This window comes from Motacilla alba, chromosome 3 (assembly GCF_015832195.1).
Source record: "Motacilla alba alba isolate MOTALB_02 chromosome 3, Motacilla_alba_V1.0_pri, whole genome shotgun sequence".
Lineage (NCBI taxonomy): Eukaryota > Metazoa > Chordata > Aves > Passeriformes > Motacillidae > Motacilla > Motacilla alba.
Window position 1 is genome coordinate 98,971,275 of NC_052018.1, and position 221,999 is coordinate 99,193,273.

The following is a 221,999-nucleotide window of genomic DNA, read 5'->3' on the forward strand; positions in this document are numbered from 1 at the left end:
GAGTCAAGGGGAGAGAGATGGTTTCCAGGTCACTCCACTTGGCCAAGCGGAGCATGAAGAGGTGTTTGACCAGCCAGTAATCAGGTCTTAAATGCTGGACATGCAGAAAGAAAGGACATGCACTGGGGCGTGGTGAACCTGGCTATGAAAAGCACCAAACAGGTGAGTCAAGACCAAGACTAAAGGAGTTACTGTAATTTTTCAGGTTTCTCTACCAATAGACCATGGGGTTTTCCTAATGAGTCATAGATCTGCAGAAAAACAGAGACTAGGAAGGAGCTCTGGAGCTCGGACCTCTGGAGGCCCCTCCTCCATCTCCTGCTGGATCAAGTTGCTCAGGGCCAAGGTTTTCATATCCCAGGACAGATATTCCACAGCTTCGTTGGGCTCCATTGCTGGATCACTCTCATGGAAAACACATTTTTTCCTGGTATCCAACTGAAATTTCTCTTCTTCCCCCTTGTGCCCGCTGCCCCTTGTACAACCTCTGAGAAGAGCCTGGCTCCAACCCTGTCTCTGCTCTGGCATTGGCCTTTACTGGGCTTGGTGAGGTTCCTGATGGACCCTTTCTAGGGCTGAAATTTCTGGGTAGCCTCTCTGGATAGCTCCTGTTCTTGATCATATGGGAGAAATTTAAACTACTGACACGTCCTAATACAAAGTCTCAGATTATGAAAACAGGGAATATCTTCAAGCAGTTAAGAGACACATACTTAAGTGCACTAGTTTATGCTTCATCCAAAAAGATGCAGAGAATTTAGTTTTTATTTTGAAGTTTAATAGTAAGTTTTAAAGCAAGATTAATTTAAGGTAACATTAGAATCTGGATGAGAAGGGAAATATGTAATATTCTTATGGAACTGAACAGCAGCAGAGGCTTAAGGTGAAAGTGAAGGGTTAATCCTCAGTTATAAGGTAATTTAACCACAAATCAGAACAGCAAATTTATCCGTACGAAAAATGCCCGTCTCCTATCCCCATGTATCACAAAAAATAATTTGTCTGCATACTTACTCAACAACTACCTCTATATCTACTTCTTCCACCTGCAATTCTGTATTAACCATGTGCTATCAAATACAAAGAGAAAAAAACAAGAGCAAAACAAAATCTTAGCTTCCTTCTAACTGCTACTGAGTTTATTAACACACACAGGAATTCCTGAGGCAAACAAGGAGCAGAAATGCACAGGAAAGACCTACTGGCATCATTCAATGCTCTGTTTGTTCAGCAGCCCTTCCCTCCCATGGGCTGGGATCATGCCCAGGCTTCTGCAGCAGCTCCAGCTTTGCAAAACTCTCTTCCCACCAATGTCCCCTCCAGAGAGCTGACTTTTTTTTCCCCTATTCACCACATTTCTGAATATTTTTTCTTGAACAGTTACCCAACCTATTGGTTTCTGAGGGCAAATTCAACCTGTGCTCACAAGCCACGTGCAATAGCAGAACAGTTTGTCCCAGAGAGGGAATGGTGCTCTTCAGCCAACTCCTAGTCCTGCAATGCTGCAAAACCAAGCAGAAGACCAACCCCAGTGTGTCCACGTGATCCTTTTTCTCCCCCTGAAATGCATAAAATAAACTAATTTCTGTTTTATTTCTTGCAGTGGTTGTGCCCCTTACTCCAGATCACCAGCAGATCACCAGCCTCCTTCCCTGTCACATGCAGGATGATATGCACCATTGCTGGAGTAAGGAACAAAACACCACCTGTTTTCAAGCATATAAAAACCTCTCAAGGCCACCAGATCTTTTCTGGGCCCGTGGTTTAATTGGCAGAAGCCTATCCCTTGATAGTGGTGCTGCCAAGCACCCTGAGTGTGGAGCACCCCAAAGGGCCAGTGGTGACCTTCTGGTTTTCCCCTGCACCACATCCTCAGTGCTGCTGCTGAGGGAGCCAGCAGGAACAAATGGGACTCACTGCTTTGCTTTGTGTTAGCAGGCTGCAGGCTGGGGCGGCAGGATTGGGAACATCCAATGGAGAGCCACGACCCAAGCTGCTGCATCCCAAAACCCCATCGGTGCCATGGGGCTTCCTAGCAGCCGAATGCCTCTCCACAGATGCTTCTCCCAGACACAACTTGTGGTGTGAGATCCGCCTTCCTGAGGTCATGCTGCAGCCATTTCATGGAGCAGGGATGAGGTGTTCTTATGGGATTTGGCAGGCTCTTGCTGGATCAAATTCAGGATGGCCTCAAGCCTGGTGCCACGGTTCCATGGGGCTGTCCTGCCCCTGGGACAAAACTGCAAAGAACATGTGGTCCTGTTGAACCCTCCCATGTCCCTTCAGGTGCTCATATTTAGGGGGATTTAGGAGGAAGGCAGGGAGTACCAGCTGCTAACCCATTTCAAATCATAGAGTTATCATCAATGACTTGTTGCCTTCATTTTGGTTTCATTTTAGACCTGCTTATTTTGGGAGCATTCTCTGAAAATACAGTTTATAATAGAAAAGAAAAGATGATGTATTTATTGCCACAAATGGACATGTTTTTCACCTCTTCCATGTTCTAGCCAAGTCATCCACTGCCAGGCAAGCTCCCTGGAGCCCCTTGAAAATGTTCTCAAGAACTTTTGTGGTAGGACAGTGACTCCCTACAAAGCCTGCCCTGCTTTTTTACCCCTTCTCCAATGGAAACGAGTGGATTTCATCCCTTTAGCTCTTGCCTGCTCCACACAGGACTTCCCAGTCCCATCTCTGTGAAACAACCTTTTTCACAGTTTCTCCCACATAGTAAATTCTTTTTTCTTTTATTTAAGGCCACATTTGCTTCCCTTCCTTAGTTAGAGAGAGACAAAAGGCTTCAGATGGAACCCCTGCTAAAATGTTTTCTTAATGCTACTAAATAATCATGGAGAAGCCAGATGAAACATCAGAAAACAATTTATTTCTAGCGTCCACAACACTGCACATGAGTGTCCCTGCCCAGTGAAGGGGTGGTTTGGAACTTTAAGGTCCCTTCCAATGCCAACCATTCTAGGGTTCTATAATATTGCCACCATAATCCCTTTTTGATGGCAAAGTCGGAATCTCGGATGCTTTTGGGTGACCTCACAGCTGTTCAGGCTTTGCTAGTAGCAGCACAAATCCTCTCAGAGCACTATCAGCTGCCATCCTTTCCAAACAAGCTCAGGGTGGAGGGGGTTGAAGTTTGTCCCCAGTACTGTTCTTTGAATGTTGGATGATAAATCTGTTAACTGTGAAACGTGTTTAATGTTTCATCCATTTCCAAGGACATGCTTATTGAAAGTGCAGCCCATGCAGCGAGACTGTACTTTGAGGGAAGGGTGAAACATCACAGATATAAAGCCAGACCCTTCTGTCCTGGGTACATTTTCACAGAGGAGGTGTCCTAAAATTTTCAACCCTGATGAAGTTTCCACTGGGGTTGGCATATAATGATCCCCGAAGGTCCTTGCCCAAAAAACCCTTGTTAAGGGAAGCACAGTGAGTGATTCCTAAGGATCATTGCTCAGCACCTCAGAAACAAAGGTCAGGATAGGAAACCAGGTCTCTGAATGACAAGACGAGGCCAGTGAGGAGCCTGAGCAAACAGCCTCATTCCAGCAGCAGACAGAGCCACGGCTACTGAGGAACAGGAGACCTGGGGTGCCTCCACTGCCTTGGGCTATGCTTATTGCCAGGAGCATATAATGCCGTGTGCTCCAAGAGCTGCATTTTGCCCCATCAACAACTCCTGAAAGCCATCAGCATTTCCCATTCTGCAAATGGATGTTTCCTCCACTCATTTCCAGTCAGGCTCACATTAGCTTCCACCGAAGTGAAATCTTGTGATCCCCCTGTCACACCAGCATTAGAAACAGATTCTGTCCCCACCTGTCTTGATGGGATTAATGTGCAAATTACTCAAAAAATGTCTAATATCTCACTGACCTTAGGTACTCAAGGATCTTTTCCAATCTGTGATTGTGTGATTCTGTATGAAGGTGGCTTCTTCAAAGTCAGGCTTTTCTCCACAGCTAAACCACACCTGACCTTTTCAAGAGCACTTTCTCCTTTTTTCTTGCCCTAGTTTTGTTAAGCTCTGGGGTAAAACACGAGCGAGTTTAGTCTTCTGCTACATGTCTTTGCTGGAGAAATCCAGAAGCAGCCAGAAATGATTTACAAGCTTATCAAAGGCAATAAAAGCCCTCTACTTGAGTGATGAGGCTTTCCCAGGAGCTTGGCTGTACTGACGGGGAGCTAGCTCCACAACACAGGCAGGCTCCCCGACCTTTATCCGTAGCTGTGGGAGACGCCCTCGCACGCTGCCAAGCTCAGGCTGCAGAGACGGCGGCGGCACCGCTGCATCGCAGGGTGCGAGGAGCCGGCGGGAGCGAGGGGCTCCCGCTGAATACAAACGCCACCGAGGAGCCAAATCCTGCAGCTTCCAGCAGAAAACTTTGGGAAGCGATTTGTTAGGAAGGGCACGCCGCGGGAGCTGCGGTGTTGCCAGCTGGAAGCCTCAAATAAGGCAAGCAACAAGCTGATTTACTGCGATGGCCAGCGTGCTGGGCCACGATCCGGTGTGTGAGGGGCGACGCTGATGGCTTTGTCAGCCACACGGACTTGACCCAGTGCTGGGCAAGGCAGCAGCTAAAAATGCTCTGCATGTGTATGTATATACAGCTAGGTGTATAATATGACTGAGCTAGCCTGAGAGCCTGAGCTTTGGCAGCTCTCATCCACCACACTGGGCTTTGGGGACAGGGTTTGTCATTCTGCCCTTTTGGGAAGTTTGGGACTGAGAAGAAAGTTTAAAACAAACAAAAAAAAAAAAAAAAAAAACAAAAAAACCAACCAACCAACCAACCAACCAAAAAATAAAACACTTTTTTTTTTTTTTTTTTTTTTTTAGTTCATGCAAACGGAAATAGGCTGAAAATCATGACCAGAAAGTCAAATAGCCATGCAAGAGGTTAAGCTGGCAGGTACTAGATCTCCAGGGAACGTGGCATTTTTACTTGGTGCTGTTCCTGCTGAGCCTGGGGCTCAAGGGGCTGGTCCTCAGTTCGTGACAGCTCTGCCCAGCCCAGCACAGATGCCAGCTGTCCTCCTTGCCCTCTGTCCCAGTGTCAGTGCTGAGGTGGCTGTGTTCCAGCAGCTGCATGGCATGACCAAACCCTGCCTCCAGCTGCAGAGCCACCACCCTCACCTCGTCACAGCCACCTCTCCCTGCCCCCAGGTGGCTCCAGCCTCCCGGGAATGCAGTGGGGTGCTGCGGTCTCCCAGCATGCAAGAATCCACCTGCCAGACCCTTTGGAGAGCTCATCCCTGAGGGACAGACATCCCAAAAGCTGGCATGGCAAAGCAAGAGCTGGTTAAGGCAGCCTGCAGGGCTGTGGGAGCACCACCCCCTGTCCCTGCTTGCTCAGGGTCCCTCTTTCAGGGGCCTCCCATAAGGAATGCAGTTATCACAGCCAGGATTTATGGGCAGAAGGGGCTTGCAGCCCCCATCATCCCCCAGCAGCCCTGCACAGCACTACATGCTCCACACGGTGCTGCAGGCCCAAAGCTGCAATGTCTGCTCTGCAGGGCTGGGCAGCACTCTTGCTGCTACAGACGATTTTTTATCTGCCTAGCAGCAGAAAACCTTGCAACAGGCATTAAAATCCTGAATTCTCAAGTGAATGACACCTCCAGGATGGGGCTGTAGCTTCTTGGGTCTCCCCTACCATGTGTTGGTTGCTACCCAGTGGGACAGTGGATTTCATCTGGCTGTCTGTGAAGTGGGGACACAAAGCCACTGAGCTGGAAACACGACAGCTTGTCAGGAAATAAGCACAGGACTTTTTTCCAGAGATGGAAGTTTGATGAGATCAGCTCACAAATTCATGTGAAGGCACAGAGCAACTTCTGCATTTTTTAGAGTCCTGGAAGATTAGAAGCTCCCATAAACTTTAATGAGCTACTTCTGCAAAACCATTAGTAGAAGCTGTTGAAAAGCAAATTATAGCCATTTATGGGGACCCAAGAAACTCCAGCAGCTATTCACTCAACGAGAGCCGGCAAAGCAGCTTTCCTTTCAAATTTCATAGTCCCTTTTGTCAAGAATTTCCTCCATTCTCTTGTCAGTCTTTAATTAAATTTGTGCAGATTGGACTCATTTCTTCTCCCAAGGCCCTGCTCCATGGACCAGCCTGGAGCAGGATCCAGCCAGGCAAATCACCCACTGCACTCCAGGTGCCACAATTCCCTGGGGAAAACCATGGTCCTGAACAAACCCAGGCCTCACCTGATGGATCTGAAATGATGATGTAACCGGTGGCCTCCAGGAAACTCAAATGATGAGCAATTGTATCTTTTAAAGCTAATTTGGAGGGACACCTGATCTGAGCAGAAGAGAGGTGGATATGGCTTTTGAACATATCAAATGTCTTTTAATGCCTTTAATGAAACCTGGGGAGAGGGCAAATTTCTTGGCTGTTCAACTCTCATTTTAAAAAAAGGCACAATGCATCTCAGCCTTTCCCACATAAGAGAGCAACTCCAGCATGTCACCCTTCACCTTCAAGAGTTGTCTGCAGGGCTGAGTCATTAATGCAGCTAATTAGAGACTTCAAGCTGATTATGAGAATTGCAGTAAGTGGAGTTACAAAATCCCTGGGCCTGATACTCCTTAATGCAAAAGCCACTTTACACTGACCCAGCCTTAAAATACCCTGGGAGGATGTAAAATGCTCTTAAAGCAAATGGGATCTCCATATGCATTTGGAGGGACTGGCACACATCACGGACAACCAGAAGATAAGGCTGATGGGGCTCTCAAAGGCCCCATCTGCCCCCAGGTGAAGTGAAAGCATCTTTCTGGTCAAAGAGAGTCAGGTCTTTCACAACAAATAAAAACAAAACAAAATATATTCAAGCAACTACCTGAAGAGCTGACTGATATTGATTCAATAAATGCAGAATAAAAATGTTGCTAAGTCCATTTGCAGATGCCTCCGGGTGTGTCATAACCTTAACAAGCCAGGAAAACTCCCCTCAGTGTCAACGCTGAAAAACTTCCATCACTGAACACTCCCTAAACTTCAGATGTATTTTGAACTGGATACAAACCTGAAAAGAGGAGCTCAACTTTTCTGTATTAGTAGTACTGAGAAAGGAAAGGATCTTTCTATATTGTTTTCAAATAATTCAAAGCAATAGATTGTCCACAGAACAACATTTGAAGCCAAAGTGCCAAGGATGCACTTGTGGCCTGGAAGTGACCATTTGGGCACAAGGTGCCAGTGGTATACCTTTTAATAGCTAAGAGCCCTCTTAAAACAGAGAAGGTACCACCAGCCCCAGCAGCCCAAGAGCTGTCTCCTTTCCTCACACCTCAGGATCTCCCAGAAGCTGCCAGTGGTGTGTCCCAGGGCAGAGGACTGCACACATGTGGCCATAATCTTTGCAGAGAAAGGAAGTTGAAAGGGAAGCCTTATCTCTGGGCTAAGCTCAGCGCCAAAAATATGACAGCAGTCATGAGACTTGCGACCCCAATCACCTGATGTAAGGTCACAGCTCCAGTGACATTTGGATTGCAGCATCATCTATCATAGCTTTGAGTCAGCAAAGAAGTGCAGCCAATGGTTTACATTTCCCTGCCGGTAAGATAATGCAGAAAAGGCATTTTGCTGGCAAGTGTGCACCATCCCATCCCAGCCTCCCTTAGCCTGTGGGGCAGTGAGGGAGGGAGGGAGAGAGGGAGCTGGGGTCTCTGAGCACGTGGGAATGATACCTCTACTCCCCCCAGGCACCTCAAGGTCCTGGGTACCAGCATTGGGGTGGCACAGGAGCTTAGACAGAGGAGCCAAAACACTTCAATCCCTCCCACTCACTTCCCAGGGCAGATCAGCCCTGTCCTGTGCTGCTCAGAAGTAACCTGCGATAGGTAAAGGAACGTGAAAATCCAGCTAAACCAGTATGCCCAGATGCCAGTATCGGGGACCTCGACCCTGGTGGAATGTTTGGGGGAAACTGGGACTCCATCTCCTTCACACCAGGTGTCCTGCCCTTTCCAGCACCAGCGCTTTGGGCAAAGGGAAAACTCTGTGGCCACCTTTGCTCGACGACAGATTGGAGATCTTAGGAAGGACTTTTCTCCTGCAGTGGGAGGTTTTGCTGGGGAACAGGTATGAGCTGTGGGATAACACAGTTCCAGCCCCACACCCAGTGGGTTAGTGGAGGGATGGGATCAGCCTCATTCCCTCCATAAGCAGAGGGATAGCTCCATGGAGCTTTATTGCTGCCAGGACACTCAAAGGAAAAATTATGGTTAGGTGGAATGAGGAGCTGAGAAGCAACCTGTTTCTGCATGGGGGGAAGAGATGCTTGTATATAAATAAAAACAATTAGGTATGTGTATGAGCATTTTTCTATTTAAATAAAAATACATGTTTACGTGGCTTAACAATCTCAAATTAAAACAAATAAAAAGATGCAAAAATTTCTTCATGTCCTGAAACCTTCCTGTTACCCTCACCTGCCCAAATATTTGATACAGAAAAAATACTGTTCTGGGAGAGAGAGTCAGAGGAGGCCAAAGGACAGGCACACTTGGATGTGTGGACAGGATCTTGGAGCATTTTTGGATCATCTCGCAATCCCAGCCAATACAAAAGAAGTACATTTACAGACCTTCCTGCAATCACTTTGGTGACCTGCGTTTCTTATTTTCTCACATTCATCCCTCACTTTTCTTCCTAGGACTTCTATCTGCAGGTATTTCCCACTCTAAACCTAATTATTCCCTAGCCACTGTCTTCTGCCATGATGTTCTTCCCTAGCTTTCCTTCTGTTTCCCCCAGGTAGCTTCATCTTTTTCAGCTGCAATGCCTCTTCTCTCTCTATTTCCTCTGGACCAGCTAGGAGGACAAGAGTCCTGAATCCCCTCCTTGTTCCAGATGCAAGAGGATAATTTTGGACCATGAGCAGCTCAGGGAGCACTTCCAGGTGAGCTGTACCTTTGCAGGAAGGCTGTTCCTAGCAAGACCTCAGCTCAGCTGCCTCTCTGCTTTATGATGAGCAGTGTGTCTAAATTCTCCCATATATTAAGTGCTTAGAGCCTGATCCAGGGTTTCTTCTAAAATAAGGACCCAGCTGCTTCTTTCTGATCCAGCTCCTTTGAAGCTTAGGAGGGCTTAGGTGGAGACTCCAACCAAACCAAACGCAGAGACGTCCAGCAATGTGTGAGTTAGCAAGCAGAGAACACGAGAGCAGAGTTTAAATTATCAGGGCTGTGTATCTTCCACTGCTGTGAATCCTGCAGTTCTGCTGTGATTACGTCAGCAGCACGGGGTGTGGATCACTCATGACTTCAGCACAGCCCTTCAAAGCATCCCAGCCCACAGCTTGGCTGGTTTCCATCCTCCAAGGCAGCTGGGATGTGGTTGGGGGCTGAGGAATGGATGTGTTTACAACTTGCTCTTTGCCACTTGGCTCCCACTACCAAAAAATACCATCTCAAATTCACATTCCCAGCTTGGACAGGATGATTGTGAAGCTGTGTCTAACAAAAGCATGAAGAAAAGGAGCTGCAGAAATATGTTTCCCAAGGCGAGGAGATGCAAGCTGTCAGCTCCCCTTGAAAATAAAATGTCTTTGCAGGAGGAACCACTCCATCAATCCAGTCTGGACCCAAAATCCCAAGAGGAAAAGTCAAAAACCTCTACCCTGGACCCATAGGCTGTTTTCATACCAGCATGTACTAACTCACACTGCAGACGTGATCAGGGATATTCCTAAATTATCACCTCTATAGTCATATTGTACCACAGCCACAACAGTTTTGGCCAAGCCAACCCCTCTATCCCAAACCATTTCCAGCACCTCTTCTAGCTCTGTGATGGGAAAAGGAGTGTCTGAGTAGAGAGGGTGTTTTGCATAGAGAAGAGATCCCTGGTGCTTTTGGTGCAGGCACCTACAGAGAAAGATAGACTGGAACTGCCACAGAGTTATTTCAATGTGCTTTGAAAATAGTCATCTGCAAGTGCCAAGGTGGAACAGAAGCAAAGTGAGAACAGAAGCATTTTTCTCTCTGGTTCAATTGAACTTCTGCATTTGGACGCACAAGTGCACCAGCACCCAGCTGAGCTGCCATGGAGGAGCCAGCATGGAGGAAAACCAAGCAAATCTCTTCCCCACTAAACCCTCTACAAAGCAGAGTTGCCACTGTGAATGCACATAAATAATAGTAAACGAGCATGGGAAAAATATCCATGGTTCCCAGGTGAATTCATGCTCCAGCACAAACAGCAAATATAAATTAGGCTCATAACAGCCTTTATGGGGGCACTGGATGCTTCAGAGCTAAACACTAGGCAAGGCAGAAATGCTTGTTGCTAGAAAAACTGGGCTGGGAAGGAGGGGTGCTGGCATGGGAGGAGTTGGGCAGTTCATGGCTCCCATTAAATCTTTCCCACACGTGTTTTGGGTGGAACTGTAGCTATCTGGGCTTCTCTGTACCTTTTTTCAAGCATGTCATAAGGTAATGGCTTGTAATTCCTCATGCACAGCTTTCCACGTCTTCCAGGTCAATCCAGCACTCCCATTTTGCTCTCCTGGAGCAGGCTCTGGCTGTGTCCCCCGCAGTGTTTTGAAGCCAGGCTGGTCCCATGAGGAGATGGTTGAAAAGCACCAGAAATAGCGGGGGCTGTTGAAAAGGCAGCTCTGTGCCGGGAAGGCTGCAGACGGACCTTGGGAAGGGAGGGAAAGCTGCACTACAATCCTGGCATTGATGGCCCCTCCTGCTGAGTGTGTCTTTCATCGCTGGCTGCTGTGAGGGGAGACAGGGAAGGGTTACTGAGCATTCCTCATCCCAGTCCCACCGGCTCCTGTGGCACTGGTCTTCTTGTACCCCTCTCAGGTGGGGAGGAGAAGACAATTCTGCTTTTTTTCCCCCTTAAAAATACACACTTGTTGGAGTCAGCAGCATGCTAGGTCTTCAATGGAATATTTTCAGTGGCTGTGAGTTGTCCTGTGGTTAAATAACAAACACAGCAAGTAAAACACCAGTACATTTTCCTAGAGCAGGAGACAGAGCATCTATTGTCATCAGTCCTTAAGAAATGCTATTCTTATTTGTGGTCCCTGACCTCCACTTTTATCCAATTGTCTGTTCCCCAAAAGCTTTATTGGGAGCAGATGCCAAATATGTGCCATTAATTCTTACCATATATTGTTCTTTTGATATTTTGCAGTTGTTGTCAATGAAATGAGAAGTGGAAATTAGATAGCCAGTGCTATTCAGTTAAAGAGATTTAATTTCCTAATCCTCTGAAGAAGGCTATAATCAGGCAATTGTAGTCATATGAGCAGCACTTGGACTGAACCTGTAAAAGTTGATCCTTCGTAATTAATTCTGCACCTAAGTGTTATCTGGCAAAATGCAAGGAAAAAAATTGAACACCAAGAGGAATTTAAGTTTTAAAATGCTGTGATGATTAAAACTCTACATTGCCTCTCTGAATTGTACAATCATAGAATATCCTGTGTTGGAAGGAACCCACAAGAATCACAGAGTCCAATGCTTCCTTACAATAATTTTAACAGGTATTTTTCCTGTTAAATACAATTTTTTTTTTCAAGATTGAGCTGTAAATTCAGACCTTAATGAGACCCACTAAGAGATTCAGCATTTTCATGAGAAATAATAGGGCTGAGCATGTCTGGACTTTAAAGTACCCACAGAAAACTGCAAGGGACACTAACCAAAGTCTGCTCCACAGGGGCTCACATCCAGCCGGTATTAAAGAACTGTGTGCTGCTTCCAAGGGGTAGCAATTCCTGACAAAGTAAAAAATCCATCTGTAGTGTCCTGGGTCCCAGTTCAATGACAGCACATGTGTTTGACTACACAGAAACAGAATTTGGCCTTTCACTACCACCACATGGAAAACTACTTTAGTATGATAAATGTGTTGATGCCAAATCCAGACAGAGGGTGACTTGTGCTTAATTTTCCCAGTATAACTCAGCTAACTTCTATCCACGAGGCTCCACATGACTTTTCATTAAGCTGTACAGCATGTACCAAGCCCCCCGTCTTTAAGGTGACATTTCAAACCCCTGTGGAGGAGGGACAGTTGTCAGGGCTGTGATTAAAATAGATCCTTGTTTGTTGGCATGACTTTTCCTCAGCTCCTGGGAGATGTGGCAGTGAGCCCTGCCATCTCTTGCAAAATGAGAGATGACCTGGATGGAGGCACATATAACACCCTGCTGGATGCTCTCTTCCAGCATGGCCTTGTTTGCACTCACTGTTTGGGCTGGCAATCCCCTGCAATCACCTTTCCACCTTTTCATTCCACAGGTTGCAGGCAGGAGTCTCCCATGGGTTGGCATGGCCCTTCTACCCTCCGGGGGCAAACCTAAAGACCTGGTACCACCCAAGGCCAAGTGCAGTGGTTTTTTTGTGGGAGTGACAAGAACAATAATCTGGGGTCCTAAGGGTGCATTTTTTTTGTGCTTATGCACTTTAACATCTTTTTGGGGACTGCAAGGATTTGTAAGGAACCTCAGAGGATGACGTCCCACAACGTGTCCATTACTTGGGACAGCCCTGGTGGTGAACTCAACTATAAATAGAGCTGAGCCTCTGAGGCTGAGCCCACTTAAGCAGCTCTAATGAAACACCTGCTAATCACTGGCCCTAGGGCGAGACAGGCATGTGGAGCTGCCCTGCCAGAGTGGGTTCTCAGAGGTAACACTGGAAGACAAACCATTTTCCAATGTCAGTTTTTCAAATGGAAGAAACGAGATGAAGTGGAGCAGCTGTGGCATTTGTCATGTGGGACACTGAGACCTTGAAGATGCTCACATGCTGGCAGAGGCAAGGCAGAGAGGACAGGAGTTTTGCAGGGGAAAATGAGACAAAATGATTTAGTGACTTACCATTTTCTTGAAAAAACTCTGTAAAAAACTTCAGCTATTTGCTGAATTAGAGATGGAAAAACAACAAAGATTCCCTAAAAGCAACAATCCAGGATGTGTCCCACACTGTAGAGTGGGTTGTTCCTGGGCTGTAAATTTAAAAGACAGACTTCATTGCCACTCTTCTCCATAGATGCTTTTTTCACCAAATCTCACTCTGACTTGGGTAGGCTCCTGAGAGGGATGTGACATTCACCATTGTCCACACCTCATCGCCTGAAGTTGTCCAAGCGTCTCAAATCTCCTCTTTTTTATCTCGTCATCTATTCCTGTTGGGTCAACAGCTTCCTTGGAGAAGAAGCTATAAAAATACCATCTCATTTCTAATGTTATGTCTTCCACCTGTTGTCCACTCCTTCTCTAAATCCTTGGAAGTCAGGACCAGTATTTTTGGCTGTCGTGGCAGCAGACAAGACCCGTGACACCATCGCACATCTCTTCTGAAGGTGAGAACTGATGAGGGCTGGGCAAATGCCAGTGCTGGAAACCAAGGTTGGCTTGGCTCCAGCTGATCCGCCTCTCCCAGATGGCCATGGATGACCACGTCTGCCCATCACCTGGCAGCCCTCCAGAGTGGAAGGCCAGGTGAAATAAACACAACTCAGCTTAAATATTGCTTTAGAAATTAATTAGGTGGTTAGAAAGAGTGGGGTTTTTTGCTCTTTGTAACCAGGGAAATCCCTGGTTTTTCTTCAAATCTGGCTCATTATCAAGAGGGACAACTGCAGAGAAAGCAGAACTCACTTTTATTAATGTTTTTTTTCTGGGAACAACAGCCCCCAGGTCAACTGAGTTTCTCTTATCAAAGGGACTTTGAGAAGTTTAAGGTTTTGTCCCTAGTGCCACATGGGCAGTGTGTGTTCATTGTGAACGGAGGACGTGCTCCCGAGCTCCGGTTTCTGCCAGAGGGTTGGAAAACTCCTGGTGATTAAATATTAACAGTTATTGCAGTACCTCCACTTTGTTCTAGATCTAACACATGCTCTTTCTTCCAGGAATGTGGTGGTTATGGTGAGCTGAGCAATGTGGGAGCTCAGTTATTATGCACAGTACTGACCATGAATAAAGCCTTCAGCGGAGCTGAATCCATCCTGCCATTTTTGGGAAGGGTGAATAGCTACGTAAATAACATAACAACATCTAATCTACCCTTCCAGCTCTGATTCAACCTTGAGATTGATTTGTAAGCTCTTTTTAATTACGGTTCTTTTCTGTCTGCTCTATGACTGCCTGAGAAAAGTTGCTGGAATAAAACTCTCCAGGGAGAGAGACCCAAACCATTCCTTTCTCCCAAGCTGGCATGATTTATCTTAAAAGTCTTACAAAGTGCTTCATTGGAGTATCACTTCCAGTTTTATATGTAGCAAATAAAATATGGATTCACCTGTGAAATGGTCACTTCCTAAATGATACTAATCTGGAATCAAATAATAAAAAACAGGAGGAAACCACACAAAAAGAAGGGCTGGTAGATACTGGATGCAAACATAGTTAAGGTTTTTCTATCTTATGATCTTCTTCTCATTCCTCTGCTTGGATGAAAATTGAAGATCACTTCAAATGCTCCAATGTAGTAGCAATTATACAGCTATAAAGAGAGAGGATGTTAAAATAGGGAGAACAAACAGACTGGGATTGTGGAAAGTCTTCTCACAAGCCCATATCTTCCATGACATGACAAGAGAGAGGTGGGAATGCTGTAGATTAATAATTTGCTTTTTCCTTCTCCCCGTCATGTAAATGTGATAAATCTCTGAAAAACCCATTCCTGTGTATAAAATCTAACACAAATGTGTTCACCCCCGGCAGTCTGAAAGGGAAACAGTGGTTTGGCCAAGCAATTTGTCTTTATAATATTGATTCTGTCAAAGTGGCAGGAGTATGTAAATGGAGGAGAAGCCTTTAAGTCTGAGTACCAAAGTGCAGCCTCCATTTGATGTAATGACTACATGTTTTCTGGAACTGTGGTACCCTGGGAGCTGCCTCCTTCCCAGTCTTCTGGCAGCTCAACTCATGGGCTCAGATGAACCTGACTAAAGGATGGTGGCCTGAAAGTTATCTCAACCTTTTGCTTCTGTGTACCCAGTGTACCACAGCAGGATACGAGTCAGGAGAAAAGGTGAAGCATGTCCTCATTGTTCTATGTTAGTTAGGTGTTCAAGAGCATCTAATTTAGGTACTCATGATCTGCCTTAGAAAAGCAAGGGTAGAATATCACATGGGAACAGCATGGATGGCTTGATGCTAATTTCTCCAGCTCGGACTCTTGCCTCTTCTTACATTGTCTTTTCGCTGCAGATGGGGGTTTGGCTGGATTTCCAAGCAAGCCACAGCCCCAGGGCTGCTGCAGGACATGCCAGGCATTCACATCTTGGAGAAGGAGCCAGCTGGCACCCACTTGCCTCCAGCACCTGCACACCTGGGTGGAACTGGGCATAAGGTACAGCTGGTGTCTGCTGAAACTGTGCCCAAAAATGGAAGAAATTCCTGTCCTCTGCCATCCAGACTCTCACCTTGAGCTGTGCTGGACTCCTGCTAGGTCCAGAGGAGGATCCTGCTACAGAAAGGGCAGGGTGGGAATAAGTACAAGAGCCTTTTCCAGCAGAGAGGTCCCTACAGATCCCATGTGCTCCTTAAAAAGCACATAGCTTTGTAAAATAGCTGGTTTAGTGGGGATGAGAGGAACATCCTCTTTCATGGAATTTTGGGAAAATTTCATAAGCCCTGCCCCAGCTCTGTACCCAGGGACATTTCCAGCTGCAGACTCTTCTGCTATCATTGCCTCAGTCTTGCTTTTTAACCTGCACAATTTCCTCCTCAGCCCTCCCAGCAACTTCTGTTGTTGGCTTTTGCCCAGACTTCTCCCTGGGAGTGTTGATTGGAGTCGTCCGAGCAACACTTTTCCCTCTGTCTCTGCTCTCATGCTGTGACTCCAGTGAGGCAGGACACCACAGCCCACCCCCAGCCATTCTGGCTGCCATCTGCACTCTGCATCTCTCCTGCTTGATCTCGTTTGCCTTGCCAACGCCAAAGCAAACACAGTGGAGGCACCGTGCGACACGGACACGGACACGGACACGGGCATTTTTCCTGCCATGTGCTCCACAGCTGTGACCTTGTGGCCTTTGCTGGGGCTTGGTGACTGCCAGCCTCCCTCAGAGACATGCTGGGTGTGACACTGCTGCCACTCGTCTCACACCTACCTGAGCAGCGGGCCAGCTCTTGAGAGGGACATCATCCAGCTTGTCTGTCCTACTTCCACCACCCACCAGCATCTTCTGCCCTGTCTCATCATCTGCTTTCTCCTTACCACAGGGCTAATTCATCCTCCTCCTCCTCCATTCCCCTAAATTCTCCCTATTTCTGCCCATATTCCCCTTCTCCCAGATTCAGTAGCTTTTGGGATTATCCCTAAGACCAGCCTGGCTCTCTTTCCAGCCTGGCTCCTCTCATTTCCACTTAATCAGCTCCTCCTACATTGAAGTGATGTCCTCATCCTTCTGGCCAGGTTGTCTTTCTAACAGTGTCACACATTTCTTTTTTCTGTCGCCTCTCTTTGGGGTTCTGCCAGTGGTTTTGTGCACTTCAGTCACCAGTATCTTTGAATACATCTACTTGTTTTCTCCCATCTCTTGAAATCCACTCTGTTAATTATTGTTTCTGACTAGCTTCCTTCACTTTGCTTTCAAAAGTTTTGTTAACTTGTGCTAGAGCCAAAAACACACCTTCTGCAGAGGCAAAAACTAGGGAATTCATAAGCTCACAGACAAAAGATCATTCTCAACACATTCTAAAATGGGGAACCAAAGAACTGACCTTTTATCTGGAGTAAATGGAAGATGATGGATGCAAAAAGACATGATGCAGAAAGAAAGGGAAGGGTGCTACAACTGAAAATGAGGGATGTCATTACAGATAAGTTGTTTGGAGAGTACAGTGTTACCTACTGGAAAGGCAAAAAGTATATTAAGACAAAGCTCATGAACTAACCAGGGGAAGATAAAAACTTGTCATGATGTAAAATACCAGGTGCTACCAATAGAATATAATGGACTGAAAAATACATGTGAAAAGCAGCATTGATTTTGTGTCTGGCCCCACTTTTATCAAGGTCCATAACCAAACCCAGTCAAAATCAATAGCAAAAGTGGCTGGGAAACCACAGGGCAGCTTTGATCAGGTTGCATCTTTGTGGCTTTGATTTTCAGGTTGAAGTCACTGCATTTCTTGACCTTTTTCAGTCTGACATTCTTAAAAAAATATATTGAGGAGTCCCTTTGTGCCATGACACCCCAATGTTTTCCTTGTCAGTGAAAAAAAAAAAAAAAAGCCAAGATAAACATTGAGTAATCTTTTACTATTTTTTATTACTCTTTTTTGTTCCGTTGTGTGCCTGAGGATATACGTGATTTGGGTTTTTTGTACTCACTTCCCTGACCTTTCCCTCCTGCTTCCCAGCAGTGCTGCCAGAATCCCAGGCAGAGGAGCACCACGTAGGAGCTACGTGAATTAGGTGACAGATTATTTGCTCAGGTATCACTCCCTTTGCCAAAAGACATTTTACACCCAGGTAGGTGTGGGCTTCATCACCTGCTCCTTGAGCACACCAGGAACCAGGTGACTCATGACATGAAGGAAGTGTTTGCAGTAGGAGTTGGGAATGTGGCAGCCCTTCTCTCATGGATGTAAAGTTTGGGGGTGTCATGACTGATACTTTTCATAGTAAGGAAAACTTTGCAGACAATAATTCCCACAAGTTTTTTCCCCAGTAGAATTCAAGCATGATTATCTGTGTTGATGAATGTGTCAATGAAGCACATCACTGGGGTGCTTCAAGAGGGATAAGTGTCAACTCCCAGAGGATTCACAGTGTCACTTGTAGCCTGAGATTTGGAAGAGGAGCTGCAGTTACCCCTTGGCTGTGGGATACCTCCCCACAGTTGATATGGAACAGCAGTAGACTTGCGTGCCCCCTTCAGCTCCCTGTGTTCCCTGTCAGCAATTTCCAAGCCAGGAGCCAAGATAAGCCCACTTATCCTGTGGCCAAGGTCATTACCCAGGTTACAAGACCAGGCTGAAGGACCATGGACTTTGAGCAGAGGTTACTTTGAGCCCTATCTCAATGCAGGCAGCTTGTAGGTTTGGAGAGACCCTCCAACAGGTATTTTTTTTTGTCTGTTTGACAGACTTTTCTTCTGTTGGCTTCTCTAGTCTGGAAGGGAAAACAACCAGTGCTGAAGAGACGCATCATCAGCCAAACCCTGTGTTATATTTTAGCATAAAAGCCTCATTCAATTAATAGCAGGAAGGGTGGGAGGCCTAATAGTCAAGTGCAAATGTTGAAACTCTGAGACACCTTCTTTTCCCAACCACTCACCAAAAAGAAATGAAATCTCTAGGATTCTATTCCATCATCAAAGGTTTCTCTGTGCACCAAAATAAAGCATGTCATTTCTGTGCTTGGGTGAAAAGCAAAAAAAGAAGGAAAGGCTGGTTTCACATCAAGGTAGTGCTTTTGGTTTTGTCAACCAAATAGCTTGGAACTTCACAAAGGGCTCTTGCCTCTGCTGTCCTCTCTGCCTGAGGGGATTTGAGCTGTTCAGAAAAGAGCACAAATTCTGCATATTTTGGGACACAAAAGGAGCTCTTCCTAATCTCACCTTGTAGAAATAACCATACAGCAGCAAGAACTGGCACCCTCAAGTCTCATTTGCTGTCATCTCCATAAGGAGTTAGTTAGCCTTAATTAGTCCTAATTAGCCCTTTTGCTCTCTAGACGAAAAGACCCGGAATGAGGATGGACACTTTCTGTGCCAAAAAATGGTCACTTTTGGGGAAGTTATTGTTTGGCCAAGAAGCATAATTTCTCTAGATCACTTTTGTACCTCTGTCTGGCAGGCGCAGTGAGAACAGCAGAGCAGTGGGACCATTGCTGGAACATTTGCTCTCCTGTATTACTGCAGCTAGCGGTCCTAGAGAGACTGGGAAAGATTGGATCTTTTTCTCTCTAAAAGGAAGGGGAGGACTGTTTCTAGCAAAAGCCAAAAATAGACATTCATAACTAAAAAAAAAATAAATTTAAAAAATAAAAAAGGAAAAATAAAGAGTCATGCCCAACACTGCAGAGTTGTGTCTTCTCCCGTGGCTCCCCTCTAAGATCTCCCAAGGCTGTGTAGCTGCCCTGTGGGGACACCTCGTGGCTCAAGTGGCAACCTTTGGTCTGTCTTAAGGGATCACCTCTTCATAGCACCACGACCAGTGCAAAGTATTTTAGCTGTCAGTATGACAGCCAGGAAGAGAGATATGAAGTCAAATTTGGAGATAGGAAGTACAGGGGACAAGTCTAGACCAACTATTCTAACGATTTCTTTAGCATCTAGAGGAATTATAAGTGGCTGAGTTTGAACCCCCCACCCTTTCAGATGCCCTTGACTAGCAGTGCTTGGCTGCTGCCTTCTCCTGCTGGCCGGTGCAGGTGGGTCCGTGAACAGCAACCCAACCCCACAGCGGGCAGGGAATGGAGGCACTGGGGAGGTGCTTCCAGGAGTTCACTCATGGGGATGTGGTTTGGGATGGCTGAGATCAAACATTTCACCAGATTTCACTGCTACCAGCCTGGACACTAACAAGAAAACTAACTCCATGTCTAGTTTCACAGTGATGCAGCCAGACAAGAGTATAGCATACAAGGAGTTTGTATTAATTATTTCTCTGTTTGTGCAACATGGAGAGAAATGCCTGGCACCTGCCAAGAAAAGCCAACCTCATCTCCTGTGGCTTTGCAGACAGAAATGGGAAGGCCTGGTAACCATGTCTGACTCCTCCCTCCTCCAGGTATTTTCATTCAGTGGTATCAACAAGCCCTGAACACACAGAGGTGGCCTCTGGCTCATCTCCTTCACCTCTCCTCAGGAAGGCAGAGCTCCTGGTTCTCAGAAGAGGCAGATGTTTATTGTGCTCTGCTCTGCACCAGCACAGACCACACCAAAGAGAAGTTACCAAACACCATTTGGTTTTCTTATGATGGTATTTCGTAATGCTTTTCTCTTGAAAGCCCAAAAGTTGCACAGCCATCTTCACCTGGATTTAGCTTCTCCAATTAGGAGAAGTTAATGGGTCAGGAGTACTTGTCTTGTGGTCTGCTTGCTGATGAAGAGATGCCTGTGTTTCCTGGTCCACTTGCCTCTCAGGCCAGTGTCACCTGGTGCATGGCCATCCCACCTGGCCATCCCACCTTTTCCAAAGCACTTACAAAGAAAACTGACCACACCCCGAATAGCATCCTCCAGCCAGGGCTTTCAACTTCTTTTGCAAATATCTGCTACAAGAAGCAGAGGGGCAAAGACAGATGATCTGGATGCTGTGGGCTCCTGCGGAGACACCAGCAGAACTTGTTTCCTGAATTAATAACTTGATCTTAAGTGCTGTTTTTACTGGGGAATGGAAGAGAGGGGCATCTTTCAAGAAATGGTAGTGCCAAGTGCATCCAAATGTTGTTCTCCCTGTCCTGGAGAAGCCACCTTTGATGTAGACATCTCAATGGCATGGAGACAGGTGTCTACACTGGTGAGAATGTGGGTGTTTTGTCAAAATCTTCCCTCTCCTGTCCAAGAGTTTCCTGGGTTCCCAGCCCCTTGTGGAATGGGATTTGTTTGCTTTCTCATGGACAGGTATTTATTCTCCAGGCTTACAGGTTGAGGAGAAAAAAAGTTTTCCCAGTGTAACTCCCTCTCTCCTAGCTCCATCTGGAGGCTCCAAGAAAACTTGCACTGTAAAACTACTTTTATTTGTATTTATTTATTTTATAATTTATTTAGGATTTAAGGTGGTCTTGGCATTGATGATTATGGCTAGCAGACTTGAAAAAAGAAAGCATGTGTGCAATTAAGTTTTTAGTTATAAATTAATTAAAGATTCTGTAAAATCAAAACAATGGGCTTATTTCTGGCTAAGCTGAAGATTGCATCTCTATCTGTTCAGTCCTCTATTTACCTGCAGTTACAGAGTTTTATTTTAAGCAGCTGACTCTCAGCCATTGTTCTAATTCACCAGCATTTATCATGCTGCTATGCAAAGCTGCTGCTTAAAGAGCTGATGGAATGTTGGGGTTTTTTTTTTTAATTAAATGTGGTACTTAAAATATTGGCTGTTTAAGCTGCAAATAGTTACATTTATGTAACTTCCTCTTTTATTACAACTGAGGTATAGCTATCCTCTAGATTTGCTACTTGGAATTCAAAATGTGTCAATAGATGTAAAAAAGACCCTAAACTACAAGAAATAGGAGTTGGGAGTTTGGGGGGGAGGAGTAAAAAAAAAAAAGAAAATAATTCTATTAAGCTCATTCAGGACATTTTTCCTCTGGTTTGTAAGTCCAGTTTGAAAGCACTTGCCAGAGAAGTTCTCCTGCCTTCCCTTAAGGAAAGTGAGATTCAAACCTGTTGATTGGATATGATGTGATACCTTCTAACTCTGCCCAGGAGTAAAGCTCTGCGGTGACCACCAGTATAACGTTGATTTAGATTCATCCGTTAGATCTGGGGTTTCCAACTTCACCTGAGTTACTGTAAGAAATAGCAGGAACAGCTGTACTGGGAGAAGAATGATGATGCAAGACAAACTTGGAATCAGTTTTTTTGTTCATTTGGGGAAAAGCTTTATTTCTTCTCCCTCTCAAAAGAATTCTTGCTGGGAATGGAAAGCTGTCAAGAAAGCTCAAATAGATCAGATTAGCAGCCTGCCTTGTGCAGTTTCAGGAGCATGAAGGGAGGATTCGGGATGCAGGGATTTGGTGTTCCACAACAAGGCATGCCAGCCAGGCTGAACACTTTCCAGCCTTCCCTGGGAGCCTTTCTGCTGACACACAGACTCAGTCAGGAGCTCTATGTTCTCAGCTGCTGCATCTAGAAACCTTCCAGAAGGGGATCTGACAATTCCAGCCCTAATTTCCCCTAGGATTTGTTTCACAAAGAATGCTTGTTTGTACTCACACAGGAGTTGCTGCTTGAAGCCCAAGCTTTTGTTCTCTTGGAGAAGTAATCAGCAAATAAAGAATGGATGTGAAATCCTTTCCTGCACAGAAAGTCTTTGTATCCTGGAAATACCTCATTAGTAACCGGAGAGTAACTTTCAATACAAAGGATATCCACCATGTGGTAGCTTGTAAGTAGCAGGATAGCAAAGCATTTGGACAATGAGCAGGTGAGAGATTTCCTGTTCAACTGGTTCATGGAAGTGCCGAGGGAACACAAACAGTGCTTAAAACTCAGCATGAGGAGGTAAATGTCAGTGCAACAGTTAACTTGGGTTCAGTGTATCCGGAGAGAGAGATACTCATCAAGTGCAGAGCTTAACTATGGAAGTGTTCTGATACATTGTTAGAAGTGTTACTTTACAAGAAATTTGTTGTCTCCTGCAGAAGGCAGCTTTAAAATACACATCAAAAAGCCCTGAAGAGCTAGATCTTCCAGATTTTCCTTCCTAAAGCTAATTCCCTATGTGGTGATGCAACAGTAGGTATGGCACTAAGCACAATAGCAGCATTTATCATCCCTTATTTATATCTATCAGGCATACATGCGCACTTTTTCCTTTACTTAGCTTTTTTATACCAAGTGCATTGGAGCCATCTCTTGTGACATTCACTGCAAAACCACCTTAATTTAAAAAAAACTGTAGCATGGTAATTATTGCAAGGAATTCTTTGATCACTGAGCTTATGTTGAAATGAGATTTTACTGGCTTTGCATGGAACTGCCAGAAGGCAGTCAACACATTGGCAGCTTTTCTTCCCTCCCCAATTTCTGTGAAGTGCCCAAACTGTCACAACAAGACAGGTGTATGAAATTTTCTCCCAAAAACTAAACTCTAAGGGGCTCAGAGGAATGAGAAAAACAGTGAAAAAAATACAACTGTGTACACTTCCTGTCTATTTTTAAGACTGCAGAAATGCATAAATGCTTGTAACAGCTGCTTCATAAGCATTCGTGGCATTCACTCACTGTGCCCTGTGCCGCAGCACATTCCCATTTTATGAAATGCTTCTCTCCCCTTTCACCTTTACATATAATAAGTCTCTGCTGCATCATTGTCACTGTACTTAATAGGTACAGCAATATTCTGAGAGCAGACTTATTTTTTTGGATAAGCTTACTGATGTTTGCTGATTTATTTTATATTCTGGATGGTAAATCCTCAAAGAAACTATTCAATTTGCTTATAATTCAGTTTAACCTTTCCTTTTCTTGTCAAAGTCCTGTTTTTCAAATCCTCATTAAATGAAAACAAACAAAAAAAGAAAAATTAGTTGACTCCAGATATGACAGACTAAGATTTACTTTAGTACAAGGCAGAAACTTCTATTAGAAATGGGACAGACACCAACTCAGGCAAAGGGAAATGTTAGTCATTACAAAAGCTAGTAATGCTTAAAGCTTAAACCAGTTTCCCTCAGTTTCCTAAAATAGGCTTTTAAGGTTTTTTTATCTTGTACTATCAAACTGTGTTAGTTACATAACTAAGACATGCAAATAAAGTGTAACAGACTACTCTTAGCCAGTATCTGATTGAACAACCTTTAATATTTCTATTGACAAACATTGTAAGCATAACCAGAGTGAAATGTATTTACTTGAAGTCTGTCCAGTGACAGACCTGGGTCACTGAACTATCAGTTCAAAGAGAATTACTGGCATTCTAATTTCATTTTCAGTTGAGACAGATGCTGCTGAAGTGATCATGGATGTGTTCCAGTAGTGCCAAATTCTAATCAAAACTCGGATTGTGCGTTTGTAACCAAGGCCGAAGCAAACAATTATCCTGTACTATGCACAGAAAGCAACTAGTATTGAACGGACAAAAACTTTGGTCAACAAACTAGTTTTACTTCTTTAATAATATTTTGCTAATAACTCAAGAGGCACGACAGTACCGGTAAGCATATGAACTTTAAAATGCACAATGGCCACAGACAGTTGACATACTGGGATACAGTATTGGTGTTTGGTAGCAGACCTACAGACGGCTTTTCGATTCTTCCACTCTTAAATGATTTTGTATTTCCTCCTGACCTAGTCATGCACTGGAGAGGAATTCCACAGCAGTCTCCTTCTCTTCAGCTAACTCCTTAGCAGTAAGATCCATCTTCTCACGAGAAAAATCGTTAATAGGAAGACCCTCAACAAACTTCCAGGTCTTGTCCTGATTGAAAACAAACAAATAAAAAGCCATCCATGTAAGAACAGGCTTCATTCAGTCTGCATGAAAGAAACTTTATGGCATAAGAACACAGCTTATGGCCCCCAAAACCACATCAGGCAGAAGTTAATTTTATTTCAGATAAAGAATGCAACCAGCACCAGCTAGTCATGTCAGATTGTACTTGTCTACCACCAGCACTTAGCTGACAATCAAGCTAGTTTAACTTGGTTAATAAGAGTCCTCTCTGTGAAAGAGAGACTGCTAAACCCCCACATCCCAGCAACTGCAGTCCCACACTGCTGTTAATAGGCTCCCATGACAGTTTAATAGGTCTTGCAGAAGATATATGGATTTAAATACAGCCTAGTTACCTTGATCACAACAGGGAATGAATATAGCAGGTCTTCAGGAACTCCATAAGAATTGCCATCAGAAATGACTCCCATCGAAACAAACTCCCCCTGAAAACAGAAAGGCAGAGAGAAATACATTTTTCAACACTAGAAGCAAGCAAAATTTTCATGATTTTCAATATCCTTTATCTCCTATGACACAATTCACCCCAGAAAAGGACAGATTCTTTCCTCTGAACACACATACACTCGAGGTCAGAGAGGTGGGAACGGAATGAAAGCATTAGGCAAACAAACACTTTAACAGCCACATCTTACCGCTGGAGTGCCAAACCAGATGTCCCTCACATGATCACAGATAGCTTTGGCAGCTGACATGGCACTGGACAGCTTCCTGGCCTTAATAACAGCTGCTCCACGTTGCTGAACAGTCTGCAATTAAGAAAAAAACCCAACCATAACTAAATTGTAAAGCAGCAAAACCATGGCTTAATCTACATGCTGTTGGTAAACGCCATCAAGAAAGACTGTTGTATGTAATGATTTAATTTTATCAGTGAAGATACAGTTCTTTCACTATACAAACATGGCATATAATCCAGAAAGACAGTCTAGAAGAGTTGTGCCAACACAAATGTAACAATGTTTCAGAGGCTCATTCCTTAACTTTACAGCTAGCTGACTACTCTCATACCAACCCGATGTCTTCAAGCTTTTCTCACCAGGAGACTTTGTGCATGTCAACAGCAGCAGATGTCTCAAGCGACACACTGTCAATTAAGGTCTTCTGCTGAATACCAATGTGAAACACTTGCTGGTCTCAATCCTACAATACTTAATGCCATACAATTAATTTAATTCCGGAAGATAGCTGAACCTACCTCACCATACTCAAGTTAACAGTTTTTAAATTTAATAGTTTTGCTAAAGCTTTAATCATCTCGGGCTTTAGTAACCCATTTCCCTTCATGTTCCACTTAGGTAGCCAGTGCTCTTAATCAATTAATACCATAATTTTGTTTTACTAACTTACATTATTATTTATTACTACTCTACATTAAGACATTTACAGGCATTTCCTAGATTTTTCAGATTCCTTTTCAGAAATGGTGCTGATGATGCCACATACTTAGAATTGGAAATTTTGTGTGTGTGTGTGTGTGTGTCTGTGCACATGCATGAGCAGGGAAAGAGTTGCTGGCCTTTTCTGGTGGGTGGGGAGCAGCAAATGAGTCATCCCACTTCATCTACAAAACTGCCCCAAAAAGTCACCGTAGTGAACTGGAAATGGTGCTCCTATGTCACACAAGTTTCACATGAGCTGTGATCAAAAGTCTTTGCTGAATCATTTTAGCACTTCAGTTGGATTTTTCTAATAGAAGTTACATAGACTTTCCTGCCTTGAATTTTCCAATGGCAAATAACAGATAGCAACAAGATATCTGAAGATGGCTTATTCTAGTGTGAGAAAAGAGCAGCTTCACTACATCAGTTACATTATTTACAATTTCAGATGGGGTTAGGAGAAAACACAAGACCAGAATGACTATCATAAAAAAAAAAAAGAAAAGGTATCTTACCAGGATAAAGTCTCCCTTCAGCCAGCTGTCATCTTTTATAGCTTCATAGACTCCAACTTCCTTTCCTTTCACATTTACCTTCGCATGGTTAACATCAGGATATTGAGTGGAAGAGTGGTTGCCCCAGATGATGACATTCTTCACATCATTAGCAGTCACACCAAGTTTCAGAGCAATCTAATTGGGAATTAAAGACGTCCATTGAATTGACTTCAGCTTCTCAATTCACAAGCTTCTTTGAAAGCATTGCTCTGTATCTAGCAGAGATAACACAATAGGCCCTTTTTTACCTGAGATTTGGCTCTGTTGTGATCCAAACGAGTTAAGCAGCTGAAGTTTTCCTTTGGTATGGATGGAGCTGACTTTGATGCAATCAGGCAGTTGGTATTTGCTGGATTCCCAACAACCACAACCTAAAAATGAAAAAAGGAAAGATGAAGTTGGTATTTCTGCAAAACACCTCCTTTCAGTGAAATACACTGCTTGGCCTTCACAGAAGCTATCTAAAAGTTAAGTTGTCTAATCTCTTGGTTGTCTTCAACAAGATTGTCTTTTAAGTGTGTGTTCGTAGTCACCCAATCTTCTATAACTCCACATAAAAATATTTTCCAGGTAGGTATTCTCTTTAACTTGACACATTTAATCCAATGTGAAAGGGAACAAGACTTCTAGGGAGATCTGTACACTGACCTACAGCCTGGCTTCAACCCTCATGCTACCAGATATAGGGAGACAGACACAAGCACGCTTTCAACCAACCACTTTTAAATGCTTTCTGGACTGGCTGCCACTGCTTTATATAATTGCTTTATAATTAAGAAAGCCAGAACAGTTACTTATCTCAATGTTCATAGGCAGTTAGAAGTAAAACACTGCCTCAACTTAAATCAATTTATTACTATGCAAAACTGATTTTCATTCATCCTTCATTTGTGCCTCAAATGACTTATGTCAAACTCCATATACTCAAAATCACACAAGCTGATCTGCAAACCTCCCTTTGTATTTCCCCTTTTGAAAATGAGTTCAGTAAATTTTCCCCTACTCTGCAATAGTTATATTGATAGTTTTTATTCCAGCTGGATAAAGAAGCAAACACATCTTTAGAAGCTGTAGGAAGTTCATGAGCAGACATTAAAAAGTTAGTTACAAAGCACAGTCGGAGTCTGGGTCTGAGATTAAGAGCAGTGGGAGAGCAGCCACATGATCCCATTAACTGTGCTGAAGGAATCTGAGAGAGAACAATTAAAATCTTCTAATGCTCCAAGTAAGATGCAAACAACCTAAATAAAGCAGATTTTTGTGCAACTGTAATTCCATATTGATACTGAAGTTAAGGGTCATTATGTTAAAGGACACAGATGTATATATGAAGTAGGCAGCTGCATTTAGTTAATTCAGTTCTCCTAGAGAAGGAGTGATAACAAGCAAAAGACTGCTTATTTTTTTAAACACAGTTTTATGGGGTTGCTTTTCAAATTGGTGGTAACCAGTTCCGAGTATGTGTGGAATACAGCAATACAACATAGGACTCACCTTTTTCACCAAACAAATTAATGACTAAATCATCCACCTACTTAACATTCTGTTTCTTTTCTACCCTCGACTGTGGTCTATTTTCCAGGGCATAAGGAAAGGAATGCCCACACTGAACAGGCTCCTGCTTGTGCAATAGTCTTCTACAATGTCTCCAGATCTCTACATGGCAGAGAAATAATGTTTTAAATTCAGTTCCTATATTCACCTTGACAGTCTTTTTGGCATACTTGTCCAAGGCTGCACCCTGAGACTTGAAAATTTTTACATTTGCTTTGAGTAAATCCTTCCTCTCCATGCCCTCTCTCCTTGGCATGGAGCCAACCAGAATTGCTATGTCAAGGTCTTTGAATGCAACTTCCTCCTTGTCTGTTGGAATGACCTCTAAAAAAAAAAGGAAAGGGGGAAAAGAATTCAGCAAGATAAATACTCATGGCATAGTGCTAACAGGAATATTCTTTTGTGCATGCATAGTATATAATCTAATCTGACAATACCACCACTTTCCCCTTCCAAAAATACAAGTAACAGTCATTTGGCCCTACCTCCACAGATTAATACATCCCAGTAAATGGGTTTTATATACAAATATTTATCTAAAGTGGAAAACATGGGAAAAATCTATGTAAAAAGATACATTTCATTTGCATCTAAAAATGTGTATGTAAGTACATATGCTTTTCTTTACTTTTACAATAAAATTTCAGTGGCAAGGACTAACACAAGTGAAGTTTTGCTTCCCCTTTACCAATTCAAAGCAGGGAAGGTTTGATTTGTACAAGAGCTGGTACCTAGATGCTTTTTCTGTCATGTGTTATAGGAATTACACTAACTCCTACTTGCTCCCTTTCTTCTGCTTGTTTAAACTACCAGAACTCAGCTTGTTTACATGGCTTGAGGAGTGCTTTTTAATTTCGTATCTTTATACAGAAGATATTTTTAAAACTAAATTAGTTTCTTTTAAATTTAGCAACAAATATTATATGCATAATATAGCAATGATATATATATATTTCATAGCTGGGCCAGAATACAATGCACATATGCACAAGTATCTGACAATTTCCTGTCCAGGCTTAAAGCCCAGGATTAGATGATATAAACCCAGGTATCTCCATTGCCAATTCTGTCCACAAAACCTATTTGACGTCATTCTTCCTAGCTTACAGGCTGAGTTACATTGATTATATTCCACAAAACACAAAACCAAGGAAGGATCATCTAAGATTTTCTTCTGCCTAACTTCCTGCTAGCTACAGGGACTCATAAATGCAAGAATTGTACTGCAGCATCTTGTAGGTATAAGAAAAAATTGTTTTGGCCACCTCTGAGCAGCGGCAGAGCACAGTCCTGCAGCTCCATCACCACACCTTCCAGTACCGTCATCATAGGAGTGATGTCCAGTAGCACAAGAATAAGAGGCTGGAAATAAAGAAAAGGTTTAGTGCCAGCTGGGCACAATGTGTATTGAAAATGAATTTGTCTTGTACTCGGCTGTTACCTTGTGAAAGATTTAAAACCCATTTGCAGAAAACAACTTCAGCATAACCAACAACTGATAGCTTGCATAACAGAGCAGAACTCCCATTTTCCCCACTTAAAGAAGAAATTAATCGCATATTGGTAAACCCTTCCTAGTGTCTGTGAGGAAACCAGTCTCAGGCACTGCAGTTCTGACATTCATTCATTCCTGTGCCAGCAGGACCAGAGAGGTCATCCTTCCCCTACACTCAGCACTGGTGAGGCCACACCTAGAGTGCTGTGTCCAGTTCTGGTCCCTCAGTTGAGGAAGGATGTTGAGACACTTGAGTATGTCCAGAGGAGGGTGACGAGGCTGGTGAGGGGCTGGGAACACAAGCCCTGTGAGGAACAACTGAGGGAGCTGGGGTTGTTTAGCCTGGAGAAGAGGAGACTCAGGGGTGACCTTATCACTCTCTACAGCTCCCCAAAAGGTGGTTGTGGTCAGGTAGGGTTGGTCTCTTTCTTCAGCAACTGACAGAACGAGAGGACACAGTCTCAAGCTACATCAGGGGAAATATAGGCTGGATATTAGGAAAAAGCTTTTCACGGAAAGAGTGATAAAGTTCTGGAATGGCCTATCTGGGGAGGTGGTGGAGTCACCATCCCTGGATATGTTTAAAAAAAGACTGATGTGGCACTGGGTGCCATGGTTTAGTTGAGGTGTTAGGACATGGGTTAGACTTGATGATCTTGAAGGTCTCTACTAACCCAGTGATTCTGTGAATTCTGTGAGCTCAGTGTGAGAGTTACCTGGTCTTTGCCGAAGACATCGCCCTTCGCAATGCTGTAGAGGAGGGAATAAGCAATCTGCCCAGCTGCTCCAGTCACCAGCACTCTGACAGGTTCACCCTGCAAGGAAATGACACAGCTTTACCCACAGCTCCACACCTCAGCCTCGCACCAGCTAAAATTAGGTTACTGCAGCAATAACATTATGATTATTTAACCTGGATGAAAGTGTGTGCCTAAAGGTGGATCAGCCCCAGCTCCTGGGATCACACTTCTGGTTCTGCTAGAACCACCAGCAATTTCTCTGCTTGGTTTTACAGAAACAGACCACAATTGCAAAAAGATCCTTAAGAACTGCTCCCGGAAAACTTGCAAAAATGTCAGGAATAACGATATATTTGAAAAATTTTGCAGTCCCTTTGACAACACTGCCTCGTTAACATAAGACAATACAACATACACCCCAGCCATTCATACTTGAAATTTACTACATAAGTTTCACGAGTTGTGACACTTGACTGGTTTTCAGATTCTTTCAATTTCAAGGGCTGTTCCCATTAAGCATTTTGAATGCTTATTTGCAACCAAAGACTTATTGAATGCCAGAAACCAAAGAATTTAGGGGACTTAAAACTACTGCCTCACGAAACTGTTAGGCAGCAAATTTAGCTAATCCACAGACAAAAGCTACATTATGAACAAATACAGACACTGTTCATAATACAACTGTCTTTTGTCAAACTGACCCAAAACTCCAAAAGACTGGGAGAAGACTGCCAAAACACTACTATATTGCAAATAAGAGGGGAATAAGGGTTTGCCCTGCAGCAAAATGATACTTTGTTAAGCAGAACCAGGACTGGGATAAATCCAGAGGTTATTGAATATTGAAAATTAAAGGCTGCGAGAGTTTGGGTTGGAGAAGAGCCAGGAGAGCTTCTTCAGCCAGGAGAAGAGAAGGTACCAGGGTGGCTTTTCAATACTCAAAGGGGACTTCCAAAAAAGATTAGGACAAACCTTTTAGTAGGGCCTATTATGAAATGACAAGGGGCAATAGTTTTAAACTAAAAGAGGACAGACCAAGATAAGAAATAAATACTTTACAATAAAGATGGTGAAACACTGGCACAGATTGTCCAGATAAGTGGTGGTTGTCCTACCCCTGGAAACATTCAAGGTAAAATTGGACAGGTCTCTGAAAAACCTGGTCTTGCTGAAGATGTCCCTGCCAAATGCAGGGAGGTGGATCAATGACCTTTAAAATTTTGTTCAAACCCAAAACATTCTATGATTCCATCAAAATAGGCCACATGGCAAAGGACATTAATAACCCAGTATTTCGTAAACCTGTTATTTGTATTTCCCTTTTTCTCTAAAAGGCAACAGGGCTGGAGCAGATTGTGCTAGGACAGGAACAAGCAGACTGACCAGCCTGCTGGAATGCCAAGCCCACTTCTTCAAAACCTGAAAAGATGATCATTTGAGATACAGACCAGGCATAACTGAATGTGAAAGAAGTGATTTAATTGCATTCTGGGCTACATTACGGAAAGTGTAAGCTGCAGAGCAAAGACACACCTTGCACTCAGTGCTGGTGATATTGGAGATGGAATACTGAGTCCAGTTCTGGAAACCTGAGTTCTGTATGGTTCTGTGGTCTGTAAGATGAGGCTGAGGGAAAGCCAGTCAGAACATAGGCTGGAAAGGTAGAGGATAAGGGGGATCTAACAGCAGACCACCACACCTTCACAGTGTTAGAAAAATAACACCGCCCCCAACACCTCTCAGTAGTGGCAGAACAGGGTGCAACAGCTATAAATTAAGAGAAAAACTCTTGATTATGTGGTACTGTTGCAACAGAACAGAATACACAGAGGGTCTGTGTAATCTTCACCCCTAGCAGTTTTCAAGGACCAGACCAAAACACCTATGATATGATCTACCAGTGGCAAAAGTGTCACTGTCAGGCTGGATTGGACAACTTCCAGACATGGAGCAAGAAAGAGGGCAGACTCTATGACCTCTACAAATCCTTTCCAACCAGTATTCCTGTCACTGATATTTATAGGAAAACCATGTGGGGCTTCCAGTGTATTCCCTCTACAGAATTGACCAGCCAAGCACAGCTACATCACACTAGTGTTAGATAATTTAAAAGATTAGGCTACCTACCCCATTTTATCACATACTAGACAAAATCAGGGCATAAATTATGTAGGTAAACTACTGAACTTGCAGATTTAGACCTGGCCTTCATGATGGGAATGATTCTTTAAATATCTCATTACCCAATTGCCTCTTACATGGTATTGAAGTGCATTATTCTCTTTTGAACTCGTCCTACTATGAGTCACACCCCTTTAACTTCATTGAAACTCCACTATGAGGGGAAGGAGAGCAGACAAATCTTGGTGGTTTAAATCTCAAAACTAGTTCTGGTACTCTATTCTTGAGCAGGGAAGTGTACCATAACATCTGAATGATGATGAGCAGCACGGATGAAGATTTGTATCAAATTTTAAAGCCAACTTTTCAGCATGTTTCCAAGAAGAATCTACATTTTATTTACATAAATGGAACAATGAACACTCTTTTAAGGTAGCTAACCACACTAGTTAGTAAAACAAGTACTGAAAAGTTACAGTGTTGCAAAACCTTGGGCTGGCAAAATCCCCATCATATAAAAAGTGTTCCAGTGCTAAGCTCTTCCAGAACTCACATAGGCAGTAGCAAAGCATATTTTCTTTATAGGGTATCTGAAATCAACTGTGAATTGATTTCTGAATTTCCAGTGAAGACAAGAAAGATTTTAAGGCTCTTTCTTCTAAAGCAGCATCACAAAAGGGGGAAAGGAAAAGATTTTTTTTCCATTCTATGAACTTTATAAGACAGTCTGATTAAAACATAAAAAATGCCAACCTATCCACTAGCATTTACGGTGAGTATTCAGCATAACAACGGGAGGGAAGGAGGAGAAGATAAAAAGGTAAGAAACAGGACTATTTATTATTTTTTTACAGAGACAAACCTAGCATTTAGCCTCTAAAAAAATCCTCAAACCTTCAGTCATGACTCAGGTCCACCTTCTCAAAATAATTATGTTTGCTTACTACCATCCTTCCTGTTGTCCCCCATTTGGGGCTGGAGAAGAAAAACACAGAAGCTAAAATAAGGTGAGGAGTGCTTCCGACTTGTTTTTCCTTTCCAAACCTCCAGTAGACTGGATTCAGTGCATTTTACCCCTGCACCAATTGCAAGAATTTAGCATCAAAGTTCCACGCTCTCTCTTAAATCCAGAAGCTGGATTAACAAACCAAAAAACTTTGGGTTTTGTTGTGCTGCTTACAAAATGTGGGTAACTCTCACAAAAAAAACCCTTACATCTCATATTAAAATTGGTCTCACTGAATGTCTGAGGCTACTTTTAGGGAAATGAGAAGCTCCCCAACAGAAGCTGTAGGTTCCAGACGCTTTAACCCGTGACTTGGCTCCTGCAGGACTTTCATGCTGTGGTAACTGCAGGGGTGACCTTTACTCAGTCTCAGGTATAAAGGAACTAGAGGACAAATTAAGCAACAACTATCTCAACCATTTTGCTCCAAAGCTTTCCCCACTCCACACTCAATCCATGTATAGTTAAAAAGCTTTAGGAAAATAAAAGAGTAGCAAAAGTAATGATAAAAAGGATGAGAAAAAAGCTCCCAGCAACTGACCATTGCATCCCCGGGTACCCTTCTTCATCTAATCCAGCAAATGTAGGATCTCTCCCCCTCCTAAACTATTACACATAAAAGCAAAGCCTCCAATATCAAGTGAGGAAGTTGAGGTCTTAATGCCTACCCCACACACTTTGGTTTAAGAACTCAGTGCTTCAGTTATTTCTGTGATTACAGCTGATATCAGCAGACCTAAAACATTAGTGCCATACCTGCAAACAGCACTGCACTGCAAAACTGATTCAGGAGGTTACAAAGGTAAGTAAAAGATAACTCACAACCTATCAAATGTTGTGACAGGAACATCCTGAGTACACAAGTCATAGACTTTGCATTGCTAATTGCAGTTATGAGAGATCTCTATAAAGATTATTGCTGATAAGCTCGTCTATAAAATACCACCAGCTTAACATTATTCCTGAATATTGAACATTATTCCAGCCAACTAAGCCATCCCACCTTGCTTTACAACAATTACTCAATCATTAAAATAAATTTTTATCTCTTCCAAAGTCTAGAGTCTGCCTAAGGAACTTTCCCTTTGCTCTCCCTTCTTTAAAGCACAGATGTGGGGACAATAAACATGTTTGGAAATGTAGCAGAAAGTCTCAGCAAGGCAGCTGTGAGCTTGAAGAACATCACCAGCGCTGCGGTTCAGAGACCAAAGCAATTCCAAAGGCATTCCTTCCTTAAGGAACGACCTTGACACAGGTGCCCTGTAAAACTTTTTCCATTTCATTGAGCTAATGGTGGCTGCACTGATAGATGATTTTATTTCAGAAATTTAAAGCCTCTGCCCAACACCACATGCACAATCATGCACATGAACAGCAAAGGCAAGCTAAAACCAGTGACTTTCTGAAAAGTCTGGACATCAAAGTTCTTTGTGAGACCAGACTATCCATGTCTCAAAGCTTTGAGGGTTCAAATACAAACTAGAGCTTGTTGTCATCTTGTCACTCCTGCAAATCCCCATTTTAAATAGAGAGAGTCAAAAAGAAGCATAAAGTTTGGTATTTTTTACGGTACAGCTGAAATAAGCTACGTTTCAGAGCATGCAAGCATCCTTTATATAGCAAAATACTGAAAGTGAAGGTTTGAGTAACAGGGTCTTGAGTCTAGAAAAGCAGAGAGATGTTTTCATGCCTAGAAAGGAGAGCAAGGTCTCTGTGCAGGTTTATATATATCTGTGTACACATGCTGCAGAAAAGCAAAGCACTGCAGTTCACCTCTGTAACCTCAGGGCGTAACTAGAAGGACTCCTTGACAATCTAGAGAGTCTGAACAAACAGCTAGATTTCCGACGGCAAGCAGGGATGAACCAATACAGACATTTCACAAGCACTTTCCCTTGAGCTAACACAGAACCGCACCAAAACCTTTCACGCCTCATGAACGAAGGCGCTGACAGCCCCCACGCCCCGAAGGCAGCCGCGGCGCCTTCGGGGGAAAAGGCGCGATCACCCCTTCCGAGTGCCAGCCCCAGGACAGGGAGGGTCGCTGCGTTCCGACGGGGGCACATCCCGCCCTCCCCCGCACGGCCCTGGGGATAGGGAGAGGCAGCGTCGCCGCCAGGCCGGCACCGACCCCACGTCCCCTCCTGGAAGGTCACCCCGGTGAGGCTCCGCGGGGGCTGCAGCGAGCCCCGGGGCGCCACCATGCCCGGCTTCTGTGGGCGCCACGACCACCTTCAGGTCACCCCTGCCTCTCACTCCCCGGGCCCGCCGGGGAGCAGCGCGGCCAGGCGGGGAGGGCGACGCCATTTCGGGGTCACCTCCGCCTGCCAGAATTCCCTGCCCCGAGCCGAAGGAAGCCGAGGGGCGCGGTTCCGCCGCGGGCCCGGTACCGACCATGTCTGCGGGAGCGGCGGATCCTCCGGCTGCTCGAGGTCACCTCTGCGGCGCGACTGCGGCCGTGGCAGCGCTGCGCCGGGGTGCCGTGGTGGGGCGGGGCGCGGGCCGCGCGCGGCCGCCTGGGGGCTGTAGTCGTGGTCCCTGCCGGCCAGCGTCGCTCTCCTTCCGGAGAGAACTACAACTCCCATCGTACCTCGGGGCGGCGCGCCGCGCCCCCGCAAGCCATTGGCGGTTGCCTCTCCCCACCTCGCCCCATTCATTGAAGAGCCGCGCGGCGCCGGGGGGGTTGGGCCGTTAGGGGGCGACGCGCGGCTGGGAGGCGTGGGGGCTGCGGCAAGCGCGGGCTTCTCGGATCGCGCATGCGCGCTCAGGGAAGGACGCGGGGGGTGGGGGGGCGGCGGCGCATGCGCGGGGGGCGGCACGCGCGGTTGCTGCGGTGACGCGCGGGACAGGCCCCGGTGCTGGCGGCGCCGCTCCCGCGCCCGCGAACTCGGAGCGCTCGGTGGGTGCGAGTGCGCGGCCGGGCCCTGCCCTGCCCTGCCCGGTGGGACATCCCCTCGGGGCATCCCGCCAGGGCATCCCGGAGCTGCGAGCCCGGGGCGCCCAGAGCGTTCCCCTCACGTTTTCCGCGCGTTTCCCTCCCGCCCGGCCTCCTCTGGGGAGCTGCCGGCGCGTTCCCGGCCCTCCACGCTTCGTGAAATCCTGCCATCCTGTTGCTTAGTCCTTTCATTTTTATTTGCAGGGAAAGCTGAGAGCTTACCCGTACTATTCCGCTGGTAGCATAGCGTGGCTAAACTGGCGATCACTTGTACAAAAATAAAGCTGCTCGTTTACTTGTATGTCGACTTGTTGAGTGAAGTAAATTCCTTTGGTTTGGCTGTCAGGGAGGCTGGTACCGGCATAAATACATCAGAACAGAGCTTCGTAAACCGTTGTTAGGGTGTAAAAGAAGGTCTTGGATAGCACAGTTGATTTTTCTTTTCCCTCAGATCCTGACAGGATTCCCTGTTAGTTGAGTGTTTTGTGAAGGTCTCGCTTGTCCCGGTATGTTTCTGCAGGATTAGTCTGAAGTCTTACTCTAGTCCTTATGGTAGTATTTTAAAAAAGCAATCTAAGGAGCATGTATACTGAGGCAATTTCTTCTTCGGTCCTGCGGCAGAAAAGGAAAGTTGTTCCTTTGGGGCAGGGGGTGTGAAATGCAAGTTGTGATGCAGTGTTCCCGTTCTAGCGGGTCTTGCTGCCAGTCGTGCTCACGCCGCAGCTCGGAAGGTGCCGTGGCTTGAAGGAGCCTTGGAGACCCGGCAGCTTCTGCAGTGCCAGGCTGCGGGAGGTACGGTGCTGCTGGCGTTGTTGAAGTTCTCCAGCTGCACTGATTTATATCGGTTAATGACCGTATGTTTTTAATATGAATGAAGCCTGTACCCAAGTTCCCTTCTGTGGTCGAGTTTGAAAGCCAAAGAGCTGCAAGCAGAGCTGAGGGCTGGCTTGCTGGGAAGCGTAGGGAAGCTTGGTCAGGAGGAGGGAGCTTGTTTAACACAGAGTTTCTCACAGTGTGCTAAGATGCTTTACCCTGGTGACTCTTAACCTTTTCTGCACCCAGACGTTGTACAGACTTAATTAACACTATTTAAGATTTAAATATACACAAAACCTGATGTGGACCCACATAAGGTAATTTCCACTGACCATAATTGGTTCACTTTAATTGATTTGTTATCAATTTTCAGCTAAATCAATGTTAGGAGGCTGTAAACTGATTTGTCTGTGTCAGCATAGCAGATTGTATTGATGTAATGGGTTTCAGTTAAGAGCTTAACTTGGGACTTTCAAACTTTCTTCTGTAGGTGATACTCTTCTTATTCTTGCTCCTTTTTTGCCCAAGCTTGTGCTACTGGAATTATTTGCTGTTGGAGATAACAACAAATCCTGCTACTTTGTGTTGAAAGTGATTTGTTTCGATGCAAAGCCACGTGTAAATGCTTTTGTTTGTCAGAAGTGTGTTTATCAGTTTATCTTCAATCCCAGTATGATTAGTCCAAGTTTGACTCAGTTGTTTTCTGTGCTGATTTAACTAAAGATACTGTAAAATGTTGCCTTTTATGAATGTGGTGTAATTTTTAAAGTCAGCGAAACTTAAGAGTTTTAGTATTTCCTTCTTAAATTTTGTTTCTGCTTGTTAAGCTTTGATGTTTTCCAAGCGAAATTTAAATGTAATTTTAAAAAATATTCTTTAATGCTCCCCAGTGTTTCATTAGTATGAGTCTTTCGTGTAGCACTGTAAGCCATAAAGCTGCATAAATAGAAACATAACATGCAAATGGAGTAATGGAAATTTAGTGTGCATGTGAATTTGGCTCTTGGCTAACTTTCAAATACACTTTGCAATTTTTGCACTCAAAAGATACTGAATTACGTGGAAATCGGTAATTAAACAACACACTGAAGTATAAAGATGTTTTAATTTCCATTTTCAGGTGATTAGGTATTATTTTTGAAGGCAACTAGTAGTTTTGAAGGGTAGTGTGCCAGAATTATCTCTTAATTAAAAAAAAAAGTTTTAAAATGAATTATTCTCTGTTAACAGCTGGCTGTCTTCTTTAACTGTATTTTGGATGGGATTTTCTTTTACTTCATTGCCATCTATAGAAACTGATGAATATTTTTAGGTAAGTTTTTACACTTATTTTTCAATAATTTGTAAAGTTTTCTTTTTATCATCCTCTCTATGTCTAGTACAGGTTTTAATCTTATGCATTTACTTACAATTGTTGTTACCAAGTCACGTCTCTTGTAGCTAAGTCTGTGTGATATAATTAAAATTGAAAATGCACAAGACTATCTAAGAAAAATTAACTATATAGTGGCCAAGTTCAAACCTAGAAATGCTAGAATTGAAATAGTTTTGTAAATCTCTTCTGCGTTCTGGTCTAAGGGAGTAATAGTAAGAGATTTTTCAGAAATAAGGTAAAACATTGCAAAAAATACTGAAATAGAATTAAGAGGATCAGAAGTTATTTTGTAAAGTGTGTGAGAAATTTAGAATAGGTTCTTGAAAATATATAGATATGAAAAAGAACTGTTAAAATCGTAGTTTGGAAAATTATTACAGGCTTGGATTTTTTTAAATTCCTGGTGACAATGTCCCAAACATAATTTTTCACTGTTCATTTCTAAACTTCCGTCATGTAGTACTGCATTGACATTTAAAGTCACGAAGAAGCTAATCTATAAATTCCATTTATAATCCAGATCTTGTTTTTGCTGTGGTGAAAACTTTCTTTCTAAAAGAGAAATTTTACCTTCTATGGAAGTGGTTTAATTTTTTATTGCTTATTTTCAATTTCTTAACAGCTTAGTTGGTTTCTGAATTAAAGTTGGGTAATTATCATTAATTGATTTCTACAACCTTCAGCATGTTTTTAACAGGTAGCTAGGATGCAATAACACATCCCGTACTCATGTGCCAGCTGCCTTTGAAGAGACACAAATGATCTGTAGCTTGCATGTAATATGTATTAGTAATCTTTATGAACTATTCATGAGTCAAATACTAATAAAAATTGTGAACAGAAAGTTCTTTTTTATTTGTTTTCCCTAAGTCGGTTGATAGTATGAGCAGGTATTGTAGGTTTGACACTGAGAGTTCAGGCCTCCTCTGATGTGGGTGCTCTGGTGCCCAAAGGAGTTCAGGGCTCTGTCACTGACCAGAGGAGGTGGTGGCACAGTGGCTTCATAATGGCACCCCCAGAGCTCAGGGACCCTGAGACATCTGTCCTCATCCACCACCTGAGCATCACTCATGGAGGGTTTTCTTCTCACAGTTGTTACAAAGTCTGGGTTACAGAGAATCCCTGTTTAAAGACAAAGCCAAACAAAACCAACCCAAAAACCAAACAACCACAATGGATACAGCCCAAAGACTTTGGCATATTGGCTGTAAATTCAGCAAAATTGATCTCTGAAGTGAACAGAAGGGTTGTGTTCCTGGTGCATGAGAGGATGAGAAGTAGTGTTACTGGATTCTTCTACCTTAACACAAATCTTTCTCTTGGTTGAACAGAGACTTTGTGCCAATGTGTGGGTTTTGTACTCACTAATGTCACTGTCTGGAGGAGAAGAGGCAGGTTGGTATTCTAGAGAGGTGATGACCTGTGTAACAGTTCAAGTTCTACCAAAGCAAACCTTGTACTCTTGAAAGTTAATTCATTGCAACATTAAAAAAAACCCAACATGAGCCCCAGCACCCGTTCTCCCCACTCAGTGTAAACTGATGAAAGATTAAGCTGATGTCCTTGAGAGTTTAGTCAAGTGAATCAATTTAGTCAAGGGAAACAGGTCCTACTGAAAATAAATGTTTGCTCTTTCTCTCATAAGACTTTTGCATTTGTTCATTATAACCTGATAATCAAGTTATACATTTTGAATAAGAAGCTAGCAACCATAATGATGACTTTCCCTTTTTTAGGTGCAGTGCAGATGGGTGAATCCATCTGCTTCCTTTATCCATCCTTTCCATGTCAGAATGACTGATGAATGCTCTTCCATGCCAAATCTCTTGTGCAGTTACAAGAGTTTTTCTCATTAGGCTTATTTCTATGAATTATGGTCACATAGTTTGCTTAAAATATTTCAGCTTGTTTTACGACATCCATGTGACTTTATTTCTGTATTTTTGCAGAACTAAATTCTTAATAGCTGTCACTATACAAACTAAATTCTCCTCATTTTTTTCCCCCTAGAATTAAGTAGTGTTTTAAAGAAATATCCCTAGAAATACTGGTGGAAGGAGAATGATGTCTTATGGTGTTGATTTTTTGAATTTTTTGTTAATTGTATAAAATATAATTCTTTATGGGTAGAAAAGACTGATAATTTTTTATCTTAATGGCATTATTCATGACTGAAACATAACTTTCAAACATGAATTTATCAGTAATAAGTGTTAGAGGCAACTAAACACTTTGTTTCCTGTATGGAGGTTTTTCTGCTGTTTAACAGATTCATTTTGGTATCTGGCCTGCTTTTGGAAACCTTATCCAAACTGATGTTTAGGCAGCAGCAGAGCCTATGGGTGGCTTTAGTAGCATATATGCTTATCATACTGGCCCTATTCAGTGTCTACTGATACTTGAGTAAAGAAAGAAGAAATTGCTTTTAATCATTCTGCTCACATAAACACAAGTACTCTCTGCACATGCCTGTATTCATTCAGTTGCACACTGTAGGGCTAAACGACCCCATCTCAGAGTGAAATTCCAGCTGATTCCAGCTGTGTGGACTCTATTGTCCATACCAGTGCTACATAACTTGAAGTTTCCTGTTGCTCAAAAACAGGCATGCATATATTTTTTGTTGTTTTTTTAGTTCAGTGTTGGGGAGGGTTATGTTGGAGCCCATGAGAATGGTCCTCAGGCTCATGATCAAAGAAAATGTTAGAAACTTTGGGGCCTGTCATGAAGTCATTTAGAGTTGTTCTGTCAGGCTGGGATGGTGTTGAGGAATTAGTTAATTTGAACTCAGGGTAGTCATGTGCCCAAGCATGAATGAGAAGGGAGCAATGGCCACAGAAAAAAATGGGGTAATTGACTGCTTATATCATGACACAAATGGTGGAAAGGTGCTGCATCTTTGGATGAAGGAGGCTTCTCCCTGAAGTAATCAAGCAACCGGAATCATGGCTGCAGTTTGTGTTTTTCTAGTTTCCTTTTAGAATGATACAGGTATGCCTTTTTGCTCAACTTGCTATCTACCCTTACCTGTAAAGAGTAGCCATGGTAAAGCACTAATGCAGATATGGTGAAAAAATTGGACCTTAATTGGATAAAAGCCTTTTGAATGTTTTGAGTCCTATTGGAAAGGTGTTACTCTTGTCTGTATAATAGAATGTGCTTTTGTTTCATGGCCTGTAATCCCATTTATTTACAATAATGGGCCAGGTACTGTTTTTGAAGTTGCTTACTGTCTGATATGGGAGAATATAAAGTATTGCTCTGAAATGGCCTTTTCCTGTTATAGTTGCCTGACATACAGGGTCTGGCCTCAGTGCGTATTAGGCAAGGGAGCTGGAAATACACCACCGTTAAATTATGGGTTTGTATCTCCAGGTGGTGCGTGAATTCGTGGTTGAAGACTGAAGAAATTAATTTTGCTAAAGCAAGAAACAACAGGACATTAAGCTACTATGCCAGCTTTAGATGTACGCTTCAAAAATTTTCTGCTGCTCAGCATTATTCAGTAATCTTTAACTCAAATTGCAGGAAATATTTGAAATTCCATTCTAACAATATCCAACAGAGAATATTAAAGAAGCATTACATTTCAAATGCCTGAGGGAAAATGTTCCTTTGCAACACCGTGGGCATTTGGATCTCACTAGTATATGCAGTATTATAGTCTCGTATTATGCTTTACTTGGTCTAAAATGAAAGCCCAATTTTAATTCTATCTCCAAAAACTTGGCGCACTGCAGTGAAAAATAATTTGTTTGAATGTTGTTTTTTTAATACACTTCAACTAACTTTAAAGCTTCCTCATATAATACTCCCACTATGGCTTTTTGTAATCTGACCCTTTCATTAAGACTTCAAATATATTCCCAAAGACTTATCTCAGTGCATTTGTTGCTAATTTACAAGTTAAAAGATTCCAAAGTTACCTAAGAAGTTTTTCTCATTCTATGCAATTTTTCTCTTAATAAGACAAAACTTTTGAGATCTTTGTAAATATATAAAACACCAAACAGAGGAACCAATACACTCTTAAGGAAGGTAATATGCAAACTCACAATAGGGTTTAATAATATATACACATTTCTGGGCTGGGTAATTTCGCAAACCCATAAATGAACTTCCGTAAAAAAAGTGCTGATTAAACCTTTGGGGTTTTATAACCTATATATGCTGTATTTGATAGGAAAGCTATTTTGGAAGTGAATCCCCAGCTTACAAGGTTTGGGGGAAAGAATAAAAATGTATCTAAAATGTTTATAAAATCACTAGCTTGAATTTCTTACCATCTAAGTATTTCAGTGTTGCCAGAACAAGGACAAGTGCCATGTTTCTGTTGGAAAAATAAGATCTGTGGTCTTTAGAGAAATAGAATAGGGCTCTTCTCCACCTGCTGCTCACTTTTTTCTGTTTGCTCTTGAGTGTTACAGAGTCGTGTCCAGGAGAATGCCAATACTGTGATATTTCTTACCTTCATGGAGTTTCACAAGAGGCAGTTTTTTAGCAGTGTGGGTCAGTTGCCTGTGTAATTGGACCACTTGTGACTCCCTGACAAACTAGATTGGAGGGGAATGTGATTCAAGGACTTGAAACCTGCAGAGAGAATTCAGAACAACAGCATACTGCAGATGGTTTATTTGTTCAACGTAGCCGTGTGGGACGTAAATTAGTGAAGTGCGATTAACAGTACCATTAGTTTAACTGCAATGCTAGGCTCTGTCCTTGCTGAATGAATACCACTGATTCCTATAATGAAAGCTGGGAATCCTCTGCAGTGCTGGTGGACACCAGCTTGCCTCCTGAGGGCCACTGGTGGGCTCTGAGTTGCCACATCCCTTTTCATGGGAACTGAGACCTACTGGTCATTGATAAGGTGTCTTTTTTTTCCATTGTAGTTGGTCCCAGGCAGTTGTACCCAAACTTCTGAGTGAGTAGAGTGATCCATTGTCTTGTATTGAGTAAAATCTGAGAGATGATTATGTATTTGAATGTGCCTCTGAGAAGACAGGAGTATCCGCTGCAGTGTAGTAACACCATCTGGTAGCATAATTTTTAGACAGAAATGACTAAACTTTTAAAAACTGCACCTGTAAATGACAGTCTGCATTTTTGGAAGACACTTAGGTGGTTTTGTAAATGTTGAGCTTGTCTTGCTTGAGAAATGGAAGGTTTGTAAAATGCATTAGAGATATGTGTTGGAAGAATAGGTGTGTTTGGACTTCAAAATCATGGCATTATTTTCAATTTTATTGTCAATTAAAAAAAATTATTTCTTTCTTAATGGTTATATTGACTGTTCCTTAAATAGAAGTATAAAGAAAAGCAGGCACAAATATAAATCTTGATGTACAATGCTGTTTCCACTCTTTTGTACCTGCTATGTGTATTTAAGTAGATGCTTTCCAATCCACTGTTTTGCCAGTTTTTGTTCCAATAACTTGACCAGATGCAGTGAATTGCAGTGAGTTGTCTGCTGCTTTTGTCACAGAATCACAAAGTGGTTTGGGCTGGAAGGGACCTTTGAAGTCCGATGCACTGTGGACACCTTCCACTAGATCTGGTTGCTCAAAGCCCCATCCAACCTGGCCTTGAATACTGCCAGGCTTGGGGCATCCACAGCTTTTCTGGGCAACCTGTTCCAGTGCTTCACCCCCTCAGAGTAAGGAATTTCTTCCTTGTATCTAATCCAAATCTACTCTCTTTTGGATAAGAACTGTTGCCTTTGATCTTGTCACTCCAGACCTCATGTAGAAAGTCCCTCTCCCCCTTTCTGATAAGATACCCTTTAAGTATCAATAGGCCATCATGAGGTCTCCCCAGAGCCTTCTCTTCTCCAGGCTAAAAACCCCCAAGTCTCCTAACCTTTTCAAAAAGGGGAGCTGTTCCTTTCCTCCAGTCCTTTTTTGTGGCTCTTTTTCTAGACCTGTCCCTAACAGGTCCATACCTTTCTTTGCTGGGGGCTTCAGAGCTGGATGCAGCACTGCAGGTGGAGTCTCAGCAGAGCAGAGTAGAAAAAGAGTCCTCCCCCTCCCCCTCGACCTGCCCATCTTTCTTTTTACACAACCCAGGATGCAGTGGGCTTTTTTGTTTGTTTGTTGGTTGGTTTGTTTGTTTGTTTTTAGATATTGGAAGATTTCCTTTGTAAATGTAATTAATAAATTGAAATTGAGACAAAAGTCATAGTGATGTAATGGCAGTGAATGCGGTGCAGCTTGTGACACAAGTTATATGAAAGCCCAGAATGTTCCTGGAACACTGCTGGCAAAGTCCCATACCTCTTAGGAGTGCTGTTAACTTTGTTACTCTTCAACTTGTGGCAGAGGTCTCTTCCTGTGGAATTCAGTCTAAGAAAATTTGTACTGGAAAACTTGTAACATAGTGCCATTCATGTGTTAAAATGCAAAATCAGGACAGTATGAAACAGTGACGTTGGTGGGAGTTTTCATTTGAATAAATACTCAGATAGTAAGCAGGCCTTATTCCTTGGTACTGTTGCAGAATAACTTGATTGATTGACTATTCATCATAGAGTAAATTAAATATTTATATTCTGTAGAGATCTTGCTGGAGTAGCTTCTTAGGCATCTGTCAGTGATGATATTTAACTTTATCAACTTTTTCCCCTTTGAGATTTTTTTATTTCTTTTCTGGGTAGAATTTTTTTTGTATGTGGTATTGGAAAACCCCTTAAGTGTCTTTTTCTGTCTGTCTCCTTTGTAATATATTGAGTAGTATCCCTATTTAGTAAATGACTCAATAAATTAATTTCACTCTGTCATGCTTGTTTTCTGAATCCGATTACCAAAACTGCAACACATACAGCTTCAGCGTGTGGCTGAGCTCCAGTGCAATGACACACAATGTGAAGGTGGTTAAATATTCCTTAAGAAGCAACTGTAAAATATGCCACCCATAATGCCAGTGAATAAATGCCAACTTCGGTATGAGTGTTTTTTTAAAATGTGCACCTTGCTGAGGTTATTAGTCACTCTGAATTCAAGGACATGTGAGTGCAGACTTTGCATAAAGCTCCAGGAGTGGCTTACCTGTGAAGTGCTGCTGCATGATTTTCAGAAGATGGCTTGCTGTGAATTTTAAAACTCCCTCATTGTGGATGAAGTGCGGCAAATGCCATTTTGTAATTGAGGCCATGTAAGTTAGTTATTCTACCTGTATTTCCAACAATGAAGTTGAAAAAATCTCTTTGCTGAGATCAAAGAAATGTTGTCATCATGAAAGGAAATACTGCAGTATTTGCTGAATAGGGTAAGGAAACAGAAGAATGAAAATTCTGCATCTTTTCTAACATATGTATAATTGTAATCTGTTATAATTCACACTAATCATGGATTAGTGTGAAGATTATGCTGTTGGCCTTCTGTTTAAAAGTAGAGGAATAATGAAAATGGTGAAAATATTGCTGCTTCCCTTAACATAAATGTGGATGAAAAGGAAGCATCACACAGAATTGTAGCAGCAGCTGTGACTTTAGTTTGAGCATACCAAACTCAGACAAAGATTTTGGGAAAATAAATCCACATCTAGAAGTGAGACAGACCCTAAAATTGTATCAGTCCTAAAAAGACTTATGTAAAATAAAGGCTTGAGTAAAATACAGAAATTACTTAACTCTGGGGAAATTACTTCCCCCAGCCACAGCCATTTAGTGGTTTTGTTTTGCTCTGCCACTTGTGTGGATAAGTTAATTAAACTGTATCTTTTACATCTGTGAAAATGGAAGGAGCCAAATGTTGCAGCTAGCTAGAATGGTCAGTCACAGCTCTCTTTGGAGAGAAGATACCTCCACACTGCCCAGGATTATTGCATTTTTAAACAGTGTTTGTTATAGGTGAGAGATCATGGATGAAGCTGTGGTGGGGTGACCCTGGCTGGGCATCAGGCGCTCACCAAAGCCTATCTCATTCGCCTGCTCAGTGCGACAGAGGAGGGAGAGAAAATACAACAAAAAGGTCAAGGTAAGGACAGGGAGAGCCAGTTACTGTCATGGGCAAAACAGACTCGACTCAGGGAAATCAATTTAATTTATTATCAATCAACTCAGAGTAGGATAACGAGGAAATAACTGTGTTATTCCTGAGGCAATGGAGCCCATTGCTGATGGCCTCAGCCTTGTCCAGCAGGCATCCCTCCTGGACCCATCTGGCATTGGCTCTGCTGGATACAGGGAAAGCTTCCAGCAGCTTCCTCAGCTTCCTTACCTGAAAGCTCCTGCTACCAAAACCTTCCATGCAAACAGAAAACAGAAGTGTTTGAAATTTTAAAAAAAGGGGGAAATATGATCTTTGTGCTGGAAATTGTAGTCCAATATTTGTTAATTATAGAAGTTTATTTGGAATACACAGGACTATAGGATTGCAAAAGCTGATCTATAATACAGTCACAGAAATCATGGTAATAGGCAACTGCTTATATTTTTTTAAAACTTTCTCATTCTACTAATTTTATTTTTTTGAAACCTCATGAAAGCAGGTTATTTGCCAGTGATTGACTGATGCTGTAAAGGCATCCTTGTATGTCTGTCTCCAGAATAATTATCACATTCTAGATTGTGTGCTCAGTACCACTATTTCCATTACATTGCCATTTACCCGTGGTGTAAATTGGAACCACATGAAAAATGGGTTGGTAGAAAGATGGGGTCAAGCTGTGAACTGATTAATAATTAAAAGATCTGAGCACACCACTTGAAATTTTTGGTGGTGTCTGATTCCTTATTATTTCAGTTTTTAAATTTTATTACATATCAAGGTAGGCAAGCTTCTGTGAGAGCTAATATTTTTGAGGAAAGGAATAGAGAGAACGTGCACTATTTCAATGGCTGTTCATAATTTGGGACTGCCAAACCAATGACATTCATGCTGACATTCTGTCTTTCCAGGCAATTAAGTAATATATATTGAGGTAATTAAAGACAATTGCTTGCAATAGCAGAAAATTGTTATAATAATTTTGTTTTCCAGATAACAATGAAGATTTATAATTTCTGTGACCACATCCAGAGTTTTACTCCCAGAATTGACAGGGAAACCATAAATAGTTGTTATTCCATTATACTAAATGCCAGGGTATAAATTTAACTCTGTTTTATTTAAAAATCCATGAGGACACATTGTGATCCTTATGTTAAATGGATCTGCAGCAGTTAAACCTAAGCCCATTCTTGGTTTTCATAAGCGTCTTCATATTTTGTTGTACCTGTTGGACACAAATCATATACACAGCTTGAAAGGGCATGAAACCTTTTTGAAGGTTTTAAAAGAAGACTTTAAATTAATGTTGAGGTGAAAGAAAAGCAAGTTTCAAAATACTTCTACTTTGCAATGATTTAATCAGGTAACTACAAGCCTATTAGCAAATTTGGTCACTTGTATGGTATTCCCTCATGTTCTGTGACATTTACAAGATTCTAATAACGACTTTTTCTCCTCCAAAACTAGGAAGGCCTTTGCTGGCAGAAGCTGTTTTAAAAGCTTTTGTAACAACAAAACAAAATACATCTTGCTTTCAACAACATAGCCTGGGTGTGATGCAGTCAAGAGGTGCATTTAATTGTCAGTAACCTGGGAAGTTGTAACAAAATGGGCAGCTTGGGCTATACCGAGAGTTTTTATTCAATAGGACTTCCTTTTTCTTTGTTAATGACTGTGGCTGAAAAGCTTCATCAGGGTGTAAAGAGCAGTCATTCATATGGAGGACATTCATATCTATGTCTGTTGATCTTTGATGATGTGTTAAAATTTTTTTTAAAATGGGCTTTATCAGTTTAGAGATCATACAGACATAGTGAAGTTATATGCTGTTTTGAGAATTAATGCAGGTTACTCTGATGCCATTCACACTAACTGTACCATTGCCAGTTTCTTTATTATGTTATGTTTTGTTATGTTTTCCTCCTGGACTATTGCAGGCTTTATCAGTGTAAATTTTGGTTATGTACATAATACTGCCTATTTTACAGACATTTCACTCATTACTTTAAAAACCTAAATTGTTTAAGTGATGTAAAAATACCTGGGTTTTCTAAGTATAATTGCAGGGGTTTTATTTAAAGCATTTTAATCATCTCCAGTTTTGCCTGTTAGCAAGGTCCTTTTTATCCTAAGAAACAAAAAGTGAAAGACAAGCAAATGGTTTGAGATTATATGGATAATTAAGTTAATGGTCGTGAAATAGAACCTCAGGAATCAAAAATGCAGTAGAGGAGCATCAAGATGGTTTTCTAAATGCTGAAGGGTTTGGACAGGACATGCAGCAGAGTGACTGAGGGAATCACAGCCTCAGGGGTTTACTCTCTGTCTTAAGCCAAAGCTGAAAGTACAGCAAGGAGAGCCCCCACCGTGGCCCGTTGTGTGCAGCCCTCTGATCTCAAAGGTAGTGCCGGTCACTGGCCTCAGAAAGGACCTTTATTGGAAGTATTGAGTAGGTTCAAGTTCTGAACTTCTGTCCTTGTGAGGAATCTGCTTCTCTGTCCTCATCTCCCAGGTTTCTTGCTGGGCTTTTGATGCTCTTTTTGCAGGGGTTTAGCAGAAGTTGCCGTTCATGGGGCTGAGTGCTTCAGTTCGAGTCTTGGCAATAAGCCACAGGACAGCCAGGGTGGTGTCACTCAGACAACTCCTCCTTCTTTTGAAGTTATGAAAGCAGAAATAGGGTCCCTTTGAAAAAGGCGTCTGAACGCAATAGGTGCCCTGACAGAAGTTGCTTGGTAGAGGAAAACAAAGCCAAGAGCACTGGGAATGTGGTGCATTGACATCACCATGCACTAGAGGGCCCAGCCTGCATATAACCATTTCCCAAGAAGGAAAATGGGAGTAGACTGGAAGAACTTCTGAGAAATTACAGTGATTTGAGGAGGAGAAAGAGCTGTCTGAAGCCAACAGGGCTCAAAACAGGACTGAATGTGGAGAAAGGTGATAGAGTGACAAATGCATTCAACCTGAAAATGTAATCAGACAAGCATGTTCCCCTGCTGAAGAAGGGATTTAGCAACTTTGAACTCAAAATCATGTGATTTTTCTCCCTCCTCCTGGCTAGATTAAAAAGGGGAGTGATGTTTTTAATATTATATTGTGCTTAACAAACCATTGCGTGCTGTGTCAAGTTCATTTTCCCTATCTGCTCTGGCTAAAACCCATTGCTATCTGTAGTCTAGCCTGAAGGTGACAAGAGATTTGAATCATTGTAATTAGGCACTCATCATGCTGCAAAAAGATACAACTATCTTGATGAATCAGTATGAAAAAAATAAAAAGCTGTGGTTTTTTTTTTTTCCTTAACTGCAGTTGATGCCTGGAAATATGAGAGCAGGAATGAGCTCAGCAAGAACTGAGGCAGCTTCCTCAGCATGACAACTATTGTCCTGTTCTCTGTGCAGAAAAAATTGAGTGGCTTTTGCCCCTCCAAGTCCTGTTGACACCTTCAAGTGTTCTTGGACCTCTCCCAGGTTTTATTTGACAAATATTTTCATGTGTGCCACTTCTTTCTGATTCTCAGAAATACACAGAAAGAATTCACTTTCTGCACTTAAGTAAAAGCTATGAAATGAGGTATTGTTTACCTTTTAAGACTGTTGCTCCAGGGCACACTTTTGCTGTAAAGTATAAGTGATGAAAAAAGGGATCTGCCCAGGTTTGTGGTTGGATATGGCAGAAATAGGGTATAAGGAGTTTTATCCCTCTGGGGAAAGGCATATCCATGCACACCAAAAAGTAGGTTTTGTGACACTTATTATGGCTGCTTATTACAGCTGTGTTAATAATCAAATTTTGTTCTGATTTTTGCCTATGTTTTAGAAAAGGTGCAGAAAAAAAATCCTGCAATATATATGGCTTTCACTAGGTAGAGATGCATTGCTATTTTCACCTTTTCTTTCTGGGGACAATGAGTTACCCTTCATAATTTTTATCTGAAGATACTTTATCTTATCACTCATCCATGCATCTTTCTTCAGAGCCTGGATAACATTCCTTTTTATTATTAAGATGTTGCATTGTTTGAAAATGAATCAGGGAATGGCATTTACTGTCCAGTAGCATGCCTTATGAAGAGTGGAGTTTTATGATAATCACAGGGTGTCTAAATTCAGGGTTCTAATGCCAATTTTTAAGTGCTCTAGTTTTCAAAAGTGAAATGTGACTATGGATTTATATACTTATTTCAGTAGTGGCAGCTGAAATGGGATAACATACTTTGGGAGGAGCAGGGAGCAAGCAGAATGTCGCATACCCTACATGACTACCCTGTAATAGATCTTTCAGAGCTTTGAAGAGTGGGTGTTTTTAATGACTATGTTGTATCATTTAATAGGTAATTTTTAAAAGTTACACACTTTTGCAAGTCAGTGTTAAAGCTAAACAGATCTGGAATGTGCCAAAAATAGATTTCAAGCTGGGCTTTGTAAAAACTTACTGTTCTAGAGTGAGCAATTACTAATTCTGTTGATATGAAAACTTTGTCTCTATTGAGATTATCGTTTAAATCAGTAAATATATATATATATATATATACACACACACACACACATATATTCATATACTAAAATTAATTTGGCTTTGCAACCTTAGGTATTTAACAAGAAATGTACCTGAGAGTTTTCTTTTCTTCCAATGATGAACTAAAGACTTAGCTCAAAGTAGCAGCCCTAGTTTGCAGATAGATAACAGATGCATTTATATCCAGAGCACTGTTATTTCCCTTCTTGGATTTTTATCATCACCTGACTTATAGAAGTAAAATCTGCTGAGTAAGGACACGACTTTTTTTTTTCTTACCTGAAGGGACAAGTTCACACAGTCTACCTTCCAGTTCACACATTCACTACCTTCCATCCCACATTCATTTTTGGGACATGTTGGCTGACTTAATACATTTGGTGGATAAGGCAGAGATTTTAAAAGCTTCAAATGTGAATGTGTTTTTTTTTAAATTCAAGGAAATGCAAATTGGTGTTCCTTTCCTCAGATTGCTCAAGAAAAGACTGTGACCTGAGCTCAAGGATAGTTTTCAATTTGGCGCTTGATATCAGTCATTAACTACGGAGGTCCTGGTGGCTGAGAAGACTCCAGAAGCAATGGTGTGCTGCTTTGTCCTTGGCTGGCACCAGAGTTACATGTAGTGGTAGAGGAGAGGAAGGAAAACGGAAATGAAGGACATGGCTACAATGAAGTGAATGAGCTGAATGTAATGTAGAGGGAATTTGGGAAACTCGAGGGAAAAGTGAGGAACCTAACACGGAGGTTTGGGAATATGAGGTTGGGCTTGTACATCGCCAATGCATAGAAAATCAGACAAGTTGCAGTATCCTTCACTGTTTTGTCTGTCCTTTGGATTACAACCTGTATGTGTTGTGGCATACAAGAACACTGAAAATAATTTTTTAAGTAGTGTGTAATTCTTGTTGCCATTTTGTTTTCAGAACTCACTTATTCATCATGGGCTATGTTTCCTTTGTTTTCTGCTGACAGAAGAATGCCTCCTTGTTCTTACATGTTGATATATGACTTCGTTTGAGGGAGAATGTTGGTGTTGCCTTTAGCACAAATGATGTATGCATTTGCATTTCTGGAACTCTTTCAGAGTTTCCCATTTGCTTTTATCTCCTTTACAGAATGAGCAACTATTTTCTACTTTATCTTTTCTGAAGATCAGTGTAGATTGTTGATTACAGGGTGCAATAAATTACCTTGTCGACTTTTGCCACATTTCATGTTTAGGTTATATATCTGAACAATGTTGAAGATTTATAGAAAACTTTAAAAATTAATCCGAGATGTAAACGCTTGAGAACAAAAGGGTTTTTTTTTTAACTGGATTTTATTTCTAAAAGCCTACTGCATAAAATTGCATATCTCTATCTAGAACAAGCTTTTTAATTTTAATTGCTAAAGGGGTTTTAGAGTGATTTATTAGACACCTGACTGCAAAACTGAAAGTGTATCATTGTAATCCTATTGTTGTCTTTATTTGCCTAAACCAGTAAAACAGGGAATTTGAAAATACAGTGGTCATTAGAATAAAAAACAGAGGTTTTTTATCATGTTTTGTTCTTCAGTTTGCTTTTAAAGGAATTTGTTTTCCTACTGTATTTTAAAATAGACTTGAAAATCTCACTGTAGTCACAGTGTGATTCTCCATTATTTTTTATCTGAAATTACTGCATGGGTAGGAGAAATTTGTAAATTTTACTTTTTCAGTAGTCTGATGAATGACTTATTCACTTCTGGGCAGCATATTTTGTTTTCCAGTTGCAATATATAGAAGCAGTTTAGTTCTTGCCTCTCTATTCAATTTTGGCCTTCTAATCAGAACTAACACTTTGAACACATCAGTGTTTTGAGCTGGAAATATTATTCAAACTGAGCCTTTTTATCCACAAGTTGCTTGGAGTGAATTTTGGAATTCCAGAAGAAGAGAACTGGGCTAACTACTTTTAGCAGGCAAATTTTTGTTTTTCAGAAAGAATAAACCATTTCCAGTCTAGCCACCCATTTCCTTTTTTTTTTTTTTTTTGTTTTTTTTTTCAAATGTCTTGGTCTGAGGTCTCAGGAAGATTCACAGAAATTTCTTTTGTGGTTTCAGAGGATCATAAAGTGATTTTAAAAAAAAGAAAAATGAGGAAAAAGCAACAGGCATTTAATTCCTGGTTCCTTTTTTTTTTCCTGTGTCAGTTTGTTACATATAGAATTTCAGTTTTATACTTTCAGATTTGAAAAGATCTCAAAGTGATTTTTCTTCTTGAATTCTGTAAATTCAGATAAAAAGCATTAAAAGACCCTGAATTCTACTAAAAATCAAACAAGGCCTTTTAACAACTTTCTGAGAGGAAAGGCAAGGGTTCTTCACCTTGTCTCCCCCTGCCCCACTGCCTTCCCCCAAACAGGACCTTCCTTTAGCCCTTGGGCAGTTTTTTCCCCCATTCCTTTACCATATAAACTTGATTACATGTCTCTGAATGCAGTTTAAGGGATCCCTGGGCAAAGGGCAAGTCAGACCTGAAACAGGAAAAGCGTTCTTGCTCCATAGAAATGAATTTGAATGGTTACCTATTTTCTCAAGGTAATATTTGTCTTTTAAAAGCAGCACCTAACTTTTTATTTTTGTAGTCTTTCCGTTTCTTCTGGAATGTTCATTCCTAAATACCTCATAAGTTTCCTTGCCTGTTGAAATTTCAAGAACTCTGCTAAATGTGTTTTCTTTGTCGGTGGTTTCTTTCCCTATAGCTATTTTTGCTTAGAATTTGTCTTGATTTCAGACACGTTTTCCAAGAGGTCAGCTACTGTTTTTTTACTATAGATGAGATTGACAGCTGGAGGTTCTTTACCATAATTATTGCTTGAATTGTCCTGTAAGTTGGAGTTTTTTGTGTTTTGGCAGGGCAGGGATGTGTGTTTGTGTTAGTACCTCTTCTGCCTGTTCTTTGGGTTTGATGTATTAGAAACTTTCAAAGACCAGAGTTTATTGTGGTGGTGTTACAGGTGCAAGCTGAGAAATCAGCCTGTCTTCTTTTGTGACTGTGGCTTTCAAGGCTTTTAAGTTTTTTTAAGGGCAATTCTGTGTTGCAAAGAAGAAAAAATAGCAATTACCTTGTAGTGAACACTGACATCTCCCCTCTCTGTTTGCGCTGACCATGTGTTACCACATGCATGGCTCTGGGAGATTGGGAATTACCAGCAAAATCCCAGCGATGGCTGCTATGGAAGAACACAAGTACATGGGAACACTGTAACACATTTAAGAATTATTTCCTTTTAATCCATAGAAAGTGTCACAATTTTCATAAGTTTCATAACTTCCCTGAAGTGATGGTGGGTTGCTTTTTTTTTTTTTACTTTTTTCAAATGGCATGTGGTAACTCAGGTTGAGCAAAAACCTTGGCCTGGAGCAGAAAGTTGCAAAGTCCTTTATATTTGATAGATTTTTTTCTTTCTATTTTTTAAAGTATAAATTCTAAATACTCTTGTCTGCTTAGGATTATCTTAATAACAAATAAGCGGTACAGTTCTTGGGAATCTTTTTTTCAATGCTCTTTTCTTGTACCTCACTTGATTTACGCAGCGCCTCTGTCACTCCAGTGAGAGAATGACCATAATTATTCTAACAAAGTTTCTAAACTTGATAAGTTTCTAAACATAGACTCCACTGTGCTCAAGGTAAGAGCCACCATTTATTATGAGTTCCTCATTTGGAACATCCTCTTCTGGACATTGCTGATGAAGTACAGTCCTAATTCTTTAATTTTTAATATCATGAGCCACTAAGGCAGTCTTTGTTCTCCCAATGTTGCCACATAAGAAGCCTTCCCAAACATAGTGCTATGCCTCTTCCAAAAAAGTGGATTTTTGGAGGGTTTTCCCCACTTTCCACCTGCCTTCACAATATTTTCTCCCTCTTTCTATGCATGATTAGTGAGACAAAGGAGGATTTGAGTGTTGTGCAGGGGTAGTCAATTTGACTGGCAGTGAGAAGTGACATTTGCATTTACAGTGTGTATTTAGTGGCTTGGGATGACAGCCTGGAAGTTCCCCGTCTCAAAATGTTTGCTGGCACGTGTACTGAGTTTGCTTTAAAAAATGGTAATAAAATAAGTCTTCCTTAATTTTAGAAGTCTTTTCACTTCAGGTAAGTTTTGGTGACATCTATATTTTTTCTCTTGTTTTGGTGACAATGGTGTTAATATCAATGTCGTTTATATCAAGGCTTACTGGATATTGATTCTATTGGAATAAATTTTAAAGTTAACCTTGTGTTGGGAATAATTTCTATTTAAATTGCATAAAAATCAGTCTTTGTTGTAACTTGGAGACAAAAAATATATTGAGAAAGCTTTGAACAGACTTTCTGATGCAGGGCCAGCTATATCAGTTTGTGATTAGATGAAGTGCCATGGATTTATTAATGGGACTGGTAAGAGGAGTATTGTTATTGCAATATTGAATTTAAACTTTTATCTCATTGTTCTCATTGGGCAAAATTATTGTAGCAGATTTGAGAATGGGAATTTCACCCCACGATTTTGTTTTCTATAAATATAAAAGCATGCAGGTGTTTACAGGCAAGCAAACGTGTCTCCATATAAAACATGGGTTTATGAGAGACATAAGAACTGTGTAGTATGAACGGGTATTTTGAGGCTTAAACTGCAACCAAGCAAAAATGTGCAGCCTTCCCCTTTTGTCTATAATAGGGTCGACATTGGGAGCCATGATCCCTTTGATCTTTACATAAAACAGATGAAAATGCATAAATTGCGTCTAATCAGAGATGAATTAAAGGAAAATAGCCTCCCGGAGGACAAAGCACCCCAGGCACCCATCAACAGCCTTACCAAATGACAGACCTAGAGGAGACTTCAAAGCTGCAAACACAACTGCCAGTGAAATCCACCAAGAATCAAGATGCCATTATTAAAAAAATATAAAATTCACAGTTTACAAGTGCCCAGAACTCTCTCTTTAAGAGGAAGTGCCAGAAACACACTACATGGACTTGCTTTTTAAGTCACTAAATGTTCTTTTTCTTTTAGGAGACTTGATAAAGGCAATACTTGCTTGTTTAATTTAGTCCAAAAATGTGCTCAGGCATTACAAACATTGGTAATTTTAGTGTCAGGTAGGGTTCATTCCATTTGAGTGGCATATTGTTTAGAAGCTGAAGTATATGTTTTAGTGGAAGCAGATCAGAGCTTTATTGTAATTTCTTCCTTGGTTGTCATCTTCATTTGTCCCTGTGAACACAAGCATGGTTAACATTCCTCAAATTGCAGAAGAAGAAGGAAATGTAAGTCTTAGGTTTGGTTTTGGAAGGGAGGGAAGGAAGATTTGAGGCAATAATTTTATTATGAGCATTTTCTCTCTGTGGAACAAAGAATAACTTCATCCCAAGTTAAATGAGAATTCAGATCGTCTTCTAGCTCAGGTAACTAATTTAAATACTATTTATATATTAATATCAGTAATCATAAATATAAGAAATAGGTTTGAATAAGGAATAGTAATTGCTTGTTTGTTTCTAGAGAGGTAACCTGAACATAAAATTTCCCATTTTTGTTAGCATTCTCTTTATAACAAGCTATCAAAACTTAAAGTTTTTAAAGACAGACCACAATTTTATGGAGTACAAAAATTCCACTTTTGATAAAGACTGATGTAGTCCCTACAATATAAATATTGTTATAGGAAGGATTTTACCTGCTATCAATTGTATACTTTTCTTATTCATCGTGTACAGCATAACATCTATATGCAAGCCCACATAAATTTGAGAGTCATTTAGTGACATAAAAAGAACAAATGACATTTCCAATGTGTAACTGGTAATGAAATTGTTCAGTAGGATGAATTACTTGCTGTAGGTGAGATCAGAAAGGTTGCCTGATTCATTTTGTAGGAACTTATTTTCAGTTGCTTCTGACCTTAATTGCTATAACTGAAGTATGTTAGGTCTACAGCTCTTGATTTTTGGAAGAAGTAAAAAGATTATGCCAATCTGTTTAAGGGTGAAGCTAGGAAAAATTGCCAAGGACTTTCTGTGTCTTAACATTTTTAAAGGTTCTCCCCGTTCCTGAAGACACTGATATCTCTGTTCCTTGGAGCAGACACTTTAAATAGGTTTTGAAAAATTGGACTTTGTCTGTGGCTTGTGAGACCTTTGCCATTTAGCTGTCCAAAGCTTACATTTTCAGAGAATGCACTCCTCTCACTTTTGGGTCCCTGGCCCACCTCCACGTGAATGAGCAGAAATTGACTCCTGGCACAACAGACATAGCTGGACTTTCTTCAGGAAGACTGATCCTGACTGATCCTATCAATAGCTGCACTGAAATGGCAGAAGACTGTAAGGCAGAGCAGGAAGTCTGCCTTGTTCTGTCAGGTGGGATGAGAGCTGCAAAGAGAAGAAAGTGAAGTCTGAAAATGAAGAAAAGAAAAATGTCTTGAATAAAACTTGATGGCCTGTAGCAGTGTGGAGCAAAAGCCTCTCTGATTCTGGACTTCTTCCCAGCATGAAAAAAAGAGGTTTTGTGCCACAGCTTATACAGCAAACTGTCCCCTTTACCTTAGTTTTTGCTCTGTTTCTGCCTAACAGCAAAGCCTCCTCTTAAATTGAGTCATACTGCATTGATTGATCAGCATGTAAAGCTGAAAACAAAGTCTATAATTCTTTACTTTCAGGAGTCCCTGGAAGATTTTTGCACATAATATGCTTCAGCGCTGCTGTTTGTTTCTCCTATCTTAAACTTCTTATTATTTTGGATACTTTAAATTAGACAGGACCTTATGTTGTTGGGACTCTCATCTGTGTCGTAGCTTGGCAGAGAGAAATCTCAGTTCACCCTGAGTGAAAGTGGGTGTTGGAACACAGCAATAGTGTTTGCCTTCTATAGGATATCAAGTGGCACGGCTACAGATTACTACTGCACGGCAGCACAACAGTTTAACAGGCTTTTTTGTTTTTTAAGAAGGAACTCATTTTCTTAAATCCCATTTCTGAATGCAAAAGAATTTTTACTATTTCTTTCATGTTTGCTTTGTAAATCTACATAGAAAGGAAGGATCATGTGTGACCATCTGCATTAGGCAACCAGTGTGATGGATTCATCAAACTCTCAGGAATATCTTCAGGCTCCCCTTAAGGTGGATTGTATGTGTTAATCAGTCAGTGGGTGCCAAATGCTGCTACTTTTAAACTGGGCTTACAGGGGCATAAAGTACCTGAGGGATCTGATGCATAATCTGGGACAGTTTGCCTTGGGATGATTGTTGTGGTTCTTGTGCTGCCTCTGCTTTGGGAACAGTTCAGTTGCTTACGTAGCAGGTCCACAGGGTACAATTGACAAATGGAGGAAAACTGAAATTGGTGCAAGTGCACCATTGGCACTGAGCTGTACCTTGCATCAGTGCAGGACTGTGAAATCCTAATTTCACAAGCAGCTTAGCCATTCTGCAACAGGGTGAGAACCCCTTTGTTGCCATGGAAAAGAGAATTAGGGGTACAAATGATGTTGAGCTATTGCATTTGTCTGGTGATAATCTGCCCTGCTCAAGAACTGGCACACTGAACTAGAGCAATTGTATCCTTTAGACTTCCCTCAGTCTTTTAGCATTCACACTCAAAAGCAATGTAGACAAGGAATAAACTGTTTAAGGCCTTCAGTACTGCAATGCTTGGCTGTACAGAGAAGTCCGGTTCACGTTCTAGATACCCCCTCCAGAAACCAAGGTATTTTTAAAGGAATTTATGTACAGGATTTCCCGCACAGAAATCAGGGTTTTTGCAATTGGAATTTTTCTGCTTATAAAGGACCCAAACAAAGAATTCTCAAAACCTTTTAAACTTCTTCAGATCTAGTAAGTTTGTTTGTGTTGAACAGGAGCCATGGCTCTGACGTGCATGCAAATGCAATTGCATTTTGCATGCAGTCAGTGGCAGTTCTCTTTGATTATGTTAATTTAATCAAGAGTATGTATTCATTTTTCTGCTATTCCATATTTACTTTAGGAATTGGGTAGTGGTAGTCCAGTGTGAAAGGCCTTCTTCCTGGCAGGGATGGGATGTGTTGTGACTGCAGTGCTTCTGGGTTTCATTTTAGAAGTCCGGTCTTTAACAGCTTTTAGCATATCTGCTTGTCAAAATACCATTCTTCTTCTTTTTCTTCATCATTGACTTTGTCATCATCATCCGCTTGGTTTAGAATTTGTCACCTTTATGGCCTTTCAGTCCACAGAGATGGAGTTATCATGTGGCCTTGTGTTAATTTGTGCCTAAATTTGCCTTTTGATTTTCATCTGACACAGTATGCCTCATTTTTCAGGGCTGTGACCAAGCAATGCAGTGAATTTAAATGTTCAGATTCCCTACAATTCCATTTTATTCGGGAAGGACAGAGATGTTTGTCAGAGTCTTCAGTTTGTTTGCTCCTTTGTCTCCAGCACCTGAACAGATGTCTATAACCATTGATAACCATGACTACTGATAACCATTGCTCTGTCCCCAGCCTTTTCTTCAGAGAGAAAAAAAGATGAGAAAAAGCTGCTGTTTACCTGCCTAAAACTCAGTGCAAGATATTTGGGGCATGCCAAGGTGCTGCTGCTGATTTGGCCTCCCAGAGGAGCTGGCAGAGGGAAGCGTATGGAGAACAGAGAACAGGCAGAACAGAGGAGCAAAGCCTGCAAGTGTGGCATAGTCTGTGAGGACCATGTCACTGTGAGATGCCTCTCATTGTTCCAGCCTCTGCTGCTTATAAAAACAAATTGAATCATCCCAGATTATAGTCTGGCATGTTAATGTAAACTCTGACTAGTTGGGGTTACTTTTAATATGCCAGGCTTGTGTTTGTTCAGCAACTCTTACACAACATCTGTGGTATTGGAGTGCAGGGGGCTGAAGAGTGGGGAAAAGGAATGAATAGATATCTCAGGGTAGATAACTGATAGAAGATAACACTGTGTTACATTCAGCTTCTACTGTTATGCTGTGGAGAAACATGACTGTTCCAGGCACATTGTGAGGTATCCTCTCCTTGTGGAGCTGTTGTGCCCAGCTGACTCCAGCTGAAAAAGCCTTGCCCATATCAGAGGTTCCATTATATCTCTCCTGAGAATGCAGTTTTAAGAGTCATCTTTTTGGCAGCCCTGCCAGCTGACACAGCTCTTGTTCTGTCCTTGCATCACTAGCATAATTGCACTGGCAAACTGCTTGTAGGGTTGCTTGGTGCACTGGTTCACGGAACTGAACTGGTTTTAAATTGAACATTTTCCTTTGCATGCCTTATAATCAGTTGTACCAGCATAGCTGAGGGAAAATCAGCAGCTTTGGCTTTTTTCAAAGAGGTCTGTTGTCAGGACCTTCACAGTCATGGAGCTCCTTCGAAGATATAATGCTAAAAATTTTTGGCAAAAGGTGTGCAGAAGCCTGCACAAGAAGATTTTAGAAAACTGGTGTTTTCATGATAATGGTGACTCAGGGGGGGATGTGTGACCATTATATCAGCAGCCTCAAATACTGTGCAGTGGAATCCCTTGTAAATATCTGAGGAAATATGTAGGTATTTTTTGACAAAATTTACCTTTATAAATTCTACCTTTATTTATATTGAGCAAATGTGACTTGAGTATAGTCAGTAATATAAAGATACAGCTGGGGTTTTTAATTGGTGGTGGTGGTGGCTGGTTGGTTTTTTTACAAGAATTACATTAAGGTTAAGATGAAGAGGAAAATAGCAGGTGGAAGTGTAGAATAAGTATAAGGACTGCACCTGAAGCAAGGGTTAGGTTTGTAGGAAGGAGCATATGAGATATAGAAGAACCACTAACAGTTTAGATTGTGAAAAGTTGGTTATTCTGAATCCCAGAATCCAGTGTACATTTGACTAGGCCTTGGGAATGCTTTTATTGGAAATGAGGAGCCTGAAGAGCGTGGTGCACAATGCCTTTAAGAGGGGGCTCAAAGGATTAGGTACTGCCAAATCAACATTGAGAAGAGGGACACTGGAGCACCCTAAGTAGAAATGGAACTTTTGTGGATGTTATTTACTAGAACTGATTTCTTTTTCTGAGAAGTTGTGAAGAACATGGTTGCTTTCCCCAAGAAAAGGTCACTGATTATTTTTTTTAAGATCCAGCCTAGGTAAAGTGAGTTTCAAAGATAAAGATTAACATTGTAAAATGTAAGCAACCGAACCATTTTTTGGTGCAAAATTACCTCACTTTCCACTTTCAAAAACGAAAAGTCTGCCTGGTGAGGAACTTGTGTTTCAGCTCACACAGATGAAGATTTGCCAGGTTATTCAGAACTTTAAGTAGAGTTGTAGGATTAGTAAGGTGGTTGCCACTTCTAAATGTCAAGGCTGCCTCCCTGACCATAAGAATAAAAGGTTGGGGAATAGATGACAAGTTTTACTAATACTATAATGTCTGCTTTTAATCTTTTAAGTAAACTTTTTTTTCCAGACTTATATTTTTGAATTATCCATTTCTTGGGTTTAAGATACATATATGTGATTTCCATTTAACCAAGCAGGTGAATCCTGCTTTAGAGACAATTTAATTGACCCCAAAATAGCTCATCCATCAGGATCTAAGCATTTCTTTTATATGAAAAACAACCAGCGACTAAATTAAAAATGTGCTCACAGAGGTTTTATTGTAGGTAATTTTGGGTATGAATGACTCAAATTTAAACTGGCAGAAAATGGGATAAGTCTCATTTGAAAGAAATCATTATATTGTATAATATATTTCTATATTACAAAATAATATATTAAATTTTGAATTACCATATTTTATATGTTTGTATTGAAATAAGTTTTTTTTTCATCCACTGTAAGGGAAAGGCATGAAGTTGAGGTCAGCACAAGCATTGGAAATTGGTGTTTGAAACACAAGGTGGTGCCATTGTGTAAAGTTGTGCTTTTGTGGAGTTTCTGAAAGCAGTGAAGGTGAAAATGGTGTTTAAAAACTTGTGAGAAATGTGTGCAGAGAAGTTAGCAGTTTTAAATGAAAGATTTGTAGCACAGGATGAAGGCAAGTGTGCCTGCAGTTCTGGTTTTATGATACACAGAAGGAAAAGGGATCTCTCAGGAAAGACCTGTGTGATAAATTGATGTTTTATTTTGACTTTAAGTCTGCTTGCAAGTATTTTCATTTTTTGGTTTCAAAGGGGGAGAGAGAACTTAACTCACAGTGTGAATCTAGGAACCATCTCCTAGCAGCTTTATATTGTGAATATATCAAAACAAGCTTCCCTTGTGTTACTTCAAATACACCCTAAAATGCCTTAGGATTAAAGCAATCATCTGTAATACAATATCTGTGGCTCATCGTTGATTGGCTCAAAACATGAAATACAGCTTTTTTTCTTGGAACAGTCAGTGTGTTTCCTTCATTGTCTGCTTTACTAAAATTCTGCATTCCTTGTCTAATCCTGAGATATTAAAATAATTAAGTGGGATAGTCACAGTTTCACTAATGAAGCATAATTGAGCTTTGGAATACTTTGATATTAAAATTAAAAAGAAAACATAAAAATGGATTTGCTGAGCATGTACACATTATTCCTATATATTGCTCCCTGGTTTGGTCAGTAACTGGGGAGCTGGCTCCCCTAAGGACATTTGGGCTGTCCTGCTAACAGTGTTTTTTAGCCTGCAAATCTTTATCACAAAATGTGTGTAACTCTGCTTATTGCATCTGTGAGAAGAGTTAGATCTAACCAAAGTAATCATTATAACTTTAAGGTGTGAAAATTTGATTGCATCAATGTTTGTTCTTTTAGGTAAAGTGGTCTAAAGAAAATCAAAGTTTTGCAATAGCCATTCAGATTTGGCTGCTGTATGTAAATTGTACATTTTTAATTATCTTGTTGGAAGAAATGTGTTTGACTTTATTCAGCAAATGCTATAGAATGATTGTTCCTATTGAATCAGATAAAATATTATTTAATGTGCTTTGTTTCTTAAATATATCAGGTCCTAATAACAATTTATGTGACCTAGAAAACACCAAAGACTTGGCATCAATTTTCAAATTACTTCTTTCTTTCAGACCAAGAATCCTGTACTGTAATAATGTCTTACACACAGGGTTGCTTATTATAGATGTTGCATGCACTTTAACTGCTGTGCAAAGCGCCTCTCCCATGTAATTACACAAACATATTCTTAATTAATATGACTTGTGTTAACGTGATCGAGCAATGGAATATTTTTTAGGTGTGTGTTTTGCAATCCTGAATGAAGGCTGACAGATGAGGAATGTAGTTCTCAATATCACACATCTCATGAAGAAATCCTTGGAAAGGACAAAGGCCAGGACAGCTGTGAGACTTCACAGTAATGAACTACCTTTAAAAGTCCTCAGACATATTGATGCAGGAATTGCAGTATCCAGGCTCTTCCTGATCCTTAAGGATCTATATAGAAAGGTGTTGTCAGATATGAAGAGCACTTTGGGGAACCGGAATAGTTTGTTTGCTCCGTGTGGAGCAACTTGGCTCAGTCAAAGTGAAATGCCTCTCTATAACTTCAGCGTGCTGGAGTGATGTATTTTGTGTTCCCTGCTTTTGTAATTTAACCACGGGGTATCCTGGAGGTAGGGCCTATCGTGCAATGTTGTGTTACTCAGGTCCATGCTGTGGATCAGTTGCCTTTTTTAATGTGTTTGTGCAATTCTTCATATGTCAATGCCTGTAATACTTGCAGAAATTTTGGTATTGGGAATGAAGCTAGAAAATTTATGGTTCATCTCCCCCTGTCCATTAATTTTGACATTCCATTTTGAACTGCTGTAAGGCAGCACAGAACATATGTCATAGATCATGATAATCATTAATGGAAATTAGATTGCACATGTTTAGTCTTGTAGAGAGATGATTTTGGGTCTATGATTCCATAAAACTTTTGAAGTTATGGCCATACAGCTACTGAAGAAGTGGGAGCAAGTAGAGAAAGAGAATAGTTCCTTCCCCTGGATATCTATCAGAAGCTGCTTTGTTTGGTGGAGCGCTGCTTTAGGGATAGATCAACTGGTTGCTGATGTACATGAAGAAGCAGTGTAATGATACACAACTAGGATGACCGGGGGTGGAAGCAAAAATTCAGTGTAACATAGGCCACTGACTGTCTCTGAACTCACTCCAGTGAGTTGGGTAGACAGGGGACTTCCTGGCAGTGCCAACTGGCATTTTGCCATTCTCATCTGAAGGCTCCCTCAGTTGCAAACTAGTTGAATTTTAGGAAACGGCTGTTGGGACTGTTGTGGAAATTTCTGATGCTTTTAGGGAGGAGGCTGCTATGAAATGCAACAGCAGTGGGGATGTTTTATAGATAGAGTGCTCAACACATTTAAGTGATATTGGGTAAGCAAAAATGCCTATCCTCTCTTCCCTTCTCCCATTACCCTATGCAAAAAATCTTGATGGGAAAAAGTATTGTATAGGATGCCACAAGCAGACAGCATCAGGTATGGACAAATATACTCAAGGTCTCCAGCTGATACTGCCCATGGGAGTAGGTCAGAGGACAAGAGATGCCAGCAATTTAGCCACTATGGATAAACCATGCAAGATGTCTTGACACTGCAGTATGTCTTGAGGCAGCTTCCAGGAGATGGTAAAGACTTGTGTTCCAAAAACCACTGGACAAAAAAATTGAGATAACACTGCTGCTTTTTACCAGGATGGCACCCCTTTGTGGGGATGCAGCAGTGGAAAGGGAGCACTGACTGTGCACCACTGGGAAGGAAACACTGGACGTGGCAGTAGGCATGCCAGAGTCTTTGCCTTTTGTGTTCTCACGAGCTGAAGGTATGAAAAAGATGTGGCTCCTGTAGTTTCTGTGTTTCTCACAGTACTGGAAGGACACATTCCTGGTTGTCTTTAAACAGAGGTTTCAGCCAGTCTACATAGTCTTGGAGGCTGCACAGATGTGGATGCAAGACCTGCTCAGATGTGAAGCAGTGCAGTGAGTGATAGGCTGCTTGAAAGGTAGATAGGAACATGTCTGCAAAACCAGAAAACTAACAGAATTATTAATTTTCATTTACAGTGACATAAAGCATCAAAAATTTAGCTCAATTAAAGTATGAGGACATCACTTCAGGGAGGTCAGCTTAAGTGCCCTATCTGTTTGAATGTCTTTTTTTAGACAAACCCTGTGTTCTGGTGATTGCCCTTCCTCATAGATGTATGGCTTCACTAGAGCCATACTCATTTGGCTGAGTTTTCCCATGACTGCTCAATAACAGTACAGAGGGAAACCCACAGAGAACTAATCCAGTCATGGTTGTGCTAATTTCAAAGAAGCAACTGAAAATAAGGGGAGTTTGTAATAAATGCAATATAAAATCTGTTTACATGACTGATTCTCCTCCCCACCCCCACCAGTCTGACCTTACCTCATTGCAGATTTCCCAGTTCTAGCTGAAAGCATTTTTGTGAAGAATGCTACCAGGAAAATTCCCTTTTTTATCTTGGCTATGAAAGACTTGTATGAAAGACATTTCAATGGAAAGGGGGAATCTGTCTAAATGCGTTGCTATTGAAAGAGGATTGGTTTATGGTTACATAGTTTGATATTCTTAGGAGGACTATACATTTAATCTTCGATCTAGAAATGATTTCAAGAGTCTGCTCAGAAGCTAAAAGAATTTCTATCTAAACGTGCCATCTCCAGGTATAACCAGAAGAATTATACTTTTTTCTGAGTGAATTTTCTCAAACATGGTTTCACTGGATAATTTCAGGGGGTTTCCTCTTTCTTCATTTAGCTGGTATATTATTTTCAGACAAAACAATTTGTACAGGCTCCATGTAAATGTTTTTTTGGTTCTGTATTCAGGGAGGAAGTAGATTCTCCTCTTTGAGACTATAGTGGTAACACCAACACACTGTCACTGTTTTCAGGACAGATGCATAAAATTGGGTATTATACTTGATGTATTCCAGCCTGATCTCCAAGAAGAGTATTCAAAGGAAGGCAAAGTAAGTCTTTTATGTATGTAAAGAGTGTTACTGAAGATTTATTCCAAATTTTAGCAAGCAAATATGATTTGAAGCCGTTGTTTTGGCACTTTTTTTTTAAGCTGTAGTGGAACTTGAAATGATGAGCTTAACTGGGAAGGTGAGCTTCTAAATTAATATTTTAAAAATAGTAAGAGTATATTCTTGCAAATGGGAATAGAAAAAATGGTGGCAATATGTCCCCCACCCCTGCTGATTTTGGTCCTACAAGCCCTTCCCACCTTCATATTTTCATAGTCAAGGTAACAAACATTGTTCCCCATCTTTACACAGTGCCTCAGTCACTGCTTCCAGAGACTTCTGTTGATCCAGTTGTATTTTGGCTTTTTGGTAGGTGTATAGGGTAATTTCCAATTCTTTCAGACTATTGACTTTCCTTAATACTTATATCTTCAAAAATATAAGTATAAATACATGCTGTTCTCAATAACAGTGAATACTGTTCAATCACTGTTTGTTTAATGATGAGAAAAATCCAACTCAATCTATATATTATTTCTGTAAAATATGCAATTAACTAAACTCAGCCTTTATGCAGTAAACATGAACTTTGGATAATCTGTTCAATGAGAATAATGCAGACATTACACCCATCCTGATATGTAGAAGATGATCCATGGGGAGAAAAGATACATGTGCATAAGTCAATTATTTGAGAATAGAGTCCTTAATTTCTTCAGGCTCTATAAAAAGAATTTTGGCATCTGTACATATTTATTTTAGAGATATAGGGGTAAATCTTCAGCACAGAGCATGGGGAGTTAACCATGGAACATTCATTAATGTTAATGGGATTTCTATGGCTAATTCCCCACACTGAAAATTTAGCCCAAAGAGATTTGAAAAGTGATGTTGAGAAGCAAGTTGGTTGGTTGGTCTCATTACTCTCATGTTATTAACTGCTGTATCTGCTACTGGCTTTGCATGAGCACTGAGATATTATACTTAACAGTTAATAATAAAGGGCTGTATCCTAAGTACATATTCTAGTGTGGAGGTAAAATAATGCAGTTATATGAGCAAATTTAGGATATTTTCATTGAACAAAACCCTGCAAAACCATAGACTAGAAGGGGAAAATACCTATTAAGGCATATTTTTAGACAGCAGAAATTGTTTTTACATTTCTAGTACAGCTTTAGCACCAAAAGGATTTTTTATTTTCTTACATGGTATTTTACTATTGGGATGCAACTTCAGAGCTGGCCAACTTGTGCAGGGGGTTGGATCCACTGACTTCCACATTCCTTCTAGCATAAATTATTTTAAGATTTAGACTTAGTACAGCATTTTTCTAAAAGTCAGTTAATTTTTTCTTTTGTAAAAATTAAATTAGATAAGAGGAGAAAATCAGTTTCTGTTTGTCTTTAAATTTTGAAGAATGGTTGGAAACTGGGAGAACATAAAAAGCTATTTTATATGCTAAATGGAGAATATTGTTTTAAAATGAAATACAGGCTCCAATGAAAAAAAGTTTGTCAGATTCATGATGCTCTTTTTCTGTGTTAAGGATATGCAACAGCGACTGTAAGTGAAATGTGAACATGTGTGTGTGCATACATATTTTCACATTTCCCTTTTTTTTTTTTTTTTTTTTTTATCTTAACAGTTTCCCTTGCTTTTTAGTGGAGCTAATAAATTGCTCTTCCAGTTGTGATTCCAAGCAGTCAGGAGCCAGCCATTAGAGGGTGCTTCTGCACCAAGGAGCTCTCTTTCCTTGAAACCAAATTTACTTAACTTTAAGTATTTGTAGATTTAACAGGGAATCATTTTATTTTCCCCAGAATTATCCATTTATTCTTTAATTTGCATTCCTTCCTAGACTACTATTCTTGGAATTCAGAGGATTAAGATGCTGATAACTAAAGGTGATTGAGAGAAGGTGGAATGATTCAAAACAGCAAAATTATTACATTTCATAATTGTTACTGTAAAAACAAAAGAAAATGTACATGGACCCCATGCAAGTGAAAAATGGGCTGGTCTCTTACCTAATTAATGACAGAGATGAGCATCTGTACATTATAGCACTTACCACATTATTACTGCCTTGTTTAGAAATACATTCGTTCATTATAACTCCCACTCCATATATTTGCAGCAAGAATAGTAAAATAGATGCAGTTTGCAAATTTCTGCCATTGCTAGTAAAGATTTAAAAATAAAACTCTCAGTGCCATACAGCTGGGTTGTTTTTTTTTTTCTCTAGAATCATCATGATTCCTCATTCAGTAGCAAACTTAGAAATGCTGTGTCTCTGCTGTAAGAATGTGCAGGCAGCAGAGTAAGGAACAGGATTTACAGCCGTTTGTCCTAGGAATACAAATTTAAAGCCTGCTCTTCTGACCCAGGATATTGGTGCAATGTTAGTGAAGGAGAATGGAAATAAAAAGATTTCTAAAAGAAAATTCTACTGTTATGGAATCAGTTCCTAAGACTGATTGAATTAAAGCCATTAAAATTCAAAAGTGGAACATATCACAAAGCACTACATCTCAGTTCTATACCCAGGAATGGTCACAAGCACTCAGCAAAGAAATCTGCCACCTCAAGTCTTTGTTAAAGCCAGCCTGTGGAGATGGTGATTCTGAAAATACACCTCCTGGAGAAGTTGATACATCTTTGCACTAATTTTCTGATTCAAGGTAAGGATTTCTGCTATCCAACAGCTTTTGAAAGCTGCCCAAACTTCCAAAGACCATCTCGACTAAAATGTTGGCACACAGCTGGAGGAACTGGCACAGAGCTTGGAAAGGAAAGGCATCAAAGCCTTCTTCAGGAGCTTCTTTAGGAGCTGTATAGCCTCCTAAGCCTTAAAAAGGGTAGCCAAATGTCCCTTCAGGCATAAGTGTCCACATCTTTATTGCACCAGTATATGCTGATATGCTCATAGTAGCATATTTACACAAAGGGCTGCTGATACTGCTGTCTCCAGTTTTACATATACAGCACAATATCTTTTCTGAGATTGTGATGACCTTTCTTCTCAAAAGACAATGTTTACATTGCAAGAACACATGGAATTAAAATGGGTGAATCTTCCTGACGTCACATTCACTAGCAACTTGGGAATTTAGTATTTGCATATATATTTAAGTAATGTGAATTTCAGCATCAGTGGGTATGATTTGTGAAGCTGACATACATTGTTGTATAACTAATTTAATTCTAATTCTTCCAAGAGATTATGTGATACTCATTAATGTTCCTTTTATCTGTTAAAAGGTGTACATTTTTGCTTTAGCGCCTGTACTGTCTAGTTCTGACTCACATAATTTTTTTTTTCATTTGAAAGTGAAACCTAGGCAGAAGTAAAACATGTTTCTTTAGCATGGACTGAATTATTGGATACTGTGAATTACTGGATATTGGATATCCTGTTCTTTCTATACAAAATTTGGACCTTTTGAATAAACACATAAAATGGAGGCATGTGAGTGCTTTGAAGGTATTGGGCATTGAAGGTTATGTTGTGTCATTTTAAGGGTAGTTGTTGATAGATTTTCAAAAACATTTTTAGCTGAGACTTATGAAAACAATATAAGAAGATACTAAGAGAATCTGTAATGCAACAGTTTGTAATGTTTGCCCAGCAAACTTCAGCCCCAATCCAATGTGTTTGGCACTATCCTTGTGCAAATCAGAATAGTATTGTACCTTGGAATGAAATATTGGTGTGCACACTCCTCTCACAAGGAGCTTGGACCAATCGACCCAGTAGTAGTTTTTCTTCTGAGCTGAATAATAACAGGATGCAATTTTAAGTTAGAAACTCTTTGAAAATGAGCTATGTGGATTTTTCTGCTGGTAGCATATTTGAGTAGCTATCGTAAATCACTGGTTGAGTTCACAACTGGTATTTTAAAATTAGAACCAGGTAACAATGACTGATTAATTGAAAACGGAGTTTACCTAATCTTATACTTTTGTAAACTAATTACACCTTCTGGTATTACGCTTTATAATTTTAACAGGATTGATTTCTTCAGTAAATATTTCTTGAATTAACAAGAGCTGCTTCATATAATTTTTCCAATAAGTACCATAACTTGATGATGGGAGCAGAGCAAATAAGCATTGTAATGAAAAGAAAGGATAGATGCAGATACTCTAACTCGTGACTAAAGATAGTTGGGAGATGCATATTTTATTTCTGTGTACCTTGTCTCCTTCAAGTCTGTCCACTAAAAACACCCTCAATATACAGCTGAATTAGTAAGACAATAAGCCTGAAGCTAAAGAACATATCACCAGTATTATCTGAAAATACAGGGGGAACCAAGTCACATTTCTCTCCATAATTTGACTGTGTGTTGGGAAGATGCTTCACTCCAGCTGGTTGTTTCTGAAGTATTAAGAGCTGCCTAAAAATCCATTTTACATTTCAATTTTCATTTAATACATAATACCTATGACTTCCACCACTATATTATTTTACAGAAGCTAAGATGAACTGCTGGTTCATACCAGTCAAAATTTAGAGCTCTTGCATACATGAAACTGGGGCTGGTGGTTGAAATTGCCTCTCCATCAGTATCAATATCTAGTATATCAAATAAAGCTACTGAAATGTTCTGTTATTTCAGGCAGATGAAGTTAATCATAAAGTGGCACCTAACAGTATTTATCCCATGGTGATAGTATTATTAGCAAGAGGAAGGTTTTCCTAAAAAGTGTTGGATGCTATCCATTATTTGTGTGATCTCTTTGCAGATCCTAAAATTTGATTTCTCTTTACTGTAGATACTCAAATGTATAGGAATGGTGCTGGAAGTTAGTAAATCTATTGCCATTATGTTGTAGGACAGCTTTTGAGACCAAAACTGTTTTAAATAGTGGGCAAAGGCAACTGCAGGGATCTGACTGACAGCTGGTCTTACTCAGCTCCCATTAGAGGTAGAATGAAGCTGATCTGAGCTTTTTGACCATTTTGGACCTATCTTGTTTGCATTTTTAATGAGGTAGTTTTCTGAAACTAGCTGTACTTGCAGACTGATTATTTTACTGCCATGGTTTTCTCAAGAGTGGTAGAAGAGTTTATAGTTCAGTATTAAAATCTGTGTATATTTTAGTTTATATACAACCCACTGCTCAACAGTTTCATTGTAGTTATGAAAATGCTTAAACAAAGGCATTTTTTTCTTCAAAGTTATTTTGCCTTTTGCATATCTGCATAATTAGAACACAACATAAACTATACTGTAACATTACAATCAGGAATTAATTATTGCAACGTGAAATTTTCATTTTTTTTCAAACTGCAAAGGTGAGTATGGCTTAAAATTGAAAAAATACAGTCCTTTTCATAGAAACTTGTTTGAAGATCATAAAGGAGTACAAAAGAAGAAAAGCTTTTTGTTTGTGTTTGCAATCAAATCTTCCTTAAAAGGAAGTCTGACACACAGGCATTGTAGTTTTTTAAATATTACACTGAAGAAACCAAGATACAAGTCTCACTGGATTAACTAGAATTCAAGTATAGCAGAAAAAAACCATTTAAAAATAAATACTCACAAACAAGAATCTCTATCAGCCTTGCAAAAGGCTATTCAAAGGTGATTTTCAAATATTAGTAAAGCTTAATTTATTGCTTGCCTAATTTACTGCATCTAAACAAAATAGGTCAACATAAAACAGCTACTGGAAATTATTTAAATTAAAACATTAAAAAACATTCTAAAAAGGAATGCAAAAAACAACATCTGAAGATGTTGTAGATCTAAAAATAATCTGTTTGTTCTAGTAAATTTATTCAACTCATACAATATACTCAGAAATACATTTCTATTTTTTAAAGGCAGCTTGCAAATTTGCAGGATTTATAAATGAAATCAATGTGTTTACCAATGTTCTTTAGAAACTTCTTGAAGCACATACTCAGTGAACATGCAGAATATAAAATGTTAAAGGCCAGAGCTGTACAGTTCAGCAAGAAATTAGTCAGTACAGTTCATAAATGGCAAACAAAATAGTTGTTTGTGCTGTATTTTTGAGTGGTGCACTTTACCTGACATCTGTACAGATCTAGTTAGTTGTGCAATAGCTAAATCTGAAATACTGCATAAAAATATCTCTTATTTGCTTATGTGCAAATATAGTTAAAATTCAGACTGAACTGTGATTTAACCCATTGCTTTGGACTTACTTGTTGTTCTGATCAGTGTTCATTTCATAGCAGCCCATGCTGCAAGGCAGCTGATGAACTAGGATGCTAAATGGAAAGAAACAATTCATATCTGTGTCTGTAGCACTGCTATGTTAGCCACACATTTACATCATTAATTTTCAATGAGAACTAGTGTTTTAAACTTAAAGACCTGCCCATACAAACTTCCTTGCAAACAGTAATTGCAACAATGGTAGGGCAGTGGAGCAAGGACTTTTCCTGTGCTTGGATTGTTTGTAGGCCTTTCCACCTTCTTTTTGCTTAGCTCAAAAAAAGAGAGATTTTGTTTTCTTCTCCTTTGGCTGGTGATAAGAAAATATTGCTACAAAATTTTATGACCTACTGACCTTTAGTATTGAAAAATTGGGTTATTTACAACAGCAATCACTATCTAAAAGAATGTCGTAAAGCAGCTTGACATTTAGTACTTCTGTAATTGCCTTATGTCGTGTCAGCACTGGATATCTGTAGTTTGGATCACTTATCTACTATCTGGTTTATATAAAGACCTTCAGGGTCTTTATCAAAATGTGTATATGAACTTTTCACTCTGTGAAGTAAAAACCCAGGTCAATTATATCTATTTTCTGTGACCTTCTTAACTTTTCACACCCACTCTGTCTGAGAGTTTTTACAGATTGTAATACTTGCCTGCAGTATCAATTGGAGAATGGTTCTTAGCTTCATTAAGGTTGTCAGAGGTGTGGCTGATACATAAACTTAAGTGTCTTCTTGACAAATGGCATTACCTCCCTCAAATTAATTCTGCTTCACCGTTGTTAATCTTATTATCTGTTCAGTTAATCAATAGCTGTCTTTCAAAAGAGAGGACCAATAACGTGGACTGGAAGTGTCTGAAGGCAGGAGCCACAGCCGTGTGGCAGAATTCAGTTTCTGATCCTGTCATCTTCTACTTGAGTGATAACTCAGCAAAAACCAGGCCTCAGTTTTGACACACAAACAATCGATTTGGTGGCAACAAGTTACCCCATATAGATTTTCTGTAGTATTTTTGCACGTGTCCTTGAACTTCAGCACCCTCTATCTAGTAGACAGAGTTTTTAGTTCAGAGCTCAGAGGATGGACTGGACAGCTGTCTAAGCCAACAATTCCCATTCTGAATACTGACCCATGTGCCTTTTTGCCCAATTAATTGTGCAAGAAATAATTGATATCAGCTGGAGATAAAATGTTTGTTCTGTTTTACAGAACAGTTTTTAGAGCATTTACAGATTTTCAGTGTTCTTACTTTGTGTCAAATAATCTTAAAGTTCTTAAGGAGCTATATGTATATTTTATAGTTAAATATGCAAATATATTAAAGTATGACAATTCAGTAAATAGAATGGATATTGCATAAAAGAGGATAATTTTCAGATTCCCAAAACAATAAAACAAACCTCACAAAAATAAGTGAATGGAACTTTATACAACTTTACAGCATATGGGAATAAATTTGCACTGTATAATTTTCATGCCAGAATTCTTGAGTTGTCAGATAATGTATTTCCTTTCCATTATTATTCTGCAAGCCATATTTAGGCCAATCTTACAATGGAAGTTTCAGTGTGTATTTTGACACAGAGTGCTCCTGTGTGTTGTTCACCCATCTACAAAATAGTTTTCCTATTTAGATTGAGGAAGTTAGAATAATCAAAAGAATTTGCTTCATTCATGTGTTTGGCAAAAATATTCTGAATCATTAGAGTCTGAAGAGAAAAAACGTAGCACCAGTAAATATTTGCCTTGAGATTCAGATGTGTGATAATTGATGGACTTCCTATTTGGGTTTGTTGAAAATATTCTTAATATGAATTACTATGCACTAAATAGATTTATAGAAGTATGCCTGTTGTTCTACTTCTTGAAATTAGAGGTTGGTCTTAGTGACAGGGGATCTGACATTCATTTATACTACAAAATCTATATTGTTTTCTCAGTGGAAGAGGGATTTAAAGGAGAAGGAAATGAATATGAGAATGAAGCCCACTGTGCTGCTGAAGATAGCCAGGATCTCGGACAGGGGGTTTCAGTGCCAGGAGCAGTAATTGTGAGAAGGGACTGGCTTAGGCTCAGAAAGAAATAACTGCAGGTGAGAGGTTGGACCTCAACAAGCATCTAAGAGATGCTTCTCTTCTCTTAGAAGAGAAAGAGAGGAAGAGAAAGGGAGGAAAAGGAAGAGGAACCCAAGCCTGCTTGTGTAGGGGAAGGTGCAGTGGGAGCAGAGGTATTGGGGATCCAACTCAGTATAAAAGTGGGGACCACCAAAGCCAGCTTGCCATTACAGAATGGATTAATAGCCCATTTGATTAAAATTTGTGTTTGTTGATCAGGACAGGCTTTTGTTTTGTGTAGCCATGGTCGTTTTGATCTGATCAGGAGTGAGAGACCAGCATTCACAGTCTCACTGGAAATGAAACTCCAACCCAGGTGCAGTTTGCAAGGCACTGCAGAGTTGCAGTGGTGGTCCACACATCTCAGGCTTTGCCACTGCAGTGTGAAAGATGGAGACTGGAACCTCTACTTACCAGAAAATAAACCCAAGCTTCTGCAATTAAATGAATGAAACGTTTAAGAATGCAGTCCCAATAGATTATTTCCTGCATAAGTGACAGAATTACTGTCCCTGAAATCCAAAGAAGGGAGAGTAGATCAGAATGCCATCTTTGCACAAGTTTAACGTCTAACCTAACTAAAATTGTGTCACTCTGTGCTATTTCCACAGTGCCTTACATCCAAACGTTTGTGAAATTTAAAAGTGGGGTGACTAAAAATTCCAGGCTGATCTTACCAATGGGCCCATTGAGCCTTACAACCTGATTGGACTCCTGTAAATTTCCACACAGGGGCAAAGGACTGTTCATATGTGCCCATCTCATGCTCTGCTCTAAGCATGTGGGCCAGTGTCAGAGACGAGAACTTTGCTAGATCATCCAGCTGGGCACACAGCACCATTCCCCAGCTGGGATAGATCTACAGAAAAGCCATCACAGGATAGCCTGAGCTATCCCTGTGTGTTCCTCAGTTCTGCTGAACAGAGACTTTTCTTTTGCCCACATGCAGATTGGGTCAGCATTTTCAGGGATTACATATTTTTCACAATTTTTTTTTGTGAGAAAACAAATCAGATAACTTCTAGCTAATTTAGATCAATGAATTAAAAACTTGAAAAGGTTAGACAGACACACAGACATATGCATCCTTGTTAAGCATCTTTCTTAAAAAAACAAATTAAAACTGTCAATATATGTGTATAAATTAAGCATTTTCTTGTAATTGCTGTGCTGCTGATACTGGGTCAACAAATAAAGTAAAAACTTGTAGCTGTGAAGGAAGAATCTGGATTGTTTCTATTTAATGACAGACTACAAAATGAAGTTTTATAAATTCTCATGATTTTGCTAACTTCATTCCAGTATGTGTTTTATTATATATCAAACAGGCTGTGGCTTCATAGAGCTATAAAAGGATGAAGGCTGTCTTGTAAGATTGGGAGAATATTTTGCATTTTTTATCTGTGAGAACATGATAGAGAAAAAATTTAGCTGGTCTATTTTTAAATGAATAATTGCACTAAATTTTAAGTTGATGTAGTTAGAAATGTAAAAGATAGTATGTCTAAAATTTTATTTTATGTGTTTTACACAAAGAAATTGTTGTATCAACATAAAGCATACATCAAGTAGCTCTGATCTAATGCAGGTAGTTCAGTCTGAACTTTAACTTCCAGAGTCAAATAGTACATTTTTGAATCATACTTGTGCTGCAGGGAGTTTCTCTCCTTGGTGAAGGACAAATTGGTCACGAAGAGGAAGAAAAAACTGGCAGTGATTTCTACTCCAAATATTATTTCACAGAAATAGAGTTTTATAGGATGACTTGATGACTTACCTTGTTTGTTGAACATTAGGTGTCCAAGTTAAAAATTAGCCATTGTTAGTGAGCTGTAGCAGTGCCAGAGTTTGGATGTTAACCTTTGCAGGGTGGAGGAAGGGAGATAGAAGTGAGATTGAGGGTAACCTGCTCTGGCATCTATAGTTAGTAAAGCTATTGTGTAATCAATCGAAAATCAAATGAAAAAATATGTATTTTTGTGAATTAGAGTTCGTTGCACCTATTACATTTTCCATTTCTCTGAAAAAAATTAGACCTATGGAAGATGAAAGCAACCCAGATTCTGCACCTGGGATGGTGCAGCCCTGGATGCACAGACTGGGGAGTGACAGGCTGGAGAGCAGTGCCATGGAAAGGGACCTGGGGATCCTGGTCCATGGCAGGTTGAACATGGGCCAGCAGTGTGCTGCCAGCCAGGAGGGCCACCCGTGTCCTGGGGGGTATCAGGCACAGCATCCCCAGCTGGGCAAGGGAGGGGATTGTCCTGTTCTGCTCTGCACTGGAGCAGCCTCACCTCGAGTGCTGGGGGCAGTTTTGGACACTGTAATATAAAAAAGACATTAAGGTATTAGAGAGTGCCCAAGGGAGGCCACAAGGATGGTGAAGGGTCTGGAGGGGAAGCTGTGAGGGGTGGCTGAGATCACTTGGTCTGTCCTGCCTGGAGGAGACTGAAGGGAGACCTCAGTGGGGTCTTCAACATCCTCATGAGGGGAAGAAGAGGGGCAGGCACTGGTCTCTTCTCTGTGGTGACAGGACCCAAGGGAATGACCTGAAGCTGTGTCAGGGGAGGTTTTTATTGGATATCAGGACCAGGTTTTTCACCCAGAGGGTGATTGGTCACTGGAAAATGCTCACCAGCCAGCCAGAGTTCAAGAATCATGCAGGGCCAGGAGTTGGGTTTCAATCCTTGTGGGTCCCTCGCAAGTCAGGATATTCTATGATTGTATATTTCCATGGAGTAGGAGAACACAAAAGTGTAGCCTGTGACAATTTTATAAAATAATTCCTGGTATTGTATTATTTGCCAAAGAAAATCTGATGACATGTAAGTAGTGAAAATGGATTCTGCAGTGTTTTCTTTTATTTGGGCATTTTGTCCTATAACCTCTGTCCAACCCCATATCCAAAGCACCTCATCTAGGACATGTATGGACGCCATTGCAGCAGTTTTGTGACTTTGCCGTGGCATAGAGAGACCTGCTCCTGACTGATTTTGTATTTTACTTTGCTTCCGCTCCTAGGAGTGTCCCCCAAAAAAGGTCAATATTTTGGGGGGGGGGGGGGGGAATCCCCCTTGTTTACTGCTCTTTCACTAGGAACTCTGTCTTTCTGGGAGCATGTTCCTGGGCCCACCTTCAATGGAATAGGCGCATGGTCATCACAGGCTGCCCTGTATTGTGGCAGCTACAGGGTTTACTCTTCTAGGGACACTTTGGATAGTGTTGTCATACTGAGCCATGCTTCTGGCACATGATCTGCCAAGTTCAGGTGGTCTGTTGTAGTCAGCATCTCCTGTTCTCTTGCTCTAGTGATGCCTTGTGAAGGCTGATTTAGAACAGAGACTAGATGGAGCTAAAGAATAAAGTAGGTGCTTATTAGAAGACCTCAATGGATCCACCTTGGGCAGCACAAGAGTCCAGCCAGGGCTACACCCAAGACAAACCCAAAAAGGTCACAAAATGCCCGACTGGTCATGGGGTCTCACACTTTTATAAGTTTTGGTCCATTAGCATATTGGGGTTAATTGTCCAATTACAGCTTTAGCCCATGAAGTCCCATCCTTCTTGTTTTCTCTCTTCATTCCACCATTGTTTATGCTCTTGGGCCTGAGATCTGGCTCTGTTGTCCTTGGTCCCCAGCTAGAGAAGGAATGGTTTTGTCTACCTGCTTTGTGAAGAGAGCTTACCATCCCCTAATATGAAGTTCAGACCCACACACTAAGCAGCACAGAATCTGAAAAATAGAAAAGCTAAAACCTGAGCCATCATTAGGCTGCTCCTAGTATGTTTTTAAAGGTGTTTTTGGGATGCACTCACCTTGGGAGCTGAGCACTGCCTTTCACAGGTACCCCACTCTCCCAGGTGACTTTCAAAAGAGAGGAAATGCAGCACCAGTGCCCCAGATCACTCATGCAGTGCATAGTTTCTAATTATTTGTCATGACAGAACCTATATTGGAGTTGTCAGAGAGGACTCTTGGTATCAATTTCAGCATTTATTGATGTTATAAAGTGGCAGGGCAATTATTTTCTGTATGAATAGTTACCAAACTGAAGGTTTTTTTAAAACAAAGGAATCCTCACGCAAATACTGGCACAGGCTGACCATTGCAAAACATCTCCATTTGTCAGTAAGCTTTTGCAACTGCTAACATATCCCTGTTGTTTGTGGTGGCATTGTGAAAGCAGACAGTAAATGTTGTGTGAGCCAGAAAAAGAACCAGCTGTTAAGCTAAATTCCAGTTTTACCTTAACAGGAGAGTTATTTCAACCCATTTTTTCTAAAGTCTAATAAATTTTAAAGGGGGAGGGACTGAGTGCTTAAAGCTCAATGGAATGAATTTTTCTATTCTTTCACACCTACCTTCTTTGCAATAGCAGGGCCCAACTCATGGAGTAAAAGGAATAATTTACTTCCTGTGAGGCATTTTTCAAATGCAAAAAGATCACTTTGTCGTCATCATCCTCATCCCCATTGTGCTGGAGTATAATGATGTGGGAAATGGTGAGATACAGTTGCATAACTCTGAAAGCTGGCATGTATTCCTTCAAAGGGAACAAGAAAGGATTCCTCTGAAAAAAGTACTCAGACTTGATAATGCCATATTTTGTTACAGAAGCAAATTTTCTCTCTTTTTTAAATTTTTATTGTAGAATGTAACTAATCAGAAGATATTTCAGATTAGAGTTTGTTACATTGGAACAGTATTTTTGGGCAGTTGTCTATTTTCACTGGCACAACAGTAACAAGTATTCCAATAATTAGCTGGTTAGTGAGTGTTCAGAGTCCAAGGAAAGAAAGAACAAAAAATCTAAACTCTCAATATTCTGGTAATTGACAAATCTCTTCTCCCTTTTTAGGTACAAGAAGAATTTTGCTTCCTCTTCATTATTCAGTGTGAAAGGGTGTTCTTTAGAAGTCTGGGTTTTTAACATTTTCCTACAAAATTTCTTTTTTTCACCTTTTTGAGGACAAATTTCTTAAAAGTATGCATCTTGGACACTGAATATTTAGTGCCCATTTGAAAACTTGCTTCTGCTTTTTGGCAAGTTCCCTCTACATGTCTGACAACAACAAAAAAAAAAAAAAGGACTTGAAATTATTTCCTGACCTGTTAGGTGGGAAGGCACTCAGCAGCATAAAAGCATTATGGGATGGCTTTATAGTCAATGGGAGGACACAACTTGAAGTGTCTATGGAAGCTACATAAAAGAGCTTTGGAATAATTTGGGCAGTTTATGTTAAATTGTCATGCCAAAATCTTCTAGTCTTACTTTGTTACTTTGGGTTTGTGCAGCAAGATTTTGGTAGTAGGGGGAAGATTTTATTTTATTTCTCATTATCTTGTTTGGTATTAAATTAAACTGATTTCCCTGAGTCAAGTCGGTTTTGCCCATGATGGCAGACAGTCAGTGATCTCTCCCTGCCCTTATCTCGCCTACCTTTAATTCTATTACCTCTCTCCTGTCCTGCTGAGCAGAGCAGAGAGAGCAGCTTTGGTGGGCACCTGGTGTCCAGCCAGGGTCACCCCAGCACACCCCAGTATGACCCCAGGGTCACACCCTTCCTTTGGGGCAGATGTACCTTCTCTCCTGCTGAGCAGATCATCTACCACTTGAAGGTGTGTGGGTTTTCTTTTAGTCAGACCATGATAGGATTTTGAGAACTCAGTCAAAACGATGACTTCCTATTAGTGAGATATTCTAATCTAGAATCTATGGGCCCTGCGGAATCCAAGTTTTGTTTCACTTGCTAATGTAAGTAAATAAGTAAAAAATGAGAAAACAGATAAAATTATATTGTACAATCTCCTTTTACTTTAGTCCACAGGGTAAAGTAGGGGCTGTCCTCATCTATATTTGTACCAAAAATAGTTCTCACGCTCAACAGGCCACCATGCTCCTAATCCTCTATTTTTTTTCCAAACCTCATTCTCACCTAAGATGAACATATATTCTTTTACTAGGTGTGTGGTGTGTTTTGTAAGGTTTTTTTGGTTTTGACGGTTTGTTTTTGTAGGGTTTTTTGACAGAACTATGGGATTTACTAAGTCAGCAAGACTTTTTGTACATTTGGGGATCAGTGGAGAGAAAATGCTATTTCCACTTGGTGCTATTTCAGTGGATTAGGCAGGTCTTCAAACATAAATATTAGCTTGAGTGGTAATACCTCAAGGTCTCCCAGCTTCCTTTGTGTTACCTGAGATCCTTGCACGTATTTTTCATTTTTCATCATAGCACTCTTGACATAAAGGTCTGATACTCTTTGTGATAAAAATTCTGCAATTATTATCTAAATTGATTCATTATCTAAAAGGCACTCATGGGAACCAAATAAAGATACTACTTAAAAAAAAAAAAAAGTTAAAATATAGTACCATACTAGCAGTGGTTCTAAAGGTTGCTGCATTGTGTGAACACCTCTGCTCAGTCCAGCTTTCAGTGGGTGCCCAGGTTTAGCAGAAGAAGTGAAAGTAATTGGTCTGGTGGCCAATTTATGACTGCAGCACTGCAGGAAATCACTCAGGGGAGTCTGCTGGTTACTGTGTCTAGGAAAATTCTCAATGCTCCTTTGAAACACAACATGTCCTCCACTGGGAACGTTCAGAGGGATTGTTCAAAAAAAACCTAGCAACCATTTAATAACAACATGCATAATACTACAATACATATTCTATATGCTTCAGATCTATTGTTTTGTCAGTTCTAATTGATATATTCTAAGTGATTTGGGGTGCCTTCATTTAGAAAGACATAATTTGTTTTGACACTATAATGCCTACAAATACTGTGTTCAAAACTATTTCTTTAATATAGTGACACTTCCCAATGTACAGAATTTTAAAACTTTGGCCTGGAGGTCAAATTCTCATATCTAAACCACATATTTAAATAGTGGACTCAGTTTTACATATGTCAAGGTAATAACCATACAGTAATAGTAGATGATAATGGGTATATTACGAGCATCAAGCTCAAAGTTGTTTACTTTAGTGAGAGGAGTTGCACATTTAAAGAATTGTTGCTTTCTCTCTGTGTTTGATGTGTATGTGTATTTTATGTTACTTATCCTATTCTTTCCCAAGCATTATTCATTTTAATTGGAATTTAAAACTACAGCTTACATGTCACAAAATATCATCAGTGCTAAGTTCTTCCGGCACTTAGATTCCAAAATAATTGCCATTTCAGTGGTGATGGAGGGTAAAAAATTGGCTCATGCAGTTTCTTTCCTTCTTTTGCTAGTGCTAAGTCTCCATATATCACCAGATGTCCTTCTGCCTGACTGAGATGTTTCTATGGTCTTTGAAGACCAACTTACGTATTAGAGGTAAGCTGTTATCTGTTACTAAAACAAACCATCAAAGCTTGTTGATGGATATTAAACTAATATAAGATTTTGAATACCCGAATGAAGTTTTTTTTATACTTAGGAGAAAGAAAATTAGCAGCAATACGGAGTTTGAATTTGGTCATCTTTTTTGCTTTTCTTGTCATGGAACTGGAGCATCCTTTCAAGTAAAAAGTATTAAGATTATATTTGATTGGATGTATTTCCCTTCTCAGGAAGCTGTGGCCTACTTGACTGTGAGCTTGAGTTTAATGGCTGATTTGGGTGAATGATCTGCAGTCAAGTGCACTGCAGAGGCATTGTGATTTGTACTCAATGTGAAAATAAAAGATTACTGCATGTTCTGGGTATTTTGCATGATTCCTTGAAATTACATACTTACAAGGATACATTTGTCTTATTAATTGATTGTTCCAAAAGACATATGACTAAATCCTATCCATGTGTACATCACCTTTATTCATCTTGCCTTGCTATTCCTAAAATATAATTCTAAAAAAAACCACTGGTTTAAAAGTGGACAATATCAAAAGATTATTTATGGCACATCATGTCAATTGTACTGTACAATAATTTTTTTGAAATATTATTTTGAATACTCAGTTGATATTCAGCTGAATGTTATTACTCAAATATTGACTCAGTGTGCCTTGACATCCCATCTTCGTGTGAGAACTGTTCTATGACAACAATAACATCTAAAACTCAAAAGCTGTATTTCATAGAAAAATCTGATGGTTTAGGTGAAAACACAGTTGTGATTTATTGTAATTAAAGCTCTGCTGTGGAGTACCATGCCTATTTTTCACTTTTGACCTTCTTACTTCCATTTATTCATTGCCTAGGCGCCTCATTCAAAAATTCTGAGGCAGAAGAAAAGATGATGTCCTGGTTTAAAACCTGCCTGCCTTTTCAGTGCCTTCTTACATTTTTTTCCATGTAAGGAATTTCTCCCCATGGAATATGCCTGTGTGATTTTAGGAAGATGCAGATGCAGTGAAAAATTAATTATTTTAAAGCAATACAACATAATGCTGTACTTAGACATGCCCATGTACTTAGACATTTGCCATGGCACCCTTAAGTGTTCACCTGTCAGCCACATCAGGAACAGACTGGTGGGGTTGCAGTCCCTATGCAGCTGAAATATTCAGATTTCTTTGCCACAGGAACCAGTTAGATGATAATACCTGTAGATTAAGAATACTGGATCCTTTGAAAGAGCAGCTTTATGAGGTCATGAATTTTAGAAAAAAACTCCTCCAACCCGTTGTCTTTAGCTAAGCTGTGTCAGTCATCAGAAAACATTTTAAAGTTATTCCAAGATACACTTTTCACCATGATCCTTACCTTTCCTTGTGAAAGAGCACAAAATACGCTAATTAGGAAGGTGGTAAAAATACTTCTGCATGTGTGCAGCTGGAAGGGAATCAAAGTGTATGTAAGGGAAATTACAGCTCCAAATAAATGGAAGGGTTTGTCACATCCTTCTTCATGCCTTCTCTGCTGGTTCTTGAAAGTCCCAATGGTATTCAGGCTATATACTGTGCTTGTATTTTAAAACCAAACACTGCTTTAGCAGGCAAAAATTGAGGTGCTGGACCTTGCTTTCTAAGTTGTGTTCTGTTTCCAGTAATAATTTAATGTATTTACATTTAATTATACAGATGAAGACATTGGGATCCACCAGTACTGTGACAAGAAACAACCAGGTAAAATATAAATAGCTATAACTGAAACTAAACAAAACTTCAGGATGTTCAGTGTTTGACACCAACTGCTTGCTCTTAAAAATGCAGCTTCAAATTTCTTGTTAACATATACCTCCATATTTCTATGGCACAGAAAGAGTTTATCTCTCCAAACTTATGTAGGAATATTAAAAAACTTTTAAACCACAGAAGGGGAAAAAAGAAAAGGAAAAAAAATTCACATAGAACCAACCGTTATGTAACTAAAAAACTTCTGTGGGATTTTGCACTCTGAATTCTTCCGGGGTTTAAGATATTTTGTGTTGTGTGGAGCCCCGGGCGCGGCCAGGTGATCGCTGGGAACCCAGCGGAGGGCATCTCTGCCTGCCCTCCGGAGTGGCCATTCCGGGGCGAGCGATCCATTTCCTTGATCTGATGAATCCTGCTGATCCTACAAGTTTCTCCAGGGGCCGAAGGGCATCTGGGGTTCCCCCCTTTCCGCCTGTCCCAGCACTTTTTCACTGGGGCTGACGGACCGACGGAGCCGGCTCACCTCGCTCCGGGCTGGCGGGGCTGGGGCTCGGCGGTGCCAGCCCACCTGTGCGGCCGTGTCAGCCTTCCTTTCACTGCCAGTTTAAGATATCTGCCTTACAGGCTGAAAGCACCGGGGCTGCCTCGATTGCTTTGGAAATGTCTGTGTTTTATCCAACTGTGCTAGTCTTCTCGCTAATATTAATATTTGCTGACAGCACTTGTAAGGATTAATTCATCTTTTCATCCTCTTTCCTTTAGCATCACAGATGAAGTACAGTTACTTAGAAGACAAGCAAAAGCTAGCAGAATGTGAGGATATTTTCTGAGTTTCTTCTTACAGTAAGATCAAATGGCAGATCTGGATTGCTTATGCCTCTGGAAGAGCATTAAAATAACCTCAGACTGCTTCCAATGTAACTTTCTGCACATGTCATCTAAGACTGATGATCACAGAACTACACAGCACAAAACAATTGAAAATTTATAATTTTTCCTTCCTGGTATATTTGCATTCTGTTTTGTTTTTGTTTTTTTTTTCCCTGTGACTAAGCATGGCAGCATAAATTGCTTTTCCAGTCCATTGTCAAAAGGAATCACAAAAATAATCCAGATTTTTCCTTATGAAATTTACTTAGCAGATGAGCAATAAACATTTTCCCAATCATCTCTGGCCTTGCAACACCAACTGGCTTAAAACTGAAAATTATAGCTAAAATATTTTCAGCCAAATAGACTAATAATAATAACTAATAATAATTCCAGACTAATAATCAGCTGCCTTCGTAGAATGGTTTTAGCTTTGGAACATTTACATAGTCCCTGCATTACCTTGTTAAAGGCAATTTCAGTTCATGCTATCGCACAGCAGTACTGGGACAGTTAAAGATGTTTATATTAGTACCACTTTTCTTTAGCTCAAGTTTTACAACTCCTGCATTGCTCAGAGCATTCATTAATATTCAAACATTGTTAGATGACAACTCTGAAAAATCTAATTGATTTTTTAGATAACTTCACAAAGCCATGTCTATGCTGTTAGCTTACCCAAATGAAAATTCCCATGGAATTGTGCATGCATATGAAGGCAAAATGTGTTCTGGAAGGATTAGTTCTTCCCATCACTGCAAGGTGTGTTTGGAGCAGGCTGAAGCCCTGCTGGGGATGAGTGTGAAGGTGCAGCCATGTGGCAAATCCACGCCTGCTGAGGAGGATGCTGTGTCAGGCGGGGTCAGTGCAGCTCTGGAAAGGTGGGGAGGTGAGGGAGGGCTCTAGACAGGGAGGAGCCTCACAAGTTTGCGTCACTTGTGCTCAGTGTAGTGGTATCCCACAGGGCTGCATGTGTGAAAGGAGGAGCAGGCCCAGATAACCCTTGTCACCAGCAGCCCCAGTGGTGCCTTTTACACATGTGACAGGCAACAGGAACTCAAACTGCTGCACATTGTCCCTGGGAATGCAGGGGTGCCCCTGGCACAGAGCCTGCGCAGCACATTTTGCAAAGAGGAGCACTGGGAAACTTTATTCACAGCTGTTGATTTGTACAGATAGTTCGATATCTGTACAGGCAATTTCCCATTTCACATATGTGGATAAATATTCCAGTATTTATGAAAGCACCCATTGAAAATGTGATCTTACATGCCTAATTAATATTATCATAACAGTTCCACCAATGCTGGCTTCAGTCCAATGAAACACAAAGAGAGGTTGTGTGCTGGTGTCCTCTTTTGTTGATGTATGAAATCCTTCATTTTTTCACTGTATAGCACTTCTATTGTAAGCTGCTTTTTGCAGGGAGGTTTGAGCACAACTGCTAAGTCATTCAGTCTGGAAGTTGGCGTACAAACTGACAGCTTGGAGCTCAAAACTTTTCATCAGATTTCCTTTAAATAGGAATAGATTATAAACAATGTGTTCTAGTTTCTCATGGTTTTATTGTACACTTATGAGCAGAAAACTGCTCACTTTTAAATGAAGAAATTTCACAAGTTATTAGAGCCTGATTCTCGGCCATGAAACAAGCCAATTATTGGCAACTCCAGAGGAAGCTTTGCCTCCTGGTTGCTAGAATTAATATATTAGGCCAGGATTTTCACAATAGTGTGCTGAACACTAATAAATTTGTTGAAGGTCTTCAGCAGTCATGTAGCTTTTTCTTTGCTTGACTTGGCAGATTCTTCGGACCAAATTTGCAAGAACATCCTATAAATAACTAGACTCCATAAGTTATGGCATTCACATTTGCCTGTTGTTAATATTTCTATATATGCATATATTCATGCATATATATTTTGCAGACATGTTAGTGCCTGCTTTTTGAAATTAGGCAATGAAATGTTAGTTCAGAAGAATAGAATCTATTTAGGATGCTGGAAACTTGAAACTGAGTTAATATACTGAACAGCAGATACTTTTTCACTGGAAGTGCCTAGCAGCTGGGTAAGCTTTGCACGTAATTGCCATGGGGAAATCATGGTCATTGTGGATAGAACATGCCAACTGTTCCTATGACTGAGCCTTCCAAAAATGGATCCTTTGACAATAAAAACCATGGCCATTTCCTTCCAGCTCTAGGTGAGTTTTACATGTACGGCAACTCCTAGAAATCTTGGATTTGTGTTTACACAATAAAGGAAGTTCAACTCATAGAACTTTTTAAAATGACACATATAAATGTGTGTTTGCACACACACACTTTATATGTAAACAGTCACTTACATATACACATTTCTCTATTGTCTTTATTTTTTTTTTCCTCACTTTGATTTGACAGCTCGAGATTATCCTTGGATCCTGAAAACCAAGCGAGTGGACAAACTGCGAGATGCACTCAAGGAGGTGGAGGTATGGTTCAGAAAAGTTCAAGCAGAGCAACATCTAATCTGGTTTTCAAACCTCTTTCAACAGCTTTAATTTTCATAAAGATCCAACTCTCCCAGTAGTGATAAATGTGCTTTTGTCTGATGGGCTCTTCTGAAACAGCTGCATCTTTGTGTGGCATTTTTCATCTGTAAACTGGAAAATCAGAAGTCTGTTAACTGATAGTGACAATGTGTGCTGCCAGCTCCATTCTCTGTTTTCTGTTGTCCTTTAGGACTTAATGCAGAACAGTCCGTGTGTGCTGAGCAAATGGAAGAACAAACATACCTGTCAGGTACAGTGTCATCAAAAGGCCTTTCAGTGTTCAGTTGGTGGTGCTGAACAGCCATTCAGTGATGGGAGCAGTAGTGTTAAAATGTTAACACAGAAAATAACTGGAGATTTTTAATATGTGGGCCCTTGTTAAGTAAATTTGGTTTATTTAAATTTCGATCCTGAAAAACATTCTCCAAATAAAAAAGCCTGGGGTTTATCAAAACAAAGAAATTACATTAAAAGGCCCTGATTCTGTGAGATGATGATGATGATGATTACTGTTATTATTGTTAATTATTGTTGTTGTTATTATTACTATTATTGTTTGGGAAAACTGAAAACATCCTGTACCTCAAAATAGCAGGCTGAGGGAGCAGTTATGTATTAAAATATATAGACAGGTCTGGAATCTGTGTTATATTATTTTTATGTCTTAATTATCTATTTACCTGTCACAAATCTTTTTACTTTATGCTTGTGTCATATGGAAGGGACATTATAACTCTAAACCAACAAGATCATTAATCAAGTCATGGAATAAAAGAGATTGTGACATGTGGCACACATATAATTATGTCTCTGGCTACATGAGTTCCACATTTTGTGTACAAGAAACCCTATTTCACGTCCTCACAAAGACAGAACAGCAGGGCAGGGAGGAGAGCTGAACATGAAGTGCTCCATAATCATGTGCTTCTTCTGAAAACATAGGTAGTGAATTTTAAAAGTTTATACAACCTTCATGAGGAAAGGCATCATATTTGAAACTGCTTTGGCATGGGGAATACTTGTCAATGTTACTGTTTCAAAAAAGGAACTTTGTTTTCTAACTTTTCTGCTTTTTCAGACTCATAATTTTTTTCTTATTCAAGTAGTTCCAAATGTGTGTCAGCAGAATGATTGTTAAATATCCAAACACTGTACAGCTAAAATTCCAGAAATGCCTTTGAGAATAGCAAAATTTTTAAATGTTTGACATGCCAAATGGTATGTAGTCTTTTCATATCAATAATAAAAATATGATTGTCTAAGCTACATTTGCCTATCAGATCTTACTGCTAGTAAATGTATATCATTCACATACAAATTACATAGTATACATCTGTGAATGTTAATCTTCTACAGCTGATTTAAATATTAATTGCTAATTTGGGTGAATCATTTTTTCCTGTTATTATTGTTCTGATTAGGAAAGGAATTTGGTTAAGAAACACCAAGTCAATTTGCTGTGAGTGCATTCATTTGCATCCCAGTTTGCTGTCTCTTCATTTGCTTTCCTTGTCCATTCTCCCTTTACCATTTTCCTTCCCCTCCCATTCATCAGCATCCACCTGCAGTGTGTACAGTACATACTTTGGAAAAGTAAACTTCTTGCCAGTATGTGTTGTCCTGCCTACACAATATAACACCTTTGGCTGACTCTCAGTTCTGTATAAAACTCTTCTTTAGTTTTTGACTTCACATCCTCTAAGTTATTTCAGGCTTACATCAACATGAATGAGACAAATGCAATTTAACTTATTTCTTCTACGAGATGGGAAATAAAAGAGATGGGTGTTTTCATCTCAGTGTATTAGGTATTGAACCATGTAATGGGGTAGTTTAATAAATTGAGTATTTGGGGAGTTTTTTCAGATGGCTTCTAAGGCCAGAGTACAAGTGATGGTACAGATTATAACATAACCAGAGTGAAAGTTATAGATAAAAATCATAGTAATTTCTCTGTCCTTAAATTCTGCTTTTGGTTTCTTAACCACAAAACAAAATGTTTTTGTTTAATAGTGACTGATTATTGAAATCTCCAACAAGGGTTAGAGTGTTTTGCCAAAACGATTGTGTTATTCCACTTTCTGTCTTCCTGAAAATAACAGACCTCCAACAAATGAAAATAAAATAGGGAAAAAATAATCATTTGGAAGAGTCTAGAACAAAAAAGCTGTCTTCTATCAATTTTGATGTCAGATGGTTTGTTTTTCTGCTGCTCATTTGTCTTTGAGCATTTGGCAGCAATAATTGAACTGTCCCTCTGATGCAAATGTACTGAAGCTTCTGGAGAAGATGTTGTATATTTATTTTTTAATTCTAAGTAGAATACTAATTAACTGTTTCAGCAGAGAGTGCTTACGCAATGGTGTCATCTGTGGCATGACACTGCTGTATTCACAGCCTTTTTTGGATGAATACCAGAGCTAGTGGGAAGAGTCCATATTTGCATTAACTTGGGAGAGTTAAAGCAGTGTGTCAGGCAAACAGCATGAAGAACATATAGGAAATTACCCTGATTTTCATAATTTCAATGTTGGGGCTAAATTTGATTATATGCTTTTAATTATAGTATCTGTTTTTCCTTTGTTTTTAGTAGCAACACAAGGTCAAATAAACTTTATAAAAATTAAAATATTTAATTCAACAGCCACATTTTCCCATTTTTGATTAAATGTTATTTATATTTGAATCTGCCGTACCTGCAGCTGGAACCAGAAGCAGTTCCCTTTGTATTGTAGTAACAATGTGCTATCTGAAAACTGAATGGCTGCTGTACCTTGAGCAAGACAAATGGAATGAAAACTGAAAGGTGATGCAGTGAAAACAAGACTATGCTTTAAAAGAGTAGTGTGATTTCTCTCAGATTTTGTGCAAAACAAACATAGGGCTGCTGCCAGTGTGCCTTCTGTAGCCTAAATATACAATATATCACTCTTCCTAATCCCTCACTCTTTCTCCAGCACTTCCATCTTAGAAGTGGCCCACAGGCAAAAATTGGGGGCTGTAATTTTAAACGTGCATCTGCTAAAAATAAGCATGCTGTCATGTTAACTGTTCATGTGCAAATGGCCAATTAGACTTCATGCATATGGCCCAATGAGAAATCCAGTTGTTTTGCCTGCAGATTATCTTGTCCATTGCATGAGTGTGTTTCTCAAAGTTGGCTTTTCTGTATGAGTTTGCCTAGAATGACCTTAATGCTGGCCTGGTTTTCTACTTTTGTTAGTATTTCATTTTATGCATCAAAATTTATCCTATTACTTTTTTTTTCTTTTTCCCTTGGTGTGCAATCAGTGCAATAGAAGTTTCATATTTACTTCCTTGTCCATTGCCAAAAAAACCCAATGACCTTTACTTTTGCAGTCCTAAGTATACATTCCACCACTACTTACAGCTTCTGAAATAGATGATGTGCCAGTTCATGTAAACATAACCTAGACAGTACAGGGATTTTTGTCAAGGAGCTTGCTCTCATATTAGTTGAGTCCTAAAGGACTGAGGTCTTCTCTTTAGCTCTTTAGTTCCAATAGGATCTGAACCCACACCATTTCTGTATGGTACTTCTGATCCCCAACTTTGATGACCTGTGTTGAGTTGCTGAAATAATCCTGTAATCTTCAGTTAGCTGATGTCAAAGGAAAATAAATAGACCATAAAAGAAGGATGACAGGAAAAAGACAAGAAGTCTTTACAATAAGATGCCACTGTGCTCCTCAGCTTTCCCTGCCAAGGAGTAATAAACTAAGGAATTAATTTTATCAGTATTGTTGAGTTTACTCAGCTCAGATCTGGCTGCTTCTTGTCTTTGTCTCCTTCTCTAATTCTTTGGAATGCTTTTAAGTTTTGCCACAAAGCCATGAAATCTTCCTGTGAAACGATGCCATTGCTTAAGGTTTGGTTTTACAATATAAAGCAATAAAAATAAATGAGATCTAGCTGAAACATTTGATTTCCAATTTTTTTTTTTAGTTTTACATTTGCATTATGATGTTGAATTAAGCATATGCCAACATTGTTATACAGTTTATTGTATAAAAGCCAAGCACTAGCTATGAATCATATCTGTTACCTGCTAATGAATGAGATTTATGTATACTTTGCTAAATTGTTTTGATTTCATTTAGTTGTATTTGTGCTGCAATTTACATATGTGTATAAATAGTTTTTCTCTTGCCATCGTCGACATACTTAGAACTGGATTCTGAACTGAGCTCCATAGCAATATTTTCTTGCTTGTTCTGTCAGCTACAATGCCCATTAGCAAACTGATTTAGCAAGGCACATGGTGACGTAGCACATTTGATATCAAAACCAAGACATTCTCTCTAGAATACATGAGAAGCCAGCACCCATCCCCAATTACCAAGAGGAACACTGCCCTCATATTAAATTCTTTTGGTTGCTTTTGATCACAACCATTAATGTGTTGTGTGGTTTTAGATATTTGGAGCTAGAAGTACAAATGCATTGATTATTGTGAAACAGTAACGTGTAACAACAATAACTTCATCTGTAATAAGGCATGCAACACAGTAATTATGGTGGGGTGGCTAAGAAAGCAATCTGGAATGAAGAGGTGGGGAAAAACCCTGGGAACCTGCTTGAACAAGAAGTGCTTTGCAATTCTCTTCTCCTTTTGCATATTCCTTTGTCAGTTGGGCTCTCTAAGGGAAAACAGTTTGCAGCAATATTTTTTACAGGCATATTTTCTTTCTCTTCCAATTTTAATCAGATAGAAGCAAATCCTGGCTTTGCTCCACAGGTATCTTTTTAGGTAGAAGAGCTGATAAGCAGCTGAGCTGAATGAATCAGGAGTCAAGAGCTCAGGCTTCTGAGGATAAAGGGATCTACTCAAGTAGATGCTTAAGTTGTACTAAAGTCCGTAAGTCATGAACCTGTACTTAAGTCCTTTGCTTAGTAAAAACTATCTCAAATACATATTAGAGCACTTTGCTGTTGGAGAAGGGAAGGGCTAAGTCTTCCCTTGAGTATCCTCTGCTGCTTATGCCTTTCTTGCTCAGTGGAGAGCAATTTTTGCCATATAAAATACGTAATCCTTTCTATCAAAGTCTTCACATTCAGTTCCTCTGTAACAGAGAAATTAAGTGGCCCTTCCTTCCCAGTATGGAGAATAACCAGGTGCCCAAACATTTTACTCAGACTACATTCAAGTACAAAGTTTCTGCCTTATTCTTCCAATAGATATGAAGTCATGCTTTCATATTTTATTTAGGAACACCTTGTGACTGTTTAAGCTCTGGAGATAGCTCTTCTGATTTTGTTTTTCCCATCACAGTACTTCAATCTGAAAAATTTATGATGTATTTCATCATTGTGAATTTCTTTCCCTAATTTAATATCATATTAATGTTAGATGGAATGATGTAGTGCCTTGTGTAAATAATGCCTCTTACATTGGCTTTTTTTCCTTAGCATTTATGGGCTGTTCCCTTTGGAGTTGGATCACTGTGTATCCCTGTTCAAGCCAAGTTTGCAATCTTCCATATTTGCTTTATATTCATTTGTGCTTCTGACTGGACTGCTCCCATCCACCAAAATATGAGCTTAACTAGGCAAGCTTAGGTGTAACAGCACCTAAATCTTATTATCATGGAACAGTCTTTGCATAGACTACACAGAATGTAGCAAATTGAAATAGTGGTTTCAATTTGAGCATAGAAATATTTTCTCTATTATGGAATATTTTTGATGAAAGATAGCACAGAATCATAGAACCATTTAGGGTTGAGAAGACCCTTAAGAGTGAGTCCAGCTGTTAACCTAATGCTCCAAAGTTCATCACTAAAACTTGCCCTTAAGTTCTACATCTGCACATCTTTAATACCTCCAGGGGTGGTGACTCTTCCACTGCCCTGTTTTCTTTAAGTGCCTGCTTATACTTCATGGCAAACTCTAAGAACTAATTTTTTAAAAAACCTCAGTTCTAATCCAAAGCATTTTTCAAGGGAGATGGATGAAATACTAACCTTGCATGGCAATATAGTGTGTAAAGTCTCTGATTAATCTTTTCAATTTAGACTCTAAAAGTTCCTAGAGAATGAACTTAAACCTGTGGGCCAACCACACTAAGTTATTGTAACAAAAATTTATTAAAATACAATTTAAGATTTCCGAAATATCTCAGATTTCTGAGGAAAGTAATGAGAAATAATGTTTTGCTGTAAAATGAAAGAAGGAGGGAGTACAATGGGAGAAACAATAGAAGTAATGGAAATGATACTACATTTACCTACTGTCTGTGATTCTGTCATGCCATAGTGATAGCACAGAGATCTGTACAGTACTGAAAATCCATAACATTGGTTCAATGGCTAACTAGTTTCACGGATGTAAAGCAAAGCATACCCGTTAGCATGACATTTTATATTTATATGAATGTCTTGTCATGAAACACTGGAGAGGTTTTCATTGATTTCTATTCTAGCTCTGTAACAGGTGTGATTTATACCATTACCAGAAAATTAATACATAGGCATAAAGTGAATTTGCACCCTGACTGCACCATCCCTCTTGTTGGCACGTAACACTGAAAGATTGGAGGTGTTTTACTCTCCTCTATCAGGCTGATATCCATTCAGTTATTTAGAACTGAGCTTTCTAGAGTGTTTATGTAATTTTGCTTCATTGTTGCTTACATCACAGTTTGGTAGCTCCTGAGTTTCAACCCTAACTTTTTCCAGCTGGATTTTTGGACAGTTATAGCCAGTCAAACCTTGCTGGACTTCATGTTACCAAGCTGGAAATAAATTGTGATTTTATCTAATCTAACTTCAACGTAAGGACAAATTGAAGTTTTGAAAGATTGTAATAAAAGCTGCATGAGTGTAAGCGTGTCTAACATTTTTACTAGGACAAAACCTTAAAGGACATCTGTCATGACAGGGAATATTGAAACATTGACTATCTATATCTATCAAATGAATGTATGATTAGACTTTGGCAGGATGGGAATTGATCATTTGTTCGTAGAAATTCGTTTCACATCACAGGGTTTTATTTGTTTCTACTTCACACATCACTAGAATTTATTTTTAAACATGTTGGTTAAAGACACTAGGGCAGGAAAATAATTTGCTTAAATACACTTACTCTGTTCTTTGGGGAGCACAGAGGTATAATATTATAGCAAAATATGTATAAATGAGAGTTTCCATAACTAAATTATTGGGAGCAGAGCATTGCATAAGGGATATGCCCAATTGCTGTCCCGCATACTTTTTATTTATTATACCATCCAGTGGATTTCACTGCAAGAAAATTCTAAAGATTATATCATGTTTGTCTCACAGCTCCAGCACAGAACAAACAGGGAATTTTTTCTGCCAAATTCTCCTACAGGAACAAGTGTTTCATTAGTAGTTAAGTTTTCTTAAAGCACAGGGATTTCTTTAAAAATCTACTGTTAGGTAGAAGTAAGAGCTGGAGTCCCAGATTCCTGGCCTTTGGTGGACCCTCTAGACTTGTCTGCAGAGGTCTTTCCACAGAGAATTCTTTTTATGGGCTCTATTTTCTGAATTCCTGTGCTGTAGCAGTTGCATTCAGAAAATGACTAATGGTTTAATTATGCAAAAATAAATGTTTTTCATAACTCCTCCCACTGAGCATTCTCTCTCTCATGGAAGATATTGCATAAGAAGGAGCTAATAAATACTGTGACTTAGTCTTCGAGATTATATGTATCATTTAATTTAAATTAATTAGGCATGAATATTCAATTAACTCTGAAATAACCCTGTCCAATAGCTTAAATTCTTTCTTTCTAAGAGAGACATATAAAACATTATGTCATCCGGCGAGTGAATGGATTTATTGGGAGCTCACAGCTATCTCCGTGGTAGGGCGCAATTATTTATTTAAGCAATATATGAATGATCAGAAATAACAGGAACAGCAAAAAGGTGCTGGTTTTAATTTGTGATAGTAACATAGAATTATATTAAACCCTACTTTATAGTTTTTACATGCAGGCTATGCAGTTACTTTATACAGAAAATATCAGGTCTATGGATGATAGAGTGATCAGTGTAATTTCTTCCCTCTTTCAAAACGGATTTTTCATCTCTGTTTTTAACTGAAAAATTCAGTATATTTTATGTAATATTTGGGGACTTAGCTACTACTTCAAGTGTTCAGCAATTGTAGTTCTTGTACCCTTATAATTCAGCATTGTGTTACATCTCTCTCTTTCATTGAAAAAGCTTTCAAAGCCATTATAAGACATCTTCACATCAATGATAATTCATTTTTGTAATTTTGAAAATTAGATTACTACGTAATGGACGGCTGCTAATATGTACCTTGGAATGTTTCACTTTATTCATGATTTTTGATGTCTTGTTTTCTCACTCTTTGGATTCAGCTCCTCTTTCACTCAGGTATTTTGGTGTCCCTAAGCCTTTCTGGGCCACAGCTGGAGAAGGTGGTGATTGACAGGACCCTGGTGGGGAAGCTCATCTCCGACACCATCAGTGATGGTAATTACACCCATGTGCAAATCAATTGCCTACATTAACAATAGAGTAGAGAAACAGTATGTCAACAGGTAGACTAATTATTGCCACTGGGGACTTGCAAACACAACAAGTAATTGCATGTAATGCTATAGTTACAGCCCTCAGGACTAAGAGCACTTTAAGAATAATATTTAACATCAAAGTTTTCAGGCTTGTCAAATGCTGCATGGGTTTCTAAAATCCCGTTTCTTACACACTGTAATCACCGTGAGCGTGCCATTTGAACTTGTCATGTTTATTTCGTAAGTGGGAAAATGGGACAGAACCAAACATTAGCCAATTGAATAATTGCATAGGATAGTTATTATTAAAGTTGTTATTAAAAAAGGCTGGATAACATTAGTTATGTGGAGGTGTTCTGATTTAGTTTCTTGATACCCAGAATCTCCCTATTGTTATTAACTAGTGACTGCTAAAAATAAAGTTTTCGTTTAATATAGAAGAAAACTACAAAAATTACTCTGTTTTCCACAGCTTTGTAATATGACTCATAGCATTGAGAAATCAACTGGTATCTTGGCTTCTGCAGAAGCAGGAGTATGAAATTTTGGTGTGAGCTGTATTACATGTGCACTTTCTTCCAAATTTTTAAGAGTAAGCCCATATTATATCCTTTTAGTAAGAATATGAATTTAGTTCAGGTTTGGTCTTTAATGATTTAATTTTCTCTCTACCCAGGCATCTATTGAATATTGGCCTAGGTTTTAAGAAACTCCAATACTGTTTCTCACTGATCTTTTCTTATCAATATATGGTATTTTAGTCTTGAAAATTAATATTAATATAACTATGTTTGTAGAATCTTTATTTATTAAAAAAATTAACCTGGACCTCATTTTTATGAACTAATTACACAGAGAGAATAAAACACATTTACTATCTTGTCTTCTTTTTTTCACACTCCGCCCTAATTACTGGACTGCCGGCCTAATTACTGGACTGCTAATTCCATCTGTGATTTTTTGCACTCTGCTTCTGAGGGGAGGATTTCCTACTTTTAGGGGACAAAAAGTAGGAAAGATAGAATCTAAGGTTATTCCTAAATTGAAGTAGTTTGTGGAAATTATTTGGAATACTTTGTCTTTGAAAAAACAATAAATAAAGTATGTTGATCATGCCTTACTTTGGCTAAATATGTCATAGAAATATTTGTTCAGAAAATACTGCTAACTAAATGAGCTTACAACTAAAAGAACAATAATAAAGCAAGAAATATGTTTTACTACAATTGGACAACTGTATTTATTATATAAATAACATTATATAATGTTTTGTCCTTGTTTTCATATTCAGGATTTTCTTAAACCTCCATGTTTGCTAACAGACAAGTCTGTAGGTGAAATAAAACTGTCTCTGTTCAGTAAAAGCAAACCACTCAATAACTCTCATTTATTTTTATTTTCTTGAACAATAAAAGAAGATGCTTTTGCTACCCACACAAATAGTGCTCAAAATACAAATTTTTATACTGAACCATCCTTGCATGACAAACATGAGATAATGTTGTCCTAGAGGAAAATAATTTTAATTCAAGGAAACAGCTCGTCTTTCCAAATCTGGTTCCAAGTGATGGTTGTGATTATAAAGCTGGCCAAGAGAAATTCTACATTTAGAACAAGAAGCCTGTATAAAAATAATAGTTCTTACTTCAGCAATTGTGTTTATGTAGAAATGGATAAGGATTACAATCTGCCAGAATTACTTACAAAATTTTGTAATTCTCATTTGGAGTAGCATGTCCTCTTAATATTTGGAATAAAGGTCAGATTTTGTGCACAAAATACAGAATTACTACTGATTTTGTAATCCTCCTGCATCTAAGAAAGTGCTCCTGATTCTTATTATTTATAGGCAAAATTTCATCAGCATCTGAGGTGTGCTGCAGCTCATCTTTAATGCAAACTGTGTCTGTGAGGACATCAAAATATTTTAACTGTGTGCATTTTGAGGATATGCATATTGAGGATACCATATTCAGTGGTTTTCAATTTTCATGTGTTTGCAGGATCTCAGTTATAGCTTCTGAATCACCTTATCAGATGCTTTATCACCTTTTTTTTTTTTTCCAAGAAAGCTAGTGTTAATGTTACATTTCAAAGGCAATTATTTGGCTCTAAACTCTACCCTTTAGCATTTGCATACCAGATACTTCAGAGTTGTGCCAGGACATGACTATTGGAAAATGCAAGTGGTTATAAATCAGACTAAAGAAAAGCAAAGCTGAGTAGCTAGTTTTTCATGCCTATATGTAAGACTAAACTGTCAATCTACTTAAGGATATGTAAAATTTAGATTTAAGAATCTGGGATATAAGTAATAATTTTTTTAAATTTTCTTTTTCAGCGGTTGTTCCACAGAGTGTTGTTTGTTTCTAAATCTGGTTCCACTTTAATTGGCATTTTCCTTTTAGGAGAGGTTTCTGAGTTTACAGTCTGAGCACAGCTTCATTTCAAACCATCAGAAATTTGGTACTACTTACCCCAATGACTCATTTCACACTCAGACATCTCTTTAACTGTGGGTGGTGCTTGAATAACTGGGTAACTCTTGGGAAAAATTCTCAATACAATTTTCTAAGTAATTTTCATTGACAGATTAGTTAATAACTTTTATATTGAACTAATTTGGTCTAGCACCCCCTTATGGTAACAGTGGGGATTCCACTGAGCTTTTCCAGACTCTAAGAGGGTCTCTTCCATCTTGATTACTTGATTACTATTGTTTGGGTACCCCCATGTGAAGCTTTCAGTGAATTCATGACCCCTCTAAAGCCTTGTCCTGCATGTAGCAGCTTTCTTGGTGTCTGTAGCAGCAACAGGAATCTTGCAATGTCAAAATACCAGATACACCTTGAGTAGTCATTTGCATTTATCACCCTTAACACAGGCTAAGCAATATGAGGTCCATTTACAAAATACTGGTGGATGCAACCACAAGAAAAAAAAAAAACAAAAACGGAATGCTGAATACTGAGATGAAAATTAATGTGGAAGGGCATAAAATGTATATTTGAATGTAGTAGCATTTTTGTATGAGATAATTTGTTCAGGTGTATGTAATCAGAGTATTCCTTAGGCTTTATTTCTCGTTTCCAAGAAGATCCTGACAGGATGACACACTGATATGTTTTAGGACATTACAGGGCTTTCAGTGTAATATTTAAGGTACTGTCTTGAAAAAAATTGCTTTTTGCAGCATCTCAGTGGAGTGTACACTATGTGTTTTGTTCCTAGAGGCAGGTATTACAGTGCTGACTATTTTTATTTGGGGTTTTTTTCAGCTGTTCTTACAGACAATTTCATCATCTTGTCATTTGAGGACTATAACCAACTCTGCTTTATTCAGTTTACAAAGACGATGGATTCTCCCGATGTAAACAAAAGACTGGAAAAAATCTCTTGTTTGGACTCTAAGGTATGGCTACCAATGGTGACTGCAAATATTGCAGGAACTATACATCATGTATTACTGGTATCAAATTCACTGATATTTTATAGCCACATAAATTACAAACCTTAATATAATTGACCAGAGCAGCTCAAACTCTAAAAATGGCAATTACTAAAAAGTAAAAAAAAAATTAGAATGGCATTTTGGCTTAAAGAGTTAAAATACTGTGCCAAGGGATCCAGATTTCTACTGTGTTTATTTTCAGGCTCAGACACACATTTGAGTTACCCCTGCTTGACGGATTACCTTGTGTCCATTGAGCAGCAGTAAAGTGACCTTTGGCACATTCTTGGCATCTAACAAGCATGAAGGAAAGTCTGTAATGATAAACCTCAGTGTAAAATATTTAAGTTAATGTATTTTACCTCTTGTGTGTTGTGGGCTGACAGCACACATGGTCACTTACTGTGTCTCAGCTGAAAGACACAAACACATGAAGCTCTGATAATTCAGTCATCTGTCTGAGGTCCAAGACTTTTGTAATTCTTTGCATAAATCCTTAGTTCCCCACTAGTTACAATAATGATGTTGTTGGGAGAGTTGCTTTTAGAATTAAGCCTGAATAAGGAATTAAGATATAGAAGCTGAGTTTCTCACCACTGGCCAGCTATGTGTGTGACTTTATGCAAGTGACTTGGTGCCTCAGCATCTCAATTTACTAGTTACACAGTGAAGATTGAAATAGTCCTTTTTTGCAGCCCTTTTGGTGGGTGTGTGTCTTCACTACAGTGACAGCAGCAGTGTCACTGGAGAGAGCTGAGCTGAGCTTTAAACTACGCAGTCTGGAGGTCAGTGGAAACCAGCTCTTCTAAAAATGAATTACGCTGTGTTGTGGATGGATTGGGCTGGGTAAACATAACTCATTTCAACCGTAAGCCCTTTGGCATCAGCACACCACTTCCTTAGGTGGAAGTGCTTGGTGCTACAGAAATATGAAAAAATAATCAGCCAAGGCAATTAACTTTGAACAGTTGAAGTAGGGAAGGGGCTGCCTCCAATTCACTGCAAGAATGAAGAAGGGTCAAGCCTTTTCCCAAGAAACGCAGAAAGATGTTGTGAGCAAAATGGAGAGTTTGTATTTATTTCAGACTGGATAAACATTAAAGAAAACAATTTGTGCTAGCAAATATTTTTCCCTTGACAACCCCTCAGTAATTTACTTCCTCACATAAGGGAGCTTGCATCTGCAAGGCAAGCTCTTTAAGGTTATGTTTAATTTAAGTTTTGCCATAATGTGTTTTAACTTGCTTGGTAGAAATACTTTCTGCTAGGATTAATATCTAATACATTTTCCAGGCTGTTTCAGTTCAGGGCCTCTTTTCAGCAATGGCTTGTGTTTGAAAGATTGATCCAACCTCTATAACGTGGATTTGAGACAGTTCACTGTTCACTGGGAACTGAGCTGATACATACTTTACTTTAAAATGCTGTGCCTTGTGCCTGGCCTGTGGTGTTCATTGAGGCTGTGCTTTGGGAATGAGCCTGGTGTGTGGTGGGGCTTTTTCTTAATAGCACTAAAGTTTAACGAAGAAGCTGTGGTGAACTGCCTTTGTCATTGAAGTGTGAGGGCCACAGCTCCTGATTTAATGTTTAGAAAAACCAGAAGTATCTGCTGCACTCCTTAATAGGGTTGTTAAGTTCAGTTCTTTGCTGACACAGCTGAGCTTCTCAAAACACCTCCATGCTCAACATTAACTTTGCTTTCTCTTGAAATCAGTGGGAATCACTATGGAACATTTCTCCACCAGCCAAAAAAAAAGGCATTTGCATTTTTTAATTGAATGTTCTTTTGTGTGAGGCTTGCTAGTTAGGCAGCTAAATATAATTTTTATTATCTTCAGAATTTCACCAGTGTGAGACTGCAGAAAATATTATTCACTTCTGCAATAATATTGTGTCAGCTCTCTGCATTGATTTACTGTTCTTCATGGCTGATTTTGGTCAAACTTCAAAAGCTTGAAGATCACAGACATAGCAGTATTGTCACTCGCAGTAGAAAAATAAGATGGTCCTCAATTGCAACTCTGCAAACTTGTAATCATATGTAACAATATGTACCAATTACAAATGTTGTGGGTTTAGGTAAAAAAAAGGTTCTTTGGAGTTGGGGTTTTGTTCAAGAGAAATTGAATGAAAAAGGTAGCGTGCACTGTTATAGAACTAACACAGGATTAAAATCTGGAGCTAAGATTCAGGAAATTTGATTGTAACCTTCATTTCTGCCTCTGACTTTTGGCATAGTCTTAAGAAATGTAGTGTTTGGTTTACAGTCCCATTTCTACACTGAGGAAAGTAATGACATAATTAAATTTCTGTCATATTATCATTGTAATGATAAGCAACCTCACATTGTTCAGTGTCCAGGCTCATGGTGGGCAAAATTGGCAGCAGTGTTGGACTGCCAGAGTTCTGTGAATAATAAGAACAAGTCAACCATGCTTTCCTCCTCAAAGCTTGATATTTTTATCCAAAAGTCGAGTTTTTATGTAATGCATACCTAAATGAATGAATTAATCTTCCTGTGCTCTTCCTTTCTAATTGATACCACCTTGAATTATATTTGCACTTTGAAACAATAAAGGAAGATTTACTATAAGAATCACTACAGTCTTGAAGACCAGCAAAACAGAAAACGAACTATTATTATTTACCTTTTCTCAGTAACATGAGTTCATGTTTGAGAGTGACATGTCTAATGCAAGACATAAAGGTCAACAAAGATTTGTGGCTGTTATGACATGTGTGATTGTTATGAGCAGTTAACACTACAATACATGACTAATCGATACTTGTGGAAGTATTTGAGCTTTTCCAGCCTAATTGTGTTGTCATCAAATAAGCTATTCTAATTCAAGTAGCAGCTACCTTCTAACTATTGTGTATATTTTATCTTTACCCATGAAAATATTTTGACCAGTAAAACACAGGATATTCTAAAAATATTGACCTTTTTCAAGTTTCTCCTGTCTGTTTTTTAAATCCATTTCAATTTACTGAAGGAGACAGAACAAGGAGTTAAATGTTTACCATGAGAGAACAACATTGGTAATTACTTTTATTTCAGTTCCTTTTTATGTGTATTCATGGGATGAAGAGGTCAATAATATTATGACCATGCAAATAGAAAAGGGTTCTTTTTGACCATATAAAAAACAGCAAAGGATTATTAAAGCATTAACCTTGATTTTAATGGCCTTGGTTGAGAGCTGAGATCACAATTTGGATGAGCCTGATTATTTACTAAATACAATACATAAATGCAACGGGTTCTTAACACCCATTGCACTCTGGCATTATCGCATTACTGCCAGCCTTTGTTGCCTTGCAGACAGGAATATGAAAGCAATCTGTCATGTAGTGAGACTGGCTCCAGAAGCATTTCTCTGATAAGAAGACCCCCTGCCCTTTGCTAGTGTCTGGTCCAGTAGGCTTAGCCATGCGCTTAATCCCCAGAAAGTGGTTCGATTATTGCTGACCAGCAATGGCAAGATAGTTTTTTTTTCCCCTAGCTATCAACCTTCCATTAATTCCTTAAGCAGAAATGCGGTGCAATCTATATTTCCTTGGCATGTGTCACCCAGATGGTGCACTGCTCATGTTTTCAAATAACCATGCTCCAAATAACAGAGTTTGAATAATAAATTCCACAAATCCTTCCTGAGAAAGAGGCACAATTCTCAAGAGCTGCATAAACTTTACGCATGATGCTGTAGCTCATCCACATTATGCAGAAAAGTATATGTTCTTTTGCAAAGCGGATGTTTGTGTTTCCATTCCTTAATTTGAGGAGGAAGAAGAAAGATATGTGTTTGCTCAAATACTGTCGAATATATTTAATATTTGATTATGTCTTAAACACTAGCCTTAGCTCCGTGGTCAGCTTTGCAGAACTTGTCATTTAATATGGCTAAGCTTAAATCCTGTGTGGAGGTCGATGCTGTCAAGCAACCATGACTGTACATTTTGGTATTGATTGGAGTCATTGCAGTAAATTCCTTCTTAACTCATATTCCTTTCCATCCCAATCCCCTCCCCACAGATAAAAGAGTGAGCATGTCTTTCTGTCTGAGGAGATATTTTTCACGTTTACAGACAGCCTCTATGAAGATATATGTACACAGAGCTCTGTGTATATATACATTCTTTCTCACACATCCAAAGTAAATGCTCCCATTTGCTCCTACCATGCTATTTTATCACCTCCAATATTTTCTGCATTTTTTTCTTCCCTCAGATTTCTTATGTTGATATACTTGGACCAGAAGGTAGAAGGATGAAACGTCACCTGGCAATAAACTGTATGCAAGATCTGGTCATTTGCTGGTGGTCAGCAACCAGTGATGGAGCATGGCCTTGGTCTCCTATTTCCTGTCAGAGGGACAGAGCCAACCTATTGCTATTAGGCTGTGCACATGGCAAATTGGAGGTAAAGTGATGAACTGTCTTGTTACATGATTTTTTCAAATTTGCTAAAGAAAGAGCTATTAAAATTAAAATTAAATGCATATTCGAGTAGATATAAAGAACAGGTATAATTAAAACATAAGACAGGAAGATCAGCCATTGTAATAGTAAAAACAAAACAAAGGTTTGTCACTTAACAGAAAAACGACTTAGTTACTTTGTTTACTATTTTCACATCAAAACTGTCAACCTGAGAAATGTACCCAGGAAATTAGGTCTTTGTCATGAAATAGCTTTGGTGCTGCTGAAACTGAAAATAGAAGTATCAGAGTTCCACTAGAAAACTCTAATATGAATTAGCAATTGTAACTGTTGCATGTATGTCTATTGCAATTATTTGAGATTGTCTGCAATGTTAACTGATAGACAATTTGCATCTCTTTCAAATGTTTTTCATAAAATATTAACTATGCCCAGATGGTGGTTAAATTTTTGTTATGAGTATTGGTCAAATCAGGGACTGATATTTTTCTCAAAGGAAAAGTTAAAACACACCATCTACAGGTGGGAATGTAAGCTGTGAGTTAGGAAAAAGCTAGAAGTTGACCCCCTCCTGACACCTGCTTAGCTTACATTTATAGGCAGACGTTTTCATTTCAATTATTTAATTTTTGTTTCATCTGTTTGAGAATATTTGAATCCAATTTGTTTTGTTAGATAGAAATATTAAAATGAAGCTATCTGAGCATACTCTGAAAGATCAGGAGCCTGAATTTAAAATATAAAAGCTTTTCTGGACAAACATCTTATACAGATGCTTCTGTATTTGGAATTTTATTTTCAGTTTTTCTTTACTCACTTCTAATATGAATTAAAAAGGCACTGACTGTGGGAGAAGAGCACAAACTCGAGGATCAGCTGTGGAATAGTTGTTCTGGATTAGCTATTGCAGACTGTTTCCCTGTGGGGAAAACCCCTAAGTAACACTTAAGAGTAAGCTACTTTTACAAACAGCATCCTCCTCTCTTTAATTAGGGAAGATGTAAATGTTTTAATGTCTTGAAACTATTACTTTGATAACTAATATTAATTTAAGTAAGATTCTTTTCCCTTGGGATTTTCTACCTATTGAAAGTGAAGAGACAAGGTAGCTGAGACAGCCTTTCTTTTCTTATTTCTGTCATTAGTCGCTGTAGAATTGAAGTTTAAATTACCTCCAGCTCTGCCTTCTTTACTTCTTTTCAATTGACCTCTCTCCACTTGCAGTCATCTTTGACTCATCTCTCTCCTCTGCCTGATCTTCACCTGCAGTTCTCCATTCCCCCTGCAGCTATGCCAAATCACATAGAAAAAATTACTCTGGGAGCTAAAATGGGAGGCTGTTCTTTGTAAGCTTTTCCAGTCCTGTGACAGTTATTATGAAACTTCATCCTACTAACATTTCAGACCTTATTTTTTTACCATGACTTCTGTATGTCCAGGTCTGGAGAGCAACATTCCCATGCCCATTTTATTCCTTGCCATGCCCTCCAGAAATCTCCCTATTGCCACCGTAGCAGTTTGCAGTCTCTGTTTCCTGAGATAGTTTTTAGAGACTCTTTTATTTTAAGAAATTAACAGAAACCACCCTATCAGTTTAAAACTCTCTGTGTTTCTTTTAATATGTTTTAGGGAGATTTCCAAATCACAGCATTCCCCTGAATCTTTCAATACAACTTGTTTTATCCTTTTCTGGTTTAAACTCTGGTATAGTGTCAAGCACATCATTGGTGCTTTACACAATAATGATAATAAACATTCTCTGAGGCTTTAGGCTTAAAGTCATAACAATTTTAATTTGGCCCATATTGTAAAAGTAAGATAAGAAACTTCTTTTTAAAAACAGCACTGCCAAATTTGACTGTTCAGTTCCTTTCCCTTTTCTGATTCTTTGCCTGTACTTTTCTGTTTTAATTCTTAGATCTTCAGATGAAATTTCTTTTCCTATATTTATCAATAAAATACCAAGCACTATGCCAGGGCAATGGAAAGCTAAGTCATATATGGGTAACAAACTGTCTTGCTGTTTGTCAGTTAGGCTGTTCCATGTATTCAGCTCTTGGATGCTCAGGAAGGCTCAGGTCACTCTGCCTCTACACTTAACCTATATGTCCATGATGAGTCACCCATGGTGCTGTTTGCTGGAGGTCTTTTGTTTGATTTCTATAGGGTTCCTCAAGGGCAGGGATTAAATTCCTGTGTGTGGATGGGAGAATATCATAACCCGGAAGCTCTAGAATTAGCATCAATCTCCAGTCAACATTTAACTGAGGTGCATTTTTCCCCTACAGTCTTGAAGGGAAACTTTAACACCTTTAACTTCTGAAGGACATTTGATAGCTTATATGGGAAAAAAGTATTGTTACTATTTCCAGACAGCTTGTAAACAGTTACTCTCTTGGTCAGATACCACAAAAAGACAGTGGTTCTGTGATCATGCTTATTTGCCTTTCTTTGCCTCTAATCCCTTGCCATTTGTAGTATTCCTCAGGTATAGATTTGAACTAAAAACTGGACCTACCATTGTTATTCATGAAAGTAAATCCATATTTATCATATTTGACCAGTAATATTAATTTACTCCCAGTGAAAGATTACTGTCAATACAAGAAGAATTAGAAGTGTGAACTTACTCAGTTTAGAGCATTTATCAAAATGAAATGTAGTAAATAATACCACCAACATTTTACTTGAAAATAGAAGCATCAGCTGGATAAAATAGCATTATTATCTAGAATTAGGAGAAAAACAGAAATTGCTGAACAACAAGGCCATAAAGAGCTGTTTTGTATGTTGGGTTTATGAAACCAAGCCCACAGAAATTAATGGGTGCTCACCACAGCCATCACCTCAATGCTGACTTACAGAAACCACAAAACAACCTGCCAGCTGCTGCCACTCCTGCTGCTGGGGCAGAGCAAAGGCAAATGGGCAATTACATGGTACTGCTTCCTGCCTGGAAGAATTTTCTGAGTGATCCTGGCTGCCCACCAGAAGAGTGTTTATTAGGATGAGGACAGGAATAGCTCTGGGATCAGACAGCTCAAGCCCTCATCATGATCATCACCTGTAACTACACGTTCTGTGTTGGGGTGATTCACACTGCACGAGGAGTGTTTGGGGCATTGTGTACTTCAGGAGCTTCTCAATTCAGGGAAGGAAATACATTTTACTTTTTAAACACACTAGAAATTTGATTTGAATTTTGCCACGTGGCTTTTTATTTTTAGCATTTACTACTATTAAGGCTACAGGTAACCATTATTCCTCTCAAACAGAAATAAATTTTTCCTCACAAATCTTGACTTATTTTACTGATTTTTTTTTTCTGAGATCAGTGTTTACTGTGTTAAATGCTGTAAGATTTGGTGAAGAATTTTCCCTTGAAGAAATAAAGGTGCTTTTCTCTGTAGCATGTGACCTTGCTTCGGTGCGCAATGCATGTTGCTCCAGGAGGGTTTGTCTGTTGGAACTTTGTCTGCTTTCTTGTGTGCATGGTCTCCTCCAGTAAACTCACACATTCTCTAAGTTATTTATTTAATGATTGGAGGTTTGTTTGGTTTATTTTGTTTGGGGTTTGTTGGGTTTTTTTTAACCTTAAAGTACCAACAATCAAAGAACGTTATTTAAATTATGTCCCTGTGGAGATAATGCTGGCATTTCGATTTCAAAAACAGAAGAGGAATCTTCCAGAAATTATTTCAGACAATTTGCTATGAATGAATAGGATCTGATGTGAAATCATCTTTGGATTAAATGCTTTGGGAGAAAGTCACGTTAAAATCAACATGAACTTTATTCTGCAAACTCAAATTAACAGGAGGTGCTGATGCCAGAGTACAGTTACTGTAGCACTTTGCATTTGTCTTCACCATTCTTATTTTCACTCCATTTAGTGCTAGTGGGAATGACTGAAATTATACTTCAATCTTGTGGAAAAAATAATTTCCCTGAGAGAGAATATTACTTTTCTTTCTCCCAAGAGATAATATTTAATAGTTACTGCTTTCATATTGTGCCTCGGATTTGTGAAATAAGCGCAGCAGATCTTTTCTGTGTGAGCTGTCCTACAGTTACTGGAGTCCTCAGAAAAATATCTACCCTATGTGTCTGAAAGGCTGAAATACCTCTCACACACATACAGCAAAGAATGTGAAATCGTCAGTGTCACATTGGGTTAGAAGTTCAATGAATAGTACAGGATAAAGATGGTGATGATGATAAATTTTAAAAGAAAATAAGAATAAGTGTTGACTGGAGATCTAATGAATAAGATTGTATGTAGGTCTGTAGATACAACGAGGCCAAATAAGTAATCTAGAGTAGGAGCTTTTAATTTTTATTTAGAAATGTTTTAAAATAGGGTGGTTTTTTCCCTTTCAACTTCACTAGGCCTTATTTAAAACTATTTTACTCGGATGTGCACCACACTTCCCACTTTACATTTCTAATTAAAATGTTTGTTGCTATTTGGAACCTCACTGTGTGAAATTAAATAAGCACTTTTTTAACATCCATAAAATAAATCAAACATTCTTTTCTCATCTGAAAGACACACAGTTCAGTCACAGCAAGCTTATTTCTCTGTTTCTTTTGTTTTGCTTTTTTCATCTGCCTGGTAAGCCAATTTTCTGCTTAAGAACTACTGGTTAAAACTCTTACTTGTTTTGCTATGTGGACTTTATCCTTTCCCAGCACTCTATGCAAAATACTTCAATTTTAAGTGTTCAAAAAATTTCACTGAGAAGAGTGATACTGCCCACACAAGCTAGCACTATTATTTCTCTCAAACATAAAATGGAAAAGAGTGTTTTAAATAGCATAGCAGGCCTCTTATTTATAAAGATTAACAGATTCCTTTACTTGGATTGTTATGATTCCTGGCTCTAGGATTTGGGAACCTGGCATGAATAGCATCCCTCATCCTGCTGATGAACTGAAGCACAGTCCAAGGCAGTACTGCAAGGGGAAAACAATACCAATGTGCAGTAGTGGTGCATGACTGCTATATTAATAAAGGAAATATGTATAAATTACATGGACAATATTTAAATACATGTACTGTATTTTTGTAGCATTCATGTCATAAAACTTAAATTTTTTAATTAATGAATTTATTTTAAAGAAAGTAATTGGTTTTACTTCATGCAAAATATTTCCAGAAACCTTTTCTTGAAATCCAAGGCTATATGCTTAGTCCAAGATTTATGGGAAGTGTTGAACGTTGAATGGACTATACACCCTGCCTTGTGATATTACAGCTCTGTCTTTTCAGACCCACTGACCTGTCCCCTCCTCCACAAATCTGACACTTGTTCTACCCATTTCTGAGGAAACTCCTCCAGCTTTTGCTTTCCCATTCCATAAGCAAATGTTTTGTTAAATGATTTAATGTCAGCTTTTGGGGTTCCAGAGAACTGCTTCTCATCAGGAAGGAATCTCAGTGAATTCCTTTAAATGGAAAACAAAAGCACTATATGCACTACATTTACTACCATGTGTCTTCTTACCAGATAGGAAAACAATTGACAGAATACCATCTTCTTCGGGGAAAAGAAAAAGAAAAAATTTTGATTGTTAGACTTATCTTTCAAAAAGATTATTAATGTTTCTGTAGTAGTGTGTCTCTCTGCTTTAGTTTTCCAGTTAGTGGCATGAAGACTGAATAATAAAACTAATTTCTGACAGAGAAACCCAAATCTTCCCTCTCAGATGTAAGAGAATAATCATTTTTTCCTCTTCAGAGTGCTGAATTCCAGATACATTCACCAGAACTGGAAGGCAGAACAAAGAGGTCTCTCGGCTTGGTTCTCTTCCTGCAAGAGGCGCATGAGGCCACTGATGCATGAGAAGCAGCTTATCTGTCCCAATTTGGGGAGAAATGTTTCTCTTGTTTTCAGCCAGAATTTGAACAGCACTGTCTAGAAAGGTTTTCTTTAAGCCTTATGTGTTTAAACATTTTGCCAAACCTTATGTTTTGAAAGGAAACAGAAAGTTTTTCTCCTTGCAGGAACTTTTTCCTAGTTTAGAACTGTGTTATATATAGCAACCAGACCTACCCTAGACTTCATTTCAAGGATTTGCTCTCAAAACTATGTGAAGCTATGAAGCTTCTCTTCTCATGACTCATTAGATTAGTCTTCCAAAATGGAAGATTTTAAGTCCTTTGAAATTCTAGGTAGTGATCATCATTTTTGTCATTTTACTCTAAGAAGGCAGGACAAAATGATGAATTGGTTGCAGTTACTTGCTGACTCAAGCAATTATATGGGAACATTTATTTTTCTGTGACTGTTTCCATTGCTGGTTTCCTCTAGTCATTCCTATGAAGTTGTAAAATCCATGTTTCACATATTTTCTTCTCTATTGCCTTACCCTTCAAGGCCCGTCTCTCTTCCGAATTTATTTTAATTTGATGAGAGCTTTCAGGCTCTCATCTCTCATAAGCCTGATTATTTTGTGGATCTGCATGACTTCCTTGGAGCTTTTGAAGAGCTGTCCAGTGAAAAATACTAGTTTGGGGTCAAAATAAGTAGCAGAATAATGCAGTACATTGAAACTTCCCACAGGAAGACAGAAAAGTGAATCCAAGAAAGCCTCAAGGCTCATTTCACTGAAGTTATGGAAGCTTTGAAGACTTGCTTGGACAAGATTTCTGTTTCACACATTTGAAAGGAGCTACCTGTGTCTCTATACATAACTCCTAGGGAAAACTGCAGAACAAACAGTAACACTTCACTTTGTCTTTATTTGGGGTTGGAGAACTCTGTGGTCACAGTAATCCTTTGTCCTCAATAACCTCTTTAAGGAGTTTCCTTGTCATGCAATTTAATACCCTAATAAACACACTTCAGCAGTTCTAACATCTGCACAGTCACCACTGCAAGGTTTTGTGGGCATAAAATGACTTGTTGCAGAGGCTAAGCCATTGGTGAGGGAATGGTTGAGGTTAGAAAGTGTTTTTCAGACTAGAAAAGTAATGTAATCTTTTATTATCCTCTTTGACACATATTTTCATGGATCTCTGTTGAGATTGGTTGACGTGGTTTTCACAGGTTAAATGCATTGGCTTCTGCATCAGGTGCTTTTGCATTAAGTGGTTCTTGGCACGTCCCTAGCTACTCACCTAAAAGTAGCAAAGATTTTTGTATTAACTGTCATCTGGTTTCCAGCCAGAGCATTGCAATAATCCTTTTTTTCTTTCTTTTGAGTGAGGAAACCCTTTTGCGGACAAAATAAGTAAACTGTCAGAACAAAAGATCCTAATCGGTCTGATCAACATCCCAAAAAGCTTGTTTATAAATTTATCAGTTAAGTAATGGGTAGTATGAAAAAAAAAATTCTGAATTTCTTCTTCTCCTTTACAGGATGAAAGGCTAAATTGCATATTCAGTTGGTCTTGTGATCTGTGGAAATCAAATTTAAATTGTTCTAACATTATGTGTGCCTTTCTGTTTTCACCCTGAAATGTCTAGATTTCTTTCCTCATCCTCTCTCTACCTTTTAATCACATTTTTTACTCCTTTCTGTGCTTTCATACCTCATGGACTCAAGGGGCTTCCAGAAGTTGTGGCAGGTCAGCAGCTTTAGTTTACAGTGTGGAGATTGCTGTGGGTGTACATGAGAGCAGGGTTCGGCTCAGGTTCACATTTTCCTTTCACTCTTTATTTCTGCGTGAACAAACACCAGCAAGTTACTGACTGGCTTCCACTACTCTCATTCTTCTAGAGCCACAGGTTTTCTCTATATTTTTTATGAGATAGCTTTTCATAAGCTCATCTGTAACTTATTTACAGCTGTTGTTTTGCTCACGGTTTCCCTGCTCAAATCCTGTGCAGCACCTCTCGTTCTAACCCGTTCATCATAGTACATGAACCTTCCCTGGCTTCCACTGCTGCTTCCACCTCTTAAGGGTACTTTCCATGTTTCCACACTACCTATTCTTGCTCTTTGCAAGAATCAGCTTTTTATCACATTCTGCCTTTGTGTTCTTCCTCCCTTTCGTTTAACTTTTAAGTACCCTGTAATGGTCCCCACTTTTCTGCTATCATAAATTCATTATTTCTGCATTTAAAACTGTACAGCACCCAAGAACATCTACCACCTACTTATCTGGCAATGTATAGTAGGTGCTGTTTTAACATGCCATTGTTTCTACCACTACAGAGTAATATTTTCTGTTACCATGGCCCAAAGCAAATGATCAAAAATCCTCTATGCTTGATGCTAAGAGTAACTTACTAGAGATTTTTCCCAGAATTTTGAGATTTTTACCCTAGGCCACTTGTGAATAATTAGGAATTATTTTACATCAGTCCTTTCTCCTCTTACCATCACTGACTATCCCTTCTTTTATCTTCGGTTCTGTTAACCCGTTACATAGGTCCAGACAAACAAATATGGCTGAAACTCTATTGCAGAGTTTTTTTAATCAAATGAATTAATCTTTTAAATGTTAAAAGAGTAGATTTCAGAGCTCCATTTCAAGAATGCCTACTTGTGACTGAGCCACAGGAAAGTGCATTCTCAGCAGTTTATTTTTAAGAGTAAATCGCTACAAATGAGTACCAAAAGGCTTTGGATTTTTGCCAGGTGCTGAGTTACGTCCGCACGGAGTGGGAACCCCTGGATGCCAGGTTCAGCTCTGTCCAGCCCCAGCAGGTGCTGACAGTGGAGCACTCAGTGTCCGCAGCCAAGGAGCCCATGGTTGACAGCTGTGTCTACAAGTGCGTCAGGAACCGAATCCAGTGCGCCGCCGTCACCAGGGTCCCCCTGCGAGCCAGGGCCATCAGCTGCTGCAGGGATGTGACTGAAGACAAACTGGTGCTGGGCTGTGAAGACTCCTCAGTAGTTCTGTTTGAAGCCTACAGCCAAGTGACTCTGTTAGCCCAAGCAGAGCTGCTCCCTGCTGTAATAACCTACCACCCTTCCGGAGCCGTGCTGGTGGTTGGCAGCTCTCAAGGGGAGCTACAGCTTTTTGACACAGCACTGTCCCCAATGAAAATTCAGCTCTTGGCACAGGACTATTCACCTGAGGCAACTCTGCAATTCAGTAAACACTGTGACGTGCCCACCAGCCTCATCCAGATCCAGTGGGCTGCTCCTCCAGGTGCATTTCCCAGTCCTGACAGCATGGATATTCACGATCTTTTGTTGGTTAGATTTGATAAAGGACCCTTGGGAGTGCTTCACTTTAAACTTGGTAAGTTACTAAGCACATCTGTTGAAGCTTGAGCTGTCAAAGGAACATCTGTATCCCACAAGGTTGGGAACACCCTAATTTTAGGTATATGAGACCATAGCCTTTAAAGCAAATTGCTCTAAAGAGATCTGAAGATCCCAGGGAGTTCTTTATGTTTCACAATAACTTTATACCTTTTCCTATTCATAGAATAGGATCCCGACCTGCTATCTGATCAGCATCCCATAATGTTCCTCACTACTATAATAAAGCATTACAATTTTTCCTATGGAGAATTCATTTAATCTGTAGTATATAATCTTAAGAATTGTACTGATTCTGTAGTAATAACCCTAACAAGTCAAAATAAGCTATATTTAATAATAGAACAGTAAAGCTATTTTCTTTACCAAATTTTTTTTTTGCATGTGTGATGTATGTTGTCCAGCTTTCTGTTCTTTCAGGCTTTGGTACATGAAGTTGCACCTTTTTTTTCCTTTGAAGACTTCCCACAGAAGAAGAATGATTTTCATAACCTTCAGAAAAGTTTGGTCTCTCAATTAATTTGCAAGGAGTTGTGAATAAAGAAAGTAATAATGCTAATTTCAGAATTTATATAGCACTTCTCTTTTTAGGTGTGAAGAGACTTTAAAAGACTAAAACCACAACTAACTTCCTTTTACAAGCAGAAAAACAAGACGCAGTAAAGAAAAGCTAAAGGGCTTTCCAAGAGTTACACAGTGGCTGAATTAAGAATAAAACTCCTGCAGTGGCTCATCAGTGAGAACTGTATTCATTTCATTCAAGTCAGGCAAGTTGTTACAGTGTTGCAAGGCCATTGTGAGAGCTAAAAAAACAATCATGCTTAAACCTTCTGACTCCCAAGCCAGGGTTTCACCAGGGCAGACAGCCATCCTGGAAAATTTCAGCATTTTGCCCATTGTCTGCCCAAGAAAACAGGATTACTTCTGTAGATCTTTATGAGAGTTTTTAATGATTCTTTTGTATAAAGCTATTGAGATTAGGAAGTAACCTTTTTTATAAAAAAAAAAACAACAAAACCAAACAAATTGCCAAAAGACTCAAAATAACAACCTAGGTGATAGTAAGATTTGAAAATCTATTTAATTTCTTTACTTAATAAGACACACATGTACTTTTGTGGAAAAAACTGTCTAAAATTACCAGAGACCTAAAAATTTGAAAGACAGAATTAAAAAAAATTAACCAAGTGTGCCACTGCTAAAAACTAAATTAATGTAAGTGGCTGTTAGTAACAAAAAGATGTTGGATTGACTTATAATTGTGTAGTTTTAAAAGAGCTGATCCAGATTATTGCTGTTATCCAAAAAAACTATTTAAAAACCTGTTTACAGGTTATCATTCATTTTGAGATAATTAGCTGCATTAAGTTCAAATGACAGGTTTAATAGTTACAGTGTACCCCAGAACTCTAATTATAACAGCTGTTTGATGATTTCATGCATGTTGGCCATTTAAAGGAAAACCCCTCTAAATTATCTCTGTCCTGATTTAGTGGGATGTAGTTGAGCAGGAGGCACTCTACCCACCTCTACCTTGCTTTTCTTCAGTCCTCCCTGGTGAGGTTTTCTCACAACAGCTTTCCAGAATGCACAGCTTTCCCCTTGCTATCTTTAGCACATTTATGTTCTTACCAAGGCAAGCCGGCTCTCAGTACAGGGATTTAGAGGCCTTTCCTGCTAATTGCCAGCTTGTAAACTTAATTGGACTGTCTCCCTGGGCACTGTTCCTAAATCAATTAGGCAGTGAGTTGGCTGTCACCTCTTTTTCCCAAGCAGGTTGCCTGGAAGCGTACCACCCAGGAGAAGTCAAGCATCCAAATGGGAAGATGTTGACCTCTACAGCTGAAAGTTATCACATTTTAAAATTCATTCTGTATAATTACTGTAAAACGTCTTCTAGGAAGAAGCCAAAGCTGTCTCCCTTCTTTCCTCTCTCCCTCTTTGTAGTCCACCATGCAAAAATATGCTGCTCTCTATTTTGTCCTGGTGTTCAGCTTTACACCTCATCTCCTCAGTTTGCCTCACTGCCAAGAGAGCACTGTGTTGATTAGTAAGTCCCTCTTCAAAGTCTCAGCAGTTTTTAGGTTTCTGCTATTTAAGAAATAATGCAGAACAAATAAATCAGTTAATTAAATGCAATAATAAATTATAGCAAAAAAAATTAGGGACTCATGACAGCAGGACCCAGACAGGCATTCAGGACTGAAATAAAATCCATGAGTAACACATGGCTTGAAATTGTTTCCCACAAAAGTCTGTTAAGAAACTATGTCAGCGAGAATAGGCAAATATGTTTTTAACTTCCAGCTACATTATGGTTTTGGACAAGTTCTGTGAATCTCCATTATGCTGTCTATCCACATTTATTTCAGGAAAAAGTCATATTAAACATACCCTCAAACACTAATGGCAAATATTTTTGATGTCTAATGCCAAACTCATTTCCAAAAGCAGCTTCTTGTTATTGATGTCAACCCAGATCTTGGATAATGCCAAACGTGCTGCTGGTGCCAGTGGTTCAGCATTGCTGGCCTCTAAAGGCATTTTAAGTATAGTATTGTATTTAATTAACATGAAAATAAGTATTTTCATCTTCACTAAGAGGTTAATGTGGAGATTGCCCAGCTGCTGTAATACTTTAAAAACACTAAACATTTAGGAAGAGTAAAGTCTGCCATAACTATGAGATATTAACAAAATAAACATGGCTGTTGCCCAGCATAATGTCCATAGGCTTTAATATAGGCTTTAATATATGCAAATATAAGGTGAAATACAATAGAAAACCTTTCTTTAATGATGCTTAAAAAATTAAGTACTTCTCTGTTACTAAATGTGAGTATGTAAGGTTTTTCCCCAAAAACATCACTTCTGTATATGCAAGTTCTCTGCAGTTTAATTCTCCTCAGGCTGTATTCAGATGTTTTTCTCCCCCTTTTTTCCCCTTGCTTCTTATTTCACATCAGAAACAGTATTCACAACAGTTATGAAAGTTTTGTGAGGTATGCTTTATAAATAACAGGTCTGCTCTTCTCTGTTACCAGGCCTTGTTTACCCCAGCCAGTCCTATGGTTTTAATACCAGTATTGAAATTCAGTTTGTTCCCTTCCTCATCAGAACTTTTTCCATATGTTTAGTTTCAATAAACAACAGCAGAATATAAATAGAAAAAAAATTAAAAATTTTTATAAAACCAACCTAAAAACTATGGTTTTATTTAAAGATAGAGAAACAGTACATTTATTCTGGTCTCCTTCTAATATTTGGAGTACTGATAAAGAATACTCTATCAGAGCGATCCAAAGTGAACAGGAGTTGCTAAAATGCTATGTGTGGCCGATGTCACATGATCATTTGTTTAGTCAGAGACAATAAATAACATTACTTCCTGCAGCTTTTTAGTCACCTTTTCTGTTTGGAAGCTGAGATCTACAAGTCAAGAAACATCTGTGTGGCAAGCCTGTTCTTGGTTTCATGTGCAATTGTAATTCAAAGGTCTGCAGTATCAGGATGATGATAACTTCCATGGTATACCCTCAGAAAAAATGCTCCACTTAGAGAATATTGCCAAGCTAGAAGGATGTTCCAGAGCAGTTGCAATATGGAGAGTAGTTGAGTAAGAGCTGCTTAGAGGTTGTAGCTGCTCTACACTTGTATGCAAAGATACATCTGTGTGAGACAAATGCTGGGGTTTAGTGTTGTCCAGCACTATTTCCCTACAGGAAGGAGATGCTGTGAAAGTTAATTTATTACCTACCTTGCAATAGTGATAAACTCTAAATAAAGTTATCCCACCTTGTCTAAGCCAAATTTCCTTATGTAATGTTGTCATCAGTGACTTTTGGCTACATTCATTCAATATCCATATGTGAAGTTCATTGATGATTTTTGTCTGCTGTCCAGCACCCTCAGTCTAAGTATACCAAGATAGTAAAGTGCTATCTCTTATAAAAAATTTAATACTGAAATCCATCAACTTAATTTTAAATTATGGCAATTATTTTTAACTGTGCTGAAAAGGAGTCAGCTACTGGTTTACATACTCTGTATAAAAGTATGAACCCATTATCTCTGGTTGTAATATTTCTTGTTAAAGGTGTGCTCACAAGAGGACAACTAGGCCTTGAGGAAATCATCCACCAGTACATTCGTTATGATATGATACAGGAGGCAATTAATGTCCTCAGCACCATGAACTGGAACACGATGGGTCAGCGGTGCTTTGTCTGCCTGAGTGCCATTTGCAACCACCTCCTTAAACAAAAGCTTACACCAGCCAGAGAAGGTAACAGACTGTTTATATTTCTAATGGATTTCCGCGGTGTCTTGGTAATTCATGTGTGGATTATGACTATGTATTTATTGACTGTATAAAGAAGACAGTAGTGAGACTCCAGACAGGCAGCCAGATTATGGTGCTTCATAATCACATGTCGTTGTAGAAAAGTAATTTCAATAAAATCTGGAAATCTGGACCAATGCATTGGCTACATTTTAGTTTGTATCAATAGTGACGCTAAAATAATGCACATTGTTAAAAATATATATATATAAGTAGTAGGCATTACTTAATATACATAGCATTAGCATTATATTCTGTAACTTCATTACATTTATAAATTTAGCTTGTGTTACAGACAAAGGTTAGTTAATACAGACTTGAAATATTTGTGTTATATTCATGCTGAGACAGCACCAGCTTAAGGAGAGATGTTTTCCTGAAGTGGGGACAAGAGATTTTAGTATGTTTTTTAAGGCGCTTTCAAAGGGTCATTCTTTCATTACAAGATGCAAAGGCCTTGAATACACTATCCTCTGCTGCCTCCTTTAGGATTAAAGCATTTGTCCTTACTGTAATCTAGCCCCCTGCAGTAGTAGCTTGGGTCCCTCAGAAGAAATTATGAATGTTAAGATTAGCCCTGTCTCTGCTAAAGCCTGGTGTGGTGCCTTCCTCTTGATTTGCTATCTTGAAACTCAGTAGACTTCAAGATTTGAAGTGCCTTGATTTAGAGAAGGTGTAATCCTCCAGTCTAGCAGGCAGACAGCTGGAGACCAGGCATCTTTTGTGGGAAGAGAGAATACTCAGGATTCTGGTGTGTTTGATGATAGAAAAACTCCAAGGTGTCCTACATTGCTGCCAAACCATCAGCTATCCCATTTTGTGGGATCTGATTAAAAAAATCTCTGTGTTGCAAACACAACATATAAACTCTAAATAAAACATGCTTTGAAAAGGACCTGTGAAAAGGGCTGGCTAGGATACTCTTCTAAAAATATGTACATTATAAACAGATGTCTGTGTGTTTCCCCCATGGAGCTCCCTAACACTGTTTACAGAAGAAGGAATTTTATTCCATCCAGGAGTTATTCTATCTAAATCTAACAAATTTGGCATAGTAATTTGTTTTCTTTTTTATTAACAAAACCCAGTGGGACCTTTTATTTATAGTGATGGGGCAGTTATCTTTGAGATCTTTATCCTGCCTTCAACATCAAGCTGGGCTATTTAATGAACGTATAACTGTGCCAGTAGTCACTCATATTCCATGACAGTTGAAATATTTCAGAAGTTCAAAACATGCTGTCAAGAAAACAGCAATGGCAAGGGAGTATGGCTTGTTTTTCTATTTTAATCTAAACTGACTGCTGCTTTGAAATAAAATGCCTTTAAAGTTCAACTTATCTTACGATCTAGATTGGAGATAACACAAAACTAATTTACTAGCAGTTTGCCTGTGTAACTAACACAGTACTATTAGCACATTTAGTGCTATCAAGCCTAATAAAATCAAATGTAACTATCCTTGGAAATAAAGAGTAATTGTTACTAAATACAGAAATGCGTAGTTGAAACAAACATTAATAATGGCAAATCAATGAGATTCTGTCTGCCTAATGAGACAATAGATTATATTTTACTTGTAGAGCAACATAAATATACAGCAAATACTTATATAACAAATCCTACCTTTTATGCCTATAAGGCCTTGTACTACATTGTTGACTATGAAGCAAAAGTCAAAGAGCATAAATATTATTGATTATTTAATTTCCTTTCAGCTTAGCATGTGGAACACATAAGTATACCTTATGTTTACTTCTATTGTTTATAATTTTGTATTAAAAATTTATAGAAAAATGCCTAAGAGTTTGAGCTGGGGAGTACAGCAGTCAGAAAGTATTTAAAGAAGAGAGAACTTGTGTAACAAAAGGGCTTTATTTTATTGATTACAAGGGAGGTTATCCTGTTTCCTACCACTACATGCTGCCAAACCCTTAGGGTTTCTAGACCCTTTTATTTAAAATTTTTTAAAGGACTGTGGGCTGAAGGAGGTTCCTTAGACCTCAAGGCCATCACAAAGAGGGTTATGTTACCTGCTGACCTAACACAATAACCCCTGAAAAACTGAACTCCCTTGTTGTTTGCCTAAGAGGACAAAGACGATTTGAACTAATTGAGAGTTGATCTCTACTGGACAATCTTGTTCACACTGTATTAGTCTCATGAGTCACTTTTAGTTGTAGGCTGCTGGTGAGAACTTGATGTGTTATAGACTTCTTTATCCTTTTGATAGCTTTTGTTGCTCTAAGTCATTGTCAGCTGTGCCTCCAAGCCAAAGTTTATATGCACATTTCTGTTTGTACAATCTGTCATATTTTAATTTCATCTGTCCTTCAACAACATCACATTTCATCACTGTTTGAGGAATTTGACTGACTGCAAACATGAGCAACCTGTTGTAATTGAATCTAATTCACTTGTTTCATTGCTGTTTGAATTCCACAGCACAGCTTGAGGCAAGCCTTGGAACCTTTTATGCTCCAACAAGGCCTCTCTTAGACAGAACTGTGCTGGAGTACAGGGACCCCATCAGTAGATATGCAAGAAGGTTCTTCCACCACCTGCTCAGGTGAGTGACAGTTTCAGCTTCTATCAACTTAAAATTAATTGCATATTTCAATAACTGCCTACTTTAATGTGGTTAATGTTTTCTAAGAGGACCACCCCTGAAAAAAATGCATTAGTTGTTAATATTGGTTTAACTTGCACTTTGTTCCTTTCAAATAGAGTAATGCAGATAAAGTGTTATTCAGAGCTCTTCTGTCATCCATACACTTAAAATGAATCACCCTTTCCCATTTAGCTTGATAGAAAAAAAAGATACCATGCTTCTGAGAGATTAATATTCACCAGCTGCTTGCAGACTAGTTATAGAAAGAACTTTAAAACATGGAGAAAACACCGAGTTTAAAAAGATGCTAGAAAACAAAAGCATGCGGCATTGTCCAGGACATTTTTGTCTTCGCACCACTGAAATCTGAACATTTTGTTAGTCTCACTTTTAAAATTCTCATATGTAAATTCAGGTTCCAGTAATTTTCAATGCCATTAAAATAAGAGGATAAAATGCAATGCTGAATTTGTCTGTGAACTGTATAGAATCATAGAATGGTTCGGGTTGGAAGAGACCATAAAGATCATCTCATTACAACCCAGCCACCATGGTCCCACTAGGGACACCTTCCACTAGACCAGGTTGTTCCAAGCCCCATCCAACCTGGCTTTGAACATTTCCGGAGACAGGGCATTCGCAGCTTCTCTGGGCAACCTGTGCCACTGCCTTACCACCTCCACAGTAAAGAATTTCTTCCATATATCCAACCTAAATTTCCCCTCTTTCACTTAGTAGCCATTACTCCTTGTCCTACCACTGCCGTTCCTGACAGAGTCCCTCTCTGGCTTCCATGTGGGCTTCTTCAGATACTGGCAGGTTGCTATGGAATCTTCACACAACCTTCCCTTCTCCAGACTGAGCAGCCCCAACTTCCTCTCCTTGTCTTCACAGGGAAGCTGCTCTGATATTAGATGAGAAATAACAACAAATTCAGCAAGAATTTATAGTACATTGCTTTTTTGTTGTATTTTTTTCAACCCATTATAAATATTGATATGCAGCACTTCAACCTGTTCGCAAATATAGCTGTGATATTCCCTCTGGGAATCATCCAGTGGATAAAATAAGGAGAAATTACTTTCTGAATGATACAATGTTTGTAACATCTTGTTGAGAAGGAGTGTAGATGGTCATAGTGCCAAGACTGACGATACACCTTTTTGCAGTGATTCATCCAGATTGTATATACATGGCTTTGCATGGGCAAAGCAAGTTACTTTGATAGCATAGAATGTGCTTTTTTTTTCAAATCTAGAAGACAAGTATTCTACATTGTCTTCTATGTTTTGAGTCTGAAGAGGATCGTCTTCCTGGTGAACAGGTCCATTCCAGTGGGAAAATTATTCCTTGTAGAAGAATGATCCAATATTTGCATAATATGTGCCAGTCCTTCACTGGAGTTTTCTTAACACACATGGCCACAACAGTGGGTACAAAATTCTGTTATTGCCTTTCTCCTAGAAACCAGCAGGGAAGATGCTGTTGTGGCAGTGGCCAACTGGCTGTGGGCCAGTTGCCTGCAGAGGACAGATGCAGGAAAAATGCCTCGGAGATTGCTGAGAGGTGTAACTCTAGTGCTCTTACATCTGCAAGAGAAAGGTGTGTTCCCTCTGACTCAGGGTTTGCTTCCAAGTGCTAGCAGGCATGCAGAGGCATGGGGCCCTGGCTGAGCTGCCAGCCCTTGAGGCTGCAGCTGAAACACTGACTAAATCCTCCTAAAACAAGAACCTTCAGTGTCAGAACGCTGCCTGGACAGCGTAGGGCACAGCAGGAGGTGTGCATGACAGTCTCCTCATGTATTTTACCTCCCACTGTAAAGCAGCCCTTGAACAATCTACAGTTGTGGCAGTTTTCGGAACAAATGTGTTATTTTGCTGTTTTCCTATTTTCAAAGGGATTTGTATTCAACGGAATCAAAGTGATAGGATCATGTGATTGCTGCAGAACAGATGGTAATGCTTAAAGCTTATCTCAGAAGACATAATCTAAATACAAAATTAAATGTTCAAATATGGGAGATTTATCTGATAGAAAGCAAGAAAATGATGTTCAGAGCTGATCATTATTGCATTAAAGTGGCTGTGCCTTAATTGGTGTTTATTTCCTTTTAGAAGTTTTCTTAAGTGACTAGAATGATTTAAATGTAGGCTAAGCAGAGAGAACGACAGATTTGTTGGGGAATGGTAAACCATGGTTCTGGGTGAGTGAATGCCATCCAGGCATGATGCAATGTCTAGGAGGATCATAGGGAGGCACAGTGCCCACTAATTCAGACACATGAAAGTTACAGCTGCTGCTATTGTATCTGTCTGTGATAGACTAGCATGGCAAGGCACTTCTGCCAGCCTGATTTACAGCTGTGGGTTCAGAACAGGAGAAAAGTGAAAAGGGAATTATACTCCTGCCTTCTCAGGTCACCATGTTATGCCTATGAGTACACTGAAAATGGGGAGTTCCTCCCGCTACCTGTTTGTCACGGAAAGCAAGGTTGGTGACATGGAAGAAATATAGAGGTGCTGTTCACCACTGCAGGGAGAAAATTTGTGTGGCCGAAGCTCAGCTGGAGCTGAAGCTGTCCAGAGCTGTGGGAGACCATAAAAACAGGGTTTTTAAATACATCAATATCAAAAACCAGTGCAGAAGTAATATCAGCCTGTTACAGGATGAGGATGGTCACCTCACAAACAGGGCCATAAAGCAAAGATGTTTAGTGCTTTCTTTGTCTCTGTCTTCAACACCAGTGATGGGGTAAGGGGCTCCCAGCTCCTGAACTGAGCCCTGAGGACCATTCCAGTGCTCCAGCTGGACCCCCATGAGTCTGTGGGGCCTGCTGGGATTCATCTGAGAACACTCCAAGAGCTGGCTGATGTCATTGTGAGGCCTGTCTCCATGATTTTTGAATTGTCTTGGGAATCTGGAGAGGCCACAGAAGCTGGCAGACATTGTCCCAGTTTTCAAGAAGGACAAGAAGGATGACCGTAGAAACTTCAGTCCTGTCACATTCACTTCAGTGACTGGTAAATTATGGGGAGGATTATTCTGGGAGGTATTGAAAAGCACCTGAAGGTCAAAGCACTCCTCGGTCACAGCCTGCACAGCTTCATGACAGCAAAGTGTTGCTTTTATCACACCTGATTTCCTTTTATGGCAGGGTAACCCAGCCAGCTGATCCAGGGAAGCCAGGTGATGTTATGCTTTTGGATTTCAGTAAAGCTTTTGATGCTGTCTCTCCTGGGATCCTTCTGGACAAATGTTCATCCCCCAGCTGGATAAACACATCCTGGGATGGGTGAGCTCACGGCTGGAGCACAAAGGGTTACACTGAATGGGGTGACATCAGACTGGGGATCTGTCACTACTGGGGTTCTGCAGGGCTCCATCCTTGGCCCTGTGCTCTTCAACATCTCCATAAATGACCTGGACACAGGACTGGGAGGGACACTGAACCAGTTCACAGACAATACAGAAGGGCAATACAGAAGTCAGGGAAATGTCACAGACAATACAGAAGTCAGGGAAATGCTGCAGAGAGACCTCAACAAATGAGAGGACTGGGCAGTCACCAACCATATGAAGTTTAACAAGGGCAAATACCAGATTCTGCACCTGGGATGGTGCAGCCCTGGATGTACAGACTGGGGAATGACAGGCTGGAGAGCAGTGCCATGGAAAGGGACCTGGGGATCCTGGTTGATGGAGAGTGGTGCCCTGGCAGACAGAAGGTCACATGGTTCGTTCGGCCTGGAGAAGAGGAAACCAAGGGAAGAGGGAAGACCTCATTGTGGTCAGCATTCTCATGAGGAGAAGTGGAGAGGCAGGCACTGATCTCTTCACTCTGGTGACCAGTGACAGGACCTGAAGGAAAGGCCTGAAGCTGTGCTGGGAGAGGGTTGGGTTGAATATTAGGAAGAGGTTTTTCACCTAGAGGGTGCTTTTACACTGGAACAGGGCTCCCCAGGCAGTGGTCACAGCACCAAGCCTGACAGAGCTCAAGGAGTGTTTGGACAGTGCTTGCAGGCACAGGGTGGGATTCTTGGAGCTGACCTGTGCAGGACCAGGAGCTGGATTTTCATGATCCTTGTGGGTCCCTTACAACTCAGGATATTAGATATTTCTATGATTCTATTATTTTATTTATTCACTTTTTTACCCTTTTTCATTTAGCACTGAATACTTGCAGGCTAGTTACAAATAGCTAATGCATGTCTTCAGAGTGATGTGTCTGTATGACTAAACTAGAAGACTTGGATGCAGAAGCCCTGTAAACTGAGACTGTAAACTTAATGCAGCATTAGGGGGCATTTGTTACTGTCTTGTGAGTGTGAGGAGACTAAAGCAAAGTCATCATTTTGTACCCTAGTGCAGCAAATGGAGGAAGCATAGTGCTTTCTAAATTATGTGCAGTAAAATTGTGGCTGATATTCTAAAAGTATTTCTTGGCATGGAGTAGGCCTTCTGCAGTTCATCTGGGCTTCAGAAAGAGCTAGCAGCAGATTCACAGAAGTTAAACCTAGTAGACAAGGAATTAAGGAGAAGAGCTCATAGATCTGGTAGGAAGAGTCAGAGAAGTGGGGTTAGGAGCATGAGTAAAAGACAAGGTGTTGGGGACAAAGGTCTGAAGGCAGGTGTGGGAATGTACAGTGTCCTGCAAGAAGGGCAGAATGGCAGCACAGAGCCAAATGGGAGAAGACAGCTTAGGATGTGTGTGGTGGACTGTGGAGGAGACCAGACACATCAGGGATGGACAGGGAAGGGTGGAGTCTTTCATACAAGATTAAAACATTAAAATGCTTAAATATTTCAAGATCTAAATCTGAAAAATGTTCATATAAACAAAAGGTTTCACTCCGCTCTCCAGCTTTCCTTTGAATACCCCACCAATCTGCCTTAAGCCTTTTTAGAAGGACCAGCTCATGGGAGAGAAATATTAATTCATTCTACATGCTGAGACAGTCTTTGACCTGCCTACTGTGTCTGCCAAAAAAGTTCCATTTATTGTTGTACTTTTAAAGATATGAGTGTCTGTATTTACTAGAATTGAGAAATACAATTACCTTTTCAGAAGGTATTCTCACCTAGTAAAAATCATGTGCCAGTGGTTTTACTCTTTACTGTAGGCCAAAAGGTTGTATGTTCAGTTGAAAATAACCAGGGACGTCTATTTTCACATTTTCAGGGAGATTATAGTCTATCTATATAGTCTATCTATATCAATGAGGTCAGTTTCTAAAAAATGCTGAATGCAGTGATGGGAGATTCCCTTTTTAGGCATGAGGGCACTTTAGAAAGAAGATGGTCCATCCAAGCTGAGATGGGCAAAGGAACACTGACAGCACAATTGAAACAGATTGCAATTAGAAGGAAGGAAAATTCTTTGCAATATATTGGATTCAGCCATGTTATTTGTATCCATCATTATAAAAGCTAAGTTCTTAAATTTGCAAACCACACATCATCTTCAGCTTCCACCAAAATAGAAGCTTATAGCTTTGCAGGCCCTGAATGTAAAATATGGAATACCTCCAAAAACAAGCATTCAGTATACAAAATTAAAATTAAAGGCCTCTTAATTATATGCCAGGGATCCATTACAACAGTATTTATGGAAGGAATAATTATTTTCCCTCTAAATCCTTATCTATAATTAAAAAATACAGGAACTGAATTACAAGTACAGAAATGTATCTTAGGTGTTCCTTGCCACTTCAGTAGCACTCTGGTATTTCATTATGATGTCACTGCTTATAATAATATAACGCATTATATCATTATGTAAAATGTTGAGCAGAGGTGGATTTATTGGGAAGCCTTGGGGAGCTGTAACCTCCCTTTTTGCCCCCACCCTTTTGCCAAGCGTATTTGTGTGATGAGGGAGTGGCTGCAGCACCTCCTGCCTCTGTCTCACAGCCTCGTGTAGCCGTGTAGGGAACATGGAATGGGATGGAACCATTTTTCACTCGTTAACTGTGGCATCGCTGACTCATGGCTTAGCTTCACTCTGATCAAGCATTTGTAAATTGTACTTGTCATATTTTCTAATGCATGAAATTATCTTGTTTGTTTGACATGTACACACTGGCACAAGCTGCTCTGTTGTGTTCCATTTTTTGAGTGAGAAAGCAGGGCTGGAAAGTAAAGTCTAAAATGCAGTGCAGGAGTTGCAGAATTAAGATGCAGCCACAGTTCTGTGGTTCTGCTGTGCCCTTTCCTCCTTTGTAGTTTTGTTTTTTGTATTTGTGAATACCCAGTTTAAGGATTATTTTTCTTTTTTTTTTTCTACATGGAAAAATACTAAGATTCAAAAGCACTTGCACCTTTCAATCTGATCATTTCATTAAGAGAATGTAATCTGTTTTTTTTTTCTCCCCATAGTACAAATATATTTAACTACAAAGCAAATCTTTGTTGTAAATAACAACATAGTGCTTTTTCATCTTTCAAGAGAAAAGTGCAACTCTGATCACATTCCCTGGTAGAATTTCGGATGGATTCATGAAAGATTCTCCTTTGTATGAATCCAAAAATGAGAACCTCCACCATGTTTTTACTTTTGCTGTTTTCACTCCTTCACAAATCTCAGAAGTGTTTTACTCTTCGTAGTGTTCCATGTGAGATGCTACTGGGTAAATGCAAAAAATTATCTTCATATTGGGCAGAACATTCTTCAAGTGCTATCTCTTTGCACACAGGACTTGATAGGACTCCTTTGTAAATAAACATTCTTAAAGAAGATGAGAAGGTAAGTGGTCATTAGCATCAGGGAAGACCTGCTTCCAGCCACCACTGATCTTTATGAATCACTTCACTATTCAAGAGTTCTGAAGTGCACTTCTATACTACAAGACATGATGCCTGGACACAGACAGTTATCACTTAAGTCCAAGGCAGCCTTTGAAAAGCTAAAATAAAGCTCTTTTGCCCTGCAGGTGCATCACTAATGCAGTACTAACTACCCCTTGGTAAGCAGGTTCCTGTATCACTACACTGCAATCTCCAAAGTAGATATTCACTGTGAGTATTTCCATCTTAAATAGGACCCTAAATCAAAGGTGAAAAAAATGCCTCAGCTCCATAGGAATAGTTCTCAATCCCATCTGCTGCCAACTGTATGGAACTGAGAGACAGAGTGAGCAGAGAGCTTTTATGATCCTTTTTAAGTGCACCCTAGAAGAAGAATTATAATTATATTGGTACATAGTGTGTCACAAAATATGTATAAACATTAATGATGACATGGTTGACGACTAAGAATGTCTTTTATATTCATAAGGTAACCTATTAGGCATTAAATTATGCCTTCAGATAAAATTATCATTGATGGCAGTCAGGTTCTCTATGGTGGCCACATGAACAGAATTCATCTCTATGGGAGTAAGTTCAGTAGTAGCGTTTTCACTAAAGTAGCACCTTCTGGAGAGGACTTTGAAGAGTCATTTTTTGTCATCTTTTGAAAAGCGATCAAAATCAAAGGTTTTCATATTACCACAGCACTGATAAATGAGAATTTATGTTGCTGTGATGGAACTACACATGAAAAGATTCCCCTGGTCGTGCTTCTTGACCTGTTTTAGAAACAAGAAATAAAGGCACCTATTTAATGGAACTACGTTATTTTTGCAGTTAAAGAGGTTAAAGATCTCATAAAAAGTTTAGACTGTCTTTGCTTCAGTCCTATCTTGTTAATGATTTTATTTCTTAAACCAGCTCCAGCACAGTTTTCAATTTCAGTCAGATACTTTGATGCTACAGGAATGATTCTAGCATTTAATTCTCTGGCAATGATTACAATGTAAGAAATAATGAGCAAAATATTGGGGTGGGGGGACAGCGAATTACATGACATAATTGCTTGAGAACAAAATGCCATGAAGATAAACCATGACAAATTGCTGTCAGAGATTTGGGCAAGATTTGCCGTTCAACCTAATGGGAGAGACATTACTAGGAGGATAGGAAGAATGGCCCCTTAGACACACTTAGAGCAGTCCCAGAGCTGCTGTAATCTGGAGCCACTTTGCACAGCCAGCAGCAGATGCAGTTTGGTGGCCCAGAGTGCCAGAAGTCATCCAGTTCTCGGCTACGTCCCCACCTATGGGACTGCACTAGAAAAAAGGAACACAAAATAGCTACACTGGACTGCTATTGTTTGTGCCAAATCTATTCCCACATGCTGGTTAATCTGACTTTGATATTGCTACTTTCAGAAGCTGAGCCCACATTGAGACCACTGTTGTGTTGTGTAACTGATAATCTGCCCTCATAAGGTGGCTTTTTCCTGCTATATAAGCTGTGCAATTTCCCTGAAATCTTGGGGGCTTTGGGCACACACTGAGTGCAGAAACAATGCAAATATATCATATTCTTGGACAAACCTCTCAAAAATTAGTTCTTAGCAACATATCTCCATCCTTGAGCAGCTGTTGTAAGCTTTCCCAGGTCATCTATTTCTCCCTCTCCATCAACTCTACCTAGTCACTAATAGCATCTTCTTTTAGAGTGACACTCAAAAAAATCTCTAATTTGAGGTCCTGATCAAGAACTGAATTTAGGATTTTTTTTTTCTTTGAAGTTTTTACAGATCAATTCATGTCTCATCTCTCTACCAAGACACTTTTTCTCCATTCATCTTCAGTCTTCTTGAGCCCCACTATTACTCTTCCCTTTACTGTATGTGGACCACCTGGCAATATTCTGTTGTGAACTCAGCTCATCAGATCAGAGTTTTCTCTCACTCCCTCAGAGTTTTTTCTGACTTTTCTCCCATTTCCATCCAGTGCCCTGCAGGAAGAGCTAACTGAATAGTCAGACAGCCCTAGGCTTCCTGTCTTTAAATGCAGATCTGCCTTTTATGGTTCTTCAGAACCCAAGAGCCTTTGAAGGAAAGAGCACCAAAAGGAAAATTTAGAAAAAAGTCAGCAATAGTCATTTGTCCAATAAACGGATGCAGTGTCTTGGAGGTGCACCTCTCATGCCTTAATAATGTAGAATTTATGTGTCCTACATGCTCATCTGGGCTTCCTCTGGAGTTAGGATAAAGACATGGGCACCCAAAGGATAAGTAATTCCATTGAAGGGAGATATCTCAGATAAGCGTGAAGAGTCAAACGTCAGTGCCTATCCCTATCAATTAACTACAAAAGGAGCCTACCTAATTAGCTTAAATTAGCCATGTAAAGGTAAGCTGTTTGAAGATAAATGGAATGATTTGCACTGTAAATGTCTAGCTCCTGTATCACATTATTACTGGCCAGTTAACAGAAAGATCTTAGATGCTCAGATAGTTTCTGTAATAGAATGAGAGAGGCACATAGACTAAAAAAGATATATCAAGAAAGTTTTACAAAAAGATACAAAAAGCAGGCAGGCAAGTAGAACTCTTTAAAAAATCTCCTTTTTACCAGTTGGCCAAGATCAGAGAGAATGGGGGTGTTTCTTGGTTTACACTGGTAAGTGTTGAAGTATCAAATAGAGATAGATAAATAGTAATATATGACCAACACTAGGTAAAATTAATTCAGAATTTCTAATGCTAGTAAAGGATAAAACATCTGAAATACTGTGGTGTGTAACCTCTCATTTAGAATGACCTTAACACCTGAGGACAAAACCAGGGAAAATATTAAGTTAGTTTTCAAAATGATCTGGAGAGACCTTGGAGAACTATGCCCTGTAAGTCCAGCCTCTGTACCAGTGAAATTAGTAGAAACTATGTTTTAAAAATGTGTGGACATACAGACAAATAACATATTGGGGGAGAATCAGCAGGATTTCTGTAAAGGCAAGTCACATTTCAAAACTCAAATTCTTTGATGTCAGCAATCATGTGAGTAATGGCTATCCAGTTGCTACTGATGAAAGTTTGACCATTGAAGACCTTTTTGGAAGGTCTCTCACCAATACGTCTTAAAGAAACTAAGCTGCAACAGGATTAGAGGAAAGCTTCCCTTTCATAGATAAGTAATTAATTAAAAGGTAAGAAAGAGAGTAAGAGTAAATGGTCAGTTGGCATGGAGGTCACCAGTGGAAATTATAAGTATAGCAGATCTGTTCTTGTAAGTAACCTGGCAAAGGAGCAGACAGTGAGCTGCCAGCATTTGCTAATGCCACTAAATTATTGACACTAGTAAAGATAGGACATGCTGTGAAGAGCAGCAAAAGGGCTTCACAGTATGCACTGACATAGTGTCAAAATTGAAGGTAAAATTAAATGTAAATAAATTCAAAGTGAAGCGCTTTGTACACAGTAGTGTGTGACTCCAAACTTCATGTGTAACCTGATGCAATCTGAGCTCAACATTATTCTGGAAGAAGAATTTGGTCCTATTACTCTACATCTATAAAATATTTCAGGGCTCAGCTGAAGTACAAAAAGCACATTGCAAACTAGGAATTCTTAGAAAATAACTAGACAAGAAAACAGTGAACTTCAGTACATGTGAATTTTATGTGTAGTTTTGGAGTCCCACAATCTGTAAAAGGATATAGTAGAACTCAAAAAGGTTTAGGAAGGGCAGCCAGAATGATTAAAGGCATGAAACAGCTTTAGTGAAAGGAATGGCTAAATGGACTAGAACTCCTTGACCTAAAGAGGAGCAGCAGAGATAGAGATCTATTAAATTGTGAGTGTTAGGGAGAAAGAGCACAGTAAATGACTGCTCACTGCTTCTTCTAATACAAAAATAGAGGTCATCAAGCAAAGCTAACACGTGGCCATTTCAAAATATAGTGATTCTTCACATAACATATAATTAAAATATGAACCTCCTTACCACAGGATGTTGTGGATGATAAAATTGTATGTGAGTTCAAAGGCAAGGTTCAGAGACGAGGAATTCACTGAGGAACACCAGCCTGGAAACCACCTCTGGCTCAGCAAATCCCTGAACCACAAATCGTTGGAGACTGGGAGACTACTTAGGGAAGTATCACCATAGGCTTGCCTTGTTCTAATATTCTCTCCCAGCTTATGGTAAGGGATTAGGTCAGGAGTGCCTTCAGTCTCAGCAAAAGGCTGTTTCTCTGTTTTATGTTCTGGACATGATGCTGTGCAGAAAAAGCACATCAGACTCAATAGTTTTCCATTTGCTCCCTCAAAAAATGTGCCAAAATTCATACAAAGTTCCAGACAATATATTGTCTGTCTCTTCCGTGGCTGTATTTGCTGCAGTGGAGCTGTTATGTGTGGGAATTGCATGAGCATTACCACTGCATTACTTTATTATAAAGAAATAATTTGGTTGTTGACAAACATAGATGGAAAAGGTAAATATACTTTAATGGACCCATAATTCAGCAAGTAATTCAATATTTGGCCTTTCACCATGATTCTGTAAGTAGATATTTATCTTTAGGCAGCCAGCTTTAGAAAATATTGAGCTAATATGTTTTCTCCAAGAAGTCTTAGCACTAAAAAAGCACATCTTATCCAATGTCAGGCATGAGGGAGAATTGGCCCTGTACCTCATAGAAAACCAACGAGGAAAAGGGCCTGTTCATCTTAACTTTAATACCAAATTTCCATCTGCTGCAGCTCGAAATTGCAGAGATATCACATGTACACAATAGGGATTTATTATAAAGGCAGCAACTCATCCTTAACCACAGCAATGATACTGGGCCTCTGTTATATAGCTGTCTTTAGTGTGTAGACATGCTGATATGTTTGCGCAATAAAATCCAGCTTTCAAGACATACTGTTAAGTTTACATGATCACCAGAGTGAGAGGGATAAAGCTGGAAAAGAAGAAAAGCAGAAGCGAATTAATGCAATAAAGGCTAGGATTTAACAGACAGGGTTGAGTAAAATAAATGTGAAACAACAGGTGTCACTGACTCTTATCAGCATTTTTAATTAACACCTGTTTTTAGCCCAGAGTACTTTGGAAGAGTATGTTGGAGTGTGTCTGTATTTAAAGATAAAGATACGCTGTTGAGAAGTTACTAAGTAGTGAGAGGTTGGAGGAATGAAGAGGTTTGGGGGTGGGGGAAGCCTCTGTTTGCTGGGTGGATGTTGGTTGCAGCTTAGAGAAACCTGAAGGAAAGCCATGATGATAAAATTGCAAGGTAGGGAAATTCTGCTATGGCAACAAAATATATGTTCTCTTGAAGGAAAATGAGTATGAAAAGGAAATAAGAAGTGTAGGAAATTGAAAGGAAGTACAGATTACAATGAAAGACAGGATCTAGTTTTAAAAGATACAAATTGCAATAGTTTCAATTTATGTAATAATATTTTATGATAGTAATAAATTTCTGTTATCCAGACTTTTATGGCACCTGCTCTGGAAAATTTTGGAGCACTTGTCAGATGTGAAAGAATTCTCATTCACAGTAGGAAGGGGATGCAGTCATACTTTTCAGTGGCCCATCCTACAAGAACCCAAGCCAACGTGAATGACCAGCGTCACATGGGAAGTGTGTGGCATAAATGTTCATAGAATCAAGATCTTTAAACAAATGTTTCTTCAATGTAGGTATGATGCTGGTTTATAATTAATTTGAGCAAAGTTCAACATATAAGTGACATATCTTTCTTTATAACTAGACCCCCTGCTTTTTCTAGAATATTTCATGTATCTTAACTGTTTCTTGCTAAGTATGTATTTTAAAGGTTTAAATGATCCCTTATTATTAAACTACTTCATTCAAAAAATAACTTGGTTTACTTGAAAAACTGACTCAAAATTCTGTCCTTAGAAGAAGTGTGTAAGGCAGAGTCACCTGAACTATTTCACTCAAAAATACATACTGCTTTCCTATAGCAGAATATCATCCTAGAAGATAGGAATCACATACAAAGATCATTAACTTTTTTAATGGTTGGTTTGGGAACAACCTCAAGATTCAGAACTAGTTAAAGCCCTCAAGGGCTTTCTCTGGACCATAGAGTCATTCTGTCTGGCTCCCCTTATTAGCTTTCTCTTTCTTCCTATTTTTTTATTTTGGTTTGATTGTTGCTTTCTTGCTTCAAACCAGAGGGGACCCTTTGATGTGAAGGGCATTCAGTTCTATGCCCAACAATCTATAAAATTATGGATGGACTTCCTTTACGTCAGAGATATGTAACTTGACAATATCTTTCAAGTGACTGAAATTTTGGGTGCCTTGAGATACTTGTATTTTTGTATTTGTATACTGTATTTTCTCACAGTTATTCTCTGACTTACCTGAGACCTATTTGTGTACGACCTTTGAAAAGTTCCATTCCATAAGGAATTTCTTTTTAAACAAGTCACTCGGGCCACAAATCCAGCACTTCACTTAACATGCCCATATTTAGGGCCCATGGAAAATTATAGGTCATAAACCCATGCATTAATGCTTTGCTAAGTCTGGGCCTGAAGGGATGTATAGATTATGCCTGGACAACCTTTAGAGCTCCTACATCTAAAATACAATTTAGGATACAATTTAAGAGATTATCCCCTTGACTCCACACACATAGACCCAGTGGCTGTTTTTCCATTAGCCTTTGGTGTGCTCTGCAGCATTTTCTCTTCGTCGGTATCTTAGAAGGTAACGAGGCTGTGAACCCTCCTCAGAGGTTTGTGTGTCCTGTTCAAAGGAGCTCATAACCTAAAAGCATAGTGGCATAACAGCTGCAGGTTGGCAAAATAATACTGCTGGCATCTCAGAGGGTGGAGCTTTCCAATGCATCCATTGATCCTTCTAACCACTCTCCTACTAACTTCCAGAATCATTGGGGAATCTCAGCCAATTTAACAGAGGGTAGAAGTCTCAGAAATAAGCAAATGCCTGCAAGTTTTGTGAAAATCAGCAACCAGTTGGGGTTAAATAGAATGCAGGAGGTTATCTGTGTCCCAAAAAGCTACAGTGAAAGTTCAGCAGATAGAAGCTCTGCCAATCAAGACATGTGCCGCGGAACACCGAGCATGGTCCACATGGCCTCTTGTTCAAACCTTGGTTGGGAGGGGGCTGTGGATGCCCTGCTGGGAAAAGGACAGTGTTGTCTCTAGGATGTTCTGGCAGGGTACAGGACATGTATGTTCCTCTGGGAACAGGAAGAGTTACTGTGCTGAGCCTGTGTAGGAGGAAGCACAAAATAAGTTCTTTGGAGAGTTCCTGGTCTTCAGGCTGCATTCAGTTTTCTACAACCACCTTATTTAAAATAGGGCGTCCTACTGAACTCATTAGGGTAAAATCATTTTGGGTTTTGGTTGACTTTTACTTAAAGTGAGTTTCTTTGGTTGTTTATCTGGGTTTTTTTAAAGAAATGTGAGATCTTGATGTATTTATTCCTCTCCAGGAACTCTTAAGTACCACTTTTTCAGCATTCAATATAAAATGCAGGATATAAACCTTTGACTAATACTATACGTTATATACAATGGATTACACAGCAATCTAAGTCTTCAGAATTTACTGAAAATTTACATTAAAGTATCTCATTGGAGCTCAATAGAATTTCAGGGTTGTCATTTTAAGGACCATTACGCATGAGAATTTTTCCTGTAAAATGTATAAGTCCTTTTAGCCCTGGTTTTGTAAATAGGCTCTGAAGCTGACATACAGCTACATGCCTAAATCAGTGGTGTTGTGTTCAACAGTTGGTGAAAAACTAATCTGTTCCCATTTAAATCAACCACTTAGCAACCCAGCCACGCAATTTTTAGGTTCTTTAACCTGATAATCTCTAATTATTCTGGCTTGGAATTCCAACAGAATGGGGTTCAGAGTCATTTTGCAGATGTTATTCTTTTTTGAATATTGTCTAATTTAAAAGGAAAATATTTCAGATAATAACAACATATTTTGAGGGGGAAAAAAGCATGAAAACCATTTCTGTTCCAAAAATTGCTGATATGAGAATTTATGAGGAAACAGCTCCTTTTATGAATAATTATTATTATTGTGTTTAAGAAATGGGCAAGATGCCTAGAAATTGAATGAAAGAATGAGCTATTAAATTGAAATATTAAATGAAATAACTGAATTAAAAGTGATCATGTAAACCCAGCAGTAAATGTTGGGAGCTGTAGCTGATTGAACATATTTTCATCATCTGTTTTGTATGCTTAAATACAATTGCTTGATGTAAGGAAACACTTGATTGATATTCTGAATACTTTAAAATCTGCATATGCATCATGGAATACTGAACAATTAAAACTTAATTTCAGTGTAGTTTGATTACATGTAAATTATTTCAATATTCATTTTTTCCTGTTCTGTTTGCTCAGTGCATATTTAATATCCACTTTTTGAATGCATATCACTCTTGATTGGACTGTGAGATGAGGAGGACTCTGAAATTTCTTCCATTTAAAAGGATTGCCTTATAAATATTATTTGTGCCACAGCTCTTCCCCTGCAGATTATTTTCTAAATGTTGTGTACTCTTATTGAAGACAAGGAAAAAGCTGCTGCAGCCCTCCTTTATCAGCCCAGCACAAGGAATATGCTTACATGGTCGATGAGCATGTCTAAGAAGGCTTGTTGGTTGTAACTAGTCCCTAAAGAAATGTTTCCATCTTTTCTGCACTATATTGCTTGCCTGCATGAGCTCCCTCTCCCTTCCCTTCCTCCTTCCTCCACGTGATTTTTATTTTATTTTCCTGGTTCTTGGAGGTCTTACAAGACACTTGAATATTATGGTTAAATATTACAAGTGTTTTCAATTTGACAATTTTCAGTCTGAAAAATGTATCTCTACCTCTAAGTGACCACATTCAATTTAGGAGTTGTGGGATACAGATTAAAACATTTTGCCTTTTTACATATTTTTTTACATTTTCTAAAAACCAAAGAGACTTCTTGTCCCTTCTCTGCAGGCTGCAATCCATACACATTTTTTTGATCAACAGTGTTTCAAATTACTGTATTTCTGAACATCCAACAGAAGGAAATCCCAGGCATTTGATTCCCTTATTATTTATGCCAGTGAACAGAATAGCCTTTCGGAAGTTACAGATAACATTATATTTTTTATTACTTATTTATTTTATTTTATTTTGTTTTAAAATTATTTCCCAGCATCTTTTAGTTAAGTCATATTCCCAAAATACAGGCAGGCAGCAGGTTTGTCACTTCACCATGGTAGGCAAGTCTGGATTCCTCTCTGCCGTGACCATTTTTGACCTCCATGCCTATTGTTATATTAGTCCCATTTCCCCTTGATTTCCTTGCCCATACTAACAGAAATTTTTTATACTTTTTCAGTATACATACAGAAATGCATATAATAACAGTATTCTTTACTTATGTGAGAATTTGAAGTTAATATTGTATCTACTAAATGGCTTGCAGGGAAATGTTTTCCTATGTGTCCTACATAGTTAATTGCAGTTTCAGAGTTCTAATCTTGAAGGTCATATTTCTATTGCCTGTCATTTTGACCAAACAAGCGGCTGAACTTCATGGTTTGCAGGTGGATTTCCTTATCTCTCTTTTTCAAGAGACATATAAGTCTTGATTGCTGGAGTTATTGTGAACCAAGCAATAAGAGGCAAGGAGGAGGAGGGAGTGGGAAGACACTATTCAACACCAGAGCCCTGGAGATTCCATTTTAGAGAGAAAATATTGTACCTGGTGACTGTAGCACGAGAACAAAAGGGGGAAGGTTTTACTTGGGGGGTATTTTGTCTGAGGAGCTGATAAACTGTTAAGTGAGTGTGCTAACAACAGTAAGAGATCTTCCTAGGATAAAGTATGCTTATAAAACAGACATTATTAGCTTGAGGTTGGTCTCATGCTATATAGACCTCTCTCTAATGGTTTCTGTACATTAAAATCCACGAAACTTTCATAACAAAGGGTTTCAGAATGACAGTTATCTTCTTGTAAAGTTAGGTTAAAAAATGCTGGATGTTCCTGACTGATTTCATACTGCTGGCCTAAGTAAAGCAAAAAAAAAACTTGTCACTCTTCTTTGTAACATCTGCCTTCTTTTAAAGCAATTCAATTTATAATAATTTATGAAGTAACTGTGGTTGTTATTTGCAACACTCTTGGTTTGTGAAGAGCATCTCTTAGTTTTTTTTTCCCCTTTTTTTTTTCCTTAGTACAGATCTGAAAATTATGAGTTAACATCAAACTTTTATGAATAGGGGCCATAATGAGACTGAAGTATGTATGTTGATTAAAGGAAAAATAATTGAAATCTTTGTGAAACTGCAAAGAAGTTACAGCTTAAGGCCATGATTCTGTTCTGCAAATCAATCAAATGAGAAAGTTATTTTCTATTTTTTGGTTGCAGGCATTTTTTCCTTGGCTAAAGCAAATGTCATTCAAATAGTCTATGTAGTGATAACTTTGGAAATACAAAATAATGATACAGACATTCCTTTTAGCCAGTCACATTGCTGGTTTCTGTTCAGTTTCCAATTTCCTCTCTAAGTACTGTGTATTTAATCCATAATGGAAAAAAAATATGCCAGGAAAAAATATAAACATGAGAGCTGTTCAAGATACACATATTTTAACATTTATCTATTTTTCTTGATTAAAGTATAGCTTCAAAAACATCATTGCAAAATCATGTATTTTGATGAATAATCTGTCATAGTTGAAAACTTCAGATACGCAGACAGGCATGAGAAAGTGGGGGTGCACTGCCTGTTCCCTGGCGATCAAGAGGTTAACTTTAATTTATCTCTTCCCCCTCCCTTAAACTGGTTCTGTGAGGAGGGCTGCAAATTAGTACTTGGAAGGCACAGCAGGGAGATTAGCTTTAGGGAGGGAAGGCTCCCCACTCCAGCTCTTAGGAACCTCACCTGGAGAGTGCATTTCCTTTTCTACTTAAGCTAACATATTATGCCTTCTTGTCACGAATGTTATTCCTTGAGGAAAAGTCCTCTCTGGTTCTATCTTGCAATCTGATGAATCATTCCAAGTGTGTGGTAGAAGAGAGGAGAGCGATAAGGCTGTAACAGGAGGGAGCCAGGAAACCGCTGAGTCTGTGGCCGGGAACAGGAATCCTGGTGTGGTGCATCATATGGGATTACTTTACCCAGCCAAGGGAAGGAGGATTCCCATCTTTCCTCTTGTTCACGCTGGCCTGAGGAGGAGCTGCAGCACTGTCCACTGTTTCTTATGACACCACCAAGGTACAGAGCTGTACAAATTCTGGCATCCATGTGATGCTGTCTGACAATATTCATTTGACAAACACAGCCTACACCTTTCTAACCCTGAGAAATCACAATTGCTTTTTTCCCCCACTGGGGCAAAGAAGTCATCTCCTTCCAAACCTCAAGTGTCTACAACTGATCCATTGTTGAAATTGTTAATAGGTGGAAAGGGAAATTTACCCACTTTGTAATGGGACAAATACAAAATCGTCCTATATGGAATCAATCTTCTACCTCCCAGCTGAAATAAAATTGGGGTATTTGCATTTCTAAAACTAATCACCACACCAATTTTTGTAGCTAATTTTAAACAGTTAAAAATGTGCAATAGAGGAAAATGTGTACAGATAAAATCACTTTCTCGTGATACAATGTCACATAATGGTTATCTATGCCTAGTAGAAGAGAGACATTAGCCCAATGCAGAATTTTGCATTGGGATTAGCATTTGCCAGTGCAATGTTGATTCAACCAGATCTGATGGGACTCAACACCAAACCACTTGGTGAAGGTTTTAAACAATGAAGAAGGTTAAGGGTAGTCACTGTCCTATCTCACCAGTTCTGCAATCTGAGTATGAGGCTATCAGGTTTCCCCAGTAGCATCCTCAGAAAGCTTCTGAAGGATGGCTCATGTCCTCCTGCTTCTGTGGAATTCCTGAGGGTTGCACACAGGAGGATATACACGCCCTTGTCCAGTCCCTCCACCCCACATGGATGGGATTTTTTTTATTTGCTGTAACTGCCAGGAGATGGTGTGTGGTGTCTGGGTAGGACAAAGGGGTCGGTCTGTCACCACAAATGGCAGGAGCTGTTGTTCAGCAAGGTCTCAACCTGCCAAAGTAATGGTCCTCAAAGGTGAAGTTCCACATTCATACTGCTCCCTTCCTGCTCTACTGCATCTGTAGGTGATGCTCAGGTGGTGTCTTCTAGAGCATATCTAGAGGTAATTTTTGCTTGTGATTTTGCTCTTTTACCTCTTATTTTGCTTCATTGATGCAATCTTTTTCACTGCAGGATCTCAGAAAACTCTCAGGAGTCTGTGCTAATACTGGGCTAAGGTAGTTGTGAGACAAAACAGTATCACCCCCTACCTCTTTTAGTCCCTGAGGATTCATGACTCAAGTGGATTAGCATCTTCTGAGAGCTGTATCAAGGGGTCTGCAAGGACAAAACTCAGTGTGAACTTCTACAGGGACCTCTGAAGTAATGTGAAATTTGGGATTAGTATTTTCTGTAGAGGATTTGAGGTTCCTACCAGCATTGCCGGGGATACTGTTTATCTGTGTTGTGATTGCTATCTTTGTAAAGGATGGATTTGTTAGGACGTTCAGCTCCCTTCAGATTCAACCAGCTGTGATGGCACTCAACACTGAACCACTTGGTGAAGGTTTTAAACAATGAAGGTGGTTAAGGGTAGTCATTGTCCTACCTCACAGTTCTGCAAGCTGATATGAGCCTATCAGGTTTCCCCAGTAAAGCTTTGGCATCACTTTTGGCGAGCATTGAAGGACTTTGTCCATTAGCAAAATCTGATGCAGCTCTTAAGTTAACCTCTGCAAGCAATGTGTTTCCTTTTTCTTTCAGGTATCAGAGGTTTGAAAAAGCATTTCTGCTTGCTGTTGACATCGGTGCTCGGGACCTGTTCATGGTGAGTTGTTTCTGAAGGCAGAGGCTGTTGGAGAATATTACTTGTCGGCTTTTGCACACATTGAAACAGTTCCAGGTCATTTGCAGTCTTGGACACATACTGAAGACAGAACTGTTCTACCTTTGCCATCATGAAACTCATCAGTAGGAACTGAGTATCTTCAGAGTCACTGACATTTTCCCCAGTGGGGCCTACAGGCTACTCTTAATTTTCCAGGAATTATTGCACGTGTTTTTAAACTTTCCCTTTCTTCATCTGACCTGATGTGGGTGAATGTCATCTTTCACTCTAATAAGCTTATACATATCTAATCTGTTCCTTTAAGTCCAGCTGCTGAGTCCTGGACACAAGAGCTGTCCATGTCCTGGGGATCCTGAATGCTCTTAGTTTGTCGCTTGGGGTTTTGTGAAAAGTGACAAATTATGAACGCTTCTGCTGGTACTTTTAAAACGACAAAGCTCAGCAGCATCAACACAAGGGTTTTAACATTTCATGCACACTCTGCCTCCTCCCATTTAATTAGCTACAAAAGTAAAATTAACCAGCTCTTAAAAGGTCCTCTGTGTGAGCACTGCAGGAGGTTCTTGTTTTATAAGATCTTGCACCACAATGTCACAGTGAGGTCAGATGGACAAAGCCAGTCGTGCTCTCCTAGTCTCTCAGCATGTTGCTGCTCCACAGCTGATTTCATTGTTTTCAAAGAAACAATAGGAAAGGGCTTGTTGAAAAAAAGGCCCTTTGAACGATTCGTTTGCTTGACTCTTTTGCATAATGAAGACATTCTGTTGTTTAAATTAAGCTTTGACACTAGATGTTAATATCATTTATCCCATTAAGTCACTTGCCCTGCTAGTTTGATCTTGATATTTAAATTGTATGTTAAATTACACAATTAAATCCTGCTTTTAGGGGTTATGAAAATTCCCTTCTAATTATATAAAAAGTTGTGTGAACCTTTTGATGTTTTTTTCACGGCTCTAATCATCTGGCTTGTTCCATCTAATTAGAAAGATGTGAATACTGCGATAAACTTTCCTAAGTATGCATCAAAAGAATGTGATGGAAATGTCAGACTTTTAGGAAATTCATTACATGTTCTATGTTTACTCCTTCTAATTTTCTGTCTTTTTAGATCATCTCTTTCCTTTTCTCTCTTTATTGACTGTAACCTCTTCAATACAAATTTTATACCTAATCATGCTAAGTACTGCTGCAGCCACATATAAGATTCAGACTGTAGTATGTCTGGAACAGATTAAAGCTTTTTGTCAAGGGCTCTTCCAGTGTACAGATAATAAATACTCCCTAATTTTAGCCATTCTGACAGGATAAATGTCCCAGCATTTGCATCAAAGGCCCTCTCTCATATGACTGAGAGCATTTTCTATGTGATCTGTTTCTTTTTCCTTCCCTTTGCTGTTGGCAGGATTGAGGGAGCACCTCTGTGCCAGGGTGGGAAACACCAGTGCCGGTGTTGGGTGTTGAGATGGGTGCACAGCTGCTAGCAAGAAGGAGAGACTGTCAGTACCTGGCTCCACAGATGATAGATAACATGTTCTACTCTCACCAAAAAGTCTCTCCAACTTTCTTCAGGAGGAGTTTCACTGTTCACAAAGCAATTAACTCCATCCTTTCCTAATCTTTTCCTTTCCTTTCCTCTCTCAACACCTACTCTTCATTTCCCATCCTACCAATGCCCTTAAACATAAATGTATATTTCTGAAGAGTTCCTCCTTGCTTATGTCATTGTGAGATCAAAACCAGTTCTTTAATGTCCTCGTTCTGCTTGCATTACCTTTGAAATTCCTCATAGTTGCCTCTAAATTATGCTACAAGTAGCACACATCCCTGCCTCCTCTGGGGAAATGTCCTTTTGCTAATTCATCATCTAAGTCAGTCACTAATGAACAAACTTTACAATAAGCTAACAGTGGTACTGCTGCAAGTCCACTAAATACAGGGCTCAAGAAGTTTAAAAATGCATAGGTCATTAAGAGTATTTATTTATGCCATGGTAATTTCTAAGGAATTTGGCTTTATTTTGCTCAATACCATGTGAAAATTAGATAGCCTGTTCCCTGAAACCTTACAGTCCTTCTAGGTATTAGTATAGTTATATTAGTAGAACTAATATAACTGTAATTGCTACTGCTAAGCAAGGGTTGTGCATCCCTCACTTCTTCTTAATACTGAATGATTCCTATATGTTGTTTATGTAGGGCAAAATGCAATTACTAATACACAATTTGATTTTGCATATATTTAAAGCAGTTTTATCCATTTTTAAAACCTCAGATAGCTCTTGGAGTCACATTGCCTTATTCCAAATTAATTTAATGGGATTTCAAGAAGAAATAGTAGTCTAAATAAAGTTGCCTGATGACATAAGCAAAATGAGAAAGATCTGTTCATTAAAGGGGAGCAGAGAAGGAACAAAAAGGAAAGGATAGGAATAGATACAACAGAGGTTGAGGAGGATGCAAACATTGAGTACGCATCACCTGAGACTTCTAAGAAAATGTCCTGTATTGTAGAGAATTTACCCTGAGCATGGATTTCACCAAACAGGGCTCTACAGCATTCCCATTATTTGTTTTGAGACTGCAAAGAAGTTTGAGAGAATGCTGTCTGAGGGCTAATTTCTTTCAAAGAAATGAAAAAGAAAAAACAAAAAAGGCTTACAACTATAACTATTGTGTCACTAGATGATGCCACAGCAAGACACGTACACTGTGTGTCTCTCCCTTAGCTTTATCCTTGTGTCAATTAATATCATTGCCTACAAAGTTTAAAAAAAAAACAACAAAACAACAACAACAACAACCTGAAAAGTACATAATATCAAGAACAACAGCTCCATGTATTGGACAGTGACTGATCCAATCTGTGACAGAAAAGATCAAGCAGTGGAAAGGTTGTTAGCTTGAAATGCTTTTGTAGTGGAGTCCAGCTCTCAGCTGCTGAAAATTCAAAAGGCTATCCCATGTACCAAAGGTAGCAAAAAATGCAAGGAAAAGACTTTAATAAAACTGTCAGATCTTGGATGATACACTGATGAGGAAAATGCATGCTTCGAAGAAATGTTGGAGCGTTGCCCAGAAATATCCTATAGACAAATGCACATCGTGTTTCAAATGACTTCGGCTCACCAATGGCCAGCTCCGTGAGTCACAAAGGTGAGGGGGAAAGGGAAGTAGTCCAAAAAGTAAGCAAACTGTTAAATGATAAAATAGAGTCCTTTCAGCAAGCTCCTGATAAGTAGCTGAAATTTGTTTTTATTGTCACCATTGTGTTTGAGAGAGATGTGATCTTTGGATTTACAGATTCCTAGGTAATTGTGTGAAAAAAAATCCGTCATGAATATTCAGATAATTTAATTCCTTTTTTTTCCTGTCATTCTTTAAAGCACCCTGTAATCTGGTGCTTCTTTTTTTGTCATTTTTCAGTTTTCTGGTTTAATTTACTCAGAGAGTCATAAATTCTTAGAAAAATCCACTTATGCTGGTTTATCTGAATGAGAAACACCTAAATTAGATCTGAAATGGTCTAATTAGGAGATTTCAAATCTGTAATCTTTTCTCTCTAAAGCTGGTTTAGAGATGAGGCAAAGGCAACTTTTTTATTATTCTTCATGACCAGCAACCTGAGGAACAACAAGGCAAGGCACTAACCAACCTACTGCAAACTTTTATTTCTTATAAGGCCCCTGTTAGTTAATGATGGATGTGTAACACCTTTACATTTTTTTTAATCAAACCAGAAAATGGGCAAAACCAGGACCTGAAATAACAGCTGCTTTGATACACAGAGTGCTCTTCACTGACAAAACTTCATAATTTTCTGCAGTTGTTTCCACTTGATCCTAAGTAATAGAGCTTACTATTTGAAATTGCACAGAGGTATACAATACTTCTCATAGTTTAAGCTACAAAAAGACAATCCTTAAACATTGTCATAATGTGTTTTAAATAAGTCTGCCTGTACATCCAAATCTCTGTAAGTTCAGACTTGTCCAAGAGCCCTTGGGTCTTCTATTGTTATCTAAATAAGGCGACAGTATCTGCTGTTTCATCTTCATAGAAATCATACCTTGCTGTTCAGGCCTTTTTCTCCTGACAACCAAGTTAGACCTACAAAGAGAGGAAATACAGAGTTCACCATAAGTTCATAACCCATTACTCTGCTCCAAGACATTTGCACATTTTTTTAGGCACACCTGTGTTTGTGATGAGAAGAGACTGCTGTCTCCTGCAGACTCTGCAGATCCTGCAAGTCACTTCCAGGCTTTCCTGTGTAATCATCTCAGTTTCTCTAAGATTTTCAGTTTTGTTTTAAAGTTCTTGTTCTTGTTCGTGTTGTTAAATGAGTGGTTACTGAAAGCAGCATGTCCTTCTCCTAACACTATTACTCTCACTTTTTTCATCTAAACATGTCTTTCTAGAGTAAAGTCGCTTTTCCTGTAGGAGTTTCTATCATATTGATGCCGGTGGCAGTAAACTCGCATCAAGAAGAATGGTTTCACCTGAGATCTTCCTCTTTAGGGGGAACATAGTTTCTTTTATGGCATGCAGAGGTCAATATTTCCAGCAAACCCTCCTTTTTCCTTTTAATTCCTGCAAGCAGATGGCTTGCAGAACAAAGGAATAGCTCAAATCTTTGGATGTCAAATGGCACCTTCAGCAAAGTAGTGGGGGAAAAACTTTGCCAACTGTTCTTGGATTTTTCTCACTTTCTGTGTCACAGTTCATGCACAGAGCAGCATGTGTCTGTGATGCCAGATGAGAAGGGGATTAATTATCTCTTGATGATTGGTCAAGAATAAACTTTTACTTTTTGAGGACCAAAACCAAGGGCATTGAGAGTGTAGTTTGTCTGCAGGAATATATTATCACACAAAGAGCTCTGTATGTAGTACAGGTGGTTTTCACCTCAAATATTAATATGCAATAAAAAGCCTTGACTTTTGATAAGGACATGCAGTGATGGGACAAGGGGGAATGGCTTTTAACTGGCAGAGGGCAGGTTTAGGTTGGATATTTGGAAGAAATTCTTTCCTGTGAGGGTGGTGAGGCTCTGGAACAGAAGTCACCCAGAGAAGCTGTGGCTGCCCCATTCCTGGAAGTGCTTAAGGCCAGGTTGAATAGGGCTGGAAGCAACCTGGCCTAGTGGAAGGACAGGTTGTCCCTGCCCAGGGCAGGGAGCTGGAACGAGTTGATCTCCAAGGTCCCTTCCAACCCAAGCCATTCTATAATTCTGTATAATGATAACACCCCTGCTGCAGCCCTCTGAGTTTTTTACTCTAGATAAAAGAGTAGATCCAGAGTATTAGCAACTATTCATGCTAGACAACGTTTGGAAAGCCCTTTGTTGTTCAGGAGTGACTCAGGAGTCATGCCAACCCTGTGGATGTTAAAACCACTGAGCAGCCAGTGTTGCTCTTATTACCTCCAAAATCAGCACAGAGAGGACCATCACCCTCTTATCCACAGAACAGTGAGGGTAATGACCTTCAACAGTGAGTGTATGACAATGTTCAAACAAAAATTAGTCCTTAAAAGATGGAAACCTTCAAATTATAAAATCATTAGATTGGAAAAGACCTCAAAGTTCATCGAGTCCAGCTGTTAACCCATTATTAACAGGCCCACCACTAGTCCATGTCTCTAAACACCACATCTGCATTTAGCATGCTCCAAATAGAAGCTGTTAGCCAGGAGAGTTCCAATACTTCAGATCTGGTTTACACAGAACCACCTCCTATCAACATTCTTTTAATTCAACAGAAGTTATGTTAAAAGTCAACAGATTGGTTTCTTTCATACACTGAGTCAATAGCTTTGCTTTTATCAGTGCCTGATTGGTCAGTGTTTTATTCATTGCTGTATTCAACAGCACAAGTAAGGAAATATATTTGCGTTGGAGGGAATTAAAATGTAATGGTAGGTTCATCAGTTCCATCTGTGTTTGTGATCTAAATAATAAAAGAACCTCTTTCTTTCAAAATCCCTTTTGTTGCTCCTTTGAGATTCATTTTAGATTAATCTTTTTTCTTCTTTATTTCCAAAGGACATCCATTACCTTGCTCTAGATAAGGGTGAATTGGCACTAGCTGAAGTGGCAAAGAGAAAGGCTAATGACATTGATGCGGAATCAATAACTACTGGAATTGGTAAGAATTAATGGTGTCTAAAAAGCCCTTTTGTTTTAATCAATACTTGTCCTGTAGAACATGTTGTTATATTCGTAGAGGGGTTATTGTTTTGATTGCATTGTTTTCTTTGAAAGTGAGACGGGATTTTCATTTGTGACTAAAGAACTGTATTTTTATTCCTAACTAAAGAAGGAGGCTTATAAAAATCACACAGCTTTGCCTTTCAGTACCCGTGTGAGGATAGCTATGAAGCAAAAAGATTTATACTGTGGCTATATAGAAAAGTTCAGGCTATACAAACTGAACTGAGTGCAAGAGGTAAGGGACTGAATCTGAAAATATTTGTTCATATCAACATTTAAGGCCAGGTATGGCAATTTGACTCACCTCTAAATATTTGCTGGTGCACACTGGAGCCCCTTCCAGCATTGATACTTTGGCAGCACTCGAATGGAACATTTACTGATGTGAGCACAGCTTCACATCCTGGCTTTAAAGCAGCAGCTTTGCATGCAGTGGGATTCTTGCCATTCCATAAGGAATATCAATACTATATATCAAAGTTGCAGTGTGACATTAACAGCTGAAACACCGGTGACTTTTCATGCAGAGGACTTCACAACTCATTCACTGTCTGCTTGTGTTTCTTCTGAATTCACATGAAGAGATGCAAGCACATGAGACCATTCTGATTTCATGCCTTATAGCATGAACCAAGAAGAAGGTGTCTCTGTCTAGGGAGCTGACCTCCACTGGAAACAAAGGGAAGAAAACACACAAAGCCTAAAAATGTTTGTATAAAATTTGCACAGTTCTGTTTTTGCTTATTCTACTGCATCATTAGAGGAAAACACTGAGCTTTTGTCCTTATCCCATGCCAAGAAGTAGAATAGGATTAAAGCTCAGAAGGTTTTTTTCGTGAGTCAGTCACAAAACCTTTGAGATCTTGGGTAACATGGGACTCTTTTAGAACTGTACATCTCCCTGTTTACTCAGAGCATACAAGGGAATGCCACTCCAGTACCTAGAAATGCAGAGAGGCCATATATGCATTTATGTGCCTGTTTCTGTAGATTGTATAAATCCATGACTTTCAAGGCTATTGCAATACAGTAGCACCTCCTTCCCTCTCCAGCAGAGTAGGAATCAAGCGGTGCCTCTCCTGAACTCTTCTCTTCAGAGTCTTTCATTTTCATGCTCAAGTCACTTAAAGCTATTTTTCCACCATAACTGGGCTTTTGGGCAAGCCCTTTCACCACTAGAGTTCAAACTAGAGTTCAAAAAAACCTGACCTCTTAAGGTCATCCCTTAATGGGCACTCTAAAGTGTGCAGTTACATCTCCCTTGCTTTCTCTTCTCTTCTCTTCTCTTCTCTTCTCTTCTCTTCTCTTCTCTTCTCTTCTCATCTCTTCTCTTCTCTCTTAGGTACTTATGTGCTGCACCAAATATAACTGAGATACCCAGGACTTGCATCTGTTCATTATCTATTCTTTGACACTTAATCCAGAAAATTTAAACTCTACTCTGTATCTTCATTTAATTCCTTGCAAATGACCATGATTAGTAGATTTCTGAAGTTGGGCTATTTATAAATTTATTGAGAGCGTTTTGTAGCATTGTAGATGCACATGCAGGGAGAGGAGTAGGGAAAAGAACAGAAGTGATTACAGATGCCTTCCTTGCATATCAAATGCCATACAAGTGTAACTACAATTCAGCAGTAAATGTTCAGGCACAAAGTCCTCCCCTCCTCCAGACCAGTCCTACAGTTACGTCTGCAATGCCCCATTAGCATAAATTATTAAAGTCATTTTATATGATAAAGATTTTTTCCTGAATAATTAACTATCAGAATGATTTAAAGTACTTTTCAATGCCCCCAGGGACAAACTGTCACTGAGATTCATCCTCTAAACAGTAATGAATTTGCATCCAATTCATTTTGTATGAAAATAAACAGGAATCTCCCATGACTTTGTTTCGCTGCAGATTCCATCTCACCTTAAACATGTGAAATCTCAGCCACAGGTTTTGTTTTGTTATACTATATTGCAACGTCCCTTCTAATGATGTTTTTATTTCATAAACTGTTGTTGGCAAAAAGTTGACATGAGGTATGAACTTCGTGGACTCAATGAAAACAAAAGATGATGAATGCTTTGTATGTAAATTGCTGTATCTTTCTCATACTTTGAGGGGGGGGAAAAAAATCATGCCAGAGCCAGAAGTTTTAAAATGCAGTTTCAAAGAAGTCTGTGTCCCCTGACCTCTTCTCAAACCCACGCCTCTTCAGCTAGTCCGTGTTCTCTGGAGCTGGCAGCCACTCAGTTCACCAGTGGTCACACTTCTCCCCAAACTTCTTGAACACCCACTTCAGGCTTTTACAAGAAGACAGTAACCTAAGCAGCAAGGTGCAACCAGTGCTATTGAAAACCTCAGCTCAGCACTGCTTGAAAATAAGATGAGTCAGTGCTTCTGGCCAATTCCCAAGCCTTTGAGAGTGCTCCATCTTGCCCCAGATATATTTAATTTGTCAAGATATTTCTGTGTACAGGGCTCACTTCAAGCATAATGTATTTCAAACTCAGACTTCCAGGAAAAGTTTCAAGCTCCTACAAATAATGTAGAATAACAATATAATTAAAATTTATAGACGTCTTCCAGAGTTCTGTATGGTTAGATTCCTCACATATATTATACCAATATTTTTGTCAAGATAAAACTAAAAATAGGCTGATTATTTTAAGGTTTTCTAAATTTTGGGTCTTCTCAGTTCATTATCACGTGATTGCAATTTGCTGGACACTGTTTTGAAGAAGCCACCTTCAAAGCTGAGGAGCTAAGGAGGTCTGTGGGCATCTGGTAAAAACATCTGTAGACCTGCAGAGCACAGTGGCTTGGTGAGAATGTAGCTGAGCAAGATGAAGTGTCAGGTGAACTATGGTTTTGGCAGAATTGTATATTTTGTTCATCTGATTAAAATCTTCTGAGAATCAGTACTCTCATAAGATTTTATGTCTGACAGCCTATGAAAATGCAGCTTGAGGGATAGAAGATTGAAGTAATGGTACTGGTACATCTCAGAAATGGCATAAGCTATCTTCTCTTTCCCCATCCTTATTTGATCAGCAGGCCACTGGCCATGGATCCTGTGGTTTCTTCTTCCAAAGATTTTCTGTTGAATTATTTCTGTAGTAGATCCACAAGTTCCTTAATGAGGTCAGGGAGTTCTCATTTAGCCTTGCCTAAAATGTATGCTGTGCACCTCATTTCACTTGATTAAAAGAGAGAATAAATAATTTATTCAATATTGGCATATATGTAGGTTACTAATAAATTCTGTTTATGAGCGTAACCTGGCATGTACTCTCCTGGAACAGTATTTTCTGTGCTGGGAGAGTGAGTCTGTTTGGTGCTGTAAAGTGTGGGTTGCTAATGTAAAACCTGAGTTGCAAAGAACTGACATGGCAGAGCCTGTTAAGAAATGCCATAGCTAATAATGATCATGGAGGTGAGGAGCTCAGCCCTTCAGACATCATTGCTCAATGAATATCCAACGAAGAGCATATGTAGGCAGTGTCAGAAAGTTTCCCAAGGCCAACTTCCAACAAATTACATTAGGGCCTAGCAAGGTGATTTTAAACTTCAAATCAACAGCTTTCACCCAAAAGGGATTCATGTTGTGACAAGACAGATAACTGCTGCATAGTTGAAAGGCAAATTGGAAAACCTTGTCTTTCTACTTAGAATTTTAGAATATTAGTAACTAATGTTTAGGCAACATTTCTAACAGAGGTATCTTAACAAAAACACTGATGTTCAGATAATTGCATTGTTCTGAAATGCTAGATGGGACTGACTAACATTTTGGTGGTTCACTAATGTCTCATGAAAGCACTTGAGGTTTTTTCCATTTAAAATAGAATTTTAAAATACTTCTGGAAGTATTCCATACTGTTTGCAAGATAGGGAATCTTATCAGTTCTCACAGAGACTAAAGTCTAATTTCCCACAGTGTTTGTAAAATGACATTTAAAGTGTAGGGACCCTAAATGCTTCATCTTACTGGCAAGGAACATCACCAGTTTGAACCCTAAGTGGAGAATTAATTAATTTTATCTTAGTTCTGTGGTAGTGTTTTATATTGAATGGCATACACGTTCTTTGTGATAATTAATAATGACACATCCTACGGTGTTTTGTCTGCGGTACCAGTCTGGTCTTGCATTACAGTCTGCTACCTCCAAATCACTTATCATTTACTCAGATCTTCCCCTCTTCCTGACAGTCCTGGGGAGCCTGCTTGCATTTCAAGACCATGCTTAGAATTGTCCCCCTGTGTTTGTAACCTTCTCTGGCCTTGCATTAGCCTAGTTGGTAACATTTCCTTCTCCTCTGATCCATAATGACTCCTTTCATCTCTCAAGCGATATTCTTCCTCACCCTCACATACCCTCTCTGACACTGATGGCAAAGCCTTCTTCATTTCCTGCTCTTCCTTGGCACGTGCAGCTTTCTCTTGTCATCTATCAAGTTACAAGTTAACTGAGAATCTTGGCCTTTATTTAATGACTTTTATTTCACTGTGTAATGTATTTATGGCATGCTTCAAAGGTATTGTCCCAGACACAGGTGAACTGTGATCTGGGAGGGCTCGGGGGACACCTATTCATACTACAGATTATTTTGGAGCTTGCCCCCTTCAGTGTAAGTGTTAGATCTTCTATTTATTTATTTCTATTTTCAGTTTAAGTCAATCAAAACCTCTGGATCAAACCCTTTGCTTTTATTTTTCTAATAAGGTAACTTATTCCCCAGAGAGCCAGAAAAACATTTCTAATGAAAAATGCTTTCTAAGTATGATTGGCAGTTCACCTATGGCAAGAAATTAGTTTCCACAAGCACCTTTTTAATTTTGTGCCACCCAAGATGAGTGTCTTTGAAGATCCATAGTAATTTGAAATTATTTGACTGTGCTCATATATACACTCTCTTGAACATATCAAGCCACACACAGCACTTGACACAGAGCCCACTAAACACAATGAAAGGATTTCTGCCATCTTCAGTGGGCTTTGGAAGAGGGTTTTAGCAAGCAAGAATCTCGTGGGTGGGTGTGGTATGACCAGGACTGCTGCCATCTGCGAAGATGTGGTTTGGAAGGACCAAGGTGTAGAGTGGCTTCAAGAGGAGGGAGCAGCAACCAGCGCTCAGGGCATTGCATCCTCTTTTTAAATTTCCAGCTGGTACTGAGGATTTTACCCTCTTGAGGGTTACAGGCACTTACTGCTCCCCTCCTAGTGTTCTTTTTGAGAAGTGGAGTCATTTGTTTTACTTGAAGTCTACAGTAATGCCAAGCTATTTTTGGCTCCACCTCATCTCACCTCTCCTCTTGCTTGTGTCATGATGTCAGTTTTATCTATACCTTCCCACTGCTAGACAGCTTTGCCTAAAGACATAATCCTCAGCCCCTAATAATTATGAGTACATCAAAGGCTAGTTGGTTTGCTTAGCTGCAGAGGTCTCCACAAAGATCTGTGTATCTTCACTTGAAAAAGATTTATAGTTTTGTGTCAAGCTTTAGAATTATCATGGCCTTCCATTTTTCCCCTTTCTTTATAGTGGCATATTCTTACCCGCAACAAAACTGATTTAAAAAGCACAACTATATGCCCAAAATGAAGACACCTTCTCCTTCATATTTTAATGATCCTCATATTTTGGAATGTCTGCCAGCAGTAAAATTATGCCCTATTGATTATGAAAAAATTTTACCAGAAGTCATAGAATAACTATTTTTTACCAGTTTTAGGAACTTCTATTTTTTGTACCTAAAGCCACGTACTATGACTGGTTCATTAAAAAACAAATAAGAAAAAATATTCCACTGTTTCCAAATTCTGAAAATTGAAAGGAGTTGTCTGTACCTGATATGGTTTTATTCTACTAACAAGTAGGATACTGCAAGGCATGTGAGGTCACTCATCTCAGATCTCTTCAGTATAATTCCATCTTATCCCTATAACCCCCAGCCAAGTTGATGCACACGGACAACAGTGAATGGATGACACTAATTACCAAGTAAGCAACATATTTTCGGTGGCAACGGATCAAGAAGAAAGTTTCAAAAGTGAAAGGAATTCAGAGAGCTACACCTTGGGGGAGGATGTAACATGATAAAGAATAGTTTAGCATAAAAGATCTCTGAGGGATGCCCATGGCATGGCATTGAAGTGAAGAGAAGCAAGTCAGTACTCAAGCTGTTGACAATATAGCTAGGAATTTAAGTAGGAATTTGGCTTCTCATCACTGACTTCAGTCCACAGACTGTAGTAAATTTAAATAGAAAGCATACATAGTTAAAGTAACTGTTGAAACAAACTATCAAAGAAATTGATGCATGGAAAGTGTCTTTGCATGAAGACTGAATGAATACCTTTCTGGGAAATAGGTCTTAGCCAAATACAATTTATGCTTAGTCAAACACATGTTTTTCTGGCTTGGTGTAGGATAGCTGGATGAAATTTAATAGCCTCCAATTCACTGTAGGTCAAACTAGATGATTTACACTATATCATTATAGTATAATATTCATATGTTCTGGATTCCACTCTTGCCTACAGCTCTGTGAAAAAGCCCCTGGTAAATCTCCCATTAGCTTCAAAAGGCCCACATGTGGTCTAAAAGACTGCAGTTAAAAGCCACATAATATATATGTAATATATATCCACACAGCTCATAGTATGCACGTGTGTGTACATAAGTGGGTGTTATATTTACACATACACAGCCAAAATCTGGCCAGTCATGGAAATAGTTCTGAATCTGAACACATGCCAGAGGAATTATTTCGTATTTGTATTTTGCTTCATGACATCACAGCAGCTGCTGCTGCTTTTTTTGTTTGTTTTTGGTTTTTTGTTTTGTTTTGTTTTGTTTCCTGAAAGAACAAAAAGTAATTGCAAGCAGGAGGTGCTTTCATAACTGCTGCAGCTAGCTGGGAGCTCTGGATCTGTGTGCTCAGGATGTGTCAGGGGCATGTTTGTCTCACACACCCTGGAGCCGTCCCTCAGCCTCTCACTTTCCAACAGGGAGCTCGCTGGTTGCACTTCTTTCTGCACACTGAAAAGCATTGGCAAACACATATTTGCATGGCAGTTGGTATGTGTTTTGTCCTGTTTGCTCTGCGTAATGTAACGTGATGTGACAGGCTGTAATTCATCACATCAGCTGCGTGACAGCAGAGGGATTGGAAAAGAGGTGCGATGGTGGGCTGATGCGAGGTGGCAATTTAATGTTGGGTTGTAGTCTCTCGATGTTAAGGTTTTTTAGAATTACCTACCAAAGAACTATCTCTGAGTAGTCCCTGTGCAGGTGAGTTTTAGAAGTAGTGATCAGGCAGAGCATAGTCAGCATCAGGAGGAAGCTGAATGTCCCTGTGCTAGAAGGAACAACTCTTGTAAATATGAGAACTCTCGCACATGTGGTGTTAGATCAAACAGACAAACAAGTACATTGAAGGACAATTTATTTATTTCCTCCTCTTTCACTGCAGTCTCCAGGCACACCACAGGTCCTTATGTGGGAATACTGTGGAATTGCCGATGGCAAAAATGGAGGTTGAGGCTGTTTTCCTCCAAAGACTCCTACACAAGAGACTGCTTGACACTTCACCCCTGAAAAATTCCCACCACAGGTGTTAGGGTGTTTGATAACCTGATGGTGGTTCTTGTTGAGTGCTTCCAGCCAAACAAAACCAAGTTCCCTGTTAAAATCCCATCTCGGGACTGGGACGTTGTAATCAGGACATGGCTGGTGGGAGGCATAGGGAAGAGTTCAGCAGGGCCCAAGGGTGAGCTTTGCATCCGCTGCTCTTCTCAGTCCTGCACTTTCTGAAGTGTCACACTTGGCCAGAAGATGAAATGAAGGGGGTTGTTGAAGAAAACCATTGGTGAAAAAGTGATCTGCAGTGCCTAGCACAAGGCAGTAAGTACATGCAGAATTAATGACTTTTTTCTTTCCTAGGCATACATTCTGTATTTAATTTCAGCTATTTGAAGTATTTTTCCCTAAATATCCTTCCTGTCAGTTAGTCTGCACTGACACTTCTTTTTACTTTAAATCTCAGTGCCATGAAACTTCTGCAACTCCCCAACTCATGCATGAATAATACCTGCCATTCAATAACATTTTTTACAGCATTCAAGACACAAGAAGTCCTGAATTGTACTAGATTTCAAACTGTAAATTCAGTCTTTAAAACAGATTGTGAGGCAGTTGGTTATCTCTGCAATGTTGTTATTATGAAATGGCAAAATATTTTAATATGATGGAAAGATATCATTAATGATAGCTTATAAGCATGTATGGTGTTCACTTTAATTAGTCATTTACTGCAGTCACACAGCCATCATCTTTATGATAATCAAAGCTGCAACAGCCACTTGATTTCTGTCTCCTGCCCTCCCAGCCCAGGGACACCACAACATCAATAAAAAGTTGGGGTAGGGTTCTCACATAAATTAGATTCCATGGATTAACCACTTAACTGATAGTTTAAAAATTTTCCCTGTAAAGGAACGTGGAAGTCAATATTTTTTTCCTGTAGCTGTGTTAAAAATCTAAGCATGGCTTCTCTATTTTTATTAAATCTAGCATTGTTTCACAAGAACTACATCATGTTTTTGCTTAGTGAAACCTGTGCTACATCTTGCTAGGGTTACTCATTTACTTCTGCTGAATTTCCTTTCTCTTGATAATGTTCTTGCTGCTAAAATTCCCCCTGGAGACCTCCAAACACATGTAAAGCGCACCAGATGAAGAGCTAATTCTGGGGCCATCCCAGACACCTTACAGAATAATCCCAGGATGTGTTTTTACATTATTTGGTAGGTGCTGGTGAACCATCAGGAGCCTTACATGAGCTCACCCTGTGACTGAAGGATTTGGAACCCAGTCCTGAACTCTATTTGAAATTCACAACTAAATTTCACCACACCTCTGCTTAAATAATACAAACTCTTATCACACAAATGCAAGAGGATGGCTAAAATTAATTATTTATTTTACTGTATAGGATGCACTGTGGCCAAAGAAAAGAGCTACAGAGTGCTTGACTTAGGCCCTTGCTTTTAGCAACCAAAGGGCAAAATCTTTAGTTCATGAAGGCAAATATTGAGCCTGTGTGGGCACTCTCCTCTGCAGTGTGAGCCCAGATCATCCTGCTCACTGAGCTGCCGTTGCCTCAGATATGTAAGGGAGGAATTAGCACCACACTGATCACTGTAATAAACAGAATTTTAACAGTAAAGCATTCCAGAAACATTCCTCAACCAGTCATGAAGGAAACACAGGCTTTAGTCAGTGCCTTATTTTCGTGTATTATTGTCAACTGTACTGCCCCAGTCTATTCCCGTGTGTGTTTGGGAGTTTTGCTGTCCACTCATTGGAATAGAACCAAGACAGCAGGTAAAGAACTGGATGTAATTAGACCTTTACAACCATCACCAACCCTTGGGATGACTCTGGCCTCCTCATTTTAGCCTTGGATGGTTGTGTTTTCCTTTGGGGACTGTGTGACCTCTCTGTGGCAGGCTGCCCATCCTTCCAGCACCATCCCATGCCAGGGCCCCTCGCTGTCACCTCCCTCTGGCTGACCACAGAGCCAGGTGAAGTCCATTTCCTAAGCTTGCTTGTTTTCTGTAATTTTTGCCACATAGGGTGAAAGCACACCCCTGGGGAATCAGCTGTAATCCTCTCGTTCGTGTTTGCCATTAGGTGTCAGTGTGACAACAACCATGGTACACAAAGGCTGCGCTGGGGTGTGCAGGGATACCATACGACCCCCATCCTAAACTTCTCATTGTCCACTCCGGGAAAACACAGTGTGAAACCGAGGGGAAGGAAAGGCCGAAGAAAGCAATAAACATTTTATTTCCGGGTGCTTTTCCATCACCTAATTGAAATTATTTACTAACAGATAAGTCTGTTTGCATTTCATTCAGCGTGTCTCTGGTTCCCGGTGCTGCAGTTGTCAAAGAAGGGTAATATTTACAAAACCAGGAGAAGAGTTTCTGCACACACTGATCTCACCCTATTTTGGGGCAAAAGAAACAGTCAATATTATCAGTAATTTACAGTCAGCAGGAGGTAAACTGCTTTGCCCAGTGCAAATGTTAAATTACTTGTGTGAGTTGAAGCCTGAAAATATTGGTTCTTATAGATGAGTCCTTCACAAGTTGTTTAAAATACTGTATTAGAAATTACAACTTGAAGTCCACTCGTTTCAAAGAGAAGAATAAAAAACTGAAGAACTAGTTTTAAAGGAACTTTTTTGTCAGAAATAGTGCTTTTTTTTTTTTTGTTCTATAAGCGGTATGCATGATGAAGAAATAGTAAAATACACGATGTGTATTAAGAAGTTGAAATTGTTTTTAAACAAAGCTTCAGGCACTTCCCAAAATGTAGCAAACAGTTTTGGGTTGTAGGGGAGTTTTAAAAGTTTTAAAATAAAAGTCAGGGTTTATGAGGGGGGGAAAAGTATTTTTAGAAGAAAAGCAATCTTTGAAATATTCTCCAGTAGCAGTATTCAGAATACATTAAGTACTCATAGGATAGCCTCTTTTTTGCCTTATGTTTGGAAATGCAAATGTTTTCACTTTCAATCAGATTTTGATCAGCTCAACATAATGGTTAAACCAGCTTGGCCTTCATCAGGACCAGAGAATCTGTTGTGCCAGACGATCATTGGGATTCCGCTTTGCCTTCACCTTTTCTGCTTTGAAAGGGAGCAGGTTCTGAGCATGCCCTAAATTTGGTGGTGTTTTTCTTTATACTGATAGATTAAATCTCAAATAGTACCATGCTGTTGTGATAAGCATCTGAGCAAGCTGGCTTTTCTTTTACCTCCTTCCAGATTTCTAGTAACTCCATGGCACAGGAGTGGTTATTCTTGAGCATGCGCTGCACAGCCCAGGGTAATCCTAGCCAGTACAAGAATATTCAGGTGCCATCTCTGCTACAGTTCCCCAAGTTGGGCAGTTGCAGGTCTCTTCATGAGAGCAAGGCCTTCCAAAATTTGGTAGCCATGCCCCCCTTCAATTTGGGGATGGGAAATGAAAAACTCATGTGCCAATTTGATGTTGTCCTTATAACAGATAATTATAGGCTTTAGGAATAGAAAAGATGCCTGATTAAATGGCTCTGGCCATCTGCTATTGCAAGACTGTGAAGTAATCCTTGACCGTTTTCATATTAAGAGCTGCCACGAAGATGTTCTCCCACTGCTTATGCCACTCAGCTTGCCTAGAAAGCTGTCTCCTCTGCTCTAGCTTACTGGCATCCTAGCTCACTTTTGTTTTGTATTATTTTAAATAACAGTGATTAAACCTTTATATCGGTGCTGTTGGAGGGGCTTGAAAGTATAACACATCTATTTTGATTTCAGAAAAATAAATTGAAGAGATCCTTATTTTCACATGTGGTTTCAGATCAGGTTCTTCTTCTTGTTTGTGGTACAAAGGGAAAAGATGAAAAGCCAGCTAGGCAAGCAGTTTTAAAAACACCATCACTGGTCACTGTGGCTGCTTGTACCCCTGCTCCATTGGGGTCCCAGGGGAGGCATAAGAAGAGCCTCAAGGGCCAGGCACAAGCTGCTCACATGGCACTGTGCTTCAGCTGGTTTAGGTGAGCCCAAAGGTAATTTTGCTGGTTTTGAAGCAAAATCATTAGTCAAATAGACCTGAAAGCAGCAGAGAGCTGTAAGCCTGCTTTACCCTGAGCACTGTTCTTATAGAGAGTGTTGCTTCAAGCAACTCTTAACAGATCAGAAAGTATCCTGGTGCCAGGATCCTCCCTGCAATGGGCTGAGTTCCCAACTGCAGCCTAAACCAGTCCAAAAATGTGCCAGAGAACATGAGGAAGGGTTTCCACCTGAAACCAGAGAAAAGACAGAGGGAGCAGAGTCAGGCTGTAAGGAAGGACTGTAAGGGCACAGGAATAGCCCGGTAGAAGTAAACATCTCTGGGTGATGCACATCTATGTGAGAAGGACTCGTGGTGGCACGTAAGAAAGGAAAAAGATCACTGCTGCAATGCAGGAAAGTGGAAAGATGCCTTTGGAAGGGCAAATTTTTCCCATTGAACATTAATTGCTTTCCATGGATACAAAATGCACTTTAAGTGATAAAAGGAGTGGCTGACAAGCAATGCTGCGTTTAACAGATATCAGAGAATGCAATGTAAGTTAATTACCTTCCCTTAAAATTAATTTTTTTTTTCCTGAAGAAGTGAGCCTCTGTTTTGAGACAGAAGCTAATCTCCAAACTCCTGTTGTCTACTTCAATGAAAAGAGGAGCAAGGGAGGGAATGAAATGGGGTGATGAGGAGACACTAGCAGGAGCCATGGTGACTTTTCTTCCCTGGCATTGAGGCATCAGTTTTTTGCATTGCTTCTCATGGACTGTCCTCTTTGGTTGCCTTCAGAAGCACAAGCAACGCCAGGAACTGCCCACAGCTCCCTCCAGGGCTTTGAGCTTCCCAAGTGGTGTCCACAGTTGCTGCTCCTGCTGACACAGTTTATTTAAATAGGCAGGAAGAAAGTACTGGTGTTTGCAGGAGGCAGTGCATAGTGTAAACTACCTCTGTGAGGTTTTAAAAAGAAAAAACGCTCTGGTATTCCTACCACTCTGTAATTGAGGGATATCAGTCAGGAGAAGATCTTCCCAGGGAGTGGAAGGAACAGCCTGGGAATGAAAAACCCACTGTTCCTGCAATGTTGCATTTCCCCTTTGACAGGGCACATGAAGTGTAGTGTGTCCCCTTTCCAAAGCTGTTTTCCTCTAAATCAGTCTCTTCTAGTGGGAAAGGGTGGGAAGGAAATATCAACCTATCAATCAGGGTTTTCGGTGCCAACAGGGTCACATCAGTTTCTTAAAGCCTTTGGGCACCCAAACCACAGAATGCGCTGCTGGTATCAGCAAGTCTGTCCAGCAAAGCCCTGCAGCAGGTGAGTGACAGGATGCAAATATCAGGGAGGACCTGCCCCATTATCTGCTTCAGTGCCTTTTCAGCCACTCCTTTCTGGTGTGGCTGAAATTGTAAAATGTCGGTCAGGGCACTCTGGAGATGGGTAAAACGAGGCGTGCACCTGCCCCAACTCCTTTTATGTCCTAGTGCCTTGAGGTGCATTTAGAAAATGCTTCCAAGGTTTGTCTTATGTTGTAGGATTTAGCCAAGAGACATTGAGCAGAGTACTGTATAAGTGTCATTAAGTGAGCTTAGCAACAGGATATTCTGTGATTCCAGATTCCAGGATACCTTTATGCATATCTTCTGTGTGTGTGTGTGTGTGTGTGTGTGTGTGTGTGTGTGTGTGTGTGTGTGTGTGTGTGTGTGTGTGTGTGTGTGTGTAAGCACAGAGTTTGCATATATACTCATTACCATAAAGTTTGAGGGTCTGCAGGTTTAAAACAACACATTGGTACCAGCTGTGTAGCATGTTTTCTATGCATTGCATCAGTGTTGCTAATTTTCTATGCAGAGACACACACAGACCCCATAAAAACTTGGCCCTCATTTTATGAAAACTTACCTGAGACATTACCAACTTAGTATCCTAAAGTCAGTACTTTTAAAGAGACTAAAAAAAAAAAAGTAAGAATTTTCAGTTTTGGTACACATTAAGCTTGTTGATGTCAGAATAAGTTTAGTCCACACAACCAAGCCCGAGTAACATTTTTTTTCTGTGAAACCCACTGACTGCAAATACATTAGTCTGGCAGAGGTTAGAAAGCAATGCTGTTTTATAATTTGAGGTTTATTTACAGGTAGTATTCCCATTTTTTCATTATTTGGATTAGGCAACTAACTGGTCCCAAGTTTTTCTTCATTAAAAAAAAAAAGAAAAAACTCTCTTTTTAATAGGTGTGTGCTTCACACTTTTCAAACTTCAATAGCATAGAATTTTTCACTTGGTCAGAAAGCTGATTTAATTTGATGCTGTTAAAGGTTTCAATTTTACATCCATGAACTCTCAAATTAAATTCAGTGCATTGCTTAAATTTCTAGCTGCAGTGCATTTAGCCTAATTGCTTTGGTAAGTTGGGTGCTTAGAAACTCCTGCTTCTCTGAATTTTCATCTTTAAAGGCAAGCAAAATAAGCCTGAGGGCCACAGGTGGGCTAGCCTGCTCTTTGGGATTCACCTGTGGGGTCTTAGGATATCTCTTCCAGTCTGACTGCATCCTCAGACCATATCTGATGAGGCTGCTCTGCTGACAAGGGAGAGCATTTAAACACCTGTAGGTTTTAGCTGTTTAAGTCCAAATCAGTTTTGAAGCAACAAGAAAGGCTGAACAAAATGGTTCAGATTTCAGTCAGTTGTCAACTAAATGTGTGCACTGGGCCTTTAAGTATTTGGCCAGACACATCTTGATTGCTTGGCTTTTGTTTTCACCCTTGGAAAGTCAGCTGGATAATGCCCTGTAGCCAAAGTCTATTCTGTGATGCTGTAAGTGGGCTGGGCTGGGGGTGCGGGGTGGGGGGAGGGGGTCCAGGTGAAGGGAGAATTAACCAAAACCAGAGTTATATTCAGGTATTTCCAAATTTTTGTAAGCCAAGGCGTTTGCAGTCATTTTCAGTTTTCTTGCCACGTTAAATTTAAAAATCATAGCGACATAAAATGATCCCAACAATGCAGTCTTTAAGGCAGGCTCTTTTTGGGAACAAATCACAAAGCAAACACGGAGGTGATGGAAACAATCGAGGAAACTTCTACCAACAGCACCCTCAGAGGCAAGCCCTGAGTGTCTAGTTTTTTCCTCTTTGTTTATAGTATTTTTAAGGCTTTGAGTTCTCACGCAACAAATATGTCATTAAATGGCTGATTCCTCTTTGCACACGTTGTTGTGATGGCCTGTGGCAACCTGAATTAATTGTTTCAGTAGTTGATGGTGGTTACTAGCTGTAATTATTATAATTTGCATTTATAAAAACTTCTTTCATCTAAGGATCTCAAAATGCTTTTGCACACATTTAATTAAGCTTCACAACATCCTGTGAGGTAAGTGTCAAGAGTGTTGTTATATCCATTTTTACACAGGTTTCTCCAAGAAAACAAGGTCAGTCTCTAACATGACTGGTATTTGGTTCACATCACTTGCACAGGACAGGTAGCATGGCTTCAGGAATTAGGAATGCTGATCTAGGTCACTTTGCATCTCCCACATGGCTCTTGCTGCTGCCATACTGTGTGGACACACGCACAAGCCATGGCAAAAACATGATTTCCAGTCTGGAGTGGCCGTTTCCCTCCCAGGAGCACTTGAGCAGCAGAAGAGTCTTGGGAAGAAAAAGAATAAGCACCCAACAGGATGCACAAGATGAAAACCCACCTTGCAAAGATCTGTTCTTTCCACAACTTTCTACCTTAGCATTTAAGCCACTCTTTGCAGTCTGCACACAGTAAGACGTGTCTGCTTTAGCCAAAGCCAAGAAAGCAGCTGCAGGCAATGTAAAGTCACCCTTCAGCAGCCACTCACCTGCTCTAGAAGAGGCTGCACACACTTCACCTCCACCCCCTGCCAGCCTTAGACCAACCCTATGGGCAATCAGCAATTCTGAGATCTACTAAATCCTAGATTACCACTTGACAGATATTTAAAAGTGAAGATCAACCGAAGTAAAATAGACTTGGAACTTGGGGGACAGCAGTTTTCAAAAGCTCATTTCTTTTTCAAACATATGACTATGTTGTTTAAATTGAACCTAGTTCTCTGTAAGGTCGGTTGATCACCATAATAGCCCTGAGGAAGATAAGTCTAAGTAAGTGCTTGCAAATTGAGTAAGAAGTCCCAGGCCATACCTTCATGAGTTCTTTACCATCCTCATCAATTTATGTTTACATAAATTGTTTACATGTGGCAATGGCCAGATTGGCTGTTTGGAAAGAACTTTGCCTGTGGATGCACTTATTCCAAAATAAAAGCCACTTTGCTTTTCTAAATTAAGTGCACTTACAGGTAGAGAATTGTTATTCTGAATAACATAAGAAAGAAAGAAATTTCATTCCCAAGTAGGCTATTGCGCAGAAATATTCTGAAATAATCTGTCTAATTTCTCATGTTGATGCTTTTTAAGGCACAGACAAAGTCACAGAGTTAACAATCAATTTTGTTTTCAATCCATTGTTTTCATGGAGAGGGTGTGCCAGTGCAAGGCAGGAGTCAGAGATTCCTTTCAGTTTCCCTGAGTCAATGTGTACAGGGTTTATTCTGGTCCATGTCTCTCTTGTGGAGGAAGGAATGCCTGGCAGCCAGAGGAGAAGGTCTGGCACAAGAACATACATAATTTCATTTTACCTGGTGCTGTCTACTTAACTTCCATCAGAAATGGGACAGTCATTGGCCTAAGCCTGCGTTTTCACTGAATCTTTCTTCTGCTTTTTTACTCCTCCAAACTTGTTAATGCCTGCTGTGACACAGAAAATATGGCAGCAACCATACTTGACATGCATGACAGAACACAATGCCATGGAAATCCCAGCATCAGGCCCTCAGAGGAGTTTTTGTTGCTGCTACCAGAAAGTTTTCAATAACTTCAGATGAGTATTTTTGGGGTATGTTTCTTTATTTGGATGGGGGGAGGTAAAAATTCTCCTCGTGTTATCTCATATTGCAGAAACTGAGACTTGATGGGTACTACATTATCCTTTTTGGACCTCAATCACTCCCAAAGATTCAAGATGAACTCTGCCTGCCCAGGCACCAGAGTCGGTGCCCCAGGGAATTTCTTCATATCTAAGGGATGTGCAGGATGTGTACTCACATGCCCTTGCTGCCTCTCAGCTCTAGCTGTACATGCAGTTTTGCTTTAGGAACCTGTACCTCCAGTATTGCAATATCTTTTTCAGTCTCTGTCATCAAGAGTTTAAATACAGTTCAGATCAGTGTTAGTGGCCCAGCTCCAAATGAGGAGAATTGCTGCAATTCGTTATCTTGACAAATTAACTGGTCTGAGGCAATTCCTTTTTGAGAGAGATACAATTACCTAACTCTTGAACTCTAGTCTTGCTCCAATGCTATGGCATAGCTATGCACCTGCTGAAAAAGTGTGGATACTACTTTCCCGTCCATAAATACAATTCTTGCACTAGGAGCTGATTTTTAAAAAAAAAAGGCTTTCTGAGGTGCCAGGGTGGCTGATTGCACAGGGAAGGGACAATATGGGAAATGCAGGGTCCTTGTCACCAAACCACAAGAAGAAGGGCTGGCACAGAGAGTGTTCTATCAGAGAAACACATCACCAGTTGTCCCATCCTCTGTTTTGAGTCCAGCTTCCTGATTCCGAGTGGAAGAAGGTGCCTTTCCTGCTCCCAATCCACCACATGGAAAAGAGTAGCCCATTCAGACCTAAACCAGATTTTTTTTTTTTTTTTAATCCAAGGTGTTTTCTTCCAGGGATTTAGGCAAAAATTTCTATTTCGATCCTTCAGTCTTCATATAACTGGTGGGAAATAGGTTACCATCAGCACTCCACTCCTGATGTGGACAGGAGCTGGTGCTCCTGGGAAAGCAGAGTGACCTCCAGCCTTGCTGTCAACTCCTGGCCTTCAGGACAAGATCTTTTCTACCAAGCAAGGAAAATAGATCCACAGTTACACATTGTTCTTCCAACCCAATGTGGGCAGATGCACTTCTCATCCTCTTCCCTGTGGAAAGCAACTCCTTTTGCCCCTCAGCCATAGCTCACCTGTGGGCATCATCTTTTCTTGTAAAAGAGCTCCCAGATGCTGAAAGATATCCCTTAACCATTCATTTGAACCACTGCCTTTTGGAAACTGTTTAGGATAAAGCCGTCCAGCAGAAGGCTTGTGTTTGCCTAGAGCCTCTTTGTATGGACTTGGTGGCTGGGAGTTTCCTTGAGCTCCTCTTTGAACTCAAAGCCTTCAGCATCCAAAACATTTAACCCTCAATTTCTTTTCTGCTTTATCAGTTTGGCCAGCTTCCAGCTGGCAGCATTCATTTGCAGGCTCCCATTCTGCATCTCGTGTTTGCAGATTTGTCTTTTTCAATTAACCCCTTGAAATGGTTTTCTTCTCCCCGGAGCCTACCTGCCTCCGGTCTGGCCGGCACTTCCCCCTGCTCTGGATGCCTGAAGGGCAGCAGCCGGGAGTGGAGGAGCTGGGTCCCTAAGCTGGAAGTGCCAAGCAGAGGGTGTGCCCCACGCACAGGCGGCACGGAGAGCAGCTGAAGGAACACGCAGGTTCGGCACTGCCGGCTTTGCCCGTTGTGGGTTGGGGCTTGCAATGCCAGAGGCGCTTTTGCCTATGTGGAGTCTCTGGAGCATCACTTATGAATAATGAGATCTTCCCTGAATGCTTTCGCTGGGATGCTCGGGAGCACGCGCCCACATTTCCACTGCTGCAGCCTTCACCCCAAACAATGGGAATGTCTCTGCTTGCCAGCAGCTCTTCCATAGCTTTGTTTTAGAACAACTATTTCTAGAGAGTCACCTAAAATTTAAAAAAAGAAAAAAATGGGAAAAAAGGGAAAATAAAGACTGTGTCTAAAGCATCACTTACCAAACAAAGACATTGCCTAGTCTCCAGGACTGTCTTCTCTTCTGTGCCTGCCGTAATTGCTGAGCAGTAGCAGCTGTAGGTTGCTCATCCTGGCACTCCAGCCGGTTCACAGGCATCCACAGGGAGGGGAGAGCCACTCACCCACTGCCAGGATTGCCCGGCAAACTTCACACAGGCTGGAAAACCTGATAACATCTAGAGGTGCAGCTTCTCTATTGCTGAGACACCGGTCAAGACTTTGAAGTGAGACGGGCTGGAATTAAAGCAAATCCTTGGTTGTTCAGTCCCTTTCAGATGGAGACTCACCACAGCTTGGTAATGTCACATCTGGATCACCCTGTAAGACACATCTTTTTATTATTTTTTCTTTTTTAAAATTAATTAATATTGGCACTGTTGCGGTAGTTCCTAAGGACCTGATTACCTAGGCTCAGGGAAATATAAAATTAACTATTCAGGCTGCATAGCGGTTAGCTTAACTTTGTGTATGATTCTAGCAGAGCAAACAAGTACTAGAGATGGAAATCTCAACCAATGCTAGTAAAGACTCAGCATTTCCATTTGCAGAAAGTTTTAAAACCAGATTTCCCAGCAAGCTGCTGAAAACTGCTAAATGAAGTATAATTGTCTACACAACCAAAAAAGCAACACAACAAAACAAAGCAGTTGTTTATAAATGTTAGCTTCTTCTTTAGTTTTATCTTTATAACTTTTATATTAATTCCTAAATTTCCTGGCACGCCCACTGAAACAGTTTTACTGCTGCTAATACCTCTACTACCCACCTAATGAAATAATGACATGTTATGCTACTATTAAGGATTGATTCTACTGGTAGTGATTGAAGTGCCTTATCTTCTCAGACATCAAATTGTTAAACAACAGAACTGGGAGATGTTCAGATTTAATTTCAGGAATAATCTTATCCAGCTCTCTATAAAGTAACAGCTGTTCTCAACGAGTTTTAGAAGTACTACAAAACCAATATTTTGACAATTTGTATTTGTCAAATGCAAACATGTCAGCCTTGGAAATTAACAAAACAACACAAAAATAATCTAAAAATAAAAATCCATGGAAAATTAGCCAAGAAAAAGCAAAGAAGTTTAGAGTTACATTTTTCCACACTCACAAACAAAGCTCTGTGGTTTCCCTGCAGGAATTTGTTGAAACAAAACAATTTTATTAGAATATGTTTATTTAGAAAGACGTTTCTCAGGAGAACAATTGTAGCCAGAAAACAGAGCTGACCACACTCAGATCAGCAATGGAAGTTCCCAGTGATTTTGATGCTAGAAGAATTTTATACAGTGGCTTTAGAAATAGCTTTATGTAGTTTGAGAAAACCTGGGATAGAATTAAGTTATCATAACGTGATAATGTGTAAAATCGTGCTCAATCTCATGCCTTCTGCAGCAGTTATCTGCCTTTAAAAAATCCCCAAAAGACATAAAATCATGACAGCTAGCTTTCAATAGGTAAAACATAAATACTTAATTTTAAAAAAATATTATTGCATAATAAGAGAAGATATGAATTTATTTGCATAAAATTAGCTGTTCAAGTAAAAAATTAATTTGTTTAAATGCCTAAGAGAAAGAAAGTGTGATTGTTAGTAAAGTCTACAGTTTTACAGCACTCACTTGAATTAACTATTTGCATTTCTTCAGACCCTTGATTAATTTCTCAGAAAAACACTATTTACCTCTTTTTTTTCAGTAAAACAGCAATGTGGCTGAAGTCTATGTGGTTCACTGGGAGTTCATTGGGATATATTTGCAATTCTTGAAGCAAAAAAAAGTGATATTTTATCTTTAGAAAGAGTTAAATTTTTTTAAAGTTATTGAATTTTTCAGAGATCAGCATGAAGAGTTCTGATTAAATGCTTGCTTCAGCGTTTTAAAGGCTTCTTGTGTCCCTGTTGCCTAAGGAGGTCGTACACGAGGATTGCTCTGTAAACATCAGATTGTACAGAATTGGCTCTGCACACCATGCCAGGCACACAAAGAGGAAGTCAAATGGCTTATCTTTCACTTATCAACTAGTTTATTTTTCACGCCTAAAAAAGGCTGCTACAAGAGCAGCTGCTACTTTGTAAATAATTTAATGGCTGCTGTTAAGTAGGGCTGTCAATTTTGCAAACAATATTAAAAGGAGATTTTCGTTTTACCACAGATTTGCACGTTTTGAAATGCATTTTTATCCGTGGAAGTTCAGTGCAGGATCCTGGAGAATGGAAACAGCTTCCGATTTGCAGACACAGATTCAAAAAGAATAGATATGTCTAAATAATGACAGATGTGTGGGCAGGCAAGGCGTGATATCTCATCACCTGCATGCATTAACCAGAGAGCATCCTGCTCATTAAAGCACAGGAGAACTTTCAGTGGACTTGTAAAGATATTTGGCTCTTTCAGACAGGTGTGAGATGTAGCAATAGCAATTACCATTTAATTTTGGAAATGCAGAATGTGCATTGGGTCATTGTATGGTTGGGTATACACAATGCTATCCCAATATCGATCATGACAAATGGGATTTTTTAAAGATTTTAGCATGAAAGATTAATATACTTGCATCTGGTAAATTACTTTAATGATGAAACCACAATATTAGCACAATACAACTCTCAAATTTTTGATATTCAAATTCAGATTGAAGTCCCCAGATCCTAAAATGTTAAGCAAATAGTAGTTTAGAATTTAAACAGCAAAAGTTTATTGTGCAAGAAGGCAAAGGAATGTCTCGGATTGCCTGAATACAAAATCTTAGGTGAAACTTTTGATCTCTCCAGTGCTAGCACAAAGTCAGGTCTCTATCAAGCACCAAATCCTAGCCAGAGTCCTTGTCTAGATGTGAGGACCACCACCCTCTCCCAGCTCTGTGGTATTGTTGCCAAAATCCTTCCTTTTCTAATTAAAAGTGGGACATGTTGCCTCTAGTTTGGGAAGGGCTGTGTTGTTTAAACACTGTTCCTTGCGCATTTGTTTTTCCTGCTTTAGCACTTCTCACAGGGAGCAGAGTCCTTGTCCCACAACAAAAATATTTATTTCTTTACTCTATAGCTCATATCTGATGGTTTTGCGGCTTTGAACCACTCCTGGCATCCACACTGCAGCTGTATCCCCAGACCACAATAGGTTCAATCCTCATAACTGTTTTAACATATCAGATATTTATTTTAGATATGAAAGTGCAGAGAAATCTATTTGCACTCCTGTGGGTAAGAACCCTGCTCTTCCCCTGGTTTTTTGCTTGCAGATGACAGACTGCTCTGTTTTCATGAGGTTTGCATGGATCCAGTAACATTTTTTGATAAGGTGTAGCTGTGCTACATCCATAGCACAAAATATCAGTCACTGGCCATGCTGTAATTAATTGCTCATAGCATTCATATATTAGAAATATGGCACCCAAGGATTCTATACATCCAAATTGTAGCCCACTCCACGTTAAAAAGCTGCGGGTACCACCAGGAGCACATGCATGAGTTACACTGAAGTGGTTGGTGTGAGGACTGGGATTTACTCAGTACTGGTTCTCAGCAGAGACAAGAAAACACAGATCAGTAGTGTGATAGAAAGAGATCAAGAAAAAGTTGACCTAATTCTGATTCGCTTCTTATCTCAATACACACGCCTCTTTCAGCATCTCTCAGGGTTTTATGTTCTGAAATGTCCCCACCCCAGGAGTGGTGGCTCAAGAGAAGTCATGGGCATCATGTATTGGTGAAAGTTTGTAGCTTTAAGGGGGTAAATTATGTAGGCCTTAGTTGTTACTGAGTAAGTGGAAAAAGAAAAAAAAGAAGAGAAAAGTAAAATTAATTACAGATGCTCGACTCACACTGCACATCTGAGCTTTGACATTTTGCAAATTCAACATTCTAACATTTAACATTCTGTTTAACATTAACACTTTAACATTCTGTTTCTTAACAAAGTCTGGCCAAGTGAAGAGGGAGCCTCTTCAGGACCAAAGACTCCATTCCAGGTGGGAACACAGCAGTGAGAGCTGTGCTTCAAAGCAGAGGCTGTCAAAGTTTGTTCCACAAGACCTGCAGTGGATTTTGCCTAATTATTCTTTTTCCCCATCAGCAGGAATTGTGTTGAAGCCCTTCCCTAGAGCTCTTCATGTATATGAAAAGCAGCTTCTCACAAACATTTATAAGTTCTAAATACTGTACCTCTCATTCTTTTGGCTTCTCATTCTGCAAGGCTCCAAGAAGGCATCTCCAGAGAAACCTCCCTTACTTGCCCTGGATTTGAGTTTCTGAGATTAAAGCATTGCCCGTACACTTGTTTTCTCCTCTGCTTTTATTTCTCTTTGGATTCTTTTTTTCAAGATGGAGGAGAAATTGCACCAGTGCTGGTTTAGCACCTTTATTTATTGTAGTGTGGTGTGCATGCTTGAGGTGTGCTGCCTTCAACCGAGTTGGCCATTTTCAACCATTCCCCACATTGGGGAATGGTTGAAAATGTGGGAACCAGCAGCCCAGACAGACAACGTCAGCTACCTGGGAAAGCCAAACCTTTCCATGCTTCACCCTCCCTCACACCACAGATGCCAGTAGTATTTAGGTGGCATGAAGAGTAGGAATAGTCCACAGCACTCCCACAGCATTGGATTTTTAAGACTCAGAGGTTCAGAAAGGCTTACGAGGAGATTTGCCCTCCTAAGCCAGCAGCCGTTCTGGGTCTCCAGTCGAAATGTAAACCAACAGCGTGGCAACACTCGCCAGGCTGTTACATCCTCCCCACTGCCCACGGTGCCACCATGGGTATCCTGCAGATCAGCTTATACAGGGTCCAGGAAGGCAGAGAACAAGGGTAGAACAGGATTAGAAGAGGAAAAAATGCAAAAGGGTCTTACAATTTTGAGAAAAATCTTTTAAAGTCTTTATCTGTAACAGGATTTTTTTTCCTTAATCCAAACTCTGCTAGCCTGCGGTTTGATTAAATTTTTTATTTATTTCTTTTATGTCTCACACCTAGAATATGCAATTCCTCCTCTATATTTTTTAAGTGGTTCATATATTTTTAAATAATTTCTTTTACCACAGAGCTCAGACTGGAACTTGTGAATTGGATGCTCATGCTTCAGCTACTGAAGACTTCAGGCTTCAAAATATTTTAAAACAAAACTAAGGGAAGTCTTTCTTTTTAAAGGAAGGAGTTACACATGCTTCTCTGGGGAACTAGTCTGGTTGATAAGACTTTGATCCCTATGGCTCATGCAGCAGCCTTTGGCAACCAGCTGGACCTTCTGTAGTTGACAATTTAGAGAATGCATTTCCTTCTTGCTATCTACAGCCAATACACACTCCGTCTCTGTCTTTCAAAAACTCTTGGACCTGTTTCCTGATGCTGGTCATTGGCTACTTGGCCTCCTTTTCAAGGGAAAAGCCAAGGGTGAATGCTGTGGAAGCATGCGGGTTTCCATTCAGTTTGATCCCCTGCAAGAGGGGACACCCTTGTCCTTATGGGCATCCAAGGCAAACAGCTGGCAGCTTGGTTGGTACTTTCAGATGAATTAAGTGTAATACCGTATCTTGATCTATCTTAACAGAACTTCTGGGGCAGTCAGATGAAGAAGACCCATCTTGTGAAACTTTCCCTGACCAATCTCCAGAGCAGGGAGGAGGGTGCAACCTGCCTGCTCCCGGCCCTGCTGACAGACCACCAACGCAGAGCTGCTCCCACCGGTGAGCTGTGAATGGTTTCAAAATGTATGTTTGATATTCTGAACCTTCCTGACAACTGCAGTGGTTGTCTGCACCATGACTGTAAACACAATAAAACATTAACACACTATAAGCTAAGAATAACCTGGAAGCCCAGAGGACAAGCATAGACACAATGAAATCTCCAGAAACCCAGCCAGTTTGCAAGCTTTTAATACATGCTAGCACGACCATTTTCAAATTAAGTCTTCTGGGCAAAGGCAGCCTTGCTTGTTGAATGTGGAGAAAAGAGAAATACAGTAATGAAAACACAGCAAATTAACAGGTGGTAAACAGAACTTTTAAAAACCTGACATGATCTTTACAGATTTCTGTGAGCAAATCACTAGCCTGTAATCAAAATCCCTGTGAAGATCTTTTGAGAGTGCCCTTTTTCTGAAACTGATTAAAACCTTGAACTTAGCTATGAGAGAAACAACAGTTCTGATAATTGGCATTTTTTCCAGCACTTCCATTGCTAGTCAACCTGCACACTACCTTGCAAGGGATAGGAAATTAAAAAGAAACAGCTCTTCTGCAAAGATTCAAAAAGCATTTTTTCTGTTATTTTTCTTTGTGCATTCTTGATAGAAAACAAAAAAAACCACCCAGTTATTTGTTCCCAGTGAGTATATAAATGTGTAGTATATAGTCTTATTTTTATTTTGTATGCCTACTGTCTGTAGGAATGTTTTTAGTAAATCTGGTGTGAGTATGACATTGAAGTTCCACATTACATTCATCCCAGCCATTGGTATATAACTGTGCTGAACACCAGGTTCATTTTCTTCTTTCTTCATTTTCTTATTTCCTCTTCCTTCTGGAAATCTGTATGTTAACTAGTTTTCTGTCTCCCCTCACATGGGGGCATTACGTTTTTTCAGTATGCAGTGTTATATTCATTTTACCAGCTGCACACCACGAGTGAAGTATTTATTTTATACATTGCCTACAACTTTTAGGATATGGACATGCTCTAAAGCTTTCAGAGCTATCTAATGGATTTGGAGGTGGGCCTGGTTTTAAAAATACAGTGCACAGTTATTCCTTCTTAACTTTTGGGATGAAGATACCACTGTACTGATATGGGCAACTTATAAAGATAGTCTCCATGCTGGAGGCTGCGTTGTCTCCAGAGGGCTCCAATTGCTCCAATAAAAGGAGCTCCTTTAGCAGCGCACCAGAGCCAAGACTAATCCCAACATGCCTCTGATCCCAAGGTATAAACATGCTGTCCTCCCTCCCTTTCGCTCACCCTTTTCCTTTCGGAGGTTGCTATGACTCACACAGCTCTGGCAGTCCCACGTCTGCCTTCGTCAGGCGTCTCGGGAGAGGCTGAGAGCTCAACTTTACCCCGACTCCTGGGCTCCCCACCTGACCACGTTTGCCTGCACCTACCCAGGTGGGTCGCCATAAGCTGCTGAGCCCCAGGAGTGGCTCCTTGCAGTCACCAGAGCTGCATAAATGGCTGGGATTTCCCAAGGCTTTTGTTTGGAGACCATAAAGCAAGCTCCCACCCATGCACCAGCTCCTCCACCTGCAGACACCTGGAGATGCCGCTGACCTCTGCTGGGAGAGGCTGGAGATTTTGGTGGCCACTTACAATGCTAAGGAAGAAAACTTCTCACAGTTTTCACGGCTGGCCACAGCTGCTCGAAGCCTGCCAACAAGAATTTAGGTTTCAAAGGCACTCCCTGTGACAACACCAGCCAGGTGGGAAGGTCACCTGCTGAGGCACAGGTGACTCCAACAACTTCTTCCCTGTGCTTAAAGAAAGCCACGGGTTGTTAGAAGCACCCAGCTGTGGCTTGGTTTGCCTCCAGTTTCCCAGAGCTGCTCTTCTATAATGCATCTGCTGCTAAGTCTGCATCAGACTTCTTCATATGAAGAAATCTCTGTAAAGAAAGGAAGTTTTAGTGTTGGGACCCTACATAAATAGGGCTGTTCTCTGTTCTGCGTCATTGCAGTGTTTCATCTCTCTGTCCCAGATACTCCAGCATTACCAGAGACTTCTGGGTTTGTAATTGGCTTCTTCTGGGTAGCAGTGGTTCTTTAAGTTCCTGTAAGAGACTACACCAGGACTTTGCAGTTGTTCAGCAAGAGTATCCAATTTCTTCTTTCAGAGTCTCTTATTATCTGCCTTGGCTTTACATCTTTGTACCAGCTAGTCACACCAATTACTACATTACTGCATTTCTAACACAACTACCCCATCAGTCCCCGGTGCTGTCCCAAATCTGCATTTCACTCAGTTTTTGGAAGCTCATCTACAGCACATATTTCTTTCTTCCTTGTATTTCAGCTCTCTTCAGCTGAGGCATATCTCATGAGTTACAGCTAGGCAGAAGTCACGAGCAAGGGCCCTGTGAAGACTAGCAGAAGACACTTATGTTTCACTTGCCTAATCAACCTTGTTTCTGATGCCCTTCAGCGAGTTTGACATCTGCATATGTGTAACTGGAGCCCAGTTTTCAGGCTGTGTGGTTAAAAAATCACTTCAACTAACTCTTCGCATCATTATCTCCTTTGCTTAACAAGGAAAGCCATAATCTGGGATGAAGACAGGGACAGAAAATGGACAGAAGAGGCTGGAAACAAAATAATCATTCATAAAACAATCTCAAGGGTTTATTTCTTTAAGAACTTATTCTTGATTTAACTCCATGGTGTTTTAGGGAAGCAGCAGTGGTGTTGCTGCCAGTGGAGAGCTATAGTCAGCTTTCTGAGCTGTACACACATACAAAAAATTATGGGCAGTAAAGATTTCAGGACAACATTCCAGAAAGCAGCGATTCATTTGCTGCCCGATTTCTTTCACTCTAACCTAAAAAGGACAGTTAAACACCACCAACAATGCACAGTCCAGTGAATAATTTTATAAGATAAAGATCCCACCTCTGGCTTACATTTGGCATTGACCATTGCCTTCTCTCCTTCCAAGTGTCAGCTATATCTTAGCCAGGAAGTTCCTGTCCTCCCATTACTTTTGTTATCTGTTTTTGAAAACATTTTGATCAGCATAACCTTGTAGCAGAAGCTTGCACTTGAGGAGGATATTCTGGATGCTGTTGTTCAGAGGACCGAGGTAGCATGCTGATCCTCTCAGCCACACAAAGGAGCTGATCGACTGCTTGTGAGACAGCTCATTTCTGGATGAGTCAACCAGACAGTGCCTGTGACCATGTCAGAGTCTGGCACCAGAGTCACACAGAGCTGTGACTGCACTCACTCCTCTGCCACTAGCCTTGGTAGCTGCAGTGTGGGTTTCCTCGCCATCAGTGTGTCATTCTCTTTCCTTACCATAATGTGTTGTGGGCTTAAGTATCTTCCATTTGTTGGCAATGTGTGAAGCTGGATTGGAGGGGTTTTTAGCTCATTATCCATCTGCCTAGTCCCCATTCCCCAAACCAGAACTACTCAAATTTTAATTAGGCTATTATTTGAATACAAGTGATTAGGATAGAAGGAAAAAGGGTTTATCATCACAGTGATTTTTACCGTAGAACTTTATTGTTGATTATGTCCTTAAAAAGACATACATTCCTACTTCACTGCAAAGTTTTTATTTAATCTCATGAGCATGTCTGTATATTTTGAATCTGTAGCATCACTGACCAAACCTTAGGAAGTTCTAACAGCATCTTTCAGTTCTGTATGTTGGTTATTAAATCAGCACAGAGGGAGGGAATTAGAGTTATCCCACAGCATCCCCTTTTGTGTGTCACATAAAAAAACAGCATTTAATGGATTTCTTACTCCTACCTGACTGTTCTGTGCAAATAAAGTAAGCATTCATCACTGTTATGGCTTCCACTTGTTTCAAAAGTCCTCTTTAACCAGGAAGCAAACCCACTCATAAAATAGCAGGAATATTGGTTGGGGGATAATGTCTGTCAGGTTCAGGTGTAATCCTTCCAGCTGCTCTATCTGCCTGAGCAGTTTTCAGTTCCAAATTAACTCTATTAATAGGTGTGATGCAGGGATGTGGTGATGTGGTGGAGGAAATTCATGTCAGAAGTGGGATTCAGCAGTTCAGCTGCCTGACTGCTGCAGCCTTCCCCCTCTTTTTTCTCTTTCTTCTCTTCTTTCTCATTCTTTGCCACTGCTCGGCCCAGAAGCTTCATGTGCCTCAAGAATGCAACAGGAGGCTGATATAGATGGCTTTGTGCAAAGTTGCACTCTCAATTTCTACATCTGTAAAACTGAGATAATACATTACCAAATTCAGAGGGGCAAATTAATCAGTCAGTGTGCACACTGCACCTTGAAAATACAAAATTAACTCTTCTTAGCCCATAAATGCTCAAGATGCATCAAGGTGTGCTCCATGGCCTCTTGATTCCAGACAAAGGTCCTCTTGATTAAATTAGATTGCTAATGTATTAACGCATTAGCACACTTGAAGAAAGAAAAGTTTGAAAAAGCAATTTGGCTTCATCACATGAATGGCATGTATACTTAATGGAAATTTTTCCAGCATTCACAAAACAAAGAAAAATCAATAAAATGTCTGCCAACTGTTCCACTGAAAACATTTTATAATCTATAGCACTGAGAATCCTGAGCCAAGATAAACCAGCCTTGCTGACAGAAAATACTGACAATTATTTTACATTGATTCAACTTGGCCCAGCCCAGACTGACCTTGTTTATTCATCTCAGTCTCTTAATTCATATTAACTTGGCATCAAAATGGGACATGTGGCATGTGGGCTGAAGACCCATTTCTATATCTTAGACTCAGATAAATGTAGTGCATTGAGTACTTCCAGTGCCTTGAGCTCTTAGGTAGATTTATATGCATTAGACTGAACTGGTTAAGTTCCTTTTATCCCCGCTGGGCTTTTCATGTCTGTTGACTGTAAAACTAGAAGCTCAGTAGAGGTAACATCTTCTTCTAAGCCTTTGGATATACATGAAATCCTCCCGGTACTGGTCAATTTTAAAGACACATCCAAAGAGGATGGAGGGTTTTAAGCTCTTTTAAAATATAAAAATAGAAGGGTTATGGCAATTTGGCAGCCAAAAAAGCAATTTGCGGGTCTCGGCAGAATCCAAGGCTGTGTGTAAGAAAGCTGATCAAGACACTACAGAGCTGATAATGGGGTCAAAGAGCAGAAGAATCCCCCCGCTTTTGCAACCAGCATAATCTGGTCTCCAATGAAGTTTCTTAGTTTCTTCTACTGAACCAATAAAGCTTAGTGTGATGGGAGAGTTGCATTACTGCAGCTTAAAAATGTCTCAAGAAAGCTGATGAGGAGAGGTGCTTTTAGTTGCTTTACATGTGCCCAGCTGCTTGCATAGCTGTCTTCGGCTGGTAGTGGGAAGACAAAAGCATGGGAGAAATCTCAGCTTTTTCTTTAATTATTTATGTTCTCATCAGTAATAAAGGGCTTTTTATGCCTGGAATGTATTATTTGTATTATCAAAGCTAAATTAGATTTTGCACTGTGGCAGTGAAGAAATTGGTTGCTGCACAAAAGCATTCACATTTTTATTCTCACAGCTACACCACTGTTGTAGCTGAAAGCCACCCTTGAGTAAAACACTACTTGAGTCAAACATGACTACATCCACTAAGGAGGAAAAGCTACCCAGACGATGAAAATCCTCCCAAAAGAGTTCCCAGTTGGCCTGGCATTGGATGTTTAGTTTATTTTCTCTACTTGACTCATTCTTCATGAGAGCAATGCTCCCTTGGACTTCATCGGGTGCCTGGCAGGTTGTGATGGCAGGACAAGCAGCAAGTCAGCAAGCCAAGATGGCACAATGTGGCCTCCAGGTTTCCAGTTCCACTGCACTGGGAATGGATTGCCTTTCCACATGGCTGTGTAAGCAGAGATTAATGATGGCTGCAGAAACCAAGACTAGCAAAATAAAAAAAAAAAAACAAAAAAAAAACAAAAAAAAAAAAAAACACCCAACCAAAAAAAAAACCAAAACAAAACAACAACAACAAAATTAATCTGCATTTTGCATTTCCCATAACACATAGTTGATGCTTTCCGCCCTGCACCTCCTTCACAACTTGGATTTCAGTGATGAAAGTGGTGTAGGGACAAAAATTTCGGAAAATCAGTGCTGTATTTTGAGTCTGATATCCTCCTCTTCTGGCATCTGCCCAACTTCCTCCATGCAGGGCTGCCAGCAGTGCCTGGTGCCTGCTATGTGTGTTACATGTCCCCAGCCTGTCCTGCTTAACAAAACTGTAATTACTCAAAACACCACCAGCTTTATACCTCGTCTTTGAATGACAGGACAGTGCTGGAGCGACTGCACAGCCAAATGAGTGATCCTAGTGACGCTCAGTCAACAAACCTACTGGCATCTGATGGAAAAGAGCTGCAGTTTGTAGCCAGGAAATTACACAGGCTGCTGTATACTTGAAAAGACAGAAAACAAACAGAACAGCTTTACTCTGCTCTGCAGTGTCTCCCCAACTCTGCAGGCATTGCTCCCTCCCCTTCTATGACTTCTGTTTTGTTTTCCAAGACCCACTAGCCGCAGACAAACAGAGGACACTGAGCCTGGAGCGGATGGCCACACCACCTCCCTGATCAAGAAAACCTTTTCCAGCAACCAGGAAGGTAAGTGAACAAGTCTTTTTCAAATATGCACAGAGGGATGAAGCTAGAAATATTGATAATTCATGTCTTGAACATTCGTTTGGATCCAGGAGGAAAAACAAGGCATTGCAGCATGAGCTCGGTTTGTGTATTCCTAGCAGGGAGGACTCAGCTACTGGCTCATGGAAAGTAGAATAAGTCAACCAATCACCTGAATCTCCTTATCTTGCAGCACTATCCCTGATTTAACACAAACAGGCAGGGTTTGTTGCTCCCAGCTGTTGTGGCTCTGTTACTCTGTGCTGGAGCCAGCAGCAGCAGCAGAGCCTCCCCGCTTCCATGGCTTGGGCAGCAGCAGCGCACGCGGTTCCTGCGGCGCTCTGGAGGAAGTGAGGGCGACTGCCCTGCTTTGGCAGTGCTTGGCATTCCCATCACAGCAGAGCCCAGGGAGTGCAGCAGTGCAGCAGAGGAGCAGGCCAGCACGAGAAGGTCATGGTTAAAGAGCAGTCCCATGACGGAAGTCAGGCAGGGATAGATCAGAGTGTTTGCGCAAGGGGCGAGACGAGGATTTTTATCTCCTGCCCTGTCCGGGTGTCCCGTTGCTGTACAGACAGGTAGGTAGGAATGGAGGCAGTCTCCAGGCATGGGGAGGCTGAGTGGTTCCTACAGCCCCAGCTGAAAGAGATTGTTTCAAACAAGCCAGTTATGGATACACTTCCACCTTGCAGTGAAGCTGAACTTGCCACTGCCACAACAGGTCAGTCCTGCTGCCCTCTGGCCACCTTCTTCCACCCACATTCTCAGGACCATGCAGGGAGCTGACAGCACATTAACCCAACCCAAAAAACTGTTCGTTTTCTCTCCCGTGGGCTTTTGTCCATCCCATGAACCAACCTGCCCTGTGTGGGGATTAGAAGACACCACAGACAGCACCAAGTAAGGGGCAGAAGGACACTGCCTGCAGCAGGACTTCTTTTTGATGTTGGCAGCTGTTAATTCTGCTCAAGCTGTAACATGAAGCCTCATCCTGAAGCAGCACCTGCGGCAACCTGGCAGCACACAGCCCTCCCAAGACAGCAGGCGAGCACTCAGGCAGGCAGCCCCACCACCCCAGGGCTACCCCACTGCAGGGAGAGAGGCGAGCTGCAGCCACGACTGTCCCAGACTGCCCATCCCAGTCCTGCAACAGCTCAGGGCTACCTGGGATCCCTGACCTGCTGCTGGCCTTGCATCTCCACACTGCCTCATCCACAAAAATCATGGTTGCTTTAACTTGTTGTGGTGTTTGAGGGAATATACATATCCTACGTGTATAGACTTGTATAAGAAATATATTAAGTATTTTAATTCATCCATTGAATAACATGATATAAAATAGCTTTTTTATCAAAAAAAGTGAAAGTAATACCTCTGTTTGGCTGGGTTTTCCAGTGAGTTGAATGGAATGTAAATAACCTGGTGGGTGTTTTGTTGTTTTTTTTTTTTAAGGAAATATGAAAGCCATTCCTTCAGAGCAGGTAACCCATTTCTGATTTATTATTTTATTTCTGCTTATTATTATTTACTCTATTTTGAAGCTTCCTGAAACTCCCCAAGCCTGTCCATGCAAGCAGTCTGCCTGCAGGGCTCTTGCTGGAATTGGTAGAAATGCTCCCATACGGTTCTGCTAGAGTAGGGCTTCACCTGCTGCTTTGTGTTGAGCACAGCACATGAAGCTCTCATCCTCCAGCCACATTTATCTTACACGAGCTAACCAGCACTTGGGTTGGCACTTCCAAGAGCAATATTGCAGGGAAATGGGTGAGATGCTTCCCCATGGGTTCATTATAACTCTGAACTGATTTAACTGCGGGGTGCTGCCAGTGGAGGTGGTCCATCCCTTCCCACACTGCCAGCCTCCAGGCCTTGTCCCTCTACCAGCTCGCAGGCTTCCAGCCTGCAGGAAACTCCCTGCAGCAGGAGAGGAGGAGGAGACTTCCATATGGGCAGGGAAACCCTACCCTGCCCCCCATGTCCTTCGTCTGCCACGGGAACATTCCCTCCTGGCCTGGTTTGGGATCCTGGGTGGTTAGGAGTCAGTGGGGGTGCACAGAGAGCACAGATACAGGGCGAGCCTCTCTCCAGAGCTGGTGAGTCAGCAGCACGCAGCACAAACGTGCTTCCTCAGTTCTACACTAAAGGAAAAACTAAAATAAGATAAAACCAATTATAAAATAACTGTGGCGGCACCAGTGAAGGCACAAGAGTGCCTGTGCTTTAGCTTTCTCCCAGTTGCAATTCCTGTTTAAACTTTTATTTTTGAGGCCAAAGTATTCAGTGCAAACAGATCATTTAAAAAAAAAATTAAAAGAAACACTTCAACCTTCCAGCAGAGCAGGATGGCACTTATTTATTTCTTTCATTACAAAACCAGCCTGTGCCAAGTAAAATTGTGCTCTAAGAGCTGTTCTACCAGTCCTGAAGCACTGAGGAAGAACACACAGCAGCCCCACCTCTGCAGCTTCCTGCAGGCCCCTGTGCATTTGCACTGGGTGGAGGATGGGCACAGGCTGGGGGCCAGGTGCCAGAGTTCACCACGTCAGGGTCGCACCAGAGGGAAATCCTCATCTCACAGGACTTCTTCTTTGGCCTTTGGATGATTTTGGTGGCCTCAGGACACAGAGTGAAGTAAAGCACAACAGCCGTGATGGTCTGGAGACATTGAGGGGATTCTGGCTTTGTGGCTGAGTTAGCCAGCAGCTAACTGTTCCTTCCCCGAGCTCTGTGGACCTTCCCCAAGCTCTGTGGAAGATGTCCTTGCCTTCACATAAGCAGTTGAATTAATAAACTGAGATGTTAATTTGAAATCTCTGGACTATAACAGTGAAATCCACAAGCCCAAACATTTAGGCTGTATAAGGAGAATGATGCACAGAAGAAAGCTTTGCCATCACATCATTAAGGACCTACCCAAGGGAGTGGTTAGAGCATTCTTTGGTTCCAGAAAGTCACTGCAACTGAGTGGTCACTGTTGCTAAAAGTTGGTAGGTCAAAGTGTGACCTCTGTGGCCTGGGAGTAGGTGTTTTGATTTCAGCACACATCACAGAGCTTCTTGTGCACAGGAAAATGGGGCACTTCCATCTGAGCTGCTCTGGACTCAGGGAAGGGGGCAGCAGCTATGGGCTGCAGAGGAAAATGGCTGGCAGGGTAAGGGGAGCCTCTAGTGCACACCAAGGTTTTTGGAAAAGAACAGCCATCCATGTAACACCAACTTTATGCTTCCACGAAGTTACATTTCCATAAAGAAAACATTTCCATCAACATTTTTTCCTGACTTTTAATGGCATGTGGAAATTCAGCAGTCTTGCAGCAGCGGGGTACAAGCACAGGAACCAGCACCTAGCAAATCAGACCAGACTCTTCTAGCTGGGCCGGTCTGTGGCTTTAGTTCAACACATTCCAAATCCATCCCAAACCCACCATCAGCAGCTCTTCCCCTGGACACCACCACCAGCCTGCTGCATGATGGACAACCTGTTCCTGAGGTCCCCCTTTCACCCTGCTGCTTCCCCGGGCTGGCGTCCCCCTGACACCACTTCCCGCATGTTGCTTCAGCGGGAGCTCGCACAATACTGGGCTTGGTGCCACCCAAGGGGAGCACACCCAAAACCCGGCCCTTCTTGCACAGGCAATTCTGCAGGAAGATCCCTGCAGCTGTGAGCTGGAGGATTTGCTTTGCCCTCCTTTGCCAGTTTGTTGGGGAAAGGCTGGAGCCAGGGGTGAGCTATTCCCAGCACAAATGGCCACTGAGGCCTCCTCAGGATGGACCTGACACGGGCCTGTCTTCTGTAGGTGCATCACAGCACATGAACTCCTCACTCGCTACTCCTCTCAGCTATGAGGAAGCTTCTCCTCCCTGAAACTGTGGAGATCGTGCAACAAACTGTTCCCAGTGACCTGCCAGAGCAGCTGGCTGTCACACAGCCAAGTAGTGCTCAAGCTGCTGAACAAGATTTGTTTTCTGGAGGAGAGCGTTTGTGGTGGCTCAGAGGCAAGACTCTGCTACCATGGGGGTCACCTGTGTCACTCCAGCACCAGCACAGGTCACCTGTGTCCTTCCTGCAGCCCAGCGGTGTGAGGGTGACTGTGGGCAAGGGCTGCTGAGGTCTTCTCAGCTGGCAGGAGGACAAATGCAGTCTTGGGTGGCTTTGCCAGACTGGTTTTGGGCTGGCCAGAGGAACCCACCACCAAACACAAAGGTGGGGATGAAGACAGATGGTGGAGGAGTGAGGATAACCTGCAGCTTTCCTTGCCCTGTGCATGGCTTGTGTGGGTCTGGCTCTTCAGGCAACAGGGCTGAAGCAGATGAGAAGTGAGCATTCCATGCTCAATATTTAGAATGGCCAGGATTTGCTGTTCATGTTCCATCCTGGAGGTGAGATTATGGTGGCCTGGAGGACTGTGCTACTTGAGACCCAGCCCAGCCTTGCTGCTCTGAGCAGGGTGGTCCCAGAGGTCCTGCTCTGTGTTATTCTGGGATTTGATAATCTTGAGCAACCATGTAGGTTAGTTCAGAGTTGCCATGTAGCAGCACCCAGAGTTGGATCAGTGAAACCAAGGCTCCACCTATCTTGGTACAAACAAGACTCTTTGGAAAATGTTAATCTCAACTGCTCTCTTATTCCTGCACCAGAGACTGATCTTCTACCAGGCAATTTAGGATGCTGAAGCCAATGGCTTCTTATGGTTACCAGGTGATAATTTTAATATATTATCACTCTGTGGATTATCTATCACCCAGAATGGTTTATATTGTGCTATTCAAGGGAAACAAGGCATTCCCAGTGAAAAGGAGTGGTACCTATGCATCCTAGCAACAGGCATGTCCTTCCTCCTAGTCATCCCTGCAGTCTGGTACCAGGCAGTCTTCATCTGAATAAAACAGGTGTTTAAAATAATTTCCTGGGGCTTCTTCATTTATTCTCCTCTCTCCCACTCTTGTCCTTTCCCACCTTCACCATGCCCTTGAGAATAATCCCAGGAGAAAAAGCGTAGCCTCCTGGGAGCAGTACAGCAGCGCGGGGAAGAGGTTTCTCTGCATTTCCCACTCCAGGAGAGTAGAAGGATCTTCTGTTCTGCCTCAGACCTGTGGAGACAGAGCAAACCACTGCCTTCATCCTGCCATCCCTGCAGGTCCGAGATGACTTAGTGGCTTTTCAATTACAGGGTGTGCCTTCCCATACCGCTCCTCCCTTCGCCTGCCAGAGCGGGACCACATCATTACCATGAAAAGCCCCACGATCTGAGCTCTCCAGGGCACAAGTAGATGCTCTCCTGTCAGGATATTCATGTTTTCCTTCTCTGGAGGACCAGCAGCTCATTACCATAGGGAGCAGCACTGCAGTGCTGGCTGCCCCTGTTCCTGGACAGCCGTCTTCCTGCACAATGAAAATCAACTCTCATCAAATTATTACAGCACCTTTTATTGCTGGGGTGCTACAGCAGAAAAGGTGCAGATATCAGAGGAGGATTCCAGTCATTACCACTCTTCAGCCTTTGATTAACATTAAATACCTCTGCAAACTTTATGCCACATCACAGGCTTCCCACGCGACACCACCAGGTCTGCTTTAGTGTGACCAGAGAGGTTTGCAAATAGGATTTTTTTTAAGTATTTTTTTAAAAAGCAAGTAGGTAGGTCTGCAGGGCTGGGTTCTTGTTCACATCTCCCTGGAGAGAGGCACAAATCACAAATCACAAACCCAGGTCAGATACCCACCTGATGCACTCTGGACCTTGTACCTAGAGCAACAGGGACCTACCCAAACAGCCTTGAACTCTTACGTGATCAGACATGGTGCAGGGTCTTTTTCCAGCCTGCATTCACCTGCCCACCTACTCTCTTCATCCCCTGAGCAACCACCCGCAGAAACCTCTCTGCATAAAGCCCTGACACAGTTCTGGGGACAAAAGAGCCACCCCTTCCTTACCTTCAGCCACTGATACTCCTCAGAGCTTTACGGAAAAAAAAAATCGTGTTTTTGAAGCCTCCAGCAGGTGTCATTCGGAGAATAAGGAGAGCCCATAGAAAGCTTGAAGCCACCCAAAACCCAAGGCACATACACACAGCCCCACCATGAGGGCTGCTACCAAAGAAGGCACCTCATAACCTCCCTGAAGTGAGAGGTGCCTTACTGAGCCGAAGTCTCAGAGGTGAAGCTGTGCTTCACGTTTCCACACAGGAATAACCTGATGGGGATGGAAGCACTGGTTCAGCTGGGACATCAGGGACACTTTCAAATCATCTTCAAAATACCTCTGAGGATTTTCAAGGGGTTGTATTTTCTCAGGACCACCTCTCACCATCTCCCTGCAAGGGAAGAGCCAAGCCGTGGGCTAGAAGCTCAATGTCCATACAGAGCTTGTTTGGAGCCATTGCACTTTTACTGCTTCCTCCGTACTGAGATAGGGAAGTCATAGAGGTAAATGATGTTTTGGAGGGAGATCTCTATCTCTATCTCTGTGGTGAAGTGCACATGCCATGAGATGGAGCTGCTGCTCTGGTAAAGGTTCCTTGTGAAGCTTCAAGTGTTAGGAGATTTTTTTTTTTTTAATATTTCCTGAAGTCAGGGAGCCAGGGAGTCACTCACATGAGTCCTGTGCACCCTCACCAGTGCTCCCACAGCCTGACACAGCCCTGACAGCCACCTCCTGGGGCCAAGCCCACCCCCTCTTCCCACGCCATCCAATGTGTTTTGCCTTTGTTTCCAGCTCCACACCTAGTTTTTTTCTTTGCATCATGAAGGGCTGGCTACTCATCTGTAATTCAAAAGAAAGCAATGACTCACTAGACTACATCGCTTTCCAAGGCAAAGCATTTCATGCATTTCGCAGGCACGCTAGCCCTAGCCTGGGTTATGAAATAACCTCTGCTGGTGGCACACATTCTCCCTATCTCCATGTCCTGTGAAAAACCAGACGGCTCAGGCTTCCACCCTGTACAGAGTGCAGGACAGGGATTTGTGCTTAAATCACTCATTTGCATTGTGTGAGGAATGCCAAATGCCATCCCCACTTTAAAACCTGGCTGGCCACGCATGGGCATTAACCCAGCCTAATTAAAAGGTAACAAAACTCTAAAGTTTCACTTTTCCCAATAGGTTTCCAAGCACCAGGCGAGGGGTCTCAAAGGCAGGTGGAGCCTCGGCTGCCAGCCCCTCACATCCCAGGGGACACCATGCACGGTCCCTGGAGCTGCAGCCCCTGGTTTTGCCAGGAACAGCAGGGGCAGGGGAGTGTGAAGGGGCTTAAAAACAGATGAGAAATGCCTTACCTTGAATGATAAGCCAGTCTTCACCGTTTTGGGGCTACATCCTTGATTCCCAGGCCAAAGTGGGACAATGTCTACAATTGTCTCTTCTCCCTGGGGTGGGGTGGTATTTTGATACCTGTGTTTCCATCCCCCAGTGCCTCTCCCTGCAACCTGCTTGATCCTGCCTGTCTTTCCCCCACAGGAGACTGGAGACAGCAGGTCTCTCCAAATTGTGCACTTTGGGCTGGTGTGACTGAGCTGCCAAAGCAGAGAAGAGGAAACCTCACCGAGGTGGTGAAGTCCTTCGGCAAACTTCCAGCCAGCCCTGGATATGACCACTGGCAGATGACAAAACACCAGGCTTAGAAAGTACCCTGTTCTTAGACCTACAAATTATTTCTGAGTTCATATTGACATGTCCATGCACAAAGTGCCCTGTGTTGTGGAGAGCAACTTGGTGATATTTTCATCAAAGGCATCAAAAAAGCAAGTAATTGCTGATCCCCATTTACTGGACAAACTCAGTGCTGAAAAATTTGGTGGGGTTTCTTGGATGAATCCATAAGCTTTTCAGGAGAAAGTCTGTAATTCTCTATGCATTATATGTTTTTACAATCTTCACTTGGAAGCAGATTTGAATTTCCACTTAAGGCTCTGAAAACCGTCCTATTGAGATACCAGCAGATAAGATCTTCACTCAGGATACCTCTGTGAAAGAGCAGCCTTTCACAGTCAGCAGCATTTTTCAAAGAATGCTCTCAATTTTCATATCTAGATATATCATCTTAGTTGAATAACCATTATTTTGCCTTGAAAAAAAGATGCGGAGCCTCTTAAGCATCATTCCATTGGAGTCCAGATTTTAATCTCCCTCCTCTAACCACAAAGAGAAAATGCACTGAGAAGGGGGACCTCTGCCAGCCCTCTCTGTTTTTTTCTGGTAGTGAAGAGGGGCAAGCATCATCACGGGTCCTTCCTCCCGCCACCTGATGGAGCACAGAGTGTACGGGCACGGATGTTTTGTGCTCTGTCATGGGCACATGTGTGGGTTAATCTTGAGCTTTTTGGGGAGCACTGGGTGGTTGAAACCCAAAGCCAGCGAGCTTCTTGAAGTTGATTTTATGCAGTGAACAAATCTGTACAATGGACTGAAAATGAAGGCACAATGTAAAAAAATTAAAAAAAAACAAAACCCACAAGCCGTTAGAAGTATTTCATTAACAAAAATTCTGCTTTTATGCAAATAAAATTTTTACAGTCCATTTTCCCCTGTGAGTCAAAGTTCTGCTGCCTGATGGGTGATTTTGGTTGCACCCTTTTGGCACTTCATCCCAATCTACACCTTTGCATGCATGTACTCAAAAGAGACACTTTGGTTTGAGGTTTGAAGGGAGCCAAGGGCTTGCAGCCCACAAGGTTTTGTACACTCAACAGGGAAAAACAAATCAAGAGAGCTTTGAAACAGAGCAGCTGCTGCCTCGCTTCCCCACGCAGAGCCGAGGTGGTGACGGCCGAGCTTGTAGAGGAGCATGCCTTAAGTGTCCCACGGATTGAAATGGAATTTCTGGAAAATGCACAGTGCAGCACTGGACCGCGGTGACAGGGGGTTTGTTCAGCCTAAGAGGCTGCGGCGCATGGCCCTGCCATACAGCTATTTTGCTGAATTGCAGCCATATTTCTGTCAGTACAAGTGATGGTCTATATGAGGGATTAATCTGACACCAGACAGTGATTCTTAATCCTTCAGTATATCATAATCTATTTACTTTGCATGCTAAGAGGATTTCAGCTTAAAAATATACAGGAAGTGATACTAGAAATGTACATAAGGTCCAGAATGCTGTTTCCTAAAATTGCAGTTTTTCATAAAAAAAAATCCTCACATGGTTTTCTTGAAAAAGTCCTGTCTGTCCAGAAAAAAAAAAAAAAAAGTGTTGAATAGGGGTTTAACTGGAAATAGGCAGATGTTTCCTTTTAGGCTTCAGCCCTGTGACCATTTTCATCCTCCTCCTTCCCAACAGCATTTTGTGCTTGGCAGTGTGACATGAAAGGAGAGCTCTCTAGTACAGCAGCTTCCTCAGCTGGGAGATTCACCTGCAGACTTTTCACTGACAGAATCAAAACAAGTTTGGAACCAACATGAGATTTTATGTGCATTAATTGCTGCTCAAAGTGTATGAATTAGCAGTGACTGGCTAACACGGAGGTCAGCGCAGGGAAAACCACAAACCAGTAGCTCCTTATTCAGCTGTAATCACCTGTTTTCTCTGCTCCCTGCCAGGAAGGCTGCCTACAAAATAACTGTAATAAGTCATGTTGGTGGGCACAACTTCTGAAACTTACAAAAGAATTTTTAGTTATAATTCTTTAATAATTTAAGTCATGCTCAGCCGTAATGGCTTGAGTTCCCAAAGCAGTCCTGCACCCAAAAGAGGAGTTGCTCACCCCAGCTAGCAGCAACCCTGTCCCAGCTCCCTGCCACACGCAGGGGTTCAACAGCAAAGCAGGGACACAACTCAGAGCAAATGCTCTGGTAACAGCAAACAGGTCATGGATTATTCCAGGTCCATGAAGCACCAGCGTAGAAGCTAAGGGCAGCCCAAGATGGGGAATATTCTCCCCTCTGTCCCTCCTCCTGCTCACCCCAAATCCTAGTCCTTCAGTTCCTGGTAGGAAAGCCCCAGGTGCCTTTGGAGCAGGCACTCCCGCAGAGGCAGCTGCTGGCACTCGGGCAAGAGGCAGGAGCTGTGTGGGGCTGACCCAGCCCTCGGCACTGCGGCCACAGCCCCTGGGCCCCCAGCAGCTCCCTGCTACAGCAGCAAGTGTGATTTTAATTTTAAAAAATTTAATGATAATGGTAGCCATGCACCCAGCAGCCTCCTTGCTGGAGAGATGAGGTACGAGCCAAGTAGGCAGCTCTCTCAGAACCAGGTTGCCCTAAAAAGCTTGGCAATCCTGCTGGTGCCTGCCCCTGGAGCCGGGCACCAGGCACCGTGCCACCTTACCTGCCGTGACTCGTGCTCGGGGTGGCAGTGCCTGTGCCAGCCTTGAGGTAGCCCACAGTGGGAGAAGTTTGCAAAATAGGGAGGGTGCTGAGCCCCCCCAAACCCAAGCATGACCCTTCCCAGCCCATGCTCACCCACCGACACCCACTGGGGAAGTCTTGCCCACCCTGCTGGCCCTGACTGGAAAGAAATTGAAACAAATGGAGCCGAGCATTGAGGGCACAGCCATGATTTGGTGTGATCTGACCAGGTCTCCTCTTGTGCTCCAAAACCACCTGTGCTCAGCAGCCAGCTTCAACACCGTGCTCCAGGTCTGTGTGAGTGGGACAGGAAAAAGCCCAAACTGCAGCGTGGGAGTTGCTGGATAAACCACTGATCAGTGGCACCTGGTGTTCCTGGTGCCTAAATGGGGGGGGGGGGGGGGGGGGGGGAGGGGGGAATTGGGGGGACACAAGCATCCCTTGGAGTCCAGCACCCAGCCCAGCCCCACTGTGGGGCACTGGATGAAGAGGTTTAGGACCACGTCACCAAAACCATAAGTCAGGCTCCTATCTTGGCTGTGTCTCTCAGCATCACTTCCTGAGTTACAGTGGACCACAGTTTACAAGGATGATGAAGTGTGCATCATTTTTGTTTAAAGAGGACAGAAGGTGTGTGTCTGGGGGATCATGTGTTGTACACCTGCTGGATCTTACCTCTCAAGCGCTCACTAAATCTGGGAGGGCAACTCCGGTTATTTTGTGTCCAGCACAGATTTTTTTTTTTTTTTCCCCAGCCCCAGGAGGGCTGTGACAACTTTTTCCCCTTTAAAAGGAAGGGCTTGGGGATGCATGGACTGATGCACCAGCACACGTGGCCCTCACTCAAACTGCCTGTACAGCACATTTTGGTGATTGCAGAAGAGAACAATTATTTTATAGTAGAAGTATAGATATCTTCTTTAAAAATACTTACATATCTTTTATCCATATACATGCACAGAAGGAGACACAAGGAAAAGAACCACTTAAAGAAAAATCCCCTAACATTGACTCAGTCACTCGTCCCCTCCCACAGCTCCCTGTTGACCCGATGGGTGCGGGAGGCCACCCCGCCTCGGGTTCTGCCATGGCCACGACCCTGGAAGGTTGCGCGGGGGCTGGCGCGGGTGGCTCCTGGGGCTGATCTCGCTGTTTTCCCGCCGCAGCATCGCAGTGCCAGCCCCGTTCGCGCTCCACCAGGATGCTGGAGCGGGAAGGCGGGGGCAGGTGGTGCGGGAGGGGGGATGTGAAACCCCCTCCAAAGCAGCCGCGGGGAGCATTGGCACCTCTCACCCCACCACTGCCCGAGTCTGCCAGGAGACATCAGGGATGGGGACACACGACAGAGCCCCGGAGCTTCCAGGTGCAGTGGGCACGACTGCAGGACCTCGGGGAGGAGGATGGGAATTTGGGGCTGCTCCCCGAGCAGCGTATCAAGCCCCAAGCAGGGGAGCCTGGCCCCGCAGGTCCACGCATCCCCGATCCTGTGCAAGAAAGAGCAGCCTCAGCATCAACAGGCACCTTCCAACAATTGAAGGTCTGGGGGGGTGGGGGAAGAGGGGGAGACTGTCACGAGAAAAAAATTCATCTCCCTGTCTTCCTGGCTGGACCGCGGCCGGCAGCGGCTGAGGATGTACGGCCGGGAGTCGGGGCTGGAAGCGCAGGTGCTGAACCCGCGCTGAGGGACAGAGAGACTGAGGAGCAGAAGGACAGAGGTCCCGCTGGATGTCCGAGCGGCCCTCGGACACCCCCACTGGTACCCAGGCCCGCCCGTGGGTCCCGAGTTTGGCGGCTGCGCCACCGACCCTGGGGGGGAAATCGCAGTTTGGGGCAGCGCTCGCCCGTGCCCTGCGTCCCATCGGCACCACGGGGCACCGACAAATCCGTAACCAATTAAGCCTCAATTAACGTAGCAGTGGGTCCCCAGCCCGCACCTGCAGAAGCGGCGGTGGGTCACCCCTCCAGAGCACTCGCAAACTCATCACACACATCCCCACCTGCTGGGACACCCCAGGAAATATTTCCCTGCTCCTCACGCCCCCCAGGGAAGTTTTGTGAGGAAGAGGGGGCAGGAGGGAGGAAGGAGGACACGACACCACTACATTTATTAGTTTAGATTTTATTGGGGTGGGCGAGAAGAAAGGAGGGGGGTTGCCTTACAATTGAAGGGGTTACGGCATCAAAAGTCACACATACACTATTCCTGTCCCCGCTGCGGGGAAAAGCTGCCGGGAAGCGCCAGCCCAGGCGGGGGAGCAGGAACGCGGGGCTGCAGCCCCGACCCGCCACAACGCTCCGACCGAGACAAGGGGCTCGAAACAACCAAAACGAAAACCAAACCAAAAAACACATTCCGAAAAGCCGTGCGCCCCTCCTCCCCAGCCCCAAACCGGAGCTGCTTATCCCTGCAACCCTCCCCCCCAAAAATAAACCAAAACTTTCCTTTTTTTGCAGCTTTTTTGTTTGTTTCCTTTTATTTTTTTTCCAAAAGTTTTGGGTTTTTTTGGTCTGCAGGTTGTGGATCAGCTGGGCAGCCTTTCCTCCGTCCCCCTTTGCCTCCCTTCTGGACACCTCCCATGGCTGCTTCCATGCCCCCCTCACCCTCAGCCCCAGCCCCAGCCCCAGGACGGCACAGCCAAGCTTGTGCAGAGCTCTCAGGGATGGACGGCGACATGAGACCGGGAAAAGATTCATTTTTTAGGGAAGAAAATCGAAATTTAAAAAGATTTTTTTTTGTTGTTTTTACATTCTGTTCCATGTTAGACTCTAGATAAATGCCAACCCAACAGCATCAACTAAAAATAATCGTGGTCACTGGAACGGACCGAGTATTTACATCATTCCCGCCGCTCCCCGCGGCAGGAGGCTGCACAGGACTGGCGAGCCGGGGCTTCCACACCCGCAGGGGCTGAGGGTCCCCGCACAAAGCTGGGGGGGCACTGGCAGGGCAGGAGCCAGCCTGCGCCTCTGCCCGGGGGGCAGCAGGGGACACGCTTGGCTGTTTAATTTTCTTTTTTTTTTTTTTAACTCCTCTTCTGTTGCATTTAAAAAAATAATAATTATAATAAACCTGGTGGAGTGGTGCAGGAAGCAAATAAATATCAGTCAGTAGAGATGGGGGCGGCAGGACCTCCCCAGCACATCGCCACTGCTAACGAAGAGGGAGGAGGAGGAGGAAGAGCCCAGAGTCCTGCCCAGGAGGCGGCGGGGAGTCCCCGGGTGAGGGTCAGTGGCAGCTTGGGGGGATGGTGACCGGTCCCTCACAAGACCTGGAAGCGCCAGGACGCCTGGTCCTTGTAGTCAAGGCAGTCGGGGGAGTTGAAGTTGAGCTTCCAGGAGGCAGCAGCGGCAGCGGCGGGCTCCTTGTAGTCCAGGCAGTCGGAGGAGTTGAAGGGCAGCCCTGTGCCGCCGTAACCTTGGTGGTGGTGGTGGTGGTGGTGATGGTGGTGGTGGCCCGAGCTCTGGCTCAGCGGGTGGTGGTGGTGGTGGCCCGGCACCGAGGAGGGCCCCATGGGGCTGAGCTGGTGGGGATGGTGGTGGGAGTGCATGGGCGCCAGGTAGGAGCTGCAATCCACGCCCCCGAAGTAGGACGAGGAGGGCGGCGCGGGGTAGCCCTGGCCGTACCCCCCGCCCTGGCTGTAGGACACGGGGTAGGAGGCGGAGGCGGCCGAGGCGGCGGGGCCGGCCCGCTGCATGCAGGAGGCGGCGGCCGGCGGCAGCGGCTCGGGCACCGTCACCCCCGCGGGCGCCGCGCCGGGAGAGATGGAAGCCGGGCTCCAGATGGATGACGCCGGGGTGCTGAGAGAGGCCGGGGCGCCCACCGGGGCTGAGGAGGCCGAGCTGGAGGAGGAAGACGAGGCGGAGCTGGAGGCCGCTGCCGGCGGCGTGAACTGCCCGCTGCTCTCCGAACCCGAGCTCTCCCGAGCGGGCGACGATTTCTTCTTGGCCGGACGGCTCTTGGCCCCTCCGCCGCTCTGCTGCTGCTGCCGGCACTTGGCGCGGCGGTTCTTGAACCAGACCTGCAGGGAGAAAACGGGGTGCAGGGGAGCAAGGAGCGTGGTGGGGTGAGCAGGGGCCCAGACAGCCCCCGAAGGGGCTCTTCAGCCTGCGAGCACCCAACCACCCTCGCCTTGGCACCAGTTGTCCCGGTGTCCGCTGACACCGCGCACCCCTCACACCCCCAGATGGAATCCCACCCCTGCCCGGCAACCCGGCCACCCCGCAGCCTGCCAAAAGCAAGGATGGCCAGGGTCAAAGGCTCCTGCATATCCCTGGCATATCCCTAGGATATGCATATCCCTGCATATCCCTGGCACAGTGACAAAATATGGATTTGGGGGACAGATCCTGTGTTGGGTGCTGCCTGCATATCCCGCCCTCCTGGGTATCCATTGACCAGTGCCCAAAGGGAACAGCTCTGGGAAACACCCAGGTGGTAGGGCTGCTATACCCTGGAGCAGGTGGAGGGTGACAGAAAATTATTAATATAAATAAAATTAATACAAAAGAATAAAAAATAAAGACAAATGCACCATTTTTGGCTGAATGTCCCCACAGTGGGAGAGACAAGCAGGTGGGAACCCACACGCATCCCCTGTGCCAAGGAAAGAGTGATGAGTGTGGATGGAGCAGCCGATCTGAGCAGCGCCAGCTGAGCTGAGGCGGTCCTGCATGCCCCATCCCACAGTAGTGCAGGATTCCCCCACGCAGGTCCGGTACCTGGACTCGGGATTCGGGCAGGTTGATCTTCAGGGCGACCTCCTCCCGCATGAAGATGTCAGGGTAGCGGGTCTTGGCAAAGAGCGCCTCCAGCACGTCCAGCTGCGAGCGGGTGAAGGTGGTGCGCTCCCGCCGCTGCTTCCGCGGGGTGGCTGCGGGATGAGCACCACCACGCCGGTCACTCTGGGCCCCTCCGCACCTCCCGCACGCCCCGGCAGCGGGGGAGCCCCGGTGTCCCCGGGACAGGGGCCTCAGGCGCACCCCAAAGAGCGGCAGCGTCCCCGCACACCCTCGGCTGCCGGACCCCGTCCCGCTGCGGGCAGGGAGAGGGGCACAGGGCTGGGGAAGGGTCAGGCCTGGCTCCAGTGGGAGCTACGGGGAGATTTCGTTGTGTCGAAATTAATTACTTATTTTGGTTGCTGTTCAATTTGAAACTTCTTTATCCTTAAAAATCCCCGGGAAAACGAAGACACGCCGGGAGGAGGGGGGAAATTCAGCTAGACCCAATGTCCCCAGGCAGGGGTGCAGGCAAACGACCAGCCCACCACCCACCCTAAGCCGTACGGCCCCACCAACCCGCAGGGGCGGAAGTTTTCCCCTCCGCTGGCTGGAGGGTGGGGGGCTGGGGGGCCGCGGTGCGCGGCACTCACCCGGATACCCCACGGAGGGATGCAGCAGGTCCATGGCGGGGCCCGTCAGCCCCAGCCCGTTCATGCCGTAAGGGGGCTGTTTGAGGTAAGACATCATGCTAGAAGCCGGGCAGTTTTCTTCCAAAGTCCGGCAGGAAAAAAAAAAATCAAAATCAAATCGAATGTATGGGGTGGGGAAGGGGGAAATGAAAGGAAAAAAAAAAAAAAACCGACAAAAGGAGCCCCCGAAAAATCCCCAAATAAGAAGAAAAAAAAAAAAATTAAAGCCAACGACAATTTAAAAACGGAGCACAAAGTCGGCGTGAAAGGAGTTTTTTTCGTTCAGTCCTGCCGTCACGGCCACCAGGTCCTCGAGAGATAGCAGGTGAAGTGAGAGAAAAATAAAAACGAAGGAAAAAAAAATCAAAATAACAACGAGGATCGAGAAACTGACGGATTTCTTCCCCGCGTAGAGGCGAGGCCGGAGCGTCTGGGGAGAGAGCGGAGAGAAGCGGGTGAGGCTTCGGCCGCCCGAGCGCTGCCCGGAGCTCCCGCGGGGCTGCGCCCACCCGGCGCGGGGACTCCACGCGGGCGGCTTCCGATTGTTAATTTTATTATTATTTTATTTTAAACGAAGGCGAGTCGCGCGCAAGTGCCGAGAGGCAACAGTGCCCGGCGATCGGGAGAGATAAAGCAATTATTTAAAAAGATAATTGGATTAGGAATCAAAAGGAGGTATCAGAGGAGGGAAGTATAATTAATTTAAAAGCAAGCAGACGGGGACGTTTTAATTAGAAATGGATAAGAGTTAAAAAGGGGAAAAGGAAAAAAGAGCGCGCCGGCAGCCGAGCGGGCGACAGCGCGGGCAGCCGGGACGGGAAGGCGGCGGGGCCCGCCGGGGGGCTCCGGCAGGGCCGGCGGGGGGGACACGACACGACAGACCCGGCAGCGCCCGGGCTCGGGGGCAAAATGCCGCAGATAACCGCGGAGGGGAGGAAGGAGCGGAGAGACCCCGGCGGCCCCGTCGAGCCCCGGGGGCAGCCCCCGCTCTCTGGCACGACTTCCCCCATGCCGGGGCAGTGGGACACCCGGCCCGCGGGGCGGGGGATGCCGGGCGCGGTTCGCGGTGCCCCCCGTAGGCCGGGGCCGGGCGCAGGTCGGGTGGCAGCGCCGGGACCCGGCGTTGCATAACTTTGTCGGGGACGCGGCGGAGCGGGCCCGTCCCGGGAGGAGAGAACGGGGAAGAGGAGGGAAATAAAAGTGAAAAAGAGAAGAGAGGGAAGAAAAAAATCCCGAGGGGGCCCCGGCCCGGCCGTGCTCACCACCCCTGCCCACGGCGCCGCGGGCCCGCTACGCTCCGTCCCGGCGCCGCCGCCGCCGCCCGCCCCGTCGGTGAGCGCGGTGCCCACCGCCCCCGCCCGCCTCACCTGCGCGGCCACCTGCGGAGCGACTGAGCGCCCGCCCGACGGCCGCGGCGGGGGCTGCGCGGGGCAGCGCGGGGCGGAGCGGGCGGGGGGCGCGGAGGGGGCGCGGCGGGGGGAGGGAGCGAGGGGGGCAGGCAGGTGAGAGGCGGGCTGGGGAGGGGGGCCGGGGGGGCGCTGCCCGAAGCCGAGCCGCGCACCCCCGACTTGTCGGGGTACCCCGTGTTACCTTGCCGGCGGCCCGCGCTGTCGGGGCGATGGAGCCGCGGCCCTGATGAGGATTGATCACCTACCCCCGGCCCTACCCTTGTATGTGCGCGCAAAGCAACTGCGTAACCAGCCTGGCGCCAATCCCCGGCCGCTCCCCGCCTGACTGACAGCCGCCCGGGCAATGGCAGCGCGGGGCGACGGCTCCTCCGCACCGCCCCGCGCCGCTCCGCGCTCCCCCGCGCACCGACCCCGGCGCCGCGGAGAGCCGGCCGGCGGAGCCAGGGGTGCAGGGGGCGGGCACGCAGGGCCCGCGCAACCTCCGCGGAGAGGGCGGGTGGTGGGAATTGTTGGAGAAGTGCGGAAGAGGGAGGGCCGCTCCGCGCCCGCGCAGCTCTGCCCCCTCCCTCGGGATGCCCCCCACGCCGCTCCGCGCCGTCCTCCGCGTCCCTGCCGCCCGGGGAGACCGCGGAAAAAGTTTCGGCCGCCGCCTTCGCCGGCACGGAGGGCGCTCCTGGGGAGGGGAGGAGTGTTGTAGCCCCCCCATCCCGATGCCCGCAGGCTCTCGCAAACTTTGTGCTTTAAAATAGCAATAAAACTACAGCGACCGCGCCTTTCCTCGCGTGTCCCGAATTTAGGGGCTTCTACGCGCCGCGGGGGCGAGCGGGCGGGGGCCGCACGGGAGCCGTGGGGACAGGAGCGAGGTGGCACCGGGCGCTCCGCGGGGCCCCACTCTTCGCTCGAGGCGGCGCGGTCGGGACGCGGCCGCCGGGCAGGCGGCGGAGCGGTCCCGGACCTCTAAAGAGGCTCCGGTGCGCGGCTTTTGTTGGTCTCCCCAAATCAACTCCCTCTAATTGCAGTGGAGCTGAAAGCGAGCTAATGTTCAAAGGCGCTGCCCGCCGGCCCCGATCGGAGCGCGGTCTCCCGGGGGGGAAGACTTTTCCCCCCCACCATTTTATTTTGTTGTTGATGGAGTTTTTTCCCTTCTTTTCAAATCTTTTTCCTGTGCGAGGAGAGAACCGTCTAAGCCGGGCGGGAGGGAGCCGATGAGCAAAGGAGGTTAGCAAGCTCCTCCACTCCCGCAAAAGTCAGCGACACGGGCACTTTTCCCCGTAACAAAGGCGCCGCGGCCCATTCACAAAAAAAGCAAAGGCAGGAGGAGGGAGGAGGAAGAGTTTGCGGGGGCAGTTCTCCCCCCTTCCAGCCCCTCTCCCCCGTTTTGCCCCGGTCCTACGGGGCAGTTCCTGGCTCGGGCTGCGCTCCCCCCGCCCCCGCCGCCTTCCCATCACTTCGCCCCGCCGGGGCAGCCCCGGTCCTGGCGGGCAGCACCGTCCCCCCCGAAGCTTTCCCCCCCACACACCAGGGGGTATCCATGCCCCACCAAGCCTCCCGCAGCTCCCGCAGTTACCCAATCCCCAATTGCGGACGCCTCCCCGCAGGCTCGGCCGGGGGCTGCGGGCAGGGCGGGCGCGGGGCTCGCCCCCCCCCCCGAGGTGACGGTCCCGGCGACTCCGATCCCCCGTTCCCTCCGCCGGACGGAGCCGGCGCCCTCCCCGCTGCGCCCAGGTAAGGTCGGCGGCAGGGCGGGAGCTGCGGGTGGGCAGGGGGCCGGGCTGCGCGACCCCGGCCCCGGCGAAAGGCAGGGACAGTTCGGTCCGGCTGCGGGGCAGGGGCCTCCTGCGGCCGGTTTGCCGGGCTGGGGGCGAAAGACGAGGGATACACACACTTACTTTGCCCTCAGCCCAGCGACTGAGCTACTTTTTTCTCTTTAAAAAGTAGGCAAACACCGGCCTCCCCAGGAGGAGAGGATGCCCGCCCGCGGCCCCCCTCGCCCCAGAGGCAGCCCCACGCTTCGGGGCTCAGCAGCTCCCGGCCGGGCAGGCAGCGCGGCGGGGCTTTGCCGCCTCTCCCCTCTCGAGCCTCCGCCGCGTTCCGCAGCCGCGGAATCCTCGGAGTGTGTTTCCTGCCATACCCAGCTCCTGAATTTTTACGGGGAGGCAGAAGAGCACGGCGGAACCCGCTGCCCCAGCCCCCCCCACCCCAGCTGGGGTGTTCCGCGTATCTTCCCAAACTTCGCATGGGGCCAAATCCACCTGCGGGCCCCGGGGCAGCCCCCCAGTTTCCCAGGCCGGTACATCCCGCGGCACCGGCGGCCGCTCGCACAAAAACCGGGCGCTTCCCTCCTCCACGGGGGACTCCTTTCGGCGAGAGCGGCAGCGCGGAGCGGGCCGCAGTCGCACCTGGAGCCGCCGGCGCTGCTGCGGTCCCTCGCGGAGCGGCAGCCGCGACCCCGCGGGGTTCGGGCTCCTTCCGCCCGCTCCGCTCCGATCCCCCCGGGCGCGTTCCTTGCGCACCCGCGGCCGGGCTTTGGCCGCGCAGCCCCCACGCCGCTGGCGGGCGGCATCGGCCCCGCGGGGAAAAGTTTTACCTCCTCCTCCTCGAGTTGCATTTTATTAAAGTCAAACAAAAAACTTTTCCGTCCGCTGGGTTTCGTTGCGTTGGCGAAGCGGCGGCGGCCGGGGCGGCCCGGGGCACGGAGCCCCGCTGTCCCTCCCGCCGGGATCGGTCCCTTCCCGCCCCCCGAGCCCCCTCCCCGGCCGACTGAAGGCGGGAGGGGTGAAGGGAGTTTCCCAGGTAAAGAGGAAAGCGGCTGTTACGGTAAGAAAGATTCGGGTTTTATTGAAAATTTTATATATGACTCGGTGTTGTAATAAATAAACGAGACGAGCTCCACGAAGGGACGATGCGAGCGCGGGACACGCTTGGGGGCACACGGACGGGGCGGGGTGCGGTGGGGAACGCGGCCGGGCGCAATAAATAACGCGGAGCGGGCGGCGCGGTCCGGTCCGGTCCGATCCGCGGGAGGACGCGGGTGGGAAGTGTCGCCGGGCCGGGCCGGTCTCTGCCCCGGGCTGCCCCACTCCGCTCGCAGCCGCTCCCAGGGTTTTGTGCCAGCTCTAGGGGAGAAGCCCCCCGAGTAAACCAGAGCAGCTCGGCTCTACTCCCGGGGAAATGTAAAACTGATGTAATAAACCACTGGTAAATACAGCACATTTTTAATAATAACTGGGGTGGATCTGACCTAACTATAAAATGTAGGTAGCTTATTAAGTATTACATATGGCAGGACTAGATGAAACCATTCCCAATGATTTTTTTTCTATATCCCCCTCTCTAATCCTATTACGACAAAAACATTTTTATTTCAAAACTCAGCCCTCCTCCAGCTCCAGAAACCAGCATAGACTATTTCTTCTCCTCCTTCCGCCCATCTCCGGCATCGCCCGCACGCCAGGGGTCTCGGCGATTCCATTTCCAACGCTTTCGGCAGGAGAGCTGAGCCCACAAGGAAATCATGGGACAACGCGAGTTCGCTTGAACGGAAAACAAAAAAACAACGGAGTGGGGCCCGGCGCAGCCTAGATCTGGCCTAAGAAAATGGAAAAAAAGTTTAATTTTTTTTCAAAACATCTTTTTTTTTTTTTTTTCCCAGTCTCATGTCGGCATTTTAAGAACATAAGAAAGCCGCGCTGCGATTTCGCTGCCGCCGCGGGAAGGCCGCTCACTGGAGAACGCATTTCTCTTCCTTCTTGGCCATCTTGCCTTTGTTTTGCTCGAGGGTCCTCTCCAAATGCTCGTCCTCTTCCTCGGCCCTGCGGAAAGAGGCGGCGGGAGGCGCGGTGAGGGGCTGCGCGGGATGGGCGCCGGCCCCGCTCGCCCCTGCGGCCGCGCCGAGTTCCCCCGCGGCCACGGCGCCCGCGGACTTGGACCAAACTTTCCGTGGGGACCGTGGCGGCTCGGCGGGGACCCCCTTCCCCTTTGCCCGACTCACTGTTTCTCCTGGGCGTCCAGGTCCCTGACCAGCGCGTCCCGTTTGTTAACGAGAATAACGAGTTCGTCCAGCAAGAGCTGCTCTCGCCGCTTCTGCGCCTCGGTCTTCTGCCAGTCTGCGGGAGAAGCACAACAAGAGCAGCGGTGAGAGCGGCGGCCGCCGGTGCCCGGCGCAGCCAGCCCGGCCGGAACCCGCGCCCGCTGCGGCCCGGCCCGGCCCGGCCCGGCCCGGCCCGGCCCAGCCCAGCGCAGCCTGGCACAGCCCGGCCCGGCCCGGCCCAGCCCAGCGCAGCCTGGCACAGCCCGGCCCGGCCCGGCTCAGCCCAGCGCAGCCTGGCACAGCCCGGCCCGGCCCGGCCCAGCCCAGCGCAGCCTGGCACAGCCCGGCCCGGCCCGGCCCAGCCCAGCGCAGCCTGGCACAGCCCGGCCCGGCCCGGTACAGCTCAACGCAGCCTGGCACAGCCCGGCCCGGCCCGGTACAGCCCAGCGCAGTCTGGCACAGCCCGGCCCGGCCCCGGCCTCTCTCTCCAGCGAGGCTACCGCAGGGACAAGCGCAGCCCGGCGGCGTTTCGCCCTCCTTGGCTTGGGGGAGCTGAGCAGCGATTTTGGGGTCGTTTCGGTGGGGGTTTCTTTCCTTTTTTTTTTTTTTTTAATTTTTTTTCTCTTTTTAGTGTAAAATTTGTTTTGTTTTTCCCCACGCCTGTGTCCGCTGGCGGGCATGGCCACTGCCGGGTCTGCCTCCCGGAGGAATGCCCGCTTCCCGCAGCCCGGCTCCTCTCTGCGCGCTCCTCGCCCGCGCTCAGCGGCTGGAGGAATCTCACACAGAGCACCATATGCTCCGCAGTAACTTTAAAGGCAGGTATCGCTTAATTAGCATTTCCCACTTTGAAGTAAAAATACACTTGCTACAGAATATCGCAGGGCTTCTCCAGCCCCGGCCCTGGCAGCCAGCGGCGGGTGGGCAGCATCGCTATTCCCAGAGGGATTCCTCTGGCCGCGGCCCGGCCCGGCCCGGCGCAGTCCCCCGGGGCCGCCCGCAGCCTGGGGCTCTCCAGCCAGACCGTGAGGGCTTGTCGCTGTCAGTCAAGCCCCAGCCTTCCCCGCCTCCCTCATTAAGAAGGTAAACAATGAAAAGCAGGAGCAGTAGATTATGAGGGAGATAGCAGGACAATTGAGGAGCGGGAGGGAAAGAGGACACCAGCTCCAAAAAAAACTCCAACCACCGGGAGAAGCCATCGCCACCAGCCCGGCGGTGTCCTCCTCCTCCCCGGCCGCGCTTCCCGAAGGCGAGGGGAGAGAGGGTGCAGTCCTTTTGGCTTTCTCCCCCACCCACCCGTGCTCTCCATTGCCCTGGGCGATCATGTTAAAACTCACATGGCTGGTGCTTATTCAGATAAGCCGAACAATGCTCCCCACCGGTTACCATGTGAATCTTCACAAACCCCGCAAGAATGCGGTGGTTCAAATCCCCCTGACCCCCCTCCAAAGCCAAATTTATTCAAGACAGCAAACTGCTCAGAAGCTTTATGAAAGCAAGTGGTGCTAGAGGGAATTCAGCCTTGTATTTACAAATTAAAAATTAGATGCATCATCATGCAATGAAGGTTGGAAGAGCCGCAGAAAGGCAGGAATGTGTAACCGCTTTTATCGCGCCCTCCTCGCCGTCTGCCTGGGCACACGGGCCCACGAGCGACCTCCAGAAAAAGCAGCCCGCGGGAGAAGCCGTGGCACACGCGAGTGCAGGCACTGCGAGCAGCCAGCACGCACGGCCGCGTCCCGCCGGCAGCGGCGGCACCAGAGCCCTTCCCGGAGCGCCGGCCTGGCGGGGCATTGCCCAAACTTCCCGGGAGTTTTTATTTTTCTAATTTTTCTCCTCCTTTTCCTGGTTCTCCTTCTTCTTCTTTCTCATTTTTTTTTTTAACGTGTCCTTTGCCCTCCACCGTTGCTAAGGGAATAATTTTTTCAGGTGTACACAGATTAGAAGTGGAGTTAGCAGCTAAAATTACTGGTAATCCAAGCCTTTTTTTCCTGCCACAAAGCTGCTTTAATTTGGCTAGCAGCATTTTAGGTGCTACTTCTTGGAGCAGACTCCAGATTTCCACTGCTGCTTCCCCTTCTGCTTCTTTTGGGCAAAGCTCCTTCACTTCAACCCGTTTAAAACACACTGCTCTGCCACTCTGCGAGGGAGAACTTCCCCAAACCGCAGCGTTTTGCCCCACAAAAAAAGCCCCTCACACGCAATGAGATCTCAGCATGACAACACTGAAAAGGCCGCGAAAAGGGCCACGGCAGCAAGCCAGACAGAAAAGGACAGAAAGAGACATGGCAGAGGGTTTCAGGGGTGTTCCCTTCCCCCCAGACATGGTTCCCAACTTTCAGGTAAACTTTTCTCTGGCTTCAGCTGGGAATTGTGCTGGGACTCGGGCTCCCCCAGCACATCTGGGCACATGAAGCTCTGGATGAAAAGGGATTTGAAATCCATTGTCTCTACCTGGACTTTATAATTTTTTTTTTGCAATTTTGATGGTCTTAACTTCCTATTTTTAAAGCTTTTTGTTTGTTTGTTCATCCCCTGTTCTCCAGATGCAGCAGCAACTTTAGCTTTTGAAAGAGCAAAAACTCAGAATATTTCAGTAAATATTTTCCTCAGTCTCTCACCATTTTTCTCTTTTAAGTCCCTTCCTAAGTGCTACAGGTTTTGTTGCTTCATCTTATAGCCCTGTGAAGTACATAGTGTCCTATCAGGATTTCATGGAACAGAACTGTGTATTTGTTTGGGGTTTTTTGGGTTGTTTTTTTTCTGCATTTGCTTATTATAAATGTTTGAAATACGCCTTGGGAAAACCTGCTGGCAGAACTATTCCCTTGCAATTTTACTTCCATTTCTAGGAAAGGAGTCTGCCTTTCCTCTCCCCAAAATAAATAAAGAGTCAAGCAGCAATTGGTTAAAAGAGTAACTGACTCTAAGTATTTAAATAACATTTTATAGGTGACTACCTTGCAATTTTGTTTTATCCAACAAAATACTGCTGGGCAGCAGTTTCGGGAAGCATCCCTATGTTTAAAAAAGCAACTGTGTTCAAGTTTGATTCCTACCTGTTGTGCCTTTTAAGCCAGGATTACCTATAACACCTGTCACATATAGTTACCCAGGCTGACTGCTCTGGGAAGCTACAATATGGGCTGTGATTAATTTGAAGATTTCAGAATAATACTGTTATAAAAGCTACACTCTGGACAAAAATAGGATTAAGCTCTGATGCTGTATATGAGCTAAAAGTGTTGAAAGCTAAAACCCCCGTGCCACCACTCAACGACGGGCAGTTTAAAATGACCGAGTTTGCTATATTCACATAGAAGTAGAAATGTTTTCAATTATTCATCTTCATTGACTTCATATTGTCTTTTTTTTCCCCCCACTGCTTAAACTGATAATTACTTTGAGCAAACAGACGTCCAGTTCCCATAGAAATGCTTTAATAGAAAATGGTCGAAAGTTCTCGCAGTAAAACCTTCAACCTTGCCACTATACTAAATAAGCCTGGCACTTTGATGAAAATTAACACTAGTTTTGTAAAGAGCACATTGGGGGATTGCAGTCAGGTCTTATCTTTAGTTCCAGTCAACTAGCAATCCTGAAAGAGTTTGCATCATCATCAGAGCAGGCCATTTGATAGGATTCTGCTGCTGAACCTAATCAATCTATGGAATACTGTGGCTGCGCGGTGTAACAAAGCTAAAATAGATTTACAAATGGGGTTTTAGAGGATAAGCTCCTCCACAGGATTACATATTGATTTTAAATATAAAAAGCTTATCATATAAACCATAACTACAAAAATAGTGAACCTATGCATAAATCCTTTTAGAAGAGCACCCACTTCAAACTATAAGCCAAGAATAAATCAAGATGTACAAAATCCGAATGAAGATCCATTTCTTGGGCAGAAAACGAACACACCACCCCAAGGTGTGCAAAAATGAACTTATCTTTTCTAAGGAGGCATTAAAACTCGACTGAAAAAAAAAAAAAACCAGAAAGGAGTGAGAGGCAAGGTAGCTGGAAGTGAGGCATCCCGGTACTCGGCTGCAGCTGCAGTGAAACCGGGCTCTGAAACGCAGCACCCTGTGTACAGGAGCCGCCGGCTCCAAACAGCCGGGCAGGACGCGCGGGGAGGTGCAGAGGTGAAAACGGACCCCGTTTACCTGCGTTTTCTTTGGCCTCTTAGTGAGGGCTTTCCGGCCTTTCTCGGTCGGAACAGTCCAAGAGGAACACTGTCTAGCTGGAAGCAGGCAGCGCGTTAACTCCCTCTTTCTTATCTCTATGGCTCCGTGGGGGAGGGGGGGAGCATGCCTTTTTTTTTACCACCCTGGGTCATTCATGTGCTCCTCGTGAAGTGCGGTAACCCTCCAAGAGGCCATTCAGCTCCCGGTGCCTGCAGAAGAGCGGCCGGGAAGGAGCCACTGTCTCCACATCACTGAGCATCCTAACGGGCAGCACCTCCGGCCGCAGCGCTGCCCGCACGCTGCCCAAGCAGGCACGGCAGAACCGCCTTTATCTGCCATCAGCAGGCTCCCACCTTCCGCAAAGCTCTTTTCTCTCCTTTTTTCCCCTGTCATCAACCAGCTAAGTAAATTGGTTGACAGATTTTTAAACAGCATAGTCACGCGTGGAAGAGTCAGAGCAATTTACCAAAACAGTAATTACCACCTTTCAAAGACTTTTTCTTTTCTAAGTTCCAGTTTGGGTTTGTGTGTTTTGCCTTTCTTTTGGACAAACAAGCTGCTCCCATCCTGTTACATATACATGTGTGTGTGTGTGTATATAGATATACGTATTTTTTTTCATGCCCATATATTTTGGTTTTGGAAGTGGTGCTGGTAAAAGTGAGATCTGTCTTTTCAGCTCTTTCAGGGAGCCCACGCACTCATTAGCACTCGGCTAAATGGCCTCGGAGACGACAGCGCTGGGCTGTCCAGGCAGCCCCTGCTTCTCCAGAGAAATCACACTGGAAATGGTGTGGTTTCAGCAGGGCTTCCCAAAATCTGCATCTTTGCATCTTCGAAATACAGAAAACACCGGTGCACCCATCGAGAGGCGAGATGTCACAAATGCGTATTTTTGAGTTTTCACAGGTGTTTTCCTGGAAGAGTTCCTCCTTTAATATGGTTTTTGGGTAAATGCAGGTAACTGTTAAAAGTTCTAGAAGACCAATAATCTTATTGAGAGCTAAAATGCTAAATGAGGACTTTGCTGCATAAATTAAAAAATCCCCCAAAATAACCAAAATTCTCCAGCTCTTTATGTTTGCTTCCTAAACCTCTGTTTACCATATCACCAGTAGCATAATAAAAAAAAAAAAAAAAAAAAAAAAAAAAAAAAAAAAAAAAAAAAAAAAGGAAAAAAATGAGAGAGAGAGAGAAAAGATTTTTTTGGAGTTTGGGCATACCTCTCTGAATTTACAAAAAAAAATTTAAAAAACCATTTTTGTTCCAGAAAATGTGTAAATGGCAGAAGCTGCTAGACATTCAAAGGCTGCTGCTCGGACATTCCAAGGCAGTATACATATATGAGGCAATTAAACATCGAAAGTTTAGGTTCAAATCCAGGATCTCTTAGCTTCTCTCCAGTTTTAGATTATTTTACGTTTTAAATATTTCATCAGTACAATTCCAAATTAATCTGGCTTGTCTCTGCAGAAAGCAATGTATATATTTATGACCCAGGATTATCCAAGAATATAGTGAAGACAGTCTTATGCAAAAAATATAACTACAGATAGAGAGATATGAAAAAGCTACCTGAAACCTGCTGCTTTTTTCCAACAAACTTATGCTCCCAGTGAAGTCTCCAAACTAATTAGAATTGATTTATTATGGATCAGGTACCTTATCAGGTGAAGAAAGAAATTACCATGGACAGTCAAAGGGTTGAGAGGTCAATACAGAATAGCAAAATCAATTTGCATTGATTAGACAAAAGGTCCATTTTACAGAGCCCAAAGGATTAACTTTAAAGCAAACATCTTTGAACTGTAAGGCAGCATTTGTGACTGAGAGGTATAAGTGGTGCAGCATTAGAAAACACTTAAGATATTTAAATAAGAAAATAATGCAAGCAATGGTTTAAGCTATCTGGATGTTTATTTTTTATTATGAATCATCCCAAGGATTATTGTACCATTCACTGGAAAGCCCTATGGAAAGGGTGCAATTGTTTCATTTATCCCGTGTCAATCTTCCCCTGAGTGTTACCTCCATTCAGGTGAGGTGACTAAACTGGGGAGAGTCACAGGGAAGGGAGAAACTCTGTGCAAAGGATTGCACTAATCCTGCTGGTGCTCGTGATGAAATATTTACTTGACAAAACGAGACTTTTTCCCCCTGAGTGAGTTACTGCTGTAGAACAGGTCTGAAACATTAAAAGGAAGAGGCCCTCTTGTGTGGGTCACTCCTTCCTTTTTCTGTGGCACCAACAGCAGCACGATGCCGCAGGAAAACCAAGAGAGCACTGCTGCAACAAAAACTGTAAGCCCCAGACATACGCTCTACCTCCTCATCATTTTGTTTTCAAAGTTTATTGCAACAAGACCATACTTCTTTGTCCCGTATCTCAGTTATTTTTACTTTTTTTTTTTTTAATCCTGAAGAAAACTTAATACTGGGATTGCAGCCTCTGCACACTTGCCGTGTGCTATCACTTGAAGTGATGTAAATATCAGCATTACCAATGGGCTCCAGAGAAGCCTCCACGTTTGGCACTCCCAGGCGCCAAACCTGCCCGGCAGAGAGAGCTTTCCCCCCTCAGCCCCCAGCACTGCTCTTACCTTCAATAGCCAGCATTGCTCTTAGCTCCCGGTTCAGCAGCTCGTAGCGCCTTTCTAGGTCATGTTCTTTTTCCCTAGGCAAGTTGCAAATGTTCATCAATATGTTAATTACTAAATCATTAAACACTTAAAAGCACCTTTAACTTACATTGATTTTAGGACTCGCAACTGACTTTTCTCTTTAACTTTAAGCTACTCCAAACAAATGATACACAAACTTAAAATCTGGCTCAGGTGGTCTATTCAGTAACAGGGCCTTTTCATTTCACGTAAGGTCGGCTTTAATTGTCAGTTTAACTCCGCTGCGCTACAGGATGCAATTATTTCATATTCATCTCTGGAACAGCTGTTGTGGAATGTCCAAAGTATAAAATATTCCCCATGATCTAATGAGCAAATTCCAGCATCAACCTATTCACCAAGATAATGTGACACTGGAAGTATTATTCTGTACACATTCTGCCCTAATCAACAATAAAAATTAGACAAGGGATTAGAAAGCTTAATATTTTGCAGGTAAAATCCTCTGTCAAGTTCAGACCCAGCAGGAGATAGGTGAGCAGAGGCTCTTCCCAGGGAAGTATGCAGGCATCTACACTAGGTGGCATTATGGAAAGAAATATCAAAGTGAAAGAAGCTGGAAGAGAAGCACTCGGGGCAGAATGCCTCTACAAACGAGCAGCACCTTCTCCTTTCCTCAACACTGCCAGTGAGAAAAGGTTCATTTGTCCTTACTTTGCAGTATCAGTGGTATTACTGCACTGCGACTGATTTACTGACAACCCTTCAGCAGAGATGGGACTGAGGATTTTCCACAAAGCAGGTAGTGACTCAAATTTGGCTCTTCTCTCTGAATGGACTTCACCGTCTCATCTGAGGCACAATCCAAATTTATCTGTGCATTTCTAAAATGCAGTTTATTCTACTGTTGGGCTTTTGAAAATGTAACAGTGCTTAATATTTCTTTAATTTATTTTTTCACAGCTCTGGCTAATCTTGTGTCATTGCATGCTTCTCATTTTCAAGTCTGAAATATGAGAAAAATAAGTTACTCGATGTGTAACACATCCACACTACTCACTTTTGAGGGGTTTTTTTTGAAGCCTAATGGGAAGAGAGTAAAAAAAGTTTTGCTTTTATCTGAAGAGTAAATCATCCTTTTGTAAATACATATGTTCAACTGTACTTACAGAAGAGAAAGCTGGTTCATTCGTCTTATTAAGGCATTCTTCTTATTAACCAGCATGAACCACTCCTGCATCATAGCTTCTTCTTCTTCTGTGTTTCTTCCTGCAATCAAGAGAACTTCATTACTTCTGTGACATTTCACAAATTGAGGTACATATTTTCACTTCAGGTGTTGGAGTATCAGTTGCCAGTATCACTGAGCATGACAATGCATATTCTCAAATGGTAAAAATATCGTATGACTGCAAAGTCCTGCCTGGTTTATAAATAAATCTTTGAAAGCAGCCCTCCTCCATGATACACTGTACTGTTATTTATCATGCTGACCCTAAATAAATACCTTTTACAAGGACTTGTATTTTAAATTCTCCCAAATGAACTATACGATTGCAATGCTTCCAGTGAACAACCCTCACTGCTAAAAGATGTCTGGTCATCACCAAACACAAAAACAATCCCTGTAGGCAAGATCCACTCCACCCATGCAAACCCAGCACAGCCAGGATGATGTGGCAGGGATCAAAGTAGCTGCAGAGGAGATGCTAATCCTGAACTCTTGGCTAAGGTGTGGGCACCTGCTCAGCTTCTGTGCTCATGGCCACTCTTCCAGATGAGTTGGAAAGAGCTGCTCCTCTCCTCAACCTGCAACCAAAGGGAGCATCTGCACAAATACAAATACTCTTGGGATCCAGGTACCCAAGGGTCCCATGCGTGTAAGCATGGACTAGCAGCACCCCTTCCCCTAGCCGCCATCCATCCCAGGCAGGATCAGGATCAGGACTCTTCATAGCCTACCTGCAGGCAGTGCTAAGCTCTACCACACTCTCTAAGGCTCTGTGTCACCACCCTTGCACCAAGAGCAAAAGGCAGATGAGCATCCAGAAGGCTCTGGCCGTGCTTTCCATGTAGCAGGGCTGCTCAGGGACTGAGCTGAGCTCAGGGACTCGGAGAAAGTCCTTTGTGGAGGCTGTGCTTCCATGGAAACCTGCCATTCTCATCCCTCATGCTGAGGTGAAGAGCAAAGGCTATATGGTCCTCACTGAATTATGAAACTCATACATTTCACAGGGTTAAAATGAATCTAGGAATAAACTTGGAATAAAGGCAAAGGAGCATGAGCTTGGTCAATTGAGTTTGTTTCCCAGCTTTGATAGTGCTTCACTGGGAGAGTGTGGGTAGATGTCTGAGTTTAAGCACTTCATGTGCAATATGTCAATAACCACCTGTACTGATCCTGCAAGGGTGCTGAAAGTTAATTCTTTGGTGTTTGCAAAGGGGTTTGAAATCTCATGCAAAGTGCTGCACACTTGGGGATGCTACCTTATTAACTTAAACCATAGGATCCCTAGTCGCAGAGAAACCTTTTCTAGCATGTGGAGCTGGAAAGACACCAGAAAAACATTGTTTTGCCCTAAACCAAAGCATTCAGTTTCTGGATGGGTGTATTGCAGATGCTCACCACATGCATGTTCACACCCCAATGCCACAACAGTGTGCAAGCCCAGACCTACATGGACAATCTCACCCTCACCAGGCTGTGAGCCTCCTGCCTGCAAGGGAAGTTTTCCAGCCTTCTCCAAACTCTTTGATTCTGTCTGCCATGGCCATGAGACATCCACACAGGAAAAGAGGATGAACAGGGAAGTGGGTCAGCTTGAGGTGGAACTGGTGGACCCACACAGTAAGAAAAAGTTACATGTGGCATGCTCTCCTTTCTGATAGGAGACATCCACCCATATCCACTTATCTGCCTGGAAAGTGCCTGGTCAATGAAATTTCCTGGAACGCTGCTTTTAGGGCCACAATTTGCTAGCAGCGAGACAGGAAGGACAAAGCATCCCAAAGCCCGGATGGACCCACAGTGCTTTCCAAGCAAAAGCAGCAGGGCCCAGCCCCTGGGCAATAGAGCAACGAAAGAAGAAATCTGATATGTAAAAACGCACTCCCCCAATATCTCCACCTCAGGTTTTGTGCATAAAATATCACACCATGGCATTTACAATATTCAGCAGTTCAGTACACTTTGCTGGTAAGTTACAGATCAAAGGCCTTGCTGCTGTACTGGTCGATCTAACAGGATCTGCTTTTGGAAGTAGATAATAATCAGTACTACCAGCCTTTTGTTGAAATGCACCAAGTAGTTGAAACTTATTCAGGGGAGAGGTCAAGAAGAAGGGACTTTTTTTGCCTTTTTTTTTTTTTTTTTTTGTTGTTGTTGTTGAAAAATGACCAGTCTATTCTGTAATGCATGAGATTTTTTACTAGCAATGTGGCAAAGTTCTCACAACCAAACATCCGTGGCTACAGTAACATTTCAATCAATTTGTTAGTTTTGGGAGGGACTGGGATGTCTGGCTGAATGATTATAAATAAATACAAGCCCTAGCTGCATTTGATTTTGTAAGCCTTGAAAAAGAAATGGGAGAAATAAATGTCTCCAAAGTGTTTGGCTCAATGGTGGATCTGACTTGGTCAACTTTCATGCCATGCACTTTCAGGTTAGGAACACAGACTTCAGATATAATCTTCTTTCTATTAATGCATTCCTCCTAAACACAGTTAGTTGCAACATATAATGAGAAAAGACCTGGGTAAAGCTTGGAGCTGTTGTGCCAGATCTGCACAGGTGCCTATTTTAATATATCCGTGCTGACACCAAAGCACATGCAATTTCCATAGAATGGGCTGGTTTAGAAGTGAATTAACAAAGTCTTGATTGTTTTTACAGAATTAAGATCTGTTTTAGTATTCGCTTTGGACCCATGTGATGCCCTGACATCGGTCATGTGATATCGGCTGCGATAGGCACAAATCCCCGGGCAGCAACAAAAGAAGAAAGAGCAAAAAAGAAAAAGCTGAGAAAAAGCTTGCAATTTGGAAAAAGGCCAATTTTACCCCGGCGAAGGCCTTTTTGATCAGTGAAATGACACATGTGTGCAATATTAATAGTAGTCGATGCTGATATTTTATTTGTTGACTGTCAGCTTTTAAATTCTTGTGCACAGAACTGAAACAAATTCTACCCTGGCAAGCAAAATAAAGATGAACTCCCATATATAAGAAATTTAAATAACTCCTCACCAAATACACTAGCATTAGAGCATTACTTCATTTTTTTTACTTGATGAAAGGATGCACATGAAACACTTCCAACCAGGAAAAACTGAGTCTTCTTACTGCAGCAATACTGCAAGCTAAACTCACATTTACAATTTCTAAATAAAAAATTTAGAAAAAGCCTTTCTTCAATATGGTTTCACTCTGTAAAACTCAAGCTGCTGCTGGGGTGGTTGTTGTTTCCACTTTCCGAGTGTAAAACAAGTATTTAATTGACTTACTACAAATGCTTGAAAATTTAAATTGGGAAAGTATCTGTGTTGTTCGTGGGGAAAAACTCCCCAACAAATGGTACAGATTATTTAAATGAAGCAAAAAACCCATGCTGGAGAACAAATCGATCCCTCACATGCAAACCCCTTATCTAAGCCAGTACAAGATGCTGAAAATCTATAAATAGCCCACAGATCTTAAACTTAAATTTTTTCCATAATACATGCATTACACTATTGTTTTTGATAAACAACAACAACAAAACCCTTTTAAAGCTAGTAAGTTGGACCATTACAAATTAATCCTGACTTTAATAACTGGTTAAAGACCCCTTCAGCTTTATAAGTAACAAAAAATATTAAAGCCTGTGATCACAGCGAGCTTTTCTCATTTCTCCTCTAACCATTTGTTATTTAATCCAATACTAGTAATCCAATTTGTCCATCAGACTTTTAAAGGGCAGAATGCAACTTCTCCAGCTTAGACACTTTTCAAAGTACAATATATTTTTCAAATGAATGCTGGATGTTTCATTTTTTCCCCAACTGTTCCTAGCTCTAATGTATGAGGAAAAAAAGAACAAGATGAACATTGTTCGTACTGATTAAGTAAGAGCTCATTAAAGAGCTGTCAGTGCTGTACTTTGAATATGCATGAAGCATATAATCAGATCTAGTACCGTCACTAGAGGAGAATACGGTAAGTACAAAGGATTGATTTAATTACTTAGAGTGGGCTGTGGTGGTAAAGCAGTCTTGTTAGCGCAGAAAGAAAAGGAGGTTGTATTCTGGCACGGTTAGGGGAAAAAGGCAGTTTTAGCTTCTGCCACAATACCTAATCTCAGGATAAAGCACTTTACATTGTAGCTTAAAATGAAGACTGCCAGTTTTCTAAAAAGACCAGAATTCATCTTATCTTGTTTAACCTCATCTGGTTAACTATCTAGCAGAACATATTTATTCTCTTTAACACGTAATTATGCTTATACCTTTTTATCCTATAGTTCAATAATGACTTCTGAAAACAGTCTTCAAATAAGAGCGGGTTGTGCTGCAAACATCATATGCATGCAAACTGCTCGGTAAGAGATTTGAAAAATGCAGCACCAGAAACTCAGATGAAACAGTGAGTACACACGCCTTTATGTGAAAAGTCAATACAGTTTTTAATGTCGGACTTTAACCTGAGGAGGCTTCTGGCAGGGTTTCTCTCATTTGTTTTCTTTTTCCCCTCTTCCTTTCTGCTTTCTGCCTCCTCCCCCCCCCCCCCCCCCCCCCCTTTTCTTTTTTTCTTTTTTTTAATTAATTCATTCTTGTTTTATTCTTCCTCTAGGAATCCAAGGGAATTCTCTCACATCAACTCCCAGTGCCATTTTCTAATTTCATTGTCGGGCTTGAGTGGTGAAGGATGCGTGGTCTATTCTTCTCTTCACTTGACATCTACCAGAACCCTCCTCAATGATTAGGAATGAGCCCAACACCAAGCCTCAAATAGCACAAGACATTAAATTCTGCCCTCAGATATGAGAAGCTCCTACTGGCTTCTGAGTTGCGACCCCAAGCTGTAATAGCTTCTGCTCAGAATTCAATAGAGGCTGCAGTATAAAGTTTGGTAATTTTGTCCCTCACTGGAACAAATTTTAGTGATAGCCAAAGTACTGATAGTGAGAATTTTAATAATAGCAAAAAAAACCAAACCCAAACCAAACAAACCACAACCCCAAATCCCTTTCCCTTCTCCTGTGGCTCATCACACATATTTCTGATTGTTATATGAAATCAACATGAGTCAATTTTCTTCTACAATACTCAAGAAGCACAGTAACAAACACATTACCATCTTCTCAGAACAATATAAGCAACTTAATATAAGCTTATTTTAATGTTCTACAGCTTCCTGGCAGTCTTTTACAAACACATCCTCCTTCATATTCTTCTGGATTTACAAATGGATTTTTGTTTACACTGTAAGCTAATGATATCTTAAATTATTTAAATAAGAAGCATTTTGACAAACGTCTCTTCTGAATCAATTTGAAAGAGCAATTTTTTTTCCTTTTCTGCGGAAAGTACTTTCAAACTCAGCCAGCTCCCAGTGTACCTAGGTACCATTAGACCCATTATTTTTAAGCCATTTGGGCAGCTAGGTATTAGATAAACCCAGTATGGATTAACATAGTAAACCTGTACATCGCTAAGAAAACAGAGAAGAAGGTACTACAAAACACCGAGAATACCACTTAAAAGGAAGAAAAAGCAACAACATGCAGGGACAAGATTAGTTTACAGTATAAATGTATGAATACAGTAACTCCTCTACACTTTATACCATCATAAATCTGTCAAGATAAGACAATAGATTAATATTTTTTTAAAATCCTTAAATGTAAATGTATTTAGCTGTTGTGCAAAAATGAATTACAACCTGTAGAGGATAAATAATAAAGGGTTTACAGCAGCATCCCAAACCAGCCCATTCAGTCTGGCAAGAAATAACAGGTTTACAGAAATCACTCTGTATGCTGTCTTAAGCAGTAATTGTTTTTAAATTTTATTTGCACTGTGCGTAGTGTGTGTGCCATGGTGTCACGGTTAAACACAGAACCCTTCCCATGTCTCCCCATTTACCTCAACAGAACTACATGAAAAACAACCTACTTAAGACAGAGCCCATTCTTCATCCATTTGCTGATGTTTACCCACAGTTTTAAAATAGAATAGAAGAAGCTTTCTTCACTCAACACACTTGGGTGAAGAGGCCAGCAGGAGAATGCCAGTGCATGGGAACTGGAGCGGGGCAAATAACAACAAAAACTGGCCGACTTCGCTCTGCTCCTCTTTCTGGGCTATTTTGTAGTTGACAGAAGCTTGGTGACTACTGAGAGCTGTTCAAATGCCAGTGAATTCCACAAATTTAACAGGAAGGTCTTTTGAAAACATACCCCACTGTCTTTATTTGTCTGCTTTAAAAAAAAAAAAAAGTTGCATTCGCCCAATCATAGGGACGAGTTTTTACAAGTTTCTGTATTAGGAGCAAGTGGACAGATTGGCTTGTTTACCTGAAGGAGAACATGAATGGCAAAGAAAGAATAGTTCTAGGATGTGTCTCATCTTGTCTCATAAGAACCTGGGGAAATTCACTGAAATTGAAGGTGGCGTGTTTAACACCGATAAAAAGAATGATCTTTCCTCAAAGCCTCATCATTTTCTGGTAGAACTCGTCGCCACAAGGCAATGTTGAAACTAAGAGCTCAGCAAGAATTAAAACCAGGCTGGATGTTGAATATGGAAAGGCAAAGCTGTAGCAATAAATATTCAAATAAACAAACAAAAAACCATGGGAGGTAGGAACTGGATCCTCCTGCTTTAGGACACAAGCTAACCTTTAATTTTTAGAGGTTAAATTAAATGTTCCCTGGGGCCAGGTTAGACTGTGATGGCCCCTGCACAGATTCTTGCCCCAGCCTGAGTTCAACCCACACCTGTCCGACTACAGTAGAGTGTTCTGGACCAGACTGTGGGGCTGATCTGCTGTGGCCATTACAGTTTCACTGAAAGGGAACATGGGAAGGGATGAGAAACAGCGCCGGGTATTTTAGCTGACCAACCTCACATTGCTAACAAAGGCTGGTGGAAGGTCTCAAATGCTTCCAAGTAAGCAGCAGACTTCCCACTGATTTTAATAGTCTTCTCATCTTGCTCACTATGAGCAGCTTATGCACAGATGAGCTCTTGTTTTTAATGTGAGTTACTGAATTCAACAAACACTTAAGCAGAAAAGCCTATATTTACAACAAATATTTTTTGTAAAGGAGAGTTACACGAGACCTACTGCAAAATGCCTCTGACACAACTGAAAGCTACAGTGAAAATTTTTAAATTACGAGTGGTCAACAGTTTTTCACTGAGTGAAACTCAGGCATCCCAAAAGAGACACATTTTTTTGAAAAATCACCCTCCTTTGCTTTCAGAGGGCTACCTTTGGTAGAAAATCTGAGAATTTTGGATAGAATATTTTTTCCAAGTAATCTGTGTCAAAACAGAACCTGCAACAGACACCTGACAGCACGAGTAGATGGGCTGCTCCACCCTGAGCTTTAGGACTCCCATTTGAGATTACCACGCCCAGCTTTCTCCCAGAATATTTCCTCCTTTCAGAGCAGGAAGACCTCCTCAGTTATTAAAAAACACTGAAAATGAACAAGAAGAGCCAGCAACAGATAAGCAGGTGGAGTTGTTGTTTAGATGACACTGGAGAAGTGGTAGCTAGCAGAAGAAAGCCTAGCACAAGTTTTTGAGTCTGAGCTGGATGGGAAAATGCCTAGGAACATTAGAAAGGCAAATTCATGGCCAGTAACTTGCTGTCTGAGAGCAGTTGAGAAGGAGACATTGATGTCCACACAATGGAGTCTCATAAAGGTAGGAATCAACTGCCAAGAATCTGCCAGGCAGAGCTACATTGCAGTGCATTGTCTGACTATTTCAGCCCCCAAATACAGTAACCCTAATGAAATGGAGCTGCCACCAAGGAAATGCCTTTATCACAAGCACACATCAAATTAGTTCAACATCAAGCAGAAGACTTATAATTTTCTTTGGTTTCTGAAACATAAAAAAAATCAGAGAGGCTATTTAAAACTTTGAGAGCTTTGTAAACAGAAGGTCGGGGTTCTGACCACATCTCGGCACGTGTGGGGATTTATTTACCTGCAGTGGGACTGACTCACAGGAAGACAAACATTTGTGGCTTACAATCTGGTCAGCCTAAAATTATCACAGGACAGAAGCTTCCACAAAAAGACAAATTGTGGAAGATAAAACCTGCAAGACCATTGATTTTCTCTACATGATGAGTCAACACAGCAGCCAGTAGAAAAAACAGAAAACCAACCAGAATAGAATGCCTGGACTGGATAAAGATTATGAATATATTTTTAGTACGGGACCATCAATCCAGACCAAGAAACTTTGACCCCCAAAATTCAGGCAACAAGAGGTGAGATTCTACTGAAACACCTGGAGACTCCTGTAAGAAAGTGATGCCTAAAGGACAAGTGCCTGTAGGGAATCCTAGCACTGGGTAAAACCAACACTTGTGCTTCATCTACCTCTGGTACTCTATGCACCTAAATTTTCTCAAAAAGTACAATTTCAGAAGAAATTTCAGCCCAGGAAAACGTGCACTATGGACTGATACACTCAAACTTTTGAAATGATAAAAAAAAGGTAGATTGCGCTTGGAAATCCAGCAAAAGAGGGATGATGGTATGGCAGATGAATTATTTCATGTGCAGATTTACAAGCAGAGCTGGGTGTTTTGTCATGAGTGACAGTAATTTCTGTAACTATTACAGCTTGTAACTACTCCTTAGAACAGTTTACTACTCATTTATGTGACAAGTGATAGCTGGGTAAGACACTGAAGTGAGAAGCCATTTACCTAAAGTCACTGGAGTGTGGTCTACTAGGTAGCATATTATTCCATTTTTACCAAGTGTTGCCTTACTTCCTTCAGAACATATTCTCCTGGAGCTGGAAAAGGGTAGTCGACATTATAAAGTTACTTCTTTGATGGACAGGTATGAATTTAACCTAAGCAACTGCCTGAAGTGAGATGATGATGGCACTAAATGTGACCTTGTATCTGTGTTAATGAAAATGTGCACTCTTAGTGGGAGCTGGCAGGTTTGTACTTCTGGGATCCAAACCAGGGCTAACTGGGTGAGTTCAGCTAGGCTGAGGTGTCCCAAGGCCCCACAGCTTCCAGTTTTAACAGAAAAGGTGGTTTTGGTGGTAAATGGGAGAAACCCAAGAAAAAACAGCTCTGCAGCTCTGCAGCTCTGCAGACTGCAGTGGCACCGTGGGCCAGGAGCCTCGGGGTGACCAAGGGGCCTTTCTCCTCGCCTTCGTTTTGCAGCAAACACTGATTGTAGAGAAAGCTAACTCCAGGCACAAAGCCAAACACTATGCCTACCACATGAAAGAGCATTTATACTGCAACACCACAAAGAAAGATGGAAATCAGCTAAAAGAAGCAAGTGTCTGTTGGGTCTTGTAAGACTTTTGGAAGGCTTGCAAGCCTATTCATAGCGCCTAGGGCTCTCCCAGAGTAGTCTCCTGCTATGCGGGCAGTGCTCTACTTGGACTCTCTTCTTCAAGCTGGCATCAACCTGTTGACAGGTTCTTTGAAGGCAATGATGAGGCTACAAAAGCCAGGGAAGTGCGTGGAGAGGAGGTTCATTTATCACTCAGTCCCTCCAACCAATGGGATTCTGGGTTACTTGGAGAAAAAAAAATGGTCAATGCTGCTGAGACACTTTAATGATTTGATGAGTTTGGCCTGGGAAGGCTGAAACGCACACTGCCCACGTTTGGTCTTGGAAAGGCCGTCTCCTGGGAACTTTTGCCTACCAATGCACAGACCTAAGACTGAAGAGATGGGGCAAATTAGAGACAAAATCTGAGGTTTGTTTTGTGGAAGCTTCTCAGCTGTAGAAACAGTGGGTAATTGGAAAAGTATGGCCAGACAGTACTCCTTCACCAAAGGCAAGTCTGTTTTGCAGGAACTGTTAATGGGAAGAGACCAACGGATTTTGGAATGAGTTTGCCAATAAGATATTGTGGAGGCAACATGGCAGAAGGGAAACTGGAGAGAGGCTGATAAACCTCAAGAACTCAAGATGTTCTCAATCGCTCATAAGATGCATGATTCTGGCAACTATAAATTGTATACACGGGCAGAAATTTGTGTATGTGTTGTGATCTGGGCCCCGAAGAGTCCTGTCAGAAAATCAGCTCGCTGATGTGCCAGTTTCTTTGCATTAACAAACTCTCATGAATGACTTTGCACTGCGTGTCTTTGCAGGCATCTCCACAGAGCTCTGCAGGCCCCAGGTCACCCAAGTCACACTTGGATGCAACAGAGAGGCACAGTTACCATATTGTGAATGAGACCTCGATCATGGAGTCACTGCATTTCTTTCAGCCAGGGTTTTGGTAGCTGTCAAAGCTCCCATTACCACAACCCTGGCAGCAAGTTCACGTTTCTATACAATGGAGAGAGACACACTGCAAAAAATGCTTTAGAATATCCCTTTGCTTTCAAAAAAAGCAGGAACTACCAAGGCATAGTTTTGTGAACTGTTACCATGTTAGAGTAAAAAAAAATCTTTTGCTCATGTCAAAAACTTTTCCTTCCATCCAACACAAACTGCTATCAGTAATATCCTTCCAGCCTCCTAGTTGTTAGGTATTTCCAATAGAGAAGTTTCAAAAACCAGCATCAACAGGGACCCAAACCAGTATCACATATGTAGCATTCACATACCTAGAATTTCTTTGAAATGCTTTCACTCACTTCTTATACTATATGTAAAAAGATAAGCATCAAAAATGTTGCTTTCAGTGATACTTTTACATTTTCTATCTTGCCAGGAAGGCTGTTGTTATACTACTCTTGCTCTGCTTTGGGATGTGCACCTTTGTCTTTCACAACGTGGCTGGTCAACTCATTACTGTCTTGTGGTTCGGCAAGTTCTCGGTTCACCTGAGATTAATTACACTGACCCAAGCACAACAGTAGTGCAGGAAAGTAAGGCCAAAAACTGCTATAAAACTTTTGGCGTTACTGATTTGTTCTTCCTCATTTAGGCAAGATATGAAATATATGAAAACACCATGATTTTTATTTTTTTCTCCTTATGTACATGCACAGATATTTTTCATACTGTCTGCTTGCAAGCTTGAAGAGGTAACAAAATCAATTTTTAAATTCATCTCTCAGGCAAAACTGAACATTCATCATTTTCCTCCCCAAGCCCTGACACTGTTGAATACAAATCTGCATTTGCTTTTGGGAATCCCAAAGAGAATTGTGAATTCAATTGGTTTTGAAATTTGGCTTAGGGAATAGGATGTCTCCTCCTAACTCACCCCTCCCTACTCTAGCGCAGATTTCTCTTGCAGACTGGGCGACTCCAGTAAGGAGCATTCAAGATGGTATAATACAGGCTGGTAAATACAGCTCGATAATCAGGGTTGTGAAGGGGCAGAGCATACAAGGGATTTATTTTTTGATAGTGAATCTATACACATATACATCATCAAGCCCCCATTGAGAAGCAGACCACTCCAAGTGATTAATACAGCTAAAGGGGGCAAATAAGAGATCAATGACAAAAATCACCTGGTAAAAAAAAAGTAAAAGGTGGTGCATTTAATGGGCTTTTACTTTGCATGTGAAACAATACCAAGAAACCTGTATTTTAGCACTTGTGCTCAACAAGCACTCTAAAGTATGTCAGGATGAGAACAGAAACCCATCCTTTCTAATAATCTTTTGACAAAAGCTAAAAGACATCATCCTATTAACTAGTGATCTCAACTGCTAATGCGGAGTACTTCCTGGTGTCTTTTATGTAGAATGCCGCTATTAAAAAACCACTAAACATTCACTGTGAACAACACAGAATCATTCATCTTTTATCAGCATCTCTTGTTAGAGGAGTATGAGAGGGGCTGAAGGTGTCATTGATATTATAGAGCGGAAATTAATCAGAAATTTTTCTCATATTTTCCTCATCACACTCATTTACTTTTGTACAAATTTCCCCCTGCTAAAAAGTTCATACCCAGCCCCCTGTTGTACGCTTTTAAGTTGAGAATATTCAACGAGTGCGTCAACTGAAAGGCACCAGGTCCCAACACAAAAAGCATTCGAAATTCTCATTTAGTTGTCTTTATTTTGCTAGCGCCATGTGGTCCTTGAAGATGTAGAAAACACGGGAAGCCGAGTAAAGATCAGAGCAAGCTCATTAGCATTCTGACAAAATTGGAGTGGTGGAGATGTATAGTTTGCCTAGTTTGTCGTTTTGAAAGCTACCGGTGGTAAGCTTTCTATTTCATTGTGCTTTTGTCTTTTTTTGGGGTTTTCAACGCAGCGGGGTGGTTGTTAGCCTAGGTTTTCACGGTGCATTGTGGGAACCTTGCCTCACATTCAGCCTATATAGTATCATTTGAGTTCAAGTAAAAAAAAAAAAAGAAAAAAAAAAGTATTTTTTTCCTATTTATTTCATAATCACCTATGCTAATGTGTAATTGTCATCTGGCTGTCAAAGCCCATCCTGCCTGACACCTGATTTATAAAATCAAAAAACCCTCAAAGCCCCCCAAAATTACCAAACAAAATAAAGTCTGAGCTGTGTTTAAAAATAAAAACCTTTTAAACATGCTCCTAGTTTTCTTCAAAAGACAAGATAAGAAGAAATTAATTTAAATTCCACTGTTTACAATAAACTAGAAATGAATTTGAGACAGATCCAGTTGATTAGAATTCAAAAGAGACTCTGTATAACAGCCTCAATTCTATTTCAGAGCCTCTTGAAGGGAAGATGGGTTTATGCTCCAGAATTATGTAAATAATGAATTACCTCTTAGAAGACCTATAGAAGTTATTTCTCTGGTCATTTTTTTTTTTTAAACATAATGCTCACTTTGAAGGGCTAAAAGGGCTACATTAATGCTGCTATTCGACATGAACATTTCCAAGTTGCAATGAAATGGATAAAGGTCTTTTTGGATGAATTTATCTGCTAAATCCTTGTGGTTGCCCTCCTATCTCGGATGATGACCCAAAAGAATGTCAACAGCTCATTTCCCAGAGAGCTGGGAAGAGTCACTACACAAGCCATAATCTGCACGTTCTCAAAGAACCGTTTCAAACATTACATTTCACAAGCTGTTTAAAGAGATTTTTTTTCCCCTCTCATCTTCACTCTCCTACCAATACTTTGGACATCAGTGCCTTGGAAATGAGTGCTTTAACAAAGTTGAAACGTGACTTTTACGTATTGTGTTGGTGGGTCGGGCATACACACGTGCTCGTGCACGCACCGTGCAACATGTGAGTGCCCATGGGTTCCCACATGCTTCCCATCCACATCACCAAATTCCAGCCATGCTGTAGCAGGAACAAGGCTAAAAATACATCAAGTCACCCCTAATTTACCCATCGGATGGATTTTCTTTTAATATAATGTGTGCCATGCTGCCAAATCACAGATATCCTTTTAGTAGGAAAGAATAAAACCCAGCTTGGAAGGAGATACAATGGATCTAGGTTTGGAATACAGTAAATTTCACAATGGAGTGCAGACTCAAGATATCTTTACTTAGCAAGGGGGAAAGGAAAAATATTGAGGGAAAGAGATGCTTTATAGAAAACCTTCAAAATTCTTTCTTTTTGTTATGCATTTGGACAGCATCATTATCTCTACTGTCAAAACAGCCTGAGAGCTGCAGGCAGCCTCTGCTGAGCAATAAAAGCAAATGGTCAGGGCAAAGAGGTCTTTAAAAACAAACAAAAAAGAATCACAAGAAGGTAACTGCCTGAAAACAGAAAGTTCTGAGATTCCCATGGGGATTGACAGATCTTAATTTTTCTATCATATTTATAATCTAATATCACTCTATGCCTCTCATTTCACTTGTGTGTAATACAAGAAATTTCATCACAGGAGATGTTGCTACATTTGAGCTATGTGAGGAACTATAATTCCCCCCAAATAAAAACAACACTCTAACCCTTAGAATTAAATAGCAGTTTAATTCTCAACAAAAGGCAGAATTTTGTCAGCTCTCAGATGCTACCTTTATTTCAAATCTCCATTTAAACATTTAAATATTTAAACCTTTTCACTTGGGTTCCAACTCCCAGCAGAGGCAAATAACCTGGAGACTATTATCTGCACAACAGTAAGGGCGACCGAATTATTTTCTATACTTTGCCATGTGCTTATAGCTGCAAAATTATTTATCTCCTTCACTGCATTCTACTACGAAAGTTCCCTCCAGAAGAATCGCCGGGACCAGCCATATCAAATTAGAGGGCAGTCAGGAGTGTCTAAGTCCAGCTTTAAAACAAATATCATAACAATTACTTAGCCATATGGAAAATAGGGTATGCCTTTCCTGAAAGCTTTTATATATTTTCTATCTCAAATTTCAACTTCATTAGAAACTACTTCTGACTAGCAAGCTGCAAGATTGCAAAATATCTAACTGTTAACCCACCATGAAGAGACTCTTTTGAATGGCAGAACTTTTCCAAGATGCAAATGAACAATAATCTAATTTTTAGAGTAAATTAACTGAAGGATTCATTTTAATATGTTTCAAAGTCTCTAAAATGAAGTGGCAGTTGCAGGCTCTGCAATACACACACATGTGCACTCATGCTCATGTACATAGACTGACACGGCACCCCCACTACACCCAGCTTCCATCCTCAGGAGAACCCACATTGTATTTATGTTTAGGTTCTTATGACTTAAAGGCCAGATGTTTCACAAATGACCAACAATTGGAGGTTAGAATAAATTAATGACTGATTTCTGAGCTTTGATGGAATTAAGCATACTTCTTTTCTCAATGTGCCATGTGAATGTTTGCCTGTTCAACTTTTTTTTTCTTTTTTTTTTCTTTTTTTTTTTTTTTTTTTTTGACAAGTGAGGCCACCCGGCAGAAAACAACTGATGCAAAACCCAGGAGTAATCCCTCTGTTTAGTTCAACACTGTGGTTAGCCTTAACACTGCCTCTATTATCCAATGGATTTAGAGAAACTTTCATTTATTTGTTGGCCTCAGTCTTCCAACTTCGTTGCCTTCTTTAAAGGACCCAAGACCCATTCCTATGTAAATACATTTGCATAGGGCCACAATGAAACTTTCTGGGGCTGGGATTAAACTCGCAGAACTAGATAGCTGTGCTGTGCATATTTGTGATCTTCATGTAAGTACTTTCCCAAATACATATGAGTGAATGAAGCCGATGTCCACTCTGGCTACAGGAATGCCTGGAGTTTAAACAAATGCCCCATCGAAAACTACAGAGCAAAGCCCCGAAGGCTGAAGCAAGCAGCAGAAACGACACCCAAATGTGAAAGCACAATATATGTCAAATGAAAAAAAAGCCCTTTTCAGTTATGAGCTGCTAAAATCAGCACATTACTTGCTGCAAAATGTCCTCTCCTCTCCCAGCTTGTTCTGGTAGGACAACAGCATCCCTGGTGTAAAAGTGATGATTCACAGCAACTTGCTTTTCCCTTTTTTTTTCTTGCTGCCTCTGTTTATACAGAGTACCTAGGGTATATTGCATTATTATAAACTGTACTCAATACAGCCTTCTTCCAGCCAAGGCAAATATAAAGTTTGCATCCAGCAAGTCTATTAGGAAACAGCACCCGGATTAATCCCTGCAATTACCACCCTCAAAAAACGCTAGTGGACACTCCATGCAATTTTGCCATTCCCACAGACAAAATGCCAATACCTTTAGGTTTATGTTCTGTAAGGGAGGCTCGATGGACCTACTGCACAACTAAGGAGAGGTTTTGTAATTTCACTGGCTCTGATGACTGTGGGCCAGGAATTGCAACTGAATATATCCTTCTGGTATGCATTTAAGGAGATAACACCTCCTTCCAGGGCTTGCTAAACACAGCTATGTAATTCCTTGTTTTGCTGTGCATTTTGCTCTTATCAAGCCTAAAAAGCTTTGTATACCTAACTTAAAAAAATTATTATTATAGCATCATTAAAGTACACAACTACAATGATTAAAAAAAAGAAACCAAACATATCAAACTTAATCACATGCAAAAATACCCTAGCTACTAGAAAATGACTGCCATAACCGGCAGGATGTAAGTGAAGACACTGTCACAAATCATAACCCAATTCTGATTTACGCTGTATTTTCCTCATTCCCGATTGTATGGCGAACCCATGTAAATACCATATACAAACCCAATTTCTCTCGTTGGACTAAGCACATCAATACAAAAGCAAATGAACTACCAAAGTGCCCTAATTAACAATTTTGCAAGTGAATGCAGACATCAGTGCCACACTGCAGCCATTAAAGTCTATCCCTTGCCATATCTGTTTCTGTTAACATTTCAATAGACCAATTAAATGACCTTTCCCCCCTCAAACTCAATTAAGCTATTTGAACATCAATTGATAACTTACCATGTATTTATGCAAAATGTGCAAGCAAGAGATTCATTTTTTTCAATCCTAATGATGTTTTGAAGAAGAGAAAACTATCTAAACTATCCTGTCCTGGTATTCCATGGAGAGGGGTACAGGGACGGGATTGCCTCCCAGGGGAGCCTGGTGGGCACGGTGGCATTGTGGCAGGCAGTTTGGAGAAAGCAGGTGTGAGGCAGATATTCTTCTTCCCTGCCATTTGGTCCCTACCAGGCAGCTGTCTTGGGAGGCCAAAAGAAAGCAGAGACAGCCATCTCTTTCAGCTTGTTGGAGTATCACGTCCTGGGTCACAGCCAGCACACTGGTAGGTGCCACAGGGTCACATCAGCCAACTTGTGGATATCCCGAATTGTTTCTTTTCTCCTCTGTTTTTCCCCCTCTTTTTGTTTTTGTCTCGAGTTCTTACCTCTCGCTGTGCAGTAGAAAGGGGTGCCCAACACACACACACACACACACACCTTTCCAGTATGCCAGGGGAGGTGTGACATTGGAGTGGAGCCTGCAGCCCCACGTTAAAAGAGGTGATTTGCTGACATTTGCATTTTCCCAAGGGGCTCCATACACTATGGATCTGTTTGTCACAAATTCAGGGGATTTGATAGGAAGGAGGTCAGTGTCTCCTGTTTAAGAGCTGGCCTTTGCTTCTCTGCACAGGTAAGCAGTTCCCCCCACAATTGGTAGATAGGGACTAAAAGCCAGGGGATTTATCTAAAAT

The 221,999-nt window shown here is 41.6% G+C and overlaps 5 protein-coding genes across 50 annotated transcripts in view; 2 read left to right on the plus strand and 3 right to left on the minus strand.

Annotated features, from left to right (window-relative positions):
- Positions 1–23,472: 23,472 nt before the first annotated feature.
- MDH1 (malate dehydrogenase 1) lies at positions 23,473–36,437 on the minus strand. Of its 2 annotated transcripts, none has more exons than XM_038131108.1 (9): positions 36,160–36,437; positions 29,852–29,950; positions 28,906–29,002; positions 27,789–27,964; positions 26,335–26,457; positions 26,045–26,221; positions 24,783–24,896; positions 24,483–24,572; positions 23,473–24,111 (listed from the first exon to the last, which is right to left on the minus strand). In XM_038131108.1, the coding sequence occupies exons 3-9, from the start codon at positions 28,967–28,969 to the stop codon at positions 23,986–23,988; spliced, it is 870 nt and encodes a 289-aa protein (XP_037987036.1). In that variant the 5' UTR covers positions 28,970–29,002; positions 29,852–29,950; positions 36,160–36,437; the 3' UTR covers positions 23,473–23,985. The 2 variants fall into 2 exon arrangements, with proteins under 2 accessions (XP_037987036.1, XP_037987035.1); XM_038131107.1 differs by lacking the exon at positions 36,160–36,437 and adding an exon at positions 35,397–35,550.
- On the plus strand, positions 35,727–184,320 carry LOC119698727 (WD repeat containing planar cell polarity effector). Of its 30 annotated transcripts, XM_038131080.1 has the most exons (22): positions 35,728–35,901; positions 37,984–38,065; positions 45,975–46,101; positions 65,537–65,614; positions 68,165–68,298; positions 81,178–81,262; positions 82,951–82,995; positions 83,767–83,817; positions 86,279–86,349; positions 86,600–86,659; positions 94,787–94,901; positions 98,221–98,354; positions 102,625–102,816; positions 111,426–112,035; positions 116,155–116,343; positions 118,846–118,969; positions 122,166–122,303; positions 138,690–138,753; positions 144,820–144,922; positions 169,047–169,182; positions 175,693–175,787; positions 183,261–184,320. In XM_038131080.1, exons 6-22 carry the CDS (start codon positions 81,202–81,204, stop codon positions 183,422–183,424), a joined length of 2,352 nt encoding a protein of 783 aa, XP_037987008.1. In that variant the 5' UTR covers positions 35,728–35,901; positions 37,984–38,065; positions 45,975–46,101; positions 65,537–65,614; positions 68,165–68,298; positions 81,178–81,201; the 3' UTR covers positions 183,425–184,320. The 30 variants fall into 30 exon arrangements, with proteins under 30 accessions (XP_037987024.1, XP_037987027.1, XP_037987008.1 ...); XM_038131086.1 differs by lacking the exon at positions 45,975–46,101; XM_038131087.1 differs by lacking the exons at positions 35,728–35,901; positions 45,975–46,101 and adding an exon at positions 36,578–37,070.
- A 3,866-nt stretch (positions 184,321–188,186) lies between these two features.
- OTX1 (orthodenticle homeobox 1) lies at positions 188,187–193,185 on the minus strand. Of its 2 annotated transcripts, none has more exons than XM_038134081.1 (4): positions 193,082–193,185; positions 191,453–191,921; positions 190,803–190,954; positions 188,187–190,102 (listed from the first exon to the last, which is right to left on the minus strand). In XM_038134081.1, exons 2-4 carry the CDS (start codon positions 191,547–191,549, stop codon positions 189,344–189,346), a joined length of 1,008 nt encoding a protein of 335 aa, XP_037990009.1. In that variant the 5' UTR covers positions 191,550–191,921; positions 193,082–193,185; the 3' UTR covers positions 188,187–189,343. The 2 variants fall into 2 exon arrangements, with proteins under 2 accessions (XP_037990009.1, XP_037990010.1); XM_038134082.1 differs by having other exon boundaries at positions 191,453–191,569; positions 193,082–193,132.
- Positions 193,186–193,266: 81 nt separating this feature from the next.
- Positions 193,267–195,690, plus strand: LOC119699598 (basic proline-rich protein-like). Its single transcript, XM_038133317.1, has 2 exons — positions 193,267–194,625; positions 194,839–195,690. Exons 1-2 carry the CDS (start codon positions 194,432–194,434, stop codon positions 195,662–195,664), a joined length of 1,020 nt encoding a protein of 339 aa, XP_037989245.1. The 5' UTR covers positions 193,267–194,431; the 3' UTR covers positions 195,665–195,690.
- A 22-nt stretch (positions 195,691–195,712) lies between these two features.
- EHBP1 (EH domain binding protein 1) overlaps positions 195,713–221,999 on the minus strand; it is a 207,348-nt gene continuing 181,061 nt past the window's right edge. For 10 of the 15 annotated variants that reach the window (XM_038133307.1, XM_038133314.1, XM_038133303.1 and 7 more), the window contains 4 exons: positions 204,908–205,007; positions 203,718–203,791; positions 196,892–197,006; positions 195,713–196,712 (listed from right to left, as the gene is read on the minus strand). In XM_038133307.1, coding sequence (XP_037989235.1) covers positions 196,622–196,712; positions 196,892–197,006; positions 203,718–203,791; positions 204,908–205,007 — 380 coding nt within the window. In that variant the 3' untranslated portion in view covers positions 195,713–196,621. The remainder of the gene's footprint in view (positions 196,713–196,891; positions 197,007–203,717; positions 203,792–204,907; positions 205,008–221,999) is intronic. The other 5 variants (XM_038133301.1, XM_038133316.1, XM_038133315.1 and 2 more) reach the window with 1 other exon arrangement.

Coding starts and splice junctions, on each gene's coding strand:
- MDH1 (XM_038131107.1), bottom strand. Junction 26,458..27,788: donor ATGCCAAAAAGACTGTCAAG/GTGAATATAGGA, acceptor TTTCATTTTTAG/GTTGTGGTTGTTGGGAATCC. Junction 24,112..24,482: donor CATTCCCTGTTGTGATCAAG/GTAACTAGGCTG, acceptor GTTTTCAATCAG/GACAAGACCTGGAAGTTTGT.
- LOC119698727 (XM_038131080.1), top strand. CDS start 81,202: ATGTCCTTCTGCCTGACTGAGATGTTTCTATGGTCTTTGAAGACCAAC. Junction 86,350..86,599: donor ATGCACTCAAGGAGGTGGAG/GTATGGTTCAGA, acceptor GTTGTCCTTTAG/GACTTAATGCAGAACAGTCC. Junction 175,788..183,260: donor CTTTTCCAGCAACCAGGAAG/GTAAGTGAACAA, acceptor TTTCCCCCACAG/GAGACTGGAGACAGCAGGTC.
- LOC119699598 (XM_038133317.1), top strand. CDS start 194,432: ATGCCCCACCAAGCCTCCCGCAGCTCCCGCAGTTACCCAATCCCCAAT. Junction 194,626..194,838: donor GCCCTCCCCGCTGCGCCCAG/GTAAGGTCGGCG, acceptor TTTAAAAAGTAG/GCAAACACCGGCCTCCCCAG.
- OTX1 (XM_038134081.1), bottom strand. CDS start 191,549: ATGATGTCTTACCTCAAACAGCCCCCTTACGGCATGAACGGGCTGGGG. Junction 190,955..191,452: donor TCCCTCCGTGGGGTATCCGG/GTGAGTGCCGCG, acceptor CTCATCCCGCAG/CCACCCCGCGGAAGCAGCGG. Junction 190,103..190,802: donor TGCCCGAATCCCGAGTCCAG/GTACCGGACCTG, acceptor TTCTCCCTGCAG/GTCTGGTTCAAGAACCGCCG.